The following is a 244,890-nucleotide window of genomic DNA, read 5'->3' as shown; positions in this document are numbered from 1 at the left end:
AATAGCATTTTGCAAATTTTTGTACTTCCGTGCCTTTCACAGCACTTCTTCTTGCCTCAGAAACGAGGGGTTTTATTGTCCCTTTGCTCTGGGCCCTCCATACTAGGTGCCCCCGGAAGAAGGAGATATTACAGGAGACGCAGGAAGGATGAGGTTCTGTACGAAGGGGCCGAGTTTTCTTTTCACCCTGACCGGAAAACCCGGACTCGAGGCAGAGGAGGTGACGGCTCAGGAGCCGGGCTACAGGGACCCACGACCCAGAGGCACTGGTGACCCCCAGTCACCCGGCCGCGGTGAGCCCGGGCTGGGTGCAACTGGCTGTCTTCCGGTTGCCAAGGCAGCGCAGGAGGTGTTGGAAGACATCCAAGCCGAAGAAAACCGGAGGAGAACACACTGTTTTTTCCCTGAGTCACTCCTCTTATAAAAAGCACGGCATGTGTTGTGTCTATTTTAATTTCCGTCCCCTCCGCTCCCACCGGGAGGGAGAGCTGGTGTGTGAGCAGCAGGCCCCTGTGGCAGGGCCCCCTGCCTGCCCCGCCAGGCGGGCTGGAGGTGCGCGGGCGAGCCCGGCTCCGCTCTTCCTGGAAGGAGACCCTTGCAGGGCACTCAGGTCTTGACTTCTTCCCTCTCTCTTACGTGGTGGTGAAGGGCACAATGACAGTGATGTCACACTTGGGTGACACTGCTCTGATTCACGCTAAGGCAGTAGTCATTCCACCGGCCATCACTCCTGCGGCAGGAGAGGGAACGACAACACAGGGCAAAGGGAGAGGGGACGTCGGGACCCTCACGAATGTGTCTGACACCGCGGACCTTCTGCGGGAGTCTGGGGGTCCCCCCGGGCCCCACTGCTGCGGGAGACCCTCGGCAGCCGGACCTGTGCCCCGGAGCTCAGAGGGGCCTGGACACACGCGGGGCGCGTTCTCAAGGGGAAGGATTGAAACCTGACTGAGGTATAGGAACAGCTAAGAGTCGCTGGTTATTCTAAAAAGACTCCCTGCACGGTGTTGGAGCTCAAACGCGAGTGCGTCAACTGCAGGCTCACGGCGGTCACCGGTGAGACTCGTGTGAGGAGGAGCCTGGACGGTCACCGGGGGTGGTAGCTCCACACACGGCACAGTCGCGGGAGGGGGCGAGCAGGGGAGGCAGAGGAAAGGGGTGTCTAAGGGAAATACCTGCAAGGGCTCACCTGTGAGTGACAGAGGGCCCAGAGGGGAAGACAGAACTGAGGGAGGAGAGGCGAGGACCGAACCAATGAACGGGGAAAGTGTCCCCGAGACGGGGGCGGACCTGACCGTGCGGTTGAAACCCTTCACCAAGTTCCAAGCAGAAGGGAAGAGAAGATAAAAGGTCACTGATGTTAGTCTGGAAAATTCTTAAACCCCGAGAGTGAGGAGAAACCATTTCGAGCGTCCAGACAGAAACGACCGAAAGACTCATTCAACGTTCCACATGCAGCGCCCGGAGCAGAAGCTGGAGGGGCGGCCGCCGACTGTGGAGAGGAAAGGACGGCCCCTCGGGGTCCTCGCCCACTCCCAGGGGCCATTCCCCACTCAGGATGGAGGGATGGGGTGGGGGGTGCTGTGGCCCAGGGCACGTACACCGCCCCTGTACCTGGGATGCCAGAGGAAGCTCCTAGAGACAGGACCACGGAACAGAATGATGCACCGTGGCCAGCGCACCTGCCCCCACCACCAGCACCGCCACCAGCGAGAGGAGCCTGTGACGAGGGACAGAGGCCACGGTCGGCGATGCAGACACACGGCAGGCCAGACGGGCGACAGGAGACCAGGCAGGCATGCTGGCGACTGCCAGGAAGAATCCTTGAAATGGAGGGGAGGGACGGAAGGGCCATTCTAAGAGGACTCTGGAAGGAAACGCACTGAACCAATGGGGGGCAACCTAGAGGCTGGGGGTGAGGGAGGAGAGAAGTGAGGAGGCCACGCACTTGAGAGATGTTGTCTCGGTCTAGGGAAGGGCGGAGAACGGAGAGCGGCAGGAGTGAACGTTTTGTTCAAGCCTGGCCTTGTCAGTGTGGAGTATCTTGGTGGAGGAAATAAATCATATCTGTCTGAAAATGTTACTGAAATACATGTATTCCCTAGAGAGAGAAGGCAAACACTTATGGAACAGAAAATTACAGAACAGCAGCGTTAACAAAGGGAACATATAATGAAAAGAACTTCGGGGAGCTTTTACCAAAAAAACTAACAACACATAATATAATTTTGTAAGAATAGATATGTGAACCATGGTGTTTATTACAGCATTATGGATACGGTTAAAATTCCAAAACAAGGTGAATTCCCCCTAAATCTTTAAAATAAAGTCTAAACAATTTTACAAAGTATTATGCACCATTAAAAAGGAGGAATTATAGGAACACCAGTTGACTCGGAGAGGATTTCCATGCAGTATTTTTCTCGAGCGAGGAAATCTGGCTGCAGACAGGTATCAGCAGTGCGTTCCTGCCAATAATTCTCACGAACAATGGCAAAGGCACGTTATTTGCACGTAGCACGTGTCGGCGAATGTGTGTCTTTGTTTACAGCACCGGGGGGCCAACTGGGGGCCCTTCCTGTGGTCGAGGGAGATAGGGAGCAAGGGAGGAAGGGGTGGACGAGTCAGTGAGGGACCGAGGGAGAGAGGGACACGCACTATTCAGAGAGCCAGCGTGATGTTCATGCACGTTCTCCCTGTGGAGGAATAAAAACAGAGGAATGCTGGGCTCCCGGTGCGCAAGCTTGCGGCCGCGTTTTCCTAAGACCTGACTCGTTCCCCTCATGGCGCCTACAGCCGCTGTTCCATCGGCAGTTACTTGCCCTCGGCCTCGGCACGCTGGGGAGAGGTCCTTTCGTCCTTGCGGTGCGTTAAATGAGCAGGTGGCCCGTGTGCCACTACCGCGCCACTTGTTGGGGTGTGTGCACGCCACGGACAAAGAGAACGTGGCACAGCCATGTGGCGGTGCTTGGCCGCGGAATGTAGCTGCCGGTGGTTGTACCTGATCTCTACTTTAAACGTTTTAATTAAACAGAGGCGTCTGTACAAGGGAACGTCGGAATCATTACCTGTCCCTGAGTTCCCAGTCACACCCTGTTCCTGTCGAAGGCTTCTCTTGGTCGCCCTTGACACAGGGGGCACCAGTAAAAGCCTGGGACCAAATGTTCCAGCCTGTCAGCACGGAGGGGGCTGTGGGGGGGTGTTCCTGATGTCCCCCGCTTCTTCAAATGCAGGCCCGTGGGAGGGCTCCCCCTTCCCTGACTGCATCCTTCCTGTTGGGTGATTCCGTCCTCCCCACGGCTGACACCTGCCTGCCTTCCTGGGTGTTTGTCCTTCCTGCTCTCTGAAGACTTCTCAGCTCTGTTGTTCGGTCAACTAGCCTTTAAAGCAAACGTGTGTGTCCGTGACCCTCAAGACAGAGCTTTCTCAACGCTGAATGGAGAATGGGCCAGACCTAGCCCGTATGGACTTGGGGTTCACTCCTTTCTCTCCATAGGGCGTGGACCCCGATGATGCTCTCCTCTCAAACTCAGTTGCACCCCTCCGCCCTGTGCAGTAGAGCAGTGTGACCATCCTGAGTTTTTTTTTTTTTTTTTTTCTGCATTAGAAACAGAAAAAAATTCACGGGATTCCTTTGGCACTCACACTAACGTGAGAGGAGGAGGTTGGAGATGGAATGCGTAAGAACAAATCTTTCCAGCTTATCCTAAGAATCCCCAAAAGGCAGCTTTCGGGGAGTTTCAGGTTTCTCAGAAACCATGTCTGGCATGCTCTCAGAGCGCCCTGCTCCCGTAGAGATGGGCAGTTATGGGGAAGATGTTCCTGGGATGGTGGCCACGTCAAACAGGGACAGGAGGCTCCCTGGTGAATTTCGTGACATTGCGTGACACCCTCCTTAGTCTAAATGTTACACCAATAGGAGGAAGGGCTGACACGATTTTAATTTGCATAAGGTTGGTCTGAGCATCGGTCCTTTGGAAACAGCTGGGTTTCCAGGCTGTGCTTGTGAAGCACTGAATCCCTCATAGCTCTCAGGTGTCCACTCCTGGGGACTGTGGCTTAGTTTACGAGCCCTTGTTTTTGGGAGAGCCCAGGAAGGCTGGAAGGAGTAAGTCTTTAAAGCTCTTTGCAACCTCCAGCGGCCCTGCCTGATGACTCAGGGTGTGTGCTCAGCGGCTCAGGGAGGCACACAGGCGGAGAGGTGTGGGGGTGGGTTGATGCTCTCTGTGCCCCAGCAGTCCTGTCCTGGCTTTGCTTGCTCATCCTTCTCCCCAGCCCTCCTCCCTCCACCTGGATCTATTGCTCTGCTCTGAGAACCAACACCAGCTTTCAACCCTGCTGATGCATTGTCACCCTTGGAGCCTCCCTGTTTGGGGGCAAAATCAGCCTCAGAAGGTGGCTCAGCACTGGCCAGTGCACGCAGAGGGGAAGGAAGGCATTAGACTTCCCCTCCTCCTGGGCCCTGGGTGGTCAGGTGGCCCCATCGAAGCTACATTCATGCAGTCAGTCAGCATTCTCCTCTCGCTCACTCCTGGGGTGCAACCGGATAAAGGGGGAGAAGCGGCAGCAGGAAGTCTAAGGCACAGCCCAAGGGGTTTCCAACAAGGATCCAGGGAGCAAGCACAGAAATATGCTCTCCAAGAGCGAGGGCAAGCCAGAGTTCCGAACTGGGCTGCCTTGTTTCGGGTGTAACCCAGTTCCTGTTTCCGGTCCTTGTGAGTGTTTCAACTGTGGGTTTGAAGTAATGACGAGAGGGTAGGGGGAGGACCCAGAACTGGAGCCAACCATCATCTCGTGTGATCACCTGCCGTTTCTATTTTTGCTTCAAGTTGCTTGAACAGTGAATGATATGAAAACTGCGATGACTTCACATCCTCGCGGATGGCTACAATCCAAGAGGAGGACAGTTGTAAGTGTTGGCAAGAGTGTGCGGAAACTGGAACCCCCATGCACTGCTGCTGGGAGGGTAACACGGTGTAGTCTCTCTGGAGACCAGTCTGGCAGTTCCTTCAGAAGGTAAATGTCGCTGCGTCATGTGGTCTTAGCCGTTCCACTTCTAGGGAGCCATCCAGGAGAAGGGCAAACCTGGCCTTAGAGCCACTCTGTTAGTTCCGTCACCGGGAAGTCGGAGGAAAGGGGGCCTGGGGGACAGTTTCGAGGACTAGCCTGGGACCAGCCGCTGCTGTGCACTGCTCCTCTGGTGGCGAGTCTCAGGAGTCCCTTAGCATTTAGGGGATGCGGGCCTGTGTGCAAAGAGGAGGGGAGGAAACGGTGTGGGCTGCTCCCAGAGGGGAGCCTCGCTGGGTCCTCGGTCATGGGGCTTTTATCCTTCTCTTGCAGGCGGGGATCGTGGGGGGGGATCTCCGGGAAGGTTTTCAGCAGTTCCCCAGGTGCGCCCTTTTGGGGTCATGGTCTCCACTGAGTGGTCAGTGACAGTGCAGGGGGTTCTAAATGCTGCTGGTCCTGGTGTCACCCACCTGGTTTTGCTACTTTTCTGGGCCTGGACCGGAGATACACTCCCAGGCCTAGAGGTCATCTCTGGAGAGGCAACCCTGTGTATGTATCCGGCTATAAATTGCTGGCCAGCATGTGCATCTGTCTCCGTTTCCACATTCCATGAGCCAAGGAAGTTTCCCAGCTTCTTCCTTTCCTGCCTCATATTCACACGAACATACACGCCAGAGTGTGTGACAATTCCTGGCTGCACAAGACCTTGGTGCCTTTTCACTTTTTTCCCCATTAAGGAGTTTATTAGGGGAGGGGTCAGCGATGGTCTGATGCGGGAAGGCCACGCGGGGCTCCGGAAGCTTCCCCCGGCGTCGACACTTCTGGGTCTGAAGTTCCGGTTCGCTGTGCTCCCTCCCGATTTGGCTGCAACATTTCACTCAGGGGATCTTCTGGCAAACGGTTTTGCCTGCTGGCTTCTCGGTGCGGGTTTCTTTCTGTCCAGCAGGACCCTCCAGTCCTGGTCTCTCTTTCTGGCCTGGATGGGTCCGTGGCCTCGCCAGGTCCCGGGGAATGACAGCGGCTGGGAGAGTCCCTTCTTGATTTGCCTGGATCAGCAATGTCACCGGGAGCAAGGTGACCTCCAGCCTCTCACCCCGATGCTGGAGTGCGCGGACATTGGCAACTGTGTCACATCCCCACACCCTTGGGCACCCCCACACCCTTGGACAGTGACAAAGCGATCTTCTGTCTTCCTAGACAAAGCCTGTCCCCCTCTCATTATTCACTCCCGTGAAGGGACGTGGGGCTGTTGCCGTGTGTACAACTGTTTACAATCCCTCCGTTCACACCAGACTCCCGCTTCGCTGCACTCTGAGCCCTGGCCCGTCTCGCGGTCTCCTGGGCTCCAGGGGGAGCGGGCCTCCGTGAGCCCCCAGTGCTGGGATGTCCGGGGAGGCCAGGGCAGCCCCGCAGCCTCCTGCAGACTCAGCCGTGCAGCCCCAGAATGTTCTCTTGTCTGCAAATGCTGCATCGCTGGCCTCTTGCTCCTGCAGAGGCAGCTGATGGGCATCACACATTGTGCACACGCTGCAGGGTTCACACCGGAACCCCTGCAAACGGGCAGAACACGAAGAATGAGTTTGCTCTCCTCTGCCCCTGGTTTCTTCTGGGCCGACCGCTGTGTTTCATGAGGTTCTAGGAGCCAAACAGGTCTGGGGTATGTGTTCTTTCTGCAGGGCCCCAGAGACAGCCGGCCCAGCCTCCCCGCCCCTGCCCCGGCCCCGGAGGCTGCTCCTTAGAGAGCGTGTTTAATTTTAGAAGACTGGACAGCTTTATGGCTCCAAAATATTTGGACTGTTCGTCCTTCTGGAAGGCTGTGCACTTTATCTGTGGCTCAAAAAGGATCGACAGTTATGCATTTTCAAAAAGCATTTTCCACTGTAGACAAAGGAGCAGCAGAGACACGGAAGGACCACGAGAAATCCCAATCAGTTCCCCCCAAATCTGCTGTCTTATTTTTCCCCAGTGCTCCCCGGTTTGGAGCCCCTCACTGGACGTCAACGCTTGTCCACGTGGGGCGCGTGGGAATCGGGCTCCTGCCGTCCCACCAGCGCTGGGAAAGGTAGGATTCCCATGGCCCCCCTTCCCCTCGGGGGTGGTTCCTTGTGTGCTCCTCAGGCAAACTCTCTTGACAAAACCGTCTTGGGGAGGTCTTCAGAAGATGCTTGATGGACAACCAAACGCACTGGAGATTCTCAGAGATGACAGGATGAGGTTTGGACTGCTTTGCAGGGGGGAAAGGGGTGATGAGAGGGTCAGGTGGGGGGAGGCTGCCGAGAGGAGCACCCGTTCCCGGACCGGCCAGGACAGGAGCTGCCCAGAGGAGCAGGGCTGGGCGGGGGAGCAGCCCCCGGCCACCCCATCACCCTAGCACAAGAGCGGGCGACCTTCCTTCAGGGTCAGGCTTCGCTGGGTGGCGGTGTGATTTCAGGCTCTTCCTTAGTCTGAAAATTGCTCCCACCTACCTGCTGAGGCCTGAGATCCTCCTCAGCTGAGACAAAGCTGGAGTCTAAAGAACGAGATAAAAGGCTCACTTATGCAAATCCACAATGCTTTAGCTCGCTGAAACTCATTCATATGAAAATGCAATCAATCGGCTTTTCTGCAGGTGGGGCGGCTGATCTCCATGGAGACGGAAACTGGTCTACTGCAGGGCGGTGCCAGCTAGAGACCTGCCCAGCCTCGAGGCCGCACAGCTGCGGGAAGGTCCTGGAGGAAGCTCCCCTGAGGGGCTGGCTGCCGGCCGGCTGGCCTTTCCGCGTTGCTGGTCAGAAACCACGTGGTGTAGACCAGATTTCGGGAAGGAATGGGTGTGTGTCCTTTGTGTGGTCATCCCCTGGGTCACTGGGTCGAGCCACGCCCTCAGGGCGCAGACGCAGGTGGATCTCCTGCCAAGGTGAATTCCCCTCCCCCTCAGAGCTGGTGCATGTCAGTTAGGACCACTGGTGACTTGGGCTTGGGAGTGAGTGGCCTTGGAGTCGTCAGGAGCTTTTGTTGCCGATGGAGACGGGGTCCAGGCTCCTGGTGGTCGTGCACAGGGAACTGAACGGACCACCCAAACAGACACAAGCATCCTAACGGACAAATCCTCTGAGAAACAGGAGGAAGCCAAAAGCCCTGAACACCCACCCAAGCCAATGCTGACCCTCCAACCATCCAGGGCAATAGGGAACCACTGAAGGCGAGAGACCAAATCCTGAGCTGGCCCTGTACCTTCCTGCAGCTGAGGGGGTCAGGCAAAAAGAGAAAAAACGCAATCCAGCTGGGGAGGAGAAAGCATACCCTTGTAGTAGGTCAGGGAGCATCTCAGAAGTTCCAAGTCAATTCTTTCTCTGCTCCCAGCCCTCGGCCTAGCCATCAGGAGCGAAGAGAAGAAGAAAAAAAAGGAATAGGGACTCTCATCACACAGGAAGTGTCAGGGATTGCATTTTGCCAATTAAGAACTCTATGCAGAAAGGCAGGCATAACCAAAGTTACACTCAAATATTTCATTCCAAAGGGAACACATCCTACAAGTTTGAGAGTCAAAATCACCCCTACTCTCAAAACCCTCATTTCTCCCAGGAACCAGAGGGAGAGTAGCTTCCGCCTTGGTCTCTCAGCTCCGTCACCCCAGGAGACGGGCGCGGGCTGTCTCTGACCAGGGAATGGCTCCCTTCTGATGAACGGTTCCAGGCTTTATAGGGCTTTCACTGGAGCTCCTACACGTGCAACTTCCCGCAATCTTCCCTGATTGCCCGCTCGGTGGGGGCGGGGGAGGGGGGGACCACCGCAGCGGCAATCACTGCCAGGTGTCACGGCTCGGAAATCAGGATGCTGCCGGGTCACAGCTGCAGTGGCTCAGGGTCCCCTGTTCCACCCCTGCCCGCCTCGGCCCCTGCACTCCCAGGGCGGAAGCTGATTCATGCAGTGAGAGGAGTATGTAAAGAAACAGGTGTATTTGAGAGGTGTGGTCAGGAAAGCCCACAGAGGAAATAGTGCCCCATAGGGAGGAAGAAATAGGTGATCATGTGACCAACAAGCTGGAGACTCGGTCAGTGCAAAGCCACAGAGCTGTGACAGGGGTTTGGTGTCACTGGAACATCAAGCGTAAGGTCAGAAGAGGCAGGAACGACACAGGTGAAGCAGATTAACACACTGCCAGCTGTGGTCACTGGTCGCTCTCTGGAGTTTCAGCCCTGTGTGTCCCAGCGGCCGCCAGGCATCACCAGCTGCTGGTTCTCAGCTGGCACACGATTAAGTTCAAGCGATCATCGCCCTGCTCACCCTGGTTCCCTCCCTGCCCTGCTGCCCACCCGAAGCCTGCTCCCCCTCCTTCTTTTTCCCTCCATCAGTTAGTTACAGGACTCACCACACACACATTTTTTTTTATGCTAGAAAATGCAGAGTCATCACAAGCTAATTCCGTTTCTCCACTCTCTCACTATCCGCTAATACACATTTTAATAATTCTAGCTCAGCAGTGGCTTTAAAAACCTCTGCACGTCTTTCCCCACAAATACGTTCCACCTGGACTGTTCCACCAGCCTCCCAATGGGGGGACCCACCGCCATCCCGCTGCCCTTCATGGTGCAGACCACCCTCAGCTTAGCCAGGGTTCCAGGTCCTGGCCCTGCCAGCCAGCGGAGGCAGGAGGCAAAGTGGCAGCTGTGCCTGTGCGAATGAGACCTCCCCCCCGGGGTGGGGGGAGTGTGGGGTCCAGGGTCAGAGCTCTCTCACCCCCAAGGCCAGCCTGCTTCCTGTGACAAGCCCTGGGCCTTGGTGCGGGAGTGGGGGCCTGTCCCGCTGATCTGGAGTTTGTCTCTGGGGTCTCCCCCGTGGCCTTGCACATGCGTTTGGCTTTGTGCCAGCGTGTTGGCCTCTTGGCTGCCGTCTCACTTATCCCTTCATGTTCTATCCCCGGAAACAGTCCTATGTCCGTTTTCCTGTGGCCAAATATCAAAGGATGTAGAACAGTTCCATGCTGGGAATTTCATGGCGTACACTCACGGTCAAGTTCGAATTCGCAGGATTGAGGGTCCTGGGACCACGTGTGAAGCCTGTGAGCACTAGAACAACCTTCCACGTGACTTCTCTCACACGGAAGTGGCAAAGCTGGCGTTTTCCCTTTGCCTAGGGAAGAGGAACTTGCAGGAGGTGGAGAAGGGGTGGGGTGGGGGTGAGCAGAGCGAGGGGTGCAGATGGTGTCTGCCCGCGTGGGGCAGACGACCCTTGCTCCTGATGTCCCTTTTTCGCAGCTGGTGGCTGAGACGTAGGAGCTCCTCCTTGCTCAGTGAGGGGCCGCCCTGGTGCCCAGGACACGTGCCACGGGAGGCAAGAGGCTCAGGAGTCGCACTGGCTCCTCCTCCCGCTCAAGTGCTGCAGCCACTTGGTGTCACTCCGTCAAGTCCCAGTTTCACGTCCACTCAGTGACGGTGAGACGCAGCCACAGTCCACGAACTCTTCGGTGAAACTACCGCACACGTGTCTGTGTGACCAGACCTAAGCACGGTCAAAGGCAAAACAAATCCCTCCCCGTGACCCGAACGCCTTAGATGTAGGTTCAGGCAGCCAGACTGCGAGTGGGTGCCTGTTGCTAACGATGCACTTGAAGTTGGGACCGACAGAGGTCAAGTACAGGACCAGGGGTCACGCTCCTAGACAGCGGTCTCGGACAGAAAACTTCCTCATGCAGCCGGCTGTCTACGTGCAGGACGGAGCACGCAAAGCGAGGTGCACTGTATAGAAAATAGGAAATGTTTAATGTATATAAATTTCCTTGCCTCAGCAATTCTTTATTTACAATTGATGATTGATACCGACACTTGAGGTAAAAATATACATGAGGTATAAATAGAATAGTTAAATGCAAGATCGTATTTTCTTTCCACTGGCGAAGGAGCGATGACGGAAAAAATACCATGCTACCTGGCCAGCAGCTCCACACGGCTTCCCCTCCTTTTCCTTTTCTTTTCCGAGGCCTGGGGCTGTCAGGCGGAAGTGGGGTCATTAACACGTGAGTAAAAATTTTGAAAAGTCAGGCAATTTGAAGAGAAGGGGAGCCAGAAAGAGAATCAGATCTGTTTTTATTCTGTGTTAAGGATACTCTAGGTCCTTGCTTCTCGCAGGTCCTTGGGCCTGTTAGAAATGCAGATGCTCTGGCCCTCCCGCACTGTCTGGGTCAGAGTCTGCCTTGGAAGGACATCCCCAGGTGAGCTGCGTGCTCGCTAAATTTGGTGACACGATATCCCTTGTCCCTGGGCGCCCCGCACGGTTTCCAACCAGGTAGGGCCCCATCTCTGGGGTAGAGCCCGTGGTAAGCCAAGTTCAACTTCACCACCGGCCTTGTCTATGCCCTTTCAAGTCGCCCGGCCCGCATGGCTAGATTGCAGATGGATGGCAGAGGTGACTGTATCTTGCTCACGGAGCACTGCCCGAAGGGAAGATTACGGCTTGGCCGCCACCTTCTCGGGCGGGCAGGGAAATGACACGTTCTTAGGTCACCATGCAAACAGTCTGATTGTCCTTGCACCATACAGAGCTCATATATAACGTTTTTATTCCTCTCAGTAAAATGATTGCACAATGCTGATAAGAGAAAACATTACAGAAAGGCATACAATATAAAAAAAGGGAAGACATTTGAGTTTCTTTCCCCTCTGACCCCAGCTGCTGAGTTATGATACCAATCTCTATTTAGAAATCTATCTCCCTGAAACCAAACACAATAAATTACCTTGGTCTCTGTAACTGTTGAATTACAATAAAGAGCAATTTAAATCCATTAGCAATCGGTTAAGGAGCCTCGATTTGCTTAGTCTATAGCTTAATAAATAAGGTTGGGCCGCTGCCTTGGTGGCCTGGCTGGCTAATGAAGGAACGTGCATGGAGCAAACCTGCCTACGTTTTCTAAAATGAATGCACGAGCATAGTTTGGGTCTTATGTGAGTTTCGAACCCTGTCTTTCAGGTGACAAAACTTGAACCAATTCTACCTTTAGGGCATCACACATAACAAAGTAAGAGTCCCCTGCAGCCGGAATGCTCAGGACTCTTAAACCACCGTCAGCCCCCTTTGGGGGCTGGTGTCCAGAGTTAAACTCAGTGCAATACACGGGTAAGAAAATGCCGATGAACTGCGACCGAACAGGCCACTGGTCAAACAGAAGGACATTGAAGGACATCACGAAATGTGTCTGTGGGAACGTGACACAGCACAGGGCCTCCCTTTGGCTGAGACTGGGCCCAGGTGTCTCCAGTTTGCCCTAAGGGGCGGGGTGGGGCTTCCCGGCACTTGACCGAACCTGCACCTGGCCAGGGCCAGGAGCACCTGGGAATCCAGCTTTAGCTTGGTGGGGACTCCCCACCCCCCACCACGTTGCCTTCAAAGAAGTAACTGTTCTTTCCCTCGCTTTATCCACCACTTCCTGCTCAGCTTTCGAATAACAGAAACAACCTGTGGACACAGGAGAACCTTTGCCTGTTGTTTTCCTTTGGTTAGCTCATCTTTGGTTGAACGTCAGGGCAGACGACAGCCGACAGCTGACAGCTGACAGCTGACAGCCACAGGGTCACACCTCGGTGTTAGCAGCAGCTCCTGCACAGTTTACAGGATGGGGGTGGGGGATGGGCCCAGAGCCCCTCGGAAAGAACCAGGTAAGGAAGGGACTCACCAAGTCAGATGCGTTTCAAAATATGCAACTCTATATAAAATCGATCCTTTACATATTATACAGCAGAAGAGAGATATACACACCTGTACATAGGCTATACATACATTTATTTACAGTTAAGGATATGCTTCTTAGAAGCCTATAAATAGCAAATTAGGCAATGCACAGGGAGAAAATCCATTTAATTTTAAGTAACATAGATAAATGCTTTAATTTTTAAAAATATTATATTAGTAATGACATAGCCGTCTCCAGGAAGGCTGGGCGGGCAGGCGGGCGCGCACGGGCTCCCGCAGCGTGCGCACTCCGACCGACCGCTCGGCGGCGGTGTCTCCGGTGGGTGGGCGTCGACCCTTCTCTCTCCCGCAAGGGGTCGCTGTCGCTTCCTCTTCCCTGAGTTCCAGGGCCCCCCGGGGCGGACTCAGATCTTCGTTTCCGGGCCCTCCGCCGCGCTGAGCGGCTGGAAAGAGTTCCTGATCCTGGCCACTTCCGCCGCGCACAGGTGCCCGAAGCCTTTATTGTACCATTCTGGGGAGTGGCCTCTGTGGGGACAGAAGCCAGGGGCCAGTGGGAAGGTCTGCTTCCATGCGCACAGCACAGCGGTCGGTCACCACGGCGCACGGGGGTGATGCCCTGGTGCCCCCCCTGTCCGCCCGGACCCCGGCGCACAGCCCCGGGGCTGCCCCTCGGGGCTCGGAGACCCCAAGGGCCAGTCCAGCTTCTCGGGGCTCACCGGCTGCTCTAACCCACCCCCTCCTCTGGGGGGGTTCAGACCGAGTGTGGAACAGACCGAGAAAACCCAGCACGCGGCTCCCCGGACCGGGCACGTGGCTCGGCACCGCGAACGCCGCGAAGAGGCTGGACGGGAGCTGGTGTCTTCCCCACGGAGGGGGGCGGCTGCGGGAGCCGCAGGGGCCGGGGTAACGGAACCCCAGGGAGGGGACCCGTGCTTGGGCTCCCGTGTCTGCTGCGTTGGCTCTGTGCCAGAAGCACAGGCAGGAAAGTGGGGACAAAACGGGGCACAGCCAAGGGCTTCAGGGAAAGGTCTGCATCTTAGTGGGAAAGCTGGAGGAGAGGGAGCGGGGGCGGGGGCCTACATATCTACACGAGCCCGTCCACGGCTGCAAGGGGCGAGCGCAGTGGAACAGGAAGCCAGGGCGGCAGACAGGGCCTCAGCCAGCAGTGGCAGTGTGCCTGCGCCCCCCTCCCCCCCGCGGGGACCCCCCCACTTACTTCAGGTCCGCCCTGCAGACGTGCGTCAGCCTGGACTTGCCGGAGCCGCAGGGCTCTATCAAGTACTGCGAGTCCATCACCACGGCTCGCACGCCGCCCAGGAGCTGGGCCTCTTCGTGCTCCACCGACACGGACACCAGGGCGCACATCCCTTTGGGCAGGTCGGTCCTCCAGGTCCTGCGGGGAGACCCCCCGCCGGCGAGGCGGCGGCAAGGAGAGGAAGACGTGAACGCCGTGCTGGGGCGACGCGCGTTTTCCTGCCCCCGCTCCGGCCCCGTTACTCGGACTGGGCGCGTGGTCTCTGCTAGTGGGGCCACGCCGCCGACCCGGTGCGGGGCAGAGCCCGGCTCGGGGCCCAGAAATGCCCCGCAGCCAGCGCTCAGATCTGCCCCAGGACCAGAGGCAGCTGCTGGGGTCACACAGCCTTGGAGTCAGGACTCGCTCATTCCATTCAGGGCCCCGCCCTGACGGCTCCGTTTGAAACCCCAGCCCCGCACGAGTGGTGGGCACGACACAGGCAGGGGGAGGTTAGGAGTCGTATAGGAGATATAGAAGCCGAAGAACTTCTATGTAGGACCCATGGACATGAACTGGGGTGGGGGGTGGGGAATGTGAGTGGGTGGGGTTGTGCAGGGTGGAGGGGGATAAGGGGGGAAATGGGACAGCTATAATAGTATAATCAATAAAATGTATTAAAAAAATAAAACCCCACCCCTTGCTCTCCCTTTCTCTTACTCGTCCCCCAGCCTAAGCAACCCTAGCCCCCGGACTTATTACGGGCAGACTCTCTCTCCCTAGTAAAACAGAAACCACGAGAGAGCAAGACTGGGGTTCACTGTTCCGCTGAAGCCCCCGGCAGTGCCGGGCACCGCGGTGAGGGAAGGGCGTGCTACGGAAGAGCAGTCGGTGGACGGAGGGAGAGGAGGAGGCCCCGCGCTGGCCTCCGGCCCTCAGCCACGTCTGGGGGGGACACACTATGGCCGGCCCCATCCACACCCTAAAAGAGCGATTCGCTTGCTGCTTGCGAGAGTGAGGGTGTGAAGCTTAACTTTCCCCTGATGACTAATGTCCCCATAACGGTGGCCCTGAGCCACCCGCCCGCAAAACTGCCGGCATTCTCCACCAGCCGCTATGATAAACACACACATTTAGGGAACGGTGACCCTTAAAATCCAAGGTCCCGAGGACCAGGTGCACGGGCACAAACATCCTACGTGAAAAGTAACCTTGAGTTTGCCATCAGGACTAATTTTCATAAAGAAACTGGTTCGAACGTACACCGGGGAATTCACTAGGGGTTCCTGTCACACCGCGGATCCGAGGGAGGAGCCGGCGCTTGCCATCGGTCACCAATAAAAACGATATACAGGTTTCATTACATTGTCCTCGGGTGTTTCAGTGTCCCGAGTCCCTGTTCTTTCTGAGTCAATGCTGACTCACCGGCCCCCACGCACCGCTCCACCGAGCACACTTCCTGTCCCTGGCTGACGCCCCCTCCACAGCCAGACAGGGGATACTCAGCCCCCCACCTCTCGGGGCCCTGTGCCAGCGGGAGACACAGTCCTGCAAGCCCGCTCAGCCCTGGCTCCCTGCTGGACACCCAGGACACAGCACCGGGCACCTGCAGCGCTGTGCCCAGGCTCCCATGCACGGCTGTGAAGGCTGAGGTCACACACTAGTCCCGAGGGTGACACGGACTGAGGGCTCGCCTCCCAGGGGGCGCAAGGGAGAGCAGGGAGCAGTCACTCGATTTGCATGATTTGGCAGGAAGTCCAGCTGGCCAAACAGCAGCTACTCTGGGGACTCTGCTCTGAGGAAATGAACCACATTTATGGCCCAATAAACCGTATGCTCCGCCGTGCAAGGGGCCGCCGGGGAGCCCGGCGGAGCTGCAGCCTGGGCGGCGGAGCAGGAAGCCGGGCATCGACGAGGCAGGGGCGGTGATGCCGAGGGGGACGCGGGCCAGCTCGGGGTCCCCGGGCCAGCTCAGTGTCCCCAGCGCGGGCTGGATCTGGGTGGAAGGACTCCGAACGGCCTCCGTCCGCAGCTCCCAACCTGCTCAGGAGCGGACCGCATCGCACCGCCGCCGGGGCCGGCTTACCTGAGCACCACGAAGTCCCGGGAGGGGTGGGGGGCCATGCTGCCGAGCACGTACTGGTAGACCTCCGTCTGCGTGTCCAGGGCCTCCACCACCTTCCACTGCACGAAGTCCTCGTCCCACAGGTGGCGCTCCCTCAGCACGCGGTTCAGCACCACGGACGGCGGGGCCTCCACCTCCACCGAGGCCTTCCACAGCTTCAGGGGGTTCCCGTCGCCCACCTGGGGGGAGGCGCCCGCAGACGCTAAGAGGCCAGCCGGGCCCCGCCAAGGCCCCCCACGCTTCCCTGGGTGTTCACACAAACCCCTGACCGCGTGTCTTGAAAGAGTGAGTCTGTATATCTTATAGGTTTGCCATTTTATAACGGTAATCCTTAAGGTGAAAATAATAATAATGATGATGATGATAAAATAATAACCGGTCAGCACACACAGCGGTTCTATGGCTGGCCAGGTGCCCTTCCAGCCCGCTGAGTGTTCAAACAGCCCTCCCCTGGCTGGGGCACTTTTATTATGTCCGTGCTGCCACTGAGGAAACCGAGGCAGAGGGAGCCATGTGACCTGCTGGATGTGACCCAGCCAGGGGCCAGGGACTGGACTGGGACCCAGCAGGCTGGCTCCGTGGCCTGTGCTCCGAGCATGTGCAGCCCGGCCACTTGGCCGTCTCCAGAAACGGACTTCGGCCTGGTCATGTGCGTGCCAAGCCCCATGGGTAGTGGCCTATTTTGCTTTGTTTTGTTTTGTTTTTTAAACAAAACAAATTCCTGGCTGTCAGACGTGGCTCCTCTGGGCACGTGTTTGGGAGCCCCGGGATTACCTTCTTGAAAGCCAGGTCCGTGTTGTCTGCGCTGGCACACGCCACCCATCCCTTGAACTTCTCCTTGGCCTCCTTTTGCAGGCCCTGGAGGAGCTGGTCCAGGTAGGTGTGGAGGGTGGCCCCGCTGTCCTCCAGCTGGGACCCCAGGTCTTCCAGCGTCGGGGCATGGATCGCGGCCTCCACGTACGCGTCACGGAACTGGGCCACCATCTCGTGCGGGACCTGCAGTGCGGGGCAGACGACACGCTGCGTGCGTTAAAGAGTGGCGAGACTGATAAAGAAAGCCAAGTCGTCTCGTCCAAGGTCCTGTGTGTGGGCCCCGGCCAGGTGCCTCGGGCCAAGAGATGTTTTCCTGAGGGCAGAGGCCGGGCTGGTGGTGGGGGCGCGGCTTCCTAAAGTCGGGCAGCCCAGGTACGGTTCTGAGGCTACACGCATCACCCAGCACACGGCAGTAGCCTTTCCACTCCCCTTTCATGTTCCCTTTGATGTGTTTCTGTTCAGTTTGGCGAAAACGTGGGCTCAGGAGACGAAAGCACACGGACCTCAGAGAAACCTCATCTAACGTGACTTAAGAACTAGCTTCATCTTTTCAGCACACTTTTCCCGGTCCCAGACGCCAAATTCGCCACAAAAATCGGGCCGGAAGTCTAGCTGACTTCTTTACCGCATCTGGGGCTGCGCCCCTGAGCTGCTACCGATCCCTCATTCACAGGAACCGTCCATGTCTCGCACACACACACCAGAAACACAGACACACACAGACGCCGAACCCAATCAAACCCCGAGGTAAAACCCAAAAGGACATGAATGGCCAGCTTGCCTGGACCTGTGCAGGCGAAGGTGACGCAGCTGGTCTCAGGACAACCGTCGCAGCACACCCAGGCGTCTTTACCTGCCCAGCCTCGGTGAGAGACGGGGCTAGCCCCGCCCACTTCTTGGCGGTGAAGCCCAGAGCCCCAGCGGGCACTGCTGTCATTGTAAACCCAGGAACAAGCCTGGGGCCACCATTCTCGGTGTCGCCTCTGGCTCCAGGAGCGGCGGGGACGTCGGGGCCGGCCCCCCACTCACCTCGAAAAGCCGGTCGCACTCGGCGATCATGTGGGCGAGGCCCTGCGCGGCCGCCAGGTTCTCGTTGAGGTCCTTCTGGTCTGGCTTCCCGGTGGCGTACTTCTTCTGGATGACTCTGCAAGCGCAGGGGGCGGCCCTGAGCAGACCCCAAACCAGGGGGTCCTTCACGAGGAAAGCTCTCCCCTCGTGTGTCCGGCTCCTGCCCAGCGGGCGGGGGGGGGGGGGGGCGCCAGATCCCAGCCTCTCTCACGGCCACTTAATGACCCTCAGTGCACCTCCCACCCGAGGCCCGCCCAGGGTCTGATGGCTCGTAAGGAAACAGCCTGGAAGAACTCAAGGGCAGGAGTAACTAACTGTTGGGGGGAGGGGGTATGAATCTATTTTTCCCCAAGTTTGAAACCACTTCACTTCAAGCTGCGGTGCTCGGGCCTGGAATCCAGCCTCCTTTCTCTCTTCTGTTTTTTAAACTTAAAGATAGTAAAACTCTACTGCACACACTTTCCTTTCCTTCCCACTCACACACGCAAAACAAAACAACTTCCTCCCGTTCCCTGGGCCACGACAGACATTCTTCAAGGCCCCCTGGACCACTCTCTGATTCTGGGCGCCCGGAGACTTTTCCGGATTATAAATTAAGAGCTGACAAATCCTTGCATCAAAATGCAGTGCGAGGAGTTTTTTGTTCGTGGGCTGGGGTGGCTGTCGCCGGTTTGGGGCACCGGTGGGCGCCGGGGAGAACCCACCTGGGGGAGCTCTCCTTCTTCAGGAGGTTGAGGTGGAAGAGCGAGGGGGCCAGGCACACGGCCAGGTTCATGGGCGTCATCTGGTTCTCCTCCACCAGGCTGACCACGTCGTGCAGGAAGCACAACAGCGTCTGCAGGGCGTCCCGGCTCTCGTCCGCCAGCAGCAGCGTGGCCGCCCGCGCCGCCTGCAGCCGCTGCTCCTTGGGGACGTCTGGGGGAGGGTGGGAGGCGGACGTCAGAGGGGCCTGCTGGGGGGGGCAGCGGGTGTGTCCCCCCGACCCTGCCCAGACGGGAGGACACGCCCAGGGACATCTGAAGGACGTTGGCTCCGACGTCATCCATCTCACCTACTCACTCTGACAAAAGAGTGTTTATTTAGGGGACCGCCAGGTGACTCTGTCTTGCCAGCGGTGCCTATTATAATTCTTCTTGCATTCGCAACATTTGTAGACTCAAAGATTTTAGTGCTGATTTCTCTATAGTCCTCAAATTGGACCCCTTCCACGGGTGAGGTCGACTTCAGGCCGATGTTGCCAAACACTCAAAGCCCGTGGGCCAAATAATTATTCTCCTAAAGAATTGGGACTGGATCTTCAAAATAATTTATGATGACAACATTGTCATAACGAGAAGGAGTCCATGTTCATGACTAATGTCCCCCTTGGCAGTGACCTTTAAGAGGATACGCCTTTTAATAAAAATTTGTTATTTTTGTGATTATTTTAATTATAGAGGCTTGGCTGGAAATGACCAATTTCACATCACTTAATTTCAAGTGAAAGTACAAATTAAGTTAATGAAGTGTACGGCTCGATTCAGTTTGCTCTCTTTCCGTCGCCCTAAGACACACTGTGATTAAAACCCATTTGCCTTTTGTTTCTCGTCATTTGAACATGTTTGGCGTTGAATTTCATGCATCCCAAGGACACGCTTAATTTTAGAAAATTAAATGGGCTTTGAAAAACACCTAGAGACGAACTAAATTCTATGGTGTGCCCTTTTCATTTTAAACTTATTAAAAGGAGGTTGAAAGTTGATTTTAGATGCTAGGCCAGTCCCTAACGAGAAGCAAAATGTCGATGTCACAAAGATGTTTTCCAGTGCACACAACGTGGCCTGGAGATTTTCCTACCACACCATGAACCGAGCTCCTTCCAGAGAGGAGCGTAAATCACCACTTTCACAGGCTTCTTTGTGAGTCCGTGCATTGCCCGTACAGTTAAAGCGCGGCCTGCGGGGCTCCCCCCTGGCCCCCCCAGAGGCCCCACGCTGCTCCCACTCACACTGGTAGATGTGGAGGAAGGTCTCGCTGAGCTTGTTGGTGAACAGGGGCTCGGGCAGGTCCCGGAAGAACTGCTTCACCATGTCCGCCACATCGTATGCCGACTGCTCCTCGTAGCTGACGTTGTCGGGGAAGCTCTCGTTCATCTGCCGCAGGGCCTGGATCCTGGACTTCACGCCCGATTTTCGAAAGAGGCCCACCTGAAACGGGTCCCAGGGGCGTGTGAGCGAGGCCCCCTTGGTCCCCGGACATTCTCCCCCCGAGACAGTCACCGCGGGAGTGACAGGGAGACCCCGGACCAGGGCCGGGGGAGCAGCAACTGCAGCCGCACCAGCAGACGGTGATCGACCAGTTCAGGGCAGGGTGGGGGCCTGGGTGGGGGCCGGGGGCAGGGGCCGAGCACTGACTCCTCTCCCATGAAACGAAGACACGGGGACGTCCCACCTCAGAGGCCTCAGCGAGAACACACGTGTGACTCTGCTTGGCCACCCGCAATGTCTCAGAACACGGTACGTGTTGTTCTTTTACTCATTCATTCAGCCAGTAGTAACCACCCCCCCCCCCCCCCCCCCGGAATGTGCCAGGCGTGCCTACGGTCCCTGGCATCGTGAGTGGGCGGGCCAGACAAAATTCCCTGCCCGCTCGTGTTCCCCCTCGGTGGGGACCTGGAGAGAGTTCTGTCAGATGAAGGTCAGGGGGGTCCCAGATCAGAAACCAGACCCAGTGTCCCTTGGGGCAGGGGAGATTCACAGGGAACACGCTCAGGGAGCAAAATAACACCATAAGCGTGCATTCCGATTTAAGAGCCTCGTTTGCTTTTCGCTTTTCCGAATTCCTGTAACACGCGCCGTGGGTGTTTCTCATGTGACGCCTGGCACCCCCCCGGGGCTGCCTGGTGAGTTGCTGTGTGCCCAGCTCTGGCTCTGGCAAGAAAGCTCCCTGGGTGGCTTTTCTCCCGACGTCAAGTCAAGACATTGTCTCATGCCTCTTTCATCCCCAAGGCTTAGACTCTTTCCCCACTTAACAGATGCACGCAGCAATAAGGCACCAAAGACAGGAGGCCCCGATAGGGGTCGGGGGGGGCCCTGGCAGGAGCCAGATCCCTGCAGGTTGCACCCTGGGCCCTGCACACTCCAGGGGTACCCGGACCCCAGGGACCCCTGGTTTACTATGAATTAGGATATTTGCTATTTTTAAATGCCTACAGGACATCGCGTTGCTCAATATTCAGCCTTTCAAACCTCAACCTCCACTTCCCTCATTCCCTAAGGGCTTGGAGGCTGGCCCACTTTTGAAAGCAAGGGGGGAACATTCCCAAGAGGTGAGACAGGTGAGCCGAGGCCCCACCTCCCTAGACCCGGGGAAGCGTGCCAGGTGCTCTCACGGCCGCTCTGCGTGCCAGGCGGGCCTCTGCCCAAGTTCAGGTGTCGCTGGAGAGCTCTTGTGGCTGCTGCTAATTCTTTTAAATTGCAGTAAGGGGAGAATTCCAAGCAATTAGAGAATACCGAGGGTTTTGTGTGTGTCAGCTGAACGGGTAGTGGGGGGAATTATACCCCGCTCCTCTCTGTGGCAACAGAGTTCTAATCACCCCGTCTCCGGGTTCCCCGGCTCATCACCCTAATTCCACAGGCCAGGCTACTCAGTCGGGCATGTCACTGAACACATCAGCTGCTCCCACTTCTATGCTTCAAGTTCGGCACGTCTAGCTTGGCTGGCACAGCTCAGTGGATTGAGCACGGGCTGCGAACCAAAGTGTCGCAGGTTCAATTCCCAGTCAGGGCACATGTTTGGGTTGCAGGCCACAGCCCCCAGCAACTGCACATTGATGTTTCTCTCTCTCTCTCCCCCCCTCCCTTCCCTCTCTAAAAATAAATAAATAAAATCTTTAAAAAAAAGTTTGGCACGTCTAGAAAATGCAACACGTGGCCACACACAGGTGACTCTCCAAGAAGAACATAAGAACCCTCTGGCAACTACTCCAACGTTCATCGAAGTGCATGAGGTGAAACCATGTACTGTCAAAAGAAAACTTCAGGATGTCAACTGATGAAGAACAACCATCCTGAATAACCATCTCAACTAGCTGAAGGGGCATCTTATAGCCACGGGTTTACGGAAGAGGCCACATTGAGACTCTCCAGATGGGTTGCCAAGGGCCAGGCACAGCCTCCGACACGGGCCCGTGTCACAGCTCCCCCCGGGAGGCCCCAGGACCCACACACCCAGCAGCCAGCTTCGGGCAGCATCAGAGCGGGACCCACTTCACGTCACAAGCGGCATCTCCAAAGGGAGACCTCTGCAGACCCCGCTGAGGTGAACTCCGCTTGGTGTGCTCGGCACCTGCATGACGTCTCACACGCCATGGTCGGGGCTGATTCTCACAGCCAGCCAGCCTGAGAGTCAGTCCCATGCACGGATCAGCCAATAGCATTCAAGACTCAATGAGAACAGGAGGGCTTACATGACCCATACAAGGGACAGTCCTAGAGCGCCCAACTCAGGTGATCAAGGAGATGGTGCCATTGGGTCCCACAGGACACCTACTGCATGAGGCCATGCCATGAAACCTGGGAGTCATAGAAGTTCTATGTAGTACATAGAAATAAACACAAAGAGGCAGCCAAAATACGGGCTAGAACAAATATTCCAAAGTTCATATGGAACCACAAAAGACCCAGAGCAGCCACAGCAATCTTGAGAAGGAAGAACAAAGCTAGAGGAATCGTGCTACCTGATATTAAACTATGCTACAAGGCTATAGTAATCCAAACAGCATGGCACTGGCATAAAAACAGACATATAGATCACTGGAACAGAATACAGAGCCTAGAGATAAACCTATGCCTTTATAGTCAATTAGTATTTGACAAGGGAGACAAAAACATACAATGGGGTAAAGACAGTCTATTTAATAAATGGTGTTCAGAAAATTGGATACATGCAGAAAAAAATTGAACTAGACCACCTTCTTACACCACACACATGAATAAACTCAAAATGGACTAAAGACTTAAATGTAAGACTGAAAGCCATAAAAATCCTAGAAGGAAACATAGGCAGTGAAATCTCAGACATCTGTCATAGCAATATTTTTTTCTGATATATCACTCTGGGCAAGAGAAACAAACACACAGAAAAAAGAATGAGACTACATTAAACTAAAACGGTTTTGCACAGCAAAGAAAACCATCAACAGAATGAAAAGACAACCGACTGAATGAAAGAACATGTTCCCCGTGATACAGCTGATAGGGGCTCAACATCCGGAGTTTAGAAAACTCAACACCAGAACAAACAAACAATCTAATTAAGAAATGGGCAGAGGACGTGAATAGGCAGTTCCCCAAGAGGACATATAGAGGGCCAATAGATATACAAAAGAATGTTCAATGTCACTAATTATCAGAGAAATGCACATTAAAATCACAATGAGGTATCACCTGTCAGAATGGCCATCATCAGTAAGTCAACAAACAACAAGTGCTAGCGAGGACGTGGAGAAGAGGGGACCCTCGTGCACTGAGGGTGGGAAAGTAGACTGGGGCAGCCTCTGTGAAACACAGTATGGAGTTTTCTCAAAAAAATTAAAAATGGAACTGCCTTAATGTCACTCCTGGAAATATATCCAAAGAAAACCGAAACACTAATTTGAAAGAATATATGTACCCCTATGTTCACTGCAGCATCTTTTACAATAGCCGAGATTTGGAAGCAGCCCAAGTACCTTTAGTAGGTGAGTGGATGAAAAAGCTGTGGTCCATGTACACAATGGGATGCTAATTGGCCGTAAAGAGAATGAAATCCTACAAATTCCGTGACAACATGGACGGACCTAGAAGGTGTTAGGCTAAGTGAAATGTCCCCTGCACACAGGACGTCCAAGTTTCTTGGGATGGCGGAGCGGCCCTCAGACCAGAGTGCAGCCCTGGGCGGTGTGGTGACCGAGTGCCCATAACCATCTCTTCTTAGGAAAATTTTCAGAGCAGTGACACAATGAGTATTTTTGGCTAAATTTTGTTTTCCAAGAAAAAAATGGAGACCTAGAGAAACACATTTAAAATCCGTTGCCTCCTTGAGCGCCCTGGGACCCCCCAACCCCGGGAGGGGGCTGCCCCAGACCCCTGGGCTTCTCTGAGGAAGACCCAAGCAGCCCGCACTGCGTTTCTGGGCCCCCCCCTGTCTGTGGAGAATACACAGCCACCCAGGGCCACGAGCTTGGTTTACTGCTCTGTGGTCCCTGTTTTGAAGTTCTTAATGGATGCGCAAGGACTGTCAGGGTGTCCCACGCCCGACGACCTTCAAACCTGTCCTCCAAGGGGAAGAGTGGGGGTCGGCAACGGAGATTCATTCTGTAAGCCCCCGCTTTGCCCTCGAGCCGTCATTTCAGGGGCGAAAGGAGGCAGGATGAGTGCTTCTTGGGTCCAGGCTGCCATTCTCCTCTCCCTTGTCTTCCACCCAACAACTCGGCTGCGACAGGGCGGCACTCCGGTAAAGCGGGGTGAAAGGGTAGCAGCGGGGAGTGTGACACAGCAGCAGGGGCAGAGGGCACTTGTGAAGTGTCCTCCCCGCGTCAGTGGGCTTGTAAAGCTGGCCGCTCCACTGGGAGAGGCCGGGCGTGAGTGTTCGGATTTCCTCTCGACGACGTGCCAGCGCCCCCTCGGTGCCCGCTGTGGGCTAATCATCCTCTCGGTGGTGCGTGCCGTCTGTCAGGAGTCCCGTTCCCTCTGCTGCTGCAGACACGGGCTCCGCTACTGAAGAAAGGCCGGTTTTGTTCAGAGAGAGAGCGGTCCCGAGGACGGGGTGTGGTGGCTCTGAGGCGGAGCCCTGCAGGGCCAGCCTCCCCCGCAGGGAGCTCGGGTGTCTCAGCAGCCGCAGGGCTCGTCCTCCTGGGCACAGCTGATCGAGGGCAGGACTAGAAGCTCGGCCAACAGAGCAAGGCTGCTCTCACACTCCGCTCTGTCTGAGGACAAATGGGTCACCACCGAGGGCTCCACGTCCCTATCTCACCGGCAGCCGGCTGCAAGGGCGAGGACAGACACACTGTGCGTGGCCGCACACGCACCGCTCTGCACTCGGGAGCGTGGGAGGCGAGCCGCGGGCCAGGTTTCGGGACTGCTGTCCTGACAGGGGTGCTCGGCGTCAAGGGAAGGGCCCAGCTCACGCAGGAAGCCTCCTGCCCTGTGGTTAGGGAGAAGCTTCCGGAGGGTCCCAGACGGTGGTGCAAGGGGGAACAACGACACTGGGAGGCAGCCTGGTGACCGGCCACGGCTGGTTTAGAGGAAGCACATGATTCTGAGACGCCCCTCTCTGCTACGCCCCTGGGGCTGAGCTGCCACGACCCTGGGCTGACCCGAGTCTCCTCAGGTCACAGGAGGTGCCGCCGGTGAAGAAAGACCGCGCATCTAGGGCTACGGCCCCTCCTTCCTTGGGACTCCGGCCGCCCCTTGCATTTTTGACGCCTTCGCTTTTATTCGCTCGTGCTTGCTCTGAAGTCCCCAGGCCAGCCTTCCTGTTGGCCACGGTCCCCGTCGATTCTCCGTCTGTTTCTCTCGTTCTCCCCGGGTCCCTTCCTGTAACCCCCTCCTTCTGCCCAGGGGCCTGGTGGGTGTCCGCTTTCCACACTCCGCAGTGACAGGGGGAGGGACGCGCGTGCGGAAGCCTCTGCCAGGGCCGAGCGCCTCCCGTGGCCGAGGTGGTGACGGTGACGTCCCCTTGACAGCTCGAGGATTCTTCTTCCTTTTGACCAATGCGAGGGAGGGGGGCCTTATGCATGCCGGGTGCATCGAGAACCAGTGTTTATGTCATAAATCGGTGTTTATGAGCCTTTCCTACCAAAGTGTGCTGGCGTTCTTCTGGGTTTAAGCAGCAGCGACAGGGCTGGCACAGAGCCCGGGAACAGACCATGAGTGGGGACCGGGGGGGGGCGGTGCCCACGCATGGTCCTCCCCTCCGCTCACAGGCCTTTTGCTTCAAACAGGAGCCTGGGCCCGACAGCAGTGGGGGGACTGGTGCTGCGTGTCATTCAGGACCCACGGGGGGCAGGGCCGGGTCCCAGTCGGTGCGGGGACCGTGCGGGGCCCAGCGCAGCGGTGTCATCGGTCACCCGTCCCTACCCCATGTTGCTCAAGGGAGAATTAATCCAAGGTGACTTCCTAGACAGTGATCTCCAAATACAGAAAGATGCCATCGAGTTGAGGAAAATAGGTGAGAAAATTAGAGCGAAAGGAAGATACAGACAGAAAAGAGCAGCTGAAACTAGGGACGAAGTGGACACGCTACACTCCCACCCCCGATCACACACGTTTCCCACGAGCAGCACCCACCGGTGGCAGACCACGTGGGGAGAGGCCACGTGCGGAGCTGCACGAGTCTGGTGCACTCGGTGTAAACGAGAGCCCGGGGGTCCAAAATCAGTGTGGTGCCCGCAGGGGCTGGCGCCAGGGAGACCCTTTCATTCTGGCCAGGGACACGGCGTGACGTCACGGCCGACGTCACCCACACCGTCCTGGCAGTGAATTTGTCCATGAGTTGTGGAGGGCCCCTTCTCAGAGTGCCCCTCAGCTCTGCACCGGGCATCCCCGCCCCCAAGCCCACCGGGAACCAGCGACTCCAACGGCAGGCGGGGGAGGGTGGGGGTTAAAAACTTGGACTCTGAAGCCGGGCAGGTTTCCGAGCCGTCCCAGCCCCACCGCTGCTCCCGGAGAGATAACACCCCCCGGGGGCGGTGGGGTGCATGGAGACAAGGCATGCGAAACACTCAGAATGGTCCCTGAGCATGCTGGGCACTCAAGGAAGGTTCTTCTTATCGGACCAACGGCACAGGTGGCCTGAATTTCCTTCAGGCACTCCTGAGCAAGCGCTGTGCTCTCCTAGGGAGCCTCGGCTGATGAGCATTAGCCGACCACTCATTGGAGCGCACGGAACAAAACATTGTCTGAGCCTGGTGAAATGCCGAGCCGAAGATTTTAAGAGCATCGGCCAGGAGGGAGGATGAGTCTTAACGGATCTTTACAAAGATTAAGAAGCTTGGAAAGCTTCTCCCTCCACACAGCACAACCTTCACTGTGCCCTCACAAACCAACAGAAGTACGAGCGAGACCACAAAGTCCTCAGCCCCAGGGCTTGGCAGCGGCGACACTTTCAGGACCGTGCACAGAGGTTACAGGGGCCTTTCCGAATATTCACCCGTGCCCACCTCTCCAGAGAGCTTCCTCGGGAAAATACCCGCAGGTCGCCTGCTTTTGATGAGTGTGCGCTTTTGGTAAAAGCTGTGAAAGTTAAAAAAGCAAAATAAAAACACAAAAAGGTCAAGTAACCAGAGTCACTGGTTTGCTCTGTCGGGATGGTCTTTGCAAGTCCCTCAGTTCCCGACAAGTGGTCTGCCGCCGCCCTTCCTTCCCAGAAACAATGGCCAAGCTATCACGGCAGCTTCTCAGAACGCAACAGCCGTCCCCACAACAGCAAAAGCAGCCACAGCTCCCTCTCTCCACGAGGCCCCCTGAGAAATGTGGAAACACAGATCTCGGCCCTTCTCTGGCATCAGACGGAAAAGTCACCCCCACCCTGTTCCCCTGAAAACACGTCTCTGATTCGTCCGGAGCACACCCTCATGCTACGTGCGATCTCAGAGTCAGGGCTGACGTGAGCGGCCGCGGCCAGCACCTCTGAGGTCTGGCAGCTCCGCTCGGGCCTGGCCACGGAGCCCCAGGCCACGGGGAGATCCATAACACCTGCGGGTCACCTGAGGGTTCCGTCCCGGTATGAAAGAGGACACTGAACTAAAGCCACCGCAGATGAGTCACCCGAAAACGCCCCCGATGCTCAAGGTCACAATTGATCAAGTGGCAACACGGCTCTTGCTTTGGAAAGAATGTCTGAGAAGCTAACGGGTGTTAACTTGGAGGAGCGAAGGCGTGGCCTGTGAGCCGCAGGATGGGGTGCCCCGGGCCCAGTCACAGTCCACCGTCGTGGTGGTCCCCACCAAACAGTGCTGGACATGGCCAACCACCTCCGCACAGCTCGTGGGGCTTGAGCCTCTCAATCGGCTCTACCAGAGGCGGGGGCGTGTGATTTAGCTGATGTGGTTTTCACCGTTGACGCGCACACTTAAGAAAAGTAGTAAATAAACTTGTCGTTGCGTTACGTTTTCTCGGTCCTGGTGCTGCTTCAAAAAAAAAAAAAAGAAAGACTAAAGGGACAGATCAAAAACCAATTCTTAAAAAAAAATTAACTGGGGCTAGAAGGGAGGCTGTGGGGTCAAGGACAGCAGGGGGACAACAGTTGAAGAGGAGACGCAGCGTGCAGTCTCCAGGGAACGGGAAGTGGACGTTACCGCTGTGAACCAGTCACAGGAACTTGGTGCAGTCACCCCGGGGCGTCACTCCGGGTGCCCCGCAGGAAACGCCCTCAAACAGCTGGACCAGGGCGAGGCCTGGCCCGATGAAACGCTGACTGAGGCGGGCACCTGCGCCTTCTCCTTTGGGCGGCGCCTGTCCTGCCTGACCCGGGACGGCTCTGACCCTGCCCGGCATTTCCTCGCTCCAGCCCGCTCTCGGGGTGCCCGCCCCCCCGTACCTGGTCCAGGCAGTTGCTGCGCAGATACCTCAGGGCTTGCTGGATGCTCTGCGGCAGCGGCTGCCCCGTCCTCTGCACGTGTACGATGAGGGGGACGCCAAAGACGGTCCTGTCTTTGTAATCCGGCACCTTCATCCTCTTCATGAACTTGGGGACTGACCTGGAATTCACAGGGAACGGGTCAGCAAGCCTCTGGGGAGGGAAGGGGGGGGTGCCCGGTGGGGTGAGGCGGCAAAAGCCAAGCAAGAGGGGAAGCCAAGCTTTGTCTGGAATACCCGGCAGGCCAGGGGGTTCACCGTTTCTCCCTGAATTAACCACAGGACTCGGAAGGAGGACCACGAGGCCTGGCCTGCGTCAGAACTCGAGCTGTTACACAGCGCGAGCTTCGTCAGCAGATGGGTTTGGGACCCAAGGCAAGCGTGCGATGTGCTAGTTTAACCGTCACTTACACACCTCTGAAGGCATGGACACTTAAAAGTCCCAACAGGACAAAATGAAACACACTGACAAATTACGAGCAGAAGAAGTAGTTTGGTCGGTCTGGGGGAGACACGAGGGCAGGAAAGGTGAAAAGCGTTTCTTGGCCGTGACTTTTCTGCCGCCCACTGCACTTTTGAGGGGAAATGTTACGACACAGGCCCGTGTTCATTTGCTCACGCAACTTGCAACTTTCTAAATTACTTCTACGGAAGCCGTGCCAATCCTTCTACGCAGGTAATATACGCCGCAGGACAACTAGCGACACGTTCTATGTGTTTTCGAACCCACCAAGTCGTCTAAAACAGGTCCGCATCCAAGTTCCAACACCTGTTTGGTTCACTCCCTGGTGGGAAGCGTGTGCTGCCTAGTCTTGCTTTGACTGGCCAGGGGAGTAAAAAAAAGCAGGCGTGTGCATGAAGAGTGCAACGCTCTTTGCCGTGTGGAACTCTGCACGGGCCCGAAGGTGCAGGGGACAGAGGTTTCCCCGTGAGAAACTGCCAGAATTACTTCACGGCAAGTTTCTTTCTAATTCTCCTGTCCCCCGTCCGTCACCCTCCCCTTGTCTTTTGTCCTTCTCGGAGCCCGACCGGCCTCCCTGGCCCCCAGCAGGTTGCTGCACACACGCCCTGTGTCCGCAGGTGACATCGGTCCAGCTGAGGCGGACCGCGACGCAGAGCTTGGGGTGTCGCATTTAGGAGGTCACAGCCCGGGAGCTTCAGAAATCAGCCAGCAAACCCTGAGGCTTCCACCACCTCGGGCTTAGCTCCCGCCCACGGGAGGCCCCGCCCCCTGCCTGGCTCCGCCCCGCGCCTGGCCCCGCCCCACCCCGCCCCGGGGAGGGCGCTACGCACCAGGTCCAGCCGTGCCTGCTGGACATGGAGTGCTTCTCCATGATGGCCGTCAGGCGCAGCAGGGACACGCGCTGCAGCAGGCTCAGCTGCCCGGCGCTCAGGTGGCTGATGTGCAGCGAGGCCGTGGAGGGCTGCGGCTGGTGCGAGAGCTGGAAACTGTCCCACCGGAGTCGCCTGTGCCGGGGAGAAGCCGTCACCATGGGGACGCGCCGTCGCTACGGGGATGCGACGCCCCGACACCCAGCATGGTACTGATCGGCAAGTAGCTCATCGGGAGAGGTTCCGAGCCAAGAAAGTCGCCAAGCAAATGGGACGGGAGACACAGATGTATGTATGGAAGAGGCCCAGGAAATGGTTTTTTCCAAGCCTGACACATCAGGATAAGTTGTTCTCCGTGTCATTAGGAGGTTTACATAAGGCATATTACATTCTCTTTTCATTCCTCATGTGTTCCCAAAGTGCTGAAAGCAGCTGAGTGTGTGTGTGTGTGTGTGAGAGAGAGAGAGAGAGAGGGAGAGAGGGAGAGAGACAGAAAGTGTTTGGGAACCCCAGAATACCTGGCCCTGGCCCGGCAGAAGTAACGCCCTCCAGGGTGGCTGGTGGGGGACGTGAACATCTCACACGGGAAGGACAGCAATTTGAACGTGTCACCTAAAGTGTCCTGTAGTGTGCTGGAGTGTGGTATTGCTATGTTGCAGAATGACGTGCTTATGATTTTGTGACAAAGGATTTGGTACAGATTACCAGCTCATGCACCAGGGGTGTTATTTGTGGCGGCCCCCCCTGTATTTTCATGTTGTCATCTTGTCTCTGCATTTGAACTCCCGTTCACTGTCGAGAGGGAGCCCAAAGGTGACGGGCACAGAGGCGGCACTCCTCAGGTGGTGACACGTCTGTGAGTCCCCAGAGGCGTCACAGCATCCACGAGAGATGCACAGCATCATCACTTCCTACCAGTGACGCCCACTCAGGGCCACTGCCTAGGGTGCTTTGGCAACGGTCTCTACACAGCAGTTTGCAACTGGCATTTTGAAGCCAAAATAAACTTACAAAGCACCCACTCGAGATCTCAGAACTCCCTCCTACAATTACATTGAAACCGTGTAACCTGCGGGGTGGAGAAATTTTAATGAACACTGTTAAAGGTCACGGGAAGCACTTGGGTGCCGGCACCGGGTGCCTGTCATCAGCGATTACCAAGCACGGGCCTTCGCACACGAGCCCCGTTTTTTGGAATAAAACTAAGATCGAGACAGAGATGTGAGGCAACACTGATTCAACCACCGCTTAACTGGACGGAAGACAGACTTCCGGCCCAACAATTCCCACCCGCACAGATTGCTGACGGTGGGCTCGGGCATTCGGCACGTGCTCCGTGCACACGTGGCAGACAAGTAAACAGCCCATGATTGTTACCAAGTGGATTAGGAATCATTTCACAACACGGTGCCACCAACCTGTTGGGCCTGGTCAGAGAGGCCCCGACCCCAGAATCCCTCCTGTCTCGGGCCCCGGGGGCCTCCGACCCGTTCAGCGATGTGCCGTCCCTGTCCGCGTCGCTGGGCGTGGTCTGGCCCTCGGAGACGGAGCTGCCCTCGAAGTCCAGGGCAATCTGGTGCGGCTGCGGCGGGAAGGGGCACGAGCCCGGCTTCCCCAGCGCGGCGGTGCCCCTGGCGTGCGGCTCCGGCAGCAGGTCCTTGGACCAGTCGTCCACCACCTCCTGCAGCCCGTTGACCTGCAGCAGGATGTCGTCCAGGTGAGGGAAGAGGTCCTCTCTCCCCAGGTCCAGCAGGTCTCCCGTGCTGGCGTACAGGTGGGAGCCGGGGACGTTGTCGTAGATGCTGACTCGGCTGGCCCTGTGGCAGGACGCCATGAGCCCGGGCTCCCGGGCCCCAGGGCCCTGCTGCCCGCCGCCCAGGGCGACGCCGCCGGCCCTCCAGTTCACCCCGTTGCTGCCGTCCGTGGGCGAGAGGCTCTCGATGGACAGTGCCTTGGGGAACGTGCCGGGCTTGTGGTCCTTCGGCACGTGCACGACCAAGTTCTCCTGGGAGTGGAAGGCGTGCGTGTGGTTCTGGTCGGTGGTGCCCCGCGGCAGCGCTGTGCCGGCCAGCACGTCCAGGTCCTCCAGGTACATGCCCCCGCGCTTGTGCGCCTCCTGGCACTTGCGCTCCTTGGGGCTGGGCGTGCGCAGGCCGCCGCCGCCGCCGCCGCCGTGCTCCGAGGGGCTGCTCTCGCCGCTCCGCAGGCCGCAGCCGGGGCCCCCTGCGGGCCAGGCGGCCAGGGCCGGGCTCTGGACGTCTCCGTTTGGTATCTGGACACGCTGCATGGCCTTGAAGGACTCGGGCTCCTGCTGTAGGACGGGCCCGCTGATCACCAAGCCCCCCGTCCGCCCTGGCCCCTTGGGCCGCCCCTGGGCGCCTTTCCCTCGGAGCGTCTCCACGCGTTTCAGAAAGGACTTGGCCCGGGTCCGGCCGGGTTTCTCATTCTTCGCGTGGAAGGGGTAGCTGGGCATGTCTCTGGGGGACCGCGGGAGGCTGGGGCTGAGCACCGCGGCGTCCAGCATGGCCGGGCCGTCGGAGCAGCACTGGCCGGCGCAGGGGAAGGCCTCCCGGCCGGCGCTGCCTCCGCTGCTCTCGCTGTGGACGGAGCAGACCTCGGGCTCGCTCAGGTCGGTGAGCACGCTCTCACTGCTGGCGGTGTTGCGCATCCTCACGTCCCCCGGCGAGCCGCCACGGTCGCCCCCCGGAAGCAGCGTGTGCAGGTCGTCCACACGAGACCAGCGCCGGCTGGTTCTTTGGAAAGTCCATTTGTTGCTGATGCAGAGGTCTTCCTCGTCCGAGTCGTCGCCCTGGAAGACACCAAGGACAGCGCGTGTGTTGGCCGGTGATTCAGATGGCACGGGGCGTTGGGGGGGCAGGGGCGTGGCCGGCCCACCCCACTCCCTTCCCTCCGTGTCACAGGCACCCTCGGGGTTCTGGGGGCCCCCTCACCGGGCCCTCCCACGGTCCCGCACCGTCCCGCCCGCCCTGCTCCTCCCTGGTGGCTGGAGGGTCCCCTCCCAACCTGCCCAGCCTCCTTCCTTTCGGTTCTCACGCAGCTTCTGCGTCGTGCCTTCCTCCCAAGAGGCTGTCCTTGACTGATCACAAAGAAGGTGTAATTACCGTCTGACTAGACAGTCTAAATCTGAAACATCTGTGGTCTCTCTTTCACACAGACTTAATCCTGCCGCGAAAGGCACTCAGTTTTCCCCTGAAACCTCCTCCCGGAGCCCCAGGTCCCTGTCTCCGGCTTCCCTCTTCCAAACCTCCGAGTCCCTGCATCTGGAAGCGAGGGCTCCTTCCCTCCGCCTCCCCAGCCTGATCCGGACTGTCTACTCCCCGTGTAAACGGACAGCAGAACCCCCTACGGAATTCCCGCAGCGGAATCCCGGAGATCGCTAGTGCAGGAGGGTCCCGCTGGGCCAGCCTTCTCGTTTCCAGTCAGTTCTGAGTCCGAGGGCCTTGGGCCGGACACGCATCTCGGGGCTGCCCCGGTCCCCACCGCTTTGCTGGTTTACACTCTGCTCCCCACCCATCCCGCCTGTCTGGGTTCTGTCTGAATTCGCAGCCCCTGGGGGACGAGAGGCTGGTTCCCTGAGGCCAGAGGTGGCCTTGCTGACCTTTTCGAATCCCTCCAGTTCAGTACAGATCGTGGCCTGAAGCACCTAAACAATAATTTCCTTCTGAGATGAATCATCAGTTCCTTCCTCCTCCTCAGCTGTGTGTGTTCCCAGGGCCCAGCTCCGATGCTTCTCAAATCTGTTCCCTCCTTTGTGTCTTCACCGCCCCCACTCCCTTGGTTTCGGCCCTCGGCACCCCTCCCTGGGTCTGCCACAGTCAGAACCCCCAGTGCCCTCCCCATCAGACTGGCTTCCCACGGTGCAATCCAGTATGACCACGTGACCTCCCAGCTCAGAAGCCGTCAGTGTCCCGTGGCCTTCCTAACAGCACGTGGTGTGGCACCATCCCCTCTCACCGGGACTACATCATTTTGGCTGTTCTTCCCAATTCCCCTCCACTCTGGCCCCCGGAGGGACCACAGCTGCCCCCTAACACCCAGCTCCGTTCGGGGTTTGAGCCTCGAAGGGCAGTCAGTACGTGGCCCACCGCGGAGAAAGTCCTTTGCTGACCGCCCCAGACAATGACCACACGGTCCCCTGCACGCCTGCGGCATTTGGACTCGACCTGTATTTAGCATCTGCTCTGGTAATGACCACGCCCCTGTCACATACACACGCCCGTTCTCGGCCACTGCAGGGGAGCCCTGAGGCTCACAGGCCGGGTTTGTGAGGCTGCTGCCCTCCCAGAGCCAACCTCAGAGCAACGGCTCAGCACAGTTTTGTTTGTTGAATTTATTTTATTTCTTTCTGTCATCTGGTTCTGAGACCCAAGGGCCAGGGGTGCCAGGTAAGAGCTTTTGTGACTGCACCTATGCGGCTCACTCTTTCCGAAGCTTCTACCACTCATAAAGCAGGCCCTGGACCCTGGGGGTGCTGAGGGGCTGCGACAGGGTGTTCGTCCTGCGGTCGCTCGCTGGGGACTGTTTGTTTAGTGGCTGTTTCCCAGCGTTTGTGCAGCTGCTTGTCTACTGGCTGTCCGACCGAGGCTGCCCATCTGTCTGTGTACATGCCCAACGCCCACCCCCACCCCCCCGCCCCGACTTGGCAATGGATTCTACGTTCGAGGGGAAGCGAAGAGCGGCCCAGCCCAGGACAGTTGGGGATTCCCCATTCTTCATTTATTTCTCAAAAATCTAGATTCATTCGGGTCAGATTAAGTGACCAACTCGGACATTCAAGTACAAGGTGGAAGCAAGGACAAAAGCAACGTACTGGCAAAGAATTCCGCAGCTCTGGGCTCTCGGTGGGAAATTAGCTTTGCGTTTAAAAAAAAAAAAAGGTTGTGTAAGGCTTTGGCGAAAGAGTTTACAAAGTTGTACGAGTGGGAAAAAGGCAGACTCTAGGAGGATGACTCAGAATTATACTTTCTTTGTAGCATTTTCTGCCTTCTCTACCACCCTTTGCCCTGTGATTGATACGATACACCCCCGACATCTGCGGCCACTGTGTACCCGGCACCGCGGGAGGTGGGAGTTCGAGTTCTGGATTTTCACGTCGCATTTCAGGAAACCGGTGAGGGAAGTTCCTATTAGATAGGCGTCCTGAAAAAAGCCCTTTTAGCAAATAGCTTTTGAGAAAGCAAGAGAAAGACACGCTTTTAAAGGAATTATACATATTTTAAAATAGAAGCCACAGTATGTCGCGTGGGGTCCCTGGAGTTGGGCCCCCGCTCAGTGACTGACGCTGGGAAAGCCCGTGCTGGTCGGATGGGGACACCTATGATTTGGCTGAGAGGAGAGGCCGGGCGGGGCACCCAGCACCGGGAACGGACCCCCCCCCCCCCCCCCCCCCCCCCCCCGTCTGCCAGGCTCTGAGAGCTTAGTGCCCCGGCTCTGGGCAGCAGGAAGGGGTTTGCCCCCCGACACAGGCCCATGAAAAGGGGTGAGCTGCCGGGCAAACAGGCAACCGGGCCAAGAAGCTTTTTTCAGTATTTAGAGTGCTTGAACGCAAACAAACACAAACAAACACCCAAACCAACAACAGACAAAACCAAAACGAACAGGGAAAAAAACTCATTCCCCTTTAGCACCTTCTTCTTCCTCAGAGTATGTCCCCGAGGGTGGTGCCGGGATTCCGCGTCTTTGTTTCCCTCTGTTGCAGGGTCTTTCTAACTGCGGGTAGTGGAACGCAATGAGGAACACAGTTTCTGCCACAGCTCGAGGCACACACAGAAAGTATTCTAAATAAATAATTAATACTAGAGTTATCCTTGTTTAGACGCTGACAGTTTTTATTACAATATAATCGACAGACAATATCATATCAGTTCCGAGTGTACAACGTAGTGATTCGGTATTTACACACTTTGCAACCGGGTCACCAGCAGCTCGGTAGCCACCTGTCACTGCGCACAGTGACGATGATGCTTATCGCTGCCTTCTTTCCCCCCGCCACACATCACTCCCCCACGGCCTGCTTGCTTTCTCGCTGAAGTTTGTAGTTCTTATTCCGCTCCTGTCCGGCAGCTGTCAGTCTGTTCTCTGCATCTCCGAGTCTGTTTCTGGTTTGTTTATTTTGTTTTGTTTTTTTAAAATTCTACATAGAAGTGAAATCATATGGTACTTGTCTTTGTCTGACTTATTTCACTGAGCTGTACTCTGACATTTTATCATCTAGTTCAGCCTGTTTCCTTTTCAGAAAAATGTTGTTTGTGACCCATCACATTTATTTAACAACCCGTTCACGGGCCATGGTTCACACTATGAGAAACACGCTGCACTAGAATTTCACTTTTATACACTCAGGGCCCAGCAGACTGCCAGGCACGCAGCAGAACCCCGCCCATAATTGTGGAGTGTTTTTATTGGCTAAGAGGGGATCAGATTTCATCCATGTAATCATTTTTTTCAGGCTAAAAACAAATACTTCGATTATTGAGAAATGGTAGGAGTCAGATGAGTTTACGAGAAGAAGAAACACCAAACTAACTTTATTCTCCTACCTTAAAGGTGTAGGAGACCATGAGAATATATACTATGGACGTGGCCCGTCTGGACTTTGCCTGGGGGGCTGCCAGAGGCTCTCCTGACCCGGCTGACTGTGCTGGGTGCTACAGAGAGTCTTGCCAGGAACTGGTCAAGGTGACTCCACCAGAGCGTGAGCAGGAGGCTGCACACAGGAAGGAGAGGTCGCCGGAGGGTGCCCCAAAGTTCTGTCCACTTGAAAAATAAGTGGAACGAGCCGGAGGACTCATGCTTTTACAGTGTGAAGAGGCCCTGGGTGCTTCACCGGGTGGTCTCGAGCAAGGCACCCCTTTGAGACTCCGTGTTCTCAGCTGTCAAGTGGGAACAGTGCATCGTAACACACTCTTGGCACGCTATGTCACCAGAGCCAAGTGAGATGAGATGCGAAAATGCCACGTGAACCTTAAAGGGCAAGATCAAGGCCATTTTCCCTGTCAGAGACGGGCGACACGGAGACATCTGAGGTCCTAACAGAGTGGAAGGGTGGCCTGGTAGGTGGATGACCTTTCATGGAGTAAAATAGAAAGGCTCCACCTTTGAAAGTCAAGTCGAGGGCGTGCGGGATGGCCCAGACTTGTTTTGACGGCAGTTACTATGCGTAGCTTTGAGCCTTGTAGCAGATTTAAATTTATGTGAGTGAGCCGCGCCCTGCGGCCACCAAAGCTGGTCCCCAACTTTAGGATGCACGGATCTCTGGACTCCAGAGACTCAGCCCACTGGATCACCCGTGGGTCACCCATGTCAGGAGCAGCGGGTTCTTGTTCTAAGTGCCACCTTGGAAGGGGCACAGGGGAAGGGGTGCATTTCTAGGGAAGAGTAATCAGAATGGCCGAGCATCGGAGAGCCACAACTTCCTGTGAAGGGTGACCGAAAGAACTCATAGTTTTGGTTTGGAAATGAGGAACTTGGGAGCGATGTCACTCACAGTGTGATCAAGGGCCTGCTGGTGCCCAGGCTAACCAATCTTTGATGGGTACAGACGCTGAGAGTCAGCGTTACGAGGTCTGTCACCCTTTGGCCAGGCCGTGCTCTCCAAGGTTATGGTCAGCAGACCGGTGTCACTGAGTAGTGTAGAGCCCGTTTCGGGTGTTGTGCACAGTAGGTCCACATTACAGCATGTACATTTCAAGGTGTCTTGATCTACCATAACTCCAGGGGTACAGGATTGGTTGTCTGACAGAAAGATGATTGTCGGAATTGGCTAGTAAGAGACGCTTAACAATGAATTTTGAAAACACAGCAACACATTTCATTTAGAAAAAAGGTAAAAAGGAGTACCTGAGGCTTTCAAAAATTGCTTTCAAACCTCTTTTGTGATTCCAGCCAACACGTGACTGGCGAGACTGGTTTCTTCATAATGATTGATATTAAAACAAAGAATAAAAAACATTTTAGATATACATTCCCTCCTGTGAGCAGTGCTGCCCGTCCAGCCTAAACGGGATAATGAACAAGAAACTCAAGGTCACGGACACTCACAGTCACGGCGTTCGGCTGAAGTCCGAGTACAGGCATTTAACGTGGGGAATTGCTCTCTCAAAAGAAACTTTCTGTTTCCTTATGGGATCCGAACAACCACAGAGTTAGAAGTACTATCAGACTTCTTCATATTAACTGCCCTATGCACACTTCCAATAAAAATGTGAATTCTGTAATTCTTTTCTGTTTCTCCTTCTATTTGTTTTGATCGCATTTACTGGAATGCAATTTCGAGTCTGTTGAGTCTGAGAAGACACTTAGGCTTCTATTTTCCATAACTTTCTTTTTTTTTTTAAATTTCCTCTTTCTACCTCATCTGTGTGGGACTTCAGAAAAGGGTCATGGTCAGAAGCACACTGGAAACGCACGACAAAACACAATGAAACAGAGACAGCATTCCCCACCGGCAGTCTGGGAAACCTCGTGCTAGCCCGAGAAGGAGGAAGGAGACTTTCTGTCAAGGGTCCGATAGTCAATATTTTGGGTGCGGCCACTCGGCTGTGCTGTCGTAGCTGGCACCACGCGGGCGACTTCACGGCAACGCAACGTTCCGCACAGAGGCAGGAGCCACGGAGGGCTGGCCTCGGGCCAGAGGAGGAGCAGAAGCGAGATCTGTGTGCTGCGCTTCCCTAGGTGAAAGGGCTGGGATCGGAGGGCGAGCTGGCACCGGACCAGCTTTCTGAGTACTCTGCGGGAGACCCAGGGTCATCAGAATGAGGCAGACGGCCTCGCCGCGCCGCGGACGCGTCCTGTGTAGATGCTTCAAGCACAGGCTGTGCCGCCCTGTGAGGGCTGCCCTGCAAAGTCACCCTGCAGCGGGTGGGAGGTTCGGGATGATGACCGAAGGGGGTCCAGCTCAGGGCGCCCGTGGTTCCAGGAGGTCCACATGCAGCGTCCTTCCGCTGCAGACGGTGACTCTCCAGCCACACAAATGCGGGAGTATGAGCAACTTTTCCCTCTCTTGCCTCTGCTGGGAGGCGGCCGGGAGGTGTCCTGGGTGCCGGGAGGTCCCGGGGGTGCAACGCAGTGCAGTGCGGGAGATGCCAGGAATCTTGACGACCACGGCTCCTTGGTGATGGTGACGCCGACAGTGCCGGCCAGGAGGAATGGCTGCAAGGTGCCTGTCAGCCACGGGTCTGTGTGCTCTCCACCATGGTCATGAGGTCAGAGAGCTTTATGGAAACTATAATCTAGCTAGAAGCTTCTTCAGAAGCCACTCTCCCTCTCGTGGGAAATCTTAGGGGAGAGTCCTGGGCACGTGTGTGCCCTGCCCCGGCCTCACCTCACACGCGGCCCCTTGGCGTCCCCAGTCTCGGGCTTGACCCCATGACGTCATGCCACGGAAACACGAACCGTAACTGTGTTAGGGCCAATGCTGTCACACAGCACGTGGAGATTTTGCAGGTGATGGTGAAGAAGAAACACTTTTCGGAGAACTGGGGGCATTTGCGTGGGCCTTGCTTTTCACTTAGGTGAAGCTCGGACGTGTATGGTCTTGCAGAAAACGAGAACATCCTTAGCAGAAATGATATATTCCTCAGAGATGACGGCCAACCAGACACGGCGAAGGGGAGGTTTAGAAAGAATATTTTTCAAGGGGAACGTGGCCACACCTTCCCGCTGGAAAGGAGCCCGCACGGCCCACAGCTGCCAGCGGCGCCCACCCACAGTTGCCGGGGCATTTAGACGCCTGTTCTCCTGCATCCGAGCGAGTGGCGCTGCGGGCTGGTCCCCTGTGGTGTCCCGAGGCCCCGCCCAGGCCTCTGGCCAGGCTGGACAGGTTGTTCAGCGAGGTTTGCGGCCCAGCTTGAGGCCACGTGTCTCCCCCGAACTTTCCCTGAGATGAGAAGAAAATCCTGAATCGTCGAGAGACCACAGCTCCCTTTTGCAAGGAGAAACTCAGGTGTGCGGGCAGCCGTGACTCCCTTTTCCCCTCGCTTCCCAAACGGCACTTAATGCAGGTGAACACCAGTGAGTGTCACCCTCCTCGCCTAGACTGCTTCCGCTGCCTGGGTGGACCCACCCAGCGAACTCCTCAGACACAGTCGCACGAGGGAAAATGCCAGTCGGGCAGTGAGATTCGAGACCCCTTCCCTGCCCGACACCCGGAGGCAAACGTCCCTGAAGACATCACATCACGCGTGGACTTGAGTACAGATGGCGAGAAATGACCCTCCTCTAAAACCCCCCGTACTTTGCCGAGGAAACACGCCCAGGTCCCCGGCCAGGGCCACTCGCGGGGGCTGCAGCAGGCTTCTGAAGGTCTGGGACCGGCCAGCAGGGGCCCAGGTCCTGCCTCGGCTAACGGCGTGTGGCTGTGGGCAACTCGCTACCTTCTTGCCCTTTAATTTCCGCACCTGGCACGTGGGGTCAGGGATGGGGGCTGTGGCTGGCCCGCAGCAGGTGTGTGTGAGTGAGTGTTCGCGCCCCACAGACACCACCGAGCGAGCACGCAGAGCCCTTCCGTACCCCAGTGGCCCCAAAAGGAGAAGGAGAACAGGGTCCCAGACAGGCCACACGGGGGGGGGGGCGGCGGGGGGGGGTGGCGTTCCGCAGAAGCACGCACGTCTGGGCCTGCGCAGGTTAGAGATGAGGGTGTGTTTTCGGGTTGTTTGACGTGGGGATGTGGCTGGGGGAAGCGCTGCTTGCTTTTCCTCCAAAGAAACAAACTCCAAAGCGGGTTGAAGCTTCACATGGTATTCGGTTCTGGAGTGTCACTTTCTACTTTTGGAATGCTGGCCTACTCCTAGACTGTATTTATTTTTTGTATTTTTTATTTTTTTGCAGGAAAAGGAAGGGCTCGCCTACGGTGTGTGTCAGGGGCCGCCACAGCCGCAGCGGCTGGTCACCCCTGAGCACACGAGCGGGTGAAGGCCACACGTTGTGGAACTTCCGGCTCTGACTCCCCCGTGTACGAGGTTCCACTCGAGTGCATGCATGCATGGGTGAGGCCTACCGCTGAGCAGGGGCTGGAGGGAGGGGGCCACCCCGCCCAGCCTGCGGCGTCAACTACATGTGTCAGGCGCCGAGGGGCCGATGTACAGAGGGGCTTTTGTGAAGGTGCCTCAGGGGGCTAGCGAAGGTCACTCAAGGCCGCCTCCAGGCCGGGTTTGGAAAGGCTGGGGAGGGCTGGGAGGATCACCCCCCTCTTGGCTGTAAACAAATCACGTCATCCGTTCGGGGCGTTTCTTTCGTCACACACCGCAGCAGCCAGAGGTCCGCGTGGGCGCCGGCCGCAGGGGCCGGCTGCACGGCAGACCCTCCGGCGCGGCTGCGTTCCGTTAATGGGAACCACGTGTCACAGGCAGAGCGAGGGCTGACCCCCGCCTCGGGTGTGGTGAGCCGCTCAAGGGCTCACACCGTTCAACCCCACGTCTGTGCGGGGTCTTCGGCCCGGACAAACCGCTCGTGTTTGTGTATCTCTCTGCCTATTGTTTTTCAGCACTTTACCTCCTTAGCTTAAATCTTTGGGGTTTCTAGCTCAAACCCCAAATTGGTTTTAAGGTGGGGTCCACCAACATTCATTTGCTCCTTCCTTCTCTTTTTTTCCCTTTCCTCTTCTGGGTACTATTTTAGAGCAGAAATTCAGGCTGAGGCTATTTTTAAAGATCAGGTTACTCAGGAGTGACTTACAAGCCGTGCGGTTTCATGATTTCTCTGTGAAGGTCTGGATAAAGAACACTTTCTTTGGACGCAAAGATGTTTTCTCTGCTTCTTCAAAATACACTGAGGCTTGGCTTGTTACGTGTTGGAGGCGAAAAATGAGAAAAGAAGCGGAGAATGGCCTGAACTCTGCATTTCCTACAAGGATGGATTCAGTGAGAGAGAGAGAGCGCTTTCGGCAGGAGCCTCGGGGTGGACGGAGGCTGAGACCCGGCTCGCGCCACAGGGTACGAAAAAGACCTCGGGTGAGTGACTTCACCTGTGCGAGTTTTACTTTCTTTCTCTAGGACACAGAGAATCCCCCGGCACTGAATTCCATGGGACCGTGTGCGGCGACCCTGCCCGGGAACTGACGGCTCCGGAAGTGTCCCTGAGTGGAAATGCTGTTGGAAAGGACGAAGCAGAGGTCCCTCTGGCACAGACCCACGCTGTTCCCCGAGTTCCCCTCCTCCGCTAACATCTGTGGGGTACTCGACCCGACGGTGGCATGCATCATTGGCCACTCGACACACTTCTGAAAGGTTGCCATAAAGAATTAGGACATTTTACATCTTCATGCGAAGCCTCTGATAAACACTAAAGCAAAAAGAGATGGTCAAACAGACCTCGGCCTGGGCTTATAATGGACCCAGTTGACCGTTAACGGTTATGATGAGGTGGGATGTTCGGAGACCAGGCACAGGCGGCCACGCCCCTCATCCCTTCGCTCAGGTGAGAGTTGCGTCCGTGGATGCGCGCCCCTCCTGCTGGGGCGGCCGGGGCTGTTAGCGTGCACACCTACCTTTTTCCTTTGGAAGTTCACATCAAGTTTCATGGAGGCACACTTGTTCAACGTGTTTAGCCGCCTAAAAAGAAAGGAAAATGTGATGATTGCTACCACTAACGACCCTCCATTTGCTCTGTATTTTGCTAATGTCCCCTCGTTGCCCATGAAGCCGGAAGTGCAGAGCCAGCCTCTAGGTGCTGAGCCTGGGCTGCACTCACCGGGGGTGGGGGGGGGGGTGGGGTCGCTGCAGGGGAGTCCCTGCTCGTTCTGCGACCTCAACGCCCTGAGGATGGAGGCCCCTCCCCTGATCTCAACCCCGCCCTTTGCCTGCTCCTCCTTCCAGGTCTCTGGAGCCGGACTCCATCGCCCAGCCACACCCTCCCCAGCCGTCTGCTGTCTGTGAGTCCCACATTTGCATCAGTCCATCACCTGCCTTCTCTCTTGCTCTTGGCTGTGGGCTGCAAACGGAGAAAGAACTCACGTGACAGCACCATGCTGTACATGCTGCGGTCCCCTCAAAGTCACACTGGAGCCCTGACCCTCAGGGTGACCTGATTTGCAGGCAGAAGTGACTGCAGTCAGGTGAGGTCACAGGGTGAACCCTGACCCACCAGAACCGTCCTTACAGGAACGGACAGGGGAGAGCCCGGCCTCTCTCAGTGCACCGTGTGAGCGCACAGTGGCAAGTCACGGTGCCTTGACGAGCCGGACGCCAAGTCCTGCCGGCCCCCAGCCTTGGGTTTCCCAGCCCCCACGACGCTGAGAAAATGAATGTCTGCTGCCGATGACACCCACTCTGCGGTCTTTGGTTCGGGCAGCCCCTGCTGACTAATTCACGCACTTTGATTTTCGTCCTCAGCTGGGTTCCCAAAACTGCTGTCTGCATTCCCTTTATTTTTTCCTCCCGTTGGCACCCGACCTCAGACCATGGAAAGATGCCAGTTTCTCAACAGATGACTTAGCCACCACCCCTGATGAGAAAACTATGGCCTCATGTAAGCTATTTGACACAACTTCTCGTACTAATCCTTACCTCCATCATAAAAAAAGATGTTCCTATTCTTTTCTGAGCCGATCCTTAACCTGGTGCCTGAGTCAACAGCCGGCACCACCTGTGGTGCTCCGACACACCCCGTGTCCCCTCTCACCCCGGCCAATGCTCCTCCCCTCGGCGCCTCTCGTTACGCTCATCCCTGTCTCCAGCAATTGACTAACCAATTAGTGAGCCACCGAAATTACCCAAAGCAAAGGAACTATTGATTTTCCCTGAATCCTACCTTGCCTGTCATTCCGCCAAGCAACTCCAGGAACTGCCCTTCCCTACAAAGTCCTCCGTTGGCTGAGAATGGGCCCAGTGTTCGTGCAATCCACAGCGATCTCATTTCATGCAGTTCTCTTTGCAAATACCGTTACAACTTTGTTTTATTGGCTTGCTTTCTGAAAATCGTAGTCATTGCATGCCTATGGTTTAAAGAGTCAAACACGGCCCTTCATGTCATCTGCCGCGTGTGCCGCTCTTTGGGGGCAGCTCTTTCAACGGTTTCATTTGGTGTTTGCCTCTGACAACAGGTGTGCACTGTTACTTCTCGAGTTTTCGGTTGAAGTCATTATCTGGTCACTCTGTTCTATGAAACACGAGGTTCTACTTTTTTGTTTTTACCAGCTGTTCCCCCCTCACTTCCCACACATCACACCCTTTACCTCTTATAACCATAGTTACATCACGACTTCATAATTTGGGGATAAATCTATGTTCAGGGTTTATTATGGCCATATAAATGCTTTTCATGCATTTATCACCGTACTCTGCTTACTTTTTTTTTCACTCTCAAATTTCATTATCCCAGGAGGTAATAAACATGTACTTATTGTTTCCATAGTGTTTGATGTACTTATCCCTGAATTCAAACTCAAATTTCCCCAATTATCTAACTGTCTAAGCGTGTTAAAACATATCAGATGGTCTATTAATTTGGTTTCCTTGGAGACGTCTCTCGTACAGCCTTCTGACCTGCTCTAGCTGGGATCTGCAGGTTTTGTTTTGGTTTTAACAGGGGCTGATCGGATCTCCCAGAACTCCACTTCTCACGGGGCCGAGGCTCTTCTCCAGCATATTTCCCGGAACCCTGGGGCTGAGTCACACAAGACGCCCAGTGATTTCAGTATTCAGAATGGAGGTGGACTGATGCTCAAGCCCTTGGTTTTGAAAGAGTACCCCCTTCAGCCACAGCTGATGCTCCGTGGTCCACAGAACTTCCATTTCAGCCTCTCCAGAGAATAAACACACAGCCTTGTGCTGGAGGTGGGGGAGGAGTCACCGAACCGTAGGTTGGGGAAATAAATCTACTTTAAATACAGTCTTAAACAGCCCTCTTCCTGTTAGCCAGCCTTCAACCTCACTTCCCGTTTTTGAGCTTTTTTGGGTTCTAGAGTGCAAACGGGTCCATTTTATGACTTCCTCCACTGACCACTTGGATTTTATTTCTTGGGCTTGCTAGTTCTCCATTCCACGTTTCTGGTTTTGTGCTTTGAAACTCGGTGGCTGTGATCTCTCCATATGGCCACCTGCTTCTGTAAAGGCACGTCTCTGTAACTCAGTGGGGAATTTGGAAGCCGGCTATTTCAGGCGTCCCAGCTCCCATCTCGGACAAATGATTTTTTTTTTTTGGTGTTCTGGTTATGCATGGATCTTAAGTTTTCTACTCAATATGCCTTGGCAATGGCAGCTACCCTCAAAGGAGGTGAGACTGTGTCTTCACATCAGAAAACACTCCTCTCCCATCAAGCCCTTCCCCTGCCTCTCCCCCTGCATCCCCTCCCAGCAGCCCCCGGGGACATCCGGTCTCTGATTTCTGTCCTCTGTGGACTGGTCACCATATAAATGAGCTTGTACACTATGCTCTTTTAGTTTCTGGCTTTTTAATTTTTTTTTCACTCAACGCAATGTTTTCGAGGTTGATCCACGTTGTTGAGTACAGCAGTAATCCTCCTTTTTAATTGCCGAGTAGTGTCCCGCCGTACGAAGAGAGAGCACCGGCTTACCTGTCCTTTTGCTCACGGACGTTTTGGGCCGTCTCCAGGTTTAACCAATAATTGTTTAGTCACCAAATTCCAAAGCTTCTTTTCGGCACAGGCAGATCTGCAGCAGTGGACACTGGTTACTCCTCACCGTTCCTTGAACCTCTTGTCATCTCTGGCATTCAGGACGGTGGCACCTCCCATCTCTCTAGACACCACCTCCGTCCTATCTCCAGGCGGCACTGGCCCCTAACTTGGTTATTTTTTAGAATCCATGGGTACGCTGAAATGTCTTACGTCATCTTTGAATAAATTAGACTCTAATGATGCCCCGTCCTCTGTCTCTAGCTCAGACCGCCTCCCCCCTACCCCTGAGCTCCAGGGTTACACTGCTGGTTGCTCACTAGTCCCACTGGTGCGTGGGGTCATGCTGACCCCTCAAACTCAGCCATCAAAACTGAACTCATTCTCTCGAAAGCCTGTTTCCCCTAGTTAATGTCTCGTCTTGATGGCAAGTATAACCAAGGAGGCCACCCACATGGAAAACCAGAATCATCTTAAGGCCCTTCCTTAAGAGCTACTGAGGTCCTGTCAATCACACTTCCGAGATATTTTTGAAGCCTGGCTTCTTCTTTGGTCCTAATTCAGCCCCTCTTGTCCCACCTGGAGTCAGGCGACAGCCTCTTCATCGGTTCCCCCACCACTTGCAATGCTCCCCATCAAAACCTGTCCTATCTCTCCACTCCTTAGCATGATGCTCATTTGCTTAAAAATATCGGACGACGCCCCCTGTTTTCAGCCTTCACCACTTTGCCCACAGCCTGCACATTCGTTGGTGTCAAAAAGAACAAGCAACTGCATGAGAGGAAGGCCGTTTCATCTGAAGCCGTCCTCGGCACGCCCTTGGCCTTTGCTCCCGTAGCTGGCAGCCCACACTTTGGCTAGCTCCCCGAGTGCCGGCATCACCACCCAAGAGCCAGCTGCGGGGTGGAATAGACTGTGCATGTGTTCTCGCTGGGCAGCTCTGCCAGGGGGTTGTTTAGGGAAGGACTGCCTAGTGCTTACAAAGGTACATGCTTGTTCTTCCGAGTTTCAGCAAGGATGCTACGCCACTGAAACTTCAAAAGGGCATGGCTTGGTAACGTCCTCCACCATTAAACACACCCTCAGCCCCCGACCGAAAAATTCTACTCTTAGTTCTTTGTGCAAGATAAAATAGATCGTGCATCCTAAGACTCGCACTTGAATTTCACAGCAGTGTTGCTCATGAAACAGACAAACGGGGAAATCACCCAAATGCCCATCAACTGGCAAACGGATATGGAAGTGGTGGTGTGTCCATGCCACGAAATACTCGGTAATGTGAAGTTACTCCAACTACTGATCCGAGCAGCAGCACGGGTGAGTCTCAGAGGCATCGTGCAGAGGGAAAGAAGCCGGACGCAGGGAGCAGGCACACAGGCCACGGCTGCGTTTACACAGAACTTTGGGAAAGGCAGGACCGTGGGGCCGGAGATAGAGCAGTGGGTGCTGCAAGGCAACCGCAGAGGACTTTCTGAGGTGGCAGAAATGTTCTGTATCACGACCGTGGTCATAGTTCCCTAACTGTGCATTCGATAAAGCTCGTCCACTGGTGTCCTTGAAGTGGATGATTTCATCTGAAGGTGAATTATACTTCAATAAAGCCGAAGAAACAATAAAGCAAGTGGGCGAGATGAGTGGGAAGGAGGGTGTCAAGATCTCCAAACTCTGCTTCTCCATAAAAGCAGCAGGAATACTGGCAGATATTGTCAAAATAAGCCTTTAAAAAACTCCCCACTTTATTTTTCAATATTATTTTGTGTTAGTTCCGAGAGTCCACGCTTAGTGGTTAGACAGTCACATGCTCTATAAAGTTTCCTCCCCAACATTCCAGGCACCCACCTGGCACCCTACACAGTGACTACACCGCCACCGACCGTGTTCCCTGTGCTGTACTCGACACCCCCATGACGGTCTGTAACCACCAGCTTGTTCTCCCCAGTCCCTTCACCTCTCTCAGCCAATCCCCCAACCTCCGTCTCCTCGGGCAACCACCAGCCCCTTCCCTGTGGCTGTGAGTCCATCTCCATTTTGTTTGTGTATCTGGCTCTAGAGAGGCCACACTCCTGGCGGGGGTGCAGACGGGTGCAGCTGCTGTGGAAAACAGCAGGGTGGGTTCTCAGGAAAGTGACTGTGGATCTGCTTTATGACCTGGGGGTTCCGCTTCTGGGAATATATCCGAAGGAACCAAAAACACTAGTTCAAAAGAATATACATACCCCTATGTGCATCGCAGCGTTATGGAAGCAACCAAAGTGCCCACCGACAGGTGAGCGGATAAAAAGCTGTGGCACATACAGACCGCACAACAGAATATTACTCAGCCATAAAAATGAATGAAGTCCTACCATTTGTGACAGCATGGACAATCCAAAGGGTGTTATGCTGAGTGAGATAAGTTAGTCAGTGAAAGGCAAAGTTCCAAAATAAGCTTTTCAGGAGCTCTGAAAATCAGTGAAGGCTTGTAACAATCTAAGTACTATTGGAAAACAGTGGAACCTATGTAAGAACAGTGTGCTTTGGGGCAGCCGAACATGCCCCGTTCCCATGTTCCTTTTCCCGGAGCTGCAGGAGTTTTGAAAAACAGCAGAATCTCATGCGGAGCAGTGGTGCGACTCTGCACCCAGCAGCCCCCCCGGGGGGGGGGTGCAGAACGGGTGTGACCCCCCCAAAGCTCCGATGCTGCAGCGCCGTCACTATCTGAGCCGTCGGCAATCCCCTGAGTGCCCCTGTTCACGGGGCTTGTCCTTGTTTAACCCGATTCCGAGCTCATCACCGAGAACAGCCTCTTCCTGGGGGGGTTGCCAAAACCAATCAGTGGCAATCACTCCACATCACAGCTGCCTGAAGCGGTGGTGACGGTTGGTTGGGCCGAACAAGGTGTGAGCCACGGGAAGAAGAGGAACAGGTGTGGGAATGGGAAGTCCCCAGGGGACTTAGGTTCTGACATGTCCTGAGACATCTAGAAGGCCAAGTGCATATGAAGGACTGTGTGCAGGTCCGGGAAGGGCTTGACAAAGTCCTAATTTATCACCTCTGTCTGACCTTGGTGATCTGCACAAGCAGGACGCAAAGGCTCGGGCAGAACCACCAGCGTCCTGCTGGAGCGCGAAACCACAGCCCGATACACACAGAGCCCCGTGAGAAAGGCTGGGCAGCGCACGGCTGCAAGCCGCTTACGGAAACCTCTGTCCGGCCACTGGCTGCCCACGGGGCTAACCAAGCAGAGACAGCGGATGACTCGGACTGCAGAGAACTAGTTGTGACAAGTCACTGGACACACAGCAACAACACGAAGCCTTGGGGAGGGGGGATCTGGTTGGAGAGTCAGCACACTGTGATGTTTAAAGTGTCCAGTTTAAAAAAAAACATGTTATAAAACAACAAACAGATTCTAAAGTTTACACAGAGAGGCAGAAAGCCCAGAATGGCCAACATCGTCTTCAAGCAGAACGAAGGTGGAGGAGTTACGTCACCCAACCTCGAGGCTTACTTTACAGCTACAGCGATGGAGACGGAGTCCTAGTGACGAAAGACCAGGTAGACAGATCAATGGAACGAAGCAGAGAGGCCGGAAATAGACCCAGACAACTAGAGCCAGCTGAGCTGTGACAAAGGGACACAGTGGAGAGCAGACGGGCTTGCAAGAAACGGGGTCAAGACGACTGAACATCTCCCTGTGCCCCCTCCCCCCCCGTCCATCCAGACGGAAACTCTGCCGCTCACTGACGTGAACCACAAACGGATCGCAAACCTGGCTGTGGACAGAAAGAACGAAACTCGCAGAGGATAACATGAGAGAAAACCTAGACAACCTTCGTTTTGGTTGTGACTGTGTAGATACAACACCAAAGGCACACTCTCTAAAAATAATTGATAAACTGGACTTTATGAAAATTAAGCCTTCTCTTCTGTGCAAGACATTGTCAAGGGTATGAAGAGATAACCTACGGACTTGGAAAAATATATTTGCCAAAAACCTACCTGATAAAGAACTGTAAAATACACAAATAACTCTTAAAACTGAATAAGGAACTACGTGACTCAATTAAAAAACAGGCAAAAGATCTGAACAGACCCCCTCACCAAAGAAGAGGTGCAGATGGTAAATAAACGTGTGGAAAGATCGTATGGCATTAGAGAATTGCAAATTAAAGACAACGAGATACAGCCCTGGCTGGTGTGGCTCAGTGGATTGAGCTCGGGCTGCGAACCAAAGGGTCACTGGTTCGATTCCCAGTCAGGGCACATGCCTGGGTTGCGGGCCAGGTCCCTGGTAGGGGGCACATGAGAGGCAACCACACATTGATGTTTCTCTCCCTTTCTTTCTCCCTTCCTCCCCCTCTGTCTAAACATAAATAAATAAAATCTTAAAAAAACACAAATGAGATATTAGAACGACCAAACCCTAAAACATCGACAACACCAGACGCTGGCGAGGATGGGGAGTGGCGGGAACTCTCATCCATCGCGGGCGAACCTCCGAATCAGCAGGCAGTTGGGCAGTGTCTTCCTGCCAAACGTACCCTAACCACAGGGCTGAGCAACTGTGCTCCCCGGCATGTACCCACACAGAAGGTGAAAACTTAGGTCCATGTGAAAACCTGCACAGGAGTGTTCACAGCGGTTGTACTCATCACCGCGAAAACTCGGAAGTCACCGAGATGTTGTTCAGTGGCGGAGTGAATAAGCGCCCTGTGGTACCTCCAGCCAGACAGCTCCCAGGACTATGATTCAGTGCTGAAAAGTGAGCCATCGGCCTCAAGGAGACACGGAGGAGACTTCAGTGCACGTCACTAAGTGAAGGGAGCCAGGGTGAGAAGGCCACCGGCTGTGTGATGCCACCTTTCTGACATTTGGGGAGAGGCGACGACAGAGACCCCCAAAAAGGCCCGTGGCTTCCATTCTTAAGGCAGTGCATCCACACCGGGTGGCGCTGTGACGGTAGACACACGCTATTAGACATCTGTCAGAGCCCATGGAACACACGCCTAAGACCAGGAGCGGACCCCGTTAATGTCAACCACGGACTTCGGGTGACAACCATGTAGGGTCAGTGTAGGCTCATCGGTTGAGGGGGGCTGTGTATGGGAGGGTCCGGGGTGGACAGGAACTGTCCGTACTTTGTGTTCAAATTTGCTGTGAGCCTCAAATGACTCTAAAAATAAAGTCTACTCTTTTAAAGATGTAGTCTTTGTTTTATTCTTTTAACTTTTTTGATTCTTAGACTTCGAAATGCCCGATGTAAAGTGATCTGCGTTTCCATCGCTCTTCACCTGCTGCTCTTTCGTTCTCAACCCTACCTCCACAGTCACCCTCCTGAAAACAGCTCAGAAATCCCAGGTACCCTCTCCAGCACACACCCAAGCGTGCAGCTCTTCCTTTCGCAACGTGCACCTGTGTCAGACGCCCATGCCGTACACTTGAGGTATCTCACAATTTTATTTGTCACTTATACCTCGGCAAAGCTGAAAAAGAAAAAAAGCAGCAGTAGCTGATTTGCTAAGATGGGAAAAAAGAGAGAGAGAGAAGCCGCTGCTCCTTGTGGTGGTCTGAAGCTGGGAAGACATTCCCGGTGAGGGGAAGCGTGGCCGGGGATTTATCCCACATCAGCCCGAGTGGGCGGGGCTGAGAAGGGAGAGGGCGGGACTCAGAGACGGTGGAGACGCACTGTGGGCCCAGAGGCTTCCTTTAAGAAGCTGAGCTAGGCCCTGGCTGGCATAGCTCAGTGGATTGAGCACAGGCTGGGAACCAAAGTGTCCTAGGTTCAATTCCCAGCCAGGGCACATGCCTGGGTTGCAGGCCACGGCCCCCAGCAACCGCACACTGATGTTTCTCTCTCTCTCTCTCTCTCTCTCTCCCTCCCCTCCCTAAAAATAAATAAGTAAAATCTTAAAAAAAAAAAAAAAGAAGCTGAGCTACGAACAACAGAGATTTAGGATATTTTGAGCAGAAAAGGAATGACTTACTATAGCGTAATATTCTTTAACATGTAGAAGCAATAAACAAGAATAATAAAATAATCCGTGAGCTGACAGGTTATTTTCTTCCAGGCTCCAGCCCCACTGAACCGACATTTGTTGAGTTCCAGCCCGGTACCATCCACAGAGCACCCCGCACTCGGGATGCGCCGCTGAGTGAGACGCAGCCCCCACCACCGAGGACTTAGAAACCGGTGCAAAGTCCCGGCACCGCAGCCAAACACAGCCTGAGTGGGGCGGGGGGTGCTGGAGCCCACAGCTGGGAGGACCCGGGAGAGAGGACGGCCAGGGGGCCAGGACCCAGGGGCGCAGAGGAGAACGAGGAAGGGCGGTGGCCGGCGTCATGCTGGGAGGGCAGGGCACTCGTGAGTGCAGCGTGTTCCCGAGACAGCCAGGGTGCCTGGAGGGTGGTCTGGGCCACGGCTGTCACAGACACCGAGCCCCCGCAGGTCCCCGTCCTGCAGATGCACAGGAAAGACACGGAACCCTCCGCTCCCTACGCTTTAGGTTCCCGCTGCACTTTTCAGGGCCCTGACCTCAGGTCGCTCCGAGGCCTCCCGAACCGACCAGTGTCCTGTGACGGCCCTGTGCTCCTGCCAGAGGCACGTGAGGAATGTCAGGCAGGGCCTCTGCGTGGTCGGGAGCCTGTGGTTCTGCTTCAGGCCGCAGTCCTCACTGCTTGCCCTGCCCCGGGTGGAGCCCGAGCCCTGCCTGCTCAGGGGCGTTCCGGGTTCAGCCCTAAGAAGTTCAGAAAGAAGTCACGGAGGCCTGACTAGTGTTGGGGAGCCAGGATCCAATCCACTGCCGGGGAGCGGCCGGGCCTCCTGGGCAGGCGGGCGGGTGGAGCGCAGGGCCTGGGAAAGGTCTCCCCACACCCAGGAGTCCACAAAACAGAAAGACCAGAGCCTGCAGAGCAGGGTGGGAGGCCCGCCAGCCAGCCAGCCAGCAGGAGGGGGAAAAGGCTGTCCTCGGAGTCCACAAGTGGCAGTCACTCTGCCACTGCAGACCCAGCGCAGGCCACACCCCCGCCCTGCTCTGCACCTGACCTCTCCTCCAGCCCAGCCCCCACAAACAGCTGTCCCTGGGCGCCCGCCCCAGCGAGGGAGAGAAGCGAAGAAGCAGCGTGGAAAGAGCCAGTTATGCAAAGAAAAGGGCGGGCGTGCATGGTGTTGGCGGGGGGAGGGTGTGTGTGGGACTGTGTGACCCCCGGAAGAGAACACATTTTAAACTGAGACATAACTGACGTACAACGCTGTGTAGGTTTAAGGCGCACAGCACGGTGGCTTGGCAGCTGTCGATGCTGCAAAGCGATCACCCCGACAGGATTAGCCCATCTTCGCTGCTATGTCATCACAATTGTTTGCATGCACGGGAACTTTTAAGGTCTCTCCCAGCACCTTCCAAATGTGCAATGCAGGGTTGTCAGGTACAGTCACCACGCGGTGATTACACTTCCGGAAAATGGTGTTCAAGGTCAGGTGCTCCGACGGACAGGGGTCAGGCGGGCGTGGGAGCCCCCCCGCGGGCAAGCCTGCAGCGGAGGACGGCCACAGCGGCCCGACAGTAAAAACCCTCGCAGGCTGCCCCGGGCCCCTCGCACTGCGTGGGCTCAGACCGACTCTAAGTCCACAGAGGCCTGTGTTGGCACTGGCAAAGGAGGCGCCCTCGGCCTTTAAACTCCGAGCTTTTAAACTCTTGGCAGCACTTGCACCGCAGGCAGATGATCTGGTGAGAACAAGGCCAGGTTGAAACAGGGGTCACGACCAGACATTGCGGAGAGAAGTTCAAAATCGGGAAGGAAAATGGAAACAGCCCAGAGGTCACTGGCGGGGGGCGGGGGGGGGGTGGCGCTCACTCCCCGGCACCCTGGGCTCCCTCACCTGGCTGCCCCCTGGGGGTGGGTCCCCAGATGTCCCTGTGGTCCCCTCCCCCTTCACTGGCTTGGCTGTCACTGCTGTCCCCGGGTGACCTCACGCACACTCAGGACTTCTGTACTGGGCTGGCCGAAAGGTCGGTGTGGTTTTTTCCATCAAAATAAGACACATTGTTCACTTTCACCAGTAACTTTATTGGTTTGGATATTCTGAGTATGTCGGTTATCTCCCGCATGGTAGAATGTTGAGTGTTTTCAATTAATGTCTTGACAATGAAATCACGGTCATTAATGACTCTCCCAAACGTGACGGGCACTGGGGGATGCACAGGACAACCTGGTCAGCCCTGTACCCCCACTAGCCAGAGCTGAACGGAGCGAATGTCCCTGCTTTGTGCACGCCCAGCGAGCTGGTGCTTCCTAAGAGCGTGAGCGTGCAGGTAGCTCACAGGCTGATGGTTCAGACACCACCTTGGGCATCCGGCCCTGTGTCAGCGATCTGAGCGACCCCCGAACATCCAAATGCAAACAGAACACATTGCTTCTCCTTAAGGATCTCATCCGGGACCTTTGATTTGCTGCAGTTTGCCCTAAAGGTGACGACCTCTGCCAGTGATTTTGACCCCTTGGCTATTCCAGCATTCAGATACAGTCCCAGTGTCAATGAGCTCGTCTGGGCGCTTGGATTTGCAGCTAGATTTGTATTACTCCCGGGGCAAAATATTTTTCAATTAAAAATTCAACCCCAAACGTCCAGACAGAACTACAACTGTGGTTGTGACAATCACAGAAACTGTGTGTACTGTGTGGACATGCAGTTACATGCAGTTCCAGAGCACCTACTGTGTGCCAGCACTGCCTGACTAAGCGCAGCCATGGTGAGGTGTGGTCGCCACCACAGAGGTCTGACCTTCCGCAAAGACAGTCAGTCTGTCTGGTTGCTGAGAACCGAACACGAGAGCTGCCTGTCCAGAGTCCGGGCCAGGCGGGGGTCCCCCCTGCCATCAGCATCCTCGGGACACACCTTTCCAAGCCAAACAAAAAGGTGGCACTAACCACCTCCCCCCAAAACAGGTGGCTCTGTTCAACGACTCCCCCAGGCTAAACCGGGACCGAGGGCATCATCTGTCCCCGCAGGCGAGAAACCCCAGAAAACCACGGGGGAAGAAAATCCCCAGGGGTGACCCGTCCAAGAGCCCACCGGATCCCCAGCCCCACAGGCCTCTCGTCTTCCTTCGTCTACCAGTCAGAGGCCAGGGGCCCTCTGGGCCCCCCTGCTCCCTCCCCACCCCCTTAGGACTCCGAGTTAGCTCAGCATTTCAAACACGCGTGAGAATGGCACTGCCCATGAAGCCTAAATAAACCTCAAACCCGAGACCAGCCCTGTCACTGTGCGCTCGAGGGAAAGAGTGAGTTGAGACCGCAGCCCCCGGCTGCTCGGCCGCGTGAGGTCTGACTCACTGCCCGTCGGTCTCCCAGCTGAGAAGCGCCTGCAGGTCTTCCTTCTGCCCGCCTCCCGCTCTTGGCCATGAGGGCGTCTGCCTCTCGGCGGCACGCACACACAGGGAAGGAACCTCACATCACGGGTTCCACTCAGCCCAGCGCCCCCCACCTCCGCCTCGGTCCCCTGCCTGCCTCCTGCGGCCATCCCGCCGCGACTGCTCCTGTGGCCTCTGTCTCACCAGCCGCTCCGATGGGCTTCGAGAGCCCCAGTGCGCACACCTCCAGCCCAATGCTCTACCTCCTGATATCTCTAGAGACAGAGCCGCCGTAGGGACCACTCCGTTATCACAGCTCCCACTCTCTCTGCTGTCCAGTCCATTTTCTGAAGCCTCCCACTCAGGTTCGAGCTCCGTGAGGTCGGGTCTGGTCGTGCTCACTGTGGTGTGCGCCGAGAACCTGGGCCCGGGCGTTCCCCAGAGCAGCACGCAGTGGGTGTCTACCGAACCCCTGAACTCGTCCCCCCTGCCGTCATCTCTGTCGGAGACGACAGAAATAAACAAAACGCTCCACCCGGTTTACCTGTAAAGAGGTTCTACAAGGTCCTTCTCCAGAAAATCATGATCGTTCTTGACAGCCAAAATGTTGATGGGAAATTGTGAATCTGGAACAGAGAGAGAGGGAGACAAAGGGGTTTGCGTCACGTGACTTGTTTCATCCGACAGGCACAGGTCTCCGGGCCTCCCCGTGTGTGTGTACACGCGTGATCTTTACAGCAGCTCCCCCCACCCCCACCCAAGGGGGGAGGAGTGTGTTGGTGTTCTTTAAGATGGCAAGCAGTTTTATTTTTATCACAATAAATGCTTTTCGGGGCGCAAAGGAAGAATGAAATATGAGAATAACCTTGGCCTTGGACAGGACGGAATGCTAAATGCCTGCGTCTTTACAGCGCATAATTAGCCAAACGCTTGCTGGCACGGAGGAGTGCTGTTCCACCGTGTCTCTCCACCTAAGGCTTCTCAGCGCTGTTCTGACCAGTTCTCGAAACATTTCATTCAGCAGATGTTTTTTCTGTTTTTTTTTTCTTTCTGTCCTTCAGAAAAAACAAATGTCCCCAAATCTCAATGGCCTCCACTTTTTCTTTTGTAGCAAAATCTTGGCTCTCTTTAGAGTATAAGGAAAGTACTCAACTGATTTTATCCAAAGAGAAAAGAAATGTCATCATCATGACTTTTCCCCATCGTCTGTTTATGCTGGTGCTGGAGGTCACGGGCAAGGTCAGGACGCCTGTCACTGGGAGGTGAGGACTGGGAGGTGGCTGGACCAGAGGCCACGGCCACCTCTCACGGACGATGCCAGTGCGTCGTCATTGCCCTGCCGTCCTTTCCCGCTCCCACGTTATACTTTGCTCTGCTCGCGCCCCGCCACTCGTACTCCATCTAAGGGTGTCTGAGTGCTCGTGTGAGCTGGGGACAGAAACACGTCCCCCTCTGGTGACAAGAGCGGTGTGAGTGAATTCTGGGTGGTGCCAGGATGAAGACTGCCTCGCGCTGCTGGGCAGGGACCCTGTGTGGGGGTGAGGGCCAGAGACGCCTGGGCCAGCCCCGGCTCCCGCCCCGGCTCTGGGCGCACAGCGCTGACCCTCTCCTGGGCCGGCTTCTTCACCGTGAAATGGGGTGATGGTGACTGCGATCCCTACTGTGCTGTGGGTGTTCATGGACAGTGTGACCAGAGCCTGGCCCGAGGCGAGCTCTACATAGTGTCTGCTATTACCCGTGTTACATGTATTCCGTGAATATGGTTTAAACACAACCTCACTGGCACCTCGCCCTCACAAAGCATCTTTTAATTCTTAGCCACTTAGGGACCCTTCACGTCGAAATCCCATAGTGTTTTGGGTTTACAAAGAGAATGCACATCATAGTAGAAAATACGCTGCAGCAAGAGCTCAAGAAACTGTATTTTTCATTTTGACTCTTCAACCTTTTAACCTTGGAGAAGTCTCTCAGCCTTTCTGGGGCTCGCTTTCATAATCAGAGCTGGGAGTGGCGGGGGAGGGGCAGGGCGTGAGGGTTGCTTAGACCCAAGCGATGAGACCCTTTCTTGCCTAAAAGGCTACAATTCTATGAAAACTCTTATCAGAGCTTCTAGACTTCAAAGCACACGAAGAGATATGCTGTCCTCTATCCTCACAGAATTTAGGCAAGAGAAGCAGAATAGGTAGGTGGTTTTTATTTTGGTTTGCTTTTTAAGCTCAAAAACAGAGCTTGTAGGTGAGTGAATGGGATTTGCCATGAGTTCGGATTAATTTCGTTGATTTTTCTACCCTACACAAGTGTTTTGCCACCAGGAGGAGAAGTTGCTATGTCTCCAGCAGCCTGCAATGAACTGTCGAACGGACACGTTCAGAAATCGGTCCTGCTCTGACCATTCTGAGTGCGCCGTCGGCGTACTGCTGGGACCCCGACCACGGACTACCCGAGAAGTCGTTAGAAGCCTTGGTTCTAATAAAGGGATAGGTAAGACATAGGGAGTAATTTTATTAACTGTCAGTGAAAACATCAACGGCAGGAAGGGTTACACTGGCAATGAAAGCACCTCACTTACCCCCCCGCCTCACATCGGACCAGAACTGTATCTTAAACACGGTCATATACAGGAAGCAGCACTGACCATAAGTCTCGAGATGACGGCTGGTTTTGTTATTTGTAAGAAATTTATCAACGCCTAATTTATTGTATTTGCAAGAAAACTGAAAGTGGTGAAGAAGATGAAGAGGAAGAGGAAAAAGGAAAAGAAGGAAGAGGAAGAGGAGGGGGAGGAGGAGAGAGGGGAGGAGGGGGAGGAGGAAGTTAGTGCAGGGGGCTGCTGATGGCAGAATGCTGATGGGAGGGGCAGAGTCGGGGTTGGTGGCCAGGAGCTGAGACCAGAGAGGGCAGAGCTTGGCCAAGGCTCATTTCTGAATGGGCAGCAGGGTAGGGAGGGGAGGGGAGGGGAGGGGAGGGGAGGAAGAGAGGGGAGGGGAGGAGGAGAGGAGGGGAGGGGAGAGGGAGAGGAAGAAAGGGGAGGAAAGGGAAGGAAAAAGGAGCAGCCTGGTCCTGGCAAAGCCGAGGGAAGGAGGCGGAGTTACATAAAATAAAGGTGAGAGAAGACCCGGACACCAGAGCACCGTGCAGGGCCGCGCGCTCTGGCGCTCACCCGCTCGCTCTCGCGGCGAACGGGGAGGGGGGCGGACCTACCCTCGTACAGCTGGGCGTACTGCGGGAACCCGGCGGCCCGGAGCCAGTCGCATGCTTCCTTTGCCTCGATTTCTGGAAAACACAAGAGGGGGAAGGGTGAGTCCCGAGGCCACACGCTGGCACCCCCCTTCTGCCTCGGGAGACCCTGGGGGCGCGGTGCACGCCGTCGCAAGGCCACGCTGTTCCGGGCAGGTGCGGCGGATGGGCCTCCCGGAAACGGGTGTCAGACGAGCGCGCGTCGCCCGGGTTCCCGGCGCGCGTCTAGGAAGACGGTCCGCACTGTCGACCCCTACACACGCGGATAACGACGAAACCACAGATGATAGACCACAGGGGCGGAGCGTCGGGCGGGGAAAAGCGGCTCTATAGACACACCAGGAAGCCCGGGACCAGGGAGGGGGAAACCGTTCCCTGGGGTCCTTTTCTTAAAACACTTGTGTTGACCCTCCAAGAGGAGGCTAGGAATATTTAGGAACATTCCCTTATTCGCTTACTCTTGGGATAGTGAAAGAAAGAATACAACCGGGTACCCTAGGAGCATGCATTTCCTGAAGAAGAAAGGTATTACAGAAATCCAATGTACTATTATTTCTTTAACCTTCAAAAGGCTTACAATTCCCAACACCTTCCAACAAGATGACCCTTCACGGGGCGCATCAGAACGGCCTCTCCCTGCAGAGAAGCGGCTTACCAGGACCCGAGACATGGGTTTGAGGGGCTGCTAGGACCTCTGGGGGCCACACCCAGGAGGCCGGTGACTCCCCTTGGGGACCATTTTCGCTGGGGACCTTCCCCCAGCACACGGGACCACCAGGAGATGAGGAGGGCTGCACGGTATTGACCTTGTGAGTCCTGGATCATGTCCCAGCCACCACATTAGATAGACGCAAATGCCAGGGAAATGAAGTTCGTCTGTCCCGAGTTCGAGTCCTCCCAGCGGGAGGAAACGGCTTATCAGGATGGCCCCCTCCTCTGCTGCTGGTCAGGAGCCTGTGGCCGGGGGCTGTGATGGTGTTCACTCTGTGCTCCTTTGGCCCCACAGCCAAAGCCAAAGTGTGCAGGGACTGGGGGCGGGGCACTGCCACGGCCGGCCGTCAGCCGTGGGGCCGAGCCCGGGTGTCCAGGGGAAAGCTCGTTGTCTGTACGGCGTCGTGTGTCATGTGACAGAGGTGACCGCCGCGTGCTAGAAAATGAGCCGACGGCCAGGCCCGGCGCGGGCCCCGCAGGGAAGAGCAGACACTTGCGTTCCCGGCCCACGCACCTGGCTGGGTGCGACCGAGGTCTGCCAGCCAACGCAGGGGAATGCAGCCTGCCGGGGGCTTCTGTCCTTGAGTGCCTGCTGCGTCGGGCATCCCTAAGCCACTGTCACTGCCGTGGTGGACAGTGTCCAAACCCTGAGTGTTCCCCCGACACGGCGGCTGCGGGCGCTCATTCCCGCCGTGTCTGTGCCGCTCAGAAACGCCGGGGGGCCCCCAGCCGGAGGCGAAGGCCGTGGGGAGCACCTCTCTCCGCAGCGGCGTCGCCGAGACCCTCAAGTTCAGGTCCGTCAGTGGAGCTGGACGGAGCTGGCTGACTGGGTGGCAGTTCCTGGGTGCCTCCGAGGTGCTGCGTGGCACTCAGGTGAGAGGGAAAGCTGTCGCTCAGAAGGTCACCCAGGAACTGCGGTGGGGGGAGGGGGGCGCAAAGGTGCGCTCTCCCGGCCGCACACAGACGACGCGCGGAGTCACTGCAGAACATTCCGCACGCTTGGCCCTCGAGATGTTCGAGCTCCCAATCTGCTTTTCAGTTCCCTACAACACGGTGGTTCCTAACGAGGAAATACCTCATTTCTCGACTTGCTCTACGTAGTGACGGGTCGGCGGGTCTCAGAGGAGCACCGCATTCTGTGATTTCTATGAGAGCCCCACGGAGAGTGTGCCTTTTCCTACCCTAGGGTTGCTTCTGCTGCCGAGGAAATGCGGCGTGAGGCTGGAGCAGCCCAGAGACACAGACCACAGAGCAACGGAGGTGGGGGGGGACCCAGGAGGCAGGGCTCCGTAACACAGCGACTCGGAGGAGATGGTGAGCGAGCGTAGGAAACAGTGTGGACTCCACCGGCACAGGAAAGGGGTGGGGGTGGGTGTGGCCCAGACACCGGGGAAGGAAGGACAGGGCGTGAGCTGGGGGAGGGGTGGGCAGCAGAGTCCTTGCAGAAAAACATCTCTTGGAACTGGAGGCTCCGGCTGGGCCGAGGAACAGGGCGCAGGCTGGCCTGGGAGATGTCACGGAGAGGCCCTCGAACTCCCTTCATTCTATTTTACTTTGTAAGAGCAACACAGACACTAAACTGAAATCCTGTGCGTACATAAACGTGAATAATCAAATCTCAGGCAGAACCCAGCTAAATCACGTCCTCAAACAAGCTGTTAGTTTTAATGCATTAGGCATTCAGCTTTTCAGCCTCAGAGTCAGCGGACAACAAAAACTGCAATTAGTAGAAAATAAATGAAGAGGAGCCACACCCCTGCCAGGGCTCCTGGCCATCACTCCCCCCCCCCACTCCCTGCTGTGCGGCTCCCTATTCTGCTCCCGTACTGTCCCTGAGCCCCACCCCATCCCCCGCTCTCGCTGCAGGCCAAACACCTGGATATCTCAACCTAGGGGCACCACGAACTCTCTCGTTTGCCACCCAGGGACAAAGCAAACAAACCTAACGACCCGGCATCACGAACCCCGACCAAATTCGACTTCGCCTACCGAGCTGAGGTGGAGAAGAATAAAAGCCTTCCAAGTCTCCCGAGCCCACACAGCCCCTGCTAGAACCTATCAGCCGGATGCCCAAGTTCCCCCCAGGGCACGCGACCCTTGCAGTGGCCGAAAGGACTGGAAAAGAAATCCCTGTTGCCAGTGCTGCCATTCCACAAGTAGCGGCCCGGGAAGAGCCGCGTGACATTTGAGGAGGGCATGAAAGTCTCTGTCTGAGTGTGCGCCTGCTACGCGGTGTGATGTGACGGACGGCTTGCAGGGCCGTCACAACCCCACCCCCCCAGTTCTGTCTGTTCCCATGTGCACCCCGACCTGCCCCTGCAGCAGCCCCAGGGCTGCAGGGACCAGCACGAACCCCGCTGCCCGTCTCCCACGGTGACCGCGGTATGGGGTGGGACCAGAGCGCGTCCCAGGACAGAACCCTGCAGAGGTCGCTGAGTGCATTCCTGCAGAAAACGCAACCTATTTGGTTTACAACCATGATTGAATTTCAGTAAAACTGTTGTAACTATTATACGTAAAAACCACTTCTGTTCCACTCCAGCCGGTGTCTATTTTTGTTTGCCCAACATCCTCCCCACTTCTTCAGATAACAGAAGTCTCTGTGTTAAGAACCTCTCTCATGTGGTTTGGGGGGCTGGCACCCCCTTTGCCCTGGCCACAGTCCGTGGCCATCACCGCCACCCCCGCAGGGCTCATGCGCTCCTGAAGGGCACCCCCCTCCCTTCGGTCTAAAAGACCACAGAGCGCCGGCATCTTAAATCAATAGCTCTCTGGGGGCTGAAATCCAACGGCTGGAGAGGTGGATGTCACGTTTTTTCAATCGGCTGCTTGATCTTTTACCCAAACCAAAACACCCTCTTCAGCCAGTAAATCCAGAAGGTGGTTTGGTAATCGGCACCCTCTTCTGCCACTTGCTTTGCCTCCGGTGCATGTGCTTAGAACACGGGGTGACCGCTATCTGGAGACACGGACACAGTGGGGGGCAGGCTGTCTCACTGGCTGCCAGCAGGGGGCGCATCTGCAGAATGAGAATGGAATCACCCAGGAATCAGCCAGGGCCTGCCCCATGGTCTTAGAAAGTACTATCCTGTTCCTTATCACACACGCTTGGGGCTAAACCCCTAAAATGTCCAGAGAGGCACACGGAGAGAAAGAAGTCGGCTCCTGTGCCACTACGGACACCTACTAGTATCGATGTGGCGCCTAGGGAAATGGTGATACGGTAACACCTTTGGTCGACGAATTTTTTTCACATACTGTTACATTGTGAATATTCCCCGTGTAGTAATACTGTTGGCAAACAAGGGACCTGTACTCTGTGTTGAGATTGATGCCCATTTCTTAAACACTTGATTTTTGACTGCGGCCAGTGGCATTCCGCCCCTGGGAGGGGACGCCACCCAAGCAAGAGAAGACCGTTCAGGCGGCCACCCCAACAAAGGCGGACCGTGGGGAAGGCTGGGGGCCGGTGTGACTTACACGAGACGGGCACGCTGTTTCTTGAAAGGACGGTCCCCTGGTGGGGTCCCGTGGCAGGCGGGGGGACCAGGCTCAGCGAGGTGAGGCGGTACGTGGAGCTCAGCAGGTGGGCTGCACGGGGTTGCTGCTCGGCTCATGTTTCAGGTTCCTGGAACCGTTAACGTGGTGTTTCTAGAACCTTCCGGAACAGTGCCTTCTCCCAGCCAAGCACTCTGGTACATTTTGGTTTGCGTGCGTCTCAGCCTAGCCAGTACTTTCCTTCTCAGAGCTCACCCAAGGGAACACTCTTCCTTCCGAGTGACCAGAATTTTAAATTTGGGCCCGCAGGACACTGCATCGTCATCAGAAGACCGGCTGGCTAGAAGGGGCCCGGGCTCCCGTGGGTCGTTTATAAAATGACTCTATGCAGGTGTATGTATTTACGTTGTTCCTACAAGCCCGGAGTTCCGGGGGACAGGCTGGCTCCCAGCGAAGCGGGTCTTCTTTCTCCAACGCTCGCTACAGGGACCCGAGAGGCGTGGGGGAGAATCCCCGGGGATCCAGACCAGCAGGCTGGAGAACGGTGCTCTGTTTCTTCACGTGAACGGGCCGAGGGGGGGGCACCCTGTTTCTGGAAGACAGTGGGTGACTCCGCCACCGCGAGACGTCGCCCGTGGGTGCAGTCACCGCTCTCAGAGCACATCATGCTTCCGCAGCCTCACTGCGGCCGGCGTGGGTGGCTTCTGGGTCTGAGGTCACTTCATTGGTCACGGTGCGACTTAGGACCAACGATGCCTCTGCCTTCAGGTGAAATTTCTCCAGTGAAGCCCCAGGTATCGGAGGTGTGTAGTCACTGGGCCACACACAGGCCAGCTCTGTTGCAATCACTGCCAGGGTACCCGCCCTGTCTGCGTGTGGATGTGAATGATGGACGTGACGTAGACCCCCAGCCCACCTCCCGGGGGGGGCTTTATGACCGTGATCACAAGTGCAGGGCGCGGCGGCAGGCTCCCCGACTTTGCGCTCCCCGAATAACACAAAAGGTTAAGGCTTCTCTGTAAGAGGGTCTGAACAAGTCTTCGATGTATACCAAATACACGCATATTTTTTCTAAGGTGCGTAACATTTTCCTTCCGTGACATTTTATGTTACTAGTAGGAGTCAAAACAGAGGTGACTTAGAATAAATTGAAGCTTATTCACCACTGAATATTCATCAGTGGAAAACTAATAAAGGCTCATTTCAGATCCCTGGAACTTCAGGCAACTTTTTCCTCAACAGGCAGCGGAACATCTTGCCGTCGGCTGATGTTTAACTGCAGAGGAAAGAAACCTGGGGGACGCACACATTCCTGCACCCCGTTTACACAGAGGCCCGCGGCTGCGTCTGTGTGTGTTTCTTCGGGAAAGCACGAGCCACAGACGTGAGGAGACACGCTGTTCCACCCCTGATTCCGTGCACCAGCCGTGTTCCCAGGACGGTCAGGGTCTCCTGCGAGCCGGACCCACAGCAAGCCCAGCCACTCAGAAATCATTTCTGCCTTTGCAAAAGAGGGCCGTGCATATTTTCTACCCAAACAGTGGGTCTGTTCCAAGTCACTGGGGGGTGTTTTAAATCACTCTTTGCCGTGCGGTTCAAAAAAAGTCATACATAAAGATGATAAAAAGTGTTTACATATTAAAAAGTAATTTTCCCAACCGCACTGAAGAGGCGATTCATGTAAAATGTATTATCTGTATAAATATTAACAAGTGCTTTTTGTGTTATGTAACATATACAACACATACGTTTAATCTGTTATTTATTATTAATTTGTTTGACTATTAAATTTATAATAATAATTGATGCACACATGTCTCCTTCCTTCCGTGTTCCCAGCGACTCCCTGCCCTTCCCAGTGGCCATGTGAGCTGCACTGCTCCTCCGGCTGGGAGGCACACCCGTTCCGTCCCATCCCATGGACGCGCCGCCTGGCCGGACGCCCCGCTGTGGCCCATGTGGCGGGAGCAGCAGCAATGTCTGCTGGTGTCAAGCACAGCTGGGGAGGGGCCGCTGCTGGTCCTGCCCCCTCTCCTGCTCTCTTTGCCTTCCCGAGAGGCCAGCACGACCCAGACAGAGGTTGTCCCCTCGGCCCAGCTCCCTGAAGTCACGGCACAGCCACCGCTGACACGTGATGGGACACGATTTTGTGCCACTGCCGCTTGGAGGGCAGTGTGCGACAGGGGCGCGATCCGGCACCGGCTAATGTACACGGCTCCCAGCCAGGCGCTCACGGATGGAGCACGCACAGGGGGCTCTGGAGCCGGGCTCCCGGGTGACACCGTCGCCGAACCGCCATCAGCGTGTGACAGACCCGGACGCAGGCCCTCCCAGTAATCACGTCTGCTGGGAAGTCTGCTTCCCCACGCGGCCCGTGTGGACGTGGGAAGGGTAAGGCACCGTCCCCGCTCACCGCTCCTACGCACCCGCAGGTGTGCGGGGATGCACACACACTCACTAACACACACACACACACACACACACAGCCCACAGACAGTCAAATGCTCAGCTGCAACAGAGCAAGCACACTCTTCACTTACATACATACCATCCTCCATGCCCACACTCCCAATAATATATAAAAATTACCGCCCCCCGCCCATCAGTCTCAGAGACGGAGAAAGCAGGAAACACGCCCTCTCCCAGCCACACGGCTCCTGCCCGGGCCGTCCTGCGGCCGGTTCGCGGGGAGGCTCAGCGGCCTGCGGTCGCCTCTTTCGCTCGGTGCGGAGGGTCCCCGGCGCCGTCGGGTTTCTCCGGGAGGCCGCCCGCCTACGCGAACACACGGACGCCCCGCGCTGCGAGGGTGTGCAGCCAGTGCTGGCCACTCAGTCCCGGGAGAGCCAGCGGGTGGAGCCTGGTAAGCAACCAAAACCCAGGGCCAGGGCACGAAGAGCGGACTCGGACGACGGAGAGCGCGCCGGGCCGCGCAGGCGCTGAGCAAAGTGCCTGCAGGTGGACGTGCCGGGACAGTGGACTCTTGTGTCCCCTTTCTTTCTTGGGACAGGAGTGCGAGCTTCTGGAAACGGTCTCTCTCCAACCCAGCTTCTCAGCTCCTCTCGGAAAGCCGGAGAATGACAGACAGCTCGTGAGAACTGACTTCCACCGGGCTTCTCCGCCCAGCCCCGACTTCCACCGGCCGCCAGCCTGCCGGGGATCAGAGGGGGCCTCGCCCGTCCCCTCCCTGTCATGCCCATGACTCCTTGCCACAGGAAGACCACTGCCCTGGACCAGTCCCACCACCGTGAGGGAGTCAGCTTTCCTGGCCATGGGCAGGGGCTCTCCTGTCTTGTATCACTTTAAGACCTTTATGTTTTTTTTAAGTGTGAAAGTGATGCCTGTCTTTAAGGAATCAAACCCCCTCTATACATACTTCCAGCCACATCGGAACGTTTGTACTTGTGAAGGCTTATCTGCTATTTCGGTCACTTAGCCCAACTCTCGTACAGCTCTGGGTACTCCAGGGACACCAGAAGTTTCCAGAAATGTACTCTGCAGGATTCTAAAGAAGCTCAGAATCCGTCAGCATGAAATGACTCCAAGAACCCTCTGCCAGTCTCTCCCTTCTTTGGGGGTGGCCTGGCAAGATACCATGCCCAGGCTCCCAGCTCCCGGCCCAAGGCTTCGTGCATTCAACTTCCCAGCAGCTGCGCTCCCTAAATCCATCAGAACTAGAGTGAGTTCAATTCAACCCCCAGGAGAGATGAGCAAGCTCAGGTGGAATTTGGTATCCGACTATCTGTCAAAACTGGATAGTGGATGTTACGTGTGTGTGTGCTTTATATCTTTAAATATTTACTAGGAGCAAATATTTATCGGGAATTCTTTAATGTGTCTTTGCCAGTTCTCTGGATGCTTTCTACCTGCCTGCCATGACGCCGCTTCTGGGGATGGTGGTCTGCACGCACATCTGTCAGCCCGGAAAATGCGAGCCAGAGTCAAGGAACCGGGTTTTTCTATTAGGTGTTCAGTTATTGCCTCATTTTTCTCCATGTTCCTCAAGGCCACAGACTGCTGAGCCTAGAGGTTAGCTCTCCAAATACTGAGATTGCTCTTTTGCAATCCATTAATGGACAGTGGCATCACGTGTCCCTTCTACACTTGATCTTAGCCGAAAGCCTGAGAAGTGATACATACCCCTTTAGAACACAACTGAAAACGAGCCCAGGGAGTTGGAATGGCTTCCCCTGATTTGGGGCGGGAGGAGGGTGAGCTCCCCACTGCGGAGGTGGGGAACTTCATGGCGTGTCGGCACCGACTCCTTCATCGGACTCAGCGACACATCAGTGATTCGTGTTGTGCCATGGTCTAACCACACGGCACACCGATGTCACAGTCCATTGAGTTTCCCATAAGCGCACCCCAAATGCACTCAAACAGCTGTTCAAAAGCTATAGAAACTACAACAAAATTTTAAACACTGAAAACAGAAAAGTTTTTAAAGCTCTGAAGAGATTTATATAGCAGTAGCTTCTAATTTTAAAGGATTCTTTAGATCGTGATAATTATTGCCCAAAAAACCTCAGATGGACCTCTTGACACTTTGCGTGGGAGACCACGGTAGGACACGGCACGTGGACACCCAGTTGCTTCCAAGGGGCGCTTCAGGCCACCCCACCTGATACAACAAGATTGCAGTCCCTGACTAGCTTCGGTCACGGACCCATTTTTATTCACGCAGTCAGCACGGACGTCTTGCCTGATGCACTTGCCCAAACTCTCACTGAATTCGAGCATAAAAGAATCACGTCCCCTAAGAACAGACTTAGGTGAGAGATGAAAGTGACGACATGTCCTCTGAAATGAAACGTAAGTCCAAGACGCGAACTCCCGCATGGGCGCACACAAACCACGGCTGAAGGGTGCTCTTGAAAGGAGAGAGCACAGGCCACCCAGGCAAACGTGCAGGTGTCACCGAGGGCCCTTTCCTGACTGAGGCACCAGCAAACGGGCACCGTGGAAGGTGACTGGGGAGGCGAGTCACAGAAGACACGGACCTTGGCACGCCCCACCGGCCGGTGCATGTGGGAGCACCGGCTGCACGGCAGGCTGAGCACAGAGAACGCTGAGCTCCAGCCGCATTCGGGGAAGGCTGCCAGAGAGATGAGAAGACTCCAGTCAAGACACCACACTTACTAATTTTTAAAAAATCAAAAAAGTAATTCCAACCATCTGATACTAGATAGAAAGGAAGAAAGAGAGAAAAGGACAGAGAAAGAAAAACTCGCTGCAATTCTACCACCCAGCAATTGACATTTTGTCAGCATGGAGTCTCCAATCCCTTTTCTATGAAGATGTGTACGTATCTGGGCTAAGTATACTATTTTATGTAATCTCTGAATGAAATTGCAATCTGATTTTTCACTGGACAGTGCCTTTTGAGCCTCTCTCCATGCCAAAAGAGGTCCTTCTCAAATATTCTAGATGGCTGAACAACATTCTCATTGCTCTCACTTTAAAAAGCATCTTTAAAAAAATCAATTCAGGCTTCCATAATGCTGGGCTAAAAATAATAAATCCAGCTCTCCGGAGGCTTTCATTCCAAATAAAGCATTTCTTCAGAACGTGCGTCCTAGTGCATGCATTTCAGGGAGGACTTCTGGGTTGACATTTCTCACGTTATTTTACATTCTGGATTAAGACGCGTCTCATATGGTTCTAATTTGTATTCTCAGCAGACTTCAAAAAGGAAATTCCAAGTGGAAGTTTATTCACACAGCAGAACTATGTTTAAATGATGCTACAGGGATGCCTTAAACTAACACAAGTCAGGAAGTTCAAAGTCAAGGGTAGATCCTGGACTGTGTTCCCACCTCTCCCTCCTTCCTGGTATTTGGAAAGTAGAGATTTTATGTAGCAGCTGCTTGGCTTGTCTTTGGCCTCCTGCACTTACATGGAGATAATTTCAAAGATGTGTTTCAAAACTTTGTGTAAGAAATTGGTATTTTCCTAAGGGTGTTGCCAGAGTTTCAAGGTTACTCTTAAAAAGCAAAACAAAACAAAACAAATAAACTAGTTCAAGTACAGAAAAACTCCTCATCTTGCTTTAATAACTAGATGGCTATTTGGAGTCTAGGTGACTCCTCAAATCCTTTAAATGGCCAAATGCAAAATGTGACCCAAATGTATACAACTAGCAAATTCATCGAGGATGCATCTCTTTGGAACAAAACAGTTTTATTTTTGTGCGGGGTTAATGTTTTTGCTTTAAAGCAGAGTCTACAATGAAGACATTATTACAGTCTAGTTTAATTGTCCTCTTAAGTGACAGCATACCTATTACTTAAACAAAACTCAACTTTCTTCTCTTGTTGAATACTGATACTTAGTTCTATGAATTAACTTTTAAAAAAGAGTCAATTGGGTTGGAAGATGTTCCTATATTTGAGGGTATCAGCGGGCCCATGGGACAGGATGGGTGACACTCCATGAAGCTGACAGAAGCAAGGACAAAGGGCCAGTCCTGGCTTTGCCTGCATGCCCTTCATAACCTTGCCTAAGTTAACCTCAGCATGCCTTGGTCTCCTTACCTCTGAAAGGGGAACAGACAACAGTGCCTACCTCAGAGCATTGCTATAAGGCTGAGATTAGTGACTGCCTGCAAAGCGATCAGCTGAGTACCCAGCGCACTGTGTTTGCTGCTGTTACCACAACGGAGGGGAGGGGTGTATTGTTACTCCCTGTAATAGAAGGGGGTGGTCCTGATGGGCTCTGGTTCTCTCCACTCAGCCCCCCTTCAGCTGGCCTTCAGAAACAGAAGGCACTTGTCCTTCTGATTTATCCCACAGACACCTGCTGAGTGCCCACGCTGTGCAGACTTGTTGTTGAGCACTGTGGGAGGATGTGTGGCTGTGGGCGGCCAGGTCCAGCCCTGGAGGCCTCTGAATCAACCAGGGAAGGCAAAGACATACCCAGGAGGCCCTACAATCCAAGAAAGCAAAACCCCCCAGGGGTCAGAGCAAGACAAGCTTAGAAGGTGAGATGAGGTTGGAGGTGGAAGATGGCAAGTGAACCAGTCCTTCCTGCAGCAACCCCTGACCCAGAGTCAGACATCCTTGTGAGCACAGGTGTGTGCTTATCCTCCCCCACCTGTGCCTGCAGGGGCACTGTGGAGCCAAGCGCCACTGGGTCCCTGCACCCTGATTCTCCTTGCCACAGGAATCTAACAGGAGATTCAATTTTTACATTTACAGGGGTGTCCAACCTGCGGCCCAGGATGGCTATGAATGCAGCCCAACATAAAATTGTAAATTTACTTAAAACACTACTTAGTTTTATCACTAAGTTTTATACTGTTTTATTACTTAGATGTTGTACACTTTCTATATTAGCACAAACTTGGGACCTGCGTGGTGATTTTAGAAGATTATCAAAAGGGCCAGCGCATAATTAGGGTTATTATGCAAGTTCTTTGTTGCTTATCTGTGGTGGCTGATATCACAAAAATTACGCACAGACCTTTTTTTTTAGCTCATCAGTTTTCGTTAGTGTTTGTATATTTAGTGTGTGGCCCGAGACAACTCTTCTCCCAGGGTGGCTCAGAGACACCAGAAGGTTGGACACCCCTGCTCTAGAAGATCTCATTGTACTCTTTCTGTTAAATAATGTTGCACTGCAGGAAGCACGTGTCATACAATGTGGTGCTGTTTAATGAGATATAATGAGAGTCTGCAGTGACCCGTGAGGAGGCTACAGAAAATGGCACCGGGCCTCCGCAGGCGACACTCGTAGGGTTCGAACACCCGGTCGGCGGCGACAGCCCCGCGATGCCAGCGCGCAATGGGCCGCCATGCGCGGGTCCAGTATTAGCAGCCGCGTGCGTGGTGGGTGGGAGTCTTGAGGGCAAATGTGGTTCCACAGCGGCAAACCCAGCGGAGCCCTGGGAACGACATCTGTGTCAGACACGCAAGCTTCATCAGGGGAAAAACCCCCATGTGATTATTTTTCCATGCCATGAGAAAAAAACTCGAACAAATAAATAAATTGTGAGCAAGGACTGTGGGCTTCCGGTGGAGGAGTGACTGGGAGAAGCTGAGACTCATGCTGAGCCCAAGTTCGGCGACCTCAAGGGGTCGCGAGGCTCCCAGACAGACCCCCTGTGGGGTCACCCCCACCCCCACTAGGTGTGAATTCGGGGATCATCTCTGTGAGGAGGCAATGGGAAGTAGTTCAAACACCTGCGCCTAAAACGATTTAACGAACGTTTCACGACTGCTCAGATTATACCTGATGCTGGACAGAAAATGTAGAAAGCGGTCCTCTTTGATTCTTTTGCCCCCAGAATAAGGAGCAACAAATACACATCAACACACACACACACACACACACAGACTCACACCCATTCATTTGCTTGTTGAACACCGAGATGAAGTCTGTCTCACGTGGGCGAACGTATGATGAACTAGCGGTTCTTCACCTGAGGCTTTCTGGGCAGAACTCAGAAGTGTGTGGAGCAAACGGGGGGGGAGCTGCCAGCACACGGGCTCGTCCAAGACATTTCGAGTGAGGAGCCCGGACAGAGGAGACAGACCCCGCAGCTCCCCCGGGACCCGTGAGGAGGCGTCAGTGAAGGGGCCACGCCTCCACACTCCCTCTGCTCGGTGCTTTCTTTCACGTCGCGAAGGAACGCCGGGGACTGGCATCCGGTCTCAAGACGAAGCCACGGGGAGAAAGGGTGGCTTCGGGACAGAAAGGACCACAGGCTGTCCGATGCACCAACCCCCTAAACCGCAGTAAAATGCGGGGGGGGGGTCCACTCCACGGAATCACAGGGCTGGTGCGTGGCAAAGAGAACTGTCTCTGTGTAGAGAAAATGCTCGGGAGTTCTTTAAAATATTTTTTAAAGATTTTATTTATTTGTTTTTAGACAGAAGGGAAGGGAAGGAGAAAGCGAGAGAAAGAGAGAGAGAAACATCAATGTGCGGTTGCCTCTCGCGCACCCCCTACTGGGGACCTGGCCCGCAATGCAGGCATGTGCCCTGACTGGGAATCGAACTGGCGACACTTTGGTTCGCAGACTGGCACTCAATCCACTGAGCCACACCAGCCAGGGCAAGAGCTCTTTATCATTTCAGTGCTTAAACTTTTATTTGACATTTCTGAATCTTCTCTTACATGCCCTTGAGTTCATAAATATAGCTTGAAAACAAACATGATGTTTCTAAGAGACTTCCTTCTTGGTACAACAAGCACCCTCCGAGGAGCACGCAGGAACCGATGGAGCTGTATTCACAGCCTCTCTGAGATGTTGTGCCTCTCTTCTCTGTCGAGTGTGGCTTCTCCTTACTGTCCAGACAGTGCACTTTTAATTACATGTTCCATAACCTCACGTCTTTCACGACACACTCATTGGATAAGCGAATGTATAGGATTTGAAGTTAGTGATTCCAAAACAGCAGCAACAACAACAAAAACTTCAGCCCTCTTTGGTTTACCAAATTCTAGGTTCTAAAATGGGCTCTGGCACCATGGCTCCCTTAGGAAAACCCAGGGAGCACCAAACTGCCAACAGATCCTTCCAGAAACTTCCTGTGAAACGGCTTCAAGGATTTACAACCCTCCTCCTCGGCGTCTACGGGCAGGGCTCGCCTCCATTCACACCGTGAACTCGGAGGGGAGACTGTTCAGGGCACCACGGCTTAGGGACGCCTGTCTGGCGCTGGGGGGAAGTCTCCCATTAATGCTGACGTCATCGTCATGTCGGAAATTCCAGCCCGGATCACCCTCCCCCCTGGGTGACTCTTCTCCTCTGGAATTCTCTCTCCCCCGCCCCTTCTCTCTCTGCCCACTCGCTGTCCCCTGGGGGAACCACGAGTCACTTCCTGCCATTAAACTTGTGGCTGAACTTGCCCTTCTGTGAGAGCCTTGAGGGGGGCTCTGATGGGAAGAGCTGGGGGCGAGGGGCTGCCGGGGAGGCGGGCAGAGGGAAGAGGGGGTGTCCCACTCCCCCTGCCGCAGGGAGTGAGGCTTGGCACGGCTCCAACTGCCGGCTCTACAGGAGACCATTATATCGCCAGCACAGCACCGGTCTGCGCTGTGCTTTATTTGATACTTGATTTGCCTCCCGGACCCTGCCTGCAACTTCAGGAAGAACGGACAGTCAAAGAAATAAAAAGCAAAATTTTCAGCCTTCTGTCTGTGAAAAGTCTGTGGAGCACACCTGAGACCTAATTAAAAATCGTGGTTGGACGCGCTTCCACTTTCCTGAGACTTGCATTCTTTGTTGTCAGTAATACTAATAACACATCGGACACAGCGCACAAGTCTTAACTTTCCAGAAAATTATTTTTCTTTTTTAATTCTCACCCAAGGATGTTTATTGATTTTAGGGGGGGGGAGAGAGAAAGAAAGAGAAACATTGATGTGAGAGAGAAGCATTGATCAGTTGCCTCCCGCACACTCCCCAACCGGGGATTGAACCTGCAACCCAGGCATGTGCCCTGACCGGGAATCGAACCCACAACTTTTTGATGTACAGGACAATGCTCTAACCGAGGTGTCTGGCCAGGGCTCTAGGTTAGTTTTCAATAAAATATTTTTTTTACTTTGGTAAATTTGTTAAATGACCAATTTAAAAATAATATTGCAGCAGAGACAAGCTTAGTATTTCACACGCACGTGGGTGACGGCGACCGGCAGCGCCCCTGTAGGCAGGCCACGAGGAAGGGCCCTGTGCAAAGGCGTGTGGGTAATCCGCCACGTGGTCTAGCGCCCCCTCTCCCCTGCCCACCAGTGGCTGACCCAGGGCCCAAGGCCCGGGGCGTAGTTTCCAGGGGCCTGGATCCGGAGCAGAGCGTCCTGTCCCCTTTATGTGGGCACAGAAAGCACCCTTTCGGTTGGTTGGGATTCTAACACTTAGAGGACAGGGACCTCTACTTACTCAATGCCGACTCCCCAGGGGCCACCCTGTGCCTGGAAAAGAGTGGGTCTGTGGCCAGTGTTTATGGAAGATCAAGGTCTCGTGAGTCCTGACAGAAGGCGCGTGGAAAAATCAAAACGCGCAGAGAGTTAGCGCTGAGGAACACCCCTGGGACTCTCTGACACACTCACGCACAGTCAGCCTCCCTCTAAGTATCGCCTAACAATTCCCGACTTTCACGTCCATTTTGGCTTTCATGGGGAGCCTCCAGCTTCCCACGTGCACCACACTGAGGCAGACTGTGAAGCAGTTTTTGTTCAGGGGTTCCATTTCTCTCCCCCTCTCTATCCCCAAAATAAGCCTGATCTCAGCTGGATGGACAGGTTTGTGTCACTGCTCCTCAGTTAGAGGCTCAAATGCATTTAAAAAACAGATAGGGTTATCCAGACTTAAGTGGTAGGTCTGTCAAGGCAGTATATACATATTTTTAAAGATTCTATTTATTTATTTTAGACAGAGGGGAGGGAGAAAGAGAGAGAGAGAGAGAAACATCAATGTGTGGTTGCCTCTCACACATTCCCCACTGGGGACCTGGTCCACAGCCCAGGCATGTGCCCTGACTGGGAATCGAACCAGCATCCCTTTGGTTCACAGGCCCACGTGCATCCCACTGAGCCACACCGGCCAGGACTGCGGAGGCAATATTGATGGGGCTAGGTTTGCCTGCTCCATGTTCTCTTCATAAACCAACTTCCTGCCTCATCAGACTAGTCTGCGAGTCCTTGAACATGACAAATGATGGTAGGTGCTTTGCTTTAATAACAAAGCCCACGAATCCTTCCCATGACATTGCGTTGCAGGCTAAACGTGATTCCTAGGCTTAAGACTGTGACGTGGAACTTGGTGTTTCCTTTTTCAACGAGGTGTGACCAGACATTGGGACAGATGCTCCCCGTCTGTCAGGGATACACTTCTCTCTTTGCCATTTAAAAATGTTTCTTTCAATAGCTGGATGCCTCAAAAAATCGCAAGGAAGCACTGGAGATCCAGATTTTCTCAGTCCCTTTGGGATGTCTGCAAGAGGGGATCGCAGGCACATTTGTAATTTGGTCGTGATCTCCAAAGTGGCTGTATCCTTTAACACTGGTGTTGAAGGACTAGACGGAGCCAACTTTTAGCTCCCAGACAGGAGCAGAGAGGAAGTTAGTGGGGGAAGGAGGCAGGGAAGAAGGAAGAAATGGAGGGAGGGAGAAAGAAAGGGAGGAAAAGAAGGAAGGAGGGGAAAAAGGAGGGACAGCAGGAAGGATACCACCCATGTATCACTTTTCAAATTACCTAAACAAAGGCTGGCCCCGGCTGGCCCCCTGGACATTCAGTCTCGCACTAGCCCCTCCCCCACCCTGGTCACTTCAATCTGATCATCTGGCTGCGGCCCACGGAACTCCCTCTAGCGAAGAAAGAACCCACCGTTTGCCTTCCCCGCTGTGTACTGGAGCCCCTGTTAAGGACGGTGCTCAGGTCACAGCTCCTGCTCTCCAATCTGCAGTGCTGGCACCTTCTTCAGTTTCATCTTTGCACGTGACTTCTGTCCTGGCTCCGTTCCTCTGCCATCTGCAGGGTGGCCCCCTGCCCTCTCACCCCCACCCCTCGCTGTCGGAGCTCCTCTGGGGTCCCAGCAGGAGTTCAGAACGTCACCGACTGAGATGCACCGCCCTAAGGCTCCCTTTACTCTCCCCTTCAGCCCACTTTAATCCCCTCGAGTCCTGCTGCACAAAGCATGATCCCCGGCCTGACTTCGGGTTTATGTTGTTTTAAAATCTGGCTTCTCAACCCTTTCAGGACAGAACAACCTTCCCACTGTACTGGGTGTGTTCTGGTCACCCAGTAAGTTCACATGCACCCAGAAATAGATATTTAGCTAAAGTTCATTGTGGCTAATGAGTTCCTAACTGAGCTTTATTTTTCCCTGCACCTGGTTTATTTGAAGACTATTTTAAGGATTTACTGAGATAGGTGTGAACACAAACCTCCACACCTTGTTAGGCCTGCAGCTCTTAGGACCGCAGCCCCTCAACGGACCAGGAAGAAGGGGGTACAGTTGGAATATACCTCCACTTCTCAATGTGCCCAGTAGAAATTACACGCTCTTCGAAAGTGCAAGCATTCGAAACAAGCAAACAACAACAGTGTTACTCAGTATAATGCACTGTGATGCTCAAGTTTCCAAAGAGACTTTGGAATGTTGTAAACAATTTACAAGGTGTATTTATTTTAATAAGTTATGTGTAAAAAACTATATACGTAATTTTCAACTTTTAAAAAAATCCTCACATGAGGGCATGTTTTTTGATTTTTCAGAGAGAGAGGGAGGGAGGAAGACGTGGGGGGGGGGGAGAGAAAGAGAGAGAGAGAGAGAAGGAAGGAGAGAAACATCGATTGATTGCCTCATGTACACACCCCAGCCAGGGACCGAACCCACAACCCAGGCCGGTGTCCCGACCAGAATCAAACCCACAACCTTTTGGTTTTTGGGACAAAACTCCAATCAACTGAGCCACCTGGCCAGGGTCATAATTCTTAACTTTTAAAGTGTATTTCCATTTGGGAAGCTTTGACGATTGGCCCACTGTGATGTATTAGTAAGTAAGTAAGTAATTTCTGAGTGTTTTTCATCATATTTTACAAAACCGTCTGCTTGCTCATTGTCCACCTATTGTCATTACCAAGAGTTTTATAAAGATTTCTTTTTAATTTTTTTGATAAAATGCATAGATACAGGACATTAGGCATAACGAGAGCCCATGGGAAACAAGCCGTGGGCACACAGGCGGCTGCTCCAGAGGAGAGGGGAGGTGCCACAGGAGACGGGGCGGGGCGACCGGCCAGCGGGGGGACTTGGGCGCACCGCTGCTGCAAGAGCTCTCTCCAAAGTCCTCCGACGTGTGAGAGGGCACGGTATGCTGGCCGCACCCGAAATCCGGAGGCCGGTGCCGCTTAGGAGCCGCGTGACGGGACGCCAGGGAAGACACACCGCACCTCCGTGCAGGACGCGAGCCTAGACACCAGCCGCACCTCGCTCCCCGGACCCCAGGACGCCCGCGGAAACGCCGTAGGAAGGCCCCGGTCTGCCTGACACTTTGCTGCTGGACGGCGTGGCCGACGAGCTCCCACCCCACGTTTATGGGATGTCACACTGTGGTCTCCGACAGAGCCAGAGAGACGTCCCGAGAAACCACAGGCTCAGCCGCGCTGTCTGTCCGGGACGTGTCACCCAAACCCGCCCCTTTCCCGTGTTATTCTTCCATGGAACATTTCTGACCTCCCTCTGTTTTGCCCGCCACTTCTGATAAAGATGAGAGGGCAGATGGGATTCGGACTGTGGGGGCACGAGTCAAGTGCATTTTTTTAGGCAGTCAGCTATAAGACAGCCATGAACATATCTGGGTCCATGACTGCACACTGCACTTGGCCTGCAAACCAGCTGGTCATTCTGGCTCTCGGCGTACCTGGCCTGGGGCCGCGCACTTGGAACCTGGGAGCTGGGAGTCTGGGCCCTGGAGGCGCTCTGGGCCACCGCATTTCCCCGGCACCTGACACTGGGTTGGGTACATGGTGGCGTGGTAACACGTGTTGACGATAACTAAACAGCCATGACTGAAAAGGCAGAGCAACAGTTGTAGAGCACAGGGAGGCTTTGGGCGTGTGGTCATTTGACTGGGGGTAAACATTTGCTATAATTGGACTATTTACTAAACGGGGAATAAGCTACGTAGAGGCTGAAACAGCTTATTGGTGAGTTTGCTTCTAGCACGCCTTAATTTGTTAACCAGCTATGCACACGTGCTGGTGGAATTTGTTTTCTTAAAAAGAAATGGCATCGCTAGCGTGCTGTGGTTTTGGAATGCGCGCTCACGGATGTTCTCCCCGGTGTAAACGGTATGAGACGGGTTCACACGGCTCACAAAATGCACATGACTCTTGCTTTCACTCTCTCTGACGCCGGTCAAAGACGCTGCTAGGAGGTACCTGCATTACAGCGGTCAAGATTGCGCACTAGGCACAATGCGAAATGCTTTGCGCTTTCATGTACGTGGCTCATTGAATCTGCACAACAACCTCTAAAAAGGTGTTACTAGCCCACCTTATGCAGGAAGAAGGTAAGGCTCAGAGAGGCTGCGTGAGGTGCAGGCCGAGCAGTAGGGCTGCTACCAGTAGGACCACGGGCTTCGGCTCCAACCCCAGGCCTCACGCAGCACTAAACCGGAGTGGGCAGGTGGAGACGGCAAAGCTCTTCCACACCCTGTTGCAAGAAGGCAGGCGTGACAACGGCGAAACTCGGACATGTCCTACGTGAAGTGACAGTGGGAGACAGAGCAGGGGGGCGGCGGACAGCCGGGGGCCTGTGGACACAGGACAGCTCCCAGTCCCGAGTGTATGAGGGCGCTCAGACCCAGGCTGCAGGCGCCCACGCGCCCGACCCATAGCAGCCCATCGCACCTGCGTGTGCGTGACTCCAGGACTGCGGCCCGCGACCCGCAACCAGTCACACGTAGTCATCACACATGGCACTTCTTCCTCACGGACTCCCCGCCTATCACAGACCGCTGCACTTCCTCTCCCCTTGCCTCCTCCCCTGGGGCCGGTGTGAGGTCTTTCCAAACAAATGAGAGCTCCCTTTCCCCCGGTTCACGTATAAAAAAGGCCTGGCACCTCTCCACCCAGCCCTGTGGCGGCTGGTCCCTGTGGCCGATAAACCTCTTTCTTTTAAAAAGACTTTCCGCCATGGAAGTTAAACTTTTTGTTTAACAGGTATAAAGTATACATTAAGAAGCAAGCTAGGGTCCTGGCTGGTGTGGCTCGATGGATTGAGTGGTCAGTTTGATTCCCTGTCAGGGCACACGCCTGGGTTGCTGGCCAGGTCCCCAGTAGGGGCCCCATTGGTTCGCAGGCCAGCACTCAATCTACTGAGCCACACCAGCCAGGATGGGCTAAAGACAGATTTTAAAAAAAATGAATGATAGCCCTGGCTGGCATAGCTCAGTGGATTGAGCGTGGGCTGGGAACCAAAGTATCGCAGGTTTGATTCCCAGCCAGGGCACATGCCTGGGTTGCAGGCCATGGCCCCCAGCAACCGCACATTGATGTTTCTCTCTCTCTTTCTCCCTCCCTTCCCTCTCTAAAAATAAATAAATAAATCTTTAAAAAAATGAATGATGAATGATAAGGCATTTTTTGAAAAGGAAATTGTGTATGCTATTAGTCATGAAAAATAAAAAGACCATCGCTGCCGTAGAGACCTTGACACACATTCTTCTGGCCACAGGCCCCTCTTGCGCAAACACCCACACACAGCAGCATGTCGTGTGAACCGCAGCTCTTGTCGTAACTTCAAGGAAAACCTTGTTTTCACAGAAGAGCTCACATTTTCCCAAGCTTCTTCACTTCTTGTGCAAGAACTCTTATGGGACTCAAGTAAACTGCGTTTTATTTATTTTTTCTGAGAAAGTCCTTCCCTTCTTCCTGGAAGAGTCCATTATCGGGATATAATCATGTTCAAGGAGAATAAACTCGGGCCGAGGAGATGGATTCCATCTCTGACTGACAGTGAGAAGGCACGTCCTGCTTCCTCCACTCTGGGTGCAGCCCAACTGCATCTCCTGGGGCCACAGGCTCGTGTCCCCTCACACGGCGTGCTCCCCATGGGAAGGCACGCTCTTCCGGGAGCCCCCTCCTTCACCTGTGCAGACGCGCCCGCCGTCCCCGCAGCCACGCGGACGCGAGTGGGCGTTCTGCCGCAGGGGACATGCAATGAGCCAGTCCCTGGCCGACCCCACGGAGCCCCTGCGGACAGCAGGTCCTTCTCACAGTGCACGGCCCCAGTGCTCGCTGGCTCAGGGCTCGCACTCCCTGAGCCACCCGTCAGCCTGCCTGCTGCTGCAGCCACCTGGAGCGGACAAATATTTTCCTAACATGAGGGGTGTCATAGCAACCAGATCTGTGGCCTGGATAGAAACCAGGCACGAGGATGCCGCCACTGAGGGCGGGAAGCAGACACGCAGCACCCATGGCCGGACTATCAGAAAGGGTGCCTGGAGGACTCAAAATGCATTATTATTATTTTTAGGGCTCAGTTCTTGAGACACAAGAATGGAAGTTGCCCCCAAACCTAAGCAATGGCAGGCAGTCATTTAGATGAGAAAGACCTTTCGTTGCAAATCTGTCGGTTTCTTACAAAAGCTACGCCACCTCGGATGAGGTCATGAACCTCCCGGAGCCTCCGTTTTCTCATCTGCAAAATGGAGGTGATGGGCCTGCAGTGTGGCTGGCGGGGGAGGAGCACACAGTCACTAACAACTCTTGTCATCACTGGGGACATTGGGGGGTGATGGGCATCTCCTGGACACAAGCACGAAGGTCTCCCAAATAGGGTGCACGTGCATATGTCAGAAATTTCTGTTTGTCTTCACTTAAAATATTTCACTGGTATATTTTTTATCCTTTTTTTGTTTCATAACTTACTTTATTGTTGTTCAATTCCAGTTGTCTGCATTTTTTCCCACCCTTCCTCCCACCCCCCCCCAAACCCACCTCCCTCCCCAGCTTCCACCCTCCTCCTTGGTTTGGTCCGTGTGTCCTTTATAGTAGTTCCTGAAAACCTTCCCCCATTGTCCCCTCTCCCCTCCCCTCTGGCTATTGTCAGATTGTTCTTAATTTCAATGTCTCTGGTTGTATTTTGCTTGTTTTTTTCTTTTGTTGTTTAGGTTCCTGTTAAAGGTGAGATCCTATGATATTTGTCTCTCACTGCCTGGCTTGTTTCACTCAGCATAATGCTGTCCAGCTCCATCCACGCTGTTGCAAAGGGTAGGAGCTCCTTCTTTCTCTCTGCTGCATAGAATTCCATCGTGTAAATGTACCATAATTTTTTGATGCACTAAATTATTTTTTATCTTTAAGAAACCGACTGGGACGCAGCATTCAGGCTCAGGATCAGCTGCCTGCCTGCTGGTGGTCTCCGTGGGCCCACAGGAGCCGTGCACGGGACGTTGGCACCGGCATGGGCCTGGCCCGGAGACATGTGGACGGCGTCGCTAACTTTTTATTTTTTATCCTCACTGGGGAACTTTTTCTTAATTGTTACTTTTTTTCCTTTTGGGGGAGAGAGAGAAACATCGATCGGTTGCCTCCCTCCCGTGCCTGAACCCATCCAACTCACAACCTAGGTACGTGCCCTGACTGGGAATCGAACCTGCAACCTTTGGGACACACTACCACCAGCCGAGCCACACCGGCCAGAGCACCACTGCTTACTGTTAACTAGACCTGCCCTCACAAAACGGAGCAGTGGCTTCAGATTCCTGTGGAAAAGCCACGAAGAGGAGAAGATGATGTTAACGACTAGCATGAGTCAACACGGAAGGGACAAAGTGACATGTCCCTACTGCTCACCCTGGCCCTGTGACAGTCACATCCACGAGGTCAGGACAATGAGAATATATTTAGGCCAGACGAGAAGTCCACGGGAAGAACTGAAAATGGTCTAGAAGATGATTTGGAAGGAGGATGTTAATGAACTTCGGCCTTTATGATGACATTGTGTATGACAGTAGAGCACATCTGTGACTTAGAGAATACAGATGGATACTTTGGTGGTACTGCTCAAAAACAGTGTGGGACCGCGGTGCCAGGGAGCGTGAGTGTGCAGTGGGCACGTTGTAGAAGCGTCTCCTGTAACACACTTCCCGGCCTTTCTCACGACACTAGGGCCCCCGGGGCAACCGGACTGCATGCCGGGATGCACGGCCAGGCGGCTGGAGGCCCAAGGTTAAGAGACAGGGACTTTGGCGGCCCTGTCTCCTGCTCAGCCCCAGGAATCCTGGGGGGACCCATATCTTCCACAGACCGCCGGAGCACCCCCGTGTGTCATGTGAGGCACCTCGAAGTGTATGGGTTTAAAACTCAGTCCTACAGGCAGATGCGGATGGGGCTGATCATGAGGATACAGCTGTTTGGGTGTGACTGAGTCATCTCTATAGAGAGGGGGAGAGGAGAGTTTTCTAAGAAATGGATCTCTTAAGAATCAGCCCAATAAACTCCGTATGTATCTCCAGTGGGCTTTGTTGTGAGAAGTCAGATATTTATGCTACCTCATCCTCTCCAGTCTGATAAAAGAGCACGTTGACTATATTTACAAACACTCTCTGCTCTCCGTCCGTGAGTATATTCCCCCGAGGTGTGGTCAGCTTTTAGCACGGTGCTACCCACACACCAAGTACTAATGCACAGTTGCCCCGCGGATACACAAGCCACGGCTAAGCTACAAACACCGTTCATCAATCCTTACACTCTCCTCCCCTGAGGTCCCGCTCCCGTTCCTCCCACCAGCTGGTGTAAAACCTTGCAGGGTTCCAGTACCCAGCCCTGACCCCACACCCCTCACTTCCTCTCAGCTGACTTCACCCCTTCCTTTGATGAGATCAAGGTCATCCTACCCAAACTGTCTTAACACCAGATACATCAGGCCACATGATTCAGCGGAAACCCACCCCCTCAAGTCGTCCTTGACTTAACCCTCTGCACCAGGCCTATGCGTCAGGGAGGCACGCTCTCACTGAAACGGCTCCTCCTCCTCCTCCTCCTCCCGCTCCTTCTCCCCCTGCCCAGCACTGTCTCACTAAACAGTCAACTGCTGAGCCAAAGCCTCTGCCTTTTCTGCTCCCTCCCGAGTGCTCTGGCCTCCGACACCCACAATCCTCTCTTCCACGCCCCTCCCTCCACGTCTTCCCTGAAGTTGCTTCTTCAAGAGGCCCGCCCTGGCCACCTTCCCAAAAACGTCCACCCCCCTCCCTCACATTCACACCGCCTTTCCCTGCCTCCTTATTCTGTTGTCAACGATCACTGCACTAAACGGCATGTACCTACTTACGTTGCTCATCGTCCGTCTTCCCGCTCGAACACTAATATCATGGGGTCAGAAAACTTTTCTTTTTCTTTTGCCTGTTGATGTGTCTCTGTCTACAGATCCCTCGACCTGTAGCCCAAACTGGCCTGGTGCACGGCGGGCACCCAGCTAGTATTTGCTGGATGGAAGGAGGGAATAGGCGGATGGGTGGGTCACTGCAGCGGGTGTATGAACGGTATCACGGCTTCCTTTCAACGCACTCTTCTGCCGAAACACCCTCCCCGAATGACGAGTTCAGACGTCACCGCTCTCCGCCCCGACTGTCAATGGCTGTGCGCGACTTAGGGAAGAACAGTGGAGAGCCTTCGGGGTCTGTCCCCGATCTCCCTGTCCGGCCGCATCTCCCAGTGCAGCCTCTCTGCACACCCCCCGAGCCGGTCATGCGGGAGAGCCACGCATTTATCTGGACCATGTTCAGCAATTTCCAGACTTTATGTGTCTTGACACGCGCCCTTGCACACACCTGCTCGCACCTTGGCCCTCTCCCGAAATCGATGTTTCCAGGCCAGCCCACGAAGCCTCCCCATTCTTCCGACTTCAGCGCTGCTCCCCGGGGCACCGCCCCACCTCCGATTGGGATGGAAGTGGTTTTCCCTTGAAGTGTGTTCGCGTCTGCCCCCACGATGGGGCCGTAACACCCTTGAGAGGCCCGGACAGCTCTGTCTCCTCTTCACAGTCCCTCGCACACAGTAGGAGACCCACAGATATTTATCGAAGTGAATTTATCAGAGTGGCACTGGCTGTGCACCGTGATCCCAGAGAATTGTGCGAGATACGCACTTCGATTCCTCGTGGGGGTGATATACCAACACCGAAGAAGCGAGCGTCGGCGAGACCGAAAAGAAACACAAAGCTGTAGCGTGAACAACATGAAGTAAGAGCCTTTCATCATCAACCCGAAAGACGTGGATATCTTATTTCTCTCTGCTGGGACCTCTGGCACAGGGAGGTCACTTAATTTGGAGTTTGGTCCTCAGCTAAAAATAAACCGCTTTTATTTAAACCGAGGCTCCCCACGGTCGGTCAACCATTTTGCGGTTTTATTCAAATCCTTGCGAGGCTCCCAGAACACCAGTCAGGGTGCGTCTGCCTTACACAAGCGTTCCTTTCACCGAGCAATTTTGGGTTAATTCAAGAAATTGTGTCTTATCTGTGTGTGGGTGTCCCCTCCCCAGGCCCGTCCCCGGGACACACAGGGCTAGCCTGTGGCCAGGCCCGGCACAGACGGGCCGGTGGGAGGGATAATAAGCACTTAGGGAAAGAACAGCCGTTCTCAGGAGATTGTCCCAGATGATTGTTTTCTTGTGGGGAGCTGGGAACCCAACGTTCCGAGAGGCTTTTACGGCCAGATCCTCGCCGGGACAGCAGAGTGAGTTTAAATGCTAGAACCACGGGCAACGCTTTCAGGCAGGGTCCTCCTGCCCTTTGCTGCCTTCGGAATAAACAGGCCCCCACGAGGCCCCTCTGCGGAGGTTGAAGGGCAAAGGCCGGGCCCCCCGGAATGGCTTCCCCTGGCTTGCTGACACTGTGTGCACCTGTCCCCAGGGACCCTGTCAGGGCCACCTGAGCTGCAGGGGTCCGAGTCCTCCTTGGCTAGCTGCTTGCTCTCTCACCCCTGCGGCTCAGACCGCCGACCCGGCCCAGCTCAAGCTGCTCAGCCCACCAGCTCCGCCCTTGCGCTGCCCCTGCTGGTTGAGGAAGGCAGCGAGGAGTGAGTTTCCATGCAGCTGGCGACGGTGCCACCCCTCGGGTCCCTCGGCATCAGGGACACCAAGGCCAGAGTCTCTCCTGGTCGTCAGGACTGAGGTTCCTGTGGCGTGGACCCCTCAGAGCCCCACGTCCCCCTGCTCCCTCCACCCCAGCAGACACGCTCACATTGCATGTTGGCTGGGGAGCAGCCCTTTGGGGGGTTTATCTGTTTATTTTTTACTGGGTTTGTGTTAAGTTTTTTTAAAAGCTGTTATTTATTTATTTTTAGAGAGGGAAGGGAGGGAGAAAGAGAGAGAGAAACCTCAGTGTGCGGTTGCCGTGGGCCGTGGCCCGCAACCCAGGCATGTGCCCTGACTGGGAATTGAACCTGCAATGCTTTGGTTTGCAGGTGCACTCAATCCACTGAGCTATGCCAGCCAGGGCTTGTGTTAAGTTTCAAAGGTGGCATCCCTTCACCATGCAAACAGTGAGCTCTTTGAAGCAGGGGGCTCTGCAACATGCAGATCAGGACCACGGAGGACCGTCTTTCAAGGAGACACAGGCTGCTGTGCCCTTTACGACAAGGGGGACAGTCCTGCTTGGGACGTGTCCCTGCCCAGCCGTCCTGTGCCCTGGCCTCCTCACTCCCAGCTTCAGGGAGTGGCGCTGCTAGTGGGCTGAACTTCAAGTATTTTTCCAAGAACTGAAAAGAGAAAACGCCCCCTCTTGAGCAGAAAAGTAGGTGATGGGTACAGGAGGGCGGAGCTTCTACCTCGGCCCAGTGCTCCCCCGGGGGCCCAGCCCTGACTGCACGGGCCATTTCCAGTGTCCCTGTGGTTTATCCTGATACAACCTGTAGAAACTGTTACGATAAAAGAGCTTTACCTCTGACAGCTATTCCTTGTCAGAGGAGATTAAAGCAGGGATTACAGGAAGCCTCCCCTACGTACATAGTTTTCTTCCCACTCATTTAACAAGTACACTCAAGTTTTCCCGCAACTGCTTTGCACCTCAGTTCCAGGGGAAAGCGGAACCAGTCCGATCCCCATCTCTCGGGGACGGTGATGGCGTATTTGTCACCATGGGGAGCTGGGCCTCTGGACTCCCACCGATGCCAAGGTTCCCGCCCCTGCAAAGACCCTCCGAACTCCGGCTCGGAAGTGATCTTATTTGCAATGTTGGCCAGATTAAAACAGGGACGGTGGCGCATTAGAAACCCTGGAAGAAATTCTCCACCTGATTTCCCCAGGTGTGTGCGTCCCTGATTCTGTGTAAAGGGTCTCGAAGAAAAAACGGCAGCCCACGAGTCAATGCGACCGTAGTACAGAACGGATCGTGCAGCCTTTAGATTATTACGAACTCGTTCTGATTATGAAACTGACGCTGGTCACTGGACTTGCCATTGTTCATACTGTTTATGACAAATGTCGTGCTAAATATCTCTGTTCAGGAAGCTCTGTGTGCGTATTTTTAACCATGCTCTTGGGATAATCTTGGGATAATCTCCTTCGAGGGGAGTTACTAGACCAGAGGGTCCTGATGGAACCGCCAAACTTCTCTTCTGAGAGACGGCGTCTCCCAGCAGAGCCCGGCGGGTGATGGGTCGTGTCCGTGTCTGGTTAGTTAGGTGAGAGGTGCGGGCCTCCCGTGGGGCCCGTGGGCTCGCTGGTCGCCGCCTGGTGATCGCACGCCGCGCTTCCCCAGCTTCAGAGGGACGCTGGGCTACGGCATGGGGACGGCCAAACTATTCCAGGCATGGAAATGGGTGCCCGGATTCCGTCCCCCAAAGTGTGGGATCGTAGCCTATCATGCACGATGGAAACTTTTCAGAAAGCTACGCAGGGACTGGCTCGTTTGTTCATGCAACAAACACGACGGGAACACCAGTCGGGGAGGAGAAGCTACGCCTGCGCCAGGGAGGCACGGAAAGAAGCACGTGCCTGCCCGTCCTCGCGCAGCCCGCAGAGGGCGGGAGACCGGCGGCCGAAGAAAAGTGGGGAGCCGGGGCAGAGCGCCATCGGCAGTGCCCACCGGGGACTGACTGCCCAGGGAGGAGCTCCCGACCCGAGGGAGGCGGAGCGCTGGGGAAGGCTGGAGACTGGTGACGTTCAAGGGAGCCTTGGGGAGCAAAGCGAGTGGTAAGACGGAGGAGAGAGCGCGTTTAGCGGAGCCCAGGGGGCGGGGCGAGCAGAGCGTGAAGACGTGACGCCACCCCTAGCGCTGGGGTCGGACTGGAGCGGAGGTGAGGGGGGGAACAGCTGGCCCACTGGTCAGCTCTTTCCAGGAGAGGCGCCACGGCTTCCAAAGGGGGAGCAAACGCGGCTTTGAGATCCGTAAAGAGGTCAGGGGAGGCGCTGGCTGACGCACGGGGTTTGTTAGGAAAGGGGAGAAGGAAGGTTCCAGAGAGCAAGGAGTGCCCGGGAAGTTCTCGGGGTGTCTCCACGTGGGCCTCCCGGCCTCCAGCATGACCCTCCCACGGTCAGGGACACGTTCCCGCACGGCAGCGGGGGCACTACGCGCCGGTGGGGTGGGGTGGGGTGACGTCACGCGCCCAGGGAGACACGGATGCGCGAGGCGGCTCGCAGAGTCAGGGCACCAAGCCCACGGGGACGGCGTGGCTGGGCGTGCGGCAGGGTCTGTGGCCGAGATGGGCAGGTCTGGTTTCTGACTTCTGCCGCCCTCTGCACGGCACTGAAAATGACAGCACGCTAACGGTCCTGATCTCCTACCTACCTGTGATCTTTTATATCCTGTTGCCGTTACGAGACTATTCTGTAAAGATTTTATTATGTAGATATCTTACATGAAGCTAAGCATATATAGAAGCACATATTTAGTTAAACACAGTATACATGTCTATGTGAAGAGCAAAAAAAAACTAAGGCCCTGAATTTGCACCATCATCCATTTTCCTTATATTAGAGATGGTTAAAATGACATATGTGTAAGCAGACTAAATCGAGGCCGCACTGCACCCATGTTAACTCTACTTCTAAAATTTCACCCCGTGCGAGGACAGGCGGGGAGCTGGGATGAGGAAAACCGAAGGGGAACCTCACGCAGGGAAGGGCCAGGGGCGCCAGCACCGTCACGAGTGTGTGAGACCCGGGAGTGCAGGGTTTGCTCCAGGCGCCTGGAGCTCCGCGGTCTCCTGTCCAGGGGAAGGGGCCACCTCACCCGTCACGCCGATGCCAAAGGCTAACAGCACCAGGCAGCAGACACCTATCGCACTGATGCCGGCAATGCCCCAGAAAGCCAAGACACGGCTGGAATTGGTCACTCTGTTTTCGAGCAGGGACACAGATTTATCGAGAGGCCGGTTGTCGCCCTCAGCACCATCAGGTGGGCAGCGCGCAAGCAGGGGCTGGCCTCCAAGGCTTCGGGTGTCCTTGTCCTCACGGGACATTCCACGTGTCCCCATGAGCTCTGACCTGGGCAAACGCGCTCTCACACGTTAGGGAAACAGGTGTGGAGGCAGCCCTGTCCCACGCCAGTGCACGTCCGCCCACGCGAGGTCGGCTCGGGCAGAGCTGACCGGCGGGCGTACCTGATACCCTCACCCGATACCCTCACACACAGGCACCGGTCTGCACCTCCAGGAGAGCACGTCCCAGAATTGCACAAAGAGTTCCCCGTGCACATCGCTGCACTGACGCAGGAGTTTCACAAAGCCCGTGGAGCTCTCTGGCTACTGCTGCTCCCTCCGTCCTCACATCCGGACTGGAGGGAGCAGGGTCAGCCTCCGGAACGGCAGTGAGGCCAGGCGCACGGCTTTCGGTTTCTGACACCCCCGCTGGAAGGGACCACAGACGTGGTTTGCGTCAGGGCCCGGGTGGCCAGGGCCCGGCAGAAGCCATCTGGTTGTCATACCAGCGCCATCTCGCTCAGAGGCACCAAGAACCCTAATGAGAGCAGGATGTCAGGAAAGCAGAAATTGATCAGGATGTCCCCCCCCCTCCCGCCCCCCACGTGTGGTGTCCCGCCACCGGTCGCCGCACGGCTCTGGGTAAATGAAATCAATCAGCGCGGGTTCCTGGAAAAGGCACGCCACGGTTGTCTCCTGGACCCCGGCGGAAGATAAATGATTCCAGACCTTGGACCGGGGCCATTTTCCCACACAGGCCGCACAGCTCCGACACCCATATTGGGCCACAGCCCCGAGCGGGCTCTGCTTGGGGGGGTTTCCAGCCACGGCTTCCACCTCTGGCTCCAAGGGACGGCCTGCTCATGCCGACGCGAAGCCACGTCCCCTCTCGCCGGCGTCAGCTGGAGGAGCGCGGCCTCCCTGCGAAAGGGGCTCCTTGCCGTCACCCACAGAAGCCTAGCTTTCCAAACCGCTGCCTCAGTTCCGTGGAATGAGACGAGTCCCGGCCTAATAAATACTCAGCCCCTGGCAGCCAACGCAAACCTCCTGGACGTAACACGTGACAGCGAAGAACAGCACAAGCCTGACTCTGTTTCACAACGAATGCCTTTGAAAAGGTCTTAAACATCCATAGCAGGGGCGTCGAGTACCGTGGCGGAGGCGCTGGGGACGGGCAAAAGGCTTTTTGAGAAAGATACACTGCAAGAAGTCCCGGAAGCAGCTCCCTTCCGAAACTATGTCAACACAGTAACGTTACTGGGGAAGCCCGCAGATGTCTAGGTCACATCCATGGCCATTTACCTAAAATGGATCCGAGGGAATTCACGTCCGGGGAATAGCGTTTACTGCCAGCCTCTTAAATCTCAGAGACGGGCGCTTTCTCCTACATCTCCTTTGAGGAAAGACACTGATCATTGTGCCCAGAGTTAGAGAGAGAGACAGAGACACCTTTACCAATAGCTATACTCCCAGAAGAACAATTCTGAAGTTACATGAAAGTAAAATAAACCTTTACTGCATCTGTCAAGTGGTTTTAAAGTGAACCACCAACATGAGAGGCTGTAAATTCTGAATCCAGTTCTTGTTCAAAGGCTGTCCTTCCGAATGGCCAATACACCACAGAGGAACTTTCCAGATCAATACCAGAACTCACACAGCCAATAGAAGGCACTGTGATCTTCCCCATGCCCCACCCTGCCCCCGGGACCTCGTTTGCTACGGAACACAAACTTACTTTGTGGAAACAATGTCCTCAGGCTGTGCTGCGCCTTGGAAACAAAACCACCCTCTTCTTCACGCCGTTCTCCGCTGTCCTGAACATCGCCCCTGACAGATGGCCCGTCTGCCACGAGCGTTTCCCCTGCACCGCCCCTGCCAGCCACGGCTTCCTCCGCGCTTGCCCGCTGCCTGTGGGGCTGCAGTGTGCTGGCTGCAGCCCGATCAATGGTGAGCTGGTTTGAGGGTGGCTTTGGCCCCGCCTCCAGCCCGAAGAGAGAAAACGAAATGAAAACTCACAGCTGGGTTTGCTATGAAGCCTCTATTTTAAACCTGCCTCTGAAGCTGGGGCACACACGAGAGGGAGAAGCTGCCAGGCCATCACCAGCCAGGAGGGGCACGCCTCCCCGAGGGCCCCCCCGCCCCCCACGCCAGGGCCAAGGCTGGACGTTATATAACAAGTCCTGTTCTCAGTCAGCCTGAAACTTCACAGGATGGGGAGACGGGCTTGGGACCAGGCTCGGGTTTTTCCGTGCCTAACACGACCTAAAAGACGTCCGTGCCCAAAACACTCACACACACACACACACACACACACTCTTACAACACACACCCATGACGGAGTAACTTTTAACACGGCAACACTGAGAACTGATTCCAAGGAGAAAATGGGAAGGAGCACATGCCAAAATAGCACCTGACAAAATCGTGCACTTGTCATTTCCTGTCCTGAAACACAAGTCCTCGCTCGCATCCAGAGAACACTGTGCCTCCTCATATCCAGTTTGCTGGCGCTTCAGCCTCCGGGGAGCTTGGGGAATCGAGAGAACACACGGACGCATTTCGGGTTGTGGTCACAGAGCAGCCCGCTCCACCGAGCACAGCCAGACAGCTGAGCGCGTGGCCCTGATCCGCTCTATGGCCCGGCGGGACAGACGGCGTCTCCTGGAACTTACCTGTTCCGCGTGGTCAACACAACCACGCCGTACCAGGCAGCAGGACGGCGCGTTCAGAGCAGAGAGCAGGCGCAAGCGTTCCTAAAACAAGGCGAGCGATTTGGAGACCGCGGCAGGAGCCACAGCCAGGAGATCTAGATTCAAGTTTTGTTTCTGGGACAGCGTCCTTGCACCCAGAGGGCGTAAGATAAGCTCTGGAGACCTCCCAGGTGATCTCCAGATTAGAGCAAGGTGATAAAGTACCGTGTTGTCCTTAGTCAACATTTGCATTGTTCTTTGCAACTGGGGAGAATATGAAAGGCGTATAAATATTTAATCTGGCAACGGATGGGCCCCGGCTCAGCACCACGGGCGCTGATAAGGAGAGCTGAAGATGAAAGGGTTCTGGGAACAGCGGGCGGGCGGGCGTGAAGTGCAGGCGGAGGGTAACTGAGATTGTGTGCGCGGGATCGTGCCGTGGGAAGAAAGGCGGGGAGCCCGGGGCAGACTGGGCGGGGAAGGGAGGGTTGGACACCGCAGCTCTCCTTCCACCGTAGAATCCTGCAGCTGTCACCTGCCGTCAGTCTGTGAGCCCAGCGGGGGCGGGGACGGACACAATTGTCACTTGTCGAGTGAGCGAGTGAGCGAGTGAGTGAATGAGACCTTGAACCGGACGAGCGCCACCGTAGAGGAAGGAGTGTAGGTCATTGTGAGAAGCTCGAGCCTCAACTTGGAAAATCGGATACTTCAAGGTGGAGGCGACCCGTGCGACCTTCCTGTCTCCTCGGATGTGAGGCTGGGGTTGGTGGGGAAAGAGGTTTTCTGGGTCACCGAGAAGAGAGGAGATTTTGTTCTGGAACCCCTGATCCGATCCAGTTGCGACGCTCACCCCAGCACCTCCCTCCCCTGCTCCCTCCCTGGAGAATGTCCTCCTGCTGCCAACGAGGGTGACTCAAGCGACAGGAAGTCTGTGAGCACCCGTGAATAGAAGTGCAGGGATCGCAGGGCAGAGCCCCGCCGGCCGCGGCCGGCCGGGAGTCAGTGTTCCAGATGCAGCAGCGGGGCCCCGCTCCGTGGCCGAGGAGGGGCCGCGGGCCTGGACCCCCGCCCCCGCCCGCGCCGCCCCGCTCCCAGTGCACGTCTGTGCTCTCGACTAAATAAATACACCGGACAGGTGACCTAGTTTCTCAGCGGCTGCAGGTGTGTGGTCCCTCCCTTCCACGTGGAGGAGTCTGCCCCGCTGGGGGAAGAGCCTGCACCACCGGGAGCATCTCGTCTAAAAAACATTGTCCCCTCCCATCGGGTGCCAGCATCCAGCTGGAGCCTGGGGGGCTGCGTGCTTTGCACCCCAGGGCGGCCGATTTACAGGGGCTCAGCCATCACGGCCTGAAACAGAAGGCGCGAACAGCAGGACACCGGGAGTGCGGCTGGGGTTCCAGAGGGGAAAAGCGCATCTAGGTCGGGGGGTAGGGTGGGCAATCCAGAAAATGTGCCTGCGGAGGGGCGGCACTCCAGTTTGGGCGAGATTTGCACAGGCAGGGCGAGAGGAGGACCCTGGGAAGAGGCCCTTCCTAGAGGCAAGGACAGACTCAGAGACACAGAGACAGAGGGGGCGGGCACTCGAACCAGGGAGCCGTCCGTTCTGCTGAGGCTCAGGGAACGTGGGAGGGGAACCACAGAAACGGGGGGTGGGGGAACCACACCGTGGTACGGCCTTGAATGCCGGGGTGGGGGTGTGGGGCGTTAGTATCAGTTTCGACCAGCCGTCGGGAGCCCTCGGGCGGTTTGGGCACAGGTGTGACCCTGTGTCTGAGCAGGGAGACGCGGCAGCCGCGTTCAGGACGGATCGGGAAGGGCAGAGCAGCCAGACGACCCACTCAGGAGGCCGCTGCAGTGGCGGGAGCAGGGGAGGCCCTCGGGGAGGAAGGGGGTCTCGAGAGGAGGGGGGTGCCAGCGGCAACCTCACAGCTGCGGGAGGCAGGGGGCTGGAGCCGAAGAAAGTCCTGCCTGGGGCATTTTCCTGGGGGTGTTTGCTGACAGATGCACAAATATACACAAGTTTCCACGACCACATTATTTGTGATAGCGAAACACGGCCAACTACACTCGTGCCACCAGCAGGGAATTTACGCATAAATGATGGCACCGCCGACCAGTGAGAGGCTGTGCCACCCTTCGCAATGCACACACGGATACAAGGACGCTGTCAGGCGACACTGGGGACAGGCACCCGCCCGCTGGGGGCTGGGGGCTGTGTGTAGATGACACGCTGTGGGCAGAGAAAGGAAGACACTGAGGAGGGGACTGAGTGTGGCGGGGAGTTCTGATGGGCACCTGTCCTCTCCTCCAGGACCGGGACAACTGAGGGCCATGCAGGGTGTGACCCACCCAAGGTCACCACCAGCTCGAGGGTGCCAGAGAGCTGCCTCACTCACCCTGCCCATTTTCTTGGTCAAAGGCCCAACAGCCGTGTCCCTGGGCAAATCAGGCCTGGGAGAGGGACGCCATCCCTATTGGGGACAAAAATGCGTTTAAGGATGGTAGCAGATGGCAGAGCAACCAGCATGGCATCTGAAGCTCCGTGTTCACCAGACCCTGGGCATGGCAGGTCAAGGAAGCATTGCAAGCGACATCCAAGTTCAGGCACAAGTTCATGACCCAAGAGCAGCAATGACGACTAGGGCCAATGTCCCGGTCCTCAGTCCTACACTCCTTAGCTAGAGACGGATAGTCGGTCAGCTGTCCCTTCCTCTGGAGCCACAGACCGTCTCTCTGGTGACCACAGACAAAAAGTCGAGGCCGGCCTCACGGGACGAGTGAGAAGCGTCAACAGCAAGCCCTGGGCACCTCGGGGAGGGTCCTAGAGACAACGGATACGGCTCCTCGGTGATTCTGTCTTATTTTTTGCAGAGCATGAGGCCCGTCAGCTCTGCAGAGAGGGGACCAGCCGAGCATGCCGGCACTCCGCAGGGGAGCGCCGTGCACCGGATGCGAGGATGTGCCGACGGCCGCCTCGTGCGCAGAATCTGTGCCAGGGCAGGTGGAGAGCAGCGTTACGCGGCTGGCGAGGGCCGCGTGGCTTCGTGGAGAAGAGTATGTTCTCTCTGTAACGCAGTGCGGAAGCGACTTCACGTCCCAAGCGGCTGGGTTCTGACCTCGACTGTGCCCGAGCAAGCCGCACGCACTGGGGCCAGTTAGTAGCAATCCCTCGAGGCTCGATGGGTAGTCAGTCACATTGTGAAAATTCAGTGGGTCAGTTTGTGCAAAATGCTGGGACTAGTCGGTACAAGCTATTTATCATTCCACAGTTAGAATTTTAAACTACCGGCGATTGCGACTGAAATTTTGATCCAATGAATCACAATCCAACGAGTAATCCTTTGCGTGAACAGCTGACTGCGGTACTATCTGTAATTTCCTCTAAAACTCTCCTGCATGTACGACGAGGCGGTACGGGTGTGGCCCTCAGGCTGAGCTGTAAGCCGCGTGCCGCCCGCACCTGAGCATCCACTGCCTGAGCCAGCTTAGCTGGGGCTCCAGAGAAGGGAACCCCACGTCTCTGGGGTTCCAGAGAGGGGACCAGACGTCTGTCCCTCCCGGCCCTCTCCAGTGGCTGATGTCCCGGGCAGGGCGGTAGAACAGGTGCATCAATGAGCGACTACACGAACTCACAGACAAAAAAATGAATTGAGTCAAATTCAGTTCGCATACTTGCTGCAGGTGACAGATGGTCACTCTGGCGTGCCCACGAGTACTTGGAGCATGCCTGCTGGTCTCCTACGCCATTTCAAGCAGGACGTAAGTGCCACCTTCTCCTGTGAGTTTCTCTCACTTGCAGCAATGAAAATGTCACCCACGTACCCCGAGCACCAGCGAGTGGAGACAGGGTGCTGAGCTGCAGGGGCCCCGAGGGCAGGTTCAGGGGGGTGCCGGTGTGTACAGCGGGGGCTGGGAGACCTCCCACCATCTCTGCTGTCCCAGAACTCATGTTTGGGTGTCAGGTTCTCAGACACTGTGCGTGCCTCCAGCACGATTTCAGCAGCGAGCATTCCGGGTGAACTCGAAAACCAGACAAACCCGTGTTCCCGCCGTGCACTGAGAAGGGGCCCTCCACCCGCCCCTTTCCCAGTGTTTCACACTCCTACACAAGTGTAACAGTCCGTCGTATCTTCGTTTCTGCTGCATTTAACCCCCTTTCTTCTCCTGGGGAAAAACACGTGCCTTTCATTACAAAGTTATAAATGTTCACTTTGCTTTCAGCAAGTGAGGTTGTGCGAAGCCATTACGTGTTTGGATCGAGGCAACCGACCCCCCTCTCTGTCTGATGCCTTCAAACTATGAAGCAAATCAAGGCTCCGCCTCTTGCACGATTGACCCTGGTTGTTTTCAACTCCCTGCACCCAAACAGATGACCTAAGAGGTGTGACGCGTCCGCCGCCGAGGGCTCCGAAAACGACCGGGGCCGTGAGGACAGCCCTCAGTGGGACTCAGGTGGTAGGAACTGGAGTCCGCCTCAGGTGCGGTTTGAGAACGTCAGCGCTCCCTTCTCCGTGTGGCCGCTCCCCTGTGAGACAGATAGCATTGCTACTTTGCTATTTTTTAAATCCCCCCATTTATAAACTTCTGGGTTACACTACCTGAGAGAGAGGGAGGGAGAGACAGAGGGAAATGGGGTGTGTGTGGGGGTGTCTTGTCGGCAAGCCAACCGTGCCTCGGGAAGGCACACTCAAAACAGAGGACACGGGATCACGTGGTGCACGGATAGCTGTGTTGAATCTGGCGCTCCTGCGGAGAGCCGGCTTGTGGCTCTGTTGCCAGGGAACGGAGCCTCCGCTGGCTCCCGGAGCGGAGACGGTGGTATGTGAAGTCCTGGCATCCAGGAGCCACAGACTGAACGCGTCGGCATGGAGGCAGCAGTGCAGACGACCTGCTGGGGGGGGGGGGCGCCCACGTCACGCGCCGAGTTCCTCGCCGCCCGCCCGACGAGCCTGGATTCGCCCCCTGGAAGCCGGCCCGTCGAGGCTTCGGGCTTCGTCTGTCCTCCCTCGGCGCTGGTATTTTCCTCTCGCCCCTGCTGTCTGCTGGCTCGCCGTGGCCCTGTGCAGATCGAATCTACGCTGGCTGCAGTGTCTGGACGGTGTTCTCTGGGTTTCTGGGCCGAGACGCGCTGCTGCTTTGTTGTGATGCTAACGGCCGTGCACAGTGAAGCTGCTGTTCGGGGCAACAGAGGCCCCGGGCCCCAGGTGGGAGGGCTGAGCTCTCTCTGAACCTGGTTGCTTCCGCTGCCTGGAAGAGCAGGCCACCCACCGCTGCCTTCCCCAGTTCGTATGTGGCCTCGAGTTCGGACTTTTATTTGGGGTAACCATCAAAAAAATTGGCTCATGCAATGAAATTTCTTTAAAAATGTGGTATCTCTTTTAAAGTCCATTGGACATTTTCAGGAAAAAAAACCAGACAGACCTAGAGTAGACTTTGAAAGTACAAGGGACACCGTTTATTCACAACCTGGCAAACCACAGGCAAGCTCCTCGTTTTCCTCTTCCTGTCTCCCTGCTTCCTGAGCTCTGGGTGGCTTCGTGGAAACCAACTCTAAAACCAAATTTGGACGCAGACTTATCGAAAACGCTCAGGAATCCTAGGCTCCTGAACTTGCTTCTCATCTTGCAGTGAAACGTGGGTGGCCTTGAGCTTTCTTGGCACCGTAAGCCATCTGCTAACGTACTTGACTTTGAAAACCGGGAATCACGCTTATCAACGCAGGCAAGCGGCCCTGGCCGCAAAAGATTAGCCGCTCGTCCAGCACGCACCCCGCAATCTGAACACAGGGGGATCAGCACGGAGTGACAGCTGCCCGGGCCTGCCCCAGCCTTCGAGGACTTTGGGATGTATTAAAGACCTCCGCATTTAATAAATCCCAGATTTTACTTTCCGGCACCACACACTCACACACACACAGACACACACGTGCACACACACGCCCTTTCTTCTCCTGCTGTGGTAGCTGAGACCCAACATTCACACACTGCGTGTGTTCTAAAACTGGGAGGATCTTTAAAACACGACACCTATTTTAAGTTTCCAGGGGGCCTTTCCTGTCAAGAGATTCGGATGCTACTGACCCCCTACAGCACATGACCTCCTACAAAACCCATCAGGACCCAGGCTGGTTTCCGGGGCAACGAAACCTTGTTTACATCCTCTGAAAGCATTAGATTCTCGCTGTAGTTTTTTTTTGCCTTAAGACGCACAAACCAGCGCTGCCTGGGAAGAATGTGTTTGGAGAGCAGGAAAATGCTCCGTCCAGCTGAGAAGTGGGTGTAACGAAGAACTCAGGAACAGGACGAGTATTCTGGAGGAGAGGGGGGCGGGAGGAGGCCCTGCCACTGAGCTTGCCCGTCTCTGATGGGTGGAGTCTTCTTGCTCTGGAAGGACTCTTCCTTAAAAAGACCACGTCCTTGCTCCCACCCAGGTGTCTGCTGTGCACGAGTCACGCTTTCGTCTAGAGGTCCGTCCTCGCCCATCTTAACCCCCGCGGGGCTGGTACCAGCTTTACATCCACAGAACCCAACGAGACCCGTACAGGTTTGTCTTCCATTCCCACCCTCGGCCAACTCTCACACAGTGTCCTCTGGGTGACCTCTGAGCACTGGCTCTGTAAGATGCCATGACCTGTCTTTGTGACACACCCGAGGGCGGCCTGCCCCGGGACCCTGGCACCGTCCGAGTTGGCAGCCACGATGCTTGGACACAGCGATGCTATTCTGGGGAGGTCAGTTTTGTGCCTTGTGGGGTAGATACGACTGAAGAGCTACAGGAACGGGAGGCTGCAAGAAATAGGGAGGTCTCATGTGCTAGGTGTCCTCGAAGGAGGACGGGCCACCGTTTCCTTAAAGGACTCGAATGTCAGCCGTCCCCACATCCCAGGCCGAACAGGTGGCTTCTTGGGATGAAGACTACGGGTGACAATGTGGCCAGTGGACACCCTGCATAGCCCACAGGACACAGGGGGCAAGAGACACCTCCCGTCGCCCCAGCTTGTTGCTTTTGGTGACATATGCCACCTGGGTGGCACTGACGGTGCACTGGGGTGGGGGAGGGCACACTGGGGCCCTCCCCCCCCCCTCCTCACTTCAGAGCCTCCTGCCTCTACCGCTCGGCCCGTTCCTGCCTAACGCGCTGCCTGTCTGGCCGGAGCAATGCGGGGACGGGGCCCACTTATTTTCCGGGTAAGAGCCCGACAGGACTGCTGAGGGGTCATAACGATGTCCATGAGGGGCAGCAGGCCGCAGGGCCACCACGTCCGGGGGAAATGCGTCCCTTGGGGCTTCTCCACCCTCCTCCACTGTGCTGGGTCACTGGGCTGTCATCGGTGGCTTTCCAAAGCAGGAAGGTTCAGGAACCCCCTGGAGAGTAAGCGCATGCCGGGAAGGACGCCATCGCGCCGGGAGTGAGCAACACCATCGGGAAAAATATCCTCAAAACTAAATGAGTCTTTGATTTTTTTTAAACGCAGCCTTACTGGAACATCACCAGCCTGGGAAATGCGCCGGCACCTGAGACACAGCAGGCATGCCTCTGCCCCCTGGGAAGCCGCTGGCCCCGCGAGGGGCAGTGAGTGGAGGAAGCGAGGCCTTCCAGAGAGACAGGCGAGAGAGAGAAACGTGTACTGAGCGGATGACATCACCCCTCCCCCCACCCAACCACACACATCTCACCCCATCCCCCCACCTTTCTGATGGGGACACCGAAGCGCGGATTCCAGTGGGGTCGCAGGTCACCCGGAAGTCGCCGTGTCTGGGCTCCAGTCTGCGTCCCCCCGCTGCATCCCTAACGCCGGCCCTGGAACAGTCCCTGCACGGTGACACCCGGTTCTGACGCGCAGCGACCTGGGTGTGCTCTCTGCTCAACACGACGGGTGGGAGGTGCCGCACACGCCCCCGCGCAGCGGGCGGGGCTCGTGGGTGAGCTCAGGCAGCACCATCCCAGCGCGTGGCCTGTCTTTCCCGGTGTGGTCAGCGAGGAGCACAGAGTGGTCGCCGCACCCCCGCAGCCCGGCGTTGAGATTTGGATGTTAAAGGGACAGAGGACGTGACGGGGTAAATACTCGTGAGGTCGCCTCGTGCTGGGCTTGGCTGTGCTGAGCGGCAGGGCAGTGAAAACCTCCGGGTCCCTGTGAGACGGTACCTTTACAGTGAAAACCTCACGGCGACCCCGGCCCTTGGGCGGCCCCGAGGATACGAGCGCTGGGAAAACACACACAGTGTGTCCCTGCTCTGACTTTCAAAATAGGACGCGCCCGCTAGATGCGGGGTGCTGTGCAGGCGCCAGGGGCTGAATCTGAAAACAGTGAAAAGAAATGTCGGAATCACTTTCCACGGATGAGGCTGGTGCTCCCCCGGAGGCACACGGCAGTTCCCGGCCGTGCCTGCGGGGCAGGGACACGGGGGCAGGTCCAGTCTGAAAACAGAGGGTCCCCCGGTTCCGGACTGAAGGGCTGATGGGCAGAGAGCCCACTTTTAAATCATGTGTCTGTGGCACCTCATCCAAAAGTTACGGCCAGACCTCATCCCTGCGTTCATTTCTTCCTGCTCGGTAAGTTTCACCTCCTCTCCGCTTGCTCGTTTCTTCGGTTTAATGTCCGTCTGTCCTTCGAATAAAGGCTCCTCGAGGCAGAGCTCTTCCCTCTGTTTTGTGGGCTGATTTGCCTCCGGCGGCCAGAACTGTGTCTCGTACTTTCTAGGCACCTAAGTGTGCAGCGAACAAACAAATGACAGGATCGACCTCACGCACGAGGACCCCGGGATGGACACACTTAATGGCCGCAGGCGTTTAAAATGGAAAAGGGGGTGAGTTTCCTCTGGGCCATGACACATGCCCATCTGAAACTTGGGGACAAAACCTGTGATGATTATTTCAGGCCCTAGACCAGCAGCGCTAGCCGGTTCTAGATGATGTGTGTGAGCTGGCTGTAGACCGTTAGTGCTGGCTGTCGGGGTTAGGAGTCCTCCCACAGATTCACGGATTTAATATAAATATCCTTCAAAAACAGATGGTATCCAGGTCTGGTTCCGATACATTACCCTGTCATCAGTCTTGCCTACAATTCACAACAGCGGTGAAATAACCCCATTTCCACATCGAGTTATTTATCCTGGAATAGCGTGCAGCCTCAAAGGGGAAAGACACTCGGACACGGGCTGCCATGTGTGTCTGAAGACCGCGTGCTGAGCGGAGTAAGTCAGGCACAAAAAGGACAAACAGCGGATGACCCCCTTTGCACGAGGTCCCCAGAGCAGTCACGTTCATAGAGGCAGAGAGTGGCCTGGTGGCCGCTGGGCGCTCAGGGGGAGGGGCAGGGGCTGGGGGAGGAACACCCGTTTGGTGTGCACAGGTTCAGTTTTGCAAGAAGAAGAGAGTTCTGGAGACGGACGAGGGTGACGGCTGAAGAGCAATGTGAATGCACTTCTCGCGAGTGAACCGCACACCTAAAAGGGGTTGAGACACAGCAGACCATTGAACCAAGCCCCCGCCCTCCTCAGCGTGGGGCCCTGTCCCGGAAGGGCAGAGTCGCACGCCCAGGGCGCTGGCCCGGCCTCTGCGTCCTCGTGGGCTCCATTTAATCACGCGTCTAGAGACTCGACGCTCTTGACCTCCACGTGGGGACGGCCTCCCGCTAGCGACCTGTGAACTCCTGCAGCGCTGACTCACACTCAGCTCTTTCTCGCACCATCACGCTTGTGTTTGGTGCTGACAGGTCCTCGATATAATGCTTTTATTTAACCCCTGCTAACAATCACACTCATGACAAATTGTGTTTGCTTTTTTAAAACACGTACAAGCCTTTGTAAATGAGGCTCATCTAGAGTACATAAACGTCCTGTAGCAGCTACAGGAAATTTCTGGAAGGAGCTTCTGCTGCCTGCCCCCACGGCACATTTAATGTCCATTTCCGTCCGGATTTGACTTTTCTTCGTCTTCACCGTTCTCTGCGTTAGGGCTGAAGAAGGAAGAATCCACTTACACGCGCTATCCAGGTGCCACAGATGCTCAAAATCCCTTTTTGGTGACAAATGAAGCCCCGGAGCGAATGCAGCGGTCATAGGAAGCCGAGTCCACCTGTTATAATTCTTATTTGTGCGCAGGCCGAGTCTTCCCGAGACGGAGATAATTGTGTGTTGATCACTGGTCTGTGAAGGGCTGATAAATGAAATGATTGCTACACACAATGGCTTTCAAAGGGAAAGAGGGGTTAGGAATCCGTTTTTTTTTACTTTGGGATTACTACAGAATCTCATTTCTGAAAACAGAGCACGGATTAATTTAGTTAAGATCTGATAGCCAGCTAAAAAAATCCTCCGATGGAAGCTCTCCAGCTCCTCCTGAATTACCCAGAATTTATTGGCGATTCTGAGAGTCTGGGGAAAGACACCGAGGGGGTTATCTGAGGACAGCAGCCCGACCACGTGAGGCGGGGGTAGTGTTCTCGCGTCGCTGTCCTAAAACACAGCTCAGAACAGCCCGGGCACATTTTGAAAGCTCACATGCAGTACATTTCTGTCTGTGCCAGACAAGTACCCTTGAACCAAGATCAGGGCTCCATGTAGCAGTTAGAATTGTGGGTTCAGGGTCCCACTGAAATATTCACGCCTTCCCTCTGTCACACCTGGCACTGTGCCCTAAGCAAGCTGCTTGGCAGCTCCGTGCCTCAGTTTACGTGTCTGTAAAATGAGGAGGACCGTGGCACCCCTGCCCCACGGCGGCTGCAGGAGCGAGGTCACACGTGCAATCCCTCAGAACAGGGCCTGGTACGCATAAAGCGGTCACGAACGTTAACCGTTACTTTCTCTAAGTTGAGGCATTGCCTACATTTTGTGAGCCACGGGCTTGCTACGTGGCGGTCACAGCCGACCCAGGAGGCTGTAACCGAGGCTTGACTGCATTGACCAGATTCCTAACCTGGGACACTGAACTGGGCGAGCCGAGCACAGGGCGAGTCCAGGTAGAGAGCGAAGGTAACGGTTGCACTTGACCGTGGGTTGGAGGAGGAAGTACCCCTGGCGGAGAACAGCGAAGAGAGGAAGTGCCGCGCGGCCGTGGCACCAAGACGACGGCTCCCACCGTTCCAGGCTTTCGTGTCACCTCCCACGAACCCTGGCTCTGCCTCACTTCCCGGTCCTAGAACTGGGGAACAGCTCCGTGTCTTTACAACCAGCTCTGTGTTAGTCAGGTGAGGCTAAGCCGTGCGTCTGTAACAAATAGCTCCTCGAATCTCCGCAGCTTAACACGGCAGAGGCACGCCTCTTCCAGAACGGCGGGTGCACTGAGGGTTGGCGTGGGGCTTTGGGCGTCTTGGACCGCAGGGACTCAGGCTATCGGAGCCCCAGCTCAGCCACCACCCTGGCAGCTGGAAGGGAACCTGAGAGCCACACCCTGGCTTTACAGCTCTATGTAGAAGTGAACCTGTCACTTCTACCCACGTGTCCCCAGCCAAAGCAAGTCCGTGGCCAGGAGGCCTAGCCTCAAAGAGAGAGTGCGACCCTACCACATGCCCAGAAGGGAGGCTGCATCAGAATATCGTTAAACAGAACACGTCCCCCCTTGCAGTGTGGGGACAGGTTGCTCGGGTCCCTGCCTCTTCAGGAAACAATGACAACAACATTGATGGGAATATAGATGTCACCTCACTGTGACTCTCAGAGTTGTGGTTTCCAGAGTATCAGCGGACCTGCTCCCCTCCTGCACTCTCCGTCCACACGCGGTTTGTCTGAACTTGGGTCCTAGAAAGTCGCTTAAGGCATCCCCGCTCTTTTCCAGAACACATGAGAGTAAAAGTGGAAAACCTCAGGAACGAGGTGTTTCAGGACCACTGAGATTTCATGCGTGTACCTGAGGATTTCACAGTAGAGATGCTGACCTTTAGAAAAACATAAAACTGTTTCTGGGATGGCAGTATGTTTAAAATGGTCATATGTTTTTTCTTTCTTTTTAAACAAAATACAATATACATATGTAATTTGATATTTACTTAATTGTGGAAGATCAACCTTATAAATATTAGATATAATATTGTGGTGTCCGTTGTATCAAATAGAATATTAATTCATTTAACAATATGTATTAAACAAGTGTATACTAACCACTACATACGAACATGGATTAACTACATATGTTGCATTCTGGCTATGCACAAGCGGTCAGATGGCCCTCACCTCAGAGTGCCGGGCAGTGTCTGAGCCAGGTGAGCTTTTTATAATTATTTCCTCATGTCCACCGCCATCACCGTGACTGCCATCACCGTGTCCACTATCAGTTCCTTCTGCTGACTGTCGGTAGGGCCTCTCTTTCGTCTGGTTTCTAGCTTTTAATCCTCTGTCTAAAGCCTGGAAACTAAACTCCTCAGACTTGTTTGCCAGGTGAGAGTGAGTAAGCCACGTGGGGAGGGTCTCGGGCGCTGTCCGATGCGGTGAAGCGAGCCCCGCAGCCCTGGTGCGTGACCGGCATGACGCCGCCTTGTCCCGGCGCCCTCCCTGCAGTGGGCCCTGCCGCACAGGCAGCACCTGGGGAGCCCACAGGTGCTGGGGACTGAGCACCTCCGTTTCCTCACGCAGCATTACCTCTGATACCATTATTGTTCTGTAAAGTGTGGCCTGCATTCTCCTCTAAATCTTCTCTTTAACCCAAAACAAACTATCTTTCTTACTAGCATGCGTCTTCCTTCCAGCCTCATTTGCAAGATCGTTTATATTTGCGAATGTTTAGATCTGTCGTTTGATCTGACCCTTCCTTTCACCTTTCCGTGGTGACTGATGACAATTTTTGACGACAAATCTAGAAGGCCACACGACAGAAGGGGCACTTGCCCCAAATGGCTCGTTCGAACTTCCAGCAACACGGTCTCGGGGATCAATTTCACTCGGGCTTTCGTGCTTTGGAAAGTGAACCACCCTTTCGGCACAGCTAATCGCCCCGATCCCTGCACTTTTGCCCATAAAAGTACAGAAAGTCTAGTAAAAGGCCACTTACTGCCAGGCTATGGCCAAAAATATTTGGACGGTAGTTTTCAAATTGAATTCCATTACTCAGTGAAGAAAAGTCAGCAAAAACCAATCGAACAGTACGTGTCAATGATCTATACAGTGTAGCCCAGACGACGGTTGGACGCCAAGTCTGTTAGTCTGACCCGTACTGTGAAACATACCTCAACCGCCTCTTCAGACAGCAGTTCTTAACCTTTTCTAGGTTTTCAAAAATCTTCCTAAAGCGTTCCCCTTCAACCACATGGTATATGTGTACTTTTTTTTTTTTTTTTTGTATAATTTCTGAAGTTTTAAAGAGGCAAGAGGCCGCCAGATCAAGCACCCGGGCCCCAAAGAAAAGGAAACAAAAACAAACTAGACAGACCCCGCAGAGCCGACTTGGCTGCACCTCAGGGGACTGGAAGGGCCGCTACTGTGCCGGCTTGGTGGCCGGGGGCTCTTCTCAGCCCGTCCACGAGCTGGGGGCTTGGCTCCGCCTTCTGAGGTGGCATGTCAAGGCGTCCCGAGCCCGTAGCTCTTCACAGTGTCACCGTCTGTGAAGCCTCACCACCCCCAGTCCTTTCTCTCCCAAGTTGTCATAGTCTCACTTGTCCTCCGGTGCAGCTCGACGTAAGATCCCAGGGGGTTCAACTCCACACAGATTCAAACACAGGGCTAACTTCCAGAACTTCCCACGCCCATACCTTGAAACTACTTTGCAAGTTCAGTCCGCATGGGAGTGTACGCGAAGTGAGGGAAAGAGAAAGATGCCACGGGGTGTTTGGAGCTGGTATCCCACCCGCACGCGACTCTCCCCTGGCAGCACGTTGCTTGACATTCCTGCTCTTACTGAACACCAGGGCGGCAGGTCGCTTCAAGTTCAAGGTAAAGTTTCCCTTTCGAATACCCTTAAAAAGGTAATTCGGGGCCTTTCAATTACTCTAAGTTGAAAGTGACTGCGGAGAGGGAGAAAGGAGGTAGGATGCTGGGAGCAAAGTCAGCCCTCGAGGGGAGAGCTCCCAGCTTTACTCGGGGAGGGCCGCAGGGGCAGCTGCCGCGTCTGCGGTGGTGCCCGAGGGCCGGGAGCCGGGCCGGGGACTGCGGACAGCGCCGTGACGGGACCGCGGCACACACGACCCCACGCTGGCCCGAGCAGGTCTCAGGGCAGCCGAGGACACAGGTCGTCCGCAAGGTAAGCTGGGCAGCAACTGAACGTGCGGTTGGGGGCGTGGCAGACGGTGGCGCCAACCAGCGCGGGGGGCGTCTCTAACCCGTTAGGTGGGCTACAGGGGGGGTGGGGGCGTGGCCAATGGACGATTGAATTTGACTTGGTTTGCACCTGGATGAAGAATTTCACTGGGGGTGGGGGTGGGGAGGGAGGAGCCGTGTCTGGAAAAGGGAACAGGGGAGCAGGGCACCCAGGCGTGTAGAGGAGTGGGGCGCTCGCGGGAAATCCGGGGGGGGGGGCTGCAGAGACCCTGGGGGGTCCCGTCTGGGGCGGGGCGGGGCGGGGGCGGGGCTGCCTCGGACCGCATGCTCCTTCCCGCGGGTTTCCTCCCTGAGCCCTGCTGCGCGCAGCTCTCCTGGCCCCGACTGTCCAAACGGCATGTTTTAGACTTCCGAAGGGTTGGTAGAAGTTGTCGGTACGGAGCACATTAACGTGCAGTTGATGTAAAATGATTATTTGATGTTAAAATTCAGCTGCTGTTAACTAAATGGACAAAGAAACTCCGTTTCCTTGACAACAAGCCATAACTCGGTGGTACTCGGCCGTGCAAGTCACCCTAGAGCTGGGGTGCACCGTTGGTCTTGATCCCCGTGCCTTCACACACGCTTCTGTACTATTAATGAGGAGTCTAACGAAGATGGGGGTCCGCGCTGGCCTCCTTCCCACGGGGCACGCCCTGAGCCCGCGCGTGTAGGAAGACAGGGTCTCTGCAGTTCCACCGCGTGTCCACTAGAGGCCTGTGAAGAGCTTTCCTCCCCTATCGCATCGCCTCATCACCCAACGGGCCGGAATTAACACAAAGAAGTATTGATCGGATATCAGGAAGGCGAAGATGGCATCCACAGGTCGCCTCACCGTCAATGCCACAACTGTGAACAACACAAATGAAATGCAATGCTCCCCAAACTCCGGGATATGGCATCGTGAAACTTAGAAAACTGCTCGTAAGTAACAGGAAAATGTTAAAACAGGTGGGGTTTTCAGGGCTTCGGGGACAACGGCAGAAGGCCACTAGGCTCGGGCAGGCTGCTGCAGGGTGCCAGCGGCCTGCAGGGGTTTTGGGTGCTGGCGGCTTTGACGTGAGAATGTGCACACCCAACCCGAAAGCTTGCGCCCGCAGAGGGGGAGGCTTTAGTTGTGGGTGGGGGGCGGGGGCAGCTCACAGCGCTGAGTGAAGACACCCGGGCCAGGAAGGGGCTTCCGAAACAGCGTTCCGGGGAGAAAGCAGGGAAGACAGAGGGCGGGCTGCAGCCTGAACCGGGCCCTGAGGCCCACACGGAGTCACTCGCAGCTTTGGGGGCGAGAGGGTGACGGAGGGCAAGATGGTGTGTGCGCGGGGCAGTGACAGGGCAGGTGGGTGGCTGCGGTGGTGCCTTGCCGTCTGGTCAGCCCGAAAACGGGGCCTCCTCAAACACCGCAAACAAGAAGCATTAGAATGCACACCCACCACACACACACACACACACACACACACGCTTCTAGTGGCAGAAGTGGCCTGTTTTCCCCGAGGTGTGGTTAATCAGCAATCAGAAGACAGCGGCCTGGGGTTGGAAGAAAGGACTCTTTGTTTGCAAAGCCTGTGAACATGTGCCCGGAGCAGCTGGTAACTTTCCCTGCAGGTCCCCTGGCCTGAGGACAGGCCCAGGTGCCAGAGGCTGCCAAGGTCCCACACAGAGCTCACGGTCGAGGGTGGCCCCCTCTGTCCTCCCCTAGCTGTTGTGGGGGGGCTCAGGCTGCAGCCGTGGGGGGCGGCAGTAGCCAGAGGCACTTCCGAGGCGAGCAGGACCTTCCGGAGGCTCCAGGACTCTTAGGAGTGCATCTGAAGTTTCTGTTCACTGAGCCTTCGTGTCCCGGAGCAAGTCCCTCTCAGGGCCAGGATTCGGCGATCATGTGATGTCGCCTGCTGCTAGTGAGCCTACCGTCGCACCCTGGACTCCGAAACCTCACCCGGCACGACTGGGACGAGAATCAGCCCGTGCGTGCAGGGGTTGTCACGGTCCAGAAGAGCAGTTGTCACACTTCTGGGGGAAGGACAGCAGCTCCTCCTCGGGGCCCGCCGGCTGCAGGGAGACACCCGTCTGAACATCCCTGCGTCCAGCCCTTCTCTCCAAAAGTCTCCATCTCACACGGAGACACGAGGATGGTGGGACAATGTCGAGGGATGTCGGGTGGAGACTTCATAATCTGCTTTTGGGAGCTGCACCCACCCCCACCCCCACCCTTCCGGTCAAAGGCTGCTTTTAGGCCCGGGGCATTCTCTTTATGGAACTCTCAGCCTGCATCCTGTCATCCTCACGTTGGTTCATGCGAGAACCACGTCGCCTGTCATGAAACACCACTCCCGTAGCCCGCTCTGACGCCGAGGGTCAGCGTTACTCATCCTGCATCTGAAGGATGAACTTCCTCGGGTCGAGCATCAAGCAAGGTCACTTAGGTGCCTGGATGTGTGAAGCCCTAGCCAGACGCTGGAGGGGACAAGGGCCACAGCTAGAAGAGGGTCAAGAATGGGGGGAGGGAAACACAGATACTTGGGGAAGAATTCTGCCATCCAAGAAGGGCTACAGTAGAGGTGGAACCCGCATGCCATGGCAGGTAAGGACGAGAGAAAATAATTCTTAATTCCTAATAGGGAGACCTTTAGGAGATACCATTGAAGTTGGCCCTGTATAGGGTGATTTATCATGTCGGTTTCCAAGACTTCCGGAAGTCTCGGGTCCCATGAAACCCTCCCACCGGACACCCACACTGTAAAGAACAGTTTATCTCAAGGGTGAGACGTGACGAGGCGTCGTCCCAACAGCAGTGGGTTGGGAGTGGTAATGAGCGGGTGGACTGGGCCCTGGACCATCGGTCCATGAGGCCTTGTGGAAGGGGCTAGGCCCACGGCCCTGCGGCCTGAGGCCGCACGCATGCCCACACGGTCAGCTCACTGCCCTGTGAGCGTGGGCGTTTGAGAGCCCCGCGTGTGAGCAAGGCATCGGGAGAGGAGCAGATCCAGGGAGCAGGTGCCGAGCATCGCGCTGAGTGGGAGGGAACACGATACAGAACTCAGGGCACGTGCTCACACGCGTTACTGCTTTTGAGTCCCACGCAGACCCGCAAGGCGGGAAACTGGGAGTTCGAAGGCGGGCCTTGGGCACAGGGCCAGAGGGAGCAAAGCCGGGACCCAGACCACCGGCGGCACCTCCTGACAGCAGGGCCAGCAGCGTTTCTCCCTCGCTTGTCATCGATGTGCCTGCGCTTCCACAGCCTAACGAGTCCATGTCACCTTGCTGAGCAGGCTCTGACCAATCGCTGGACCCCTGAGTAGTGCATTAGCTCTCAGACACCAGGACAGACAGAAGGAGCAACCACTCACTGGACACCCGCTGGTCTCCTCCCTTACAGTCTGGGTCTCGGCTCTGAGTTCTTTCGTGGCCAGGACGCAAGCACCAAGGTTGCTGAATGGGGGTCCGGCCTCACCTCACTGGTCTGATGCCGGCGCCGTTTCTCGCCACCAACAATTCTGTTCCTGAGTGGTTTACACTGTTGAGAATGAAGCACGCCACTTCTTTTAGGAAACAAAATTTAAGGCCGGCCTTGGAGCCAGGATCCAAAGTCCTCGACAGAAATCTGACCGTCTCCTCTGCCTCAATGCCAAGCAGGCCACCCCTCCCACAAGGTGTCGGTGCTTCTGTGGAAAAGAGGAAGGAAGGAGAAGGGCCAGGGAGACCGCTGGGCGTGGCGGAAACACATGGTGGTTTTAGGGTTAGAGAGTTCAAGTACAATCTTTGCTAAGTGGCAGATCTCAGTATTGCATTCCAGCTAATCCCATTAAGCCTTTGTACACATGCAGAGATTTCCAAACTTTCGAGTACTAACTCAGAAGCCTTCAGCGACGACCTCCTTTGGGGAACGCCGGCCCCCTCCACCAGGACCACCATTTCCCCACCAACACACCAGCAGAATACTGAGCATAATCAGAAACTCGTCAGGAAAGCACGTTTATTAAAATACAGGGGAAGGGGGTCTTTCTTAACTTGAATTCCTGAATACTGGAATGATTTTCATGCTTGCCTCGGAGGGGATGGGAACAGGAGACCACACCAGGGATCAACCGGGCCTCGCTTCCTCAAGGACTTTCTTTGCTCCAGCGGCCTTCCTGAGCGCGTCAACTTTTAGACATCCATGTACGGTCACCTTCTGAGGTCGGTACAAGTTCATTCACTTCCGGAAACTGCAGTCTCCTCTTCAAAGTTCACTGCTTTCTGTCCCCTGTCCCCTAATTCAATACGTTCTTCCCTTGGATAGACTCATTAAATTATGTTTTGTTTTCCCTGCTTGGTTTTCTTCCTTCCCCTCGCCACATGGTTACGTGTCCCTCACGGAGCCCACACATGCTAACCTCTTGTCTTTTCGCCCTGCGCCAGCCTCCCACAATCTTGTCCACACCAAGGAAGTTGTAGACTTTCTGCACTCGCTAGTAATGTCCTCAGCCCTCTCTGCGCGTTGGGCCCCCGGCACTCCACCTTCGTGCCCGTCTCAGACTTCCAACTGCCCCCCGACTATCAGGTCCTGGCGGCCCAACCCAACCTCGTCGGCTGGCCCAGGAGTCGGATCCATCCCTTGGACACACCCGCTCAATGTTCTTTATGGAACCACTGTTTTTAGCAAATTCAATGAAAAATGTATCATGAAGCCAGCCTGTGGCCCTTGGTTTGCCGTGGCCCTCACTTTCAGTCAGCTCATACATGCACGAAGTGTCTGTGGACTGCGCACCTGCCTGGGGAAGGACGACACTGGGTCGCAGTGCCGGGCATCTAAGGCTTGGCCCTCGCCCTCCGCAGGTAAACAAGCCGCCTTCGGCAAAGCCTTATTCTCTCGTTCTGTGTCGACCCCGGGCCAGTCTGGGAGCGGCCTCGCTGCCGGCCTGGACTATTGTCACTGACGCTTTCTCTGGCCCGCTTGCCTCCAGCGTCTTGCTTCTCCAGGCACTGACCCTTCCCGCATCCCACCGCCCATCAGTCGCTCCCCGGATTAAAACCTTCCGACGTCCCCGCACCCTCCTCTTCCCACGAGACCCACCTGACCTCCCTGTCCCAGGTTTCTAAGAAAACGCCTGCCGCCGTCTCTACTGATATTCCAGAGACCCTGCATCTCCTCCCAAAGCCTACCGCCTGCAAAATGACCCCACTGGGTGGAAAAATCTTTGTGGCTTAGAATCATCCTTTTGGCAATAAAATCAGAATATGCCAGATCCAGAGAATGGTTTTGGTCGCGTCAACAGCACTGGGACACAACAAGATGGACAGAATTGTGTCTTTTGGGAAACGTCTAACGGAAACCACGTGGAGGAAGCGATCAATATGATTTACGAACAAAGCAGCAGACGGCAGCAATAAATTCTGACCGGCGGGGGGTTCCCCGAGATCACTTCCAGCTGGGCTGTTCCAAGATTCCGCTCCACACAGCACCCCCCTCTCCTTCACTCGCTCCTGCACAAATGGTGCACCGCACAAAGCCCTGGGCAGGCAGCGGCAAACACAGCAGACACAGTCAACCCGGCTCCCTCGGGATCTTTCTTTGTTGGTCCACCTCCCTGGCCGGTTTCAGAGGCAGAGCCAGAAGATAAGACTAAAGCTTCAGCTAAAGGCTACAGGTACACTTGTTCTGAGACACGAGAGTGGACTGAGAGAGTCTCCCCAGTGGATGAGGGGAGACATGGGGCCCAAGGAGGGGAAGGGTGTGGGGGAAAGGAATGTATCACCCCCAAGAGATGAAGTGAGTGGTAAAGCTTTCCATCAGAAGAAGAGCATATCCTTAAAAATGGGTTTTTTAAAAACAATTTTTAAAAAGATTTTATTTATTTATTTTTAGAGAGGGAAGGGAGGGAGAGAGAAACATCAATGTGCAGTTGCTAGGAGCTGTGGCCTGCAACCCAGGCATGTGCCCTGACTGGGAATTGAACCTGTGACGCTTTGGTTCGCAGCCCGCGCTCAATCCACTGAGCTACGCCAGCCAGGGCTAAAGATGGATTTTTTTCATGGCTAGTAAGGAACAGAAGAATGACTTGGAAATTGCAAAGACCCACATTCTTTGCCGTGAGGGGATAAGGTTCAGGTGTAGGAAGCAAATAGCAGTAGAAAGTCCGTGAGCTGTGAGATGAGAAAAGCCAACGGTCCAGCTGTGCCCCTAGTGGCCGCGAGACCTCGAGGAAGTCCCTTCTCCCCCTGAGGCCTTGGCTGAATCGTCCGTGGCGACGGCGGGAGCTCAGATGCGAGTGCACCCGAGCAGCCAGGCGCCGCTCTCAAGGACCGTGGTGGCTCTGCAACACTGCGCTGTCCCCATGAAGTAGAGTGAAAAAAATGTGTGACACAAAATTTAGCCTCTTCACCATTTTTAAGTGTGCAGCATGTGAGTGGCACCACTAGGAAAACTGCTGTGCCACAAAGCTCTAGAACCTTCTCATCTTGCACAACTGAAACTCTTCGGCTATTAAACAAACCCCAGTTCCCTGCCTGCTCCCCCCAGACCCTAAAACTCACCGCTCCACTCTCAGTTTCTCTGGGTTTGGCTACGCTAGGTGCGTCATATACCTGGAGTCACACGTATGTGCCTTTTTATTTTCCCTTATTTCACGCAGCGTAACATCCTCAGGGTTCGCCCACGCCGCAGCATATCACAGACTTTCCCTTCTTCAAAGCCAAGCAGTATTTCGTTGTATTCATACATCACATTTCTTCACCCTTCCATCCGTTGTTGGGCATTGAGGCTGCTTCCACCTCTCGGCCATTGTGAATATTGATACAATGACCACGGGTATGCAAATAATATCTCTTTGAGGTCCTATTTTCAGCTTGTTCAGAGATTCTCCATGAAGTGGGATTGCTGACCACATGGCCACTTTATTTTTAATTTTCTGAGGAGTCTCCTTACTGTTTTTTAAAGATTTTATTTATTAGCTCTGGCTGGTGTAGCTCAGTGGATTGAGCACGGGCTGCGAACCAAAGTGTTGCAGGTTCGATTTCCAGCCAGGGTACATGCCTGGGTTGCAGGCCATAACCCCCAGCAATCGCACATTGATGTTTCTCTCTCTCTCTCTATCTCCCTCCCTTCCCTCTCTAAAAATAAATACAATTTTATTTATTTATAGATTTTATTTATTTATTTTTAGAGAGGGAAGGGGGAGAGAGAGAGAGAGAAACATCAATGTGCGGTTGCTGGGGGTCATGGCCTGCAACCCAGGCATGTGCCCTGGCTGGGAATCGAACCTGCGACACTTTGGTTCCCAGCCCGGGCTCAATCCACTGAGCTACGCCAGCCAGGGCCTCCTTACTGTTTTCCATTGCAGCTGCACCGTTTGGAATCCATGTGCAAAGGTTCCGATGTCTCTACGTTCTCACCCAAACTGATTTCCTGTGTTAACAGCCCTCCCAAGGAGCGTGAGGCCACTCACTGGGCTGTTAGTTTGCATTTCCCTAATAATGAGTGATGCTGAACATGTTTTCATAGGTTTGGTGGCCATTTGTATATCTTTCTTGAAGAAATGTCTATTCAAGTCCTCTGCCATTGGGGGGGTGGATTATTTGTTCTTTTGTTGAGTTGAAGGAGTTCTTTATATATTTTGACTATTAAACCCTTATCAGATATATGGTTTGCAAATATCTTTCTCTCATTCCAGAGGTTGTCTTTTCACTTTGTTAACTGTTTCTTTTGCTGCACAGAAGTTTTGAGGTTTAACTTCGGCCCATGTATTGATTTTTGCTGTTGCTGTCTGCACTGTTGATGTAACATCCAAGCAATCACAGCCAAGTCTAATGCCACGAAGCATTTCCTTTGCATTTTCTTCTAGGTGTGTGGCAGTCCCAGGTTTTACATTGAGATCTTTAATTCATTTTGAATGAATTTCTGTATTATGAGACAGGGTAGGAGTCCAGCTTCACTCTTTGGCATAAGGGTATCTGGTTTCCTCCATGAAGATTGTCCTTCCCCTGTTGTGTAGTCTCGGCACCCTCGGCCATTCACGCGAGCTCATTTCTCGGCTCTCCTAGGAGCCCACGGCGGACGTTAAGCCTGTGCCATGCTGGCTTTGATTGCAGGAACTTGTCCTGTCCTAGAACCACAAACAAGAGGCCCTCGGCTTTGTTCTTCCTTCTCAGTGTTGTTTCGGCTACCCAGAGTCCTTCGATGTTCCGTAGGAAGTTCAGGATGTTTATGCACTATTTCTGAGATTAAAAAACACCCACGGAGATGGCAAGGATTGCACTGAACCTTTAGGTTGCCTTGGGTAGTACAAACCTTTGAACAAATACAAGACTGAATCCATGGACGTGGGGTGTGTCTCCATTTGTTTTTATCTCCTTAATCTTGTTCGGAATGCTTTTTTGTTTTCGGCATGCAAAATCTTTCACTTAAGTATTTAATTCTGGATGCTATTGCAAATGGAATTGTTCCTTATTTCCTGTTTGGATTGTTCGTTGTTCGTATATAGAAACATAACTGATTTTTGTATATTGATTTTGTAATCTGTTACTTTGCTGAATTCATTGATTAGGTATACATTCTTTTTATGGAGCACTTAGGATCCACCCATAAAACCATGTCATCTGGGCACAAAGAGACTTTACTTCCTTCTGATTTGGACGCCTCGGGAGGGTGCTATTATTAAGTCACGTTCAACGATGAATCGGTGTTCTGTCATTTTTACGAAGTTGCTTGAGGACTTCCTGAGCTTATGGGCGTGAAATTGTTCTATGAACTATTTTCAGACATTGATTTCCACAGTCAATTAAATGTCAACACAGACCTCCACTCACGATAAACGGACTAGGCTACCTCTTGGTGCTAACAGGGGCTTCTAAAGGCAGAAACGAGAGGATGGGCAGAACGCACCTACGGGGTGTTTAAAATCCAGCTAAGAAGTCACTTGGGCCTTCAGAGTTCCCGCTGAGTAATGGCGCAGAGCTGCAGGCTAAACTCATTCACGTCAAACTAAAACAAAAGCTTTGGCTTATGATAGAAGTTTGGTTCTGCCTGGGATATACGATCTAGGTGACTTTAGTCTGACTATATTTAAAAATGGAGAAAGTAAAATTAAGTAATATGGAAGTACTAATAGTTTAATGGCTAAAGCTTTGTTAAAAACTCCTTTTCCTTATCACACGTTGGGTCTGCTCCACGCAGAGGTTTAGGGGAGCGTCTGCCTGTTCTTCTGTCCCTGCAAGACCCCTTGGTCTAGGCCAGCAGGTGCGCCTCCCGGCTCACCGAAGAAGGAAAACCACGCCAGGCCCCTCCAAGCCACCGGCTTCCGGAAGCACAGACCCAGCCTCACGACAGCCACTCCCCCGTAACCCCGCCTTCCCACTGACCCTGTCACCGGAATCCCTGTTTCCCCTCTCCAGCTGTTTAGCCAACAGAGGTGGTGTCGTGGTGCCCCTATTGTCCCAGCCCTCCACCCCGCCCCTCCAGTGCCAAACGCCTCCTCTTCCTCCTCACACTGGCCTGCAAGGGGCACTGGGCACACTCAGCTGCCCCTCCCTGAGCCACGCCCCCCCACCTCTGACCGTCCTCCCCAGCATCCCTCCAACCGACGGACGAGTGCTGGGTGCGTAGCATGTTCTCAAGCTCCGAAGGACAGAACCTGCTAGAAGCTCGGTGTGTGGGGTTGGGGGAGACATGGGCATCAAGGGGCGGGAGCTCAGAGTGAAGAGCTTCCCCCAGGTGAAGTCACAGGGAGTCCTCAGGGCGGACTGCCTCTGAGCAGCTCGGGGGATGGCGGGGAAAGCTGGTGCGCGGCTGAGGGTCCCTGGCGGGGCGGTGGCCAGACTCGGGCCAAGAGTGAGGGGCTTTCTGCCCGTCTTGAGGAGCTTCGATGCCGCTCCTGTGGGCACAGAGACTTTCGGGCAGGGATTTAAAGGTGCTGCTGGGTCCGCCGTGGCTAAGCCAGCAACTGTGGCGGCCCTGACCCAGCAAAAACATAAACAAAATCACAAATCTGTTCCCCAGTGCCTTTCCTTATTCTCACAACATCTTGTTTCCTGGAGACTTTCACCTCGTCATTTGCAACTGGGTCACAGTTCCTTGGGGACAGCAACCCCGTTGGCCCCCTTTCCCTGGCAGACTGGGGTCTGATGCGAAGGCTGGTACGTCTCAGGCACCTGACAAGGGGAGGGGTCAGGAGCACGTGGGCAGACGGGGGTGATGGAGAGGCAGGACCCAGCCTGGGCAGTTATTTGGATGGTAATGCCTCCCTCTGGGAGAAGGGCCACAGTGAGAGAGGCGGTCAGGCACTGGGGACAGTGAGGGAGGAGCGTCAGTGAGCCCCTGTGAACGAGCTGGTTCCAGTGCCTGGGGGGCATGCGGGTGGGCCTGCCGAAGCCCATGCCTTCGTGAAGGGAGGACAAGGAGGTGGTGACGTGACCACGTAGCGACAACTCCTGTGCAATGGGCGCCCTGCCAGTGTGTGCACAGGCATTCACTCTCTGACTCTCTCTCACACCGGCCAGGACGGGCAGGCGTCACTCTCAAGGGCGGGAGAAGCTTCAGCTGCACCAGGTCAATGATTTCCCCAAGGTCACACTGCTAGGCCACGGGAACGTGGCAGGGGAATCCAGGCCCTCTGCACTTCAGAGTCCTCACTCAGTCCCCTTCACACCCCTCACTGTTCTGCCCCCCTCGGCACTCGCAGACCAGATGCAGCCCCCAAATGTCTGCAATCGGTGCTCCCAGCTCAGCATGTCCCTTTGCAACGTGACCTTGCTGCCCCCCTCGTCCAGAAGAGCCCTTGCACCTGGGCTGGGCCGCGTGAGTTACTCGCACCAACACACGGAGCGGAAGCGATGCTGGCAGCTTTGGAGCCGGGGCTGCAGACGCCTCTCGGGGCTCCGAGGCAGGGAGCCGGGCTAGCTTCCCTGGGGAGGAGGGGCCCCGTGGACAGGGGCGCCCAGCCGACAACCAACACCAACTGTGGGGCACGAGGGAGAGGCAACAAGGGCCACCAGATTCTACCGGCTGCCGGACAGCTCCCGACGCACACAGCTGAGCCCAGGAGAGACCGGCAGGAAAACCCACCCGCTGAGCCCTGCCCGAACGGCCAACGCACAACACTGAGAACAACTACAGGGTGGTTGATTTCATCAGGTTCGGAGTGGTTTGTTACACAGCAAGAGATGACCGATACGTCTCTCCACTCACACACAGGACCGCAAGCTGTCTCTGACAAGAAGGAGGAACAAACTCCCAAGAGATGGGGGACAGGGAAGGGGGGACATCAGCCCAGGTCCGATGCAGCTCCAGGCGTTTCAAGTTATTTGAAACAGTAGCTCTTTCCCCCAAGAAATGGTAGGGGACTGTTAATACCGTATAATTGAGTTTCACCGGGAGCTAAATAGGTTAGTGCGGGCCGGCAGGAAACAGCCTCGTTTACTGCTGGTTCTCCACCAGCACGCTCCTCGTGCAAACACGTGCATGTGCGAACTCACTGTGGGTAAACCGAGGACGGTTTGCCCCGAGACCAGACACGCACACGTCACGAAAGCAGGTCAGACAGGAGACGAGAGAGAGCCGCGAGAGATGGGACACATTCGGTCCCCATGCGCATTCACACCCCAGCAGGGGTGTCCGTGCAGGGAAAAAACATCCGGCGATCGCCAAAGCCCGCAGACGCGCTTCTTCCAGAACCCTGAGTTCCGGGAAGAGAAAGCCTCTCTGCCGAACTGAATCCCGCGGGGCCGCCACACTCTGGGGCGCTCTATGGTGATTGTGCTCCGAACGGAGGCTTTCAGAACGTGGTCCGGCCAAGGAGACCGGGCTGGATGCCAATACTACGCTCGTGCCCCCTGAGCCACGCATTTTTCACGGCAGCCTAATTGAAACGTGCAAATTGCACACCGCTCCCTGCTCGGGAGAAGGGGGCAGGGCCGAAATTCCGATGATTGGCTCTGAAACATAGCCCCTTCTGCAACAGAAAATCCGTCCCTGATCTAATTTCCCAGTAGCCAGGATCCGTGGAGCTGTCACTCGGTCCTGCGGGCAAGAGGAGGCTCTGTCCACGGGAAGGGAGGGCTGCCCGGAAGCAGTTTTGTTTCTGAGGTGGATTGCCTTTCTTCCAGCCCTGCTGGCTGGAGGCAGTTTAAAGGACGGATCACGTTAACTGGTTAACTCACGAGGCTTCTGCTCCTAAACTCAGCTCCCTCCCGGTGCCTGTGGGCTGTGGCCCGGGGGGGGGGGGGGGGGTGAGGGCCAGAGATGACAATTCACTTCCATCCCAGCACAGGGGGCGGGGTTTAAGGAAGGTGCTGGAGGGGCCGTTGTCTGGGGGCACATCACAGAGAGTGAGCTTGAGCTCCGCCAAGTCTTACAAGTTATAATCCCCTTTGTGTGCCGGGGGCGGGGGCGGGGGCGGGGGCGGGGGTCCGGGGGAGGCAGCTGTGCTGCCCTCACATCCGAGAGTGCGTGGTCTTGCTTCCCGACTGAAAGCCCTACATCCCAGGGTTACCAGGTAAGACGCGAGTGTCAAGGTGAACTGAGGGGAAGTGACTTACGGTGAGGAAGGGACTGCTTTGTTGACCAGAACAGAGGTGTGTTCTGAGCAGTCATTCCGAGACACAGGCTGGACTCCTACTCCACCTTGGCCGCGAGGCGCTGCCCAGAGCCGCGGGGTCCCCACCCTGCTACCTCACGGGGCGGGTGGGTGGGGCGGAAACGCAGCTCCCAAGGCGCCGCTGGGTTCCACAAACACGCCTGTCTGCATCTCCGTTCCGTATCTCTTACCGGTTTTATACCGCATCGACACCTTTTGTTGTAATCATTTCTATCGGCTAAATGCTTGTTATGCACCTTCTGCGCACAGCAACGGGCTAGGCAAGACACCCCGGGGCATCCAAAGGTACGTTAGATATTCTCAGCCTTCACTCAGCCCATTAGACAACTCAGATAAAAACATTTATGACCATAAAATAAATGCAGAGATGCAGAGACAGACAGACAGACAGACACACACACACACACACACACACACACACACATGCACGGGCTTCAAAGCCCAGAAGGACTGGGTCCGCCGGCTCCACGGAGGAAGGGCCCCCAAGGATCACGCCTCAGCAGACGAGGCTGGAATGCCGGGGTGCGGTTCAGGAGGTTATAGGTTGACCCAATTTAAAGGAGAGGCTGGGAGAAGGGCCAGGAGGGAAAGTGCCTGGTGGCTGGGTGTGGCCGCAGCCCGGGCGCCAGAGGGCCGGGATGAGGAGGAGGGCGGAGCCGGGGATTAAGTCGGCAGGCGGTGGTGGGTGCTGGCCAAGAGCTCCCGGCTCAGGGGTGGGGGGGTGGGGGGGTGGGGGGGGGTGGGCCGCGGGTGCCAGTTCAACACCGAGTCTCTCCCCCATGGTTTCCATGAGGGCTGTGCCCCAGGACCGGTGCCGTCTCCTTCCGGAAACTAGTCTTTCTGTAACATTTCCCCAGGAGCCCAAAGGCTTTAACACACACAGGTGCAAGCTGTAAAGCCACACGGATGCTGGTGTGTGTATTCCTCTCTCCCGGCCAGTTAGTGCTGGAGGCAGGATCCTCACTCCCTGCCGCCCTCTCCCCGGAGGCACGATCCTCACGCTGGCTGCAGCTCACGTAGCCCCAGGCGCTTGGGAGGCCGGGCAGCTGCACCCTAAGCCAGCCCGACAGGCAGGCCCCGATGCCGCCCGAGGCTTGCGTGGCTCCCCGGGCACCTCCTGGGCCCACGGACGGGGTCAGGGACGGCTGACACCCGCGCAGTGGGTGTTATCCTCCGAGGGGGCCCCACATGGCTGCCCTTCGAGACCTGACTGGGCAAAAATATCTATCTATGTTTTTTGAATAAATACACATATAACATTTTAAACTTAGATTTCTGCTGTAGTCCTGAGTTTTGAAGGAGTCAGGCTATTACCCAGAAGAAGATAAAAAAGAAGGGGATGTAACGACAGATTGTTAACGATGAAGAAAATACGAGGGGACTCTGTAACCTGGAAGTTGGGATGATCCCGGGCATGGGAGAATGCGTCAGGGACCTGTGTGCCCCCTCACACACAGAACCGCCTGAGAGCGGCCTGTGGGTGCACAGTCGCCTCGTGGGAGGGTGGAGGCCTGCGTGCAGGGGGCGGGCAGGAAGCAGAGCCCCCCAACCCCACACCAGTCCCCCCCCCGCCATGGCCCTATTCCTGGTTCTTGTTTCTTCCTCCCCCTCTTCTTCCTCCTCCTTTAATACCTCCCCAGTTCTTGCCCCTGCCCTGCCCCACACTTGGGTGTCTGCCCTTCACCTCTCCCCTCACCTCACGGTGTTCTCACCAGTACCCTTTCCCTTATGAACCCCAAATACCTGAATTATACCGCATGCTAAATTATTAGCTGCATTCATCAAGCTCATTTATCAAATGAGCTTGATGCTCCTTACTTAGGCTTTAGGATGGCAAGTCGGACATACAATCTAGTTGTCTTTTAAAATGACAAATTTTTAAATAAGCTGCTCTTCACTGATGGAGGGGGCAGTAGTTTCTGACAAGAAAACAAGACAACACAAAACTCCTCACCCCCTTCCACATGCTGCTGATAAAGGAGAAGTGAGGACCGCATTCTGTGGGCCGCTGTGTCTAGGAAACCACTATGTTTCCTGCAAATTCTCACAAAAACCGCCTGACATCCTATGCCCACTGGTTCCGTCCATTCGGTGGGTGGGACGAGGTGGTAGCAATGTTACCCCCGCTCCCCAGACGCTGGGGGGACTGGGGGGCAGGGGGATGAACGCACACCCAGAGGCAACCGCCCGCCACATGCACCCGTCAGTGAATTTCAGTCTCAACCAAATGCACCGTCAGCCGACAGTGAGGCCCGTAGAGAGGAAACCCGACATCATGGATCCACCTTCCTGATCTCACATTTTCGTTTTCTCCTTTCCGTCCTGCCGCACTGGGTTCCTTCCCACGAGTCAGTGTCTGCAGGGGAAACCTCAAAAGTGCCCCTTCCAAGAACCCTCCTTGACTTCTTTGTTTTCTTGCAGGGATTCCTTTTTCTCAGGGGTTCCTTAGCTACCAACAATGTGCCGGGCCCTTTGGCGAGACATTATTTCCCATCGCTGCGGCAATCTCTTGAGGCCGGTATTCGTAGCCCCAGTGTACGGAGGAGGAACCCGAGGCCCCGAGGTGCTGGGTGAACTGCCGGTATCATCACCCTCCACCTAAGCAGCGCGGGCGCGCAAATCCCGACGGCTGACGCCAAGGCCACCCGGGCTCCCTTCTCTGTCCTCCCCAGGGCCACCCTCAACTGGTTGTCTGTGCCTTTGTTATTATTTTACAGCAACTCTGTGCATGCCCAGTTTGTCTTCTCCATCAGACTGAAATAGTAAATTAAAAAAAAGAGAAAAGGGTTCTGGAAGACTGTACCCCGAGCACCTTAGCAGCAGACACTTGTAGGCGCTGCTAAGGAAGGTCAGCTTCTCCGGGGACCAGCTGCCCCCCATTAGTTCAAGCTGAGAGCTCCCCACGCACTGTCTAGGGACCCGTGTCACCATCAGAACAGAAGAGCCCAGCAGAAAGTTAACAATGGGACATGGGATGGCCGGCACTATCTTTGGGGCCCACACTGGCATAGGCGGAGCCTCGGACCGCGTCTGTTCTGAACCCTTGCTCCCAGCTGCTCGGGTTCCCCACGTCATCCGAAACCCTGCGTCTTTCGGATTCTGTGTTTATGTAACGATAAACCTGAATGAAAGGCTTCATGGTTGTTCCTGCTTGATTTCCACCAGTGGTTTGGGTCTGGTACTCTACCCCGTTGAAACCTGACCGTTCTCAGTCCACCCACTAGCACACCAGCCCCGCTCCCCAGGAAGCACCCACCCCTTCCCTGGGTGCCGGGCCCCTGTGCCCTGCCCCTCAGTGCTCTTCAGTGTCTGTCTGGAGACCCTCCGTTCTCACTGGCTAGACCACCGGCTACAAGAAGGCAAGGCCCTCATCTTGCTCACGGCCAAGTCCCGGCATCAAGCCCAGGGTCTGGCGTGGTGGTGAAGTTCAATATGTTGTGAATCCAGGCATGAATGAAAGGATGGGCACATGGGGATGGGCCTGGGGGAGAAGGGCCGGCAGGGCAGGGGGAGGCCGACATCCTGGACTGGGAAAGGAGTGAGAACAGTCGTATTCAGGAGGCGGCAAGATGCAGAGTTTAGAATCTAAGATGCTTAAGTGACAAGTTATTCCTCGTACTTTTATTTGTCAAGCATCCTCAGATCGACCTTGGGGACCGCCTGAGAATTAAAGGCGTTCAGGCAAGCATCTAGTGTGCAGGACGTGGGACCGGCTGCTGGCTGACGGGCTTCACTGTCGGTGTGACCCAGTGACAGGGCCCTGCGGCTTGGAGCGCGCTCAGACCCTGGGGTGCCCGGGCCTTGTCCTCCTCCCCGGGGCTCTCCCCAGATGAATCACGTCATTAACACGGAAGAGCTACTAAAACCGTGCACCAGGTTAGGGCGGTTCGCCGCCCAGCTGTGGTCGCCGCGGGAGAGCCCTGTGCATTCAGCACAGCTCCGGAGCCCGAACCACCACGAGTCTGCAGAGGGTGTGGCTCTGTGTCACTTATTTTTGTATCTTCAAAGAGGAAGTGCAGAAGACACCGTGACCTCGGCAACATGGGGCAGGCTGGCAGACTCTAGTGGGTGGATGTGTGTACGCTGCCAACATTTCTTCTTTCGTCCAAAGGCGTCGCTGGCTGTTTGTAGAAAGTACAAGCAAAAACGTGTGCTAGGTATTTCTCCCCTGGATGGTGAGCTACCTAATGAAACACGTTGTTAAGGTTCGATGGAGATTTTGAAAGCCTATTTTCTGCAAGGCCCAGATTTGGTGCTGTCCTTAGCTTGGGAGGAATGCTGCTACTTAAATTAAACAAGTGACATCCCACCCTAAGCACAATCTCAAAAGTAAATTCCCTTCCTTTGCAAAACAGATCTCTGCAGATTTCCAATAAAGCCTAGAAAAGCAAAACGAGTTTCATTCAGGAGGACAGTCCACAGATATAAAAGCAATCACCTACTCAGTAGGTATTTACAGCTTCCTGTGCTCAATACGTCTCTATAATAAATGACCTTCTAGCCCCAAGGAAAGGAAACATCATCGTCTTCTAATTCTGCTGATTCCGTTTAAAATGTATGATGTATACATTTTATCCAAGATTTGGAGTAGCGTTTATGTCTCAGAAGCTGCCCTTTAGTTGGAACTCCCTGCCTTTAATCCCTTCTGTGCGGCCACGCCCCCACGCCTATTTTTGACTCGGGGTGGTGGGGGGTGATGAGGACTTGGGAGGGGCCAGCCGGGGCAGCCTCGGGCAGAGGCGGCTGCCCCTGAGGCCGAATGCCCGAGTGCTAGACATTCCCCCGAGAATGCCAAGCAGACGCCCGCGTCCCCTGCCATTAGTGTTTGACCGCAGGAGTGACTGAGAGAGCTCGCACCCGGCAGGCTATACTTAGCCCGCTCCCTCCTGCATAGCTTTAAAGGTGCTACACAGCCACGCTCGGCTTTGTTTGGTTCTCGCTTTATAAATCCGCAGGTTCGAGATCATATGCACGGGGTGTCTGAGGCTGCCCGAGGAAACTCTGTTTCGTCACTGTAGACGGGCTTGACCTGGCAGCTACGCCTGTGTCTCACCTGAACGATAGGGGTGTCGTTTGGAATCAAGCAACTGAAGATCTCATCCAGAAGAACAGTCGTTTAGATACTTTATCACATTCCCCACGTCCGATACTTCAGCAAGATTTTCTCGTGAAAGGACGTTTCCAGGGAACGTGGAGTCCGTGAAAGTCACAGCTGAGTCGGCCCTTCCAGCGTGCGGGTCGGCGGGGGCTGAGAAGGGGAGGGAGCCAGGCGTCCCCTCGCAGGAGGGCGTCAGAGAGCTGCAGGTTACAGCTGAGCGGCTGTGCGCCCCCGACCTGTGCCCACTCCGCTCCCAGCAGGTGGTCTGGCTCATCCCTTTCACACTTTCGGATGACTTTAGGGACACTTGGAAAGGTCACCGTCCAGCAATTTTTCTGTGACACCTGGATCCCAATGTCAGATGTGACATCCACAAACAAAAATCCCTGCGTTTTTTGTTTCCTCCAGAGCACCGCGCTTGCTCCCCGCCGCCCGTCCGGGGCCACCGCAGTCCCACGGAGAGGACGCGGACCTCAGCAGGTGGCCGTGGACAGCTGGGACTTCCCGCGGGACTTCTGAGCTGCATTCTGCCGCCGGTGGTGGTTTTACTACGGTCCTCCGCTCACCGCGCTGGCCCTGCTCTTCAGCTTTCTACGATGAAGGCTAGACCTTCACACAAGAACCATTTTTTGAGATACTTTAAGCCAAGAACAGCGTAAACATGCCTGGTCGCTTTCCAGCTGTGCTAGCTAGCTGGGCTTATGTGTTTCATCCAGGAAAAACAGAAGGATTCCAAAGGACACACAGGCTGAGCACTGAATGAGCGCAATGCCCACGACAAGGGCCAGTACTCGATGGTGACCTTGGCCGTGACGTCCACCTGTAAGGGCGGAGCTGGTGGGTCAGGACATGCTGCCACGCGGTCGGGCATCTTCTCGGCCGGTTCTGCCGACGCCCAGCCTCATGAGCTTCCCGCGGCCCGACTATGGCCCCGCCCCACAGAGGGGGTCGGTTCTGCTGGTCTCCGCCCAGTCCAGCTCTTGTAAGCCAAACCTGGAGTTACTCTTCCGAAACGGTAAACGTCTAAAGGTGCTGCTCGGATTTCAACTGGACGGAAGGAGATAAAAACAAAGGCCTCCCTGCAGTGGAAATGAGGTCGTTGCACAATGCACAGAACATCGAGGGGCGTTTTCCAGCAGGCCTGCCCCGCTCCCCGAGGGAACAGCACCCCCTCTCCGGGTGGGCTGTCTGTCGGTGGTCGATCCGTGACATGCAGTAGTGAGATGGTGAGTGGTACAAGCAGGGTGACTGATCGGCCTGGTTTGCCTGGGACTGCCCCAGTGTTGGGACTGAGAGTCCAGTGTCCCAGGGCAGCCCTGGGTTCCAGGCAAAGCCGCTGGCTGGTCCCTGGAGGGTGGAACGCAAGGCTGAGAAGGGAGCGGGCTGCAAAGCACGCAACCCCCACCCCAAGGTCAGGGCCATCGTGCAGAACCAAGCCACTGCACAGAGGAAAACTTGGAGACCTGCCTGCTGGACACCTGAGGAGTGGACCCCGAGTGACCACAGGACAGCCAGTTCCGACGTTGTGGGTGCCTGTAGGAACACCCTAAAACATCGCTGTGCTGCACTGTCATCATGGATGATTTCTGCAGTGTCATCTCGGGTCTCTCAGTCCCTTCTTTGGAGTCACCCGTATCCGAGTGCTTACTCAAAAATGTGCTGTGATCACAACGAAGCTGAAACCCCGTAGAGGTGTGTGAACGGATATGTGGGTGAGTCATATCCGGAAAGATACAAGCGCTGTCACTCTGTTCTTGGCTTAGGATAAGCCACAGAGGAGCCCTCGCATGTCGGACAGTGAGCCGTACCTCCGCGTCATCGTCCAAGCTAAGGACGAAGATTTATCTAGTGTCCAAATCTCCAAGGAGTGCCACTCGCAAGTGGGACAAAATTCCTTCCTCCGGGGCCTGCAGGCACCTCAGCCATCTGCCACACCCTGGCCCACCCTCCCCAAGTCCACGCAAGAAGGTGAACGGGTGTGGGGGAGGTGTTTGTGGTACAAGGAGCCTTGCTGAACACTTGCTGCCCTGAGACAAACTGTTCTTCCGGTCACAAAGGCCATGTCTCCTGAGCCCACTGGAGACAGAGAAAATTCAGACGGAGCCAGAATGAGCCCACGGGTGCCCCTTCCTCACTGATAAGAGAGTTGTCTACAGAAAGATCTCTGTCCTCGCCTCTGCCGCACCCCCGGGGCAGGGAGGGGCTGGTGCTCTCCTGGGACTCCGCAGAGGAGGGACCAGGCTCTTGGTTCCGCCCATCCTGAATCGTTCCCCAAACCGACATTCATAACAAGGGTCTACAGGTGATGTGAGACCCTTCGTAACCCTGGTCTGGTGGCCCCGCTGGTGGGAGTGGTGCCGTGTATACAGAAGGTTGTGGGTTTGATCCCCAGTCCCGGCTCAGACCTAGATTCCGGGTCCCGGCCTCGGTCGGGGTGTGTATGGGGGGCAACCGATCGAAGTTTCTCCCTCACATCAAGGCCCCTCGCTCTCTGTCTCTCCCCCTTCCTCTCTCTCTAAAATCAATAAACATACCATTCCGTGAGGACTAAAAATAAGAAAAGACCCTTCATAATCACCAAAGGAAAGACTACATGAATGCAGGCCAATTTTTACAGGCATAAAATAGAAATACAGACGTATAAGTTTGATTAACTCCATCTAACTGCTTTCCAACTCTGCTAGTTACTGAAATACTAAAGGAGCTAAGCATACCCTCAACAGCCAAAAAAAAAAAAAAAACAGGATTCATTTTCAAGAAAAATTTTCAAACTCGGCTTCACGGAGGGCTGAGTTTCGAATGCACCTGGGCCTGCTGCCCACCCCGAGCTGGGACGGCTGGGACCCGCAGGCCTGACCAGGCGGGGGGCCCGAGAGACGCTCCAGGCTGAGGGCGTGCGTCCTGTCAGCCGCACCTCTGCTCACGCAGCCTCCTCGGGCGGCTCCCGCTGCCCGCGGGCCCCCAGACTGCTTGCTCCTCCGGCCACACGCTACAATTCCCGCTCCGCCGGCTTGCAGGTCCCTGCCAGTCCCGTGGGGCTCTGCGCGTGGCCCCCCGCCCCAGTTTACCCCGCCCCCCCCCCCCCCCCCCCCCCCCGCTCCTTCCAGAACCGTCAGGACTCGGACAGCTAGACGCTGTCCCACAGCCCCTCCAAGTCCAGATGCAACCCGCTCTCGCCCCCTGCAAGTTTCTGAAAACATCTACTCCTGTTTCCATAGAAACCACAGGGCTTTGCTTACTGGAACCCAGGACGGCTTTTGAACTTTGCCCTGTGACTACTTTTGCATTGTATCAGGCTGGACTCAGTTCAGGATGGTTGCAAAAGCCTTTCCCAATCAAGCGCAAACGCGCTTGGGAACGGGCTTGGTTGGGAAACGCGGCCATGAACCCACGTGGTGGCAGAAGCAGAGAGGGTGTCTGAGGGCTGTGGACCGCCTGTTTCCAGCGGGGAGCGGGCCCGCCAGGGCTTCCGTAAGGCGCCGTTTGTGTGTATGTCACACTGTTAAATCCGAAGACACAGAGAAGTTTCTGTATGTGAATGTCTGCAGCGAAAACACAGAACAACTCAACCCTTCTGCCACTCCTAAAGACGTTTTGAAGGAAAAAAAAAATGATGGTGCTTAGAGGCAGACGGTAGAGCTGAAGGTGAGAGGAATTTTAAAAATGACTAAGTTTCTTATCAACCATTTGGGAAGAAGAGATGAAGCCCTAACGGAAATAGGAAAAGGTTCCAGACAGAAAAATCGATACCGTCCATTGTGAAACCTGTTGATCAGAAGTGACCGGGAGGATGCAGTCACAGATGTTCACTGAGGGGACCCGAAACTCGGCGCTGGGAGAGGTGCAAGGTCAGACCTGCAGGTGCAGTTCCGAGACACCACCCTCGGAACCTTGTACTGAAAGCCGTGAACGGAAACCGAGTCCCGGGGACCACAGAGCTGGGGGCGGGGGCGGGGCGAGAGTTGCTACCAAGGGCATCGGCAAAACCAGTCAAGAGGAGCAGGGCGCTCAGTGCCAGCAACGTCGAGGCAAGAGGAATTTCAGTAACTAGGCAGAGGTCAGGACACTCAAAAGCCTCTTCCTTGTTCAGTCTACCATGGACCGAATGCCAAGGTGCCACGCTAAACAAGCACTGGGGATCGGGGGTGGGGGGCATGCGACTGAGATGGGGGTGGGGGGCATGCACAGCAGCCACCTCGGAGCTCTGGAGCCCAGAGAACATCGGAGAAGCACAAACCCAAGGAGAGGAGATGGCGATAGGCAGGTTTGAAAAAAAAAAAGTAAATTGCCACTAAAAATAATCTGTGGGCAAGTTATGGAAATATAACCCGCGAGCTGCAGAAATAACTTTACCCTGACAGTCCATGGACTGAGATTATTACGCTCATAACGAGAGTCATCAGTTAGTGACAAGCGGGAGGTTGGGCATTGCGACCGGATCCCACCAGCCTTCCCAGTTCCGCACGAGGGGCCACAGGAACACAGCGGGGAAGGCCAAGTTCCAGCGTGATCGTCTCCGGGAATTCGCGTTCAACAAGGAGAGACCATCGCTGTGAGTATGTCTTCCAACCTGCAACAGCTGAGGCTCGCAAAGGCCGATCGCGCGGCATACAGCAGCTGACAGATGACCAGCCTGTGCTGGCGAGAGCCCTTTGGCTATTAAAAGATAATGAAACCTTGCGAGAGTCCCCCAGCTGCTTCACTGGGTAATTCTATTTCAGACGTGTGTGGTGAGGCTCCGATTCATCTGAAGCGGACAGCTCCCCGTCACCAGCGCCCTGGGGCGAGCTGTTGAGTGACAGCCCCTCCTCCGCACACCTCCTTCGGGCTACAGAACTCACTCAGTGCCTGGTCCCCTGGCTCTAGCACCGGCGGTTCCGGTTCCGGTCACCCAGGGGAACTGGGCTCACCCTTTATCTGATGCAGTGAAGGCACAAGCCAGAGCCGGCCCAGACTGTGTCACTGGAGTAACTGCTTTCTAGCCATCTTCCTAAAACACGAACAATAAGAACTGGGCTAGGGCAGCTGTTCTGTGTGTCCGTGGGAGGAAACACCAGAGGGGGCGAGTTCCCACCGGATTTCCACAAACGCAGAAACAGTTCAGTGGCAGCGAAGACCAGCAGTGCAGGGACACCCGGTCACCGGCGACCCCGCCGACCTCCACCGCAGAGACTAGGGAGGGAGGAAAGAGAGAGGAGCGTGGGGGGAGGGGTCCGAGCCGGCCCCGGGAGTGCGCACCACTAGCCTCTGCAGCTGCTGCAGGGGCTCGGGGCGGATGGTGAAACATCCCGGGCAGGTTCCAAATGCGGAGGACAGAGCGTGTCCGAGTGTCAGTCTTGGAGTTTCCAAGTAAAGATTTGCAGTTCAGCTTTGTGTGTTGTTTTTCTACACAAGGGCCCAGCAGAGGTGCGTGCGCACTCTTGCACGGTCAGCCTGAAGCTGAGCAGGGCTCCGGGGACTGGGCGTCACACGGGCGTGGTCACTAGGAAGCCGCAGCGGACTGACCGGCCGGCGCTCTGCGTCCGTGGGGAACACAGGGTGTCTCTTTCCCTGGTCGCTCCGAGAACAGGTGTGCCTTCCCCGCACTGCTGGGCTGCAGCGCCGGGGTCTCGCCCCCGCAGACACCTCCCTCCTCTGTCTTGGGGTTTGTGTTTCCTTCAGAAGCGGCTGACACATCCCCTCACCTTGGGCGGCTCCCCTAAGTGTCTGGTGTGGACATCGCAGCCCCCACCGCATCCCGCACGCACCCCCGCTGCTGGACTTCCGCTCTGTCCTGTGATGACAGCCCCTCTGTGCCATGCCCCCGGCCTACCTCGACCACAGTGGGCGCTCCTGGGGGCACTGCCCTTGTCCTGTCTTGCCCGGCTCACGAAAGGTGCTTACTAAATGCTGAATGAAAACAGAATGGGGGCTGGATAAGGAGAATTATCTTCTGAGGAACAAACTGGGTAAAATTTATATTGTCCTCATTTTCACAGGGGCTGACAATATCCTCTTTCTGCGATTTCGGTAGACATTAAACATTAGTAGAGGAACACAGTACTAAGGAGGATATCCCAGCAAGAATGTCCACAAGAAAGCAGAGGGCCTCTTCGACACAGGTCTCCCGTCCATGTCCCCACTACGAACGTCACCCTGGCTTTGGTGGAGGGCACTTCCTTGGTCCTTGTGTTATTACTACCCCTGAGCACATTGAGGTCGCTGTCAGCCACGTTTTCATTAAGTCACAGGGGTCAAGGGCAAAGGCCTCTCTCTTTACGGTTGGGTCAGGCCCAAGAAACCACCCCAAAGTGACACCACTTTTGTTTGGGCTTCAAAACCATTACTGACATTCCACCAGGAAGCGCCCTCCGGGGTGGATTCACCTGCCCCCACGCAGGCCTTCCTGCCCCCGCCCCCCAGTCAGCATCAGCTCCCCAGTCGAGGCTAAGTCCCACCGCCGCCTGAGGACGGGCGTGGCTCTGCAGAAGGAGCCTCGACACCTCCTTTGCATCAGACGCGAAGTCAACTATTTTTGATCTTGGGTTTTAAGTAACACAGCTGCTTTGTGGGCCTATAACAGTTTCCTGGTTTCGTTCCTATCTTTAAAACAACAGTTTCAGTCACAGGGTCATGGTCACACGGATGTGCGGGCTGGCCCTGGCCAAGCACGTCCATAACGCAGCTTTGGAACATCTATAATTCTTGCAGCAGTCTCTTGAGGTAGGGCTGATCACCTCTATTTCCGTAAAGACAACTGGTCCAAGGTCACACAGCTCATCCTGCTGGAGCCTGACTCTCATGCCAAGTCTGTCTAGCTCCCCGGCCAGCATTCCTGCTGGCTGGACCACCCCGCCCTTCCCGGAGTTAAAACGTACACCTGATTTTGAATGTGAATTTGCATACACTCCAACCCCCTCTTACAGGAGCAGCTTTCATGCTTGTTTGCAAGGAAGGAGACGGGGGAGCTCACCAGCGGGGGTGCAGCTCCCCGGGGGGCACCCACACCCACATGGGCTGCTTCAACAGTGGGGACAGCTGGACTCTGGTCTCAGCTCACTGTCCCCCACATTTTATGGGGAGGTCACCAAACCTCAGGCCCAGAGCAGTACGCACTCACTCTCTTCAAAGCGACACCTGCCGGAGACCCCAGGCCCTCTTAGCCCGGCGCCCCCAAGGCCCAGCTGGCACCCCCAGGGGTTTCTCACTCATGCACTTGTTCATCAGCTGATGTCCCGGTACCGAGGCATCTTCCTCTCCACACGCGACAGTCTCAATTCACTTGATCAACACATATATAAAACAATTCGCAGCTTTAGTTGTGAGACACTCTATAGTACGATTCCTTGGTAAACACCCCCCCCGCCCCTGCCCACCCCAGAAATACAGGCACTTCCTGAACAAGCAGAGAATCAGCGATTTGCAAGAAGTCCGACAACTCGAAGTTCCAACTTCCTCCTCCGAATTCCCCCGCCGGAGGTTCTGATTGGAGCGCATACCCGGCGGAATGATGATCTGAATTCAGTCCGTCTGCCCACCAAGTCCCTATAGGGCAGTAACTATGATCTCTAGCTTCCCACCTACAGTCTCCAAAGAAGATCCTGGCACACAGTAGGCCCTCAAGAAATAACTGCAAGAGGAGAGAACAGAGGAATGAATTCATCTGCATCTAAGTGTTCTGTCATCTTGGCCAGCGGTTCTCAACCCGGGGTGACTTGGCTCCCCCGGGAACACTTGGCAGCCTCCGAGGACACTCTGGGCTGTCAGCTGGCGGGGAGGGGACTTCCGGCATCAAGCAGCAGAAACCACAGGTGCGCCTGCACACCCTCCAGTGCCCAGGGCGGCCACCGCAAGGCAGAACGATCCGGCTGCACGGTGTCAATAGTGCTGAGGTCAGGAAACCACATCTCAGAGGCAGCGCATGCACGGAAACCCCACCAGCAGACAGGGGGGCTCAGAGATGCGCCGCATCTCATCTTAGGAAGAACGCCAGGGCACCTGCCCCATCATTGACAGAAAACGCTCCACAGAAACACAAACCAGGTTGGAGACCGCAGGTGGTCGCCGTCGTCGGGTGGCTCAGGGAGGTGGCGCGGGCCTCACCGGCGTCAGCGCTGGTCTGCGGCTCCGCAGCCCAGGGTAACCCGGGGAACAGGCCCGCCATTCAGCGCCGGCGGCGCCGGGGTTTGTGTGCTGTGGCTCATGGCTCGCGAGATGCAATCGGGCTGAAAGGGAGAGAGCCGCGCACCATTCAGGAGTGCTGGCGAGAGAAACCCCTAAACATGCTCCAGCACAAAAGGGGATGAAAATGTCACAGGAAATTTTTTTTCTTGAAAACGGAATGGCTCCTGAATGCCTCATTCTTTCCAGAACAGTTACAACCCTTGTGCGCCCGCCCGGGCTCTCCGTGTCGGGCCGGCAGGGCGGGCCTCGCCTTTCTTCTGCGGCTCGCCCCCCCCACCCCCCGCCCCGGAAGGCCCGCCCTGGTGAACTTGGCCGCACAGGGTGTAACGAGACAGGCCCGGGAGACGCCTCCTCGAGGGGAATAATCCTCCCGTTTGGAAGTGGAGAGAGACTGCCTCACATGGGGAAGCAAAGGGGGCTGGGCAGAGCCGGCCACGTACTTCACTGGGGGCAACACTGGCCTGGCGTTTTGACCGCAACGCCATCCGGTACCTGAAGACTCATTTGTGCAAAGCGGAACGAAGCCAGCTCTCGCACGGGCATGCGATGCAGCGCGATGAGTGAGTGGGTCCCATCGGAAAGGACAGGCACCGTGCGTCGGCGGCACTGGCCAGGCGTCGATAGGGAGCGGGCCGTCTGCCCGGGGCCTGCCTTCCCGGCCGGCGGCGTCCTCTGCGGTCACCGGCCAGCAGAGGCCCCGCCGGATGGGAGCGCCCGGCTGCAGCTGTGCCATTCAGCTCCTCTCTTGGACAGGATTGGGGGGTACAGGGGGCACGTCTAAGGGATAATGAGGGTTTCTTTCCTAACACTCTGCAGATGATGCAGGCTCTCTTGGGTTTCGACTCATTTCCTGCTCGGCATGTCTGCAAGATGAGAGAACAATTATCTCCGAAATTACACGTAATTAGCTGTCTGCTTGTCCCTGTGAGATAAGATCTCGATGCCCTCCCACGGCACACCGGGACGCACACACGGACACACCCACGGTCCTCGCAGGCCGGCGTGGGCCCTGCACCTGTGCCCCAAGGTGAGGAAAATGTGTCACCCCCGCTCCTGACGACGACAGGTGTGGTGCGCTTCACACTGCCCTGGGACGTGGGGACAGCGGCAACCACCACTTGCTCACCACGTCCTCTCCCCGGGGGCAGGCGGCGGGGCGGGCCGGAGCACCGGAGGGAAATACGGACGGGAGACTCAGGATCTCAAGTCTCAGTTCTGGCTCCTGGCTCCGTCTCCTCCTGGAGGTGAAACCCTGAGCAAGGTGTTTGGCCCCCCCTGAGCCCCCGCCTCCTCATTTTTGTCATTGTCAAATGTGTCCAATGCATCTTGTTGCTGCCACGCGATAGATCCGTGTCGCCTCTGAACCTCCTCCCACCCTGGGTGGGTGCACGGCCCCTTCCCTGGAAGCCAGGCGGACCCGGCTGACTACGCGGACCAGCAGAATGAAGCAAACGTGACTCCCTGCACCTTCCCGGGCAGGTCACCAAGGGGCACGCCCTGCGCCCTGCCCACTCTCTGAAGGGCATCTCCATGCCGAGAGGGAGCCCATGCAGCCACATGCGGGGAGGGGACCCGCGTGGGTGTCCCAGGTGACAGCCTCTGCAGCTGACGTCCACTGTCAAGCAGCATGAGCTGCCCGTCCTGGGAGGGAGCGTGGCTTTGGAGGGCCTTGGGGCTCCAGAGCCACTGACTCACCCCAGCCTTCAAGGCCTTCCCGCTGCAGGTGCTGTCACAGCGGAGCCGAGATGAGCCAGTCCCGCCGTGTCATCTCCCTTTCCGGGTCCCCGCGACCCACGAGCGTAATAACCAGGCGTTTCATGCCACTGAGGTCGGGGTGGCTTGTCGCACGGCAACAGTAACCAAATGCACCTCCATGAGGTTCCACCGATTCTGCTCACAGACTCTGTGCTCCTGGGACCGTGGGGTTCGTGCGCCCATGGGGTCCCCCACTTCCCCGCTGCTATCGATTAGTCCTTCTTGATTCATAGAACAGGCGAAGGTGTGACTGATTCCTCTTGTGGAATCCACCCACGGACCCACCGAGCAGCCCACCCAGGAGGGAAGGGAAAGGCACGTGTGCTGACCAACCCCCCACGGGAACCCTGTGCGGGGGCTTTGGGGAATGCACCCCCCAAGGAGGCTGTGAACCTTCCAGAGGCTTTGGGTCAGCAGGTCAGGAGCAGGCTGCCCCAGAGGACACCGTGGCACTGACCCGGAGGTTGGGTGGTGACCTCGTGTTTGCCCGAGGAGAGGGGTCATGGGGTCAGGGAGGTGACAGCCCAGAGGACAGTGACCGCACCACAGTCCTGTGCCTGTGTCAACCTGCAGAAAGAGCCATGCTGGGGAGAGAGACCCGAAGGGGCTGGACTCGGGGGAATGGACAGCCGTTCCTTCCGAAGCAGGAGTCCCCGAACCAGAGTGTGCAGAGAAAACGGTGGCCAGTGTAGCATCCTAGGGAACCATGCGGCTGGCTCACCACGCCTGCCTGCACTTGACCCCTGCCGGTCGGGCTCCAGCTCGGCCCCTCCCCCGCACGCCAGCCCACAGACTCCGACCCTGGGGCTCCCCCATCCCCTCGTTTCACTGGGACTCGCCCTGCGGCTGCTCAGTGGACCCAGAGCAGGAAGCACAGTTCAAGCAGAGGAGAACAACCTTAAATTAATAGCTTTAACTCATATACTAATTATATAAATTAAATATTATTTATGTTTATATTAGTGTCATTATTTTATAATAACACTCTCCGAGTATTATTTATTCAACACCAGTGAGACACCTGCCTGAGGCAAACATGTGTGACTTCTCACTTTATAAAATATTTAGATATCTTTAAATTACTTCTGGAAGAATTCACATTCGAAATTCTCTTTCACTGTGAAATAACGACGGACTGATGAAGAATGCAGAATAAACAAGGAGCACATGTGTCCCATAGGGACCTCTCTCTGTTCATTGGGCTTCTCCACAAGTTAATATTGTGGTTTCAAATTACTGCCGTCGCTTGGCCCCGTTGAACTGGTGTTCCGGTTTATTCACGTTTCTAAAACCAGGGACCCCATTTATGTGGGTTTTGGGGCATGTTACACTCTTAGAAAAGCCTTTTTAAAAGATACAAAATTATTCAAGCTAACTGGTAATGTCTAACGCTCTAAAATTCACATCCTCACCGTACATGCCAAATTCATTTACTATTAGCATTCGATTTCATTTATTTCTCACCAATGAAATCTTCAGGAGGTTCACGCCTAAAGCAGAGGCAAACACGTGTGGTTGCATCGGGCACTTTAACTACAGCCGAGGGAAGCCGCGGTCCTCAGATGACCCAGCCTTGACTGCATGAGAATTCCCGGTAACGCAAAGCTCAGCACACGTGTTTCCAGACAGAATAAAAATCTGTACTGGAAGGTACAGTAATATAGTCAAATCAATGAGTTCTTATTGTAGCGAGTAGGACAAAAGCATAAACATGTGGTGTATTCTGCCGTGTATAATGGGCACTTTTTTGCCCAGATTTCTTGAGGGAAAAACAAGGGTGCGAATTATACATGGGCGGCACTAATTCTGTATCTAAATAAACACATATAAATATTTTTATTCTTTTTTGATGCATATGCATTTGTTACATAAAATTTCTTGTACCATAATATGTTCAAAAGTAAACGCTAAAATTCCGTTACAACACAAAAAACACGTATCTAAATATAAATAAATAAGAAGTTGAACTAAAAAATTAAAACGGAAGGTCTTTTCCCTGAAAGTCTGGGCCAAAAATATGGACAGGCATAATACATGGCAAATACAGTAAGTTGGTCATAGAAACACTAAAATGTAAGTATTTTGCCATTCTGAAGGGTTATGGGGCTAAGTCCTGTATTTACCATTTCTTTGTTGTCATAGTTAAAATCCCTACCCCTCATGATATTTTGGGGTGCCCCTGTAGCAACAAGGGGAGGCCTGGAGCTGGAGGAACACAGAGTCGTAGTTAGCCCTGGGTTCAAATCCTGGCTCGGCTAGGTACTGGGGTTTAACGTGGACAAGTTACTTGGACAAATTACTGTAACCTCTCTGGGCCTCAGTTTCTTAACCTTGGAAACGGGACACCAACGGTGCCCACTCCTGCGAAGGTGACGCGAGGCAATCCCTTATCACGTCCAGGTCATCCTGGAGGAAACAGGCTCAGCGGCCGCTGCTGCCTCTCTCCATCCAGTCTGGCCACCTCCGTGCCAGTTTCACCTACGCGTCTTTCTAAACGACTGTGTGCACCCCATTTCTACTGTGCAAAGGCTCTCAGTAGCGCCCCGCTAGCTCGCCAATGAACGCCAAACTCTCGGCCGTCTGGCCTCGGCTCCTTCTTTGACCCTGCCATCCGCGCTTCCTCCAACACCTGCACTTCACCCCATCGGAACTGCATCCGTCCCTAGTCAGACCTTACTTCTCGATTCTGTGGCTGAGCTTAAAATAACTCCGACTTCTGCATGGGGGAACCGCAGCGCCTTTCCATAGCTCAGGCCCCGCGGTCTTTCTTCCCCACCTCCCTGGCCTGCTGACAAGGCGGCCTCCCCTGCACGCCTCCCCTGCACGCCTCCCCTGCACACCTCCCCTGCACACCTCCCGTGCACGCCTCCCGTGCACACCGCTGTTTGCACAGCCCGCTAGCCGCCGAACCACGGGTTTCCTCGATGGGCCAACATGAAAGACAGTCCACACGCCGCGTCTCCCTTGGCTTCGGCGTCCTCGAGGGCGTGACCACACGTGACGTTCTGTGTCACACACACCACCAGCGAAGACGCCGCACGCCGTGGGTCCGAACACACACTGTTGAAATAAATAGTGGCTAGGTATGGTCCTCCACTGCTCCAACTGAGGCGGAAGGCGTGACGCTCGTTCTGAAATGCAGCCTCCCTGTAACAGTTGTGCTGCCGAAGCTGATTTCAGGAGGGACCCCGCACCCCCTGCACCCCCCGGGGAGGCCGCAGCGCCCCAGCAGTGGTGTTAGCCAGGAGGGAAGCCGTCGAGGGTGGCGGCCCTGAGTGCACCGGGACGGAGGGGAGCAGCAGCGCACGTGTCACCGAGGGAGAGAGGGGGCCCTGTTCTCGGGAGGCTGGAGTGTCGTTATTCGGGTGCTGAGGAAGACACACGGCCAACCGATGGGGCGAGAGCTGGTGCCGTCTCAGCCTCAGACTCCCCAGGCAGCTTGGTGCGAGTCACGGGCCAGTGGGAGCCGGCACGGATGGTGCTTTCCTCAGAGGGACGGAAGCCCAAGCGAAGGAACCCCAACACGACGACAACAACAACGACAACAACAACAAAGTCACTGCCAAAGCCCCCACTGGACCCCACTCAGGAGCCTCCCGCATCCCCGCACCCCGGACACTCGGTGGCGCCTGTCCTAAGCGCGGCCCGGCAAACCGCGGGGTGGGCTGTGTTTTTGCATGTTGCTGGGGCCCAAGGCCCGAGCAGTGCCGGCCCGGAGCAGGCACTCGGGGCGGCGATTCGGGGACGGTGTTCGGCCAGGCAGAGCAGGGAGCAGTGACCGACTGAGCCCCACCCTCTGGGAGCCAGCTGAGTGGGCGACGGCGGAGTCCAGATGCAACGTTTTGAGCTTAGCCAAACTTCTCCGAAAGAGAAGACTTCAAAGGCTGCCTTTGAAAGGAGGCCACGGGGACGCTTGGCTTTGAAGCTGCCTCGTCCGGCTCCTCGGGCCGCCTCCCGAGGGTTCAGGGCTGTGGGGCAGGCTGCGGGCGCGGGGGGGAGGTGGGCCAGCAGGCTTCCTCCGCGAGGATCTCACCCCCCACCCCTTACGGGAGCGGTTAGCAGACTCTCGTCCTAGCTCCCCACGGAGGCAAGTGTTTTAACGGCGCTTCACTGGGGGGACGCGAGAGCTGAAAGGTGGGGAGTTGGATCTGTTCCCATCCAAGGCATGCCGGAGCTGAAGCCGACACTCCGGACTCGCGGGGGAGGTCCCATGGGTGTAAGGACGGGACGTGTGTTCTGGTACACCCAGAGCGGGGCAGCGGTCTGCCCTCAGAGGGGAGTTCCCCTGGGTGGGGAGAGCCCCGGTTCGCAGCGGCACGGTGTCCGAGCAGCCCTCGCCGGCCCTTTCCCCTCCAACAGCCGTCCGACTTTCTGATTCCAGATGGACCGTGACTGCGGCCCGTCCTCTGCCTCCCACTTTGAGAAACTAGCCGAACGTGGGTACTTTTCATCTTCCCACAGGTGCTCCACCCCAGGCGTGACGGGCCGTGCGGCTGAGCTGCAGTGTCCTTTCCGCTGGAGGGACGAAGGATGGACTCAGACCCCCTAGAAAGCGCTATGTTCTGGGCCAAGTATTTCACACGTGTGACCACCCTTCACTCTACGACATTATCATTATTTTTATTTCTACTGTAGATGAGAGTCAGGCTTCCAGAGGTCATAGACCTTGGTGGAGTTCACACGGTGCATCAGCGCTGGCACTAGGACTTGAACCCAGGCCCAGACAACACGGAGCCCGTGCTGCTAAGCCAGGCATGCTGCATCGATGAGCCACAAGCTCCAGAAAATGCACAGCCTCCCGGAGCCACAGAACAAAGGTCTGGGAGATTCTCTCGCGGTCGGTCAGGAACCTACAATGAAGGCTTCGGAACTCCCACGTCAGATTATCAACATCCATCACGAGACGTGGTCGCGTGGTGAAAGGGCTGACCGCCTCGCGGAGCCAGCCGGAAAGAAGGAGTGAAACCCAGAGCATCACACGTCCGTGTGGGGCCGAGAGAAGCTGGTCTCTCCCTCGTGGGCAAGGAGGAGGCCAATCAAGTCTTCAGGCTCTACTTTCGCCGGAGTCAGAGGTGTCGGCAACCTGTTGCAGGTGCTGGAGTCCTCCTCCTTCCTCCCCCAGCTCCCTCCCTCCTCGCTCTCGGTCCCCTCTCAAGGGCCACGTCAGCAGAGATACCTGGGCCATCCAAATCATCACCCGATACACAGAGTGCTTCCCGGGGTCCAAAGATTCCCCGCGAGTGTCTGCTTAGTTAGTAACTCTCCTTTTCCCAGAATCCGCCACCATCCGGTTTGAGTGATGGGCACGCTCGAACATTAAAACAAAAAGCGAAACTGGTGTCAAAGCCATCACACGAAATTCAAACACTTTAAAGGGGTCTGTTCATCCAGCATGAGCTCCTTTCGACTGGCTTTCCTCAGGCTTCCTGGCCCAGACGGTGCCGGGCAAGGAGGCAGGGTGGCACTGGGCACATCCTCCGTGTGTCGGGTAACCCGGGCGAGGTGACCTCGGGCCCCTTCGGTCCCCTCTGACCCAGAGAGTCTGTCTGTCAGGGGCACAGGAAGGTCTGGCAGGCCTCCCGCTGGACCCCAACACCAGGCTGCCCTGCCCGGAGGAGGGGTAGCCTGCACTGCCCTCAGCCGTAGACGGGACGCCCAAGAGCTAAGACCTACCACACTTGGACTGGTCCAAGTCCTTGAGCCTGTAACGCGTTATCTTTTGCCTTACAAGGTTTAATTCTGCCCACGATTAAGGGAAGCTATTCATTGAGGGTGAAACAATACGTATTAACGGTGTCAAAATACAAAGTCAAATTCTTGACACCTCGGGGTGGAGGGAAAATGAGAGGCAACACAGGTGTGTGAGGGACCCTCACTCAGCAGAGATTCACTCACGGTACACCGAACACATGAAAAGGAAACATAAGATGAAGCTCACGGTGAGTGGACCTGGTCCATTCAGAAACCAGCTGCAACCGAGAGCGGCACGTTATCCCCACGCCCCCGAGTCCTCGTATCAACGGTCATTCAAGGAAGACAGGCAAGACGGGGCCCTCCCTGTCTTGCGTCCCCCAGGGACAGAAGTGCTGGGTGTCACTCGGCATGGCTCCCGCACGGGGCCAGCCCGGGGCTCCTGCATGCGTCCCCAAGGGTCACCTAGCGGCGCCAGAATTGAGCGCCAGGCCTTCCACGTCAGCTGCCTTCACAGCGACCTGTTTCTGATGTCACGTCACCGAACCGCAAAAGCCGACGTTCCCACCTGATGGGCAAAGGTGACCCGGAGCCCAGGGCCCCCACCCCCCAGCTCCCTGCACGTGCAGGGAGGGCAGGTCCCCCTCCTACCGGGAACGTCTCTGTTCTCCCTAAGCATCTCCTCGTCTTTCTGTTTCCAAGACTCCTGTTCCCCGCGGGAGTTTTGCAGCTGCAGGTAACTCATGCGTCTGGTATTTCAGCCACGGCGGAGGCCACTCGTTGTGGGGAAACAGTGTTGCCAACGTGTTGGGTTGTCTCCCTGGAAACCCGACGACTTCTGCGAACCTCCAATCGCATGCACCTGGGCTCCAGAAAACTAGCCTCCCCCCCCCAAAACGTGCCCTTCGCTGAGCGCTCACACACACGCACAGTCAGCCCACCGAGCTCTCTCTGCAAATAGCAGTCACGCAGCGAGGGAGGAGGTCTGTTTATTATTTTTGATTCTGTTTTGCTTCTGGCAAAGTCTCACACACAGCCGAAGTTGGCAGAACATCGCTATTTTCTTCTTCTGACTGGCTACTGTTCTCCAGCTACAAGTGCGGCAGAGTGCAGTGGGGACCGTTCTGGGCCGCGGGCCTCCGCCGTGGCTGAGGTCAGAATTGCAAAATCTGGGGGAGAGGGAGGGCTCCGAGCCATCCAGGGCCCGTCTCCAGGAGAAACGGAGCCGGTGGCTGAAGACACGCTCCCCCTGTGCTGCAGGGCACGGAGCCCGAGGGCCCGAGGCCAGAGGACGGCACAGGTGTGACCCAGTTCCCCCCTCACTGTTGTCCCCTCCTGTCGGCAAGGCCCCCTGGGAAGGTCCCGTGAGCCCTGGAGCTCCAGGGGCCCCAGGAGCCCCTGGAAAACCCAGTGGGGGGCCAGCATGGCCCCCAGCACGTTCGGGAAGCAGGGCATCAGCATGAGAGGCTGGGAGACGGGGCTGGGGGTGAGCAATCCGTCCCACCTGTTCTGCCAGATTCCTCACCCAAGGCCACAGCACTGCCCCCTGGATGGGAACTGCGGACAGAGAGCCCTTGGTGAAGAGCAGCGGGCCCTCCGGAGGGAGGGGGGAGGGTTGTCAGTGTACGTGACCGTCCCACGCAGTTGCCGCTGGTTTTAGAGACACAGTGAAGCCCCCAAACCGCAGCGGCTGGTGGGGGAGGAGGAGCCCCAGGTCCAGGATGAGGGAAGAGAGCAGCCTGCCTCGGATCTGGGCGGATGCGCCCACCCAGGACTGTCAGGGTGACGAGGCTGCATGCACGTGGTGCCTGCCGCGGGCTCCGGAAGCTCGCGGCCTCGGTCGGGGTCAGAGCCCAGCCCCGCACCCTGCGCGCTGCCAGCCACCATTCACGCATCTGCAGAAGGGACGCCCTCCGCGTGCGGCCTCCCGACCGTGTTTGCTTTCCGGACGAGCGAGCTGCCCTCTCGGGACTCTGCCCAAGTGGAAAGAACGTAACAATCTGCACGAAGCACTGCAAACAGGCCGGGCTGCACGGCGGGGAGCCTTCCGTCCGTGCAGCGAGAGGCGGACTGCTACTACTTTTAACTTTTCAAGAGTGTTTCCAAAGCTGAAATCCTGCACAAAGTTGACCCGAAGCCAAGTCGCCCATCCCCAACTTGCAACGTTTTGCCTAAACGCCGGCAGAGGCTCATAACTCAGCCTGACAGCCTGCCTCTGCGAGCCACAAAGCCCAGCTTTCACTTTCCCTTCCCCGCGGGTGACCCTGCGGACGCGTCCCCCCGCCGGGGCCCAGGAGGCACGTCTCCCCCGCACCTCGGGGCCCAGCTGCTCGGGCTCCAGGGCCGGAAGAAAGCATGACTGAGCGTTAACGAGCTGATGGCCGTGGCGCTGAGACACGTCACCCCTTCGCTATGGAACAAAGCAATAAACTCTCGGGACGGAGGCCGGCGGCCAGGCCAGCCCCGCTTGAGCAACCAAAGGCGGGAGGAGACGGGAGTGACAGGAGCAAGCTCAGGTGGCCCGGACAGAAATGCAATGGTTTTGTCCGAGATGCTGTTGTAAAACGAGGGGAGGAAGGAACTTTCCTCTCCGTGGAGGGGAGGAAGGAAAAAAACCACACCACGCTGACACCGTCTCTGTTCTGCTGACAAGTTAATGTTTCACAGCAGCGTCGCTTGCTGCCGAGTGTCCTTGTCCTGTTCAGCGAGTCTCTGCCCACCGAGGCAGCCCACGCGGGTCAGCGGGCTTTTCCCTGCGGCAGCACCAAGCAGGGATATTCACCAAGGAATGACTCAGGAGAATGAGATCAGAAACGTCTCCAAGCAGGAAAGTCGGCCCAAGCAGGAAAGCAGGGACGAGCCGGGGCTCAGAGAGACCGGCTGGAGGAGAGGAAGCGTCCGGAGGTGGTGGCGGGTGACCGCACACGGGCCTTCAAGGCGACACACACATGGCGTTGCTCCCCCGGCTGTCCCGCACTCCTGCGCCAGCGGAGGGGTCCTTGTCCAAAGAGCTTTTCGGGGTCTCCGGGATGCCATACGCAGACACCGAATAATCCAAGGCTTCTACACAGTTCGGGGTTCGTCTTTCGGTTATGATGGGTCGAGACTGCACGAACTGGTGTTTCTGTTCTTTGTGGGGGGCCTCCTGAATGAAGGGGGGCCTGAGGTAACGAAGCGACAGAATCCGTTTCACCTAATCCATCCCAACCTAAGAGCAAAGGCCAGCAGGTGCCCACGATCACATTCACACGATCGCTCTCCTGGCTGGGGAATGGCACAATTATGGAGAATAGATTCCTCCGTGAAAAAAGGAATACATGAAATCCTTATTGGGAAGGGGCAGTAAAACTTGCGTAAATGGTTTGTTTGAATTAGTTTGAGAAACCGAGTGCTTTGTTTTTTAAAATGCCTTCACTTTAGAAAGTTCACTACCTTTTATAGCGTTTCTTCTGCATCCACCCAGAGACCAGGGTGATCCTGGGAAGTTCCTGCAAAAGGAGCAAAAGCCGCAGAGTTCACGTGTCAGTTTAGAACATAACAACGTGGGAGGGAGACCCAGCTATTCCGGAGATAAAGCAACAGACACCTAGACACGACCATAGCACGCTGGTGCTGGTGATGAACTCAGACTCTGAAGCTGTCTCGGTCTTCCTCAAGACGACCTGCGAGCCTGCCTTCCCTTCCTTCTTGCCAAGTATTTCTCCTCCTCCTTCTAGGAGGCCGGTGAAACGAATATCCAGGCAGCCTGGTCTGCCTTAGCCCTCCCTCCTCAGAGCAGAGCGAGTGAGAGGAAATACCAGCGGTGGGGGACCGTGTTCGGGGCGAGTGTGGGGCGGCCCGGCTACGGAAGGGGATCCGAGGAGACGTGGAGGTGCTGTCGCTTGTGAGAACCATTACACACGACCCGCGGGGTGACGGAAGCCCCAGCCGGGAGGGTTAGGGGTGCGTCACGTTCTCTGGTGTGAGACGGGCAGGTCCGGAGCCCATCCTGTGTCCTTCCCCTGCTCTGCAGAGACTCACATTTCTTCACTGAGAACTCCACTCCGTGTCGCAGGTTCGATTCCCAGTCAGGGCACATACCTGGGTTGCAGGCCACAGCCCCCAGCAACCGCACATTGATGTTTCTCTCTCTCTCTCTCTTTCTCCCTCTCTTCCCTCTCTAAAAATAAATAAATAAAATCTTAAAAAAAAAAGAACTCCACTCCTCTTTGAGGAGGAGGGAGCTGGTTAGAGTACAGTCGTCACTGGAACTGAGAATCTCTCCTGTGTGTTAGAGTGCCTCTAAGAATTATACAGACGTTGGGGAACAGACACGCTGAGAGGCACACATGACTTTACGACGACCGTTTGGTGTCGTTTGGGGACTCCGACTGTGGGTCCGATGCGACTGTTCACTTACGGAGACTGAGCACGAGCCCAAGGCTCCAGTCACCCGTGTGTGGGGTTCTCCGGGTCAGCCAGGGAGAGGAAGGAGAGTCAGAGCACAGAAAGCCAGCGTCTCCTTGGGCGCAGCCCGGCCACGGGTCAGCAGCGCGGTGACGCTGAGTTCCTACCTTGCAGCCTCCACCGTCTGTCCTCCACACCTGTCCCCCGTGTGCTTTGTCCGAGTGGCGGAGGCCGCGCAGTGCAGACTGCCGGCACCGGGGTCCGCTCTGCCCCGCCTTTCCCTGTCTGGGCTCCTGTGTGTTTTGAGGGAAGTTATTTGGCAGAGCAGCCAAATGGTTTGGGTTTATTTCTACCTATTTCCTTTCTCTGGCAGCATTCCCACGTTCTGTGATTCTAAGTTCTTTTCTAAGCACTCCATTTAAATTCTGGTAGCTCCTCAGTTTCTCAGAGAGAGAGATAGAGAGAGAGAGAGGGGGGGGTGGAATTTGTGTCTTTTCAATCGACAGTGTGTAAACGGCCATGGTACCCATGTATCTGCCCTGCCCCAGACGGGACGGTTCCCCAGTGATGGCTCTGGTCCGGTGTGACCTCACACCACGAGCATTTGCACCAGACCCTGCAGCTAATTCCGCACCCATTCTCTGGTAGCTTCTTGGCATTTTATGGATTTCTCTCGAACTGCATCATTCGCAGTGCACCTGCGAATGCACCTCTCTCTCTGCCAGCAGGAGGAAAAACGCCCGAACACCGCATTTACAGTCTTCCTGGAAACGTGGCAGTTGCTTATTCAAGTAAATGAAACAGAGTTTATTAACTAAAATGATGGTGCTCTATCAGTTCCCTTTACGATGCTACACAGAAAGACCACGTACTGAGGAAATGCATGGGCCATGAAGTCAGGAATGGGCTGTGAGTCACCGACAAATGCCCGACCCTCAGGGAGCGCACAGCCCACGTCACCGAGCGCCAGTGGGGACCTGAGACCCGGGAGGACTTCCCCGAGGGGCGGACGCTCCGCTCCCCAGGGAGTGTCCTGAACCAGCCTCTGGAACGTCAGACCCTTCGGAACACAGCTAGCACTTTAGCTTTGGCCCAGGTTACTCAGGTCCAGAGCTAAAAAGCGGCAATGTCTGTCTTGTGGCCAGCAGTGCCTCGCTCACAGAGGTTTCGAAGACTGGCTGCATTCCCGTCACAATGATTAACGCTGCCTGTACACCCAGTCCTCCGGCTTCCTGCCTGGCGAATGTGCAGCCTCCGCCCACACAATCGGGTTAGAATCTTACTCTGCTCGTAAATTTACATAGAAAGCTCCCCGTCCTGCCTCCCCCCGTTGATTGTTCAAGTACAGGGAGCGGAAGGCAGAACACTTGCAAGGGTGCTCTCCAAACCCCTCCAACGCTCTCCCGTCCCACCCACCCAGCAGATGCGTTCGGAGGGGGCCGGCGCGGCCCGCAGGCTCTGCACTCGCCCGAGTCAGCCTCTCCAAAGGGTGTCCCTCCGGGGACATTGCGTTTGGAAGCCGTCACTTCCCGCTATCCGGCGACAAGGGTTTCACGATGACACACGCCGGTGGAAACAGCATGGAGGTGCTCGCTGCAGGGTTTCTCGGAGCCCGCCCCGTGCGCATCTCCAAGCCGCGGGAGAGGCGGCGGCAGCGTTTCCCCAGGTGACTTCACGGCAGACACGTCTACTCCTGAGCATCTGACAGCCTCCTGCTCTGCGCGGGAGGCTCGGAAAACTGTCTGTGGGCGGTCTCGTGCTCGCCCTGGGGTGAGCCCAGGAATTGGGGGGGTGCGCCCCCAACCGCCATCTTTTGACCCGCCCGCGCGCCCCTTCCCCAGGTGCGTAAACCGAACTGTAACCCGTGGTCCCGCCTCCACGGCCGCTGCAGGACGCGGCGCAGGACTGGCTGCTGCGTCCGCCGCCCCGCGCAGGCCTGTTTCAGAGCCCCGCCCACTCTGGGTGGTCGCTTTGAGAGGTTTCCACGAGAAATTGTTCTCCTCTATCAGGTTTTGGGGAGAAAATTCTCCCGAACGTCAAGACCCAGGAAAAGCCGGGCTGACCCTTCTTTCCTCTTTGCTTAAAGTAGGGAAGTTCAAGCTTCAACCTACGGCCGCTTTTTCAAACTCTTCGGGGCCTTGTGTCTTATGTATTTATGTAACATCTCTTTCTAGTTTTACCTTATTCATTGGCCTGCACTTTTCTTGCCAGCGCACTTACTTTTTCTGCACTGAATTGTGTGTGTATTCTTTTACAAACTACCTCGAACCCTTCAGGGAGGAAGGTGGGATGTAGATGAACACATCACGTCTTCGCCCACAGCGACATCACACTCAGACGGCCCCTCGGAAGACAGAAAACCATTCTCGCATGGCCCTTATTTGGGTCACATCTCTGGCGTGCGACTCACGGTCCTGTTCTCCTCTCTTGTCCGTGTGCCTTCTCCCCCAGGCTCGCGCCGTGTTCTCACGGCCAATAAGACGCAGAGACGAGGGGTGTCCCCCTGAGGGACCGCCCCCCTTGGGCCCTAGCCATCCACTCCCTGTTCCTAGGAGGGGTCCGCCAACACCCACTGTCCTTTTCTCTCTCTCTCTGAACTTGTTTGGGGCTCAACTGATACTATTCAGACTGCTTGTGGTGATTTCTTTTCCCCCCTAACTGGTGCTTTTCCATCTGCCCAAGATTACGATGCAAAGGACGTGAGGGAACTGTGTTGATGAGAGGGGACCAATGTCCACTCTTCACTCAAGACTAAAGCTCTGTCTAGGAGAGGGAAGAGAAGACGAGAAAAACGTCACTGTTTGCTCAAACCAACGTTCCAGCGTCTGAACTTGGCCGCCGCCCGCACCTGAGACCTGTGTTTATAAAGCCAGAGCTAGTAAAAGCAGGGCCAGGCAGCGTGGCAGTCACAGCCGGCTGAAATAAAACTCGACCTTCGTGGGCGCACGAGCCCCCTGCTCCTCGCTGCTCCCCTTCGAGTGCCTATTTCCTGGCCACTCCCATGTGTACGGCGTGACGCTTTTTAAAATGTTACCCACCGTCTTTTTGTCACTTAGTTCACGTAACAGATTTCCCTCCAACTTTGCTCAGACAGTGTCAGTCCCCGGCACTGGGTGGGACGAGGATCTGAGCCGTGGCCTGCACATGTCTGACAGCTGCCGCTTGTGCTCTGAAGAGCGTGAGCCATGCACGGCGACCGCGCCCTCACCCCGAACTCTGCGTTCCCTCGGTCCTTCCGCCAGCGCGGCCAGCCCCCCTTTCTGAAGGGGGGGGAGGCAAGAGGGAGCCCTAGACATGGGGAAGGGTCGATTTCAAAGGAACAAGTGATCGTTTAATTTCAGGTGTCACTGCCCAGCTGGGGCATGTCTCACCCACCGGGGACAAGCCACGCCGGCACGCAGGCTGGGCAGATTCCGCAGATGCCACTGGCTAGGCCAGAGCCACGGGACAGGGCAGGCCAGGAGGGCCCCACTCCGCTGCCCGGGAGTGTCAGAAGGGCAGTTTATTCTGCTCTAGTTCAGCTCAACGGAGGGGCCAAAAATAGCCTCAGATAAAAAGTCCGTGGAAATGCCAGCCTCTCTTTCACCAGTGCCCTTTGAAGCCACATTGTCAACGTCCGGTATTTCCATCAGGGAAAGGGGTCTTTCTGTGAGGCCGGGGTGGGCATGCAGGGCAGTCTCAGACCCGGATGGACGGTCCTCAGGATCTGCTCCCCACCCCAGCTCCATCTCCCTGGCCCCCCGAGAAGCAAGGGTTTCTACAAGTTTCTGTACCCTTGTAGATTATACCGACGTTTAACTAGTCCACGAGACCGGACCTCCTGACGTTGCTATTGATTGAGAAGGAGAGCATTAAAGAGGCACCAGAAGAACATCCGGACACATGCTGAGCAACAGAATAAACAAACCATAAGCAAGACCTGTCTTTCTCTGAAAGTAATACCTGAATTTTAGGCACTACAACCAGGGGTCGGGGGTCACAGAATCCCAGAAGTTTACAGATGACCTCACGTTTATTTAGTCCAAACCCTTCATTTCACGGAGAAGGGAAGCCTGCCCCCCGCCCACTCAGCTGGCTGGCGGTAGAGGCGGCACTCAAAGCTGACCCCCGCCACGTCCTGGACAGGGCGCAGGACAGGGTAGCCACTGAGATGTCCTGCACTGCAAAGCCACTCTACGTCCTTTCCGGCTCCTGGTCCTTGAGGTCAAAGTTTCTCTGCTTTGCACCCACTTGTTCGAGGATGCCCTGACTCAGCTCCAGAGGCCTCGGGGCCCAGAATAAACGTGAGTGATCATATTCCAACCGTGTCAGTTTCTCGGGAAGAAACGGAGGCCCCGGGGGAGCTGTGACACTCTCCACGGTGGGAGAGCGAGGGCGTGTCCATGCCAGGCCTGCCTCCCTGTGCCCTTTCTTGCTCCTTCCATGGGCTTGCCTGCAATCTGGTCCATGTCATGCCGTTTTATGCATTTGGAGTTCTTTGAAGTTTAGTCGCATGAGGAATTCTCTCCCAAAGCAAGTAAAGATCTGCTTAGACTCGGGTGCATCCAAGAGCGTGTGGATGTGTGTCTAAACTACCTGCGCCCAGGTGCCCAATCAATCGCAGCCAATGAAGACAGAGGATCCCTAGCCTCCCTTCCGGCGGCCTCTGACACACTCATCCGCCACCCCCTCAGCGCCCTCCCCCTTGCTCATTCCCAAGGGCCTGCCAGGGAGGGAAATAAGGACCATTATTATTTCCACCCTCTCTCCCTGCAACAATTTCCCCATTGATTCAACAAGTGGTGGGCTAGGGCTTCTGGGCAGAGCGACTCATGAGAGACTTTCACTTCACAAACAACACTCTATTTTAAACATCTCCACTCCTTCTAACTGGACTCACAGCTCCCAAAGTTAAAAGGAGCCCGGAGAAACGATGCCTCAGATTGCAGAGCGTGACCTCCAGTGAGCAAGTTTGGATTCATCCTGGTTTGGGGCAACTAATTCTGATCCTATGCATCATCAAAGCTTCCTTTATTTCTCCTCCGTGTTTCTCCTTCCTCGGCGTGTATCTGCTGTTGAATCATGTCCGTGCCCCTGCAGGATGACCTCACCGTAATGAGGTCAGTGGGGAGCAACTCACTCTTGTTTGCATTGTTCCCCACAGCCCTGGGAGATTGGAAGCAACAATGCCCCAAATTATATTAACATCATGCCGAATCTTCCTGGAGAGATCGGTCGCAGCAGAGCCACGCCACAGTTTTCCTGACGTGGCTGTCCTCTCAAGATACCACCACCAAACAGACACACAAACAACCGCCCCCCCACCCAGTGCTGTTAATTTAATATGCACTTGGTAAGCTTTAATTGAATGATCACAGGTCACTAGCAAAATAACTCGACATCAAGCCCTCCTGGGCACTAACAATTCAAGGATGGCAGAACGCCCAGCATGTTGCTTCCACGACAGAAATAAAACCTGAGTGAAAATCTTATGGTGAGTGACCAACTCCGATTCTGCCACATGTGCGAGGTTGTATCCCGAGTAGAAAAGCTGAAAAGTCTCCGGCATATCGTACAACCCCCAAAACCAGCCACAGGCTCTGCACTTGCACACTGTAAACACGAGAAGCTGTTTAGTCTATGACAGGGGGCAGGCTCTGGAGTTCCAGCCAAACAGGGTCTCCGACTCTGCCCCCTCGGGGAAAGCACTCGAGTTCTACCTGCCTCCAGTTTTCCCAGCTTGAAAATGGGTCTAATAATAGCACTCACCTACAAGGATCTTATTGAGGATAAAATAAACGGAAATATGTATAAAGCTCTCAGAGCACTCCTTGGCATGTTGTAAATGTTCAATCAGCATTCTCTGCTTTTACAGAAAGCAGCCAGCGTACTAACACAGCAAACCTCATAAAATTGCGTTGCTTCTGCTTTCTCCGTATCTGACTCTGCAACCATGTGATGCTGACAAATGCGGAGACCCCAGGCACTGGGCTGCTGGCCTCCTTGTTTGCTGTCCTAGGACCGTCCTCCGCACCTTCAGTTTTTAGGCATTCACGGGCGTCAAAGGTTCTGTGGCCCGATATAAAAAGGCGAGAACGCCCACGTTTTCTAATTTGGCAGAAACCAAACATAGAGTGCACATGCAGGGTTCATAACTTTAAGTCTTCAAAAAAAAAATAACCTCCATTCCAAATAGAACATAAATAATTTTTAGTGACATTAATTGTTGTGAATACAGTGAAAGAGATCTGCAAAGCGATTTCGAACTATTTCTATGCAACGTTGCTAACATAATACACTTTATATGCATGCCGAGGAATATTTACAGAACACGGGTTAGAGACCATTATTTCTCAAGCCCCTACGCCCATAAGGATGACGGTATCTGATACAACACCTTTGTCAGAAATCTCTAAGACAAAAACGGAGCTGGTTTTCGGCCTCAGCCCGATGTATTTTTAAATCGAGCCGCAGGGAAACAGTTACTTTTGTTTCTATTCAGCCGAGACCTGCACACAGAGTTTATGGAATGACCTAATATCCTTCCTGAATCAGAGTGGTATGTGGGGCCAGCATCCTTCACACAGCCGGTCCCCGGCCTTTACAAACAACTCCCAATTTCCAAGGAAACACTCTCATCGAATGCCGCTCCCCAGAACTCATATTGTTCCTTTTGGAAACATTGCAATAAGAATTTTCATGATGACAAACCCCCACGGCCCCCCTAAAATTCAATATACTCTTCCACGCATTTATTTCAGTGGAATGTGTTTGCATCGTGGCTCTAGACAATAATTTACTTGGTTTTATTTTTTATTTTTTCAGTCCGGGAGGGGGTGGTCATAACTTCATAAACTGAGTGTGTGTACGTGGGTGCGGGGGTGTGTCTTTCACATGGGCCCCCGCTGGCCTGGCGACTTCCTAGGAATGCTCATCTGTGTAGTTTCAGCGGACCTATCCTGGACCGGGGAGCACGTTTTAAACTATTTTTGGAGAATGATGAGTTTCAGTGAGGTTCGGGCAGTTGCTCTCTTTCCCTCTGAGAATAAAAAGAAACACCCAGCGGCTTGTCATCGATATCTTCTGCCCGGAAGCTGTGCTTCGGGGCACGGGGCACAAGACTTGTTCTGAGGTTGGGGACTTATCTGTCCTTGGCCACCAAAGGACGGTGTCAGCCAATCCAGGGCGACCACTGACAGCCGCGCACACAGGGGCGGAGGACGTGCCTCGGACTGTTGGTCTCCTGCCCTTCAGACTGGAATTCTCACTCTCTCCCACCACCAAGACTTTTCTTAAAGACCCGCGGGGGCGGGGGGCAGGAGTGAGCCCCCCCCACCCCGCAACGCCCCTACTAACTAAATAAACAAGTGTCCGAGTTTCAGAGGCGACCGAGTGTGAGGAACCTGCAGGTGAGCCCCTAAAACGCCCCCTGAGTAGACCTGCCGGACTGACGCTGCGCACACTCGTCAGTTTTGGAAATGTTTGATTCCCCGTCCTACCTGCCGTGGGTTTTTTTTTTTTTTTTTTTTTTTTTTTGTGACCTTAGGAATGTGGCAGCTAAGTGCTGCCACTGTTTGCTGAAAACTGAAGCCTCGAGCTACTTCTACAAGTTACTTGTGCGACGTGGCAGAGGCACCCATAAATCGCGAAGGGAAAACAATAGTTTGCAAAGCTGGGTTAGTGTGAGACGGAGCCAACAGAAACCGGAGTCCGCCCCAGCCTTCTGCTGCCGGCCACTCACCTTGCTGAATTTTGGTCACTAGCTGGTGGCGCGCTAGAAGCCGGCTCATCCTATACGGAGAGCGCCTGGCTGTCTGGTCGAACCGCAGGTACAGGTCCTGGCCCTCCGGGGTCCCGGGACGGAGGTAGTAGCAGCCCGCCGCCGCCGGGGGCCTGGCTCCCGGACCCGACATCTCCCGGACGGAGGTGCTGCCGCCGCCCCAGTCCGCCCGGTGGCTGCGTCCGTCCGCCTCCAGCCTCCGCGCAGGAGCCAGGCGCCCAGCCCCGCCGAGCCGCCCGGACCAGGCGATTTTTAAAAAGGAAAAGGAGTGCCAAAGCCACAACTCGGAATGCCAGCCCTCCCGGCCTCCACGTGACCGCGGAGAGCCAATCCCGGGGAGGAAGGAGCCGGGAACCCACATTGTGCGCCTGCCACCGCGGAGAGACTCGCGCTGCTGCTGCCGCCGCGGCTGGGGTCCCCGCGCCTGGCCGGGAGCGAGCGAGAGTGTCAGTCGTGCCCCGGGGCTGAGCAAGCGCCCAGGGTATCTGAGCAGAGAGAGGGAAAGAGCCGGGAGGGGGAAGGGCAGGAGGAGGCCACATTACCCCCAGGCCTAGGGATTCCTCAGTCTGTTCAAGTTAGAGTAAGCGCCTTTCCCCTGGCAGGCAGCTGCAGCCAGACCCAAGACGCCTGGAGGGAAGAACTAGGTACTTGGAATAAGCACGAGCCGCAGTGTGCAAATGACCACCCTTCACGGCGAGGAAGTGAAGCAAAGGAAGCTTTTCCCGTGAAATCAGACCTCAGGTGCTCGAACCCCCGAGTGCGCACCGCTGGGGCGTGACCCTCCGCAGCGGGCAGCCGAGAGCCCTTCCAGATAAGGCCGCGCCGGGCCCAGGGCGCCAGCCAGTCTGCGGAACACCTTCTCTCGGACGCTTCTACCGCCCCCATGTTTTCCTGTTGTTTATGCTGCTGTAGTTGTCCCCACTTTTCCCCTTCTTTCCCATTGTCGCACAAGGGGGTGGGACGTCCTCAATTTTTAATCACCAAGAAGAAAAAATCTTATGGAGCACATTTTACGTGTAGGACGCTGCCAAGAGCCCTTGTAAAGACGCAGGCTGGCGCGCAGGTGCTGTAGGAGGCCAAGGTGCTGGGGACCCTAGCGAGGTCACGCAGACGCTTTCCGACCTGCGCCTGGTGTGGAAAGGCGCCTCAGAAAAAGACACAAGCCCCGTGAGAGGGGCGCAATATTAGTTTTGACAGGGGTGATGGGGGCAGACCACAAGAGCAGGAGACCTCTGGGTGGGCTTTGCAAGCCGTGGGGTTCTGACAAGCAGAGACCAAGAGGGCTTTGCAGGCGGGTGCACGCCCATGCGGGGGGGATGGGCAGTCGGGGTTTGTGTGTGAGTGCAAGTCATTCACCCAGGCCGTATGTGAGCAGTTAGAACACCCTCCCCCCCCCACACACACACCACTCCAGTTTTTCCTATTTAATATTGTTTGATGTGAAGGCAAAAACATGTCCACAGAAAACATGTTACCGCATTCCAAGCCTGGGGTTGCAGGAAGCGAGGTCTGTGAAAAACAAGCTTATGGCCATGTTGTTCTTGCACTCGGCTGACTCGGCCGAGACCGCCTCGCCTGGCCTGGGGCTTACAGTCCTGACAACGAGGAACTAACTCTCCACGAACAGTGTCACGGGACCTAACGAGGACCCGGCCCTCATTGTTTACTGCGGTGTCTGAGGCGGTGGGCCCTCGCGCCTCTCTCCGGGGAGACGTTTGCTGGCCCCACCCTGAGAAGCGGTGTGAGCCAGGCGACTGTCCCACTGCGCAGGAGTGCAGCACGCACAGGCTGCGGGTCTCGGCGCTCCGCCCGCGGTCTCCATCCAGGGCCTGCAGCAGAACCTACTCTCTCCCGCGGCGACTGCGCGCCTCTTCCGGCGACTCTGCACCGTCCCGGTAGGAAAAGAGCCGCTCTCGCTGGTCTCTGCTGCTCCCTTTCCGGTCCTAGTCAGGGTGTGATCCCAGATTTTCTGTTCCCCAGCGTCCCTTGTGGAAGGTGACGGGGACCCAAGGTCCAGGGAGTCTGCCACACCCGCAGCTCGGGCCGCGATGGTGGGCGGGGTTGGCGCTACCGCTCCATGCTGTTGGCCGCTTTCCTGACGCCGGAGGTCGCCCCCTCCTCGCTGGGAGAGAAGGGGAGAGAGCGGAGAGAAGGAGGAGCAGAGCGTGGAGCTCGGGAATGCCGTCTAGGTTCTGAGAAACCAGGCGGAGGGCGGGGAAATGAGGGAAGTGACATGCGGCCGTTGCCCAGCTGTGCGTGCCGCAGAGAAACCCGGGCTAGTCCCAACGCCAGCCTTGCAGTTCGTTACCGACTCGGCTGCATTCTAAAAAGTAAGCGGAATCGTTCTTCCTAAGAAGCACCGCAGTGTATCATTCCTTTTTTTAAAAAAAAATCTCAATGCCTACCTTTTGCACAAGAATGAGCACGTGAACTCAGTGAAAGTCCTGATGTGTCTTGTTCCAAAAACTTCGATATCGTGAGTCCGTGTTCTGTGAGATGGGCAGAGGTGACAGCAGGAAACACCGTGTTTCATAGGAGACTGGCAGCGAAGAACATGACATGAGCATCGCTGTTTACTCCCTGATTGGAAGACAGCTTAGAAGAAAGCTCGGTTTTTCTGAAAATCAGTCTCGGGGGAGGCCTGCGGGACGATGTGTTCACCTCTCTGCCTTCCCTGTGGCGGCTGCCGGTCTAGTTTCATGGGTCACGTCGTATCTGTGAATCCGTGCAGCGGCTCACCAGGCTTCCGTCCCTTCGCATGACCCAAACACCAGGTTTAAAGCAGAGAAGTAACTGCATTTTCCCTTTAGCGTTACCTTCTTATGGAACCTGAACCCTGCAATGACTTTTTTTCATCACGTGGTCCCAACGCCAGCAATGCCACTGCACGCACACTTCTGTCGTGTTTGCTGTAAACGGAACACCCGGCAGGTGAGCGCCCGGGACCACACTGTCTCCCTGCGAGGACTCTCCCCCTTCACTGGTGAGGGGGCGGGGTCCACAGCGACCAGGGAGAGGGGGCGAGTGCAGAAGCCCCCCAGGTACCGCCCAAGACTGGTGCTGGGTTTCTCCCTGCCCAACACCTCCCAGCAGCAGGAAGAAGGACGCACCCATGCTCAGGGGTCACCTACTTTTCCTCTCTCCTCCAACGGCCATCGAGAGGAACCTCACTCAGGGATGGAATCAACAGAGGAATACTGGAGACCAACAAGGGCAGGGAAGAGAAGCGGGGTGGTGGGGGAGGGGACCGACAGTGCTGCGCGCCTGCGCCGTGGCAGGCTTTACGCTGTTGCCAGGTGACGTCGTTAATGACCGCCCGCCGCGGTCCTCTGGGGTCCCGCGGGACGGAGAAGGCACGGAGCCTCCCAGACATGAAGCCACGTCCCGGTGGAGCCAGCGCTCCCCTCCAGGCTCCTGATAGGGTCATTCCTCCGACTACCACGCACGAAGGACAGGTGGGAGGGCACGGTGGCACAGGGGGCTGCTGGGGAAGCTGGGCGGTGGAGAGAGTTTGGGGAGGCCACGCCGACAGTCATTTGAGTTCCCTCTCATTGGATGTGGTGCTGGGGTATCTGACTGGAAACACAGGTGTGGGGTGGCTGAAACCCTGTTGCGGCTGAGACCTGGGTGTCCGGGCGGCGAGAGACCCGAAACCCAGAGCCTTTCATCAGCCGCTGAGAACCAGGGGCTTCCCCGGCTGAGAAGTGAAGACCCTGCACCCCACCCGGGCCTGCAGGGCGGGCGGTGGGTCCCCCGGCCCTCTGCTCATGCGCAAGGCTGACGGCAGGTTGCCGGACCTTTTCCACGGCATTTCTTCTCGGTACAGACACTCCAAATACAGTCAAAACTCCCAAACGTGACCTCCAAACCAGACGCTTGGTATTTGAAATTTTCCAACCTTTTGATAGATGGCCGCAGGTTAGCGCTCGGTGGATCCCTGAGTCCACGTGGCGCAGGGCAAGGGGTGCGCTCACAGAAGCCAGGAGCAGCTCGCCGAGCCTCCCCCGCCCGCTCCTCCTCCTCCTCCTCCTTGGCACACATTCCAGCCTCCTCCTCAGCCCATGTGGGGGGAGCCGGGCTAGCGCTGCCAGGGAGGAAAATGTCTGAGATCCGAGTGGGAGGCGGAGGGATGCAGAACTGATGGGCCAGGGCTGCTTTCCAAACTCCCGGATGCCGTGGGCCCCGAAGCTCGCTTTGAGGATTTCCACCAATCGACGTGCGAGGTGTGTGCCCAGCTCTGTGCCAATCGGCCTTTCCGATATGCGTGCACCACGCACCCAGTGACCAGTGCGGGCAGCCCAGTGACACTGACCTCCGCAGCCAGGACCGGGTCCCTCTGTGAAGGGCGTCAGGGCGCATGCTCTTCTGACGCGGCTTCCCGGCGCGTCTCCCAAGCGCAGCCCAGTCCTGCCTGCTGCAAAGACTTCTGGGTGGCAACCGATTTCCCTTGTTTTGTCTCCCAGCCCTTGCTATGCTGCCTTTGGTGCATTTCACCTGGACAGGCCGCCGGGAGTGCGGCTGTGCCCTGCCGCCATCCCCTGCGGACCCGGCCCTCTGCCAGCGGGCTGGGCTGACCCGCCCCGGGCTGGTGCTACAACCACCCCTTCCAGCTGCCCAAAGTTCTTTCACGTTTCCAGGTGGCCCCGAACATCCGGAATCGTGTGATTCCCTAACCTCCCGCCCTGCCAAAACCCAGTGCCTTCAGAGATACTTGAATGGCTGGTGCAGAAACCTTAGTATTAACAGTCACAGTAATTAATACCCGCGGCTAGTCGTCCTATGGCAGATTAATCAGGTTAGTGTGTTGCATGCTCACATGGAATCCATCTGTTTACTGCAACTACTATGGGCATAAAGTTTCTACACCTTGGGTTTACCTTCTAATCCAGACCCTCATCTAATATACACAAGCCGGTGCCAGCTCGATCAATCAATACGCTACCCACATATGTATTTTACTGAAGACCACAAGTGGTTCAAGAAAGCCATTCCTTAGGACTTCTACCAGCTGGCTCTGAGCCTGCCAGTTGGAATCCCTCAGGGAAAACCTACTTCCTCTTCCCTGGGCCTGTCCTTCACATGCTTGCAGAAAGCCAGCACATCCCTTATGGGAGTCTGTGGTGGTAGGTTAGACGTTCCTTTCCGTCATACCACATACCACACACTAACTGTTCAGCAGGCTGACTGCTGTCTCCTGGAACTGCTCCAGTGTGTCCGGATCTCTTTAAAAGTATGGCTGCCACCCCTAGACTTGGAGCTGTGGGCACGGCGCAGTGCAGCGGCGTGTGATGCAACGTGTGCACACTGCCTGCGACCAGGCTGAGATTGTGCGATAATCTGTTTACTCAGTCACTGACTCAGCATTGCCCGGATGCCTGCGTACAGCACAGTGAGCAAGGGAGACGCGAAGGAATCGGCGTGGCCTGCCCTCCAGCGCCAGTCTGCCCAGGAGGTCACCGAAAAGGAACTCCACCGTTTCCTAGTCAACTGCGGTGCCCACGCCACGTGGTGGTCATGCATCTTCCCACGCTCCACCACGAAAGGGGTACCCTCCATCCTGTGCTTTAAGAGGTGGCCTTTCAAACTTAAAAACGGGTCTTTCAAACTTAACTGGAATTATTGAGATAGTTTCAATTCCTGATGTTCTCCTCCAGCTATTTAACTCTGCCTTGTTCTGTAATGCAGCTGATAAAAATAACTGCACTATAAGAGTATAAAATAAATGGTTGAGCGAGCCTGGAGGAAGGTAAAGCAGGGTAGGAAAACCCCCAGCTGTAACCGGTTTATCTGTACACAAGCCACACAAACAATGCTGCACCTCGGGGGGAGGTGGCTGAAAACGTCGCTTCGGACTCCTACGTGACAGAGCAAAAGGGAAACATGACCGAGCAAACAATTCCCTGTCCCTGTAAGACAGGCAGAGTGGTGGCTGAGGATAAGCACAGACCGCGAGATACGGAGATGGGAGGGAATTTTTTCCCGGGTCCTCACAAAGAATCAGGATCCTCAGTGATATTGCGTACGATAGCAAACCCCAGTTCGTGTCTTGCTTTGTGTTTGAACTGTACCCTTCAGGGACGACAAGAGCATGACAATAAAGCACTGGTTAGGAAAAGTCATTTCCGAGAGGCCTCCCCGAAATGCAGGGTGGGGGACGCCATTCCTGGTGATCCTCTGAACTGGGCACTGCACTCTCTCTCTTCCCTGCTGAAGACCTTTCCACTTTCCCGTCGCACCTGGAACAAAGTGCACACTCACCACCTGATGCACAGGGTTCTGCACGGTCTACCCCTGCTCACCACGCCCCGTTCATCCACCAGCCTCCGCCCCTCAGCCACCTCGGGGCCTCCTCTCCGCAGGTGCTGCTCCTCAGCCTGGAAGCTCTTCGTGGGGTCCCCCCCATCCCCAGCTCCTGGGCGGTGTTCAGGTATCAGCTACGCTGATTCAGCCTCAGGCAGCCCATTCCCGCCTCCTTTCCTTAAGCGAAGCGGCACCCCGTGGGCCGTCTCTAGCGCACCTTTCCACCTGTGTGATTGATTACACATCGGTTTTCTCCCTGACCTGTGTGCTGCCGCCTTTTTCCTCCAGTGGACTGAGATATCTAGACCACGTCTACCTAATTCCCATTCTCTAATTGCTGCCCACCCCAAACCTCGCACGCAGTACGACATCAGTAGTGACTGGCTGAATAAACGGTCGAGGAAACAATTGAATAAATGATGATCTGGCCCTGGCTGGCATAGCTCAGTAGATTGAGCGCGGGCTGGGAACCAAAGTGTCCCAGGTTCGATTCCCAGCCAGGGCACATTCCTGGGTTGCAGTCCAGAACCCCCAGCAACTGCACACTGATGTTTCTCTCTCTCTCTCTCTCTCTCTCTCTCTCTCTCTCTCCCCCTCCCTTCCCTCTCTAAAAATAAATAAATAAAATCTTTAAAAAAATGATGATCTAAATTATCCCAAGGATACAAGGGAGAAGGTCTAGCAGAATGGAGGCACATTTTTAGGGCAATCATCATAAATGTTGCCGATTACTGCAGCTGGGACTGGGTAAGGACCGGACAGCAGTAAGTTAAGGTGTTATTCTCTGGCGTGAGCTTACAGGCACATATTCCACTTCATTGGTCAGTGGAAAAAGTCTATGCTCTGGCCACTGAACAGAGGCAGTTTAAGGTCCCCTGTGAAATTGAGGAGCCAGAAGGAATAAGCAATACTTGCTCCACAGAGAGAGGCTGAAGGCACCCTTCAGAAATAAGCTGTCTTCCTTAGCTCCGAGTCAGCCCCAAACTCCATGAGGTCGCCAGCTGTGCCTTCCATTAAGAAGTCATTCTTCGTGGGCCAGTTGTTCTGCACGGACTCACTTTTGCTGCTTCATGCTCATACATGCTTTTAAAGAATTCTTTTAATCATGTTGCTGGGAATTTTAATCTACTGCCTGGTATTTTCTAGAACATATACATTTTTGCCCTAATTGAAAATAAAGGTAATAGCTCATTTTGGGTCTTTCTCTTTCTCTTTCTTCCCTCCCTCCCTCCCTCCCTTCCCCCTTCCTTTCTCTCCCCCTCTCTCTCTCCCACACACACACCAGATTGCTTAGATTACTAGAAGGGATCTTTCAGTCTCAAGTGTCATTCATCTGTACTTAGAGATGTATCCTCACATCAGCTTAGAATGATAACCTCCTTCCCCATCTTGTACAACAATGAATATATTTTCTTAATATTAACTCATACCATAATATGAATATGAAAGAGAAACTTTCTCATTAAAGAAATCTTACAATAACCCCTTTGGAAAGTCCTTTATCGATTCTGCGCATTATCTGCTGTGGAATGCCTGAGACCACCCCACGAAAGGCACGCCGTTATCAAGGCACTCAGCCGCCCCGCTGCCCGGGCCCAGCCTGCATTGCTTTGTACGACTGCTTCCCACCTGGTGCCAGGCAGCAGTTGTGCACTGAGTCAGGTTTGGAAATGGCCACGCCCACGAAGTGGGGAGGAATCAGGATGTGGCCTTAGTAATGCCAATGCACTCCTTATCTATTAAAGCCACACACGCCTCCTTAGGTAAGTTCAGTGCAGTGCACTAAGATGGGATGGAGTATTTCCCCTCCTCAGTTCCCACGTACGTCCACCAACCTGCATTGCACAGAACTGGAAGCGGAGCAGGGAGGAGTGCCGGCATGGGGCACATCCCATGAAAAGAAGGCTTTGGGAAGAATTTGAAGAGGTAGCAAAACAGCCCTCTAGTCCCTAGCTATTAGTACCAATGGAACTTTGGGGTGACGGGGAGGACAAATTTCAGGGTTTCTTTGGGGCTTGGAGAAATGCTCTAGCCGAAGGGTTCTGTTGTAATGAAAACATGGTTCTTGCCGGCATCTTGTTCGTCAGCAACAGAGACCAAGCCACGGACTAACTCATGACACAGCTTCTTTCTTCCACCTTCTCCTAGTCAAATATTTCTAATAGGTACTCCATGCCGGGGACACGCCAGGCACAGGCGCGGGACAAGGGTGTCCCTCTTCTCCACGGTGTGAGTGATCATGGGAAGAGTGGGGGTCAGTTCTAGTGCAAGGATTGCACAACAGACCCTGTGACAGAGGGTGCACAGGGCGCCCGGGAGACGGCAGGACCCGGGCAGACCCATGCTGCACAGAGGACGCATGCGCACTGAGCGCGGAGGGAGGCGGGCTGATGAGAGGGAGGGAGGGCAGTGTGTCCGTGAAGAAAAACACACACAGATGCTTCCCTACGCTGTGCCTCCACCTGTAACGAACGTGACGACTTCAGATTTCAAATCGCCACGTTGGAGAGACAACCCAGGGGACACCCCTCCCCCAGTGCGCCTCCGGAGTCCTTCTCTCTTTGCTCCCCCGAAGCGCTGACGTGGGGCGGTACCCGCTGGGTACCGCTCTTCCCTGCAGGTGACCTTCAGGAGGGCTGGGCTGGGGGAGGGCGGAGGACCCAGAGGGCAAACTGAGTTCAGGAGTTCCCGGCCTGGATGCAAGGGAGCGGAGCCTGCCCTGCCGGGAGCACAGCCAGCCCCAGCACCGAGTGACATCCTCCTGCCACGCATCTCCAGGTGCTCTGGCTCCGTGAGACCCGCCGTCCTGTGTCTGACCCCCTGTCCGAAGCAGGTTTCTAACCCTGTCCCCACGGCAGCGTCCCCTGGAGGTTCCTTACCCTGGACGGGCTATTCGGCCCGTCTAAACAGCCTTTCTGTGGGGAGTTCTCTCTGGCGGAGCCCTTTTCTGTCCTGTACCTACACGGGTGGGTACAAACGTGGGGAGAGTGTCTTGAGACTTCTCGTGTTATTATTTCTCCAGAGCTTGATTTTTATCAAAGTACGCAGTGCCCTCTGGCCCACCTCCAGGAGTGCCATCATAATCGCGCTATATCTGATGACACAGACCTGTCCCAACAGACCGAACGCGGCACAGACAGCTGGGCGGGGCCCCCTTCCCGGGCGGCCCCACCAGGGTGACTCAGTGCTAATCAATCACAGGGCCGTACTTAGCGAGCACCAGAAATGCGCTTGCTGCGCAGAGGGACCAAGCACGCCAAAGCCGCCTCTCAGTCCTTGCTGAACGTAAAATACCCTCTTTCACTCCCTGACTCGGGTCCTCCAGGGCTGGCCTTGGCCTCGGCTTGTTTCTCAGCCTGGATGACCTCAGAAAACCCCGTCTTTTCATCAGTGGATTGTTGCAGACAAAAGGGCGCACAATGGTGTGTGGCCTGTGCTACCGCTATGATTTTATCAAAATGTTAAAAATGTCGTAGAACAAAGTAATTGAAGGCAACATACCCCAAAGGTAATTATTGCCATTTTTAGGCTGGTAGATGCAGGAGTGGTGTCTTCTCACTTCCGTCTTGCACCTGTTCCATCGCCTGACTGACCATGTGGCTTAAGGAACTCGGGATCGAGCCCTGCCCCCCGCTGCCGTCAGAAGGTGGAAGGAGGAGCCTCCCCCTCGGCTCGCTGCAAACCGCCTCTTCTCACCGATGGGGGATGATGGGGAGGGAGAGACCTGCACGGAAGTGACAGATGTCCTCCAGGATGGCATCACCGTCCCGGCACAGAGTCAGGCCAACCCCCCGTGTTCAGAGTAGGACAGAGAGAAGAGGGAGGAGACCACAGAAGTCTACTGCCTTCCCTCTCCACAGGGCCCCCCACACCCCTCCCTTCCTGCGTCCCCGCCTCCAGTGCTGGGAGGGGCCAGCCCTCCGCCCAGGCTGCCTGACCGTCCAACCTGAGTCTCCGTGTCCACTCCCACCCCACCCACCCACCCCAAAGAGCACAGAACATTCAGCGACTCCAGAGGCCACCTCCGTGGTGCGACTCTCCTGTGGTGAGCACCAAGTCACAGCCTGCCCACCACGTTCTGTCTAAGCTACTGTCTCTCCGAGCCCCCTTTCCTCACGCACACGGTAAACATATAACCACAGATACATCGGCCCCACGCATAAGCAGGCCAGGTAGATGTGACGGTCGGTTCCCTCCCCACGGTGTGAGCCGCATCAGAATGTAACCAAACAGAACAGCCGGTTGGAAGGGATGCCGCACCGCCTCCCGCGTGCGGCGGTACCCACGGAAACGAAGTCCCCAGGTCTAGAAAGCTATCTCTTCAGCTCTTCCTGATGTTCAAGCCTAGAGAGATCATGTATCCTTATGGTGATTTTCTAAGAACTGGTACTTGCTTTCATGTTAGAAATACAGATATACATATTAAAGCATATTCTAGCCTCCCGACAAAGAGTGAAAGCTGTTGAAATAATAAAGCCACGACACCAAGACGTATGTGGACAGAGTGGTCTATATACTTTCTTTATCCAAATACTTCCTGGACATTTACTCAGACGTTCTATTTTTACTACTGTGCTTCAAATTCTAACTTCAAAAGAAACCATTAAAGACATAACCCTATTCTGAGGGTTGAGGAAGAGAAAGTGACTTTGAAGTTACAAAGCAAAAGAAAACCAGCGGCTCATAATTTTGCAAATCTGGACCTAGCAGGTCCCTCGAGGGGTACCCGAGTGCCCTGCGGCCAGAGCTGGGAAGTCATTCCGTCGTTCCCGTGGACTGTGTCCAGAGCCAGCCCCTCCACACCACACTTTTTATCCCCCTCCTCCCTGCCCCCCCAGTCACGTGAGCGGCCCCAGCATTTGAGTCACGTTTATCCAATGACGATTTTTTTTCCACTCCTGCTCGATGCTGGGCAGTGTTCCTGGGGCTGGGAAGGCATTGATGGATGGAGCAGACTCACCTGTCCTCAGGAAGGTGGTGTTCTGGCCAGCGACCTTACAGGCACGGGCGTGCTCACTTGCGCGAGCTGCTGGCCACCTGGACTCTGGGCTGGTTGCAAAATTCGGTGCGTGTTTTCGCCTCTCTAGGGCATAGGTTTCTTCAATTTCGTCAGATTTTCGAAAGATACTGTAATTCTGAAAGTATTTTTAAGTGTCTCTAAAGTACAGTTCTAGAACATTGGTGGGTTTGGAGTCGGGTCAACTTTTATCCGAAGTCTGGCCCTGCTGCTTGTGAACTACGGGAGCTTGGACAAGGGAAAACCTGTCCTTTTTGGCACCTCAGTTTCGTCACCTATAGCACAGAGCTCAGGCCTCATGCAGCTCTGTGACCTCCCATCGGATTTTGTGCACGAAGCAGGTGGCACGTTGCAAGGTGAGGAGACCCCTCCTTCCAACCGCCCCATCCTCACCTGACAGGTTGTGACCCAAAACGGGAGTGGGAGGTTTCGAGCACATTCCGAGCGCACAGACAGAGCAGGTGGCTTCAGCAGCTGGGGGGGTCTTGCACCCAGCAGCTCAGTTCCGGTGCGTCACCCATGTCAGACATGTCGCAGAAAGCTCCCGAGGACGGAAGGCCCTCTCCCGACCACCGGGTTAGGACTCTGTGTCGAAGAGGCAGACGCCTAGACTTTTCTCCAGGGAGTATTTTATGACCCGGGGCACAGCCGGACTTTGCCCCCTGACTCCTTGAGAAGAATAAGTGCTCCTTTTAAGGTACACAAGGACATCTGGTACCATTCTCTTAGTGTAATTCAAGAGGACGCTACTCACGATGCTAATGAAATTACCTTCCGTTTGTTCAGCGTTTTCTCATTGTTAAAGATGAAAACAAGTCTTTACAACAATCCTTTCGAAGGGCCCACAGTCCCTCTCTGGTTGTGCCCCAGCGTCCTCTGGCCGTCTCCCCAATCACAGCCTCCTCCTGGCTCTCTGGGTCCCAGAGACACGGGCCCCTTTCTGAGGCCGTGAGACAGGCAGGTCCCTCTCCCTGGGCGAGGACACCCACTCCCCGCAGAGCGGCGTGACCGGCCACTGCTCAGCTCTCCTTGAGGAAGGACGCCTCCCCGCCCCTGTCTCCCGGAGCTCCCCGCAGAGCCAGGTGCATGGCCCTGGCAGCCGGGCACACCTGCGTTACGATATTGGGGGGTGGGATGGATGGATATGTGATTCATGTCCGTCTGTGAAGGCAGGGACCACGTGTGTTCCTGCTCGTTACTGTGCGGCACTTGTCCCGGTGCCTGGCACACAGGAGCGGGTGACACTCGTCGGTAGGAGGGAGTGCCGGGGGAGAGGGAGGTAAGATGAACGGCATGGTCACTCTGCACGTGACAAAACAAAGTGCATTGCACAAGGGGCCCTGACTGCTCAGTGAGATGAAGCGCAGGCCCACCCCGTGCATCTCCTCTCTCTCTCCCCTTCTGGGCTGGACCCCGCTCCGATTAGAGGTGTGCAGTGGGCCCCTGACCGTGGAGTGGTGAGGCTCTGGTACTGGAGCAGGGCAAACCCAGGAAAACTCCAAGCAGTGGATACATATCGAGTGTCACTCCCAGTCACGTTCTTCCGCAGGGCATTTCCACCCCCAGGCTCTTTTTCTTAAAAAACCTGAACTCGTGCATTCGTTTCTAAATTGCTCTCAGAAGTGTAACGCTTCTTGTGTGCTCGTGCCTACAAGCAGAAACCGTGCTCGGAAGCAGAAGGCTCCTCCTGGAACAACTGGGGCAGGACGGGTCCATACGAGCACCAACAAGCCAGAGGAAAGTCCTTGTGCTGCCCCGACGACAGTTCAGGTTCGAGAGGAGGATGACGCAGGTGGAAGAGGAGGATGACGACACTGAGATGCCACTTCACAGCAGGGACCTGCCGCGCGCCTGGCACCGCCCCGAGAGGCCGTGTAGGGGAACAGCCGACTTCAGTCCGGGGAAGCGGAAACCAGTGCGGGCTGCCGGCTCGCTCACGCCCACGCCCAGGGTCCTGCGGTGACAACGGTGCACACTTGCTGACACTCCGAGCCACGCACCGTGCTGAGAGCCTTGCATGCATATCTCCCTCCTCTAGTTGTCAAAACAGCCCTGGGCAGTAGTGACTTCCTCCCTGGTTTTACAGGTGAGGACACCGGCCATCTAGATAGACTCCTGTCTCCTGACTCTCCCACTGCAGCTTCTCACGGATCTAGCGGCCAGAGTGATCTTCTAAAGCCGGGGTCCCCACCCCCCGGGCCACGCACGGCAGGAGGTGAGCAGCGGGGTGAGCGAGCGGAGCTTCACGGGCAGTACCGCCTGAGCTCCACCACCCCGTGTCCACCCCCACCCCTCCCCCCGTCCATGGGAAAACTGCCTTCCACAAAATCAGCCCCTGGTGCCAAAAAGGCTGGGGGCTGCAGTTCTGAAGCATGGTTCTGCAAACGCCGGGGCCCCACCCACCCCTGACGGAAGGATGAAACCCACATTCTTCAGCCCGGCATCAGAGGCTGGCCATGGTGGACGCCCTCCTGGCCGCCTGTAAAAGTCTTGGCACGGCTCACGTTTGGAAGGAGGGAGCTCCCCCCCTGCGCCCGCTGCTGAAGACGCTCCCTTCTCTGCTTCTGCAGCTCCCACCCGTTTCCCAAGAGCCGCCTCAGCGGCCCCTGCTGGAGGGGAAGCCTCTCCAGGTCTCCTCCCACCTGTGGCCTCCTCCCACCTGTGGCCTCCTCCCACCCATGGCCTGCTCCCCGCTCCGTTCTTCCGAGACGTGTTTCTGCAGTGGTCGCTGGGCACGTCACTGGGAGTGGCCTGGTGTCCTTTCTCGCTGCTCTTGCTAAAAGCCTCTTGACGCCCACGATGAGCCACACACGTCTTTGCACCTTCCTCCGAACGCCGTCGTACCCTCCCGCAGACAAGCGGTGTAGGGCAGAAGAGAGGGCCACCCACGGGAGCCAGCGAGGCGCAGGTTCCGACCTCGACTCCCCTCTTATCTGCACCACACAGGCCAGGCGCACCGCCTTGCACTGGGCTGTCTCCGTAGCACAGAGACTCTGGCCCGGAGCAGGACGCAATAAATTATTAGTAATTTTGATTGACAGATGATGCGATAACTGCCGGCCAAAGTCCTCCAAGAGTCTAAATTCCAACCAGGCACATTCTGAGACACTGGTGTTTGCCTACGGCTGCGTTCTGATCCTTGTCGGGGCGGGGATGAAGAGCAAGAGTATTCCATGCGCCACAGAGATCCAGGGACAGAATTCCTCTAAGTCGACGCGATAAAGCCACGGTCAGCAGGGCACACTTTCAAGGACGAGGACTTACACAGTGATCTTAGTTAAACCATCGTTCTGTGCGATGAAGTTTTCATGTTAGAAGCCCCAGGGGTGTCCAACCTTTTGGCGTCTCTGGGCCACACTGGAAGAAGAGTTGTCTTGGTCCCCATGTTAAATACACAAATGCTAACAATGCAAACCGATGGGCAAATGAAAAAGGTTTAAGTAAGCTTACGATTTTGTGGTGGGCCGCATTCACAGCCATCCTCGGCCGCCTGTGGCCCGCGGGTGGCGGGTGAGACACCCCTGCAGGGCGCACAGCGTACCTAGGACCCTGGGCAGCAGGAGGCCTCAAAAGATTTCCAGTCTCTGTTGCCCAGAGTGGGGTCAGCAGCCGCAGCTCCGGCAGTCGCCTGGAAGCTTGCCGGAAATGCAGAGTCTCAGGTCCCCGCCCCCACTCCCCCAGACCCACCCAATCAGAATCTGCACTTTCATAAGCTCTGAGGGGATTGGTGCATATGACAGTTCTGGAGGTTCGGTTTGAATGCAACCCTCTCCTTCGTCACCAGGAAAAGTGAGTTTGCAGACTCTCGCGGGTTGTGGAATCTGCTGCCTGCAGGCACAGCACCCGCTGCAAGCCTTCCACTCCCAGGTGTCTGATTGGCTCCTGAGCCACGGCTGTCTTCCCTGGCTAGGGGAACGTCTTAGGCACTGTTCTGACGATTTCTACCTTACGCACATCGTATTTAAATAGGATTTATCACCGAAAGTAAAATTGTTTTTCTTAAAGATCTTATTGACTCAGATGGCCTTTAGTTCTAAAGAACAGCTAAAGGCTGTTACTGGCACAAAATATTCCAGTGTGTTTTAGGGCTTGACATCAATTTTGTGTAATGACATTCCGAAGTCTCTCTCCCTTTAAAGTCTTAAAAATATTTTATTAATGTTCCATGTGATAAAAACAGCTTAAAAATATTTGATTTCCCCTGCAGACACAAAGATAAGAATTCTTTATGATTTTTTTTAAAGATTTTATTTATTTATTTATTTATTTTTAGGGAGGGAAGGGGGGGAGAGAGAGAGAGACAGACAGACAGACAGACATCAATGTGCGGTTGCTGGGGGTTATGGCCTGCAACCCAGGCATGTACCCTGACTGGGAATCGAACCTGGGACACTTTGGTTCTCAGCCCGTGCTCAATCCACTGAGCTACGCCAGCCAGGGCAGAATTCTTTATGATTTTTAAACCCCACATCTCTAAGTCAAAGAATTCTGTGACTTTGAAGACTGAGTTTTATTATTTTTTTTAAAGTAGAAGTAAATGCCCTCCTAGACACCTGTGCCTCTTGAAACGCTACCTGTCTATTCAAGAGCTACCCCAACTGTTACCCATATTTTATACATTTTATTTATAAAAATATATCACCGCCACAACAGACCATGATCCTAACCACAGGTGAGTCCCCTAAAATAGTTTTTATATTTGTCTTTGATTTTGTGTTTTCTACCATGGCTACTCATTTTACTTTTTTAAAAAGTCTTCCCCTGAGGATGCGTTCATTGATTTTAGAGGGAGAGACAGAGAGACATCGATGTGAGAGAGAAACACTGACCAGTTGCCTCCTGCACGTGCCCCGAACCGGGGATGGGACCCGTAGCTGGGGATGTGCCCTGACCAGGTATCAAACCTGCAAACTTTTGTCTACGGGGTGACGCTCCAAGCACCAAGCTACACCGGCCAGGGCACTACTGATTTACTTTTAGGATCGCTTCTCCAAAGACTAAAATGGAAACATTAAAAACTTAATTCATTCAGCAACTGTTGACTGATCTCCTGCACGTGATCAGCACAGAATACAAGAGTGAGCGGGGTCCATGCAGTTAGCGCCTGCCTTCGGGATCTGACACGGCAGTCAGACACGGAGAACTCTGACCTCGACTGCTCAGAAAGCCGGGGAAGGACAGCCCGGGAGGCCGAAAAGATCTCGCCGCTACACTGAGGAGCGAGGATAGCCCCGAGCTTTGGCCGTGAGATCGACAGGCATCAGGTAGGTTGGTTTCCCCATCCCTGCACCGGACCTTCAATGAGCACCTACTGTGTGCCAGTCACTAAGCCCTCCAAGGACGGACAGAGGACGCCTTCGGTGGGTTCAAGAGAGCTCTCGAGCACCGGCCGGGGGGCAGAATGAGGGTTAGGTGGGGCGTCCCCGCTGCGGGCTCCACAGGGGCTGGCGGAGCAGACGCACGACTTCCAAACCAAGAATGTGAAATTCGCCCCGTAGAATGGAGCGCAAACCAGCAGGGAAGGTCCCGTTACATCCACATTGATTTTACACGATTTGCCGATGCGGATAGTCACTGCCTCAGGAAGTGTTTACCTATTATCAGCAAGGATCTCCTTTGGGTCACCAGCCATGATGAGTGCTGGGTGCAAAGAAACGACAGACGCAGACCCTCCCTGCGTGGTGGAGACACACGAGTGACAATGACAATACCCTGCCTCGAGGAAGCACGGGGGGGGTGCAGCGCGGCAGGCAGGTCTTGTCACCCGCGTGGGGACGAGCACCAGCAAGGGAGCTTCTGATGCAGCTCGCAGGGGGCACATGCCCCCTCCACTGGGGCCATGGAGGCGGGCCCTGTCTGCGCTTTTCATGGGGGGACCCCATGAAAAGGTGAATCTTCTCGGTGACACGCGGCCACACGTTTTTCATTTCCGATCAAAGATTTTAAACAGTTGCCGGTAAGAGAGCAAGCATGGTGCTTCTTTATCGCGCGGTTTTACCACAGAAATCATGCTCTACCGGAGTGTCGGGGCGGACGGCCCTCATTCCGGTCCGGCGTGGGGTGCCTTGGTCCTCAGCACAGAGAGACCACGTGTCGGGGGACAGGGGCCCTACACCCCATGGCACCGTGCAGCCGCACTAGCCTCGGGAGACCCAGCAGAGCCCACCCCACCGACAGCGTTTAAAGGGAGAGCGATCGATTCCCGGCCGTCTCCGGCTACAGCGGCTATGCCTGCGGCTCTGGAGTGAGCCAGTTCCCGATGAGCTGCTGATGAGCTGCTCCTTTCCTCGACGGTTCCAAGGAAAACCGTCCTGCAGAGAGAGATGAGTCGTCCAGGATTCACGGAGAAAACCGAGCAGGAGACTCCGTCGCCGTTGACTCCCAGGAACAGACTCAACAACAGAGTGTGTGGCACATATTTCTAAAGCGTCGAAAATGCATCTGTCAGCACGCACATTTGCACTTCTTTATTTTTTTTTCTTTAATGCAAACACCATTTATTATCCAGAAACACAAGGATAGAGAAAGCTGTGCTTTAAAAATTTGGGAAGCCAGTTATGCCGGGGGAAGGGGTAGAGTCCGGAGGGCCTGAGCCACGCCTGCGTTCAGGACTCCTCCAGGGGCAGCCTGGCCGAGGAGTGGCCATCTGTGGCCATCTCCTGCCCGCACAGTGGAGGAACCTGGGGGGAGTCCTCGGTGTGGAGGCTCTGGAGATCACCCGCCTTACTCAATACCGAGACTTCTACAAAAGATATTGCCTGTTCCATCAGGATACTCTGAGTCTTGGGGTGCAAAATAAAACAAAAAGGAAACAAATGAGCCCTGGCTGGTGTAACTCAGTGGATTGAGCACAGGCTGCAAACCAGTGTCGCAGGTTCGATTCCCAGTCAGGGCACATGCCTGGGTTGCAGGCCACGGCCCCCAGCAACCACACATTGATGTTTCTCTCCCTCTCTCTCTCTCTCTCTCTCTCTCTCTTTCTCCCTCCCCTCTCTAAAAAAATAAATAAAAATAAATAAAATCTTTTAAAAAAGACAGCACTAAATAAATGATTTAAAAAAAAGGAAACAAATGCACAAGCGATGATGCTCCAAAATACTTGTCTCGTTCCCTTGAAGGTTATCTCAGGACGAAGGCCTGCTTTCGTGCTGCACAGAAGTAGGGACACTGGGGATGGGACACCGAGAACCTTCCAAAGCAAAGGCCCGCAGCAACCAGGCGGCACCAGAGGCCGCCCCGGTCGGTCGGTGCCTCCCCGCCGAGGAGCTGGGGACCGCCTTTCTTGAAGGACGAAGGACTTCAACCCGGACCCTATCAAGGACCCTTCATCTGTTTCTTTTCTAAAGCTCAACCACTTGTACTGGCCAAACAGGACTCGTCTTGCAGGATTACCGATTTCCTCCCACGGCGTGCCTGCTGGTGGCCCGTGGCGAGCGTGCTCCAGCCTCCCAGGCTCTGGCGTGCGCAAGACCACCGAGGGCCTCACGACGGTCACATGGCCCCTCCCGGGGGTCTTCACCACGTACTACTCCAGTCTGCGATCCTCCAGGGAGCACTGCTCTCTGCGGACCTAATGCTGAGCTTAGACAAGCACTTTAACGTGATGGGAACCACAGGACGCACGCTCCACGCAGTGCGGGGTCCCAGAGTGTAGTACGTTTTCTTAACATGAACGTCCATCTCGGCAGTTTTGATACCGAAGCGTCCGAGTAACAGCGAGTCCAGCCCCTCCCTCCTCTCCATCACGCCTGCTGGGAGGGTTCCCCCCGGGTCCCCCCCCTTCTTTTTTTTGCTTCTCTGAACTGCTACCAAGTGTGAAGTGGCACGAGAGGGTGGTGAGTTGGGGGGGCCGGACTGGGAGCCCAGAAAGAGCTTCTGTGCGGGAGGAAGGGAGGCTGGCAGATTCACGACAGGGGCGTGGGGGCAGCGTGAGCGGTCTGCCCAGCAAGGAGACACCGACCAAATCACGCAGGCCGTGGAGGGAGGCGGGTGCACAGCCACGTGTGCCAAGCCCAGGCCGGGCCGGCGAGGCTGACAGCCGGCCGAGGGAGAGGAGAGGAGGTCAGGAGGGGAGAGTCACATTCACATCTCCGGTGACACCGGACTCGCACTGTTTGCTCTTCTTCCTCCACGTTTATGAAGAATAAGACACCGAACGAATGTGAGCATCCATTAAATGACATTAATATCTGGACTTTCCAAAAATAGAATAGAATAGAACCCTGAATAAAACTGAACACACTAGACACAATCTCCACAGCCTCTCCTCTCTGCGCATGAACCTCTCGGAGGCCGCGGGCTGCGTCAGGAAGCACACGGGCTTCAGGGGCCGAGTGACCTCATGAGCTGCCCTCCGGGGCAGCCGGCCCGCCCCGCCTGCATTTCCGTGGCCTGTCCGTAAAACACGGGTGGGAGAGACCTCCCTCCCACCTCCATTCTCAGTGTTAAATCATGTAATGGAAGTTCTCTGAAACCGTACATTTCAACCGTAATGTTACTGCACTGTCCCATCCCTTCCAGCCTGAAATTTCATCACTCATTGCACTATTCAGTTGGCAAGAACTATATCCATCCAGGGGGCTTTTTTTAGGCTGTGGAATGCAACATTCAGTTATAAAGGGTCAGTGTCTCGTGAGAACACGCAGGCTCAGAGAGCGCAGGCTGCTGGGGCAGGTGAGGAGGCCCAGGAGGGCACCGGCCCGGCCTCACTGGAGGCGGACAGCAACCTCACAGATGAGACAGTATCCACATTATGCCTTAAATGCATGTGGATAATCTCGTCAAGGTCTGTGTGAAAGGAGAGAAGACGGGTGAGATCCTTTTAATCCCTGAAAGGTGTGTAATGCCATGGCCGGGAGAAAAAGGGTCCCAGGACTTACCCACCACTGAATAGGCAGTTCCTATCACAACAAAAGGTTATTCTTTCTCTTGAGAAAGTTGTGCTTGCCATGCTGCAGGAAATGTCCATGTTGTGCTTTATAAAATATACATAAAAGCTACAAGAACATCTAATCGACCAAAGTTCAATGCCTTTTACTGTTTATCTTCGGGTTTCCTAGGCTTTGGACCACAAAGGCTGAGGCTCCGTCTTCAGTCTGCGCATGTATTAAAGAGAAACAACTCATTCTGCCCGAAGGAGAAACTCCCAGGCTCCTTCTTTCCTTTTCCCTTTCCTCCCAAGTGGCAATCGTAGGTTCTAGATGCCACCTAGCTGGGGAAGGCAGCCTTTCGCGTCGGGACTCCCTTGCCAGGGGCGTGTGCTCCCCAAATCCCTGTCTTGAGAAACTGCACCACGCCTTACCTGCCCCTCCCCTCTGTGCCTGGCCTCCCCTCCACGGCTCCTGATCCTCTCGTTTCCCAAGATCCTCAAGGTCAGCCTTTGGGCTTGGCTCAGGGTGCAGGTCAAGGTCAAGAGATGGCATCGTCAAAAGAAGAAGATGGGAGGCCTGTCCGTTTCCATGTCTCTGGCGTGCGTGCTGGCGCGTGCTGGCTGATGTGCGTTGCACTTCTGCAACGTGGGCTTGCCCCTGGCACACGAGCCCGTTTAGGTGGCGATGCGAGTTTATTTGAGCAGGCCTGTGGCGGCACAGCTTGGCCTGCAAACCGACGCTGCTCCCCATTGATGCTGAACAGGGAAGGCGCACCTCGACTTTGACCTCGGCCTTTGCCCAGCACGCACACAGCCGGCACCTCAGGCTGCAGCTGCTCGGAAGAAACCGGGATGAAGGCCTTTCCCGGGCCCTCCCGTCTGCGTCTCCGGCCAGCAGCTCTGTCCGCAGAGACCACCCGACCCCTCTCTACACAGAGAGGAGAGAAAATGAATGAAGACAACGATGACAGAATCCCGGTAGAACCTTGGGTTTGGAATCCATTTCTCCGCAAAACCTTTTGATGTGAGGAGCTGTCAAGTTTTTAAGTGTTAATCCCCTTCTCTTGCCTATCCGTCCTAGGTTGGATTAAACTTTCCAAATGTCACATGCCCAGAAGACAGAAAAAGAAGGGGATAAAAGAGGCTTCCCAAACGCACACGCTGCCTTCTGAATTGTCTGGCGTGTAACGTATCATAGACCCTAGAGTCCCATCCCCAGTCCTGGGAAATCTAACGCTGTCTTCCATCCCCGGCGAAAAGGTGAAGCTGCAGAGTACAACCCACGAACTCACGGAAAAGCCCACGGACATTGAGCCCCACCTGCCCTCCCCCAGCACACGCACGCACGACAGTTCAGTGGGGTCTCACGGGAAAGCTTCCCCTGGGATGACTGTGAGAGGCCACCGGATGCACAAAACCGGCTTACACAGGGGACGGGAATACACAGGAAACCCCGCATCCCCACCTGGCATCCCCTGGGCTGCCGTGAGCCTGGAGGGCCCCAGAGAGCTGTAGCAAACTGGGGCTTCTGGGAGAACTTTCTCCATCCGTTCACACCCCACGTAGGTTCACTCAGGTTTTTGAAAAGAGGCCATTGAGTACGAGGCTGAAGTTGAGATGAAATTTCGTTTGGGGGTATGTCAGTAACATGACTTAAAGCAGACACACCCCCCTGTGAACCGTGCCCGGCCCTCACCCTGCTGTCTCTGGTCTTCTTCCTGTCCTCGGACATGAGGGGATGGAAAAGGAAGGGAACTGCATGGGCAGCATCTGCGGCGGTGAAAGCGGGGTTTCCGAGTGGGTCCCACAGACCAACAGCCCCACCGTTCTCCGGGGCTCCCAGACCCCCATCCGTCCAATGTGACCTTCTAACCCGCAGGCTCCAGATTACACATACTGAGAAAGCAACCCAGGTGGTTCTTTTGTACTGAGACTCGAGGATTGATTCCATGATGTTGCCTGAATGCTTTCATGTAGGTGATCTTACGGAGGGACTTAAGGAGCTGCAGGGTCCAGCACAAGTAACGCCCCTTTTCCATGACCAAGTCCTTTATTACAAAATCACAAGCATGCAATTCTCTACCACAACAGTATCACACTGGAGTGCACCACATGCCACTTTAGGTGAAAGCTCACATTAGAACTATACACCGTGACACCTATATTATTGCCCTACCGGCCACGCTCCAGCAGGCCTTCCCCCTGCCGGACCCCGCGTGTCTCCCCTCAGTGCTGGTGGCCCGCCAACACCCCAGCGGTGCCATGTGTCACTTAGTGTGTGTGCTCATTCTCTCCCGAAGCAGAAACGGCTGAGCTCCTCCCCCATCAAGGAGCCTCAGGAGAAGACGGCCCTGACTAGGAGACTCGGCGGAGTCGCCAGGCTTCTGTTGTGTTACGTGAAAAATGAATAGAATGTGCCCTGGCTGGTGTGGCTCAGGGGACTGAGTGTCAGCCTGTGCACCAAAGGGCCGCTGGTTCGATTCCCAGTCAGGGCATGTGCCTGGGTTGTGTGCCAGGTCCCCAGTAGGGGGCGCATGAGAGGCAAGCACACACTGACGTTTCTTCATTCCTCCCTCTCTTTCTAAAAATAAATAAATAAAATCTAAAAGAAAAATGAATAGAATACTGTGCTTGTGAGGCCCGCTTTCAGTATTAAATATAAAACGTGTGTGCCTGGGACATGGTTAGCACTCACAGTGGTGTAGCAGCTATTATAATTTTCCTGGAAAGAAATATATCTATGAAATAATTGTATATTTACCCACAAATAGTGCTTCCGTCCTCCAATGACGCACCAGCTGTGTGATGATTAAGCAATGTTGCCATTTTAAAACGCCCAGAACAGCCGTATATCTGCTGTCTCCATGAAAAAAAAAATTTTTTTTTGGAAGACCACGTTTATTTTTAAAAGTACCAGCTTGCCTGCTTGAAATATTTTCAAAATGTTGTTTCGAGTGCGCTTTAGAAGCATGCAGTGATTATCTTTGGGTGCTTTTCTATAATCCACGTGTTATCTGTAATCGGCATGTTGGTTTTATAAGTAAATAAATACCGTGTTTAATGGGGGAAAACGGTCCCTCCATGGGCCTATCCGCGGGGCCATCTTTTTTACGCTTGGAGAATGGATCTGCTCTTTAGCGTAGATAAGTGTTCCATGGTCAAATACGTTGCCAAGGTTACTTAGTCCTTTGGGGACATTGACGTCCAACCAAAAAGGCATGAGACTTGCTTTCCCGTGTGGCCCCCCCACCGGTGACACCCAGGAAGAGTTTCCAGCTCTGTCTGGGCGAAGGGCGGCTGCTGACGACAGCGTGGTTTAAGTGTCTCTCCGTGGGTCTTCCCAATCTGTCTTGTGTTGGTTTCCTCAGGCCTCAAACATCACATGTTGTTTATTTTTCATATACGGTATCTCCGTGGGCTTTCCTGAACATGCCCCACTCAGTCGGTCGATGTTTTTGTCCCCACTGTGAAGATGTCTGTCCGTGACTTGGAGATCAAGTGGCAGCCAAGCGTGGTGATGACAGCGAATGTGTTGTGACATATAGTTCCCTCTACACCCATATATGTATATGTATGTGTGTGTGTGTGTGTGTGTGTGTGTGTGTGTGTAGAGAGAAAGAGAGAGAGAGAGAGACAGAGGGACAGAGAGAGGCAGAGAGAGGTCTCTCAAGACCTCCTGGGTTCCATCTCTGCCTTCAGGACACTCCCTAGCGTTGTGAGCCCAGGCCAAGAACCACATACACCTTAGAGTCCACACGTCTTCATTACACAACGAGGGTGTTCGTGCTGCCCGGCCTGCGGGTCAGCAGGAGGAAGCAAAATGAACGTGTATAAGGCGCTCAGTGCAGCGGCTGGCGCGCATCGAGGACTCAATCAACACCGCCGTTGCGGGTGTCCCCGGAGTCTCCGTGGTGGGGGGCAACGGTCCCTCCCAGCACAGGAGGCCGCTTCGCCTCTGTGGGAGGTTGGTCGAGAGAGAGTCCGAGACGCGGGGCTGAGAGAGAGGTGGGAGTTCACTCTAACAACAAACTCTGGGATTCAGCTCTCGGTCCCCCAGAGGTCAGAAGCGCAGGGCTGATGGTTCCCGCATTCCACCCAGGGGACTTGGGTCACAGCGAGATCTCTGTGGGGGGCGGGGGGAGAGGGTCGGGCAGCCAGTTGTCGGTGGAGGCAGGAATGAAGCCCGGCATTGTCTCCGGTCGGTGGGGCTCTCCACCAGTTCACCGTCTTTCACATGCAGATGCGCTCGCTGGGCGATGATTTCATTCAAGGCTTTTCATGGGGGGGGGGGGGAATGCCACAGAGGGGCTGCTGCCTGTGGGACACTTTGTGGGTGCCCCGGTGACATTTGAAGGGCCCCCCGGGCGATCGCAGAGAGCGGAGGGTTCCAAAGAGCAGCACCCCGCAAACAAAAGGGCAAGTGTTCCCCAGCAGCTGTGTGGACCGGAGTCCCGAGTTGTCCACCATGAATTAGTGCTTTTCTTCCTCCGCCTCGTGCCCCTCGCTCCCACCGTACGGTGGAGAATGCATCCAGCCCCCTGCCTCCCCCATAAGAGGCTGTGCTTATGCTTCATCAAAGAACTTGACTATTTTTAATGAAATTTTGTAAAACCTTTTTAACCATTGACCTAAAACCATTCATTCTGTATACTGAAGTCAGAGAATTATCACATTTCTTTTTTTTTAAAGGTTTTATGTATTCATTTTTAGAGAGGGAAGGGAGGGAGAGAGAGAGAGAGAGAGAGAGAGAGAGAGAGAGAGAGAGAAACATCAATGTGCAGTTGCTGGGGGTCATGTCCTGCAACCCAGGCATGTACCCTGGCTGGGAATCGAACCTGCGATGATTTGGTTCGCAGCCCGAGCTCAATCCACTGAGCTACACCAGCCAGGGCCGAATGATCACATTCCTTATCAGGATGATAAGACGTCACCAAGACTTGTAAGTTGCTCGACAGAAAGGATGCTGTCACACTCTTGTCGGTGTCCCCAGCACCCAACAGGCAGCCTTGCATGAAGCAGGCCGTCGATAAAAGCTTCTGAATGACGGAATGCATCTGGCCTGAGCCCCAAGTCCCAGAAGTGATGACTGGGTGAATACAACTCTCCACTCCAAATTGCATTTCTAGGGGGTCCCTTGAAAGTAACGATTGCCCCAAAGCCCTCTGGAACAGGGAGTAGCCCTGCCAGGGAGGCTCAGCTGGCTGGAGCGTCATCCATATGCCAGACGGGGAGCGGGCTCCATCCCCAGCCGGGGCGCGGGCAGGAGGCAGCCGGTCGTGCTTCTCTCGAGCCTCGCTGTCTCTCTCTCTCTCTCTCTCTCTTTTGTTCTCTTGCTCCCTTCCTCTCCCTCCAAAGTCAATAGTATAAAATAGCCTCAGATGAGGATTTAAAAAAAGAAAGAAGCCCCGGCTGGCGTAGCTCAGTGGATGGAGCGCGGGCTGAGAACCAAAGTGTCATAGGTTCGATTCCCAGTCAGGGCACATGCCTGGGTTACAGGCCACGGCTCCCAGCAACTGCACATTGATGTTTCTCTCTGTCTCTCTCTCTCTATCTCCCTCCCTTCCCTCTCTAAAAATAAATAAATAAAAATCTTAAAAAAAAATAATGAAAGAAAAAAGAAAAGAAAAACTGATGAAGAACTCACAGGAGCCCGACTGCGGAAATGATAGGCTGCCAGGTCTGTCGCGTGTCATACACACATCAGATGCTCCAGACGAGCAAACCCGAGCGACCACACCCAGACTCGGAGCACAGGACCCCTGGGAAGCCAGGCTGGGAGCAGGAGTTCACCGAGTGGTTCTGCGGGTCCTGCTGATTCAACAAATGTCACCTTGAAAAGCCACAGAAGGCCTCAGGGTGTTTGTAGCACCCACGCAAGAAAAGCGTCTCTTAACGTGTGTTCTTTAACCCGGCGGGAGCCAGGAAACTTAGGAAACGTGGCTATAAAAATAAACAGGGGCTTGTGATGCTTGTTCCAGCCCGAAACGGAGAAGGGAAAGTGGCTCCAGGGACCCTAAAGTCCTAGAGTGAGAAAAGTGGGTGCCGATGCTCTGAGCCGGGTGGGTGGGGGTCCACACACCTGTTGTCTGTCTGGGCTCTGCTCACCTGCCCAGCCCTTTCTCCGCCTGTGCCCCGTCCTGACCCAAGGTCCCAGCAACATCTATCAGCTCCCGGCTGTGCCTGCCTCTCTACGGCTCTGATGCGCTGGCCCTGCCTCTCCTCGGAGGGAAATTCCGCTCCTGCAAGACCCAACTCGGGGGCTATCTCTTCCGTGAAGTTAGTCCAACTTCTCGCCTCCACCCTCGGCCCACCCCCCTGTCTTCTGTGTGTCTCTGCTACCACAGGTCCTCAGGGTGAGACTGGGTGTCCTTCCCATCTTTGTACCCTCGGGGCACAGCAGAGCGCAGCGTCTGAATACGATATCCACTTAGTAAATGTTTTTGTAAATGTTTTGGCACGGACGAGCTGGTCCAGCGAGTCCCTCCCCTCGTTTAGAGAAACCGAGGGCCGGAGGTTATCCTCGCCCTCTTTTTCACCAAGCAGCGCACCCGCCTGTGGCTAGCAAGCGGTGTATCTTTTCATGTCTGCGACGTGAGCTAGATCTGATACTTCGCGGAGGCCTCTAGAAAGTCCTTATGCTTCCACTCTTGACCTCTCCTGCCTTTTCTTTCCAACTTGTCCATCACTCGCCAGATAATCGTTCACAGCAGATCAGGCCCAGGGTCACACTGGGGCTCCTTCCCAGGCCATGAGGCTACCGAAGCCTGAGGCTCCGTGAACCCCTCTTCCGTGCTGTCGCTGTGCCCCGAACCCCACCAGCACCCTGACCTTCCGCAGACACCCGCATGCGCCCATTGCTTCAGGACGGAGTTTCCCTCCTCTCCACCCCAGACCTCGGATGGAGGGTGTCTGCTCCAGTCCCCCCGCCCCAGCGAGCCCTTCTCTGGCCGTCGGGTCCGACATAGCCCTTCCTCTCCTCCGGCAGCTGCTTCTACTGTCTGCTTGTCCTCACGGTGTGTCCGTCCGTCTGTCCTCTACAGCAAGCACCCACTACGTGTATGTTTACTGTCATCTGTCTCCCCGCTCTGATGGGGGCCCCACGTGGGCAATGGTTTTGTCACTCGTGTACCCCAGAATCCCCCATCGCTGGGACAGTGTTCGCACCGCAGGCACGGAATAAATACTCGTGGAATAAGTTAACTCAATGAGAATGTGAAGTCTATGCAAGGAAAAAAAGAGCTAATATAGTTTGGGAAAGTTTTTAAAAATTGTATTTTTCTTTCGCCTTTAAAAATGGTCAAAAGGAACATTTTCATCTTAAATAGATGAAAAACTAATACTTAAATGACAGCGAGGCTTCCTCCTCTTTCCCCGCGCCGACCTGCGGCAACAGTGGCGATGTTGGTGTCTCTTGGCTGTAAAGCTGCTCCTTGGAAGGAGGCCAGAGGACGGGGAGGGTTCTCCTGCTCAGCCCCGAAGAGCTGACGGGCGCCAAGCCCCTAAAGGTGGGGTCGTGGTAGGGCGGGCAGGGCCTGGGGGCACGGGGGTGCGCTGAGCACACAGAAGGGACAAATCCAGTCCCTGGAATTCACTGTCCCGAGACAGGGACCCGGGCTGTCGACACTTACAGACATGTCTCACAGGAAAGGCCTTGCTCCTGAAGGTCTGTCCCTGGAGAAGTTTGTACCCTGGACTAATTTCAGCTACGGACACTTTGCTTATGAACGGGTAGCCAACAATAAATCTGACCTGTCAGCCCAGGGGTCACTCACTGTGACGTGGAGCTGGACTCTGGTCTCCAGCCTGTCACTCGTGAGACGTGTGACCTGGGGCAGGTTCGCGGAACCTCTCTGAGGTTCAGCCGGCACTTGTGACACGAATGGCTTGAGCCACACAGTCTGTAAGGCTCCCGTGTGCTCTAATCATGTTTCCTTTCTGGAGCTAAAATAAGGAGAGGGTGGGAGGTTGGCTGGAATTTCCTCATAATATTAAAGAGCACGAATAAATAAATGTCATACCTCCATCAAGGCCCCTCACGTTCTTGAGGCTTGCTAGGAAATGATTCCCAAATGAAGAAAGACATTCGTTTTTTTAATTCTTAAAAAGAACCAAACTAGTCTATTTTACCACGTGGAGTATACAGCAGGAGGCAAAAGGATTTGTTTTGAAATGTGAGACCAAGTTTCTCTGTCAGCACAAAAGCTGCCTCACTGGTGAGACCGGGAGCGGCCCAGAACAGAACGAATGGAGAGGCGGGACCGAGGCCGGGAGACCCTACACCAGGTGAGACCCCACACTGGGTGAGACCCTACACTACTAGCCGGGCTGCGCTGTCCTCGGCCAGGGCTCTGCGCTCGCCCCGTCGGTAACACCGGCACCATCACCAGTGACCTCGGCGTCTCGCAGGGACGGTTCCCAGGACAACACGCGCACCCGCGCTGACTCAGGGGCCTGGCACACAGGCCCCTCACCGCCCGCCCCCCGCAAGGGGCGCTCGCGGGTCAGAGGGAGATCTGCGCAAGCGGGGAACCGGGAACAAAGTCCTGGGGACGCGAGCTGGTCTGTGCGAACGAGGAGGACCCGGCCCGGCGGAGGGAGACAGAGGCGCAGGGCTGGAGGGCGCTGCATGGTGCGCTGCATGGTGCCCCGCATGGTGCCCCGGAAATCTCCAGGGCGGTTCGCAGCCTCCCCTGGTCACGCAGGGAGCGCGGCGCCGGCCAGGCTGTGCGTGAACAGCAGCAGACAGACGCCTGGGAGGCTCCTCCCCGCCATTCCCTTCACCCCATGGCCTCCTAGGGAGGGTTTTCACTCCAGGAACCCGGGAGCCTGCAGGTCACAGCACTGAGCTTCTCCGGGGGCAGCTCCCACGGTCACCCGGGTCTGAGAGCCAGGGCCGTGGTTCACAGCCACCGGCTGATCCCACAGCACTGAGCGCCCTGGGAGCACCGGGCAGGAGCCTGGACTCAGAGCCCTCAGCCCTCGCTGCCCGAGGGACCGCCGGTCACCACGCCCTTCCCCTCGTCCTCCTGGACTCATCAGCGTGGTCAGCGCTGCCCACCTCAGAGGGCGTTCGTGGGGGGCTTGAGGCCGCTGTGAGAGTGCTGTCGTGGGAAACGCTGCGCTGGACACGGGTGTTACACAGGCGTTCCGGATCCTCACAATCACCGTCGTTATCATCGTGGGGACCCCGCAAGGCCAGGGCGCCATGGGCGGCTCCCGTCTGTCGCCCCCTGTGGCCGCCTTGAGGCTGCAACGTCACTGTGACACCATGAACTTCACCCCTTTCTCAGAGCCAGACCGGGATCACCGTGTGGGTCCCAGGGTCACCAGGCTCTCTCAGATGTTGCCGCCACGCGAAGGGCGCCGCTCCCACAAGCTCACGCAGCTGCCAGCGGTAACGCTCCTGGAACCGGCGGTGGACCCGTCCGAGCCTTGGTTTCCCCCCACGGGAGCCCCGCGGGTGATGGCTGGCCTGGGCCCAGCACTACAAGCAGCCGGGAGAGGGAGGCCCTGGAGGTGGGAATCCAGCCCGGGGTTCACCCGCCCAGCACACGCCTGGGGCCTCATTTTCTTAGGGGTGGAACCGTTTTTCTGGCTGTGCTCTGGTCCCGGAGCCTGGAGAGGAAGGCGCCTTCTCAATCAAAGCAAGCTGCTGTGGGTGCTAACGGGGGCCCTGCGGGTCCTCACCCGGGAGCTTGTCCATCCCCAGCACAGCGCCTGGCCCTGGACAGGGGCCAGTGCGGGGGGGGGAGGGGCGGGGGGGTCCTGTTCATATTACAGCTGCTATCCATCCGCTCGCGCAACCAGCACCTTCTGTGCCTCCGCGACCGTGCCAGGGCAGCTGGACTGTCCCCGGCGCATAAGACACTGCCCCTTCCCTGCGGGAGACTGCGTCCCACGGACAAAGCCGGACGCCGGAGGAAGTTGCTGTGCTCAAGTTGCCGCAGGAGGCCGGTCCCCAGCGACGCCTGGAACGTGGTTTTCTGGATTCGGATGACCGCGCAGCGGAGGAGGCTGCACCGGCGCCGGAAGACTTCCGGTCCAGAGAGTGGAACTCGCCGGCGCCCTCCCACGAAGCGAAGCTGTCCCCGCGGCTGACACGCCCTGCGAGTTCAGAGCTACGTACACACCCGCGGAACGGGCTCCCCGAGCCACCGCCACCGGCTCCTCCTTGTGAAACCGGTGCCCCCTTTCTTAACGCACGGCGGCCTGAGTCTGCGGGCGCGGGAGAGACTCCGCCTACCTGTCTGCGTCACCGTTCAGAACTACGCAAAACCCACTGAAAATTCACGCACTCGTTTTATTTGATTGCTCGGAAATCCTTTGCGTTAAATGGGGAACTTAACTTTCACACAAAGGAAAATGTCTTTTTTTTTTGCATCATTAAATGGGGTTCTCTAACTTCCATTAGCAGAGGGGGTTTAGTCTCTGTGACGTCTGAGAGGAGACGCTGGTCAGCTCTCCGGTTCCCCGCCGAGACAGAGGGGCGCGATGACAGAATAAAAAGTCGGCAGCTGCGAGCTGGACAACTCTGGTGACAACGGTCCGGCTTTATTACTCCTCCTCCCGGTTTCCTCTGCTGAGCAGGTTGCTGCAGGTGACGCCCACACAGGAAATGGCCCCCAGGAACTTAATAGCAGCCATTCAATCCATGAATCACGGGTATTGCAAATACAATGTTAATTAAGAAACAGCTTAATTAAATTCTCCAAGCAAGACATGGATCTGAAAATCTAGCCGACCAAGAATGTAATTTGTTGCAATCTGCACTACTTTAAAAAAAAACCTAAATACAATATTTGCTTCAGTGGATGCAAAGATACTCATTATAACTCTGTAAACACTGGGGGTAGTCTTATTGCCTGGCTTCAGCAAGACACTGTCAGAATCAATCAACAACAACGTAAAACAAACACACTTTCTCAGGAGACCACCCTCCCCAAGGGCAAGGGGTGCAGGGCGTGTGGCCTGTGGACCGTGGATGCTCAAAGGAAAACACCAACGTCCCTTCCAGTCTGATACCCTGCGACGTCACACGTCTCTCTTATCTGACTTAGCCACACCCCATCACCGAAGGTGGCGAACTTACAAACCCAGGCAGGACCCCACAAGAGGCGGGGTGCAGGGTCAGCTACATCACCCGCCAGATCTAGTACAAAATGAAAAAGGGAGCCCTCCGTTCAATAACTATTAATAACATCACCCTGGCTGGTGTGGCTCAGTGGATTGGTGTGCCGGCCTGCAAACCAAAGGGTCGCCAGTTCAATTCCCAGTCAGGGCACACGCCTAGGTTGCGGGCCAGGTCCCCAGTAGGGGGCGCACGAGAGACAGGCTTCCTTTCCCCTCTCTCTAAAAATAAATAAAATCTCTAAACAATAATGCTATCAAGGTGAGAACTACAGAAATTAAACCAAGTGTGGGCCCCTTCAGAGCCCTGCTGGAGTGTGGCTCAGGCCCGAGACTCCTAGCTTGTCCCCCTCCTCCCATCTCCGATGCCCGCAGGTGTGGTTCCAGCAGCGGGAAGAACTACTCCGGTGGTGCAGGCCCCGGCGCCTGCGCTCTCCCTGTCCCAAGGTCCTGTAAACCCCACCTGGGGAAGGAGCTCAAGGACCTAAGGCATCTCACTTCCGGCGGGGGCGTGGCCTGGTGTTAGTGACTCACTGGTCTTCCAGATGAGCGACAGACGGTCTAGCCCGACCTCCCCCATCCTAGTGGGGCCTCCATCCACTCCCGCGGAGGCCAGGGACGCGGGAACAGATCTGGTGACCGGGGCGGATGATGGTCTTTCAGAAAGACAGGATGTGCGCGTGATGAGTGATTCAGGCCACAACACGGATGGGTTCACACGGACGCCGCCGACCATGCCGCTGACATGCGTGGGACCGTGTTTGATGGTTTATCCCAGGCAGAGCCGGGCGAGAGTGGGTCACATCTCGGGCTCTGGAGTGGGCTCCTAAGACACGGGGTCACGGCAGAAGGATCCAGGTTTGCAGGGCGGTGATTTAAGGCTGGAGCCGAAAGCATCGCAGCTTTTTTCTGCACTTTTTTTTTTTCCTTTAATAAACTCTTCTCCAGGGTTTATTAGGAGCCAGACACTAGGCCAAATGCTTTAAAAATATTAACTGACTTAATCCTCATAACAACCCTGTAAGGACTATGCTTACCCTTCTTTTTGGAGATGAGGAATAAGAAACGCCGAGATGGATGCTCTCGCTCAAGGACCCACCGCCTCAGCGGCAGAGGCGGGGTTCACACCCACGCAGGCGGGGCTGCAGCCACTGCTCCGAACCAGTAGGTCGTGAGGCCACGCCCAGCACCTCCCATCGCGCCTGCCGCCGCCGCGACCTGGGGGTGTGGACCGAAGCTCTCACGACTTGCATTTACCGCACTTCACAATCTGGGCTCCCTCCTGGCAGGCAGCCCCGCGCGGCGAATGTTTACATCGACGTTAGGGCCAAGTGGATGCTAACTCCACGGGTGCGAATCGCCACGGCACGGTTGCAATCACAAGCTTACGACGCTGTCTCAAACAGCTTCCACCCCTTTCCCACTGTTCGGGGGCTACTGTGAAGCTGAGCTTTCCCACCCGCGTGCCACAGCTCGCCCGTGCGCTGCACGGACCTTTACAACACGCAGTAGCTGAGTGCTCAGTCAGGGGCACTGACCTCTTTGCCCTTAGACTGTCCAATAAAAAATGACAACAACCCTGGCTTGTGTGGCTCGGTGGGTTGAGCGCTGGCCTGTGAACCAAAAATGACAACAGCCAGCACTAGAACAGCCATCCGGCGTGGATGAATCGAAACGATGCCTATTTTTTCTGGACAGATCGGCAGAAAACGTATCTGGGGGTGTGCTGCTGAACGTCAGTAATTAGTGTGTGTGTGCCACCGGATGAAAAGGGCTGAGGAAAACCACTGCTCTCATGGATTGAGAGCACTTTTTCTTTGGTTCTTATCGCTTTGACTGAGATTGAAGGGCTGGAAACCAAACACATAGCATAAACTTGGTCTTCTTTCTTTCCAGAAAGAATGAAAGAAAGCAATCACTGAAATAGGTAAAAGCTCTGTTTCGTTCCTTTTCAGACTACCAACGGCTCCTCTTCTCTGTCTACGGCTCATGAAGCCTTTTGGGGCGGGCGAGAGAAACTAACTGCGTGATTTGTTTATCCGACTGGCAGCGCGTGGCCAGGAAAAGTGCAGTCCGTCACTGTTCTGGAGGAGTTCTGTGACAAACACAGCTCCAGTCCAAGCCAGGCCAGAGAGAGGCGCACTGCCCCGCCACCTCTGTGACGTCATCTGGCAACCCTGCGTCTCCCCGTGCTAAACAGTCATGTCACTTACACCGTCACCCTTCCCACACATCCGGTCAAACGGTTGTGCTTTTAGGGTATTCTTCTAATGAAAACTATAAAATTGCATCAGGAAGCACTCTCAATGATCCTCCAAGGCACCCGGTCAAACGGTTGTGCTTTTAGGGTATTCTTCTAATGAAAACTATAAAATTGCATCAGGAAGCACTCTCAATGATCCTCCAAGGCACCCGGCAATGTCTCCACCTTATCCAGTTGGAGAAAGAATAAGAAGCATAGGGTAAAACGTTCCAATTGAATGTCGGGGCTATAGTAAGTATATTAGTTTTCGGAAGGTTGCAGAAGCATTCTCTCTTGCTCATTTAATTTCCTACATAAGGAGGAGAAAGAAGTATTAAATACACACAGTACCCCACGGTGACCTATCCATCAAATATTCTCTTTTACACCAAGTAGCAGAATCAGTGTTCTGAACTGTTTTTCTGAGATAAAAATGGGACTGAGGCAATGTTCCGTCTGAGGATGTAAGATGGCTCGACACGGCAGATTTGCAAATGCAATATATTATGTAGTCACGGCACATTCTAGAAGGTCCTTTTGCAGTTTCTAGAAGCTGGCTCTATTCCTGGTTAGAGAGATGAGTTAAGTGGTTGGAGCAGCATAATAAAATGTGTGTGCCTCGCCAGGATAAAACCACAGCGCTGAATTAATATCCTGCCCTGCAGTCCCAGCAGGGTTTGACAGCCACGCTGCTTCATGGCTCAGTAGACACTTATTGACTAACTACAAACACGACGGAAATGTGTGTCCTTTAACTGGACTGTTTTAGAACTAAACATTCAAGGGCTCTGGAAAAAAAGCCCAGGAATGTTGTAACACTTTCAAAACACTTTTGTTTTCCTTTTGCAATATCACTCAACTCGCAAAGGGGCAGAACGGAAGTGCATTGTTGGATGAACCCCCAGAAAGCGCTAAGGTCTCTGAGCAAATTCTCCTTTCTGAGTTGTTTTGTTCAGCATAAGGTACAAAGGCACAAAAGAGGAGTCCATGGGGGTTTCACACACACGTGTGCTCCATGTCTAAATGATCAAATCAGTGACTGGCCAACATTGTATCGAACAGTCTTTGCCAGGAATTCTGGCCAACTCATGGAGCTCGCGTCTCTATCCAGGGTAACCAACCACCAGCAATAAACAACACCGGCCTTTCTTTACTCTAGTTGCAGGAGGAAATTGAGTTATTGCCTAGGGTTGGCCAACCTGCAGCTTAGGCAGAGTTTAAGCTGCACTCCTTACAAACACAACAATTTAAGATGTTATCTATTTTTCTCTGAGAAATTCCCACTTCAATCCACTTTATTACAGATACACCATAACCGATAAACAGATGCTACACTGGAAATTTCAGTACACAGAACCTTTCTTACAAGGTGGGCGTTGTTTGATTACACTGTTCCCAGATCTCATGACCCTGGAGGAGTCAGCTTCCCAGTGTAAAACCTGTTGTACTCAGGGCTAACAAGTTATAGGCACCGTAGAAGTATTCCTGCTAAGACCGTTTTATTTAGTTACCTGTATTTTAATTTTTTATATGTATGGGGGGCAACCTTGAGAAGTCTTTTCTTCAAATGTTGTCGAAGAACTTTTACTTTTACTTTCTAATATGATTTCTAAATTAAAATGATATTTTATTAGTGAGATTTTCTAAGATTGTTTTCTATTCACCACAGTCCTAGGACCAAATGAACACTAAATCTGTCACAAAAGATTATTCGATAGAGCACTACCTGCTTCTGCCTCAAGAACGCTGAGCGTAGGAACGGTGTTGCTATTTCCCTAATTCCCGCAAAGTTTGCCATGTACATAGTACAGGGCGGGGAGAGGCAGTTTCGAATTGTTTGTGTGGAAGGGAACACAATAGTTGATACACAACCATGCAAGAATAAAGCCTGTTTCTCGGGCTCACAACTGTGAACACCTGGTAGGTGAGGTTCACTCCTGCCTGTGGTGCCGTAAATAAAGGATGGCCTTGGACTTGGTCCCCGGCGCCTTCCTCTTCTCTGTAGTCTTTTCCTGAGTAGCCCCATCTAGTCCTATAGCCCCCGGACTTATATCTCCAGTTTGGACTTTTCTCCCAGACTCACATAAAGAGAAACACAACTCTTTGTCTTTTAGTTTTGAATGTCTAGTAGGCATCTGTGCCCTACATTTGGCCAAAGGAGAATGCCTCGCTCCTCAGCTGTCATATGCAAAAAAAAAAAAGTTTCGTTTGCAGCTGCAACCCGCACACCTGCCAGGGCTCCCCCTCTCAGCCACGGGTGGTGCTGCAAACCAGGGGGCCCTGACGCCTCTCCCTCAGCCCCAGCAACCATGCTGTCAGCTTTGTTGCCTCCACGTCTGAGACGAGTGACCAGTCCGTCCCTTCCTCCCGCCCCACCACTGCCACCCGAGTCTACGCCACCATTCCTCCCTCCCCCGGACCACTCCACTAGCAATTTGCTCAGGTCTTGCCACCCCTCTGCTCCACCCCCCGCTTCTTTACCGGGGGAACCAAGTCCGACCTCGCTGCCCCGGCAGCGGGCCCGACCTGGCCTTACCACCTGGCTCAGCCGAGGAGACTCCTCACGCCTCCTACCACCTGCCCACACCACCTTTTCCCATCATTCTCCAGATGCACTGGCCTTCTTTTTCTCCATTCCTGTAAAACGATGCGTGCATTCCAACCTCACTTAAGCAAACACGTTTTGCAGGGACGCCGAGTATGACCTTGTACTCGACACAGGCTTCGGTGCGTTACCATAGGGTAGCTACTCGTGAGCCGGGGCTCTCCGCCCGCACTTCCCATGGAGACACCTCCAGGACCTAAAACAAGGCTGGACCTCAGGCCCCATCCGAACCGAATCAGAGCCTCTGGGATGCAGCCAGGACCTCCGCACGGGGCCCGGATGACTCCGTGTGCAGCCGCGGCCGAGAGCTCTACTGGATGTGCTCCCCTTCTCCGACTTGGGCTGCGTGTGCATTGACTCGCATTTTTTGTTACTGCGCACACACAGCACATCCAACTGGACTCCCCCTCAAGAATCGTTAAGGGGAAAGCAACCCTGACAGAGTGGGCTGGCTGTTCCGTAAAGTGACCGTGAGACAGGAGGGCAGCGCTGTGACAACACGGACAGGGTCAGCCAGCATCGCCCTGCACTTCTGGAACCAGGGAACACGCTTCCATGTCAATGAGACCAGGCGTGCGCCCTTGTTCTACGCTCGACGCCGCTCTGAGTCAAGTCCCGGTCTCCTGTTTGCGTCGCCTCAGGGATGCCACCGAGACGCTCAGAGTGGACGAACCTGTCTGAACGTGAGGAGAAGCTGCTGACATCTGGCGGAATTAGCATTTCTAACAGAACTCAAACTTTTCAGTGTTTTAAGTTAGTTCACTGGTTTTCACCCCTTGTGCCAAAATAATTTTTTAAAACATGCAATGACTGACTGTTTCATCAGGGGCATGGTCCTCTTTTCCTTTAGATTGTCAAATAAAACAACAACAACAACAACAACAACAGCCAATGCAACAACAATAGCTGTCCAGTATAAAGGAATCAAAACTATACCTACTTTCTTTTGTCAGATTGGCAAAAACTATAACATTTTTTGGTGTGCCTCAGAATGTTAGTAATTAGTTTATGTGTGCCACCAGAATAAAAAAAAAAGGTTGAAAATCGCTGCGTTAGTTTATTCTTGGCAGCAATATAACTTCCCGTGTCTCAGAGAAGTTATTTAGAGTGTGACTATGAAAGAGATCAAAAGACCCGGACATCAATTAGTCCACAAGCGACCTAAACATTGTCACACGAGTGTAAAGGAATCAGACGTGTGGATTGCATTTCCATCAAAATAGGGCAGGGTGTTAAGAGAAAGGAGCAGAAAGCCTTAGAAAACTCATTGGGATTTTCTTAGACCCTAACATGTGAAAGATAGTTGTGACTGCTTACAAACACCAGGGTGTGTAAAGGGCGTGCTTCTGCCTAGAATTTAATGGCACCGTAAAGCTCGGACTCGCCCCCCCGAGGTGGGGTGGCTAATGACCGACCCAGGGAAGCCAGAGGAACCTGCCGCTCGCCCCCCCGGAATACGACAGCATCTCTCACTCTCGCAGCCCTCGGCTTCGGGTGCCGATGGCCACGGGCAGGGTCTGCCACACAGGGGCACCGACAAGCTGGAGGTGGGGCTGTCTGACTGTCCCAGCTCTCCGGAAGCCCACGCACTGTCGCCCAGAGGGAACAAGCTGTTTCAGGTGCCGGGGTTATCTCTGGCCGTCGCTCCAGGAGAAGAGAAAGAGCGGCGAACTCGGTCAGCGCTGTCCTGCAGTTTTACACTGATGCGGGCGGCAGAGAGCCCTAGAGACAGGCTTGGAGGTCCCACGGAGGGGAGGGGCGGCGTGGTGGGCTAGGAGACGCGTCCAGATGGCCTTTGACCGCTGACAACTGGAATCAGCATCTTGCTCTGCATGAGGGCTAACATTGTCACCTAGGGGACACACCACCAGCACCACCCTTGTTGCAATCAGCCGCACGGGGAGGACAGGTGAGAGGCGCTCTCGCGGGCCCTCGGGGGGCGGGGTCTGGGGAAACCAAGACGTGTGCACGGGCGAAAAGGCCGCGATCCGATGAAAACCCGGCAGCCGCTACAGAACGGGAAAGCCCGGGAGCTCCCAATATTCATCTTTCTTACACAATAACCCCCTTTTACAATTTTGTGACGAAGCGAACACATTCGAACCTCATGCAGAGCTAACCCCTCCCTGGGTTGCAGAATCTGTGTCGTCGTGACGTGTGGTAAGGAATGCTTTTCTCCGATGACGTGTAATCCCCTCCTTCCCAAGTAGGCCCCCAAAGCACACACATCCACAGGCGGCTGTACGCCGAAACAGTTCTCCTCTCCCTGTGTCTCTGACGAGACAGCCTTTCATGAGCAGAAGTAAGAGTGAGTCAAGGTGAGGATTTCCCTCCTGGGGGTGCGAAAAAGCAAAGGGAAGAAGCAAATACCTTCGGAAAACAAACCCGAGTTTGCTACAAATCGCTTTGGACACTGTTCTATGGGCTGAGGATAAGAAGAAGACACTTTTAGGGAAGTTCCAAAGTCCCAGCACAAAACTCGGATCTGAGAGAAGATGTTAAAAATAAAAAAGAAAGAAAGAAAAAGTCAATAGCCTCCTAGCATCTCTTTGCAGGGCAGGGCTCCCTGGGTCTGTTCACACAGTGGGTCATTCTGCTGGTGCGGAGCGAGCCGCATAAAGAGCGCTTTGACAAATGAAGAATACTTTCCCCTCGAGCGGATGCCAACATTAATAACCTCAGTATTTCAATGTCCCGTGGCCAAAGTTCCATATTTCAGCTACCTTAGCGAGAAAGCCCAAGAAAATCCATTGGCATCTGGAAGCTCCTTCTCGGAGTTGGCTGGGCTGGGTGGCAAGCGTCCCGGCTCACTGCAGGCCGCGGGGCAGAGGGTGGCTGGGTCCCGGCTGAGCCACCTGCTGGCATCTGCTGAGAGCGGCTCGGCAAGCAGATTACGGGTGAGCAGATACTACCATTCTGATTATTAATCGTCTCAAAACCTCACGCTGCCATTTCAGAACATAAGCGCGCTACTCTGGCAGAGCCCTTATCCTCACCATCCTGAAGCCACCTCTGACCTCGAGCGAGTTCCACGTAGTCACGATCCCAACGCCTCTCCCCATCGCTTGTTCTCGGAATCAAAACTGGTTCTCTCCGCCGCCCTCACAAAACTGCAGCATCTACAACCCGTGCGAATGCGTGGCTTTCCTGGGGACTCTTAGTGGGTGGCGGCGAGCCTCCCCATTACACGCTCTTCCTTCCCAAGGCTCCTCCGGACGAAGACCGGGCTGCGGCCGCCTGTGACCTTGGCTTCTGTCAAAACCGAGCACAGCCCGGGCGGGCAGCCCTCCGGGAAGACGCGCTGGTGGAGCAAACCCACCAGACTTAGAGAACAGAAGCGAGGAAGGAGCCACGTGCGGTGAGCTTCCTGAAGGCGCGACGCAACAGAAGTTTCCTGGACCACAGAAGTTTCTCTCTCGGTCACACCGGCCCTCGCGCAGACACTGCAGCTGGGCGCACTGACGGGAAGTTGCTGCCTGCCACTCATGGCGGGGGGGTGGGGGGGGGGCTGTAACGCACGTCCAGGTCTTTCCAAACCAACAGTTGAAACTCCCGGGTCACCACGGCTTACGTCTGGGCCCAGATCAAAAATCTGTGGGTGCTCACTGAATGGGGCCTCTGTGTGGGAGAGAAAGCACGGAGCGAACCTCTCACACTGGCCGCGTCAAGGGCGGGCATGGTCTGGATTCCCTACTTCTAATTTGACCAGTGGGGTGGATTCGGACCCAGCGCTCCAAGCGGTGCAGGTTCGAGGCCTCTCCTCCCAGGTTCTGCCTTGCTGACGGGGAGGCGGGGCTGCTGGGTGTGTGGGTGCAGCATCCAGCTAACCGCCCCTGCAGTTCTGAAGTGAGGGACGGGGGGGCGGGGCCCAGGACAGGTAGCCTGTCCCTTTCCACCCCTGGCACCTCTTCCCTCTGTCTGAGGTTCACGCCTTCTTCTCTAGAACTCTCTTCTGCCCTGTGGTTGCTGACCCGCTCTGTTGGAGAGACCCCACTTGTGGTCAGCTCAGGCCCCTTCCAACCACACTCAGGAACCCAGTTCCTGGAACATCCTCCTTGCACCAGCACCAGGGGCGGGGCCCAGGCCCCACACTGCCCGGGCACTCTCCCCCCTGAGCAGTGGGCCCACTCTCCTCCCTGGGGTGTGGCCACCACCCAGCCCTCAAGCTCCCAGCTAGGGCTCCCACGCGACTCAGACCGCTCACCGCCCCTGCGGCCCTACAAGGAGAAGATGGCTCCACAGCGAGGGGCCAGAGCTGAGGCCACCAAGCCCAGGGTGGAGGGCTCACCAGGGCCGGGCTGGTGGCCAGACATAAGCAAGAACTTTCAAGGACCCCTTGGTTCCCAACAATCACTTATCTTCCTCTGATTCCCCCGGGGTTGGATTCCCAGAGGGAGACCCTCTTTTGGAACCTCCGGAGAGGAGAGCCTGATCCTCAGCAGGACCGGGCTGGCAGCAGCTGCTGGCAGCCACGGCGCCCACCTGTCTTCCCCCAGATCCTGCCCCCAAATGCCGGGTCTCCCAGTGCTGGGGCTGTGCTGCCAGCCCTCTCTCCCTCCCACACACGCATCGGGCGCGTTCGGCGTGGAAAAGGCCAAGTTGGTGGGGGGCGGCCCTCGGGGAGGCCACTGGGTCTGGGGACGGCGTATTCTTGCATTCGAGGGCTGAGGCTGCTGGCGGCTGGGCGGCAGACACACAGCAGCCGGGATGGCACGGCCCCCTCCGGCGGCAAGACCGGCCGGCGCACCTCTGCCCCGCCTGCCGGGCCCGAGCAGCGCCGGCCAGGCTGTCAGCTCGCGCGCCGGGCGGAGCTCACCACCTCCAGGGGCGCGCGCGGGGCGCTCCGCCAGACCCCTGGCTCTGAACCCCCGTGCGGGAGCCCGAAGCGGAGAGCTGGGGGGCCGGGGCGGTGACCGACGCTGAGCCTCCCCCTGGACCACCCCCCACTCCCCCCGCCCCACGCCCCCGCCCCCCCCGGACCGGTTCTCGCGGCACCGACCTGCCAGCCGTCTCTCGCGGACGTTTCTCCACAGCAGATCCCAGGCTCTGGCCGTGGAGTCCCGCAGCTGCTCGCTGATGGACCGCCTGAGCTGCAAGGGGGCATGTTTCCCTTTGCTGGTCATCGTGGGTCCGTCTTCATAACTACCCGCGGGGCAGCTCCCGCCGCCCGCGCGTGGCCCGTGACTCAGACTCCCCGCGACTCCGGTCGCGGGACGCAGAACTCCGGCTGGGGGCGCGGGACCCGCGGCCCGCGCGACATGGGGGCGCTGTCAGCGCTGGGCCGAGGCGCGCTGCCACCCTGCGCCCGCGGCCGCCGCCTGCGCTGCGTCCACTCCCGCCCGCCTTTCCCAGCGCCCCAGCGCCCCTGCCCCCGCGGCGCCCTCGGCTCCCCGCCTTCCCCGCCGGGCTCTCCTGGGAGGTCTCGCCCCCGGCCCTGCCCCGCGCTGCGCTCCGTCTGTCTCCCTCTGTCTGTCGCTCCCTCCCGCCCCCGCCTGAACTTGACAGCCTGGTCGGACCGCCCTCCCCACGCCGAGTTTCCACCTCCTTCCCGATTTCATTCAGAGATCAGGGGCTGTACCGTATTCCTCCTGTTGCTGGATGGTTCCTACTTTTCAGCCTTGGAAGCCTCCTGCGTCACAACCGCACAAAAGTGTTAAACCCTGTGTCCTTGATAACGCATCATCTTTTTCCTAACTTCAGGTCACTTGGAATCAGCTACTCAGTTTGGAGGGGTTTTTCTTTCTTTTCTTTTGTTTTGTTTGTTTGTTTGTTTTGTTTTTTTTTTTGCTTTTATTTTTGGAGTTTAGTACTGGCGCTCTTGTGTTATTGGTTAATTTTTCCTGGTTTCATCAATTCAATACTTATCGGGCTGCAATCTCCAATCAAATCTAGATAGTTCAAGGACTCCAACTATAACTGTGTGTGTAGCCATGCTGCAGAAAGAAGTATTAAGGTCAAACCACATGTGGGGAACCCACAGAAAGTAAATTTACATAGTCTGGTACAGCATTCAAACCCCGCCCCCCACCCCCCCGCGATCTGAAAAGTTGGTATTACGAGAAAGTCAAATATGATAAAAGAATTTTAAAGTATTTTAGCCAGTACCAGGAAGCAGGCTTGTCATTTGAAATGAACTGATTCTTGCAGGGAAGAGGGAGGGAAGGTGCTAGCCCTTTAAGAAGTCACAGAGGAGCGGCTGTCAGTTCCCCAGGCGCCAAAGCCTGGACTGAGGAAGGCAGCCCCAGCTGGGACAGCGGGGTGCTCCAGATATCTCCCGTGGGGAGTGCTCGAAGAACCTGAGAGAAAGCAATGACGACCTCTGACGTGGTTAACTCACATCTGAAGTGTGGTGCAAGGGTCTGACATATTTCAAGAGAGTTTCTGAATTATTTAAGCACTAAATTGGCTGAAATCTCGTTGCTTCTTAACTGTCTTTGAACCAGACTTCCAGGTGAGAACCAAAGTGTAGTTAGCTCTTTTCTCATGTTTGCACGTTGATTGTTGGCTTTTCAAATTCCAGGTGCTCCGTGTGAACTCTGCAAGTGCAGGGTAATTATCCAATCCTTCCTCTATATATGAATTACTACTGACTTCAGGAGAAAAAAAAACCTGACAGCTAGCTACCTGAAGTTCCCCCTCTACAGTTACCTTTTTATTCTACTTTGTTATTTTTAATGTGTTCCTTTAAATATTACAAAGCGTGCACTAGGGAAACACAGTTCAGAATGAGCCAGAAAGAAATAATGGAGCGTTTTGGTGGCCCCCTGGTAAACCTTTGAAATCGTCAGTTATGAAGCAATAAGTCACAGATCGTAAATGGGCTGGAAACTATGGCAGCCGGTTATAAAGTAACCCAGGCTGCTGCCTGGCCCCACGCCAGGAAGCCTTCCCGGTGACGTCCTCTGTGCGGTGTGTGTGCAGTGGTGACAAACCCTTGCAAGGAGCAAGGACTGTCATCCCGGAGCGACTGCCGCACACACAGTCCAGCCACGAAATGTCTCACAGTTGCATTCCCAGGGAGGCTTGAAGAAAGCAAAGATCTCTAACTGCATCAAAGGGAGGCAGTCCTTGCCACGTTATGCACACAGGACCGAAACAGAGTTGGGCGCATTAGGGAGGGCTCTTTCACTGATCGGTGAGCTCCAAGCATCCTGGACCCTTCCCGCTTTCTATTTTCACACACATTTTATACCCAGGTGCCGCAGGTCAGGGGCTTGCCTTGCATGGAGGGAATCTGAAGATGATTTAGAACTCTGGCCTGGCCAGCTTGGCTGCGCTCCGGCTGCGGGGGGAGCGCGTGCTCCCGGGCCTGTCTGAGACCAGCCCGATGAAAGCCCCAAGTGATCTGCTGGGGCAGGTGCCGCCCGCCCGAGCAGCCTGCGCCCCATCTGGCCGCGGGCCCTGCTGGAGAAAACCCGGCAGCTGTGCAGGGGCAGCCGCCACAGGCGCGAGCTGCCACTCAGTGGTGACCGGGGGAGGGCAGGGGAGGCTCCTTGGGGTCTTCTGGACAGTTCTTGAGGCGGCGTCCACTCCCATTTGCCACCAGCCCTGTGTCAAAGCCAGAGCTCAGGTAGGGCCCCTCCCGGAGCCCCCACACCCCCCGTGGCAGTCTTTCCCTGGGGCCCCTGAGGACACTGCTGACTTAGGGGGGAAGAGATCAGGACTCCTGACTCCTGCTGCCTTCTTCTCTTCCCTCCCCTCCCATCTCGGTCACGGTGGAAGAGGTGCCTCTCTTCTCACCTGGGAGCCAGTCCTGGACCAGCGCCAGCTCACCTGGTCCTTCTTACGCCCACCAGGACTTTGCTACATCAGCCACTTCCGCTCTCTCCTGCAGCCTCAGCCCCTCCCGCTGGTAGGCTCACCCCTGCAGGGTCACCCTTCTCCACGGGGAGCCGAAACCAAGGCAAAGACACCCAGAGCAAACTGGCTGCCTCCAACGAGTCCCTGTCAACGCGCACTCCGGGCCCCCCAGCCTCAGCATGGAAATGCGTCCTGCCAAGGCGCCCCCACCCGGGCCCCCACTGACCCTCCGATTGCTAAATCTGATGGGCGTCCCAGCTGTTTTCCTTTCCGGGGCGTGTGCGTGACGAGATGCAGCCGCCCGTCCCCTCCCCTTCCTCCTGACCCTGCCTGGCCTCCCACCCAACCCTCCCTAGGTCTCCATGGTTGCCTTCCAGGCTCCTGACCCCTCCTTGCATTCCCTGGGGTCCGTGTCTCAATTCTCCACACCCCCCCCCCCCCCCCCCCCCCCCCCCCCCCCCCGCCCTCCAACTCTTTCCTCATGCTTCAGCAGCTCTGGGCGATGACATTCCTTCCCGTGAGCCCAGCCCTCACGTCTCAAGGCCCAGCCTGGCACAGACGCACTGGCGCTCTTGTAAGCGGTGGAGGCAGAGTCCAGCTGCAGGGGCCGCGCCCCTGCCCACCCCCCCCGCCCCCGGCGCCACCTAGGTGCAGGGTTGTGTCGTGGGCTCAGTGAAACAAGCCTCTTGGCACAGAGAGAGGGCTCGACCGATGCTGCCGTCAATGACACTGTGATCACGTTACCGCCCGACCCGAACCTTCCGGGAGCCCCTCCTAGGGGCCTCTTTCGGCTCCCGGTGCCTCATAGAATCCAGCTTGAGTTTTTAAAATCACTTTTCATTTTCAACTACAGTTGGCACACAGTTTGGTGTTCGTTTCAGGCGTGCACCCCAGGGACTGGCCGTCAGAGCAGTTGCCAGGTGGTCGCCCTGACCCGTCTGCTGCCCGTCGGACACCACACACGGTTACTGGAACAGCAGTGACTCCGTTCCCTGCGCGGCACCTCACGCCCGGTGCCTGTCCCGTAACGCCCAGTGTGCACTCACTCAGCAAAATCTTGTGGGACAAATGAACGATTGGGCCGCAAAGCCGTCTCTCGTTTACCTTCCTAACGACAACAGGGGCCCCCGAGATTGTCTCCGGAAGCCTGCTCCTCCGTGTCTATTCCCGTGCTGGGCCGACGACACTGCTGCCACCCATCCAGGGCCAAGAGAGAAACCTAGACGACATTCCGACCCCAGATTTCCTCCCGTTGCTTCAGCCTCCCTCCGTTTCTCCACCCCGGGGGGACTGCTGTCGTGCGGGTTTTCTTCCCTCCCTCGGTTCAGCAGCACGAGATTCACACACAAAGCTGTGGCTCTCGCTCGCCTCTGCGTCCTTACTCATCCCCTCTGCCTGAACATCCGATTCTGTTCCTCCACTCAGCCTTCAAGACTCAAGTCCGATGTCACCTCCTCCTGGAAGCCCTGCCCGAAGCCCAGTGGACCAGCGGCAGGATGGCGTCGCCCGGCCCGTGTCTCTGAGCAGCACCGGGCAGTCTCAGCAGGAGCACACACTACAGAGCTCAGCGGGCACCTGCCTGTCCCCCCCACCCCCCAGCCTCCCCGCCAGCCCCGGGTGTTGCCAGCTGGGCTGGGACTTTGATTTCTGATCCCCCCCCAGACCCCCAATGCCTTTCTCAGTAACAGAGCGTAAAGGACAATTTACTGACTCAGTGAAAATTCCACCGCAGCTCTGGGTAGCTGGTTATTCCTAGAGCCTGCTCCTTCGTATGCGTGCAAATTCTAATTATGCACGTAAATTGTAATTATGCTTGTGGCGTCATTGCCATTCTTCTCCTATGAGGTTTAACTACAGAAGCAATGCATATATGTATGATTAGAGCTTTTAAACACACACAATTATAAATAGAACCATTGCAATCACCTGTAATCTTACCAGGAAGGAGCTGAGAACATCTGAAAAGTTTCCTTTTCATTTTTTTCTTTGCATATTGATAAAAATTGGAATACATGTTAGAGTAAGTTTTGAATTTTTTTTCCACTGAGCATTCGATTGTGAGCATTTTTCCAATTTGTTAAGTTATTTTTTCCCCTGGCCCGGTAGCCCAGTTGGTTAGAGTATTGTCCTGCCACACCAAGGTTGCGAGTTCGATCCCCTGACAGGGCACGTACAAGAAGCAACCATTGAGTGCCTCAGTGAGTGGAACAACAAATCATTGTTTCTCTCTCTCTCTCTCTCTCTCTCCATTTCTCTCTCTTTCTCTAAAATCAATCAATAAAAGTTAGTTCTTAAAATACAGTTTTTGATAAATATATAAAATTCTGTTGGACATACCATAAGTTACTTTGAAACTTGCATAATTTTGGACGCTTCATTCCAAATTTCTGAAATTACAAATAATACCGTGGTGAACATTTGGCAAGCAGGAGAAAAAGAATTTCTTTCTTTCTCCTTCTCTCGCCGCTCCCTGATTAAGACCCATCACCGCCGCACCCACAGCCATAGCAAGCGATGACTAGAACCCGCCACCGGCCCACCTCCACCTACAAATGCAGAAGTCTCCACAAGTCTGTGAACTTCATGTGATTTCTACTCACCCTTCACGTCAAGAACCAACAGGGAGGCGCGGTCTCCTGTGCACTTGCTGAGACTTCTGTTTTCTCTGCTTAAGAAAAGGATCCAGTTCTTAACTGTGCCAGACCCAGCCCTTTGCCAGAAGCCTCTGGCTAACTCGTCCATGTTGGTTTCGGCTTTACCGTAGGGAGCCGCCTCGCCTGCCGTGACCCATTTCCTTGTGCTGCGTGGCAGGGGGTGAAGAGTTCACCGGGGCACGCAGTCTCCAGGGGCCACCGACGTGACCCGGCAGCCACTCCTCCTGGGCTCCCTCAGCAGGCTGCACCCCAGGGTGTTGCTGCTGGAGGCTCTGAACTAACATGTCACATTATTCCCTTCTGCACAGAAACTGCTGCAAATGTTCTGGAGAACCCGGCTCTTCCCGCGGGGTCCTTCGGTTGCAGTCACCGGTCTGGGTCTGTGCCTATCACAGCGGGTGTGTCTGAGAGTCCCTCGAGCCATGCCCCGCATCTGCCAGCCTTCTATCGCCCACAGTTGGGATTGCTTTTCTGGCTTGGCACTGTTAAATAAAATATGTCTGAGCTCCACGCCTTTGGACTGCGATGAGCATTTTCCTGATGTGGGCTGGAAAATGCCCGGACACCGCATCTCACTGACTTCACAAATACTGTAATTCTTCTTTCTATTGTTCATGCATGCTTTTGAGAGCACTGTTACCGTGCAGGAGCCCCTGGGCCTGTGCACCACGAATCTCGTCACACTCATGGGGCACTGGACTGAGGAGGCGTCTAGTGACTGAGATCGTCTTTGCGTCCCCTTGCACACCCAGAGTGGCCACCCCTCAGCCTGTCTGTCCCAGAAAGATGGAGCCAATTTAACTTGCGGTGCCGCCTGGCTTTGTCACGCGGGTATGGGCGGGTTAACCGGTGAAGACTCATCCAGCCTGCTACCACTACCCGAATGCACAGAGCGGTTCAAGACTCGGTGCATTCTGGGGACATTCGAACGGGCACGGTGCAGCACCCTTGGGTGCAGTGGCCGAGCTCAGGAAGGCTGGCGGCCACTTCCTCCGCAGAGCAGGTGTGTCTGCCCGCTTCACCGGCCCCACCCGTGAACCTCGGTTGCACTTTGACCGGGGTAAGTAGGGCACACATGCTTCCTGCCCTCGATAAGGAAGCCAGTGTTCAGGGGAGGTTCAGCAGTTGCCCCTCCCGCCGCTGCTCAGAGTCGTCCCGGAGCCGGGACTCGGCCTCGGGGCTTGTTCCCACCGCAGCCACCGCTGTGCCTCCCGGGCTGCAGGGGCTGCGTGCGACCGGAGGGTGTTTCTCGTCCACAGAAACAGCACAAAAGTAGCTGATTGTTTCCCGAACTCTTAAGCCTTTTCCTGTTGGTGCCTTAGGATGATACAAACAGTCCTACTGTGCGTATGAGTTTCTGGTGCAATGGAAACCGCTTTTCTCGTTCAACGGGCGTTTTCCTTCTGTCTCCCCACCCCGGGTGGGCACCTTTCCTCCCACGTGAGTGGGCGCTGTGCTCCCTCTGCTGCCTCAGCTGTGCCCCATGGGCCCGCCACTAGTACTGGACTTCGGGTACAATGTACATGTTAATAGAATATTTTGCAGGTATCATTTAAAATAAAACCCCCTGATATTAAGCTTAAAAAAATGACACGTCCAAATCTTTCTTTGGAGTCCTGGGAGACCACTTTCGATTTCGCTCATTTTATTGAAGTCTCCGTTCTAATTGTGCGACTGAGACCCGTGTTTTATCTATCTGTACATTCCTGGTGCCCGGAACTATAGTTAGCATACAGTGATCTCAGAAAAAAAAGTTGTTGAATATGATTTTCTTCACTTCTCGGTCTCAGCTTAACTGCCACCTGTGTAACCCTGCCTCCTCTCCCCTCCATTCGGTTTCAAGCCTCAGGAAATCCGTCCGGAGCACGTGCCCCTGTGACGTGGGGTGTTCGCTTATTTTCATTTGCGGCCCTGTGGGCCCTTCGCTGGATTGTCAATGCCAGGAGAGTGGCAGGTGCGCTAGGGCTGGGCGGCTCTCAGCAGCCCCAGCTCCCGGGGAGCGCACCTGATGAACCAGTGAGCCGCAGGTCCGCGCGGAGGAAGCGCACGCGTGCCTCCCCGAAGGCGCTACACTCTGCGGGGTGTGGCCCGGGGCGCGGAGAGCGGACACCTTCAGCTGCAAGGGCATTCGCCTCCGCCTCCCGTGGGCAGGCCCTGGGCTAAGCCACCACCCACACAGCCGCGTTTCCCAAACCGTTATCCGAACAGCGACCTTGTAGCCTTGGCCTGTCTCTCCATCTTCGCTTTTGCTTCTCCTCGACTTCATCGGGCCGTCTCCTCGGCCTCACGCCCTTCCAAGCCTCAGGCTGAGCCCCTCCGCCAGCCCCCGGCCCCTTTCTCAGGACCCGCGCGCGCACAGGTATTGCAGCTCCGCGTTATTCCATGCTTGTCCCGCAAAACCCCCTGCTCCGCGACCACTCCAGGCCACCGCGTGCACCGGGACACCCCAGCACGTCACAGACCGGCGATGCGGATGGGGCGACAGCTGCCGGCCTGGGCCCTCCCGCGCCTGAAGCTGGGTCCGGTGCCCGCTCCCCACGGTGGCCGTCTCCCAGCCCCGCCCCTCTCACGGTCCGCTCGCATTCGGAAAACCCTTTCGTGGTAGAATACACATGATACAGGATTTGTCATTTCAACTGTTCCTACGCATTGGACTCCTTGGCATTGGGCACATTCACAGTGTCGCACGAGCATCCTGACCACGTCTAATGCTTCTTCCTCATCCCTCCAAACACTGTGGACGTGAACAGCAACCCCCCTTCGCGTCCTGCTCCTGGTCCCCCGGTTACTTCCGTTCGACTTTCTGCCCCCCTGAGCTCGCGCGTTTCCTGGGTGCAGCCCAGCGACCTCCCACACTCCTCCCTCTCGCCCGCACGCGCGTGCGCGCCGGCTGCCCCGCAGCAGAGGCAGCCACTCCGCCGCTCCACGCGCTCGCTGCGCCAGCGCTGACCTCGCTCCCCTGGCCCGGACACGCGGCTCTGCCCCTGGGACCCCCGCGAAGGGCGGCAGTGCATTTTCAGTGTCTGTCTCCCCGGGACGGAGCACAGCCCCGCCCGGACCGGGAAGGGCCCCGCCGTGCTTCCTGGATCAATAAGAATCGGAAATCGGGGCTGTGTCCGCGGCCGCAGCAGCTGGGCGCCCTGTGCGTTATGACTCACGTGCTGGGAGGTTCTGCCCTGATCCTGGCGAGGCAGAGACGGGTGAGTGTGTGCACAAGCACACGGATACTGAGTCACCAGGGGCAGGATGGAAAAGAATGACAGGGGATTTAATACTAATAAATGATGGGCGAATGTTATGAACAGCGCCAGGATGTTAAAAACACTGCCTAGTTTCTTTACCCTTCCAAATCTGCATTTTGCACTCGAGAAATTAATAAAAATAAATTATAGGTGAATGTTATGAACTGTTTTGTAATACTAAAACCATGACTTAGGGTTCTTCCTTCCCCCAAATGTGCATTTTACACTTGAGAACACTAATCTGGTCATATATTAACTCCCTCTCTCCACCCAAACCAGGGCTGGAGTCTAAAGGTTTTTCCTATTAAAAAATGAAAGCAGAGTCATCGGTATCTTAAACACACACCAGAAATAAATGAGGTTATCTTCAGTGGGTAAGAGTGTGCTGTGAGTTTAACCCATGGCTCCCCGAGCAGGAATGCCACGCTGTGACACAAACACGCATTATGTACCATCTCGGGGGAAATGCAACTGTCTTGCGGGCCAAGCGTGTGTGGTTTGACCAGAACAAAGGTGAGGAGAGAGGAAGAGGAGAGAAACTGCAGGGGGCAGACAGGAGCAGGAGGGCAGAAACTGCAAGGAACGAGAAGGGACCGAGAGGACTCCAACCCCACGCGCCGGAGTCGTGGGGCAGGTGCAGGACCTGCTAGAACTTACTCCGGAGACAGGCACCGGCCAGAGGGCAAAGCTCTCGAGTGAGAATCAGTCGGTCACCTTCCTTGCCATGTGAGGTGACTGCAGAAGGAATTGCCCGAGGCTCACTGAGCCTGCCTCCAGCAGGACGGGCCCCAGCTCCCCGGAGAGGGAGACAGGCGGAGTGAGAGGGGCAGAGGGTCCGTGTCGGGGGGAGGGGACCAAAGCCCACGTGGATTCCGATAGAGAGATCCGGAGAGTGACAGGGACCGGGAAGCGGAGGTGCTGGGCGGGCCGTGCTCAGAGCCTTCGGCTGGCTCTGAGGGCGCTGAGCAGCACGGAGCGGCAGTCTGGTGCAGCGCGCACACCCCCACAATCCACAGCAAGCGTCTCCCCACTCCCCTCTCTGTGGCCAGGTCCAGCTGTGCAGTCAGAGCTGGGGGTGCAAACCCCTCCGTGGAAGTTACGGCTTCAGACGCAGCCCCCACCGTGACCCGAGAAGGTGGCAGCGGGAAGTAACCCATGAGACCTGCTGGCAAGTGACATGACTTGTGTGTCATCAAAGGGCCTTCGTAGGTGGGTCGCGTGAGGACTGGATGCGAGGGGCAACCCCTCGGCATTCGATACCCAAATAAACACGCCACGCTCTCTGGCCCCTCACCTGGGAGCCATCCGCTCCCTGCGGGGCAGGTGACTCACCCGGGAAACGTTTCGCTCTGTCTTCTCTCTACCGCTATACTTTTCTTAGTGTGATTATAAACATCATCATTTTCGCGTCAGACCTGAATTATCCCTGGTCACAAAATCCCTTCTGTTTTATTTCTACGTTCTCTTTATTGGCTTTATTCTATCATTTCCACACTCATGTTTTTAAATAACATCTGCATGATGGCATTATTAGGATAACATCAACTTCACCCATCAATTTTTTTGTTTTTAAGCACGTGCTTCCTGAATGCTATTAGTTGGAGACCTCAGTCGTATAGCTATACGACCCCCGCCCCATGTACAATATTATAGACAAGAACAGCTTAAATGTATTCCGTAACCAAATGTGCATATAATTTATGTGTGTGTATCGCTTGGCTACAATTTTAGATGTGTTTGCAAATAATATTCCAAACATTCTATTTGAGTAAGCCGAAGAAAGACGGATGGAGAGCCGGCCTCTGCCACAGATGCTGAAAGTGTTAAATAAATATTTCTGAGGCCGATAACAAGTAAGTTTGTTCTTAGATGCACGGGATTTCCCTGTAATTAATCTGCATGTCAAAAAGAATTCCTTAGAACAGATTATCTTCAAAAGTTGTATTTCATTCTTCCAAAACAAGATTTCTCAGATAGAGCTATTGTAATGTTTGTGCTCCTAACTTTAGTTCTCTTAGTAGTTCTAGTGAGGCCATGCATCCCTAACCAGGCACCTGCTTTTGACTTTAGATTTGTTTTCTCACTTAAATTTCCTAAGCACCAGCCTAACCACCTAACCCAGCTTTGCTTCCTTCACCGACATCCATTTCTGCCACATGACGCTGAGTTTTTTTCTTAGTTCGCCTAGTTTTTAAACACCTGCGACCCAGCAACAAGGGCGGCCTTGTCTGGCTATTGTACTGAGCAACGCGCTGATCCACCTGTCAAGATAAACTTCCCCATACGTCTTATTGGGTCTCTGGATTAATGCCTCACAAAGCAGCACATTCGCACAGTTCTGTGCCTTTCATAAGCATGAGACACCGATTTCATTTGATAGGCCAGATATCATATCAACCCGCAGTGAAAGGCGGTCATTGCTGTGGGTTCAACGATGAACTAGCAGGAAGGCTAATAAGCTTTTGGATTCCGGCTAAAAGTTCATCCTCTCTGAAGGACTTTTGGAGGTCAGGACAGGAGTTGCCCATGTCCTGTGAAAGAATACTGTGTCAGCACCTAGCCAACCAAGTTTGCTTTAAAAATACATTAAAGTAACCATGTAGCTGAATGATTAATGACAGCGCGGGCTGCGCCAACACTCATCACCCTCTGTCACCGGGCAGATGATGCACAGGAAAAAGGGGTGTACAGGATTTTCATCAGGCCAGAGACACGCTCTATCGTAGGACAAATGGCTCACTTTCTGCCATTTTTCTTCCATAAAATGTATGTTGGGCACAGAAAGAGAATGTTTCTGACTGTTTCTGGATCTTCTCTTAATTTATTTCCAATAAATCATCTATACGGGTAACAACTTCAAGCTGTGTTTGAAAACCTGGAGACAGGCCTCTGCCTGGAACAGTGAATCAACGCCACGGGCAAGCCGGCTTCCATTAAATGCAGCCGAAGCAAGGTATCTGGGCCCTGGTCACGGCAACGGAGGGGAAAACGTTGCAACTACCGCCCCGCAAAGGCGAGAGGCTCTCAAAAGAAAAGGAAGGACTACAAAACTTTTGAACAGTAAATCAACCACAATAACACTTGCTTCCAATACTAAAAACCATTCGTTGTGGTTGAATATGCCTCTGCTTAAGTCTTGAGCTGTATCATTAAATTTGCTTTAACCTGTTCTATTTTTGCTTTCATCTCCGTGGGAAATGGATCCCAAGGTACAGTGGCAGCCAGGCACGTACCTGGAATGCGTTTACCTTGTTGTATAATGGGGAACAGGTAGAGACAATCTGGGGGACATCTCAGGAGTAACACACAATATTTTTTTTCCTGCCTACATCACATATCTTAGTAGAATGTGATAAGTATTTCAGACTGAACCACATTTAAGCAGCTTTGTTGTTTCACGTGCTTTAAGGATTTAGTTCTCTCTCACACTCTGGGTAGTCCCAGATGAATACGTATCAACTTAAATATGTCACTTTCAGATATATGACCACTTGGGAAAAGTGGCCAAGGTGCCCAGTGGCCGTGAGAAGTCTCCTCCCCCGTCTGATAGCAGGGTTTGTGATTTCCTTCCCCTTCCTCCTTTCGGCCCGCTGTCTGGGGTGGCCCGTGTCCCCAGCCTCTCCCTCCACTTCAAACACTTCCTATCTCAGGGGGCCAGCCCCAGGGAGAGCAGTCCCTGTCCGCACTTCCTCCAGGCACCCCCGCACCGACCCCTCTCTCAGGGTGTCCCCAGCCGAGGAGCGTCTACCCGGCCCCCTCCCCCATCCTGGCCCAGCTCCAGTAATACCGAAAAGTGCTTCCAGTGAATCTGTATTTCTACAAAACGAGATGAACTCTATGCCTGCCCATTTGGGACCTGAATATTTTCCCTGGCATGCACTCACTCGCTCTACCAATGTTGCATGCATGCTGTGAATCAATGCCACATGCCGTGCTGGGCACACGGTAGAATGCGCGGTGTGTGCCAGTCTGTGTTTCCCGGCAACCTCCTGAAAATGCAGGGGAACAACGGAGGTTTGGAGGGAACAACTGTGACCGTTTCCTCCTCACTAGTATTAGCAGGAAAACAGCATCAACCAAGCCTTTGAAAACCTCCAGTTTAGTAAACAGACTTGACCTTTCCTCCGTCCCGGACTCCGTGTTCGGTGCTGGAGAGAGGAAGACGGAGTGCAGGAGCCCTCGTGCCGAGAAGACCCCCGGATACGGGTGGGGACTGGGGACGCTCTGAGCGTGAGGATGAGCGCCGTCCTGGGTGAGCGACGTCCTAGAAGAGGAAGTCACTTGTATGTAGGAGCCCCCTTTGCTGAGTTTGCATCTCATCCTTAGCCGGGTTTGGGGGGTAGGGACAATGGATGGATTGCATAGCATTATTCGTTTCAGGAAGACGGCGAGCAACGAATATTCGGCAAAAATCTGCTAATATCATTTCAGCTGAATTTTAATTTCGCCAGAACTTTCCGACTCTTTGTTGGGTCTGAGTAGTAAGGAACAGCATGTTTCACACTGCAGTTAGTTTTAGGAGGGTGACAACAAATGAATATATAGCAAAACCCTGCTTGCAGCATATTTTAACATGAACTAGGATTTATTTTAGTGTTTCGTTGTAATTTAACAAATTTCCTGTTTTTTTTTTTTTTTTTTCTGGTGGCATCCCTATGCAGAACAAAGTTATTATTTTTTTAAATGTTGCTGTTTTGTCTTGATGTTTTCTTTAACTATAATGATGATAAATTTACAGAAACAGTTTCATCTAAAATCTCTCAGTTTGGGATCAGTTCACTCCATTGCTACATAAAGAGGTATGAAATGTGCTAAAGGCGCACTTGAAGCGGCTCTTCCTCAACAGAGGAAAGGGTCCTCTTTCTCTGTGAGCCCCTTCCTTCTTCAGTGCCCATGTTTCTGCCATCTGAGCAAGGACAGGTTTTGTAGAGCTCAGGCTTGTCAGGTTTCATGCTCTCCAGCCTCTGAAAGCACACGGCAGAAAAGGTCGAGTGTTTTTGCTTTCCATGGCTGCTTTGATTCACTATCTGTCAAGCCCTCTGTCCTCCCTGCAAATGTTAGAAAAGTGCACCCTCACGTTTGTGCAGGCGGACACCAACCATTCCGTATTTCAGGGTGATGTTAGGGATTTCACTCTGGTTATAATTTTCTTACCCTGCCAGAAATACCTGCTGTTCTAGCAGGCTTCTTTTCTTAGGAAGGTTAGGGCAAGGAAAACGTCAGTATTTAATAAAGGAACAACTGTTGTTTCCATCGTTACACATGGTGTGCTCTCATTTAAAGAGCAAGAACTGATCGGCACAGCGCTTAGGAAAAGGAAGAACCGAAAACAGGGTGCGCATCGGTGAGGAGCACGTGGAGCCAGGACCCGGCCCGGTTCCCGAGTCTGTGTCCCTGGCGCTGCAGCCAGTGAGCTGTGCAGTTAGTCCCGTCGACTCTCCGCTCTCACTTGCTGCCTCGTTTGTAAATTCGGAGAAACACAGCAGACACCCTCTGGGGCCTCTTTTCTAGAACTGTGTGATTTCAGGCACGAGTTGGATACCCAGCACAAGAGTGCCTTCAACCTGAGCTCTTTATACACAACCATCCTGCTTTCATTCCAGAATGAGACTGGGAAAAGGTAACAGCAAAGTTGACTTCTGTTTAAATCCCAACTGTGGACCTCAGGAAGGAATACGCCACTCAAAAAGGCCCCCTTCTGGTTCACTGGACCCAAGTGTACAGTCAGCGCCGAGCAGCCGTGGTGCACGGGGGCTGGCTCACGCCGCTGCAGTCCAGGGAAAGACGCGGCTGCGGCACTGTCCTAGGAGCCGGTGTAAGGGAGTTCCGGGAATCATACTTGGACCAATGGGCGGAGCCCTGCCCCGTCCAATCAGATAGATCCTCATTTGCGGCTCTACTGACCAATCAAGAGTGGCTCCATTACGACCAATCAGAACGTGCGGTTCTGGTCCATCAGCCAGGCGCTGTTTGGACCAATAAAACTGCAAATTTGGATTCTTATTTGCATAAAAGTGAGCCAATCAGGGCGGGCACTGTCCCTAAACCAGCGAGCCGCCCCTGAGTCTCGCGGGAGTGGGCTCTGGGTGACCTCTGGAGGCTTGTTGCCCGGGTTTGCAGACTTTTCACCGCTGCGCCCCGGACTGGGGACTCCGGTTGGCGTTGGCGTGGTGGCAACCACCTTTTGTTGACACGACTAATGCGCAGAGAGATCTTGTGGTAGAAACACCTGCCGCACCTTAGATTTATTATTCCAGCCCGCCAGGATCACAGCGGGCTACGGACTCCCTGCTTGGACTCGCCAGTGCGCTGTGTTCTGTCCATTTCTTTTAATGTAAACAGTCGGGTAGAACCCTCGCAAACACAGGTTAGTGAACAAGCAACCTGTTAGGTAGGGCAGCAATGACTGAGGTATTATCTGTCAGCAGTCAGGGGGAGTACGTAACCTTTATGCGGCTGAAAGGGCACAGAAAGTCTGCTCCAAATGGATCGTTCATCCTCAAGTCAGGGCTGAGTAGGTAGAGTCGGTACAGGTGTAATGAAAGGCTAAGTATGACCCCGATTAACTACTGCATGTACCCCTTAAACACATCCATGTGTGTGCATAAATGGACCATTATTAGCACTCATTTATGTCAAACCAGCAGAGATGCTGTCACTGAACCACAATACCAGAAATACTAAGTGCCTTACTCATGTTCTTGAAGTTGTTCACAATTCAGAATAAAAGTGACCCCAGGAAGGCGGTCTCTTGTGCCTTCTACATGACTTTCCCTTGTCTGACATTTTATTGTTAAAAAACATCAACCAACCCTTTGTTGGGATGCTTTGCTAATGACTCAGAAAAGTTTTATGCAGTCCTTTCAAATGCAAACCAACCAGAAACATCAAATTTCCATCCAGCTGTGCTGAAGAGGGCGTAGGATCACGGCAGTGCCCAGCCGACGTGACTGTGTGTAGCCTCAAGATAATTCATGGTAGAAAGTCCTTCAACTGAAAATAAGTCACAGCGCAGAAAGGCCGGCATGTGAGAAAGGAAAAGAATCAGAATTGCTAATAGAACTATTATTAGTAGCTTTCTTGGCCCAGGAACAGGAGTTCGGTTCAGAAACACTAGAGAACTTACTGCCCCTTTGCTTTGACCAATCCCACGCATACTCGCTGGCTTTCCTCATTCACTCCCGTCGCATCGATGGCCTTGGAACGGAGGAAGAACAAGAACATTCTGAATTTTTGTAAATACCCTCGTTTTCTGGGAATCCATTCTCTCAGAATTACTTTCTGTTTCCCATCTGCCTTGGACCATGGGGCCACTCGAGCCAAACACGGGGATTTAAACTTCCGTCTGACTGTCCCAGCACTAATTTTCTCATCCCTTCCTTATCCTAGAACAGCAAGTAATTTTCAAAGCCTCCCTATGGAGGCATCAAACCTCGAACCCTAAGGGCAAGGACAGGGGTTTTCAGGATGTGTCTGGCAGAAGCTTCCTTCAAGCCCCGTAACAGAGCTCAGTCCTGAAAGTGTTCACAACATGATGTTCTTCCAGCTCCCTGGAGCTTCCCCGAATGATTTTAAAGTGAAGTTCATTTACATTGTGTTTTTTATCATAAATGCAAGCACAGTGACAAAGCATTAATTAAACATCACTTAAGATCTCAATGCAATGAAAACTGTAACTATTGGTCAGATGCCATTGGAAGGCTCTGTCACGGGGACACAAGTTCCTGCATCGAAGCGTGCTACTGGCAGAGGGAAAGGTGACCTACATACAGAATGAGGAAAATACTCAGGAACTATCCATCTGATAAGGGGCTAATGTCCAAAACACACAAAGAACTCCTACAATTCATCAAGAGAGCAAATGACCTGAACATAAGAGTGGGTAAAGGACTTGAATAAGCATGTCTCCAAAGAAGGGATGCCAATGGCATGCCTGGAAAAGTCTGAGAAAGACACTCTGGGTAATTAGCTAAGTAGTGTGGATGTAGCAATAGGTACATATAAAGGTTTAACAACAGCTCCAGAGGGTGGACCACATCACGTCCTGTGTTTCCGGACAGCAGGCTGAAGGACAAGATGTTTCGGTGACATGCCGGAGACGCCACAGCTGGTGAAGAAGAGCAGGCATTGGAACCAGGCATTTTGGTCCCAGAGGTCACACATTTTGTCCCTTTGCTGTGACAATCTTTACATCAGCAGGGGTAGTAGCAAGCAGATGAGCCAGATTCGATGCCATTCAATGTAAGTGCCATTAATTGGGCATTTACTACATTCCAGAATCTACGCCAAGAAGGAAAAAACAATACACTGAAGTCCCTGTGCTCTAGGAGACCACTGTCACCTGCCTGATGGAAACATGGAACTTTAACACTTCACGGTAAGTGCAATAACAAAGGCAGGCAAGGCAGACTCGTCATCCTCAACAGATGGCTGTTTTCTAGTTTGACTTCCTTGTTTCACTTAAAACGTGGAGAATACCCTTGTTGCACACAAATTCAAGTTCACCCAGCCAGCATAGGCATTTCCCACGTGTGCTAAATGACCTTTTAGGAAGACTGTAAGCAAGCCTGAGCTCTGTCTGTGCCTCAGAGCACGGAATCCAGCCACGGGGAGGCGGGAGGCAGGGAAGCGTCCGATAAACAGTGAGTGAAAATGTAACGATGCAAGTGCTAGAACAGAGGAAAGAATGAAGTTCCAGAGAAGATATCTGGACTAGATCTTGAAGAATGAACAGACCCTGGACAAGCCAAAGGGGTGCCGGGGGCAGAGGGAGGTAGAGAGTGGGGGCCAGGGGCTTTCCGAGGAGAGTGGACCGTGCAAGGTCCAGGCTGGCCGGGGACAGGGGGTAAGGGTCAAGGTCAGTGTGGCCAGACCGTAAAGCCCGTGGACAGGGTGGGAAAGGAATTGGACTGGATTAGAGAGTGAACCGTCTTAGAGGCTCAGCTCCGAACTGTAGACACAATTATTACAAAGGCGGCGAGGCTGCACCGACTTGTAGAACCCAAAATAGTGATGGCTTTTTTCCTAAATTTAGACCACCTATATTGAGTACATGAAGAATATTAGGGTTTGAGGAACATGTGTTTCGAGGGGAAAAAGTGTCCTCTGATAAAATGTTGGGGAGATGCCAACTACTATACATCATAGGACTCCCTCAGTTTGCGTGCACTGGCCAGTTAGGCAGTAAGGGAGCCTGTTTAACTTGGTTTAACTCTAACTTTGTGAAACTTACTCTTGAACTTTTTAAGTTGTCCCCTCACACAGGACGCCTGCTGAACACCTCACAGTGGACCTACGTGAATACGCAGTCAGGGTGTGTGTGACCCAGGAGTGGCTGGACACACGTGATTTATACATCGTTTCTTCGGAAAGGCAGTCGCAACGGAATAGTTGACCTGCATGAATACGCAGTCAGGGTGTGACCCGGGAGTGGCTGTATACACACGGCTTATCCATCACTTCTTCCGAAAAGCATTCATGAGAGAACACTCACGGAATTTTAGAAATTCTGCTTCCCTGATTACATGATGCTAAGGACCTCTTTTAAATGTCAAATGCTGTCTGTATTATTTTTGTGGAATATAAGACATTTCTCGAAATGGTTTTACATACCTCAACGTCAAGATGCCATCCCATAATTCCCCCCAACGGCCCCCCTCCGGGCTCACCCTCTCGGGTGTCCCAGAGCGAGAGAACCGATGTGTGTACGGCCACGGGGGACCGCCGTGGTCACACCGAACCCCGCAGCCCAGGGGCCAGCTGTGCTGTGCGCAGACCCTGGAACAGGGCGCGTCGGACTTTCTGGGCACCCGGGCATGGGGAACAGCATGCCAACTGGTGCCGTTATCTGAACTTTGGGGGGCTCTCGGGGAACGGCGGGTCCTTTGCCCTGAGTTTCAGTTTTGAGCGAATTATGCCCCCAGGTAAGCAGATTGGGTTCTGTTAACAGTGCTCGAGCCACACGGGCACAGAGCCTCACTCTGTTAACAGTGCCCGAGCCTCACAGGGCCCCCTCCCCCTTGCCACCCCAGCAGCCCCCTCTTCCCCCTTGCTCCCCGCAGGTGACTGGGGCTCACTCAGTCCTCAGCCAAAGCGTCAGCTCAGCCTCCTCTGCCAGCTCCCCAGAGGCCCGTTGATCATCACACACTTCCCGTCAGCACCAGCTCTAACTCTACAGTTGTCCCCGTGGTCATGTGGTCACCGTTGGTCCTTTCAGTGGACCGTGCACTCCCCCGGGGTGACTGGGGCTCTGCTTCTGCTCAGTGTCGCACTGCAGTGGCTGCCACTCGGGCACCCGATCGGCGTGGAGTAGAGAACACTCCACATCCGGAACGCAGGAGAGCAAACACAGTGAGTTTCCTGAATTGGTGACAGCCTAGACTTCCTTTCCAGAATTTAGGCCACTTTGCACCTGAAAGCATGGAGAAATGTTATGCCGTTGGTAACAGCTCATGGACATGCATGCACACTAGTTTTAGTTTCCTGACTACAACTGAGCGTTAGAGATTGGTGTTGCTATCAGAATGGGCAAACGGCCTCACCATGTCCGCCGTTCCTGTCCCTCCACGACGTCCAGCTTTTCGGCAGTGCGTTCTCTGTGAGCAGAGAATCCTTCGCGTAGGCATTCACACACTGCAGGTGTTCTCAGGCTCACGTCTTCTGCTCGCTGCCAGTTAACCATACTACACGCCATTTCTCCCTCTCGTTTGCGTCACAAATCACTCTCCCCTAGCCCTTTATTACTCCTGTGGAGCATGCCACACTTCTTCCGATTTACCCGTCCCTTCGTGGCAGCGGACGTGGGACCCAAGAGTGTGCTGTGTCAGAACCCACGGGGCTGGGCTGGGCTGGTGGGCGATGGCGTCTAGTTGGAGCTTCCATTGTAAGAATGAGGAAAAAAAAATCCAGGAAACCGAACTTCCAAGCTGCGTTTTGATTCCTTCACAAGACACTTGATATTTCTCCCAACTCTCCCCTTGGGTGTCCGACCGTGGTGCCATGGCAGGGAGCAGACGTGACCTTAGAGACTGCGCTGGGGTGAGTACCACGCACAGACAGGAATCCGGCCACAGCCCGTGGAAATGGCCCACGCTTCGTGTCTCACGTGTAAAACAAAACCACACGGCCTCTTTCTAACCATCCCCTGACCCACTCACCTGGGACCTTCGTCTTTTGGGAGGGTTTTTCTCCTATCACGGTTCTCCCATGAAGAGGGGCTGTGATTTGGACAGCTGAGTGTCTACGGCAGGTGGCACGTTCAAGGGCGCACCACTAGACGGTCCACTCGGCCTGACGAACAAGATGACACAGAGGCTGGGATCCACACGTCGGCTGTGGTTTTATTTCCTGTGTCACACGCAAGACAGATCAGCCCCGGGAGAGCGACCTGGCCGGCCGGCCCAGCTCCGGAGCGCAGATGACAGAGGCGTCAAGGTCAGTGCAGCGACCCAACCCCAGACGATCTCCAGACGAAAGGCAGAGCGAGATGACTTCCCTCAACAGCACTTGGCGTCTGACAACCAGTGATTTCTACCGGATGGCCCTTCTTCCAGCTCTGACCCTTGCTGTCGGCCACTTCCAGGTGGTGGAAGGGGCCACACATCCCTTCAGGCTTCCAAACCAATGGGAAAGGCGGCGTGGCACTGCCGGCCACGCCATACGGCGGGGGTGGGGGGGCAGACTGTTACATCGAATCGCATACCAGCCCTCCGCATGGCTTGTTAACCAGGCGCCCATCGGCACTCGGATGTTTCTGAACTATGCCGAGTCCATGGGTCCAAGAAAGCAAGTGCTTTTGAATCAGATCACTTACCATGGAAAAGCTGCGAAGAACCTTACAAACCCGCTGGTGAATAGCAGGAGGACACATGAACCTGTAGGTGCAACGGCACCATGGTGATTCGACACAAAAACAGACTTTAGAATGTCCCCTTTTGAATTGCAGCCTAAGAGCTCAAACCACAAAGTACGGAACCCGACTACATGGTTGGTCGGCCGCGGTCACCTACAGAAATGTAGTCCTTGGATTCTTCAACCCTCCCGTGCCCTGTGGCGCCCATATCCCGCCTTCTCTCTGATCCTTACTTCAGCCACCTCTGCCCTCAAAGAGGCTGCTCGCTGCAGGAAGGGGTGTTCGGTACTGAGCCTGTGCCTGCCGGGGGCGGGGGGGGGGGGCGTGGGGGGGGGGCGGGAAACTTCCAGCAGGGAACTGCGGCAGAGGGCCGTGCGAACATAGTGACCGCTGAGAAACAGGGACAGCCGGGCGCTGGAAGCCAGGGTCCAAGAAGCCCCAAAGGAAATCTACTGGGCTGCAGAACAATAGAAACAGAAAACAAGTATGGAGGCTGACGTGCCAAGAACTAAAGGAAAACTGAGCACAAATACCTGCGTTTAGAGCAAATGGGCAAAAAAATCAAGAGCGACTGGCAAGGAGGCCACTGTCTGCTGCGTGACCTGCTCGAACCGGCCAGCGGAGGTGCGGCGCCGTAGTGGGCAGCAGAGCTGCGGGGCAGGTGTATCCACGCGGCTGAGTTTTGCAGGAGGAAGCCTGGCAGGTCGGCAGGTCGGGAGGAGCGCACGGGCCCACGGGGTTGACGCGCGCGGCCTGCAGGGGTGAGGCGCAGGCCGGGCGCCCCCAGCGGGGAAGCGGTGTAAGAACAGGCAGAGGCTCCAGCCCTACAGGGGAGATTCCTCCTTCCCCCCTGGGTTCCTTCATTTCGGTGCCACCCTCTCTCCCGATGGGTCACGTCTTTGCAGCCGCGTTGTGATACTTCCTCCGACTCTTAGAGGGGCTTGGAAATCAGTAGCGGCCCTCTGCAGACACACCCTGCCCTTTGGCTCGCTGAAGCAGAAGGCCCGAACCGTCCGCGTGGTTCTCTCCGCGCCGCAGCCTGGCGGCCGTGCCGGCGTCCCTCCTGCTGGGGGGCAGGCTGGGACCCCCCACGGCCGCTGAGTCCAACCCTCAGCTCGATCACCGCACGGAGGACCCTTCGCAGGGTGTCAGCCTGGCTGCCAGAGACTGTAGTGCCCCAGGTTTCCCGGGACCTCGCTGGCCCTTCCGTTCTCGCCCCACACACCAGCCCTTCAGAGGGGAGAGATTCCGCTACCGTCGCGTGTGCTGTGCAAGGTACCTGCAACGAGCACATTAGGAAAAAATAACTCCAAGGTTCAACAGTCCTGGGAGGCCAAGGGGCACTTTCCCCTCACCTGTGAGGGTTGCGGTAGGAGGAGCTCTCAGGTGAAGGAGCTGAGCCAGGCAGGCCCAGGTCCCCTCCATCAGCGAGCACCTGTAGCTCTTTGTACTCCTGTCGTACTTTAATAAAATGGGTCTGCAACCCTTGACCCCTTGTAACACGGAGAACAATGCAAGCCAACTCTCCCTTCACTCGAGAAATGAATTATCCTCTGACATTTAAATCCTATCTTCACGTTTGATTACCTATAGATATATACATAACAATTAAACATTTATTTCCATGACGTTTGTATTACGTGGCCTCCTAATCATGCCAGTGGCAATGAACATCAATTCCCTATATTCATTTCATTCTACTTATCTTCATTTATGTCGTTCAGCTGTGAAATAATTGGCATGGATGCTTGGGAAGCAAGAGTGTCTTTCAACTTTGATTTCGATAGCTTCACAAGTCTGGAAATCATTCAAAAGGATTTTTTAAAGTTACACCATTAAAGATTTGACTTATTTTCTTGTCCTATTTGAAAAGAGCAACTCAATAAAGGGACCAAGAGTGGCCTAGGCTTTCTCGGCATGAAGATAAAAACTGGCCTGGGGGTCAAGGTCAGCGGCAACCATTTCACGCCATGGATGGAACCCGTAACATCTGGAACAGAAGGGCAAACGCTGGGGGCTGAGAAAAGAAAACCCTCAGGAAAGTCAGTACAACGTTCGCCTGACATTCTTACTTTTAGGAAAACGTGTTGTCGACTCTGACAAATATGGAAGTAAGAGAAGACGCCATCCCCACGCTTGAGAATTTCGTAACCGCTGGAGGGGTTGCTGAACTCACATGCGTTCCCCCAACCAGAACCGAAGAGCCGCCCGGCGCTTGCAGCAGGATGGATGCCGAGGACCAGCGGCTGCGGAGTCCCCCCCACCGCTGCCCCGGGAGGCGGGGACGCCCAGGAAGGGGTACGGTTGGTCGGGCGCGGTTTCTTGGACTAGTCCCCGCCTCTGCGTCCCTTCCCCAGGTCCCACTGACCTTGTCACGCAGCACCTGCATTCTCTTAATCACTCAGCGGGCCTCTCTCTTTTTTTTAATTGAAAATTTTTTGAGGTTTTCCTTTTTATTGGATTTACTGGGATGACTGGACAGACACGGACAACGGTGTGGCGACTGCAGGGCAGTGGGTGGGAGCGCAGATGGGGAGACGCACGGGGGCAGTGGGTGGAGAGTTGACTCGGGGCGGGGAACACGCGGTAGCGCGAGCGGAGGGTGTGTCGTGGGACTGCGCACCGGCAGCCTGTGTGACGTGGTGAAGTGGGTCTCTTCCTAAGTTTGCGTGTGCTTGTGTGTGTGTGTGACAGAAAAACAGAGATTCACTCTTCTTGGTAACCAAAAAACACCAGAATCTGGGTGACAGTAAAACTACAACAAACCCTGGCTGGTGTAGCTCAGTGGACTGAGCGTGGGCTGTGAACCAAAGCATCACCAGTTCGATTCCCAGTCAGGGCACATGCCTGAGTTGCAGGCCACAGCCCCCAGCAACCGCACATCGATGTTTCTCTCTCTCTCTCTCTTTCTCCCTCCCCTCCCTCTCTAAAAATAAATGTAAAAAATCTAAAAAATTTTTCATCACCTTCTTAAAAAAAAAAACTACAAGAAAACTTCATGAATCATGGTTAAGAAAATCCAGAAAACAGGCACTGTTTTTTTTTTTTTTATTTTAAAACAAATGACCGTATTTTAGGAAATGGAAAGCGAGCCATTTCAGCATTGTTAGTGCTTGCAGTAGGTCCCGGCAGTCGGGGCCAACAGCACTCACAAGCAGCACAACAAAAGCACGGTTGTACGTGTTTCAAAATAAGCAGGTCGGGAGTCACCAGTTCTGTCTTTCAACACCCTCTGCGTTCCCCAGAGTCTTGACTGGTGGAAATGTGCACAGTTGATTACTGACTTGGGTTCAAGGTTTGGTTTGGCGAGCACGCCGGTGCGTAACCACAGGTGGCTGCGGCGGAGCGGCGACCCTTCAGTAAGATGGGGACCTGCAGGGCTGACCTGCAGGCCAGGTGCGCCCCACTGCTTGAACACAGTGCATCTGGGAAGCTTAGGACGGATGCGACAGAGTCGGTCACAAACGACTCCTAGCTGGACTCTGCAATGATGACGCAATGATGGAGCATGGAGCGATCTGATGACGGTGCCCAGGCCGGCTCAGAAAGTCAGCAGGGAGCGGAGGTCACGTGTTGTCAGTGTGGGATCACCAGTTACCCACCACGTGCTCACAGACAGCTCTGTTCTGCGTGGGGCCAGAGGTGGTAGGAGCCCCTCTGTGGGACGGCCCGAGGCCTTTCAGGCCACCGCCTACCTGCCATGTGGGAGGGGCCTCTTGGCAGAATTCTAAAAATCTCCAATTCTCACGGAAGCCCGGAAAGAACCCAGCCAACCACGCGACGGTCTTCTGAACAATCTTCATAGCATAACATCCTAGGGCAGTATGTTTTCGGGGGCCTGGGCAGTACTGGTCCCGAGACGGTTTTCCAGGGGGGGCCGGCTCTGCCATCAAGCCCACGAGCACGGGATGACCTTGACACTTCCGTGGGAGTTTCCCCCTCAACTTCTTTGCATTCCAGGCGGAGGAAAGACTGAGAAGTAGAGTTGCTCAGGGTATGCAAACATCCATCCCCATTGAACACTAGTTTAATTCCCACGGGGTCTTCAGAAGGGTCAAGTGCATGCGGGGACCCTCAGCACCCTGTGATTCGCTTCGCATCGCCACCTGTTTTTTTCCTGCAGCCCGCTGTGCTTGACCTTGTGCGTTCTTTGCCCCCGGCTCACGCCCAGTGAGTGCACGCCAAGCAGGCTGGGAGTGTGGGCAGGAAACCATCCCACAGAGGGAAGGGACTCGGGCCGCCCTTGGACACGGAGGGTGCCACGCTCTCCTGGCCGCACCATCGCCTTTGGCCTGATGGGACGGAGTGAACACGGTTGAGTTTGGCGTTTCTTTGGCCGCACCGTTGCGTCCTGCCTAAGAAGCAAGACGAGTCAAGCCTCCCTCTCACCGAATCTGCACTGGCAGGACCCCTTCTGGGGCTGTGGATGGGGAGCCTAATCCTCTACGTCTCACGTGGGCTCACCTTTCGACTCACTTCCACTTAAATGTTGCTGGCACGAGAAGCACGGGATAGAGCCCTGCGTAAACAAAATGTAGAAATCTCGCTTTGTTGAATTATTCCAAAGCCCTTTGTCTCCGACTTGTAAGGTACAATATGGCAAAGGCTCTTGGCAGATGTCTAGAAGCTTTTATAACTGGTGTTGAGATCCGCCAGGACAAAGGCCCGTTTGTTGAGCTTCAGCTTCAGGTGCTGGCCCTGCCTTTCAGAGGTAAAGCATAAGTGTTTGCTCTTGGATATGGATAAGAGTTTTTTCTTTTTTAAAAAACTGATTTGCCAATGCTTACGCAAGGCACTGCTGAGATTGTGAAACATTTGCTTACCGAAACACAGAAGAAACAAATTTAAAACACCAGCCTAGGGAGAGGGTATTCCTGGGAAGCAGGAATATGTGCTAAAACCCAGTCTCGATGAAGCATTTGGAAATGAATACATGAATTAATTAGCATTTCTAAAAAGGCAGCCCGGTGTCTGCCAATAACAAAGGCATCGTGGTGGAGTGGGCTGGCTGTGGACTCTGCCTTTTGGTGCTTGGACAAGCGGCGTATAGTCTCTCACCCTCCTTTTGTTTCGTGTTTTTTTTTTCTAAATATTTTATTTATGTTTAGAGAGGGAAGGGAGGGAGAAAGAGAGAGAGAGGGAAACATCAATGTGTGGTTGCTGGGGGTCATGGCCTGCAACCCAGGCATGTACCCTGACTGGGAATCGAACCTGCGACACTTTGGTTTGCAGCCCGCGCTCAGTCCACTGAGCTATGCCAGCCAGGGCTCATTTTGTTTTTTTAATAATGCGGGACTATCTACCTGCCTTGAATGTCTGCCTACCCCACCTCCTGTGTAGAAGAAGGTCAAGTGAACCTTATGTTCTGACAGGGCCGTGTCAACCTTGCAGTGCCACACAAATTGGAATGCTAATAAAATCGTACTGTCATCCTTATCAGAGTGACAATGGCAACCAGCACACTTGCCCTGTGCCAGAGGCGGAGACCAGCCTAGCACTTTCCGGGCACTGTCTCGCCAGCCACAGCTTCCTGCCTGCTCCCCGGTGTCGGGAATGGGACACTGTGAAGGTGAGACAGGGCAGGTAACCTGACGGAGGTCTGTTTGGCAGGCTCCTCCCGGAGCTGCCTTTCTGATCGTAAACCCTGGGGTTGCTGCCGGAGTGCACTGAGCGATGATGCCCGTGTTTTCGCATATTACGTGGAAGCGATCTTTCTCGCCCAGGATTTTATTGACCCGTCCAATCACTGGCTCAGCCACATCTCACGCTTGTTTCCCGTACGCGTCACAGGCATAAAGGGATGAGGAAATGGTTCGCAAAGTATAACGTTAGGGCGATTGTTCTAGAGAACAGAACTTGCATACAGAGGGAAGGCTGTAGAACACTTTAAAAAGAAATATGAAAACCCATGCAAAATTATAGAAGCCGAATTACATACAATTAAACCCTGAAGACTGGAGAAAGAAAATCATTCTTACGGTCATCTGACCCTAGTAGTGCCTTAATTTTTATGACCAGTTGTCCATTTTCTAAAATTCTTTTCTGTTACTATGAAAAACCTCATCTCTGGAACAAGGGTCCTAGGAGTTGGTACCCAGGCCTCTGGGGATTCTAGAATTGTACTGTCTAGTACAGCAGCCACTAGCTGCTATATTTAAATTACATTTAAATGGGATAAAACACAATTTTAAAAATTCAGTTCCCCCATCACAGTACCCACTCATCAAACACTCAGTTGCCACTTGTGGCTGTCACACGGGACAACGTAGATGAGTTTCCATCGCTGTAGTGAAGTTGTGCTGGGCACCGTGGCTCAAGAACATAGAGTCAGGAAGTGTCCTTTCTCCCGGCCTCCTTGGGTCTGGGGGCGCCCACGGGACTTTCAAATTCCACGTGCAACCACAGCCGGAGGTTTCGGAGATACTTAGGGTGGGAACTCTTGAAAGAGGTGGGGCTCATTGTTGATCACCAGTAGGATAGAAGGTGACACCGGAGACTGGAGAGTTTCCTTAGCCAGCTCTTTCATGCTCCCTGGTGGGTGAAGCCCAGAACTCAGGGATGACACGCCCACAGGCGCGTCTCACAGGCATGGGGGCGGGGGGGGCAGGAGTGGCCAACAGCTCGGGCTGCAGCAGTCCCTTGCTCAGAGAGGGCTTTTTAGACGACGTGGTCCAAGCAAAGGCAGGGCATTTCGAAGGGCCTTCTGCCCAAGCTGGAAACCAGCAGGGAGCAGAGGTCATGTGTGGAGCAAAGTGACCGCGAAGTGGCAGCGTCGTCACAAGGAGAGACAGGAGGGGACAGCGGGGTGGAAGGTGGAAACTGGGATCGAGTGGCAGTGGCCCTGGATTCCTGACAATGTTTCGTCATCAGCTGGTAGGCAGCCGGGAGCCTCCCGAGGTCCCCAGGCTGGGCAGCGACAGGGTTGGCACTGCCTCCTCTTTCTAACAAGCCACTCCTGCAGAGGCGAGGAGGGTCTCTTGGGTCACGGGCTGACAAACGGCTCCTGAGTTTTTCCCTGATACTGTTCTTGCCCTGATCATAATACCTCAGGTTCAAAGTGAGAATGACTTTAAGGACATTGACTAATTTCTTGCCAATCAGGGCACTAAAAGGACAAATGAGTGTTCTGTTAAATATGTACTGGTGTCACGGATTATTTGCATGTCCTGAAACACTCGGTCATCTACGAAATAAGTGAAAGTCTATTCTTGGTCACCATATTTATATTTATAATGCTATTAGCTGGTTTTATAAGATTATCAAACCAGAGCTGAAACAATGGACAATTATCGGGCTAGAAGTAAAATGGGAAGACGGGTGAAATATGGAAGGTTAGCAGGGACGAGGGATGAGGCAGGGCATCCTCACTGGGCTGGTGTTTGGTTCATTTCGGAAGAAGACTTGGGAGAACAACAGATTCTCCCCCCTTAATTTTCCACATCCCGCCAATTCAGTCCTGAGGCAACTGTGCTGGAAACCCTTCTCCTGGATCAAACTCAGCCTGAACCTTGATTCATGGGCTGTGAACCATCGTGTCTAGCCTTGGATGCGCTGCCATCCCATCACTAGATGGAGTGAGCCACTGCTGTTCATGACCAATGAGATCGTGGAGTCCCTGGCTTACTAAGGAAGAAAGAGATGCTCATATTTCAGGCCTAAAACACTTACTATGAAGTATGTAAGAGCATCAGAGATGCCAGTCTGACATTTTCCAAAAGGTTTGGATGCATCACCTTTCCAAAGGGGAGGAGGAGGAGCCCCTGGGCCCCTCCACAGTTTCCCTTCTCAACTCTCCGTTCACCTGCTGGCCACGGTGAGGGCAGCTGGCCCTGTGGTCCAGTCTCCCAGGCCCTCCCCTCTGACAGCTGTCAGCCTGTTCTCTGTATCTGTGAGTCTGTTCCCATTTCGTTAGTTTATTTTGTTCGTGAGATTCCAGACATGAGTGAAACCATGTGGTGTTTGTCTCCCTGAATGGATTATTTCACTTAACATGATACTCTCTAAGTCCATCCATGTTGTGACAAATGGTAACATTTCCTTCTTTTTTACTGCCAAGTAGTATTCCATTGTTTAAATGTATTACAGCTTTTTTATCCACTCATCTACTGATGGGTGCTTGGGCTGCTTTCAAATCTTGGTTATTGGAAATAATGCTGCAATGAACATAGGAGTACATGTATTTTTTTTCCAATTAGTGTTTTGGATTTCTTTTTATATGTTCCTAGAAGTGAAATAACTGGGTCATAAGGTAGTTCCATTTTTAATTTTTTGAGCTATCTCCATACCACAGTGGCTACACCAATCTGCATTCCCACCAACAGTGCACGAGGGTCCCCTTTCTCCATGTCCTCGCCAGCACTTGCTGTTTGTGGATTTATTGATGGTAGCCATTCTGACAGGTGTGGGGTGGTATCTTGTTGTGGTTTTAACTTGCATTTCTCTGATGGTTAGTGAAGCTGAGCGTCTTTTCATATATCTGTTCATCCGTATGTCCTCCTTGGAGATGTTTCTATTCAGGTCCTTTGACCAACTTTTAATTGGACTGTTTGTTTTTTTAGTGTTGAGTTATACGAGTTCTTTATAAGTTTTGAATAGCAACCCCTTATCAGATGTACCATTGGCAAATGTGTTCTCCCACTCAGTGGGTTGTCTTTTCGTTTTGTTGATGGTTTCCTTTGCTGTGCAAATACGTTTTCGTTTGATGTGGTCTCATTTGTTTTTCTTTGGTTTCCCCTGCCTGAGGGAATATATCAAGAAAAATATTGCTACCAGAAGTATCTAAGATTTTATTACCTATGTTTTCTTCTAGGATGTTATGGTTTTGAGTCTTACATTTAAGATTTTAGTCCCCTTTGAGCTTATTCTTGTGTATCATGTAAGATGGTAGTTTAGTTTCATTTTTTGCAGGTATCTGTCCAGTTCTCCAACACCATTTATTGAATAGATTGTCTTCACTCCATTGTATATTCTTGCTAAGAATACTTGACTTCTTTGTCAAGTATTAATTGAAAATAAAGGCATGAGTTTATTTCTGGGCTCTCTATTCTATTATATGTCTGTTTTTATACCAGTACCATGCTGTTTTGATCACCATGGCCTTGTAATATAGTTTGAAATCAGGTATCAGGATATCAGACGTCCTCCAACTTTGTTCTTCTTTCCCAAGACTGCTGTAGCTATTTGGGATCTTTTGTGGCTCCATATACATTTTCAGAATAGTTGTTCTAGTTCTGTGAAATACACCACTGGTATCTGGATAGAAATTGCATGTAGATGCCTCTGCGGCATGTGAAGCTATTGCAAAGCTTGAGTTATATTCTTGTGGAAAGGCATTTAAATTATGCCTGTATATTACATAGTTAGGTCCTTTTACTTTTTGGTGAATAGCATATCTAGTTTCCTTGTACAGACTTAGAACTTATCCAAATATTTCATCTTTTTAGCTTCAACTCCTTAGAAATTTAATGGGTATACATTATCTATTTTCCTGTGCCTTTTAGCACAAGCAACACATGCACACACGGACACACAGAGTTTTTCCTTAGGTGTAGTTAAAAAGTAAATTTATTTAAGGAAGAAAGGGAATATTATTATTATTAATATTATTTTGTGTAAAGCTTTCTTGAAGGTGAGGGGCCTTATCTCTGAAAAAGTAGTAAGTAGTTATTTGTAACCTGTGTAAAGCACCAGCCAGTCTTAAAACAGTCTTTTCTGGCTAAGGTTAGAACAGTGTTTGGGCTGCTTCTAGTACCTCTTAATCACAATCTCTAGATGTAGACTTCAAGAACTTGTTACATGTCACTACTTGGTGTACTGATAATCATTTAAAAATACAGACTCTTTGTCTTGCAAAGGAATTTGTGAATCATGATCCCTTCGTCTTTTATACCTGTTATCTCTCCCACCTTTGTAGCACCCAAAAGCTGGTGAGTAGTTGTGACCTCTTGAAGTTGTAAATAAAAACACTCAACTGCAATGTGAAATGACACCTCCTTTGGTCAATCAAAATCCATAATAAGCCCAACAGTACAAAGGAGGTCATGTTTTTATAAACCGAATAAATGTTACAGAATTTTCAGAATAGTAAATTATATGTGGTTAGAAGGCAGATAGTATCCTTATAACTAGTTGTACATCTCCTCCTACAGGTGTTTCTGCACAGGTGTTTCAGATCGCTACCTCCAGGACAGCGGTGACACCAGGAACATGTAGGAAAGAGCGTTTGAAGCCGGCCATATTTTTCAGATGCCTTAGACACCAGCCATACAGGCTTTCTGCTCTGATAATACCAGGGTGGGGAGAGCTGCATAAGAATTGCATAAAAACTCCAGCTCTTAAAACAGTAATTGCTACCTACTAAATGAAATAACTTTTAAAATCATTGTAATTGGATTCTTTTAAATAAGGACTTGGTGGTTTGCTTCATTGTGTATTGTTAATAGTTCAAGAGAAACACTTCAAGTTCTTTTGCAATAATGGCAAATTCTGTTTGTGTTTAGACTTAGGGATGGTTGTGTGGAATTAGAGGTTTTCCAAACTAATGGTTTGAAGGATAATTGGGTTCGATGACAATTAAGCAAGAGAATAGACTACTCTAAAGATCACGTTTTCATCATGGATATCTACATTCATGTTAAAAGTAATTCTGATGCCACCTACTTAAGAGGATTTATCTTTCATTAACTCATCGATTTCATGCAATTTTAGAAAAAAAAATGCAATCGGCCAGGAATAGATATTTTGTGATTAATTGTGTCATTAATAAGAGGCGGAACCTAGTTATGACTCCAAGTGACTCCTCAGCGTGACATCGTTGTAGAGCGTAATGTTGTGTAAATCACCGCCTTGCTTGACGCTGCTGTCCCTCAATAAATCTTCGGCCCGCCTGGGCACCAAAGCACAGGGTGCAGCTGCTGTTTTCTGCTCCTCACGTTCAGCCCTTGTGAGCATAGAAAATACATCATTAAGGGAACCGAGACACCATTAACCTCCATGTGTTACACGGATGAGGAAATCATACCAGCACAGGGGTTCGATTTTTAATGTAGATTGTGCTTATAATTTTTATCTTTTTTCTTTCTTGGATTCTTCTATGACTCTCAGTGCTATTAATAGGAACGTTCTATTACATGTTTCTCTCCAGACCTCTTGAGTCGTAAGCAAACTTTCATCTTTAATGAGTTTAATAGCTTGGGCTACGGATGAGCAGCGCTACACGAAGGAGGCCGGTGCACGCTGGTTTTGCACATCTGACACAGATACTAATGAGAGCCGTTTTCCACAGGCGGCGGGGGATGAGAGCGGCCTCCGTGGCCCCCAGAACACAGACGAAGGAACTACAGCACCACGAAGGACATCTTGATAAGGAGCAGATTCATGGAGTACAAAGAGGGAACTGCGTAGCGGCGGACATAAATCTTTTCTTAGCTGTGTTATTTCCTTTTAAAGTCTTTTTTTAAAGGCAGGAGTCCAAAAAGGATGTGTTTTCCCACAAATAAGGAAGATGAAAGGAAAATGCTCTTTTGTTGAGAGAGAGGGAGGCAGGGAGAGAGAGAAGGAGAGAAAGAGAGAGGGAGGGAGGGAGAGAGAGAGAGGGAGAGAGAGGGAGGGAGGGAGGGAGAGAGAGAGGGAAAGAAGGAGAGAAAGAGAGAGGGAGGGAGGGAGGGAGAGAGAGAGAGCCCAAGATGGATGGAGGGAACAGGGTCTCAGGCAGCAGGGGCACAAGACTTCACCCAGGAATGTGCATGCGAGCATTCTGGTGTCCAGCAGGCACGGGTGTCCATGTGAAGTGGGCAGTGATCCAGAGAGAGAATCTGAGCTATGTCCCTCAGCCACCCAATGGCATGACTGAGAGCAAGTCACCCTAAACACGGCAGTAAGGTCTGGGGCGAGAAAACAGCACCTGTGAGCTCGGAGTGAGAACTGAGCACGCTGCGCCCCAGCAAAGGGCAGTGTGTCCGCTCCTCTCTCGTGGGACGGCAGTGCGAGAAGATGACGCTCGTCCTGCTGAGCGGAGGGGGTGTCAGAGTCATTCCGGGGACTTTTTCCGGCTGCGTGTGCTCCGGGGAAATTCTGCCAACTCCCCCCCCCGCCCCCACCACGGGTGCACACAGTCCCCCCTGCTCCTCGGGATCAGTCTTGTTCAGAAAGAGTTTTCGAAATACGGGGTGGGACGGAAGTAGGCTCACAGCGGTTCATATGGAAAATAAGGCAATGATGAATAAATAATAATACAAGAGTAAGCTCTGTGCTTCGCACCCCCAACCATATGCCCAGCGCGGCCCCACCCTGCACAGTCGGTTCTCATCCCCCTCAGGAGCCCCGGCCCGCAGAGGTGCTGTCCGCACTGCGTTAGGGAGGACCGGTCCACAGCCCCCAGGGGAAATACAGGCTGTCAAACAATCCATACTTAACCTTTTTGTGTTTTTTTTCTGTTTAAAGACAGCTCATTCCATCTGTGTTGCTGATTCATTAACCCAAGTTTATTGCCAATAGCTCTGTCCCTCGCGTCTGAAGGAGCTGCATCACCCCATGCACTGTCTCCATTGGGTGCATCCCAGCCTTCTCGCGCCTACGAACACTGGACACTGTTTCCGCACCACGTCCAGGGCCACGGTAAACAGCAGACAGAGCACCAGCTGGAGCACACACACGTGAGCATGTGGGGCTACATGAACCATGAAGGGGTCACCCATCTGCAGTGTGAGATGAGAGAGGAAGCGGGAGAGCGGAACATGACCTTGTGCACTGGGGACCCCCACACTGCCCTGGGCCTGGCCATGAACGACCACAAAGCGCCCAGTGTGGACTTTGGGCCCCAAACCAATGGCAGCGAGCAGGTAAATCCACAGATCACGAGCTGGCGACCAGGGAGGATGGACTGGGCGTGTGACTCACCGGGTGGAAACCTCGGCCTGCGGGCTGAGGGAAGGGAGTGTAGTATCTTACTCTTCAGGGCAGCAGCCCGGAAGGTGGGGTCCCCCTGGAGCGTTAGCCCACTCACGCCGCCCTCCGACGGCGCGCCTGATGGAACGATTTCCTGCTACCGGCGCATCCTCTCTGAGCCTGCGCACCCCGAGTGATGGTGAGAAGTGGGGTGCCCCTCCGCCACGCAGACCTCCTTCAGGTCCACCGTAAGACCTGTTATCACAACCCTGCCCTGCCCAGGTCATGTCCACGGTCATTATTCCCCCACCAAGGGAAAGCCCAAGGGCTCTGCCATGCCGCTGGTGCCCAGATGTCACTCATGTCCGGGGGCGGGGCCTCCAGGCTCCGCGAGGACAGGGCGCCAGCCCAAATGGGTCGGACACATGCACAGAGCAGCCTGGGCTTCCGATGCTCTCGCTTTTGTTTGCCTTTGGTCACTCCTTCCCCTCGTGACAGCATTTTCCAGCACCACAGCGGTTAGAAAACGCCTGACCACGACGAAACGTGCCATTTGAGAGTCATTTCAGGCGGACATGATGCTTTTTGCAGCGGCAGGTGCTTCTGAAAGCACACAGGCTACCCGCACCCCCCTCTGGGCCTTACCACCCTTATCTCTGAGCTTAAATGAGCCGTGCTATTTCCTCCATTAGCGCTCCGGCCGCCGCCTGCAGCCGCTTCGTAGGAAGGCTCGCGTCTGGAGGCTGGGACGCTGCCTTCCTCTCCCGGTGGCCGGCGGCAATTCTCCCGGCAGAGCCGAGTCCCCGGAGGAAATCTGTTGCCAGAACACCGTTAAAGCCACCACGAGGCTGATGTCCCTGATCCTCCCTGTTCTAACGGATCCGCGTTACTATTTTTTCCTTCTGCTTTTAACATTGCAATTGTGGTAAATGATGTATAACGTGTAATTTTTCATCTTAACCGTTTCCGAGTGTGCGGTTCAGTGCTGGTGGGTGTGTTCATATTGTTGCCTGACTAACATGATTGAGGAGAGAGACGAGGAGACACAAGTCACGGTCGGATCATTTGTCTACAGAAAACGGGCTTAACTGTTAGGGTTAAAGACACAGCATGAAATCAACCGTGTTCCCAGGTATATGTTGTCACACCTTTGTCTCGTAAGCTTTCAGCTACTTGAAAATAAAGGAGTACAGCGGGACTTAATGAAACAGTATTCAATAATTAATTTCTGCAAAAAATCATATAGAGCAAAGACTGAGTTAATTTCTAAAGAGTAATATAACCCAAAAGGTGTTCCTCTGTAGTAATGCTGCAGCCAATCCGATTTAAATCTTCCATGAAATGATATTATATTAAAGTTCCAGTGAAATAATGTATGAATGACACCTCCAAGATTGCATATTGGAGTGGAAGTAGCCCAAGTACCCACCAACAGATGAATACACGAACAAAATCTGATACACACATTCAGCCTTAAAAACGAAGGAAATTCTGACACACGCCACAGCGCGGGTGAACCTTGAGAACATGTATTGTGTAGAGCGAAATCAGCCCGACACAAGAAGGACAGACACGGAATGAGTCTGCCCATCGGAAGTGTGTGCGGTCGAACCCACAGAAATGGAAAGCACAGCGGCGGTCTCGGGGGCAGAGGGAAAAGGTGGGAGGTCACTGAATGGGTACAGAGTTTTCCAGGATGAAAAGTTTCTAGAAGTCAGTCGCACAGCAACACGACGGCACAGACACGTGAAGGAAGTCACCGAGGGCCGCCCAGCTGGGGTGTGATGGGGCCGCCCACGGTGCAAACTCAGACGTGGAGTGCCCGAGCTGCGCTCCGGAGCACGGGGCTGTGAGTGAAGGAGTCAGGAAAGTGACCCTTCGGTTACAAAACGGGAGGGAAGAGACGCACGTGGTCTCTTCTGCACCATGCATCATCGTGTTCTTGCGTGGTGACCCCTGGCGCTGGGAATTACAGATTCCACGGAGCAGAGGGTGGAACGGGTGGGTTTCCCTGCTGCCTTTTCCCTTCGGCTGGCCGAGGAGAGCCCTGGTACACGAAGTTACAGCTCTCCCCGCCCCAGATGTCCTGTGCGGCCCTTGGCTGGGGGCATCGCCAGTGAGCGGAGCACCTGCTCGACAAAACGAACTTTGACTGGTGTCAGAGCGCGGTCGGCGGGGACATGCTGACATCTTTCTGGGAACGAGACTTAGTCATTTCTGTTTATCAGTCTTCACTGGAAGTGCAAATACCTTACCAAGAAAGGAATACACTCCGATTGTCAGCTTTCCTTCTTGCTGCACACTCATGCCAACCGGCAGAGCCCTGGGTTGTCCCAGCACAGCCTCCTCATAGTTTAGTTTCTCCCATTTTTCTCATCTTGCATTCTCTTCCTCCTCTCTCCCTGCTCCGTGTCCTTCACCGTGCGGCAAGTTTCTGATGTAGCATCCCAGAATTCCTCCGACGTGCCACTTCAGTTGAACCCGAGAAACACCGAGGTGATTACTAATTTATTGCTGTCTTCTGCTAAGTGCTTAATGCACGCTTAATAAAAATCAATAGCTCTGTGTGCCTCTTCCTCACGGGAATACACTTCTGATATATGACAGGTGATGGGTTGAAAAGCTTCTGAGAGGGGCTGCCACCTCCCCTTTCTGGGTGTCTTGGAAGATGGCCATGGTCACGTAAGGTGAAGGCGAGCAGGGAGCAGGGAGCACTTGCTGTGGGGAGGAGTGGGGTCTGCACGCCCCGCTCCTCAAAACACTCACAGGGAGCAAAGCAGCATCCTGCCCACTCTGAACAACACCCCAAGGGAGTCAGAACGCCCAAGGCATTTCCCACCTCAAGGCCAAGGTTGTAACCTTCCGCAGCCACCAGGCTCTATCTCCTGCCCCCGATCACTGGGAACAAAGAAGGACTGGACACAGCCTGGCCATCTGCCACCCACTCGGAACGCCTGCCTTCCTGCCCCGCCGAGTGGGAACAGAGCCCCCACCCCCCCAACAGAAGGGGACCCCTCGGGAGAGAAGGTTAAACTGTCTGCCTGCCCTGCCAGGGGTGTCCCACCTCTGGGTGTCTCTGGGCCACACTGGAAGAAGAAGAGTTTGTCTTGGGCTACACATTAAATATGCAAACACTAATGAAAACCGATGAGCAAAAAAACCCCTTTAATTTACAATTTTGTGTTGGACCGCATGCAGCCCGCAGGCTGCAGGTTGGACCCCCCCCCCCCCCCCCGCCCCGATTCTAGACTCTTCCCACAACACAGTTGCCGTTGTCTCTTTCCAGCTATCCTCCCGGAGTGGCGAGGTGGGGTCGCCAGCTGCCAGAGCGCACAGGTTTCTAGAATCGTGCAGAGCACTCGGTGGCCAGGAGCCACCGACATCAGGGCGCAACAGGACACGGAAATGTCTTCAACTAAAGAAGGACTACCCTCATGAGTGTCAGAGGAAGACTTGTCATTGTGATCATTCTCTGCATTCTTTGAATCAGGGGTGGCTGACAGCCCCACTGGGGCTTTGGAACTCTGGCTCCGTTCTGCATGGTGCCTTGCTCTGGGTGATGCACGACACCGTTGGCAAATGGCTCAGGCCAGTGTGAGGGCCTCATGAGACTGAGGGGGCCCCCCTGTGTGGTTGGCTTCATTCCAGGCTCTCTCACGTCTCACTAGAACAATGGGGACCTACCTCCGTCCTCCGATTACCGGCAAAACTCTGTCAGCCCGGCGGGAGCAGACTACACGCCGTTCCTGAGTGCGGGTCTCACTGGAGGTGACCTAAGGACTCTCTCTGGAGGTCTTCTTGGAAAGTCGCCGATGGAAACGGGTAGCCATGGGGACTCAGCCAGGGGTCGACACAGCTGTTTCTTCCGCTGAGCTTCCAGCGGGCGACCCACCCTCCACCAACGCATCCTGACGAGATAACTTTACCGCAACGTGTACGCTCTTCTTTCCAGCAAGGTCGTCTCTTTCTGGGTGCGCTCGGGTTGAGAAAAGAATCTGCACTAAACCCAGCCTGCGGGTGGGAAGGTGAAGGGGTCAGCGGTCGGTAACCGGGTGAGGACTTTGCACACGGACAGATGGTCACTAAACTTGGTGTGTGATCCTATTGCACAGTCTGTGAATGGCCCGTCACCATGGTGTACACCTCCAACTAGTACACTATTGTATGCCAACTATATTTTAACTAAAAATCTTAAATGCTTAGTGTGCTAGAAAATGTATTTCATAAAATTCCAGTCTTTGTTTTGTCTATCAGTTAACAGATGCGCAAGCTTTGACAACCCATTTAATGCCTGTTAACCTCAGCTTCTGTAAAGTCAGGATAATAACTATCTTGCTTACCTCGCAGGGTCGGTACAAACATAAACGAGTAACTATTTCGTTCGCCCATCCCTTTCACAAAACTGTACCTAGGGCCTGCTCTGCGGCAGGAACCAGGGTACGAAGAGTCGCAAGTCACGGTGCCTGCCCTTGAGAGACTTAGAGGAGACGCTATAGAAAGTTCTAGAGAGCACCAGAGTGTCGTGGGCCTGGTCAGCTCCCCTTGGGTGCCTTAGCTGCTGCTCCGCCTCCCGACCGGCGAGAAGCACTCCTCCAGGTGGAGGAGCCAAGGACTCTGTCTTCCTGACTTCGGGGTGTGAACGAGCAGCGTGTGCTCGTGGAAATGGGGGTGCAGGTGCTGGAAGATGAGGGAGGAGTGCTGTGTTTCATGCTGGAAGGCTCTGGGTCGGAGGTGCTGATGCGCAGGGAGGGGGGAGAAAAAGGAAGGAAGGTCAGTTGCTAGCTCAGGGAGATGGTGTCCGTCTTCTAGTGTAATTTTGGAATCTTTGCTCCCTTCTCAGCGGAGGGTGTTCACAGAAGTATAAATATAAATCAGGGGGACTTAATTACACAGTATTCAATAATTAATTTCTGCCGAAAATCACAAAGGGCAAAGACTGAATTAATTTCTGAAGAGTAATATAACCCAAAAGGTATTCCTCTGTAGTAATGCTGCAGCCAATCTGATTTAAACCTTCCATGAAACTCTATTACATTAAAGTTTCAGGGACATAATGGTGTATGAATGACAGCTTCAAGATTGCATATTGGAGTATACCATGCTTATAAAGGCAATTTCAAAAGCAAAAATTATAGCTGCCTTTTCACTCCGGTATTTTCTTTACTGTACTTTTTACAGAAATCACTGTTCCAAAAACAAACATAAACATTGATGAATCTCAAATCTATTCACAGGATGTGAGTATACTGTAGAACCTCAAAATGAAATAGTTTACTTCCAACATTAAATGTACGTTACTCGAGAAACCAGTGTGCTATACGGGACCGTGGAGAGACCCTTTTTTATTTAACACATAAGGAGGTAACATCAGGTTGTGAACCAAACAGAAAACTTCCATTTTTTTTCCCCTGTCAGATCACGGAACAAGTAAGGTGTAAAGCTAAAAGGATGAGTTATTTTTTAATTTAAATTTTATTTTTCAACTACAGTTAACATTTAATATTGTTTTGTACGAGTTTCAGGGGCACAGCTTAGTGGCTAGACAATCATGTACTGACACTTTCCAGAATGTTCCCCGATACCCCCACCATCCCCATGCATCACAACACTACTGACTACGTTCCCTGTGCTGTACGTGACATCCCGGGACTATGTTTCACTGCCAGTTCGTGCTTAATCCCTTCTCCTTCCTCACCCCCCAACCCCCTCCCCTCTGGCAGCCATCTGTCTGCTCTCTGTAGCTACGAGTCTGCTTCTGTTTTGTGTGTTCATTTATTTTGTTCACGAGATTCTACATATACGGGAAATCACGTGGTGTTTGACGAAAAGGATGGTTTTCAGCTAAGGTCTATTAGTTTCAATAAATGGTAAAGAACAACAACACGAACTGATACATCAGTGTTTTGGGCTGAAGAAATTATTGATTACATCAGAGAAGAAATCTTTAACAAGATAATGTTCTTCCTCTGTCACCAATAAACCAGCTACCAAGTATTGTCGTCGTTTTCTGCTGTCCTGCTTTTGGGTCACGTGATGTCCCTTTTCAAGGTGGCCCACGCTCTGGAAGAGCCCACCTCACTCCCCGGAAGACCACGAGAGGGAGAGGCCAGGCCCCGCCCACCTTGCCCTTCCCCAGGTGGAGTGCACTGGCGCCTCACTCCCCCCAAAGACACTCTACAAGCAACTCCAGCATCAACAAGATCGAATCTCTTGCCTTCCTTTAGTTTGAGTCCCCAGAACTCGGTCTTTTATACAAGATGACTATGTATAAGAGGACTTTTAAGTAAAGGTTCATTAATAATGTTTGCAAAAATACTGTTCCCATGATTTTAAGGATCCTGGCTGTGTCTCTGACATAGTTACATTCCGAATAACAGGAGAAATAGAAATACGAAATATCTGTGTGTTCTGACCCCTCTCTGTACTCTGTCTGTTCTCTTCCCCGCGGGCTGCGCGCTCCGGGAGGGAAGCCGCTGCCTTACACCTCTTGTGTTCCCCGCGGTGAATGGCCATGCCCACCCAACCGCTTCGCCAAGACGTAAAACACGGTAGTCGAGGTTTATGGCTGGACAAGGAGCAGCCACTAGCAACTCTCCCCGCAGTCTCCTCGGGAAGTATGTGTTTAGTGCAAAGCACATGGTCTTGAACATCAAATAGAACTAGGTTCAAAGTCAAACTCCGACACTCTTGGAGCAATTCAATCTCCTTGACCCTTACCTTTTGATATTTATAAAATGAGGACAATACCTCCTGTATTATAGGGCCATTGTGAGGGCCGAGTAAATGAATGTTCGTAAAGAATGTGGCATGATGCGCACCTGGGCCTTGGTAAGTACTGATCTCCCTCTAATACACAAACTTGGCTTCTTCAAAGTGAGTTCCCTGCAATTCGCCAAGAGGGCCACGAAGTCACCAGACAAACACAATGGTCTTCCTGCTGTCTACACGCTTCTGGGCGGCATATAATTACCCTAATATAATCCAATTATTCAGGGATTCATTTCGTCCACAAAAGTTTTTGAGTCCCTTCATGTAGCAGCAGTTGCTGGGAGCGAGGAATAAAATCATAATCCAGACAGGAACCTCTTAGTTTCGTGGGAAGAAAGAAAGAAGGAGGGAAGGAGGGAAGAAAGGGAGGGGGAAGGAGGAAACAATGACAGATTCTGATAGTGCTGTGGGAGAAATGGAGAGATTGTAGAGATAGACACTCGTAGGGGGTTGGAGGCAACCTCTTCAGGTTCGGGGGCGCAGAGAAGCCTTTTAAAAGCAGGTGGCAGCCCTGGCTGGCGTAGCTCAGTGGATTGAGCATGGGCTGTGAACCAAAGTGTCGCAGGTTCGATCCCCAGCCAGGGCACATGCCTGGGTTGCAGGCCCCGGCCCCCAGCAACCGCACATTAATGTTTCTCTCTCTCTCTCCCTATCTCCATCTCTTCCCTCTCTAAAAATAAATAAATAAAATCTTAAAAAAAAGCAGATGGCATTTTGGCTGGGTGATGAGATAGCATTCTGAGTCAGGGATTAGTCTCCGAAGCAGAGGGGTCAGCAGTGCGAAGGACGTGTAAATTCTCCAGGTAAAATGAATGTCCTAGTTGCTGGTCTGGCAACATTCCTCACGCCCTGCTGTCCAGGGCTCTCGGGCAGACATTTGGGAAGCGTCGGCCGGGAGAAGTCCCTGAGCACCAGCCGCCAGAGGGAGGAATGGTGGCTAAAAACCACTCTCGTTTCCCTGTCTGATTTTCAGTTGGCCGCTGGCAAGGGCTGTAACTAAGTGTTCACGGGAAACTGGTACAACTCAAACGTGCAGGGAAAGAATGTGTCTTAACTAGGTTTCTGTACCTCCTCAGCTTTGTGTGGCTCGTGCATTTGAAGGTAGAGATGCACACGAATTGAGATCAAACGAAACCCAGGTTCCTCTCGGTCTGAGGCTCGCCTTGGGCCTCACGGGGTGCACTGCCATGGCGGTGGGGGGGGAAACTGTCCCTGTCCGTGAAGCCACGAGAGACCGCAGTTTCAAAGTCTGATTCTGTTACTGAACATTTCACTAAATATTCTCTCATTTCCTGAAAAGTTCTGGATACACTGTGAAAATCGTAAGAGAAAGGATTCAAGTTAGGTGAGCTTCCTGAAGGAGAAATGAATCAATCACATTTGTGTCTGGGTTGCTAAGGGCGTAGTAGACCTTGGGCGAACCCTCGACGAATCAAAGTCGTGGTGACTTCCGGATGGGACGGGTGAGGGGTACCAAGCATCTCCAGGGCTCAGGCATCTGTCACTACAGTTACATTCCAGGGAAGGAGAAGAACATGTACATCCCATAGTATATTGTTTTGTCCTTAATCACGGGACTTGGCCATCCTTACGCTCTCCCCCACATGCTCTATCCCTAACTGTCGTGAATTCCGTTCAGGACAGACACTTCATATTCTTGAAACCGGGCCTGACAAAACACGACGGCACGATGGAGCCGAGGAGGCAGACAGCGATCACCGGACTCACAGAAGGACGCCGCCTCTTTCGAAACTGCTCTAAGGAGAGCGGACCCTGTGCCCCCAGTGAAATGACTGAGCAAAAAAAAAAAAAGTCTTCAGATGTGACCTTCCTTTACACACTGTTTTCTAAATGGAAGAGCAATGTACATGGTCTCAGAGGAAATGTGCCTGGATGCTCCGGGCAGCGTGTTAGTGCCCGACTCGAAGAGTCAGGAAGGACAGGGAGTCGAGCTGGAGTTGGCCTCCGGCTCCTGCTCACAGACGTGAGGGAATGAAGAACACGGAGAGTGAGCAACCGAATTAAAGGCAGGTTGGGTCAACCGTGTCTACTTGGGTTGTTTTTTTTTTTTTTTGTATGTATATGTATATTTATGAACATTTATATTCACTTTTCAAAAATAAGTTTTCATTTCATTAGGGATGCCATATTATAATATCTATTGTTCATTTCTATTTTGACTTTTTCTTTTTTTTTAATTTGTATTTTAAAGATTTCATTTATTTATTTTCAGAGAGGGAAGGGAGGGAGAAAGAGACAGAGAGAGAAACATCAATGTGTGGTTGCTGGGGGCCATGGCCTGCAACCCAGGCATGTACCCTGACTGGGAATCGAACCTGCGACACTTTGGTTCACAGCCTGAGTCAATCCACTGAGCTACGCCAGCCCGGGCGTATTTTGACTTTTTCATAACAAAAACCACAGCGTGATACGTGCAGACTCCGAGGGTGTGTCCCACCGGTGCCATAGCAGGCGTTTCTTCGGCCGCGAGCTGAGGTCTGTTGGTCCAGATGGGCAGTTGAAACTGCTCAGGAAAAGCAGGTTATTCACTGACCCTCCCCCTTGACCTACTAGTGAGACAACAACGGCGACCCACACTGGGCTCCGCACCCCTCCCTCTCTGGTGGCTGAGAGCGGAGGCCGCTGTGGACCAGGCAGGTTCCTCAGGCACGGAAGAATCGCCAGGCGTCACCGTACAAGGGCAAACCGCAAGGCTGGGTCAAGGTCACATGCGTCCCCCACGCACGTTACACCCCCACGTGTATGTACTGAGAGGCCCCTCGGTCTGACCGCCGGATCGCGCCTTTGCCGAAACATACCGAGAGGAGCTCTTGGACCCTCTACAAACAGCAGGAAGGAGTAACCATTAAATAAGGAAGTCATAAAGGTAATCTAGTTTGAAAGATGAGTTTTAAAAATAAGAGGACCACTATAATTGAAAAAAACCTAACCCTATGGGGTGTTGAACATTTGTGTGGAAATTTGAATTCGGCTTAAAAAATTCTCCTTGGATTCACATGTGCAGAAAAATTGTTCTCAGTTTTCCAGTATTTCCTACTCCCAGAGTGCTTTCCATAAATATTTGCGTGAAAACGGATTTGACTCTTTTCTAGTGCCTGCTGGCCTGTTGAGAGTTTTGTCTGTTGAAATGAACACTAGCTGGCCGAGGTCGCAGGCAGCTGAGGACTCCGTCTCGGCCCCCGGACCCCCCGCCGTGTAACCCCGGTTGCTCATCAATGAGCTGCACCCCCACGGGGGTGTGTCAGAAAAGTGCTTGTCGTTTCCGGCCAGGGGGTAACTATAGTTGTTTTTCTTGTTTACTCTCCTGATTGTAGCTTCTACAGGATGGAAAACGCTCGTTAACTATAACAAGTTGGATACGCTTATGATAAAATAATAGATAACACGCTAGTTATCAAGTCTCCAGGGAAACACTTTGCCGAAAACCCTTCGCTTGCTGCTCACTCGTGTAGCTCCTTCATCTGCTGACGTAAATGCAGTATCGGCTTCCTGAATTTACGTCAGAATTGCAACAGGAAAACTGAAGAACAGAAGGTCAGGGGAGAACTGGGTCCTTAAGCTATCATATGCTTTTTTCAGTTAGAGCTGTTTTGCAAAAGAAAGGAGAATGGTATGAAATCCGAGATATGCAATCATTTATGTATTTGTGTTCAAATAAAAATTTGCAAAAGACATGGAAAATCACGGTACAGAAGGAAGACACTCAGAAACTGTCTTGCCCGAGTTGGAGCCAGATGCTGATCTTGGTGGACTACATCTGGCTCCTCCTCCTCCCACGCCCCCACAGGTAGGTCTCCCTCCCACTGTGTGAGGTGGGGATTCCTGCCAGTGGTGCTGACCTTCCCACCAGCAACCCTCCTAGGGCCATCCTGAACCCTCCTGGCCCGATCGCCGGAAAGGAACGGTCCCCCTCCTTGCATTGGCCGGCACACTCAGTTTGGTCCAGGGGCTACTCTGCTCCGGGCGGGGCAATGCCCATATAGACAAGCCCCCCCAGGTGCAGACGACCGAGGCCAACCTGGGGGCCTCATGTATGCACATCCCCCTTTTTACTTCTGCTGGATCTCATTGGCAGGGTAACGCGCCATCCTGCCGTGATGATCCTGAAAATACAAAGAACCGCCTCACCTCTGTTCATGCTGCTCATCGTCTCGACTGGGCTGCCAGGCAGGCCCCTTGAATGCCCTGCTCCCTCCAGAGGGAGGCAGGGGGCATCAGGGAAGGCAGCCGTGAGCAGCCAAGGCCCAACCAGCTGTCCGGGGAAGGAATAAGTGACCGTGGGGGGGACCCCAGGACCCATACAACCCAGCTGGAGAGGCCACCCACCCATCTGTCAGACCCCAACCATGTGCCTTCGTGGACTGAGAGGACAGTGCCTGAAAGGAAAAGGGACTTGCTCCCAAGCCTTCCCCCAGGTGCCACAACCTGCTGACTGTGGCCAGGACCAACAGGGCCCATGGGTTCCTTTATCGCCATTAACCCCGTTAGGGGTACCCAGTGGTGCTCACTCCTCACTCTTGGCTTGCAACTGGATCTAGAGCACAGGGCCAAACACAAAGGCCCATGGGCTGAATCCGGCCCTCCACCTTGCTTTATCCGGCCCGGCACCTTGTTTCTACCCAGCAGCAGCTCCCAGCTCTCGCTTAACTGTTAAGGAGCAGTTACATGTGTACGGTCCTAAATTACATTCGGCCCTTTGAAGGCAACCACAAGGCGGATGGGGTCCCCGGTGAAAACGACACTGACACCCCTGATCTGGAGACTTTCGCTGGTTTATGGTTTTAGATTCTGAAGATGCCTTTTACTGCACAGTGTGGGTCCTGACTCGGAGGAACTGTGTGCGCTTGAATGAGATGATCCAGAGACTCGTCTGAAGCAACGATACTGCTAGGTGGCGCCCCCACAAGGCACAACTGAGGAAGGACCGAAAGGACGGGGGCTCTCCGAACACAGTGGAACGGCGTTTCTCCCAGAGGCCCCGGTCCCGGAGGGACAGTGACTGATGAGCACGCCAAGAAACCGGCTAACCTCGGGGAAGGCTTTCCCAGTGGCCCAGCCTAGGGTTAGGGTCACCCTGGAAGCCAGCTCCGGTTGCGCCCCTATGCAGTGTTACAGGGGAGACCCTTCTCTGAGAGCAAACATCACTGCAGTCTGAAGACGGCCGCACCGTAAAGGAACCGTGTACTGTGAAACGTGTGCAGCCTCCAGGTGCCGCTTCGTCTGTGGACACCGCCTGGCTGGGGGGGGGGGATGCAGACATTTCGAAAGGAGACGCTTCCCCCCACGAGTCCCGGCCGAGCCCGCGTGGACCTAAATGATCCGTCTTCGTGTGCTGTTGTTTCGGGTTAACAGTGTGTGTGTGTGTGTGTGTGTGTGTCTGGCTGTGATCACAGCTCGTCTCCTTCTGGTTTGCTACCTTCTTATTCTCGCTCGCCCGCGTCCTTCGGGAAGAGTCCCTCTGTCCCGTCATCAGCCGGCAGCAGCCAGAGTGGCTGTGGCCCGCGCGGCCCAGGACCGAGCACGGACGACAGAAGTGGGGACATGTTGCCACAGACCAGCTCGAGCCGGTCCTGCCTCTTTCTAATAAGGCTCGGAACCCAAGTTTAAATTTTGGGCACGCCCCTTACAAGGAACAGGTGTGAACCCTTGACCGCTGCCCCCTAAGAAACCAGAGGACCTGGACATGACCAGGGCCTGAACACGTGACCCTTTCGGGGGCCCAACGTCCAGGAAGAGCCCCTTGAATCTCACTCCAGAGCCTGGGCGGGGACACAGACTCGGGCCCTGCCTCCTGTCTCCTCACAGGTTGACTTTGCACTAGAAGCTTCTTTCTTTTCTCGAGAGCCAGGTCCATCGTGTTGACTTTCACGGGCACCGGGCAGCGAGCCCTCGGTCGGTCACGCGTTGTTAAAGACTTAAGTGTAAACGTGGGCACGGGGGGTGCCGTGCATCATTGACGCTACACACACTGCACAGAGCGACGGGAGTGGATTTTGTTAAGTGGGTTCAGCGGTCCAGTGAGCGGGCCCCACACGAGCCCCACAGTCATTTTCACGCCGAAGTCCCAGCTGGCACTTAGCCTGGTGTTCCAGGGTCAAGGGGTCGTGGCGAATCTCCCCAAGGGGTAGAAAACAGGGGAGATCCAATGTTGATACTGATTTGAACTGAAGCTGAGATCTTGGGGTTTTGAATGGTGACTAAACAATAACTAAAACGGATTCTCCAACAGTTTAAAGAAAAGGGGGTATTTGCAATGAAAATAACAATGGTTGCCAACACAGGTAACGGCAGCATTAGAGGCATTATTTAGTAAGATTATTTCAAAAACAGGCTTTGAAGATATAAACTCAGATAAAAGATGCTTTAATTTTTGTGTTGAACTATTCCAGAATCACGCAATCTACAAGATATGAAGAATATGCATGGTGGCGTCACCAAGATTTTGAAGTGGTTTTCTCCTATGTGTAAGCATTCTCATGACCATATAAAGGAAGGACAGACGAAAAAATTCAGAAAGTTGTATCTGCGATGACTGTTCAAAGAAACAACTGTTCACATAAAACAACAGCTATTAAAAGTTCAGTAAGAACCCTGGCTGGCATAGCTCAGTGGATTGAGCACGGGCTGCTAACCAAAGCATCGCAGGTTCCATTCCCAGTCAGGGCACATGCCTGGTTTGCAGGCCACCGCCCCCAGTAACCGCACATTGATGTTTCTCTCTCTCTCTCTCTCCCTCCCTTCCCTCTCTAAAAAATAAATAAATTTTAAAAATCTTAAAAAAAAGTTCAGTAAGAAGTGGTGGTCCAGGAGTTGCCTGTTATTCTATGTGGTCATTGAAATAACAAACTCAGTACATGAAGAGGTGAAACATTTTGACTTTCACAGAACACTGCCAAATACACAAACGAAAATTGCTACCCTTCCCTTTGTCAGGTGGACTCGTCCCTCTACACAGTTGGGTGGGTAAAGACGTGATCTTTCATGACGAAGTTCTTACCTAATCTGCAGCATACATTTCAAGACCCTGCCTCGCCATGCACAGGGATTTCTCCCTGTGTGAGTCCAACTGTTCGGAACCGGGAGTCAGCCCACACACACGGGGCTGCGTGAGCAGCAGCGACACGGCCAGCGGACTGACCCAGCCTCCAGGGCACGGGACGGACTCTGATCTAATGCCACACCGAGGCCACTGACAGTTCAGTAAGACGCAGGGCGTGCTTAAACTTACAGGGACCGGGCAGGACTCTTCAAACAACTTTCATAAACACACAGTAAAATATAATTCATCAAGCAGATCTTACCTGTTCTCTCCTTGCTTTGTTTCTCAGAGGGTACCTGTAAAAATAAAAAGTATAACTTTCTTAATGTCTCAAAATTACATGGCTTTCACCAAGAATAATATCGGCAACTTTGAAAAAAATCAGACTGTGAAATTGGAGTCAAACGGCCTCCAGAAATGAAAATAGAATGCCACCAAGGTATTAGGATTCAATGGTTTTAGGATGCACAAATCATTTGGAATTGAAAAGCAATTAAAATACTCATTTATGAGGAAGCGGCATTAAGTTTATTTTTCTCTGACTTCCATAAAAATTGGTGCTGCACCATGCGTCCATTTAATCATTAGAAGATGGCAATCTAGCCTCTGGTCTCTGCCCCCTGCCCTCCCATCACCAGCGACCTCCTTGGTGCTCCACCCAGCCACTGCCTCGCCTAATCTCTGAGCCACATCGGGAACTGGACCTTTTTGAGCTTTGGTTCTCCTGCAATGTCCCGCTGTCTTCTCTCCCGCTCTGGCTCTGCCCACGCCTCCTCTGGGTGAGCTCCCTGTCTGGCTGATGCACTCACTTCCCAGGGAAAATGATGCAGCAAAAACCAAATACGTAATTGTATCTTCTAGACTACATCAGTCCTAAATCATACTTAAATGGATTGGTGAGTGTATTTTTCTTATGGCCATACAGAAATGTTTTTGCACGATAATTTCATTCCCCGGCAGGGGTGGGGGGAATGGGGAGCTGCTGTCTCATGGGCACAGAATGTCAGTTTTGCCAAATGGGAGTTCGGGAGGAGCAGCTGGTGACGGGGCGGGACGACGCGAATGTACTGGTGCCGTTTAACTGCGCACTCAGAATGGCCAAGACAAGAAATGTTACGGCACGTGTGTTCTTCCACGGCTAAAAGAGAAGGGCACACAACATGGCCAAATGCACCTCTGGTCTTGCAGCGTAACATGTTACATGTTACCTCAGCTTCAGAGTCCTCTGTTGGAAACTCAAAACAATGGGGTAGACACTTTCAGACAGTATCCTATTCCTAAGACACACGATGTGACTTGGGCAGATGACACGGGAACTGCCGCTCACCTTAAGGTGGGTTTTTGTCCTGCCCTAAAGCCATTGGAAGGTTGTCGTGCACCCCAGAAACTCGGAGAAGGAAAGGGGCACTAAGGAGCAGGGTGTGGGACGGTGCCTGCTGCTCACTGGGGCCAGTGGCGTCTGATGAAATCAATGTCTCCAGATAACCAACCGCTTATTTCTCTGGATATTTTATTCAACAAAGACGTGCCGAGTGCTTAACCAATATACAGAACTACATGTTTCTAGCCTGACGCTGGGGCTTGACCCTTTCCCCCTGCTGCACGGAGGGCGGGGGGTGGGCAGCTCGCCCAGCAGAGCGGCTGAGGGGCTCTAGAACTCTCAGAATCGTCTCAGGGAGAAGTTGCAGTCAATTCCTTGGAAGTGCGTTCAGGAGTCACGCGCCGCATTTGGTGAAATGCCCCAGAAAGTGTTTAATGCCCCTCAGGGCCATAGTAATTACAAATTCACGTTCACACCATCTAAGAATAAGAACATCTTAGGAGTTTGTCTTACGATAAAGCTGGATGTAAACGCCATTGGTTTTTGGAACAAATGTGCCCAGACGTGTGTCCTGTGCCCACGTAGGTGAATCCGCCCCCCAGGTGAAAGGAACAACACCGGGAAACCATGGAGACGTCCTGATAGTTCTTTACAGAGAGGCCGCCGCCCTCGGAGCATGTGTGACGGTCACACGTGTCAATAAGCACATTAACAACTGCGGCCCAAGCGAGCCCAGGAAGCTGCGTCCGCACCTGCCGCCCGGCGCACAAAGGGCCCGTGTGTTCCGAGTGCCCCGCGGTGAACCTTCCAAACCAAAGCAGCAGATGAAACCCCAAGTAAACAAACTCTTAGGTAAACACGTAAGCCCTGTTACTATTTGCTCTTGACTTTGTTCAGAGCACACCTGCTGGCTTTAAGCTCAGCACATTATACTCCGTGGGGGCTGAGATTTCAGCGTTACAGGATAAGGCCTCGGAAGCCACGAGGAGATGAGGCTGATCCCCGGACCACTGCGGAGGGGAAGGGGCGGGGTGAGAGGCATGAGCGCCACACACCGGCTGTGGCCCAAACAATTCAAGGCCGACGGACATCCATGCAGGTGGATTTGTATCTCAACAAAAATATTTTAATCCCTTTCATGTTAGCTACCTGATACCTCGTGTACAAACCATATGTAACAGTGAAAAAGGAAATATTTAAAAGCACTGTAATTTGCAATTCCAGACTCTCTTCCAGGAGCCTGGCTAAGGAACCAAGTTCAACCAAAGTACCCGTTTCTGAAAAAATACAATGCAAATATAACGTTCCTTAATTATCATGCCGATTTTCATTATTGCCTTTAAATTTGAATTCAGACTATTCCAAGCATGACCTCACAGAGAAATTTCCAAAAATTTTTATTTCTGCAAAAATGTTATGTCATGGTTCCTACCTAGCTGTCAAACTCTCTCTTCTCTGACTCAGGCTGAGAAAAGACTGCAATATTGAATAGTTCTTAGCTGGCGGGGCTGTGTGGAAAACAGAAGGTACCAGATTTCTTCACAAATAGTCATGCCATGATAGCCAAAGAAAAGAGCTGCTAAAAAGATAGAGAAAATACATAATATAATTTAAAAATCTACTCTTTATTTTTATCTTCCTGATTTCTTTCAGAGCTGAGATAAAGTACTGCTCATTTTCAGTGCTATATAAAAACAGCATTCAACTGAAACATAAGAATCAAATGAAAACCTACTTTCTCAGAATTAGAAATGTTCCCATTCATCCAACGATGTATACATCTTTCTACTTCTAAATTTAAATGTTGGCATATATATACATGTGTGTATATATATATACACACACACACATATATATTCATATATTTGAGTAGAAATAGTAACACATAATTTCAGACAAATCTAAATGGAAAAAAATAGTCTTTATTAGCTCAGTGAGTCTGAAATGATGTTGTTTAATAAACCGTGGCATTTTAATAAGCATTCTTGACATCTGGTACTAATAAAAAGAATTTCACATTTTACGGTTCACATTGCAAGGAAACCATGACCGCGCTTCTGCTGTTTGCCCCCGACCACGGGCGGCGCGGGCTGCGCTTGGGCGGCTGCATTTCCTCCTTGATTCGTTTATATAAAGGGGCCACTTGTTTTCCCTTCTCCTGTGTGTATTTTATATACGAGTTGGACCCAGTCCCAGAAATGAATACATGGAGGAAGAAAGGAATGCGCTCAAATGAAAATCAACGTTCTTAATAACAAAACTAATCATGGAACGTTCCCGGATCCAGTTTGGTTAGCAAAATTCATTCTAAAACAATGATTCAAGGGGTTCTGCATCTGGATAAACATTTGACGTTTTCCAGAACTGTGAAAAGCTGTAAGGACCTAACAGTTTCCATCTTCTGTGCAACCACAGTCTGGCTAGGCCGCGCTCACCGACCCTTTGGCTCACAGGCAGGCTGTGCCAGGCGCCTGCACGGCAGCAGCAGCTGCCGGCGACGCGGCGGAGACGGCCAGACGGGCCTGAAGGCCTCTGGATGCTCCCCTTGTCTCTGGACCATGACCCTGAACCCTGGTCTTACTCTCCTGCTTGCTGAGACACCCTGCATGGCTGTCGTCCGCTGCTGTGCTGAGTGTCCTGCTCCAACCCGGACACTGGGCTCCCCAACATGCCCCCTGCCACTGACCCGTTCCCTAGAGCACGTCACGACTCCTCTGGAAGCATCCTTGCCGTGGTATGAAACAGGAATGAGAGAAATTTCCATCAATTTTGTTTTAATTGGCAATTAATTTACAAGCGACAGATGCCACTTTCTAGATAATGGCAAACAGAAGCTCTGAATGTAAAGTCAATGTACTCTTTGAGAAGTGGAAAAATGCAAGCGCGGATTCATTAGCTCAAAATAAAACATTTTTTCCCTCAAACCTCCAGATTTCTTCAGTTACTATAGTTCTGGGTTTCCCGCTTCCAACGTGCATGGCCCCGCCCACTAACAAGCCCACGGGCCCAGCAGGTGATGCTTCTGGTAGCTCAGCCTTCTGTCTGGCTTCACCAGAGGCTCCACCCACCCTAAGATAATCTTCTCATAAGTAAGTGTCTCCCAGATTTGGTCATCTAGACAGAGAGATAAGACATATACACAGAAGAACTCAAAAGCAATTCAATGCAGAATTTATTACAATGCAGAATTAACTGACCTGCAAAATAAGTGTAACTAATGTTTTTTAGTTTAATCTTAATTGTACTTTTTCCATTGCCATTTAGTCCCCTTATACCTCCCTCCCCCCAGTAATCATCACCCTGTTGTCCATGTCCATGAGTCCTTTCTCCTTTCAGCTCCATCCCTCCGCCCCCAACTGTCACCTGCTCTCCATCTAGGGGTCTGTCCCCATTTTCCTTGTCAGTTTGGTTTGTTCATTGGAGTCCACACATGAGTGAGATCATATGGTGTTTATTTTTCTCTGCCTGGCTCATTTCACTTCGCCTGGTCCATCCATGCTGCCACAAAGGGTAACATGTCCTTCTTTTTTGTGGCAGACAAGTATGCCATTGTGAAAACGCCCCATAGTCGTTCTACCCCCAGTGCCCACAGCAGATGAATGGATGCAACAGCAACGGATGTTTAAGAACACCTTCAAGGTAGTAGCGCCAGAACGTTCCCTGCATTGGGGTGTGCTGTCAAACATCCGGCATCATTAGGACGTTCTCTGCTCGGCAGGAGACCACAGTCTAGAAAACGGCCCGTACAGGAAGGTGACAGTCCTGTGTCACAAGTCTAGGCGTGCTGGCCGCACAGAGAGAGGAGCCGTGGGTCCCGCGGAAAGGCTCAGAGGAGGCGTCTACGGAGAGGGACACTGAAGCTGAATCTCGAGGAAGGAGCTCCCTGGGAGCGCAGGAGGGGGAGGGGAGTCCCAGGGAGAGATCCCGGAGCAACGTGCACAAAGGGAAGGGGCGGAGGAGACCACAAGCGTTTGGGGAAACGCAAGTGTTTGGGTCTTGCTGTAAACCAGGTGTGGGGAGAGTGTGGGGTGGTGGGGTCAGAAAAATAGGAACGGGCTGGGTAGTAAAGGGGCTTGTATGCGAGGCTGTGGAGCTGGGACGGCTTCTGTGGTTGACCAGGACTCCGAAAATGGAGGCGTCATCATGGCAAATCTGGGGCCAGCACGAGGAGGAAGAGACTGGGCACCAGACCGGGGGCTGTGGCACCGGACCAGGGCCGGGGAAGCACAGGAGGGGGAGGCGGTTGTGAGTCACCCAGGAGGGGACTGGCTGAAAGTGGGGAGGAAGAGGGAGGGACAGGGGAGAGGCGTCGTGAACGGTTTTCAGATTCAGCCTTGGGCCCCCAGGCCCAGGGAGGAGTCATGCTGATGAAGGTGCAGAACAGGGCCGGTGGCAAGGGGTTTGGACTCTGAGGAACTCCACTTTCAGACATGCTGGGTTCGATGTGCGAGTGCAGGGCGCCCGGGCGGGGCTGTAGGAGGAAGCTGGGGCTGGGGAAAGTGGTGTGGACCGCTCCACTGTTGAATGTTCGGGGGTAACCCCGGTCCCCGGTCCCCAAGGTGGATGGGCCTGTCGGGAAGCTGCAACTCCGCTGAGCACCAGCCGCAAAGGCTGGAGCGTGGGGTGCAGCCGCAAGTCTGAGGCTGAAGGGAGGGACTGCAGGAAGGCGGCGGGGAGGAGAGGGCACAACCTGACAGTGACTTTAACCAGGACGAGCAGGCTCACAGGGAAAGGGCTGAAGATGGACGACTGTGGGACACGCTACGAACAGGTCATTATGAGGGGACGTTGGGTAGAGCCGGGGAATAGACATTCAAATAGGACAAACTAAAAAATAAATGGGAAATAAAGCAATCTAATCTCAGAACGCTTGAGCTGGAAAGGTTGAAGGAGGCACACGTGCGAGCCCTAGGGGACACTTGGATGGAGGGTTTTGGGAAATCAGGAGAAAACTCGGCACCATCAGGGCTTTGAGCCAGAAACTGGGCGAGGACTGCAGATGCGGCTCAGGGAGTGGGTGCGGCTCAGGGAGCGGGCCCGGAGAAGAAGCTGGAGGGGGGGCGGCGTGGCCGGAGGACAGCTGGGCTGGGGTGCACGGCTGGAGGAGGGAAGGCCGGGAGCCGTGGGAGAAGCTGGGGGACACACACATCTGAGGGTGTGACACCCAGGAGGAAGGAGGGCGTGAGAGGGAGGGAGGGAGGGCCCCACAGACACCTGTCTCCCATCGGAGAGGCACCCGGTGCGCCCCTTCCCTGCGCTCTGGGACGGCTCCGACTGCCGTCTCCCCCTCAGGCTCGTGGACGAGCTCTACACCTCCAAACGACCCTCTGGTCACGCCCCACACTGGCCTTCCCAGCGCAAACAAAGGGTGGGCTCTAGAGAACGCAGAGCTGCCTCTCTCTGCTTATTTCTTTCATGGCATTACGGTGTGTCAGAAAGAGGGGGTACTGGGTTAGGCACATTGGGTTTGAATCCAGCTCTCACTTATACGGGTCTCGGCAGCTTTTCTCACTTGTCTGAGACTCGGTTTTCTTACCTGTGAACTGGGGATAGCCGTAGAGACCATGTAAGAAGGTAAAGATTAAATTTGAAAATCGAACCAGAGCAGACACGTGATGTGCTCAAGCAGTGCATCCAAACCAGTGAGTGGCTGGGAGCACTTACGTGTATCTGCATAAAAATACTGGGGTGGCCTAGCCATGGCTGGCATAGCTCAGTGGATTGAGCGCGGGCTGCAAACCAA

General features: G+C 54.4%; 1 protein-coding gene and 2 long non-coding RNA genes across 8 annotated transcripts; 1 reads left to right on the top strand and 2 right to left on the bottom strand.

Annotated features, from left to right (window-relative positions):
- Positions 1–12,667: 12,667 nt before the first annotated feature.
- Positions 12,668–238,113, bottom strand: STARD13 (StAR related lipid transfer domain containing 13). Of its 6 annotated transcripts, none has more exons than XM_036011194.1 (14): positions 238,089–238,113; positions 57,965–58,036; positions 55,308–55,389; positions 42,348–42,411; positions 31,261–32,651; positions 29,804–29,977; positions 28,473–28,632; positions 19,900–20,098; positions 18,617–18,827; positions 17,874–18,009; positions 16,806–17,027; positions 15,993–16,210; positions 13,892–14,068; positions 12,668–13,200 (listed from the first exon to the last, which is right to left on the bottom strand). In XM_036011194.1, the coding sequence occupies exons 4-14, from the start codon at positions 42,378–42,380 to the stop codon at positions 13,080–13,082; spliced, it is 3,042 nt and encodes a 1,013-aa protein (XP_035867087.1). In that variant the 5' UTR covers positions 42,381–42,411; positions 55,308–55,389; positions 57,965–58,036; positions 238,089–238,113; the 3' UTR covers positions 12,668–13,079. The 6 variants fall into 6 exon arrangements, with proteins under 6 accessions (XP_035867087.1, XP_035867088.1, XP_035867086.1 ...); XM_036011195.1 differs by lacking the exon at positions 238,089–238,113 and adding an exon at positions 190,566–191,012; XM_036011193.1 differs by lacking the exon at positions 238,089–238,113 and adding an exon at positions 149,368–149,665.
- On the top strand, positions 134,517–159,362 carry LOC118497292. Its single transcript, XR_004899815.1, has 3 exons — positions 134,517–134,658; positions 147,693–147,697; positions 159,350–159,362. It is a non-coding gene; the product is annotated as an uncharacterized LOC118497292 (long non-coding RNA).
- On the bottom strand, positions 172,015–184,394 carry LOC118497291. The gene is made up of 3 exons (XR_004899814.1): positions 183,962–184,394; positions 180,509–180,513; positions 172,015–172,024 (listed from the first exon to the last, which is right to left on the bottom strand). It is a non-coding gene; the product is annotated as an uncharacterized LOC118497291 (long non-coding RNA).
- Positions 238,114–244,890: the final 6,777 nt, after the last annotated feature.

Source organism: Phyllostomus discolor, chromosome 11, assembly GCF_004126475.2.
Source record: "Phyllostomus discolor isolate MPI-MPIP mPhyDis1 chromosome 11, mPhyDis1.pri.v3, whole genome shotgun sequence".
In the NCBI taxonomy this organism is placed as follows: Eukaryota; Metazoa; Chordata; class Mammalia; order Chiroptera; family Phyllostomidae; genus Phyllostomus; species Phyllostomus discolor.
This window is presented reverse-complemented; position numbering and strand designations above follow the sequence as displayed.

What these genes read in the sequence shown, in the direction of transcription:
- STARD13 (XM_036011193.1), bottom strand. Translation starts at nt 149,539, where the DNA reads ATGTCGGGTCCGGGAGCCAGGCCCCCGGCGGCGGCGGGCTGCTACTAC. An exon ending in AGTGACCAAAATTCAGCAAG is followed by an intron (nt 58,037 to 149,367) that starts GTGAGTGGCCGG and finishes TGTGTTTTCCAG; the next exon opens with AAATCGAGGCAAAGGAAGCA. An exon ending in AAGAAGGAGAGCTCCCCCAG is followed by an intron (nt 18,010 to 18,616) that starts GTGGGTTCTCCC and finishes GGGTCTGCTCAG; the next exon opens with GGCCGCCCCCTGCGCTTGCA.